This window comes from Amphibalanus amphitrite, unplaced genomic scaffold (assembly GCF_019059575.1).
Source record: "Amphibalanus amphitrite isolate SeventyFive unplaced genomic scaffold, NRLGWU_Aamphi_draft 000011F_arrow, whole genome shotgun sequence".
NCBI classification, from domain to species: Eukaryota; Metazoa; Arthropoda; class Thecostraca; order Balanomorpha; family Balanidae; genus Amphibalanus; species Amphibalanus amphitrite.
The window spans coordinates 1883766-2131059 of record NW_024881507.1 but is presented as its reverse complement, the minus strand read 5'-3'; the positions used below and the strand labels follow the sequence as shown (position 1 = coordinate 2131059).

Sequence of the window (247294 nt, the reverse complement as noted above, 5' to 3'; positions counted from 1 at the left end):
ATCCTTTATAAGATTTCTACATAATTTATGATGCGATTTTGTTTTCTTGAACGCTGCGAAAGCCAGTGGTGGTTTCCCAGGACGTGTGACTGGTCTGCCCATTGCGTGTCATATGAGCCAATGATGTGGCAGTCGGGTGCCCCTAAAACCAAAATCATTAATTGCCGTGTGTGTACTGTGTACCTACAGGGTGATTTTTTTTAACTGTTAAAAGTAAACGTCAATGGTGGTCCCTAAATCGAAAAATCGCGTGCAAAAAAGCAATGCACGTGATAGATAAATCTGGGACATTTTGTATGGTGTCATCATTTGTCCCTTTTGACCGACGGCCTCGGCCCCAATGGAGCCTGAAAATGCCCACCAATCGGGCACGCATGGTCCACCGCCGTTCAGTAAGGAACGACACAAAACGATGATTCTGAAGCATTGAGGCAGTTCGAAGCATACGATGATCAAGGAGATACCTCAGAAGACGTTAAATAACGCATGAACAAGCTTGTAGTCATAAATAACCTTCAAACGGTCCATCTGGCGTATGAGCAGCTTTTGAAGAATCAGTCTTCAGGGGAAAGAAAAACAGCGAGTCAGACACCATCAGGGCCGCCAGTATCAAAATCCTCGACCTGCCCTCCCTAGACTTCTAGTTTTTGGACCCAGCTATGGCAGATATAACAAGAAAACATTGGAAATATCTGGCAGAGCTGAAAATGGGCGATAGGAGCCTTTTCAGTCCGCCTAATGAGTATGAGAGTCCATGGTACTGTTCAACACGTGCTCAGGCGGGCTGAGTCGTGTCGGTGAGAGAGGGGGTAACTTCAAGCACGAGTAAAATACACGATGGACGTTCCTTCGCATCGTGTCTGCATGAAATCAAAATGTCCCAGAATGCTCGTCATCCTGGCATATAATTTTGCAAGATATATTTGCATTTTAACCCCACTAGACCTCATTACTTTTTAACAAGTAAAAAAAATCACCCTGTATATTTGTGCCTTGTGATTGTGTATGTACAAGGGGGGTGTTTGAACACCCCTCCCCCCTGTGGTTTTTCGCGAATATCGCCGCCGTTTTTGGCACACCTTATCATACATCAATTCTACACATGTAAAAATTTCAGACCAAGGTCGTTCAAGGTCAGGTCACCAAATCACTTGAAGTGACCTCACCTCATAAAAAGTTTCAATGTCTGCCACAGCTACACCGAGTGACCCATCGCTTTGAAACTTTCAGCGATTCCTAAGATCAGTAGTATGTATAAAATGTATATCTCGGAATTTTGATATCGGTGACCTAAGGTCAGGTCAATTTTGCGACCTCCCCATCATAAGTCAATGGGAGAAAATTGAAAGGCGCCTCTTTTGGACGAAAGCCATTATAAACACTACCGAACACTGAATTACAAGGAACTTAGACACACTGAGCATTAAAATGGTATCCATGACCCCTGTTTATGCCCTTGAGGTCATCTCAGGTCACGAATGGTATCTAACAGTTTTTCGCGAATAACTTTGATAGAAGCATGATAGGGCGATGAAAACGCCTTAGATGTGTTCAGCTCGACGATACGGATCGACTGATATGCAACATGACCCTTTCCGGTCAGGTCATGACCTTGACCTGAGGTCAAATTTTCAAGTTGACCTTCCAAGGTCAAATAATGGTTCATTCGATGCGCTTGACGAGAGGAACACGATGCCGGTAAAAGTAAGCTAGTGCAAAGCTTGGGTCAAAAGTTATTACAGAAAAACTGTTTCCGAAAAAATCGGCTATTTTGGCAGTTTTTGCCCCCTGCAGGCCAAAACCGTTGACGCTAGGTCAAATCTGAGAGAATTACTCAGAAATGGCGCTAATAGGGCTATCGAATGCGTTTTCCGCGGCGCTCTATTGCTTCCCGAGTTATGCTTTGGCATTTTGGAAATTGTCGACATTCGACCTGAAAATCGGCGAAATTTTGACTTCAATGACCTCTGGTGACCTGACCTTTGACCTGACCTTTGACCTGACCAAAAAGTGACTGAAGTGATGTTCTCATTATTTTTGGCGCGCTTTCGAACGCCGCCTTCCGCGTATCACTACGTGGTCCAGGAGCCGAGTTAGAATGGGGGTGTTCAACCCCCCCCCCCCCCAGCAGGGCGTAGAAATCCAGGATCCCCAGCGGGGCGCTGGTTAAAGGAGCTAGGCGCGGATACAGGATTTTCCTTAGGAAGGACACGATTTCCAAGGGGGGGCTTGACCTTCAGGGGAGGGGCTTGACCTCCAGAGGTCCGGGGGGCTTGACCTCCAGAGGTTGGGGGGGGGGGCTTGACCTCCAGGTTAGGGCAGTGGACGGAATTCAGGGGACGTGATCGACATCTGTTTTTGTCTATGGCCAGGGCGTCCAGGGGACCTGTCACCTGTGCTGGTGCCAGGGACCCGTTTTTCCATTGGGACCAAACTAGAGTTCTGCACGGCTGCAATTTTCCACAGCCTAGCCGCCCCGCAGCCATGGCTCCACAGCCACAGCCGCCCACAGCCGTGGCAAACTGTGGGCAGCCAGCCGTCAGCCGGCCGTGGATACTTTCAATGAAATGCAACCAAATAGTATATAATAAGTTGTTTTTAGTTGAAACATATAGCCAAAGGCACATTGCAATGGGCTATAGATTTTCAAGCTCATGAAGCATCATAGGTTAAGTGGTTGTGTATCTGGCTTTAGGCGGAAGGCCTGAAGCCTGATGCGCATCGCATGCCTACACAAGCCCTTGCAAGGGGTTAAGAAAGATGGGTAGGTAGGTAACAGAAAACATAAACAACGAACCAGAATAGAAGCACTAGCAGTGTGTAGACATCTAATGCCAAATCCTGAAGCATGGTTGTGGGACAGAACAACAGACCCTGATGCTTTTCATTATCAATGTTAGGTATGGAAAATGAAACTGAAGTTGATGGACTGTCAAACAGTGATTGTCTAGTCAAAACTCTTGCTTCTTTCTAACCTTGCATATTTTCTGGGGTGTGATATGCCAGGCTTGAAGCAGCCTTCTGAGCAAGTCTCAAACTAATTTGATATGCAAGGCATCAAAACACTAGTGAGCATCCAAGAAAGAAAAAACATTCATCTATTTTGATTTTTCCAAATAATGATCTTCGCTCAAATCCCCAAGGACGTGCGAGCCACAATTGCCTGTTTCAATCAAAAATTTTACTTAAGTTTTTAATGACGTCAATAGAAAGGAAGTGGCAATAAATTGTTTTGTTTCACTATAAACAGCCATAAAAATTATAATTTTTTTAATAATAACGCTATGCAGTTAAAAACTTGCTCTAAAACAAAGATCAAGTATCAAATTTTTACATTTTTAGAAGAAGACGTCATTTTGTTAGTAAAGTCAACAGCTCGCGTAAAAAATATTGTGTTCAGGGTTTTCACCGTCATGTGAATTACGTGTTCAGGGTTTTCACCATCATGTGAATTAACCGTAAGTAAGGTTCATGCTCACTTATAATCTACTTCCATTGGCTTCATTGATCGGCATTTTCTGGTAGCGGTCACTCACACACCAGTTAGAACATAAAGCGCCAGTTTTATATTACGTAATTGGACTTGCCCGAAAATCCAGAAATTCATCTAAGAGGTATTTAGATAATATTTTATTAAGCCTTTACCTGCCTTTACCTAGGCATGATTTCTTTTTCTATTACCTGAAAGAATTATTGAACGCTCGTCTTCAATAGCTGTAAGGTGCTCTCCTAATGACCAGGTGAGATTGATTTGAGAGGGATGTGACAATGCAACATGTTGCATTTTCTGAAACTGTCAAGCTCTTGATGATGAAGGAACAATTGGTACCTATTATTAGTATTCTGTACCAGAGTGCAAACTCCCCTACAGCAAATGGTAAAACCATTACAGGTTCTCAAAGGCTTCACCACTTTCAATGTTGCTGGGCATCCTTTGCATGATTTTTACAGGCTAGACTGCTTATCAGAATGTAAGATTAAGGATTTAAAATTTTATATTTGAGTACTTAAGATTGAGCTTGAAATCTCACAGCCGTGGCCACAGCCGTAGCCGTGTTCTTGGAGATATTTGCAGCCGCCCCGGCCCACAGCCGTGGGGCTGCAGCCAGCCGCGGCTGCAGCCGGCCGGTGCAGACCTCTAGACCAAACAGTGAGGGACCACGTGAAGGGGGTCCTTGATATACCAAGGACCCTGTATTTCTAGGAGTTAGTAGTGGCTCAAGAGGACCTGCAGGCGAGGTTAGGGGTCCCGGATGACCGGGCGCCTGGCTTCTGGGCCATGTGCTGCTAGAGGCCTGGGCTGAAAGGGGTCCTAGCTACATGGGGCCCACCCTTCTGGTTACCCGAACTGGGTCCTTTCGGGGAGCCGGCCAATCAGGGGACCCGTGCCGTTGAGTGCCCAAGTACCAGAGACCCACCCGTCTTCGGGGGAGGGGCTTTGACCTTCAAAGGGCCATGTTGGCGGGGAACTAGGCCTGCAGTGGCTCGTTCTTCCAGGGACCCGGGCAGCCAGATGGTCTACATATGTTATTACACCTGTTTGCATTTGCCTTTGACAGATCTGGATAACTATACAGTATCAGTTCGGTAAAAGTCATTCATCGTGACTATACCTCCATAACCAGTGTCGCCTCCTATATGCATAATGGTTAAACAGTTAAATCGGTCAAATGTAAAGGTATAGTAAAGGAATCGACCTGTGCTGCTGGGCCCGTCCTCGAAGGCCTGTGCTGCCGGCGTTGTCGGGAGCCCTGGATGCCAGGTGCCCGATAGGCGAGAGCCAAGTGCCAAGCGCTTCTGGGGTACCGGGCCTTTCGGGGGCTCGTCGGTCTGTGATACCCGGGGCACGGACTGTTAAGGATCCGAGCTGCCGGGGATCAGAATACCAGAGGGGGACCAGCCATCAATTACGTAGGGGCCAGCCGGTCAGGATCAGGGGCCCGCGTCCTGCTAGTGCCCGTCCTGTTAGGGTCCCGGTGCCAGAAGATTTGCATGAGCCATCACCCCTACCCTTTTGGATGTTAAAGCGGGCGTAGCCGGAATGGCAGCCTACTACCTACTGCATCCTAGTGACGTCACTGGGAGCATTCAGCTTTAACCCGCGCCCTGGTGGGGTCTGTTTATAACGCGACCTGGTTGGGGGGGGGGAACTATTCCCCCTCGTATCTCCGAAACTACTGGACGGATCCGCAAAACTCAAACGGCGTTCGAAAGGCCTGTCAAATTTGTCTACGGAAATCAAATTTCATTGACCTCGGGGTCACCGATGACGTCACAGGTCAGGTCAAAGATGAAATGTTTCACCGTTCACGGGTCTTCTAGGGAATGCGCTATAACACCAAGGAAAACGCATTTTGTCGAGAATCAGCGATAGGGCGTCAGTTGCCTAGTAGATATGTTACTATTAGAGGTCACTGACAATACCAGGTCAGGTCACCAAGGGTCACAGGTCAGGTCACATGAACCCAACTTTACTAAGGTTGTGTGATGCATGTTTTATGGCCAATTTTTCATTTCCAACTCAATGGTGTTGGTTATAAGACTATCAGGTACGGCTTAGGTCACTTTCTGGTGAAGGTCAGGTCAAGGTCAGGCCAAAAAGGTCAAATTTTAAAGTTGATAGTTTTGCATAAAATGGGTATTGATTCGATGCAGCTCGTCACGGGGGAGTCTAATGGTGGTCTTTGTTTTGCGCTACGGGGTCTAGAATTGCTAAAAATTGAGTTTGAAAATTTGACATCATCAATTTTGAACAGTTTTTTCGCTATAACTTCGCCAAAAAAGAGGTATCAATCTCAAATTTGGTATGTGGATAGAAGGCGGTAAGGACTACCACATATATTCCGGTTTTTGCGAAATTCAAAAAACGTTTTGGATTTTTCGACTATTAAATCCAAAAATTTTTTTTTTGATTTTTGGGATCAAAATCCAAAAATTTTAAAAATCCGAGATGGCAGTTTTGTAGCCCTGTCAATTCTACAGCTTTTATGTCATTTATGTTTATTTATGTTTTATGCTTTTTTATGTTTATCATTTTTCTGTATTTGCAAAGCTATAGGCCTGACAGCTCTTCCCGCGAAACCTTTTTTGGTTCGAAAACGGCAGAACATGATGTTACTCTGACGTCATTTCCGGCCAACCTATCATAGCCTTTGGAAAAATTTTTGGTCACAATGTGTAAAATTGATGTCCGGGAGGGTACTGAAAGTTTGGTGACGATCGGCGCAGCGGTTCTGGAGATATATCGAAAAGTCTGGAGGGGGCAAAAAATAGCCCCCCCCCCCCCCCCCACCAGGTCGCGGGTTAATATTGTGTACCCTAGACGCTAACCTACTAGTTGAATTTTTTTTTTTTTTCATAAGAGTTTTTTAGTTTTGACTGGTGTACTACTTAAGTATAATACCAAAATGGTATCCTTTCAGGCCAGATAAGGTCAGGTCAAGTCAACCATTATTATGACTAAGATGTCTGAATGACATAAAATCCCTAAGCCCATCATCGTATTTCCCTTCAGTTTTCCTTCGTTCCAACGATACCCATGACGACCTATTTAACAAAGTTACTGTAGAGGGCAGGCCAGGTCAGGTCAGGTCAAGTCAACACTTATTATTACGCATATATCTCTGCATAACTGTATTTTAGTACAAATTGTCTCTACTTTTATGCCAAGGAACATCTAAGCTTTATCTGGCAACCCATTACACTTATGGTAAATCACGATCCTTAAATCTGACTTCTGACATTGCCGTGATCTAACCTGACATTTGATACTTCCAAAATTGTGTACACATTACCCTAGGTGTGCAAAAGTTTCCTGTTGTGTGCAAACTTTTGCATCCTGTTGTGTGCAAAAGTTTTGTTTTGATACACCCAGACATTTAGAAGATTTTTGGGAAAACGTTAAGGGGGCAATAAAGTCCCCCCACCGCGTGGAAGGTGGCCTGGAGGCCCACCGCCTGCTGGGTTAACTTCGCTATCTCTCAAATATAATGTTAAGGTGGGATACTGGTCTCGCAAAACAAAGACCACCATTAGACTCCCCGCGACAAGCTGCATCGAATCGATACCCATTTTATGTAAAAACTAAAAAAATATCAACTTTCACCTAATTTGACCTGACCTTGACCTGGCCTTCACCAGAACGTAACCTAAACTGGCCCCAAATGTCGCCTAACCCACATAATCGCATTTGTCATGTAAAATGGACCATAAAACATGTATCACACGACACTTTTATTGTGAACCTCAGTGACAGTAGCGGCGTAACACCTTCAATTAAGGGAGGGCACTGCCGACTTTTGGTCCCATTCTTTCCATGCAACGCCCATAGGGCTAATGTTAAAATGCCAAAATCAAAGGGGGGCACGGTGCCCCGGTGCCCTCCCCGTTCCGCCGCCTATGCTCAGTGACCTGACCTCTATGATCTGACCTGGTATCAGTGACCTCAAATAGCAAAAGATGTGTTTGACGGACAATGCCCAATCGATGATTTTCAATGGTGCTCCTTTTTACTCGTTTTTACAACACATTTCTTGAAATGCCTGTAAACGGTGAAAATTCGAACTTTGACCTGACCTGTGACGTCATCGGTTAGGCCGAGGTCAATGAAATTAGGTCACAAGGTAGTTCCCTGTTAGCGCTATCCAAAGCCGTTTGAATTTTGAAAATCGGCCGGTAACTTTCCGAGATCTAAGGGGGGTGGGTAAGTTCCGCCGATAGACCTACGGGCGCGGGTTAAGTCTGAACGGTATAGATGGCTCTTTGTAAACTGTTTTAGTAGTTATGAAACGCAGCAGTTTAGGCCTGGTAGTGGTACCTGTCCCGGAGCTGTCTATTACGTTTTGGTGGGCGACCTTCCTGACTGACTGGTGTAACTGTACCAATGCAAGTATGATGCAGAAAGAATGATGTCAATATAATGTAGAACGATTTAATGCAGAAAAGCGTCCTGCGAACGTTAACTGCTTTGGTCAGATCCTAAAAAGAGGAAGTCTGTCATATTACAGGGTCATAACTTCGAAACCAGAATTTGCTTATACAGTGTCCCAAAATTTGTAGATGTGGGTGGGAAACGACATCGAAATGCAGATCATTTTCCACTCTCACCTCCAGTTTTCAAGCCCAATTTTCCACTCCCAATCCCACCGAGAAGGAGCAATTGCGGGAATGGTTGTTTTACATCTGTCACAGTTGTAGATAGATTAATGTTTTTGATCATTTTCCCACTCTTTTTGGGCCTTACCTGACCGACAATTTTCACTTTCATCCTTTTTTTGGTCAGCAATTTTCCCCTCTGACACCCAAGCAAAAATATGATTTTGGTACACTGTGCTTATATGTATCCCCACGGTGAAAGGCTGGTTCGGATGCCACTCATTATACATTTTTTTAAGGCTTTGTGCAGTAACACTAAAATTGGCCTTTGTTTTTATTGTTAATGTTTTGCGTCTTCCAGAAAACCTCGGCATTCCTGTACCGGACTCTGCTGGCGCTCACCTACAACTGGACCTGGACAAAACGGTGGCGGGAGCATCAGCTGCAGACGCACCTGTACCGGACTCTGCTGGCGCTCACCTACAACTGGACCTGGACAAAACGGTGGCGGGAGCATCAGCTGCAGACGCACCTGTACCGGACTCTGCTGGCGCTCACCTACAACTGGACTGGACAAAACGGTGGCGGGAGCATCAGCTGCAGACGCACCTTACCAGGACTCTGCTGGCGCTCACCTACAACTGGACCTGGACAAAACGGTGGCGGAGCATCAGCTGCAGACGCACCTGTACCGGACTCTGCTGGCGCTCACCTACAACTGGACCTGGACAAAAGCGGTGGCGGGAGCATCAGCTGCAGACGCACCTGTACCGGACTCTGCTGGCGCTCACTCTACACTAGACTGGACAAAACGGTGGCGGGAGCAAGCTGCAGACGCACCTTGTACCGGAACTCTGCTGGCGCTCACCTACAACTGGACCTGGACAAGAACGGTGCGAGAGCATCAGCTGCAGAGCACCCGCTGCAGCAGCACACTCGCCCGCTGCAAATGAACCTGCAGAGGACGCACCTTTGATTGAAATGCGAACGCCTCGCTACAGCGGCACAGAAATCGGATGGTGGCCACGCGTGAAAACATGTCGTCATTTAACAAGGTGGCGCAAGTTCTCCCACGATATGTGTACGAAATGATTCCAATGATGACAGACTGGATGACGTGGTGTCAGACACAGACTCTGATCCTGACTGGATGCCTCCCAGCAACGAGTCTGCTGACATGCTTGACCGGACGTGGTCCCTCGACGAAGTGTGTGAAATATTTCCTGAAGTGAGAGGTGAGATTCTTCCCAATTCACCCGATCACGCAGATTCGAACCCATCACTGCAGTCACACGCCACCTACTCACCTGTCGCGGGAGCATCTGCGGACGCCCTCTTGCCACCCGCACCCGCAGCTGCAGACGCTTCTGCCGCACCTGCCGCACCCGCACCCGCTGCAGATACTTTGACGACCCAACCTGCAGTGAATGTACCGACAGCGAGTACATCTCGCGAGGATGAACCTCACCTGGAAGGATCCCCCAGTCATGGTGTCTTTTATAGAGTGTCGCCTACTGCTAAAACGTACGATACAGTAAACTCATGCCTGTTTTGTAAAAAGAAAATCAAACAGAAAATGCGCCGCCATTTGAAAACAAAACATTCAGACAAACAGCAAGTGGCGCATGCCATGACGGGGACAGCTGATCAACAGGACAGAAAGTTTTCCCTTCTTATCAGCCGGGGTAACTTTGAGCACAACTTGGAAGTACTGGAAGCTGGGAAAGGGGAACTTATGTTGAAGAGGAGACCCAAGAAGCCCGACATACCAGTCACCAAGTTCCTGCCATGTCCTGGATGCCTGGCGTTTATGTTGCGTGAGGACCTGCAGCAGCATCATCCAGTTTGTCCTGCAGACAACATGGACAGTCTGGACAACGCAATGATCACCACCAAGGCGGAAAACCTGCTGCGCAGGTTTGATCCAGGAGACGTACCTGAGTTCGTAAGGGAGATACGAGACAAAGCTATAAGGGACGTAGTTTGTGGCGACAGAACGTTGGTGGCATATGCCAACTACACCGTAGAAAGCAAAGGAAAAAACGAAAACCACTTGAAGCCAATAAAAACCAGAGTGACCAAACTAGCCAAAGTTCTCCTAGATGTACGGGACAGGAAGAGTCAGCCAAACCTCACTATGGATGAGCTTTGTGACGCTCGATACTTTGACGACATTGTGCATGTGACAAAGCAAGCAGCGGGATACAGGGAAGGCACTAAGCTGACCCCACCAACGTTCCTAGTGCCTACTGTGCCAAGAACAGTGGGAACTGCGTTGGGGAAGGTTTGCCATGTACTACTGGGCGTCAGTATGCGAGAAGGAAACACGGAGATGCAGAACCGAATCTCCATCTTCAAGAGACTGCTAGAAAACGAATGGGGCGATAAAATGGGGCGCGCCTCACTCGAAACATTGAATTTGAGAAAACAGAACGCAGAGAAACAGCTGCCAACCACCGAAGATATGAAACGGCTACAGAACCACCTTCAGACCAAACTGGCATCCACGATGGAGTCTGTGAGTAGAAAGCCTAGCGTCAAGTCATACAACACCTTGGCGTGCGTAACAGCCGTCAGCCTCATGGTGTTCAACAAACGTAGAGGTGGAGAGTCCATGAAGATTCGTGTCCGTGATTACACTTCAAGAGCGGCGTACACCCAAAACGAGACAGTCGTCAATTCGCTATCAGACTTGGAGAAACAGATCATGGACAAGATGTGCCTGATCAAAACGCGTGGCAAACGTGGAAGGACTGTGCCGGTTCTCATACCACAGATGGAGAAACGGGCGATCGATCTTCTGGTTTCTCTCCGTGAGTCGGTGGGTCTGCGTGATAGTGTACCAGAAGAGGCGCTCCTCTTCTCAAAGGCTCCGGAAGGAAGACTCGTAAACGGGTGGTATCAGCTGAAGAAAGAATGCAGAGATGCTGGTTGCCGAGACATAAACGCCATCACTTCAACAAATATGCGCAAATATCTAGCCACGATCGCCCAGATCATGAACCTATCAGAAAATGAAATGGATCAGATTGCCTCACACCTCGGACACGATATAACCGTTCACAGAAAATATTATCGCCTACCGGACAGCACAGTAGAACTCGCGAAAATAGCGAAACTTCTACTGTCTACCGAAGAAACGCTTGGAGCCAATCTCGACGATGATGCTGAAGGTCAGTACCATTTACCATTCAGAATACGTAATTTGTCTGAATAACGCATAAATAGCTTGTTGGTAATTACCGGTTGTTCTTATTTATTAATTTTACCATTCTCAGGAAATACATGTAATTGTAAACGCTAAAGCAAGCACAATTGAGCTGGATGTCACCGTGTTTTTCGGGTCGGCCCCATACATGTCCGCTTTAATTATTGTCGTTCTGTGCTTCAAAACAGATGTGCACCGCATGTCAAATCCTAGCATGTACACCAGCATGCGTGGCCTTGTCCACTACACCCGCGCAGCCCGTGGAATGAAAAGTGAAATTTAAGTGAGGGCCCATTTTCGACGCGACGATTTTCGACCCGAGGCATCAAGTGCTGCGGCTTGTTTATTCAGAAGCTGTTCTTATCTCCGTAACTGTAACACATCTGATTTACATACAATAGTTGCGGCCCAGTAACACTGTCCGCAGTTCGTAAGGTATCGAGATATTTATCCTTAGTACTTTCTGTTGTGTACTTTCGGTTGTGTTTGCTCTGTCACACTGCCACCAGCGGTCCTCGTGTGCCCTATCACTGTGTTGGGTCATAGTGTTTTGTCTGTGTGGCCGCCAGGAGCGTCAAATGCAGTCGGCGCTACGGCTGGCCGTGTCAGCGACCCACCTGCTCGGCCACGGCCAACAGGCAGCCGGCTCCGACGTCAAGTAGGCGCTACGGTTCCTGACGCCAGCAGGAGCACTTGACCAGCAGCTCACCGCCACCGCACAGGACCTGGCACAGCTCGGCACAGGTACACGATCTTATTGATCTGATGCTTCATAACGCTTGTCATAGTTTGTTTTCACCTTCGTGACCTTTACTTAAGGTAAATACTTAAGGTTAATACTATACTGATAAGTGCACTGATTGTTTATGTGTCCCTATTAAATTAGATCATGAAATGAGAAACTTTTACTGTTCGTGTGAATCGTGATCGTTCACTCTGATCCAGCACGGCAGACCAAAGTGTTCGTGTAATCGTCAAGTTCACTAATAATTGCGTATCTGATCGAATCGTTTCATTAACCGGAGGACCAAAAGAGTTCTTTGGTGAATGTCTATTTCTTGAATATTCACCACACAATGCACGTTAATCGTATCGTACGACGCCGGCGCCGTTGCGCCGGCGGAGCCGCGTCGCCGTCGTCGTCGCGTCGCGAACTGCCGAGCCGGCCGGCGTCGGGCCGGTCATCGCACACATGTGCCCCAGATGACCACGCGGGCCCCAGTACACCACGTGGGCGGCGAGGCTCGGCTGAGCCCGCCGATCGCTGCCGTCTCCTCCACGGCACAGTACGTTTTCTCTCAAACATGGCCGGCCCGAATTTTCGCCTCGCTCGCGGAAATTCTAAACGTAAGAGAGAAAACATTAGCGAAACAACAAACAGCTGCTCGCAGGCAGTGTCTCTGTCTGTATCGTACAGCAATAAACGACCACTAAAGCTAAGACTGTAAACTACGTCGGCTGCGCCGCGCGTCGGTCCCGATCTAAGGCTGCTACACTCTAAGGCTGTAAACTTCTAACTCGTACAAGACCAACCGGCTAAATGAGCCAGGAGCGACACTGCGACAGTGTGAACGCTGGCGACTGTCGGACGGCTCACAGCTGTTGGCTAATGGCTAAACACCAAACACAAATGACCGGCGCACAGAATGAACGACTCATTCTCGCACACGCACACGTTAACACCGCGAATGGCGGACGCAGTAAACACTAATAGATGGCCAGACTCCGACACTACTCGCCGGCGGCACAGAGGGGTCGTAAACGACTCACCTCAGTCGTCTCACACGCGCACATTACCACTCTGAGTCCATTTACTGTCCGTCACCGTCGCGCTCGAGACGGCAGAGACCAGAGACCGACCGCCTATTCCGAATTTCCGACCAGTGGCGGTGGCCACTAACACTTTGACCACCTGCACTCGGCTGTCGGCGCCAGGGAACACGGTCACCACTCGCTCCAATAGCCAGTGCCCGCGAGGCAGGTTGTCCTTTGTCACCAGCGCTAATTCGTCGAGCTGCACGTCTGCCGGGTCTGCGCGTCACTTCACCCGTGTGGTGAGCGTCCGGAGGTGCGGCCCGGGGCCGGCTTGCCCACTTGGAAGGCTGTAGGTCACTCGTCGGCGTCGGCGCTGGCTGGGCTGACCGTTTCCGGCACGGCATGCAGGCAGGTGTGTACCGCTCCGCAGCGGCCCTGCCACTGATGACCCAGAATTGGTGCCGCAGGTGAGTCAAAACGTGCTCTGCGCCAGAATGGGAGAGCTTCTTGTGTCGATCGGTGACTATCAGCCGAGTGATGTCTCCGCGTGCAGGTAGAATCACCCGGTGCTTGACCTTGAAGTCTAGCTGAGCGTGGCGCAGCTGGCCCCCGACTCTTAGAAGGCCGCTCGAGTCCAGGAAGGGGTTAAGCCGGTGCAGCTGGCTGTTCGGGGGAAGCCGCCTTCCGTGCTGGAGAGCGGCGATATCATCGCCGAAATGCTCGGCCTGTGTGCTGAGCAGCCAGACGCGCTCAGCTTCTCTCAGCTCTTCAGCAGTCAGCGGTCCCGTCCGCCGATCAGCTGCTGCCCGGCTGCGGCTGTTGTAAGCGAACCTGCGCACCCACGCTGTCACACGCAGCAGCCTGAGCCACGATGAGAACCGGCTGGGGTTTATGGCCGGCTCAGCTCCCCTGATGACGCAGGCTGGTGCTCTCATTTCGGCCGTTTCCTCGTCTCTCGGGCGCTCTGTCGGGCGGGGCGGCGCGGCGGGCCGGTCCTGAGGACGGCGCGACAGGACGGCGCGACCTTGGCCCCACTCTTCGCCCGGTGCCACCTCAGCCACCGAGCAGCCTCGGCTGCCTATGTTCGATGAGTTCAGTGACCCTGGCACGTTTTGCCATCGAGTCACTTCCGAAGCGTCCTGGGTTTCCTCGCTGACACGGATATGGTGCACGTCCTTGTTGACTGGCAGGTTCTGGTACGGCGCGCGGCCGGTGACCGTCCAGCCGAGCAGTGTTCTCACGGCGCACGGCGCACCCGGTGGTCCGTCGATCACCTCACGTGCCACGATCAGTTCTATGACGTCAGCGCCCAGAAGTACTTCTACTGGACCTCGAGTCGCACTCGGCAGATCCAGGTCAGCGAGATGAGGCCATTTGCCCTTCTCCCGTGACCAGTCCATGGCGTGATTTGACACACTCAGCGTCGGCGTCGTTTGGGCGTTCCGTATTTCGTGACGTGTGCCACCGCTGCTGACAGGCTCGATCACGAAGGACACACGGCATGATCTGAGTTTCACTTCCGTTTATGGTACTCAGGACCGAACTGTCAATGGGTCCAGAGATGCCGAGACGGTCGCTCAGGCCTTCGGTCACCAGCGTTACCTGGCTCCCGAGGTCGAGAAGCGCGTGGGTCGTGCAGCGCCCAGCAGGACCATGCACCGTTATCGGCAGTGTCTGCAGCAGCACCTTACAGGGTGGCTCGACCACCGCAGTGCCGACATGTTTCACTGGTGACGGCGCGCTGCCGGCAGCACTGCGCCGTGGAAACACACGGCCTCCGTTGTGCAGAAGCGTGTGGTGACGTTTTCCACAGTTCTCGTGTCCACAGTTTGTACCGGACGGGCACGCGGCGCTGATGTGACCTCGCGCGAGACAATTGAAGCAGAGTCCGTTACAACCGGCAACCTCTGCTCTCTCGCTCGCTGTCAGCTGTAGGAACCTGTCACAGCGCTCTACGACGTGTGTCCCCTGACAGAATACACATGCGTCCTCACTCGCGACCGGCGCTGCCTTTATTGCACTAATTTTCTGTTTTACGACCTCTCGGGGCGCGGCCGGCGCTAGCGCAGTCGCGTAAACACGCCGCTGCCGGCTCTCCCCACTGTTGACCTCGGCCTTGGATTGCTGGTGGCCCGTCAGGGTCAGGGACGCACGCCCAGCAGCCACGTAGCCGCGCAGCCAGCTGTCCAGGTCGGGGAGCGTGGGGCGGACGAGTCCGTTGTGCACAGAGTGCTCGCCCCATTTCAAAGCCAGCGCAGCAGGAAGCTTGGAGATCACGGCTGTTACATTGGTGGCAGCCGAGATGTCCGCGTCGTAGTGAAGGCACTGTAGCACACGAACCGCGGTGCGAAGGTCACGTGACAGCTCTGTCACAGCCGACATATCACCATCTTTCACCGGCCGCGAATCGAGCAGTTTTTTCATCGTCGCGTGAATGACCCGTGCAGGGTCACCGAACTCCTCCTCTAGCTCACGCATAGCCTCACCGTACAGAGAAGAGTCGCACAACATACCGCGCACTGATTCCTTGGCCGGCCCGGTGAGATGAGCCTGGAGATAGGTCAGGCGCTCGACGTCAGTCAGGTCGTCTCGATCGTGCACTAGAGCCCTGAACAGCGCGATCCATCTCGGCCATTCCAGAGCGGAGCCGCTGAACTTATCCAGGGTCACTCGAGGCAGCTGTGGAGTCGTTTGCTGTCTCACGGGCTGTAGCGGACGTCGTGCTTCCTGCTGGTGACGGTCGTCGTATGGCTGCGCGCTCACCAGTTGTCCGTACTGGGAGGACTGCTCCACCCAGTCCCGGGTGCGTGAGGACCTGTCACCCGGCTGCAGCGGCTCACGCAGCTGGGCGGCTGGCTCACTTGGAGCTGCGGCAGCAGGCCGAGCTAGAGCCTGACGGTCGACGGCAGATGGCTGGTGATCATACTCCTCCTCCTCGAGCAGCTCCAGCTCCAGCTGACGGCGTTCCGCTTCGTCGGCGAGCTGTTGAGCTTCGAGAGCTGCCCGCTGTCGTGCCAGTTCCGCCTCTTACCGCGCCCGCTCCGCCTGCGTCTCCGCCTCCTGCCGTGCCCGCTCCGCCTGCGTCTCCGCCTCGCGACGCGCCCGCTCCGCCTGCGTCTCCGCCTCTTGCCGTGCCAGCTCCACCTTTGCTGCGGCCGCTCGCTGGCCCTGCTCCGCTGCGAGTTTGCTCAGCGCGGCTCGGCGGCGGGCTGCGCTGATGGTGGACGACGCTGCGCTGCCGAAGGTCTCGCTGCGGGTATGGCATGTCCGCGAGCTGCGCGTAGATTTCGCGTCACACTGTGCGACCGCCCTTGCGTCCGACCTGGCGTTCGATTTCGCGTCGGATTTTGCGTCTGACATCACTCCTTCACTGCACTCGCGTCCGGACTGTACGTCCATTCACTCACTAGTTCACATACATCCGGCCCGGAGGACCAAAATGTTCGTGTGAATCGTGATCGTTCACTCTGATCCAGCACGGCAGACCAAAGTGTTCGTGTAATCGTCGAGTTCACTAATAATTGCGTATCTGATCGAATCGTTTCATTAACTGGAGGACCAAAAGAGTTCTTTGGTGAATGTCTATTTCTTGAATATTCACCACACAATGCACGTTAATCGTATCGTACGACGCCGTCGCCGTTGCGCCGGCGGAGCCGCGTCGCCGTCGTCGTCGCGTCGCGAACTGCCGAGCCGGCCGGCGGCGGCCGGCCCGGCGCGTCGGGCCGGTCATCGCACACATGTGCCCCAGATGACCACGCGGGCCCCAGTACACCACGTGGGCGGCGAGGCTCGGCTGAGCCCGCCGATCGCTGCCGTCTCCTCCACGGCACAGTACGTTTTCTCTCGAACATTTACCAAAAATACAGTCAAAGAACTTCACGAAAAGTAAATTCAGCTTGCCTAAAACGCAATGTTTTTAGATGACCTAGGTTGTACAGACACACAAACCCACAGACATACAAACACATATCAGTGACCTTGACCTAACTTGACCTGAAATGGCCTCAGCCAGCCAAAACCTAGTCGGATAGTGTAACAAAGAGGTTCTTGCTGGCTTGGCACCACAATACGTCAGCGTCATCGGTATATGATAAGCAGCGCACTTGATATCCAACGGTGACCCCAAACAGCAACATTTTTTGTTTGACCTGACCTGGAAGGTCACTGACTGACCTGAGAAGGTAAAACTGTGTATCATTGGATTCGTCTCTTCCCAAAAAAATCTTTTTAGTCTTTACCGCGAAGCTCTATCTCCAGCAGGAACGAAATGGCGCGGGGGTGGCAACCCCCCCCCCCCCCATGTGCGTTCTAGGATGGGAAAGTGGCATGTGCGGGCGAGGGTTAAATTGCGTAGTTGAATTCACATGCTGAACGAACTTCATCATCGGAACTTGTAGATCGTATAACAAAATGTGACCCGGGTTGCAATGTACAGTACATTCTAGGTATGTCAAGGCGTTAGTGTGACTGGTTAGTCAATCTGGTTGTGAATTTATCGTTGGTGGGTCCAGTGAATAATTATCAGCTTGTTTACTTTGTGTCTCTTGTTCTGGTGTAATTGCCTGCATTATCTCTAAGTCATTCGTTCCATAGATATTTTATCTACATGAAGATGCCCATCCAATGTCGAAACACTTTATTTTCTGCCGTCTGACTGCTTTACACTCGTGATCGATGGTATCAGCATTCTCCTTGGTAGAAAACGAGTAAAATGAGATGTTCAAAGGTCATCGACCATCACTGTCGTCAAAATATTTCAGTAAAGTCGTACCCTATTTCGTTTTCGGAAACCTCCTTCGGGGAAATAAATCCAAAGTAAAGCTAAATTTGTCAGTTAAAAGTCGTGAAATCAAGCTCGCACGATGTTTCAGCTCACATTCCCTAACTTGAATTCCTCCAATGAAACGGCAGGATAATAAGCGTCAGGGCATCTCTATGTATATAAGACCTCTATGATCCGTTCTACATGAATGGAAAGATGTGTTCTGGAACAAACGTTGATATTATATCTCTTGATTCACAGGCATGCACATTGACCCAGCAGTGGTGCAAGAATGCGAATGGCAAGCTCTGCACTGATTCCTCCGTTTTTAGCATTAGTGTTTCGCGTAACTTTCCGTTAAACGGACGGGGCCGCCGCCGGCCCCGGCCGCCGCCGTGCGAGTCGGCCGCCGCGCCGCTACGGACGACTGGCACACGCCACAAGTGTGATGGATTTTCGGCCAACGCGGCGACACCGGCGTAGCGTTCAATTGGCCGCGCTGCCCTGACGCTCCGGTGACGGACAGGTGGACCGAGGGCGCCGCCCGCCCATCCCTCCGGACCAGGCCAGGCCGGCCGATCTGAGGGAGGTAGGGAGGAGCCGCGTGGCTGGCCGAATGGACGGCCGCGCCGGGCCATTGTCACTGATTGTTGGCCATTGTCACTGATTGTTCATTGCCGCACCGAGGTCCGGCGATGTCACCGGAATGCCGCCACTGGTTTGAGTTTCCGCGAAACCGGCTTGCCCAGAGATGTTTGTCACTGGCATTGCTATGTGCTATTTGTGATGTTCATATATACCATTCCCGTTACGGAGTACATATCTTGTTTTGAACGTTAAGTTCCGATATACGAACTGGCCGTCTGAAAAAGAGCCGCACGTGCACGATGCTTGTAGATATTCCTGACGACCACGAACCGACCACGAATCAGAACTGCGCCTCTCGTAATGGGAGTGCGAGTAGTTGTTGCGAGTTAGAGCTCCTTGGCGAGTGGCTGACTCTGAACTGACTGACTAAACACCGGTTAGCTGTTTCACCAGCAGTCCCAGTGGAGGGAAGTAGGCCCAGGCGAGCAGGGTGTCGCAGCGTAAGTCCGACGATGGCGGCGCAGTAGTCGAATGGCGTCCACATTTAGCCGACGAAGGCTGCGCTGAGCGCCATACCCGCCTCACCTTATCTCCGAGTCACGTGTTCATGACTGACACGGGCAACCATACGGCCCGTCGTTGCCCACGCGCACCCCAGACGGGGCCGCCAGTCGCGGCCCCGGACACGTCAGTCCCCAGATCTGCAGTGATGTCGCCCGGCTCTGACGATGGCGCACAGCCGCCGTGTCCGCGGTCTCCGTCGCCGCCGCGGTATGCGGCGCTGGGCGGCGACTCGTACATGTCGCGGTCTCGCCATTGGGGGCCGAACGATTCGCGGCTCCCGCCGACCCCGCCGGCGACGAGTTTCCTCCGGCGAGTCCTGCGCCGTCTGGCGTGGTCGACGCTGCCCGGGAGGTTCCTGGCTGGCAAGCTGCTGCTGTGTCTACCGACGCACAGAGGTCAGTAGCTCCGGTGCCGGCCCTGCAGTGCTCTGAGAGAGCGTCGAGACCGCCTAACCGATTCTGTCCCTAATTAAGGTCTTTGTAAATATGTGTTCATCGTGCATCGTTTGTGATGTGAGCCGCGTGATCAGCTGCTAACTGATAATTTTTACTGCGATTTTGCTGTGGTCGTTGCTGGCGAATTGTTTAGTAATGTCGTGGCAAGCTGGTTGGGGACGCCCGTCTGGCTGTTCTGTTGACGGAACGCGCCGATCGACATGGCATGCAGCCATCCAGCGCCTCAAATCGGCGAATCTGTCCAGCGTGGTCTCAATGGAGTGCTGAGCGGTGCTAAAGGACATGGTTATTTTCATGCGTTCTGTTCACAGTTTTGTCGTGGCTGTGCTGTCCGCGGCCGTGCTCCACGGTTGCGACGTCTGCGGCCAAGCTGCCCGCTGCTGAGCTCCGCGGCCGAGCTGCCAGCGGCCGTGCTCTGCGGCCGTGCTCTGCGGTCGTGCTCTGCGGCCGTGCTTCCCGTGGCTGGGCCCTCCGTGGTCCCGTGATCGTGGCCGCGGCGAGGGTGCCGCGACCTGCGCGATGCCGTGCGCTGCAGTGATGGCGCCGCGCACTGTGCAGTGATTTTGCCGAGCGCTGCGTACGCGGTGGGTGCCGCGCGCCGCGCTGTTGAGCGTGCCGTATTCGGACGGTGGCTGCCGCGCGCAGCGTGGTGATTGCTGCGCTCTGCCATGAGTGCCGCTCACTGCCGTGGCCTGAGTGCCGCGCTCGGACGGAGTGCCACGCGCCGTTGTGTTGCGTCGCCTTCTGCCTTTTGATATGTGCTATCTCCGAATTTAATGTTGCTTGTTGCCGATGTTCGCTTCTTTTCGTTAAGAGGGTCGGGTATAGTCGGTCGATTTATTCGCACCGTTTGATTTCGTACCGGCTTCTCTTCTGTTTCTTATTGTTTTCTGCGATGTCACTTGTCCGATTTTATATCTGATTAATTCACGTCACTTAAGTATTTATTTTATATTGTCATAATAACTTACGGCGCTGTTCCTTTATTTTCTGTTTAGTTGCAGCCCTAGTACCTTAATTTCCGATGTCTCTTCGGTTTGTTGTCGCTCGCATGTTCAGAGAGTCCTGGTTGGCCGGCGCGAGCGGCGGTTGTGGAATACAAGCTCGTCTGTGAAGGTTGTGTGTCGGAGCCGGGTTGGCGAGGCGGGACCCGTCTACATTTCAAACACCATTGCATTTCTCTCATCAAGACGCGTCGAATGATGAATAATGTGACCTCAAACATAGGCGCGGGAACCGGGGAGGGGGCAGTAGGGGCAGCTTGCCCCCCCCCCCCCAACTCTGGGGCCGTGGGGCCGTGTATCTTATGGTCAGGGCGCGTGTTTGAATTTATTTTCGGGGGTTGGGTCACTTAACTTGACCTGGTGACCTGACCTTTGATGACCTGGAGCTAAAATTTTCAAAGCCTGTACGGAAAAGACGTATAATAAGCTGTACCAAACCGTTTTTGAGATGTCAGCGAAAACCTGGGGGGGGGGGGGCGTGAAAACGCCGAGCGGGTTAATGAACCAGTAAGACGCCTTTCGGGGCGATACGCGAGCGAGCAAAAGGATGAGCCCTGCAAGTGCGAAACTGAGTGGGGGTATTTCCAACTGACTTTTGCACGGCACCCTGCCAACCGGTCGCTATCGGTGTATCAAATCTGAGCACAATCGGTCCAGCCGTTCCTGAGATCTGGAAGCGGCACCCTCCACGTGCGCACGTGTAGTACACTTCAACGTTGGTCGTTGACGCATTGAAATACATTGCCAAGTTGCTCATAGGTACTCAGAATTTTCCGCCATTCTACGAAAGCTTGCTTCGCTCGCTCCGCTGGCTCGCTTGTAATAAAGCACGTAAAAAATATGTCAACTTAAAGTGCAATTTAAAAACAAAAATGTACGTCCACCTATGCACTACATTTCAAAGCAAAAAAAAAATGTCCACTTATACCGTTATCTCAAGACAAAAAAAAATATGTCCACCTAAAAGTACAGTCCACCGAAACGCTTTTTTGCACCCAAATTCGACCGGCTACCACATCAAAACTAACCGGCATAGGACAGCGGCCAGTTGATATTTTCTTGCTACCTACCTGACGTGTGCTGCCATCTAAAAGTCATCCTCCCAGCATGCGTAGTTTTCAAGTCCACCGAAAGACGAAATACGCTAAAGTCCACCCATCCCGGAATTTGGAATATGTGTGTAGTCTTGTCATCAAATAATAAGTAGCAATTTATGGTTAATTGTTATTATCTCTCAGTTTCTAAGTGTCATGAAATGAAACATCACCCATTGTACCACGAGGTGACGTGTCTGTCGGATCTGTCCTGCAGAAACCGCTACACGCTACATGCGCCTTGCTACGCCACGCATACCTATTTGAATATAAGCAAGAGCGCGTTGCGACTTTCGCCAGAACGACACAGGCAGCAACAGGCGTCATGAGTGATGTCTTTGGTGCGACATTTGAACAACAAGAATGTTGCCAAAGAACTGGTCATCAGGTGGAAAGGCCCAAATCTAGCGCACTCGAACTATGCGATAGCGTTAGCTGCAGCGGAACTGAGAAGGAGATTACGTAAATAACACATCACACGGTCCGCTCTCAGGTCGCCGCAGCGCCCGCGGACCTGCGTCTGCCGTCCGTCACCGCACGGGCGGAGCGGCGACTGCGCAACAGACGGCGTTTCGTCTCGGTCGCCGACGCCGCAAACGCCGCGGAGGGGACTCCGGGCACGGTAGTGGAGTACGTGGGGCGCGTGGCTGCACAGTTAACACACACAACGTTCCACTTCCCGCAGTGTGGATTGCAGGTCACAAGTTACCTGGCCTGACCTCAGCCGCTGTGTGGCGGAGCCTACGGGAGGTACAGGCGATGGACAGTCAGGCACGCCAAGCTATGGCGCTGCGGCCGGGCGACTATCTGACGGCGCTCGATCTAGATCAGTTCGTAAGACCAATGGCCGGCGCTGGCCAACTCACGACGCGTGACGGTGGCGGTCGCATCCAGCATGAACTTATGTCGCGTTGGCGTGTTTGGCGGTTATGGTAAGACACCCGCAAGGAGGATGAGCACACGCGACGGGAACGTACGGCCTTTAACAGTCAAAATAAGAGGTTCGTAAGCAATGATGGAGCGAACGAGTGGAAAGTGCACTAATCTGCGATAGGATGTCCTATTGTGAGAGGTGTAATCAAGATGTAAGGGAACATTAACCTTTTACTTGTTGGTAAAATCGCTGTAGTGAAACCGCAACGTACAATATAACCTGGAAACCAGCACTCTGAGTGCTCCTCTGGAGTCGGCGACCGGACAATCCAAGGTGCAGCAGCACCTGCAAACCTGCATACGACTGTGATTCATCTCTCTCCCAGAGAGCATTGTAGAAAGTATAGCAGTGGCGTCCTCGGTGATGTCTTTGGTGCGACATTTGAGCAGCGAAAACGTTACCAAAGAACTGGTAATCAGATGAGACGGCTCATATCTAGCGCACTCAAACTATGTGATAGTGTTAGCTGCGGCAAATTCTGCAGCGGATTCAAACCTCACCTCCGCTTCAAGAAGAACCACCTCCTTAACCTCTGCCGTGGCGGCGCGACGGCAGGCGGTAGCTTGGACCACCGGCCTGCCGACTTCAGGCGGTGGGAGACGACGGCGCTGGCGAACCATACTAAGAAGGGAGCTGTCATCTATTGGGTCTCGGCAAACGATGTTTACAGTCGCTTGTCTGGAAGGCCTTCAATCAACCAAGATCACCTGACGGCCCAGAGAAAAGTGATAGAAGTAACTATCCGGAAGTTGGCAGAGAACACACCTAATGTGATCGTTCTCGGCCCCCTGCCTAGCCCGGACGGCCAACTCATGGGACTGGCATGGGAGAAAACATCCGCCTACCACTTGGACAGGGCCGCGAAGAAGGCATGCGAGTGCGTCGCCGGAGCAGCGCATGTACCCTTCGGGCGCTGTCTCACCAGAGAGCAGGGAGGACGCCACTCCATCACATCGGGATGCCTTGAGTGGTTCAAAGATGACGGCATCCTTGTCGCAAACCTTGCCGCTGGGCGATCGGAACCGTAGCTCAACTGTGCCCCGGCCGAGTGCTTCTCATGGTCGGGGGCAGCGATCTGGGCCAGCCGTCGTACAACTCTCGCCAACTGATGCGGCAGTTTGACGAACTGGTGCTCGGCATGCTGGCGGCTGGAGCGGGCCAGATAGATATATTTCCCGTCCCTCCGCGTACCTCGTGTCGTCACGAGGTCGTGACCGTCGCCGCCCACCGGCGCCGGCGACGCCTCACTAACCTGCTGTTGCGTCGTCGTTTTGGTCGGCCGTGTTCGGACCTGCCCGTGACATTCAACTCTTTTCAGCTGGCGGAGGGCTTTGTCGGTCGGGACGGTGATCACCCCTCACCCGCCGGTGGGCAGGCGATCGGCGAATGTGTCAACGCTGGCGCGCGGCGCCATATGTAGCGGGCGCGAGTGTCGTAATGGCTGCTGTACAGTACAATGTGTGTTCGCCGCGCATGCTGTCACTGACTGTTGATGCTTTGTTCGCACGTGGCTGCGCCTGTGTCGTGTTCTTCGCTGGGGTCCATATCGGGCATGTCGCGCTGGAGTGTAATACACCTGTCCGTCTGACCGCTGGTCGTTTTTCTTTTTCATGACGAGACCCGCGATGCCCAAGGTGCGCAACAGCACCCAGCCCCGGAGGGCGGCCCTCTCGTCACCGGCCGCGCCCTCGGCCACCACGCCCCGTCGCCGCCGGACGACAGCGACGGCCTCTTCCGCGACATCCACCGCCGCACAGTCATCGGCAGCGGTGCTGGTCGACCCCACCCAACTACGAGACATGGTTACGGCGGCGGTCCGTGAGGCGGTGGCCGTGCAGGCCGCACCGGCCCCGTCCGTCGCCGCGACAGCCGTGTCCTCAGACGTGCTCACTGTTGCTGCGCCGCCGCCGTCGCCGCCCGTGGCTGACCTCAGTAACACAGGTACGTCGCGGCGCCCTGTCGGGGCACCGCTCCAGTCGGAGCCTGTAGCAGCCGCCGTCCGGCACCGCATCGTGTCGGACCAGTATGTGGACCTAGGCACGCTACTGGACGGCACTGACCAGGCGGAGGGTGAGCCAGCGCCGTCCTACCAGCTGGTGGCCGGTCTCCTCCGTCCGGTGTCACGGTCTCCGAGAGCCATCACCACCTTCGGCCTCTGGTGCTCCGCCTTCATCCGGTTTGCAGGGGTGTACATCGAGGCACACCCGGCGGACGCGGCGGGCCTCCTGGCCCACATGCGCCAGGCCTGCCAGCTGACGGCGCCGGGGCTCGGCTTCGCCTGGCGCTAGTCGCCAGGGTATATTGAATTAGGACCAGGGTATATTGAAATAGCCAGCGTATATTGAATGCCGAGGGCCACTTCGAAATTCCCCTCAACAAGGTAGAGTTTGGCCCGCTTTTCGACAGTTATAAGACAGGCTCAGTAAGGCTGAGTGCACTGAGGAAACGATTCCAGCGAGATCCGCAGTATTTCGAGGAGTATCGGTCAGTAATAAGGTCCCTGTCAGAGGATGGGTATGCTGTCCGCCTCCGGGTGTTAGACCAAGACTCTGCTGGGCCGGTGTGGTATATCCCGCATCATGGCACCATGGGCTGGGCCGCGCATGTTTTTTTTTTCAAGGGCTGAAGAAATGGGCCATATCGACGCCGCGAACGGTGGACTGGCGTCCCCCTGTGACCCTGCGACCCGGTTGACCTGTGACCTGTTCAGAATGGGGCCGGCGGGCCCTGGGCCTGGGAACTGGGAAGGTGTGTAAGGGGACGCGACCTGCCTGCCGCCTTTTTGTGCTCTGTGTCACGACCCCTGTATCGAATAATATTTTGGCCGACGTATTTGAACCGATCCCGGGCTCTGCTCGGTCTCACTTTACTCTTCGACGCCGACGCGCTCACTTCACTCTCAGGCGCGGACGGCGACGCTTCGCTACCGCTCGCGTCTAGTCATCTTTGTTCGATACTACTGTGTCTATGCTGTATTGCTGCCAACTCGCTGTCTTCAGTCAATAGTGAAAACCTCTAGCTAGAAGATTGTGTTGAAGTGGTGGTGGAGCGAGTGAAACTGAAGTGGCGAGTGGAGGAAAGGAGAGCGGCGAGCAGTTCACAGTTCTCATGGTGGCCGGGTCTACTGACTATTTCTATCGATCCTCTGTCATCCTTTCTAACGTGCACGCGAGGTGTACAGTCTGTCTTAAAAGTACCGCGCAAAGTGGCGGTGGATCCATCAAGCCTGACCGAGAAAGGTCTGCTTTATTTTGAAAGTCACCGAACCAATTGAGCTGGGGAATGGACGAGAATGTCCATTGCTTCGGTGACCCAAATTTAGCAGGCCCTTCCTCAGTCAGGCTCGATGGATCCACCGCCACTTTGCGCGGTACTTTTAAGACAGACTGTACTCCTTTGTCTCGCTGAAAGGTGGGCTCTGGTTAGGACCTTACGTGTGTGTTCGTTTGTCTCACTGAGAAGTGGGCTCTACTCTGGTTCGGCCCTGACATGCACGCCGCGAGGTGGCGCACGCCCGATTGCTGCGAGACGTGACAAACATACAGTCTACAAGAAAGCCAGAAACGTCCGCAACAGACCTCGCTGAACAACCATATATGCATTTGACGAGCGACACCTACGGGGTCGTGCGGCAAAAACTTTCTCTGTCCGCGGGCGCCACTGCAGCGACACCTGCCGTGTGGCTCCAACACTATTGGCTCAGTCTGTGCGCCCACGCCGTGCCGCGAGCACCGATAGTGCGGACCTACACATTGTTCAGCGTTCTTGTCTTTCCGATTGTAGTTGGACCACATCTGGTGAGTTCTCCCCACGTGGTGGGTGCATTACGCCGAGATGGCCTGGCTGGGCCGTGGTGTCGTATGTTTATGTTCGCCCAATGGGCTCGCGGCACTGGCAGCCGGCTCTCAGTTAGGAAATGCCAGACTCAAAGTACCAGTCGCTGGCTGTTTTATATTTTTTTCTATCATTGCCTCTTAGGGCCCTTGCCGCAGGTTCCTGCACCACCGACAACTGTGGTGTCCCCTACGGCCGCCAGGGGCGCGCCGCGGCCCGCGATCGCGTCGTCGGCCATAGCGCGTTTGCGCCGGCGACCGTATACGCAGTTATGCTCGTGCCGCAATTCAGGGAGTTACGTCTTATGCTGCCACCAGACTGCTAGCCTCGTATCTTGTTGTATTCATCGCCCTGTCCACGCGCATGACCTAATGTCTCTGTGCACCCAAGGCCAAGCCACCCTGACGCCATCTTGGCGGGTCCGAGCAGCAATCGTGTGACCTCTGCCCAGCGATCGCGTGATCGTGACGTCAGCGGTAGGTGTGGACACCTCCAGCGCTGGTGGCGCCGCGGCGGCAGCGACAGCAACTGCTGGTAGCCACGTGGCCGCCAGCGGCTCAGGCGCGGGCGTGTCATTACGTAACCGTCATCCGCGCCGTGAGGCGGCCCGGGTGATTCACCCGCCGTGACGTCAGCTGACCGTGACCGTGGCCTAGCGGCCTTTGGCCCGGCGACCGGACCGCAGGTCCGCAGCTGATTGGGGGTCGTCTTGCACCGGGTCTGCAGCGGGCCATCTGGGCTGGAGTCAGGTCACTGCTGGCCGTATGCCACTCTGTGGGAAGCAGCGTTAGTCGGTCACAATTTGGCCAGACGTGTACGCAATCGTGTATGCCTGAGAGGCAGCGTTAGTCGGTCACAGATTGGCCTGACGTGTACGCAACCGTATATGCCTGAGAGGCAGCGTTAGTCGGTCACAGATTGGCCTGACGTGCACGCAACGGTGTATGCCTGAGCGGCAGCGTTAGTCGGTCACAGATTGGCTGGACGTATACGCAACCGTGTATGCTATATCGGTTTAGTCCGCGTCCCACTCTGGGAGCGTCCAGGGCTTACGTAATTTTGTGTTTCTCATTGCAGGCATGCTCGTCGTAGGGGACAGCTATGCTGTCCACCTCCCCCGCCGCTGTTCGCCCCACCTTGCCGTGGCGGCGGCCGGTGTTCGCGGAGGCTGCGTCAATGACGACGGCTTCAGGCGCTGGGCCATCCGGGCCGCAGTTCGTGCCCGTCCTCGCGTGGTCACGCTCGTGGCGGGCGGAAATGACCTCGCCAGAAGGGACTGCCGCGTTCAGCGGTGGCTCGCCAGCCTCCAGGAACTGACGCTCGGGCTCCTGGCAGCCGGAGTCGTTCGCGTCTATGTGCTGCCTATCCCTCCGCGCACAGGCTTTCCATCCAGCGGCGTGTCGGCGCGAATTTTCCGGCGGCGGCGCTGGGTGGCCAACAAACTGTTGCGCCGCCTTTTCCGCCAACCGCCGGTGCTCCTGCTCCACTTTGTGCCGCCACCTGACTTTCTGGCGTGCAGATGGGGTGTTGGGCGTAATCTGCACCCAAAGTGCATGACGGGTGTACAAACGTACGAATACACAGACCCATATTCATCAGTCATGCATTTGCAAGCGCAGCGGAACGGAGAAATGCATTTGACGAGCGACACCTACGGGGTCGTGCGGCAAAAACTTTCTCTGTCCGCGGGCGCCACTGCAGCGACACCTGCCGTGTGGCTCCAACACTATTGGCTCAGTCTGTGCGCCCACGCCGTGCCGCGAGCACCGATAGTGCGGACCTACACATTGTTCAGCGTTCTTGTCTTTCCGATTGTCCACCGCCACCCCGCCGCCGCCTGTGGTACTGTGTTTCCATGCATTGCTGGCTGTGTAAGCGTAATCTGCACCCAAAGTGCATGACGGGTGTACAAACGTACGAATACACAGACCCATATTCATCAGTCATGCATTTGCAAGCGCAGCGGAACGGAGAAAATGATATGTATTATCTTGCTATAAAATCCCGTGTACGATTTCAAATGCGTATCCGTGTGTGAGGGATAGCGTGCCGGTCGGTGCAATGATGTCTGTATGATCCAATTAGAGGACGGCAAAGAGTTCGTTATCTGGCAGTGGGCTCCATATTGAGCTGGGAGTTGTCGCCGCTTTGCGTGCAGTAGGGTACTGCGTCTGTGTCGCAGCACAGCCGCGACACAGAATGGCCACTCCCGGCATCACGGCAAAATGTTTCAGCAATGCATAACGACGCCATTCAGCACAGCCATCGGCACTACGACTCAATCCGACACCATATAAAGCGAGTCAGGAACAACCCAACAGTGCGATCAGCAAAGTCGGAGTGTTGTGGCGTAACGCCTTCGGATTTAGTTGCGACATTTTCCTCGGTCAGCTGGCTTGGCGTCTGCGACTCTCCCGAAGCGCTAACATTCCGGCTTTATTTACGCATCAGGAGCTTTCAGGAACATTGAAATTCATCGGGAACAAATAAGCAGACCCCCCAATTCAAATCGGAGGCGCAGAGTCATACAGAAACACGACAATGCATGGCATGTTAACATGAGTGGCTCGGTGAGCGTGAGTGTGGGCATCAAGTCGACGAAAGGAAGAATAAAGCATGTGCGACAAGCACACAACCAAAAGATTTTCAACCAGCTGAAAGTCTACCCAAGGATCGTCTGGCAGACTTGCTGAAGACATGTGTGCTCCTTCAAGTAATAAACGAACCAGCGACAGCCACCATATTTGGCTAGCCCAAAAACTACGCTCTTGAGAGTGATTGCCGTTGCACAATGTTTTGCATCAAAATCGGCGGAGCCTGATGTCACTATGACGTCATTTCCCGCCGACCTATGGTAGTTAAGAAATTTTCCTTTGAACACAAGGTTGTCAAATCGATGCAGCGGAAGGTACACTCGGGGCCCGGGGGCAGATTGATGTTCCACCACTCCCTACCCATCGTGATCGGGCTCCCATGACTCAGCACTGCAAAAAAAATGGGGGCATGCCCCCCCCCCCGCTCCGACGCCTATGTTTTTTTTTCTTAATGGTACAAATCATCCAGATTCATATGAGAAGGGTAGGTAGCTAGCTACAAAACCAATGCCTCAATTGTTTATTGTTTTCTTACAATAAGTCCCTCCTCTGCCAATCGCACTAAACTATCTACTGTCACAATGCAGTGTGCGTCATGACTTCTCAACTCTATGCATACAATACATTTCCATTTGTCAATCACACATTATTTTTTTACAGGCTTTCCGGTTATGACTGAGGTCGGCATCTCACCTGTCCTGGCTACGCCAAATCACTGCGGATGCCGGATGCCGAGGACCGGAGAGCCAACCGCTTTGTGGCGTGAGCTCTGTGGCGTGGCTCGAGTGATCACCAGGTTCTGACGGCTAAGGCGCCGTCGACCTGGTTGAATAGCTGGGGCCTGGACGAGGGTGTCCTCAGTACGGTGGCCAATCGGTTACGTCCGAGGGGCGCTCGAACACGCTGCCGTCGCGTGGCTGCCGGCGGCCGCCTCCTCGCACGTGGATCTCCTGGGGCGAGGACTGCGAGAGGCGGCCGCATCATCACCTGTGTCCGCGCTCAACACCGTGCCACGCACTAATGGCGGAAGCCCGACTTTCTCCGATGGAGGAGTGAAGCTGGACGCTGGCTCATGGCTGCCAGGCTGCTGGGGAGGGCGCTGGCTCTGCCACCAGGGGACCCCCTGCGCGCGACCGCCGAGGCCTCGGCACCGGCGCGCCTGTCTTCGGTCCGAGGCTGGAGATTGCGAGGCCACCAGGCCTGGGCGAGAATTCCACCGTGGCAACAGACGGCTGGTGTCACCTTCCGGTTGGACGTGTGCCCGATCCGGGCTGGGGCCACGGCGGCGGCGGAAAGGGAAAGCGTGGCTACGCTGCACCTCGCGTCCCTGTCCCTGTGTGCCGTCCGGCTTTGGACGGACGGACCTGCGGAGGGCGGAGTCTTCAGGGGCTGGGCGGGAGCCGTGCTGGTCTGGCCGGACGAAGAGGCCGAGGAACTGCGGGCCCCGGTCGGAGAGCTGTGCTATAGCTACCGCGCGGAGATGGCGGCGCTAGTGACCGGTCCGGAGACCCTACTCGGAAGAGACAGAGACCAGGACCTGCGGTCCGTACCTATCTGCTAACTGTGCGGTGGTGCTGGTGTAGTGCAGCATTTTTGGATGGATAGCTACATTTCACGATTAAATAGCTGTTACGTTTCAGTGCAGGTGGCGTGACGAACAATGTGGTATCTGTTGGCCACTTCTGCGGCCGCTGCTATTTCCTACTCGAAGGCGGGCGCGCTGCTTGGCTGGGCCGGCAGGATGTTCCCATTACATATGTGTCGAGGACAAAGCGAGTATATTCATGTTCTTTTAATGCTCAGAGGTCTGTTGTATATTTGTCTGAAGTTTTATTTTAAGGTGACGTTTGCGTATGGCAGATTCATCTTCTCTCTTTCATTTTTGTTGCCACTTTAGCGTTCATGTTTATTACCTATAAGTGTCCTGGTCCGGCTTGGTTGTCATCTTTATTCGTGATAAAAGATATGTCTAATCTCTTCTGTTAGAAAGTCGTCACTGCAAATCCGGAAAGCTCGTAAGAAAAAGCCAATCACTATACCACTTTTTACGCGCTCACTATGACCCGATAAATAGTGTACGTAATCTTCCTTGTTCGTTGGTTTGCGGTACACTGAAAATTTTTACCCCACTTCCACATCTCATTATGAGTGTGTCCAGAAAAGGTATTTTTCTGTCGTTTTCTCGTTCGATCGTAAATTGAATTTTCTCTTCCACCTGATTGAGGTTTCGTAGTTTTTCGTCAAGGCAAACATCTTGCGGGACCACCACTAACACGTCATCAACATAACGGAGCCACGTACATTCATTTCCCATAATGCTTTTAAATCTGTTTTCTTCTAAGCGCTCCATATAAAAGATGTATTTTATTTTACGAACATGCTGGTGATCAATGCAATACACTTTTGGTTAATAATGCTGCTTTAGCTCTGATCCTTTGTGGTATGTCTTGATTTTACGACTGCAATAGTGCTTTTCCTCACCAAAATATGCAGGTAACCATTGTAAATGCTGCCAAAAGTTTGTCATTACGTGATATATCTAAAAAAAAAAAAAAAAACATCAAGTTCCTGAACGTGGTCGTGTACTAGTAACCGGAAACTCAATAGGACGTGGAATTCTGTGAAGCAAAACTACAGAAGTGAGGCTGGCCACGCCAAAATCAAGTGAGATACGTCTAGCCTTTCTTCAGCCGCCAAGGCTTCGACAGACTATCCCCGGGTTCGGTGTCTCTCGAACTACGAAGATTCAACGTCGTCCGGCCAATCCTGGTTAAGGTCAGCGGGGGCTTAGCTGTGGTTATGGAACAGGATTGGCCGTCCGAGAGACTCCGAACCTGGGGTATGTTGCAGCACAGCTATGCCAACCGAGTGTCGTCGCAAGCTGCCCCACTCGACGAGAAAAATAAAACCGTCCCATCCTAGGCTGACTAGGCTTAGCTAGGTGGCAACACAGTCGCGCCGGCAGGGGGCAGTGCCACAACCAGCCGACTGATATTTTCGTGTGACGTCAGAACCGGTGCCTCCCTGGTGCCTCCCCCCGCGGCGGCCGTGACCTTGGCGGCCCGGCTGCTGCCTGGGGGCGCGGTCACCTGACCTCGGTCGGGTCGGCCGGGCCGGCTCGGGGTGGTGAGTGGCAGAGCGGGCGCGAACGTGGGCACCGCAGGTTCGTGGACTCACTTTCTGTAACCTGAATAAACACTAAATATTTTACAGACAACCCACGTGTTAATCGGCGGCGACCACACCAAGATGGCACGAGTCATTAAGTTCCCAAAGTGGCTGCGTGTTAAGGGGTGAGAAAGAGTCTTTGGGACTTCTTTTCGGGGCGCTCAAAGCCGGTCCCGTGGATCATCTGGCCACGTGATGGCACGACCCCAGCCGACCGGTCTGACCCGGTCACACGGACCGCTCAGCCAATCAGAAGCCAGGGCCAAGGCCGCCCGGCCGGCGTGGGACTGGGCGGCGCGCGCGCGGGCCACTTGGTCGGCGAACAGCGACAGCGGCGGACGACCCTTCAGCAGCACGAGCGGGGGCCTTTTTGCAACAGGCAAAAGCACCGAAGGTGAGTAGAAGGAAGCTACTTAAGCACTAAGTACGCTTAGGATAAGTATCCGGCAGCTGGGCGGGGTCCGTCACGGTCCTATCTTCCAGTACAAAGGTTCTGGCACAGTCCCTGCAGTCTATGACAACGGGCGGTGTCTGCGCTTCCTTGCAGTCCTTTGACAGCGGGCGGTGTGCCATCGTTATTTTCTCAGGCGCAGTGATGGGCATGGTTACTTGCATGGTCCTCGTTGTGGCTGATGTATGCCCTCAAAACAGTCAATACATCTTAAATTCAGCCAGTCGCATTGTTTGCTGGGGTTTAGGTGGCAATGGTACTCGGTTTGGCATAGTGATATCGGTATGGTAATTGGTCGACGTAAGTGCTAAATATTCTTCGCCATGGGTGTTGGACGGTCAGGTAATGTGTGACGCGTTTCAAGTGTTGAAATGTTAATTCTACCTATACTGCAGGGCAGCGGAAAATATTTGATGCGACTCTGGGACACGACAGCAAGCGAATAAAACCAACAAACCCCTGATGGCGGCACGCACCAACCAGCCACAACATGCAAGTCTTGTTTCGCAGCCCTTGCTGCTGATCTTTAGTTCCTTGTTGATGGCCCTGTTCACGTCGATCTGTCATCTACATTGTACACGCCCTCGGTCGTACCGGACGTGGCGCCAGCCCTAAACGTCACTCCCACTACCACGGTCAAGGTCGTGTCTGGGCTACAGGGCCCACGACCGACGCACCTGCCCTCTCTGGTGTGAGGTAAATACTGCTGATTTTTCCGCCGACGTACTGCTTGCCACACGCTGGAAACGTGACGTGTTATAGTAGTTCAGCCGTGGTGCTGTAGTGTGTGGTGCGACGTGTGTAACATTACGTGTGTAACACTCTGGGTCCCTAGTGTCGATCCTGCCTGGAAATCTTGTGCCAGGCGACCAGTGTCGAAATCATAAAGGAATCCAAATCACGAACAACGTCGATTTCGAAAAGCGTGCATCCCTGGCTCACCAGCACTCCCTATCAGCACACCCATAACGGCAAACTACACCGAGCCAGCACTCAGTCATCCAGCGGAGCCAACGGATTCCTACATCACTGATTTACAGTGTACGCTACCGGGAAGACGGTGCCCAATCAGCTCCCATTTGTCCGACCGGCGCCGGTTCAATGGCGCAGCCTGTCAGAGGTGTCGGAGCCCGTCAGCGGGCGGTGCGTTCGGACGGCCGCCGCCTGTCCGGTCGTATTGCAGTGAGCGCTAATCCGCGGCGACTGTGGTGTGCCCTCGGATCCCGGCAGCCCCACGAAGCCTCACCGATCGTGTCCGGCTCGTCGGCGGTGGTGTATTCCCTGAACCACTCCAGGCACAGCTTCTCGTTGAAGGCCGTCACTCGGCGCCCGCTGAAAATGCAGAAACCGCTCCGGTTAGGTGGGACAGATTGATCAAGAGTGTCAAACGGGTGGCCACGTGACCCAGTGTACCAGAAACCGGACAGAGGGCAGTGGACACACGGGTAATAGACGCCGGACACCGGACACGGGACACGGACACGGGACACAGGACACCGGACAACGGACAACAAACGGACCCTGACCGGCACCGGGCGGCCCGGTCAGGATTCGTACAGAGTCCATTGACGCACTGCAAAACTAATCCCATGGTGATAAGAATTGTCGCCCCTTGTTCACTCGTGATGATAATAACTGGTGACACAGAACATCTTTCAACTCGAGTAGTGCACTTTGGTATCAATATTCTGCCAACCACAATTCATGCATTTTCCGACAAGTCCGCACACACACCACAGGCAAGACAGAAGTGTCAGTAGCTCGCCTCGCTCACTAGCGTCACACGTTGAACAAATACAAATATCCTAACGTCACTTTTGGCAAAGCACTGTACATGCACAATACACGACGCCATGATTGCATGCATGATTATTAGTATGCATGATTGCTTCGATTAAAATCGACTAATTTCATCATTCACTAAAACAATCAGGAACTTACAGAGCTAGGAAGACGCATCGCCATCCAATCAAGCAGAATAATGAAAAGCACGAACACCCGATGGATGAACTGATTATACAGTCTCATAAGTGGACTCCAATCGGCACATTTTAATTGCTTCGGCCGACAGGTGAGAAAGTGTTTTGACAACAAATGATTGGATAGAGGCTTTTGCTGTCAAACTACGTACTATCTTTCGGCAAACTACACTTGTTTTTGTGTCTCGTAGCCCGACCGCAACCACTGCGGGCATTTCTACACAAGATTTGTGACAGACAGTGCAAATGGCGTCTACGTGTTAGGTTAGGAACAACCGTTATTACGGAGCGATGTAGGTAGGCACCCACTAGGCACTGCATATCCATGTGCCAGAGTTGGGGTGCTGCTGCACGTGCGCACGTGCAGGGGTCGTTTCCAGATCTCGAGAACGGCTCGACCGATTGCGCTCAAATTTGGTACACAGTTAGGGACCGGTTAGTAGGGTGCCGTGCACAAGTCAGTTATGACCCATTTTGCACGTGCGCACGTGCAGGGTGCCGCTTCCAGATCTCGAGAACGGCTGGGCCGATTGTGCCCAAATTTGGCACATCGCTAGAGACCGGTTAGTAGAGTGCCGTGCACAAGTCAGTTGGAGGTACCCCCTCGAAATTCCGCACGTGCAAGGCCCACCCTCTCGCTCGCTCCGTTAGTCGCCCCAAAAGGCGTTATACTGGTTATATTTACCAACGATGTCATAAAATTTTGCCATTGCCAAAACACCCTAAAATAAAACGTCGGGTAGGTTTGTATTTGTAATTTATATTGCCCAGTCAACGCTTATAAACAAATAATCATGCTGGAAATAAACCATCGGGAGCGAGCACTGAAACACCTAGATGAAAGGATCTCACCTCACCTCGTATCCCACACACCGTTAAACAGCAGATCAACAAAAGTATGAACATCTGATCAATCAAACCTCCAGAAATATTGCACCGGCAGTCACAAGCCGCGATCTTCTTTGCCTCGGAGACAACTCCACCGCGGACCACCTCACCTCCGCTGTCCGTCCCCGGCCATCTCCGTCCTCGTCCACGGCTTGCCACCTGTTCACCATTTACACCACGGAGGGCGGGCCCTATCCGCAGCACCGAACGGTCAGTGGCGGTGGAAAGCCCACGCTGGCACCGGGCCACAGACGCGCCCGTGGTCACCCTGAGATCGGCAGGCACCCGGCCGGGGAGCGAATAAACGCACCGGAACACTTATCGGCTCCTCGGCATACCAGATACGGGTGGTAGAGTTCTCTGACACCCGCGGCACCCAGCAGCCGGTGTTAACAATGTTTGCATACAGACAGCGTCAATCAACGAGATTTGGGTACACGTCATGCGTGGATGCCATACTGAAATTGCACTGTTTTAGTTTCATTGTTATTCCTTTGTTAATTGCAGAAAACATGGTAAAATGTCCAGTCCCCTCCCCTCTTTTTGGACGGAGGAATGGCATAAGCGTTCATAGAAATGAAACGTGAAGCCTAACCGTGAGTACTGAGTGATATTGGTGTGATCGGTCTCGGCCTTTTACTGATTCACTGATCCCCGCTACCTCTCAGATCCACAAAGCATTCTCGACCCCTGAAAGGGTGAATATTCGTCGCGACAACCCTATCGCAGTCCATCAAAGATAGGAGGCAAATTGAGCCGCGCCGCACAGAGCACGGCCGGCCGGGAGACTCTCAGCACCGCCGCCCGGGCTGCGATCCGAGTCGGCAGTTGAGCGCGCAGCCTTTGTCGCCCCGGCGCTGCTTTCAGTCGGCCAAACGGCTCCGTGAAGCCAATCTCCCGAATCGCCAGGGGCCATTGTGCCGGCCGCCGGCCGTGTCGGTGTCGCCGGGCGCGCTCCGCGGGGTACGACGACCGTCCGATAGGCGGCCGGGTGGCCGGCGGGACGGTAACGCCGGCTCCTGATGGACGGCAACGGCGGGCGGCGCCTGACTGACGGACCGCACAGAGGGCCGACAGAGACCCTAACGGACCGGCTCCTCACAGACCCCGCGGCCGGCGCCTGACGGACCGCACTGACGACCGACGGCCCCTCACAGACCCGCGGCCGTCACCTACCACACGGTTCCTCACAGACCCCACGGCTGTGGACTACCCAATGGCCCCACGCAGGTGGGTGACAACAGTCAACGTCCCCTTACAGAGCTCACGCCGAGGACAGCCGCCGTAGACTGATGGGCCCCATGCCGGAGTCGCGAGTCTCTGACCACACGGCAGGCTGGCTGACATCGCTCACGGTCTGGGTCGGCCCGTCAGCCAAACACTCAGCCACCAAAACACGAATATAGCCAAGGACATCAGGCAGGATGTCGGAAAGGGCCGATATGACGCCACCACGTCCTTAACCATGTATCTGAGCCATTGGTGACCGCACGCCGGTGCCGGCCCGGGGGCCTGGCGCCGGGACTAACCTGAGGTGATGCTGGCTGGCCCGGTGCCGCTTCGAGCTGGCGTGCCGCGACGGCGCGTCCAGCTGCTCCTCCGACCGTTTTCGGCCCCGGGGCATTTCTGCTTGACCTTGACCCTGATCCTGCAGGCTCTGCAAACAAAGCAATCACTCAGCGGCGCACAACACACAGCAGCGGCTACCGGCTATCTGATGGACGCAGCTCCTCGTCAGCTTAGATAAGAGCGCCTTTAGTGCCCCAAAGAACAACGGTAAGACGAGGACACAAAGTAAAAGCGGAGTTGGATGAATAAAGCAATGATTAAGATAGTTAATGCACTCCCTTACGTTGCAATTCAGCAGCAACTGTTATCAGAATTTTTTTCTATGCAGTTTCGGAGCCTCGTCTCGTATTGGACGATGGTGGCCGGATCTGAGGAGATTTCGCGACTTATTAAATATTCATTGGACATTCGTTGCCTTAGTGACGTCAGCCATCAAGCATCATGGGTCACAGCAGAAACATATAAGGGGCGTTCAGCTTAAAGGGACCCTCCCACCTTCAAAAAAGTTAATGAATTGGCATGAAAGTGATGTCGCTCAGTTCAGAAAGAGCAAAAACGAATATCTACCAAACTTCATCGAAAAATATTCACCGGTTTTCAAGATATTAGACTTTTACTTTTGTTTACTTTTTGGGATCTCCGCTGTTCCTAGCGACTTTATTTGAAAGTGCGGCATTTGTTGCGCGCAAAGCAGCATATACCACCGCGTGCTACAAAACGTTTTAGTCAAACATTTAACGGACGTTCGAAAGCCTGATGACGTCATCAGATTCCCGTAATGGTTAAGAGATAGGGACCACGCTGGTCCCACCCTGCAAGTAAAGGGAAGAAATTTCTTGAACACCATAAAGCTGCGGGGGTTGCGACCAGGATAAATGGTGGTTTCTGAGCCTGGCCGCAAACTTGGCTATCTCAACTCAAAACTAATGTTAAGGTGGGAGGGTCCCTTTAAGGATTACTTTAGTCATTGAGCTGTCGGCCAAACCAAGGGAAATCGGGTCGGGAGTGTTTGCTTCTATAGCCGCACAGACCATTGCCAGCCCATTGGCTTGTCATAAATGCCACAATCCCGTCAGCAACGAATTATTCTCGAAGTCCGAACCACAAAGATGTCAGCAGCTAGGTGTGCTGACAGCTGTCAGCTCCGAACACACCAGTCGCCTAGCGAAGGCGAGGAAGATAAGGAAATATTACTCCGGTGCCATTTGTCGCAGCCCACCACCCAGCCAGTAACGAAGTCATGCGTCATATCTGCCGCAGTTACAGATACACATCGCTACGGCTACGAGCGAAGTTGGCAAATTCGTCCCGCTCATGACGCCGGGGTGTCGTCAGCACGCGTCCCCATTCTTCAGGTGGGAAAGTTTCGAACGCGACCCGAGCCCGCCTTTGGTGCTCGCGGAGCCCGCCTTTGTGGTTACAGCCCACCAACTTGGTCCATTCGTCATCCGCATCTCATCTTCGGCCTTCCCAAGATGATTTCACTCGACGATGTTAAAAGACATTCATAACCACGTTCAAGTGATCAGCTTAATCGAAAACGAGCAGCCATACTACAAGCAAGGCCCTATATACTACAAGTAGGTATTCCCGATCGCGACTGGCCGAATGGCTTCACCCGCCTCAAGGCTGTTGCAACCAACAGCTGAATATCCCGTAATGAATTACCGGATCAAGCACCGGAGCAGCGCTTGTCTGTGCATCTACATGGCTAAGGGTCAGTGCATGCAGTTATAGGCTTTTTGCTCAAACTCACCACCAACAGTGAACATGTGCAATGTGCAATAGCTGATGATTGCGATGAAAATATCCAGCCTGCAGCTAGACAGCCTGGACAGAATATAAATAATTGTCTGTGTTTCTCTGTTATCATTGAGCACTGCTGTTTTGCTGACATGGATGGTGAAGTCAACGAATAAATGAAAACAAAACAGTTTTTGTTTCAGACAACTAGGCTAAGTGTGCAGCTGCCAGCTAGACTGGACTACACTGCAGAGTGCAGATTCTCCAATATTCATGCCCTGAAGTGATGCAAAGACTTTTGCTGCAAACTAGTGCATTTTTCCATTACCTCCCAACAAGAAGGATCCTGACCCTGACCCTTCTTGTCCTGCTTTCTAACTTTGCAGAAAATTAACATGAAAAAGTGTTTTGATGTGTGGACAAATATCTAATCTATGCTCTGTCGCTCTGTTGAAACTATTTTGGTTAAGATTCTTGCATTCCCTGGTTTTTGTCTCATGGTTTTGTTTTGTGTTAAATTTCATGTGACTGTATGTCAATTCAGAAAACAAGTAAATGCAAGACTGTCAGGAACTGTGTGTTGGAGGACACCAGTAAAAAAGTATCAGTTATTTAGGGTAAATAGGTACCTATACCTACCAAATACCAATGTCTCCCAACCATCCAACTCTTTTCCTGTGACCATAACAGTTGGTACCTATGTCAAAATGAAAAATATGTTAAGAAGAAGAAAACTTTATTTTACTCCAACTGAAAGCAAAAAGCAGACTGGTAGACATATAGGTACACCAGGGCATACCATTGTTCTTCTAACACTTACCAAGGTCCCAAATGAGTAATCCAGTGAGGAGGTTGGTTCTGGCTCCTGATTAAAAAACGCCAGCGTCCAGGAGACAGAGAGAATGCCGCAGAGTTATGACTGCTCAAACCTGTAAAATAATTTTATGCTGTAAGATAAGGGGCAATGAATAACAGTGTGAATTGGTGTACCGTCCGAGATGTTTCAAAATCCATTTTCCATTGTTGAAGGGTAAGATCTTGCAGTTGACTGGCAGGAAATGTTAGATAAGTGCATTATAGCATGTTGTTACTAATAAAATTCATTTAGCCCAATTTAAGCACCATGGAACATTCTCCTCTCCAACCCACTATGCCATTCTAAAATTGAGCACATACACTGCACTCACTTTTACTTTGACTTATGAATGAGTGACTTAAACTATTGTGTGAAACAAAAAATTAGTTGAATGCACATGACAAATAAAGCCATGACAATAATTGTTTGTCTGTTTGTTGGGAGTTAGGGTTGTTCCGACTAAAAGATCAAGTTGCGCCCAAAACTGAAAACCATGAAAATAAAATAAATAAAAGAAAACTGGCATTAATTGAATTGGAAGTAGGTCGGTTGGTTGGTTTGGGTTAAGCACCATAGGTATCCGGTGGGGCAAGGTGCTAACCGGAACTCTCTCCATTCAATGTTAAAAAGAGTAACTTGAAATGCTGATGATTTGAAGACAAAAAGAACTTCAAACTTCTCATATGCATTCCCTCAGCACCATAATGTGAATCTGGGAAAAGCCAAGGCCGTAAAGCCAAGTCAGCCGCCAGATTGAGCTGAGCCAGTCCAGTTGGGGAAACTACGAGGCGAACGTCAAAAAATGGATTGGTCAATAAATGGACTTTTGATGTCCATATATGGGCATAAATGCAGCCCCCGCTACTAAGGGTGAAAAACGGTATTACGAGCCGGTACTTGCGGTATCGCGTCCACTTATTGGAGAGAAAAGGCTTCCATTTTTCACTAGGAATTGGTGTGATTTGATTAAATTCGGCGAATTGACTCGAAAATGGCGATAGGAAAACGGCTTTTCTACAGGTTCTGGGCGTCGCAATCAGCTGGCCATTCAATAAATGGATTGGTTTTATGAAAGAAAACTGTTAAAAAGATTTAATTTAATTACAATAAACAAAAATATTTAATTCTAAAATAATAACTTAACTACAATTAGAAAAACCATAAACAAAATAATAAAAATAATGACATTTTTAAACCACGGTACTGCTAACATTTTTTGGCGCGTGTGTTTCAATCCGCCATATTTGCCAATCACGGTTTGACCTTGCGTTGTAACTCTGCGATTTAGAGCCGCCAATTAATTATGCACCGGGCGAGTGTAGGCCTTGTGTGGTTAAAAAACATCCTTATGCCTTATTTTTTCATTTGAATGCTAAAATTCATTGAAAAGATGAAGTTGTCTGATTTTATGACCATATATGGTCATCGCCCCGCCCACTCCAGACGCTGATTGGCTAATCCAATTTTTGTTTGGCTCCTCGTAGTTTCCCCAACTGAGTCTGAGTCAGAGTCTTCACAAGCTGGACATAATAATATTGCTGCGTTATGGACATGTGGACACAACCACCTACCTAGAAAACTTGAAGTCGCCTCGTCTTTACTCTTGTCATACTAGATAGGAAGGTACTTAAATATTTTGCTAAATCATCGACGACGGGTCGTCACTTTGTCTCTTCTCAACTTCGCACCACGGAAAACAACGCAACCCCATTTTGCCGACTTCAGCCCCTCAGGTCGTGCCGATAGAAAAGGAAGTGAATTTAGACATATGTTCATTTTTCGCCCTAATAACAGTCAATTCTTTAAATCCAGCCATACAACGCCTGGTTGTGCTAACCGCGAGCGTACACTATCACCATAACCCAGCTTTTAGAACACATAAGTGACAACAAGTGCGTCATATATGTGACAATGTGGAAGCAAAAATAGATATGGAACCAATTTAACTTCAAAGGTTCGGTCGGCCTATCGAGTAGTAAAGGAATCTTGGGCCTTTGCCATTCCCGAGCAGGGGGCAGTTACTCCCAAGGCCCTATATATGTTACTCCGGCAATTTTCGCCGGTCGGCAAGTGTTACGTTAAACCGGTTTATGTGAGCCTGGTAGCAAAAACAAGAACGTGCCTCGGGCCCAGGCCAGGCAGCTCACCTCAGGACACCCGAGGCATGACCTTATCGGGAGACGACTGATGCGATGGAGGTACTGGCGGGGGCGGGGCCGCGGGCCATCCCCAAGTGACTGGCCCCAGCTGGCTGGTCTCACTCTCAGTAGAGGCTCTCCATGGTCTTAGGATGGGGAGGGGGTCCATCACAAAAAGGCACATCCTTATACCTACATTAGGCTACATTGTAAAAGTTAAATTATTGGGGGCTCGGACCCCCACAACGATGCCAGAGCCGCGGAGCCTGTGTCACTCAGCGTCACCACCGCCCCGCTCCCACTTTGCTCCCACTCACGCCGGAGACCGGGCCGGAGCTAGGGTTTCCCCTCCCCTCTCCCCCAGCTCTGCGCCGGGAGCAGGAGTCAGGCAATGGCCTGCGCCTTGCCTCTGCAGCGGTCCTGGTAGCGGTCACGATGCCCGTGACTGCATCGAGTGTCCTTCGTTCGCCAGTCGCTTCCCCGCCAGCTCGTTCGTCTGCTCATTTCATGGAAGCCGCGGACAGTCGGCACCCACTGCAGGGTGACCTCCTGAGACCTCGATCCCGACTTTGAGCTCCGTCCTGGTAAGATTGACGAAACTCACGTTTGTGTGTGTGTGCGTGTGCGTGTTTTTTTTTTTGTCAAGGAAAGACCGTGCCTAGTGACTAGTGAATCGCGATCCAAACTTCATTAAGTTTACAAAATAATATTTAGACCGTCGTTTTTCGTGGGGTTATGACATCGGTCTTTGCGTGCATTCGGCATCCGGATAGGTAATCAGGGATAATTTTACGAGATAGCCGGGATCATTCGGTGGTGATCATCTGACACCATGTATGTACAACGGACATGGCAACGAGTAAAAGAACCATTGGTGAAGCAAAGGCAACCTAAAAATGTGTTTAAAGGGACCCTCCCACCTAAACATTAGATTTGAGTTGAGATAGCCAAAATGGGGTCCCTGGCTCACAATTACCGGTTTCGGCACTCACAACATCGAGAAATGCCTTAAATCGGAAATATTGAATTTCAAAATTGCAGCATTTTGATTCAGAGGGGCTAATGCATAAGAATACCCCTCTGAATGTGTGACGTCAGCGCAGATATCTAACGATTTTTAAATGCTTGACTAAAACGTTTTGTAGCACGCGATGGTATATGCTGCTTTGCGCGCAACAAATGCCGCACTTTCAAATAAAGTCGTTAGGAACAGCGAAGATCCCAAAAAGTAAACAAAAGTAAAAGTCTAATATCTTGAAAACCGGTGAATATTTTTCGATGAAATTTGGTAGATATTCGTTTTTGCTCTTTCTGAACCGAGCGACATCACTTTCATGCCAATTCATTAACTTTTTTGAAGGTGGGAGGGTCCCTTTAATTGCATCGATGCTTCATGCAATACCTACCAAATAATTACCGGTGATCCCGGATAATCATCATCCATCATTTTCCAGCTGCCGAACGCAAGGTAAGTAGGGGAGAGTGGGGGAAATGCCCAGGGTTTTGCAATGCCATTATTCGAAAATGACGATCGGAAAGCAAAAACTTGGAATTTCAACGGAAGCCGACATCATTTTTCACTAAAAAATATCACACTTTTGTGCCTGAAATATAACTTTTTTGCTATTAAGCATTTTCCTGAAAAAGTGAAAGGGGCATCTTACCCCACAGGGTGGGAAAGACGCCCCATGGCGTTGAGGAAGATGCCCCCTCCATTATAATTGACATAAACGGGCACGTGAATCGCCTGAACGAATTGGTAGTCCGTTCGAGCCTGCAGTAGACACTAAATGTCATCGTAAGGGCCCTCAAAAGAAGTCGTAAGGGGCTTCAGAGGTCATCGTTACGGCCATCGTAGTCCAGCGCGGCCAAACAAGCCTGCGTGGTGGCGTTCGGAGACCGCTGTGGGGCCCTTCATGATGCTTGAGGGCCCTCGAGCCCATCGTGGGAACCTCAGATGCCAGCGCGGCACGTGGAGCCAACGTGGGAGCCCTCAAAGGATGTCGTGAGGGGCATTGGAGCCAATAATAGGGCCCACAGAGGCTGTCGTGAGGGATCTCAAAGTCAGATGCCGCCCAAAAAGTCGCTGTGTAGGCCGAGAGACCGGCATGGGAAGCACCCGACCGTACTGGACTCTCAATAGTCCCAGATCGGCTTTTGTCTCTCATCACAAGTATGTAATAAATGATTTGACGGGTTGCTTGAAGGACAGCCTACGGATTTAGGGGGAGGGATTTAGAGGGACAGCCTACGGATTAAGAGGGTCTTTCCCCATCACTCATCAGGGCAGGGGGCATCTTACCCCAAGGTACCGAATTAACATTAACCCTATTCCTGGCGGGCTCCGCCGGGACAAGAAACTGGCGGGGGGGGGGGGGCCGATTCGGCCCCCCCCCCCTGAGATCTCGAGAACGAAGCAAGATAGCGACAAACGGTAAACGGCATCAGATACGCACGGTCAAGATCTACAATTTTTACAAAGGTCATTTTCAGGTCAGGTCAAAGATGACGTCACAGGGGTCGAAAAAGTCAAAATGGCGGCGCTAGATATGGAGAGAGTTTTTCTCGAATAACTTTCGAATTAGTCAAGATAGGAACAAACTAAGGGCATCATCGTGATCCTCTCGTCAATCCGCATCGAATGATATATATGTTGACCTCGAAAGGTCAAGGTCAAAGGTTGACCTCAGGTCACGTGACCTCGAGGTCATCATGTATATCATTCGATGCGTCTTGACGAGCTGGACACAATGAGACCATCCACGCGTCTGTATCTTGTTCCTGTACGGAGTTATTGGCCAAAAACCTTTGGTGACCTTTGATGACGTCACATGACCTCACAGCTGCCCAACAGCAAAACAGACCTCAAGGTAGTGAAGGTTGATCGTATATGAAGTCATGTATGGTATATGGGGCCATTCCGACCCGTTTTAGTGGTAAAAACAGGGAGTTGATTTTTCCCCCATTGACTTATAATAGGGAGGTCGCGAAACTGACCTGACCTTAGGTCACCGATATCAAAATTCCGAGATATACAAATTGCACATACTGGTACCCTAACTAAAGCCTGAAGAGAAGAAATTGATCGGTCAAAAACTCTAGCTCTGGCGTGATTGCAAACTTTTCTGAGGTAGGGTCACCAAACCGCCTCTGGTGACCTGACCTGAGGTCAGATCAACTCAAAATTTTCAGACATGTTGCGTAGAAGCCTTTTAGGAAAAGTCAGAAAATTTGAGCTTCCTAGCTCAACGCGTTTGGGAGAAATAACCAAAAACCTCAGGGGGGGGGGGGGCTCCTGAGGCCCCCCCCCCGCCAGGAATAGGGTTAAATCAGTGCAATTTGTTAGCCATAAAACTACACCCTGAAACAAACTGTTTGGGACACAGCACACGTATGTTAATGTATCACGACCATAGCAAGGGACATAAAATTGTGTACCTTCTTTGATATTTACAATGTTTTAACACCAAAATATTTTTTGAAAGCAGCAAATAAAAAGCATGCACTCGCCAGCCAGCCGTTGCCCAACTGAGCTTCGCAAATTTTTGTGCAGCTAACAAGGCAGGCTTCTGCTTTACGCTAAAAACATTAATTTCTTGGTTCGATTATTTGTTTCGCCGCTAGAGGGGGTGGGGCGTCTTCCCCACCCTGGGTATCTTACCCCACTCTCTATACCTAAGGCGGCGCATTGTCATTTTGTGATGGTATCCCTCCTGTCAGGGGCTGAAATCGTGTCCCTACAAGTATGTGAGAGAGCGCTTACAGTTATACCTACTGTACCGAATTTCACGTGTGTTGCCGCTAGGTGTCACTACGGTATACGCCTGAAGTTATGCTGTGCCGCACATCTCCCAGTCTATGTTGTACCGCTACCGCTAGATATCACTACTGTTTGCGCCTGAAGATAGACTGTACCGCACGCCACGGGAAAGGTGGAAATACAGTTGACCGCATAAAAAGCTGTCAGAATCATGAGTCGACAAAACGTCTGCACATTTATAATTCATTTGCTGAGCCCAATGCGTACATACCCAGCTAACCAACTACATAGTTAGTTGAGGTCCCCCTCCCTCCACGGACCGCTGCTTGACCTTTCATTCCCACCTATTGACCCGCGGGCTGATAGAATGAACTCAATTATACAGCACTCGCCTACGAGCTGCTTCCACCACTGGCAGTGCGGACAGAGGCGACTTTATCTACAATCAGTTTGCCAGTCAGTCATAGGTGTTGATTTTTCTCTCGACACTGCCACAATATGGGCGGGTATCTGTTGGTTCAGTGATTTCCTCAGGTGCCGCGGTGGCCGGCCGTGTGTGGCGTACTGTCACTGGCGCGGCTTCCATGAAACCGGCGCGCATCATTGGAAAAGCTGAGGAAACGTTGCATCATAAACTCGGGCTACCTGCTACTCCACAGCAAACGTGTTACTTTTGTTCCATCGGTTCGAAGCTTTGTAAAAATATTGATTTTGTTTAGCTAATTGGGGCTCTAGGGCGCTCCACAGTATTGGTCGATTTGCGACTTTTTACTGAACTGTTTGAATCAAGTTGATAGGTAACGCAACCATGGCTTACTTTATTGATGTCATGGTAAGAAATGCTTTAGGCTTATAACTAAAGGTATGTAAGTACCTACCTAATAATTTGTTTCTATGGGCCCTTACCTACTATCCAATAAGTGACTTATTTTTTTCCGGCTACGCAAGAACTAGTTTAATGAGCAGTTTCTACATATATGTGCATATATGTATAATGCCTAAGAGATATCATATATTTTTTTCTGTGGCAATGTGCTGCGATGGAGCTTTCATCTTTTTTTCTTATACTTGCCCTGTGACATCATAGGATAACACTTGAGGCAGCGCCAGATATTTTTGACCGGGCATAGGGGACGGATTGGCCGACTGGAAACCCAAATAGAGGTACCGCTCGTGAACTTAAAAACCGAGGCTTTTTGAAACCTAACAGCCCAAAACACATCGAATGTTGCATTCCGTTTTAAGACGGTGATCCCATGACACTTATGGCCACTGGTCAGCTCACCTGGTCAACTAACTTTGCCTTTAAAAAATATATTTGTGGTCCTTTCAGTCCTGGGGATGATTTCATAGACGTTGTGTTAACGCATTAGAGTAGCAGTGCCAGCCATTCGCATGTTTCGTATTTTTTTATTTACGACCTTCTGTCAGTCCGGATTCATTGATCTCACCAGCAAAAAGAAATTCAGGAAAAGTGCGCATGCCTCATTTGATGTCTTGAACAAACGCGCGAAAACTGCAACACAGTTTCAGGATCATTACAGGATCAGGATCGCCACCCATATCCAATGAGCAAAGTGCAGCTGATGACCAGTGCTCACTCAAAAGGTCATGTCAGGTCATGGAAGGTCACCAGCAAACGGCAGTTTTCGATTAAGTACACGTTTAAATTGATCGTTTTTTATCTTCATTTTTATTCGATTGGTTGGCGAAATACTGGGCGGCTTGAGCCGGCGGCGATTTTTCTTTTGGTAGGACTGGCCTCTTGGTAAAAAATGACCGCATTGCTGAAAATATTATCCTTCGTGTTTCCACGATTCTTTATCTCGTAGTCTTCAAGATTGTCGGGTGTGTTCAGATACGCCGAAACCACGGCAAAGCTGTCAGTCAGCTTCGCTAGTCAGCTCAGTCAGAGACTGAGACACTCACCTCGGCGTGAATTTAACCTCAAATCCCCAGCCAACTCTTGTGAAACCCTAGGCACAAATCATTTCACTGACTCCGCTCCACTGACAATAAAATAGCGCCCTTTATCTACTCGTCAGTTACATCCGCTTACGTGAGGGTTTCGACTGTGCTGCACAAAAATATAATTTGTTACGCAGCACAGGAGCCAAAATAAACTTGCGATTCTCGCACCAAGATATGCCACAAATGTTCCGAGATGCCTGTGCTGCACATCATGGCTGTCATATTCAGGTAAAGTTGCTTCTAAGTGTAAGGATTTTCGTTCTCCCGGTGTTTTCTATAATGCATTTGAATAAAAAGAAGAAAATACGACCAGGAGCATCACCCAGACTTGAAGGGCTAATCCTCCCCACTCTGTAGACTTGGATCAAAATCCTCTTCGTTCCCGTCCCCCTATGTTGTCACCCATGGGTGACATAAAGTTCCAGACTTGAGTGTTTTTATAGAAGAAAAAAATATTAAATTTACCAGTATCGTAAGTGCCATTAGAAATAAGCATTGAGCATGTTTGAAATAGGTGCACTTTTTGACCCAGCATTAGAGAGTGGATGTCTAACAACACGTCCTTAATACCTACGTCACACGTCTCACGAGACACGTTGTATGGCAAAGGATGCCCAAACTTCCTTGGCGATGCTATATTTTTATATCCAACCCATCTGCAGCTATTCAACACCAGCTGGCGTTTTTCGATATTTTGTCTTTCGATATTTTGCCTTTTCGATATCTTGTCTTTCGATATTTTGTCTTTCGATATCCTGTCTTTTCGATATTTTGTCTTTCGATATTTTATCTTCCGATATTTTGCAGCTTCGATATTATGCTATTCGATATTTTGCGATTTCGATATTCTGCGACTCGATATTTTGTCATTTCGATATTCTGCTTTTCGATATTTTGCTTTCGATATTTTGTCACTTCGATATTTTACCTTCGATATTTTGCGACTCGATATTTTGCATTTCGATATTTTGTCCGGAACCCCCTCTGGACGGGCTCAGCCCCGGTGACTCACTAGGGTGCCTGCCCAGACCAATGTCTCCCCCTAATTCCTATCATCCTTCCGGCTCTGAAATGGTCTCGTCAGACCGAAAGGAAACAAATGGCGACACACCTTCATGTTTTGGGGTGACGCTGCACACGGCGCTGGTGATAGGGTCATGTCGAATTTTCTATGGGAGTTCGATTTGACCTTTCCCACCGATGTGAAACTTTCTCACCGATGTTTTCTGGGTGTGAGATTGTCATTTTATTGATATATTCTCTCAAAAATGAACAAGCGTGGGAGTTTTTTGGACCCTCGTGACTTGGTCAGCGAAGGGTAGGCGCGGAGGATAACCCCTCTCGGCTCTCTTAGGGGTTTGTGGGGGCGCGTCTGCCAGGTAGGCGTCAATGAATACCTTTCGATGGAGGGGTCGCGAGCCACTGGTGCGCGAATAGTCGTGGAGGGTTACTATTTTCCAGAGTGAATTGCGAAGTGTAATGCCCTAAATTGAATCCTGGGAGAGTGGCTAAAAATGCTTGTGGATAGGGGTACCCGCAAAACACCGGTTTACTCGCTGGCCTTTAATTTGTTTTCAGTGTAGATGAACTATTCAGCAGGTAAATTACAGCCACTATTTTCCCCAGAATGAAAAACAAGTCAAGCACTTAGTACTAGAACTTTTTTCCATTACCATCCTTTTGTTGGCTGTAGAATGAAAAAGAAACTCTTAAGGTCGTCACTTTCAAACCAGCATCTCAGCGTAATCGCATCGTTGTTCTTTAATAGGGACGGTACCTGGGGCGGATGCGACAACCTACACCCTCCTACGTTGGCATTGGCAATGTTATACACGCGAAAATGAGTGAATGGTGGTCTGTCGTAGATGTGTGGCCCTCTGGGGCGGATAACGATGGCACCGAGCTCGGACTGAGACTGAGCTGAGACGGGTCGTCGGTTGATCAGAGCACCGGTCATACCTTTATTAGGGGGACACTATAGACCCGGGCCGGGAAGGACCATGTCACTTCAGTCTGAGGTGCGTTCAATGTTATCATCGACTGACTAGCTGCTGGCGTTGGTGAACGGGGTGTGATGGTGAGCCGGTGGCTTCTTCCACGACAAATCCAGCTAGAGTGGTACCCATGTAAACCGGCTTCCAACACATCCGCTCCGCTCCGCAACACATCCATCCGCTTCCAACACATCCGGGGTAAATTTTGTTTTAAGAGGCCTTAGGTCTTCATCCGAAAATGCCTGAAACAGGCCATGCCTGAAGCACTGTAGCCATGTCTTTCAACAAGCTGACAAATCAGTCGACGCTTTACTAGTCTATTTTCCCCAGAGATCCGTCTCCTACGGCGAATATTGTGTGCCCCACATAAAACGACGATTTGCTCCAATCGCAATTTCCATGCAATAGCTGCCCACCCGCTCTAAAATCAACTCGGCGCACTGGCCGGTCGTCGGCCGCTAAGACGGCCTCTGATTGGACCGTTGCCATATGACGTCAGTGAGGAGGAGTCCGTATAAAGAGTGTGGGCTTCTGACCATGCGTGCCGGTACATTGCGATCAGAGACCCGGTTACGGGCACAGGGCGAGAGCAGGGAGTCGGGAGGCGAGGTGTTCACCCGCGGCACCTGGTTGGGACGACCGGCGCCTCCGACATCGGGCCCAGCCACACCGGGAGCTGACGGGAACCGTAAGTCGCTAAATGGACGGGCCATGGAATCCTCGCCACTTTGCTCCCGATGTGTTACGGTTAAGAATATAATGCAATTTGTTAACAAGCCTTGTTCAGTGTTCACGGTGTCCGTCAGTAGCGCCTTGCCAGAGAAGCAATATTTTAATTATAATGCAAATCGGTTAGTTGTGATTATTGCTAAGCAATGAGCGTTTACGTTCTAAGAGCAATATTACCTATTGATGAATCATTACTACATATTGTTCCTAAAACGTAAGACACAAAGGTAAGAAACAATCTTAATCACTTATGGCAGCAAAAATGTGTTGCAACTGTCAAAAAAAAAAACTATAGGTACCTACCAACATTAAACCCAGCAGTTCTCCACAAACAAAAAGCAGCATATGGCCTCTTTCCCTCTTTCCCTCTCTATTTGCCCGGATTACAAAATGTTGTTCAGTTGGTGCACTTTTGAAGCCCAATATCCTGAAAACATCAGCAGCCTCATTTCTGGTTCATTTCTTGAAAGAAATGTGTACCTGCTCCGCCGCAAGCAGGGAACTTACCAAATGGAGGCGCTTTGGGATAAAATCATTCCGCGGTCCGGCTAAGGTGACTTTCGGCCAATGAAACGGCTTCGGAGTGGCGTTCAATGGATCTTGTTTAGCTTTAACAACAGGCTATCAATCTCCGTTTGAGCCGCACTATGTAACGACGCCAGACCGCTTTCAATACTGATTGGTTGATTCGAATGGATAATTGAGCACGGCCCATAGCCGAGATAAAGCACTGCGCTTGGAAATGTCCACTCGACAGCCTGTGCAAGCTCAATGCTATAATAATACTTGCTGTACTTAGACTTCATAGCTCAAAACCGTGGATTATAAACTAAAAGTTCAAAAACACATATCGTATTTTTGTGTTTTTATAAATTTAGTCCGAATCTGCCGGCGACTGTCTATGGACCGGACGCGATATGAAGCGGTTCTTGTTACGCGAGACAGTTCGGAGCCGCCCTGCGGCCGGCTGCCGTTCCCGATGCGCTGGTGCTGATTTGAGCCGAGAGTTTAATGTACCGCAGGTGCGGATGGTGGTATGATCCTGTCAGGTCTAGCCGGTAGCCGCGACCGCTCCTGCCAGCTGGCTTTATGGAAACGCGAGTCAAACAACAGGCTACCGCTCCCCAGCCTCGATACGTCTGCCGCCGAGATAAGAGAAGTGTGACACCTGTAAAGGCAACTTTCGCGCTCTTCATGGATTGCAGCCGAAGATGCCTTTATATCATCTTTGTACTCCTTTATCTCACTGAGAATCGAGTGCAAATTTAGCGTGCGGTCGAAATCAGACACATGTATCGATACTGCTGCATTTTGACCTCTTTTAAAGTGGTTACGATTTGACTTAAGGACCCATTATTTGTTAGTCATTCCCACAAAAAGATTCGGTACGTCACAATCAAAAGATCGGTCACTAGTCCCTCGGATAAGGCATGCATACGCCCTTTATTAGATGCTGTCGAGACTTGGGTTTGAAAGCTAGAACTCACGCCCTGCCTAACAAGCAACGTGCCCAGCCGATGTTTTCACATAAATTTTGATGCTCGTGTGTGTCAGTTAATGTCAATAGTTCGGTGACTTAGGAGGCAAGCTTTTATGAAACAACATGTAATCATATACCGTCTTAACACAGCGATGATTGCCCATCATTCGTATTCGTTGCATCTTGCAGTTCAAGATGCAACGAATACAACTCAGCACTCAGCACTAGCACAAAGCGACTAAACTGGAAACAGAAGCGGTTCGTTGTGTCTTCTATATCGCATAAGTAGACCGGCTCGGTAATCCATGTATTATGTAGGTTCTTAAACCGGCCAAAATGGGGCCCAGCACCAGAGGGGCGCTACGCGACATACAGTTCTCTGAGCTGAACCACCTTACTCTCCAATAAACAGTACATTCAACGCCCGGCCAAATGGCAGTGTGCATTCTCGCACTCACGACAGGGACCTTTTCGCTCGCGGTGACGGCGACTCGGCCGCCGTGCTATACCGGCGCCCCTGCCCTCCGGCGCCCGATCTGGCAGCCCCGCCGCGGGCGACACCGGGTCAAAGGTCGGGCTGGCCTACAAAGTTCCTCTCCTCGGCAGTCCAGTCAGCTCCAGACCACAGCACTTGAAAGCAGGGAAGTTGGGCGGAGTGGGAGCATTACAATTATGAGGGCTTATTTGTGGAGTGATGGGATGCATGAAGTCAAGTCGGAGTCGGAGTTCAGATTGGGTAATGGGTATCGCTGCAGGGAAGTTCGTCTTTCAGATGGCAGTCTTACTTGCGGTCTCCGATCGTGTTGAATTGCCATCAAATAATAGCCCTCTGATTGCTCTTATCTTTCGATACCTGTGTTCCACGTGAGTGTAAAGCTTCAATACACGACAAAGCCTCTTTATCCTGCTCATGAGCTTGGCCCATGTTCATGAGCATAAGCTTGTTCATTAACTTGTTAGTTTAACCAAACCTTTTTTTACTACGGTGCGCCTTGCGGTGCAGTTTCCAAAGACATTCTTCGTGACATATTTCCCATATCATAGCGGCATTACGCCCGCGACACTCGGAATGGCTCCCAAATGCAATATAGATTGATGCCCAATATTCCGCTTCAAGGCCGTTAGAGGAGATCGGAACTTCTCAATCAAAACGTCGGCATGCACATAAGTAAAACAATTTATCATCGGTAGTGTTCAGAGCAATGTGAAATATTACACGACACTCGCGTTTGATTAATGTAGAATACACCGTATGTTATCTGTAGTTAAATCCCTATTGCCATTTTCAGGACTCCTTTAAAACACGCAGCTAAATTGTTCTACTAAGCTGTACAGCGACGGAGTGAAATGAGATAAGTCTTTGTGCTCATTTAAACGGGTGGGGAGCGCGCGATACTGTATCAGGAAATTACAGAAAATGGGTCTCTCCCCTCTTCCCAGTCTCTCTCCCTCTCTCTCTCTCTCTCCCTCCCTCTCTCCTCATTGTTGGGGCGGACACGGTCTGAGAAAATCTGCGACTGCCACTTACCTTTCTATGACATCTGTCATCTTTGTACTAAGCAAGCAACAGCCGAATAGTGCCCAAAATGCGCGCTTCCCAAAACCAACAAAATAACACCAAATATTGCTCTTCGGTCTGTCTGCTTATCCTGCCTTATTTCACGGCATTCGTCACATGCTTTCATTGGCCACTAGACGACACATGTCCGTCTAAACCGTTCATGCGCTGACAGAATTGTGTCCGTTCATTCAATATACCCTGGTCTAAACAACCCATATATTTAGGCGGCATCACGCCCGCTGCATGGCTAAGAACATCAGTGGAGATGATGTGCCAAATGGGTCCTGGACGAAGCCTTCGGTGGTCAAAATATGTTGGTACTTTGTAAGGCATTGATATTCACGAAAATTTGTTGGCTATGAGTTATGGCATGTATTATATCTGAGGTTGTTTATTTGGATTTCAACGATCATCAAACAACGAGTGATTAGGTATAGTGCTGAAAGATGCCTTTGTTGTGGGTGATTAAGTAAAGATGGAATTATTCATCATTCATACGCCATAAATCCCAAATGCGTTGAGTCGCTTATTTGACCATTGTTCTAACCAATGCAAGCTATTCCAAATCAGCTCAGAGTGTTGCCATCAATGAGGCCTTATTCCCGTATGCGTTCAGTCATTTGCTGAGCCATAATGTCCGAGCCAATTTGCGAAATCCCAAGTTAGTGTTGAGTGCTGCTGTGACCTGCCCGTTAAAATGACTTATTCGAGTACCTACAGAGGTCATTAAGTAGTTTCGAAACATAGTGAACAGGGCCTGCGTCATATTGCGGTAGATTACTTTCGCCTTCTCTGTTTGGTTTCATTTCTTAGTCAATTCAGATGGAGCCTGCAGAAGAAAGGTGCAAAATTGCCATTTCAACAATCGATTAAAACGGACCCCGTTGATGCTTGTATACATACGAGTACAGTCGGTATCTATATCATTCAAAGATGCATGTTATGCATGCTACTTTTTCATCCTTTCAGTGCACGTTTATTCACACGACAATTTGTGACAGCAGAACTATGTGACACCGACTCGACACAGGATGGACACAGTACAAAGCAACCTACTTACCAACAGATGCCGGCTGCTTGGATTCTGGTCATTAACGCGCTTACCACACAGTATATAAGTGGGTATGCTTGAAAGGACATTTTCCTCAATAATTTCTATTTATGTATCATTTGCCTACATAAATAAGATTTACAGTCTTTTTAGCCTATTTTCGCGATTCAGCGTAATATTGCCTACATACAATGCCTCAACATTACTTAATTCAAGTATCAGCTGCCCGCCAATTAGGAGAAAATAACACTAACTAGGCTGAGGTGCTGCATTGACTCCCCTGTTAGAAAGACCGACCTGCTCGCGGTGGCACCATATGGTCTGACGAACATCACATTACTGGCATTAGCAGACTCGCTAAGAACACCAATTCAATTGAATTCCTTAAGGCACCCCGAGAAGGTGAAAGTAACACAGCAATTGGAACGGCGCGCGGTGGCTGGCTTTTTGTCGACGAATTTGGAAAATTTGATTTGGCACCAAATAGAACCGTGAAAATAGGGTAGGAAAGAAATCTTCTCGTCTCGGCTGACCGTTGATGTAGTTCTATGATAACCACTGTTGCCGGACCTTCATTCCACGTTTCCCCCACGGAGTCGCTCTATGATATTTGTTGGTCCGCGACAGCCACCCGGTCGGAGCTCGGTCGCTGCCCAGGCCCGGTTCATTTGAGGCCGGCTCAGCGGTCAGACCAATGGTCACCGGACAACGATTCGCTGATCCTTCCAGCGACCAGGCCGAATGTACGTAGAGAGGGCTCCAGGGGTGGCACCGGCCACTGGGGGAGAGTTGACCTCGGATACCAGACTAACCACGGATACATGGACACAGGATCGTCTCGGAACACGAGAGTCGTATCATAAATCATCCTCCTTTCGCTGGAAGTGAGCACGAAATCGGCTGAAAACGCAACACTGCCCCGATTGTCATGCTGTATGATTTTGTTGTTGCCATAAGTTCGACATCTTCATAGACTTGTCGTCCAGTTCACTCCGAGCAGTGCCGACAAAAGATGTATGTTCGTCGGGGCCAGGCCGGACTCCCGGAGCGATAAACTCTCGCCCCGACACGCACTCTCGATTTCTGCCGGTGACAGGAGACCGCTTGGGGAATGTAAGCAGCATACCGAATCTCCATTTCATACTGTCTTAAAAAGCTGAATATCGAGCACAAGCTCGACAGGCTGGATACTGCACTAAAACTTGACAAAATATTAATATTTCCTTGCATGATCCCGATAGAAACTGCATCTGACAACCAATAAAATAAAACTCGGATAGTTTAATATCAATCCTCGGTCAGAGAGTGTGCTTTGGCTGTACATACGGCCGGTGCAGTGGGGATGTCGGCTGTGTGTTATCGGGCATTCTGGCCGCGACCAGCAATAGTCGCGGCGTTGGTCTATTTCCAATATCGGCCGATCGCAGCCGTACCCGGCGCTCCATCAGCTCTGCATATTTCGGCGGCGGCTGTGGCACTGCAGTGGATGGGTTGGCCAGCCAGCGAGCACCCTGCATTGAGCCGCCGAGCACCCCGCATTGAGCCGCCGACACCCCGCATTGAGCCGCCGGCCGAGCCGAGCCAGCCGAGTCCCAATATCACCGGCATACACCACCTGCTGCTTATTGGTCAAACCTGAGCAGACTGCCGAGGCCTCCGCTAAACCCCAGATAGTAGGTGAGCATGCTGAATAAATTTTATCATAAACAGATACAGCAGGCGGTACATATGTTTATTATATCAGCTGACTTTTGTCTTGACCCAATAATGAACGTGGGGTCATTGGTGGTACTTGGCGCTATAGGATGTCGTAGCTTGACAGTGAATTCAAATTAATTGGCACTCAGTTGCGTCCATTCATTATTGACGTTGCCAGGGCGCTGATAATTGACCCAAACTCTCCAATGATAGCATCACAATGGCTGTTTCCAAATCACATCAATAACGTAAGCAAGTGAGGCACTTTGTAAGACAACGGCAAATGGGGCAAGCATTAGTCAGAAGAGAGGCTGACCAAATCCAGATTAATAATAGAGCCACTAAACTTTGTTATTCCTTATCAACCGCGAGCAGGTGTGAATAATGTATTCTGCGAGAAGTACTAATTGTTTTGATTATTGACACCAGAAGTCGTGCTTTCCCTTATCACGGCTGGAAGACAGGCACTTTCGCCTGTAATTGATGCACAAAACTCGCCGAAAACAATAGCAAGTCAGAAATGTTCTTTTTTATCTTCAGTGAGGAGCATCTTCAGTATAATTGAATTGGTATAATTGAACGTTGTGTTAAGCATTGTTAATAAGATTGTTAGAAGGATGAAGAATAACCTGTTACTCATCTTAATCCCTTTCTTTATCCTTCTTATAAACGTCTAGAACAATCCTAGATATTGACGTGATCCGCCGTACCTACTGCGGTGTGCGCACCAGTGGAATAAGTGACCACCCGACTACCCGTGGGTGTCTCAGTCGACCCTAGCTGGCACCGCCCTTCAGCAGAGTGCCGCCGAGTGTCGCCGCCCGGCCGAGACACTCGGCGTACGCCGTGCCGGCCTCATTTTTCACTGAAAATGAGTGGACGCATTGAAGTGGCCACGACGAATGAGCCCCGCGCTGTCATGTGGGCTGTTTTAAAAGGACTCGGGACTAGCAACAGCTGTGCAACAAATGGAGGCACGGCCGAGGCCATCAGTGACCTCCGGTGCGACCGCGACGGAGAGTGGCCTATGATGGGGCTGCAGCAATCGGTGACCTGTCTGTCTGGCTGCTGCTCTACTGTTAGTGACCTCTGGTGCGGAGGCGGTGGGCGGTACTGGATGGCAGCGGGTGGGCGGCACTGGAGAGCGGCAGTGGGCAGTGCTGGAGGGCCGACGGTGGGTAGTACTGGAGAGCGGCGGTGGGCAGCACTGGAGGGCCGGCAGTGGGCAGTACCGGAGGGCCGGCAGTGGGCAGTACCGGAGGGTCGGCAGTGGGCAGTACAGGAGGGCTCCCGGTGGGCAGTACCGGAGGGCTGCCGGTGGGCAGCACTGGAGGGCCGGCAGTGGGCAGTACCGGAGGGCCGGCAGTGGGCAGTACCGGAGGGCCGCCGGTGGGTAGCGATGGCTGGCCGGACCCGCCGTCCCGTAATGGTGAGCTCAGCGCCGCAGTGGCCCGCGGACCGGCCCGGTTACGAGCGGGCCGGGCCGAGTGGCGCAGAGACGGGCCGCCGTTCGGCAAATGTCGGCCGACACGGCCGGGCCGCCGGCGGCGCTCTCTGGGCTCCGCGGGCCGGCGGTGGCCGCAGCTGCCTCCCGCCCAGGCGCACACGCCGAGTTTAACAGGTTGTTCTTTGTCAGCAGATGGCTCGTATAGCTCAGGCGCCGCGCGCTACTCAGTCCGGATTGCCGCGGTGAGCCGCGGCTGCCGCCTGCCGTCGAAAATTGAGGAGATTTCGCCTTGTAATCGAGCCGGCTGTAATTACGCGCCTCCTATGTCAAGTAATGTCACTGTTCTCCGAAGAGCAGCGTTCAAGCATGCTGAGCGCACGGACACACGTCTCATTTCGACAAGATGAATAGGCAACGATGGCAAGATGAGGTGAATGTCTCGCAATGTGCTAGCCAGGCGAAGGTCTCAAGGAAGGATCCACCACGCCCAGCTAACAGAGCAATTTATTAAGGCAAATGCAGGCTGCCATGTAGGAATTCTGCGTGTGCTCTAATGTGCCTTTGCGATGAGCATTGAACCCATTTTGCACCCTCCCAAGCCCAGAGCTCGAGCTAGAAAGCCGAGCAGTGTCACTGCTGACATCCACGCCCCTCAGTATTGTTCCACCCCCGTGGCGTCACCTCGCCCCCCCCCCTCCCCCCGCAGAGAGTCACCGCCTCGGGCATTCATCGGTCAGCGGCGCGATCGAACGTCCGCGCAATTAGTGCAGTTGTCTAGTTGACACAGCAGGGTGTCGACTGGGCCGCGATGGGCGGCAGCCATCCCAGCACCGACGGCACGCAGCGTGCAGGCGATATTGAGATCTGTACCTATGTTTACAAGGACTTTCAAACGAAAAAACTGCTCTTGCACGTCTAGATTTTATTCTCATCGGGGTGAGAGTTGCGAAGATAACACGGATCCTAATAACTGAAGTGATTGCTTACCGAATTTTTTGGTACAACTATTTCACAACAATCTAAAGGAAAGCTCTCGTTTCTTTTGTGGAAGGAAAAGGTGAAGAGCCTGCACCGTGCCCATTTTTTTTTTTACTCACTGGCTTTCGGTAGAAGCACCGGAATATGGATAGGGAAATAAATGACGCTAGAGATTAAAGGCTGTCTCATTTGTGTTTATGCTGTTACCAGGACACGAGCATCAGACATCCATCAACAATGATGCATCTGCCTTGCAATCAAATGCGATATTCATACCAAAGGTGAACAAAAGCAATCTAAAGCAGGCAAATTATGTGTCCTGTGTTTATAACAGTCTCTAATAATAGCCGTTTTCACGACGGGCTATCCGGCGAGTGCACCTAATTTGACCAAATCTGCAGCTTATCTCTTTTACAGCAAATATCTTTATTTCATGAATTTATTTCAGTGTTTTAATCGATGATACTCTCTGATAATATGACAAAGCAGGGATATAAACAACTAGTGCAGCCCTAGCTGATAGCTACTAAGAGACACACTGAACCTAATTTGACCAAATCTGCACCTAATCTGCACCAAATGTGCACCAAATGTGTACCAGATGGCCGTCGTGAAAACAGCTAATGTCACCAAAGTCACCACTCTATATAAGAAGCGCGTTTGAAGCCGTCTCCAATCAGAAATGCAATCCTTTCTCACTAAACAAAATTAGGCACATTTGTGATACGTAAAGCCTGGTGTAACGCTGCAGTGCAGATGCTATATGTATTACGCGTGTGAGTCCTAATACTGTTAAATGCCTATTCCGTCGATCTAATCCGCTTATCATAACGCTTTCTTTGTGAAAATATGTTAAACCAGTATAACGCCTTATGGGGCGACTAACGGAGCGAGCGAGAGGGTGGGCCTTGCACGTGCGAAATTTCGAGGGGGTACCTCCAACTGACTTGTGCACGGCACCCTACTAACCGGTCTCTAGCGATGTGCCAAATTTGAGCACAATCGGCCCAGCCGTTCTCGAGATCTGGAAGCGGCACCCTGCACGTGCGCACGTGCAAAATGGGTCCCAACTGACTTGTGCACGGCACCCTACTAACTGGTCCCTAACCGTGTACCAAACTTGAGCGCCATCGGTCCAGCCGTTCTCGAGATCTGGAAACGACCCCTGCACGTGCGCACGTGCAGCAGCACCCCAACCTTAACACATGCAGATGAATTATCTGATGGAGACCTAACTGTGTACCGAGTTTCAATTCAATCGGCCCAACCGTTGTGCCGTTATTGAGGTTGCAATTTTGGGGGTTCTTAAAAAATGTCCAACTTTACCACGCGCCACGTGCGGTGGTTGGCAAGAACGCATGGTGGCCATCACACCACATAACTTTTACGTCCAAGTGACATTCAGTAAAGAAGACCGCTTGTCAATCGGATGTCCCGTTCCTAAGATATTAGCTTTTGAAGAGCGTCCCCACGGCCGGCCGGCCGGCCGGCCGGCCGGCCGCTCATACTCAGAAATTTCCGTTAATCTAAGGAAAGACTCCGCTCGCTTCGCTCGCTCCGTAATCATAGAGCTCTGCTTACGGTATACAGAGGCTAGTGGTTAAACTACAGACCTCTTAAATCGTAGACCAGAGGTCTACCAATGTATGGTTACACAATGTATGGTTAAACAATGCTTGTATTTGCTAATATGTACATACATCTACCGGCTAGCATTTGCCGTTTTATTACTTAGCACCATGAGAATGACGACGCATATGAGCAAGTCTGGAAGCGGTTTCGCGTATTTTACTGACAACGTTTATTCAAAGATGTGCCTGGAACTGTTTTTGATTTCCGCTTCCTTTAATTAGCGGTTTTATTGTTCCTAGTTCGGAAAAGGTCAGTGGGACTTCGATCTAATCATAAATTCATCTATGCAAATATTGCAGTTTGCTCAGGAAACTTGACGCACAGGGAACGTTTCACTGTAAAAAGACACGACACAAAGTGTGTTGGATGCGTATGTATGTATGTATGAATGATAATAGAAGTTCAAATCTTAATCTCAAAAGCGCTTTGTTGCAGACAATACATGCCTTATGTTCAAAATATATTTTATTCTTACACTCGCATGTTCCCAACTATTGAAATTGATAAACCGGCATACCCTAAAAAAATTCTTGTTTTATAAGCCAACATTGCTAATCAAATCAGCATTTATAACATTATTCTTCGTTTTGGAAGGGAAGCTAAGAAACTGATAGCTGAACTAAAACCATGCAGTGTTGGCATCCTGCTCTCCTGTTTGCTACCATACATACATCCTGAGCACAATGGTGAATTCAAGGAGCACAAGGTCACTAACTCGGGAAGTAAGGACGTGCGCGTACCTAAGCCTCTCCTAATTGAATGGTCGACATCGGTGGCTGGTAAAAGAGACTGCTGCGTGTATGTAAGCTGAACGGAGACACACTTCAGTATTTAATCTCACATGATCCCAACTGATGAGGCGGCTGACAACTAGTAAATGAAAGCGTAGGCAATCAATACATGGGGCTGCCATTTGAGGGCTATTGGTCTCTGTTTTTATGTAATAAATAATACAATAAACCATTAACAAACTTCACTTGAATATTGTACGGAATATTCGAAGCTCATGGCGATGGAGTAATTCGGATTTAGTTTCCTGGTAAATTATTAGCACTTCTTTAAACAGGCCGCAGCTGGGACAGGGATCTGTACCCACAACGTCTATGGCATCCTCAAGCTGTTTCTCTTTCACAGCCGTCCGTCTAAAAACTAACCTAATACAGAGTCGAAATGGCGTTTCTTTTTGGACGTCCAGTCACGCACCAACACCAGAAAATGTAAGGCACAGCCGACGTGGCACGTGACCACTTTTGACAGCATGGTCTGCGCGGTCCCACGCGGCCCGCCTACTTATGTGTCATTTGTTCACGCATCCGCGGAGGATGTGTCGGTGGCGATCGGCTGGCCTCCCCAGTGGCCCAGGTAGTCCCGCGGCGCTCCCCAAGCCGCCGCCGGCCGCGCGCGCTGCATCGCCAATCCGCGCCGTCGACGCCGGCGGCGTCGCGTCGTCGCCGCGCCGTCTCCGACGCGACATCACATTACTGGCGAGCGGGGGGAACGGGGGGGGGGGGCGATTCCGTCCGCGGGACCGGCACCGCGGCCGCGCGTGACCACACTGCCCGGCCGCCGGTATGAGGCAAGTTGTGCCAACAGCCGCAGGCGGCGGCGGTGGTAAATGGAGCTCCCGTATCGACGACAGCTCGACGGCGGCCGATGGGCTCTCGCGCTCCCCGCAGAGGCCGTGTAACTGTTCAGGACATTCCATTGGGGACCGCGGTCCAGACGGTCCTATATACGCAGGGGGAACTGGAGGGCGGTCTCCGTCCGCCGCAAAACGTCGATTGCCGGCAGTATCTACAACATTCTCCACGGCGTCTGGACCCTAGGCGATGACGATGTGCGGATCAATATGGCATTTCCTCAACCCTTCCGGGGCAGTATAAAACCAATTCAAACAAAACATACCTTGATAGTGGATTTCCTGCCAACAGTTTTCTCATATAAAGTGCATTCATATCTATCTGAAATAAGTAACTGTTTAACAGTAAGTATTATGTGTCCAATAATACAGTCGTTCCGCTAGCCTCCACAGACTGTTTTCTCGTTTCAGTATTCCTCTGAAATGGCATCGCTTGTGTGCGCTGTTTTGTCGCGGATGCATAGGCATTGCGCCCTCTCTAGCCCACATCACTGCACGCCTACCTCTGCTGAAGTGCAGTGCTAACAGTGTTTACCGAAACGTACCGTTCTGCATTTCCACTGATGCATGACAGAGGCGCAATGCCCGCAGCACAGAGAATGGGCAGACCCCGCCCGGAGGGTCCTCAAGCGCGCAGAAAATGATTGAGGAGCGGAAACGCACAAGTGGTCAGTGCCGAGCGCAGACAATTACAGAGAAGGATCTGCCAAGGGGTGCCTGGCTTTGGCCGCCGATCTCCTCTGCAGAAAGGGATTCAGCACGGTACAGTGAGCCCGTGCAGGACAGATGGGGTCGGAGAGGAGCGAAGGGGACAGAGGGGCAGGCAGGAGCGTCGCGGGCGCCGAGAAAACTGCAGGGCGCGGTATACAACGTATGGATGAACTCGGCTCACTGTTGTAGGTGCATAGTGCATACCTCCGGGGTGACAGCTTGAGTGGCTGGGTGACCTGACATGATAATTGTGTTCTACTCCTCAAAAGCTATCAGTTGACTGGAATGCTAAGTTATTCCGCTTTTCATACAGTTAAGCGTATCTACATATGGTGAGCATTAGGTCACAACATTAAAGGGTGTCACTCTGCGCGTGTGATGCGGCACAACCTACCACTCTAGGCAGCTGGAATATCATTCTGTAGTCAATTGAATATTACAGCACTTGTAAAAATTTTGCTAGAAAATATCGAGTAATATGGTAAAATCTTGCAAACAACCATCTTAAGGAAGCAATCAATCTTGCTTTCGGTACGTGTTTTGTTTATGGTAAGTGCTTTTTCCACGCCATAATAGTGGATAAATGCGATACCCTGCTGCTAAATGGGCCACAAACAATATTTTGTGCGTCAACAAGCTGATCAGATATACGAAACGAAAATGAAGTATTGAGTTTCTCGCTAACGCAAAAACAATAAACAGTAACAAAAAATGGTTTAATAGGTCACTACGCCATGACTTTAAAAGGTCGTGAATAAATAGTGAAATTAAAATGCTACGAGGTGCATATCTATGATTAATTGATACCTTATTTAATAACATATTTTGAAAGAGTATTGACGATTTTACTTTTCTTGAATGCTATAAACATTTTTTGAGGCCGTCTGTAAAGAAATTAACTAGCCTGGCCGGATCACAGGGGTGGGGTAGGGAATCGCAGTCCCAAAATCCTGGGGACCATGTTTCGCTTCCTGCCTAGCTCCGTGAATAAGGCAATGAAAAATGGCGCCAAAAATGAAAAAAAAGATAATGTAACCAATTTACACTAACCAAAAAATAATCAAATGGAGAAAGACTGCAACACTGCCTTTCTGGCGATCTTCACTATCAGCTGTAAAAGTAGAGCGGAAGAGGCAGCGAAGCCGATAATAAGTAACTATGTTCCCTATTCTCTCTCTCTCCCTCTCTCTCTCTCTCTCTCTCTCTCTCTCTCTCTCTCTCTCCCTCTCTCTCTTTCTCCCCATTCCTGCCCCCCCCCCGCCGACACACCCGCACCTCTGACCGGTAACTGACGTCCTCCGTCTCCCCGACAGGCCGCGACCGGAGATGATGTCATGTCGGCTGATGCTGGCGACGCTGCTGGCTCTGGCGACGCTCGTCACTCCCCGATCTGCCAGCGCAAAACAGCTGGGGCAGAACCAGCAGCTGGCCACCGATCTGCTCGACGACAACTACGATGACACCTACGACCTGGAGCCCGACGGGGAGGATGTTGAAAAGCGTGACCGAACGTACGGATTCGGTCTGGGGAAACGGGACCAGAACCGTCCGTACCGCGCCTACGGGTTCGGCCTTGGCAAGCGGGGCCGTCCGTATAGTACGTACGGGTTTGGGCTGGGGAAGCGCGAGAGAACCTACGGATTCGGTCTGGGAAAACGAGAGCGAACGTACGGATTCGGTCTCGGCAAGCGGCAGCCGTCGTACGCGTTTGGACTTGGAAAGCGTCCGTCTGCGTCTCAGTACGCGTTCGGCCTCGGCAAACGAAATGGCCATGACGACATTCCCAACAAGCGACCGACGTACGGGTTCGGTCTGGGGAAGCGCAGCTGGAGCTGGTTCGAGGGCCCGACTCGGGACGTCCTGAAGCGGCCCAGCTACGGCTTCGGTCTGGGCAAGAGGAGTGCGCCGGCGGCGGTCGACGAAGACCTGCTGGACGATCCGGACACGGCGCTGCTGCTGATGACGGCGGCGCGGGACCTGGCTGACGGGGAGGCCAAGTCGCCCGCGGGCCGACACAGGGTCGGCTCCGACTCGGGTCAGACACACACTCAGCCGGAGGACGCGTCCTCACAGGAAAAGGGCGTTCGGTTTCAGCTCTAGGGCGGCGAAACAGAGCTCCGGTGAGGGACGAGAAAGCCAGCGATGATTGCTGATGCTGACGATTGCGCGGGTCAGCTCGGCAGGGAACAAGCAACATCAAGGACTGAGTTCCTGCGATATTGATTAACCGAGCTGGTAAAGCAGGAACAGATCGGAGAAGCATAGACAGGTCTAAATCAAATCCGATCCCATCTAGCGGTGAAATGGCGGAATGGCCGGACATGCTGTAAGGTCTAGTTCAACAGTCACCGAGGTATTGCTGTTGGGTATGTTTTGAGGGTTTGAATTGAGACTAAGGGGACAAAAATGCACCTTGTTACATAAATACCTTGCCGTAATTGTGCGATGTCGTCTCCAAGCGTATCAAAAATAAAAACAGAATTTCCCAGCGAGTTAATTTGACCTTTGACAAACTCAAAGCACTCACTGTTGCGTGGTGATTTGTTGAAACGATCAGCCATGCGTAAGCCTGGCTGGCGCACTGTGTCATACTTCATCGTAACAAATACAATAATATATGGCGACTGCTCTAAGCCGCCGTGGTTTATGGGCAGGCCAAGGGGCTCACACTCCCGGAGCGGAAAACATCGAGAGATCAGCGAGCCCACCAATTTAGATGCATCCAGACACGTTTAACGCACAAAGATGAAAATGTGCTCCAATGTTGGCAGAAATCGAACTTTTACGACGAGACATTGTAGGTAGCGTTGTGATGAGTAGCGCGGGATCTAATTCAGCATGAGCGCTCGGCGCTACCCTCGGGTGTCATTTGCCGCTGATGGATGGCGCGGCAGCACTCCGGCACGAATTTCACGCACGCAATGACAGATACACCAAGTGCAGAAACGCTGAAAGTTGGCAGTTCATTTGATGCTACCGTTATTCATTTCCCCGTAATAATTGCTGCAGATTTGTTTGGTGAATTTGTTGGAGACTAATTGTCCTCCTGGCCGCCTAGCTTCAACGCCACAACACTAAAGGTATCAGCTCATATACCTGATCCCACACATTTATTTGAAAAAAGACGTTTATAGGCATCGAAAAGCATGCAAGTCAAGCAAGCCCTTCTCATGTGGTATGTGGTTAGGTGTACACTGAAAACAATTTAACCCAAGGCTGGCGAGTAAACCGGTGTTTTACGGGGGTTACGGACAAAAGTACGTATCGCTAAAGTACGTAGGACAAAAGTACGTAAGCAAAAGTACGTAGGATTTAAGTACGTATCGCAGAAGTACGTACAGTATAAAGTACGTATGGACAAAAGTACGTCAGGGACAAAAGTACACATCGCAGAAGTACGTACAGTATAAAGTACGTATGGACAAAAGTACGTCAGGGACAAAAGTACGTATCGCAGAAGTACGTACAGTATAAAGTACGTATGGACAAAAGTACGTCAGGGACAAAAGTATGTATAGCTAATGTACGTAGGGTAAAAAGTACGTATGGACAAAAGTACGTCAGGGACAAAAGTACGTATCGCAGAAGTACGTAGGGTATAAAGTACGTATGGACAAAAGTACGTATAGCTAATGTACGTAGGGTAAAAAGTACGTATGGACAAAAGTACGTCACGGACAAAAGTACGTATGGCAGAAGTACGTAAGGGTATAACGTACGTAAACGTATGGACAAAAGTACGTCACGTACAAAAGTACATATAGCAAATGTACGTAGGGTATAATGAAGGATAAAGACGCAAGGTAAAGACCTTGGGCAAGACGCCCCAGATAATCTATTTTGCTACATAGGCCTACCAGGCCTACCTAAATTTTGTGCTACATCACCTGGAAGGCCAAATTTGTGCTCAATGTGTTCTTTGGACATTTTACTCTAAATTCCACTCCTCAAATTCATTCACTTATGATCGGACTCCCAGCTAGGAAGTGATTTGTGAAGCAACTGCAAATGGGACATTTTGCCCCAACACCAGGGCAAAAGGCCCCACGGCGTGAGGCAAGAAGCCCCATACTCTAGAGTCTAGCTTAAAGATTAAACATGGTAGTTGGCTAAATCTTATATGAGAGATCCGTTTGACCGCTGGAGGCACGGCACTGAAGTTAGCATCTTCCATCCTATCAGGTGTTCAGCTATGACACTATTGTATGAGCAGGTTTTTCACAGGCCAAATAATAAATTATTGCAATGCAAATCCAGTGGCGGCGGAAGGTATTCTAGGATAGGGGTGCAAACGATATTGAAGCGCCCCTTCCCGCTGGGCGCCCCTAACCATATACGAGTAAGGTTGTAGTAACACAAACAGTGAAGAGACGTTTGACAATGTGTTGTACCTGTTAACACGTTCAGAATTTACAGTTTTTATGTAACGAGAAATAGTTAGGTACATTCCATAGCGTAAATGTAACCTTCATAATGTTCGTTTAGAAACAACCTCATCACCATATCATAAGATTCTCCGAATAAGGCATATCGAAAAGAGTTCCACGGTTCCAATACCTTCGTGTGGACTAGTGAATAAGGCGCCGAATCCATAACACTAACTCGGTGACAGAGAATTGTTAAAAAAAAACACTCATTTAAATTGCGTTTAAGTTGCATCCGTCCTCCCGGCAAGTTGGTTAGAGCCGCGAAATTTCGATCGTTAGAACCCGGTTTCTAATCGCTCCGACGCGACGCAATGATACCCGAGACTATGTCGAGACTAAGCCTCCCCCTATGGATCCCCCCTAAGAGACTTCTAGTTACTGCTAACGTGAAGTGAATAGGCTGAGGTTTATGGTGGGAGTAGCAGGTTTGTGACGCCCCAGTGAAATAAATGCCGCCTTTCAACACCGATAGGAGCCCGAAATGAATGAATACAGGCAATCAACGCTGGTAGGTGTCCCAGCGAAATGAATGCATCTACTACCATTCAGAGGTGCCCCCATTTCAAAGTAATACGACGGCGACGCCTCCACACCGATAGGGGCCCATCCCAGGGGAACGGAATAAATGCCGCCCCCTCATTGCCGGGCGCCCCAGGAGAATGAATGTTACACATCAACACCAATATGCCTCCCAGTGAAATGAATTATGAATGTCGCCTTTCGACGCTGGTAGGCGCCCCAGACACCAGTGGATTTACTGCCGCCTTAAAACACCGATAGGCACATCAGTGAAGCGAATGCCGGCCTATACCACCGATAAGCGCCCCGGATCAATAAATACCACCCGTCAACGCCGATAGGCGCCTCAGTGAAATTAATGCCGCCCCAATCTCCGATAGGCGCCCCAGGTGATACATGTCGCCCATCAACACCAACGGGCGCCCCATTGAAATGAATCCCGCCCTTCAACACTGGCAGACGCCCCAGTGGAATGAATGCCGCCCCACAATGCCGATGGCCGTCCCTGCACTGGAAAATCAGTTTCGCCCCTATACAGGCGCCCATAGAAGTTTGCAGAGTGCTATTCCTGGTCATAATCATCTCCCCAGTAAAAAAACGCAAAATACGCCCTAGCACTAGGGGTGTAACCGCCCATACGGACAGTGCAATTTTACAGGCCCCAATCTCGGACCTCCCTTAACATTCATATGTTGTAAACGGCAAACCGTCCCCGATAAATGTTACACAAACTAATTTCCTCTCGCATATCGGCCATCAGGCGCCCCTTTTTGTCGCATGGAGCCTGCAACGCTATAAGCCCTCATATGTTCGTGTTGGCGTTCGGAGGCTATCGCCTTCAAAGACGCGTCTCCATAAATGTTTCTTTTTCGTCCCACACACAGGCGCCCCTCTTTCGCATGCAGGCGCCCCTCTTCTGCATGGCGCGCTTCTCGAGTGGCTGCGCCCTCCTAGCCTTTATCGCCTGGCAAGATTATATTCGACAGGGTCGGCAGCATCTGCCTTTGTTTCAGATAAGGATGCCCTCCACTCTTCAGCATATCAAAAGATACTTTTCCCACGTCATTGCCACCATCTTCGTGTCACAAGTGCCTTTATCAGTTGCGGTGTCGCACTGCTCAGCTTTATGGCTGCCGCACCTCTTAACTTCCTGCCTCCTCTACAGATTTTCGAGGCGCCCCTTTCCATAGCTTTAGGGTGCAGCTGCCCCCCTTGCCCCCCTGCTTCCGCCGCCACTGTGCAAATCAGTTAACAATACACTTCCTTTGCCATACAGTTGCTGAGAAAAATACACATAAATGCATAGAAACTTGCTGTTCGCCAGCTACCGAACATTAGGAAGTGGGTAGTCCGAACAACACATGAGGTAAAACGCCCCATGGGGCTTTTTGCCCCGCGACCTACTGGGGCGTTTTACCCCATCATGTAGTTCGGTCAGCGAACAACGCCTTGCGCTCCAGCAAGACATAATTTAACACGAACCAACCCGGCATTATAAGCGTTAGACAATAGTTGTTCAAAATGCATAAAAGTCGTTAACCTGATGTGGACTACAAAAGAACGCGAGGATGCATAATCAGATGACCAAACATAAAAATCACTAAAAAACAACACATTTTTGGCTATATCTCCCAGAGAGTTATCACAATTTCTTTCCAGAATGATCATATAGTGCACGTTTAACAGAAGAGAGGACCTTTCCCCAGAACCCTGTCAGTTCCGAGAGATATCGGTGAGGCCGCCAGGCGTTTTACCTCGGCGGGGCGACTTGCCCCGGTCTACCCTGCGTGTGGACCAAGTACGTCACGGACAAAAGTACGTATAGCAAATGTACGTAGGGTATAAAGTACGTACCCCACCCATGGGGTAAGTTGATCAATGTGTAATACCTTTCTTATTCTTTATTTAATGAGCATTTGTTACAAGGCATAGCAAAATTTCTCGATGAGTAAATGGGCGAAAGGAACAAAGCTATATTATTTGGTACCTATATGAATTTATCATGAGTTCCCTATAGTATGGCAAGAGGGCAGCAATAAAGAAAAAGTGGCTCAACTTACACTACTATACCCTACTTCTAGCATACGTACTTATACACTACGTGCTTTGGCATACGAACCGTACGTACTTTTGGCATACGTACTTTTTACACTACGTACTTTTTCATACGAACTTTTGCGTACGAACATTTGCGTACGTACTTTTGACATACGTACTTTATACACTACGTACTTTTGCAAACGTACTTTTGCGTACGAACATTTGCGTACGTACTTTTGGCATACGTACTTTATACACTACGTACTATTGCATACGAACTTTTGCGTACGAACATTTGCGTACGTACTTTTGGCATACGTACTTTTTACACTACGTACTTTTGCATACGTACTTTTGCGTACGAGCATTTGCGTACGTACTTTTGGCATACGTACTTTATGCACTACGTACTTTTTCATACGTACTTTTGCGTACGAACATTTGCGTACGTACTTTTGACATACGTACTTTATGCACTACGTACCTTTGCATACGTACTTTTACGTACGAACATTTGCGTACGTACTTTTGGCATACGAACTTTAGCGCCTACGTATATTTGCGTACGAACATTTGCATACGTACTTTTGTCCTACGTACTTTAGCGATACGTACTTTAGTCCTAAAATCGTTTTACGGGTACCCCTATCCGCAACCATTTTTAACCACCCTCCCAGGAGTAGTGCTAGGTCCCATTGCGGTGTTAAGTCGTACCTACTTGCTCTGAGCGGATATAACCGCTGTCAGCGAACAAATCCACTGAGAGCAGGGACGACTACACCGCAATGGGACCTTACTGTACTCCTGGGAGGGTGGTTAAAAATGGTTGCGGATAGGGGTACCCGCAAAACACCGGTTTACTCGCGGGCCTTGGGTTAAATTGTTTTCAGTGCAGGTATCTATAGCATCGAGTTATCAACAAACAATTAACGAGCACATATTGCAACCAAGGTCATAGACGTATAATAACGGCGAAGAGAGGAATGACTTGTGAACATGTATTAAATGAAAACCACCTTCGACATAAAATATACACTGCTGAATTAAGATTGAAATCGCAGGAATTGCACAAACACAGCGGATTTCTCACCGGTGTGATGACAGGTCCAAGCCAACGCTGTATGATTAAAGCAACGAACTTTTTAGCTGAACACACTTCTGAAGGAACGTTCACGACCGCAATGCGTAAACAAGTGGAGTAAAAATGCTTTGATTTCAAAATCTTTGGTGAAGTCGTGGGAGAACTAATGTCATCTAAACCACCAACGCGATGGTTTAGCAATTGAGTAGACACAAACCTTGTTTTCGTAGCCACAAAGATGAAGGGTGCGGGTAAGCCCTAAAATAACGCTCACTAAAAAAGAAGTTTTTCTGTGCGCGAACTTATTGTCAGCCTGAGGCTGCGATTTAAAAGTAAGCACCTAAATACAACATCTGCAAACATTTACTTGAAACATATCGACTTCTAAGTTTCCCGGTACAAGATATAAATCGGATATGATCGATGTTTGTTTTCAATTTATCTTTATTTTTCAACTGATTTTTTTTTTTGTTCATAATATCACCAACAGACAATATACCTACATTAAACATTGATAGATAAAGAAACAAATGTCCTGAACGGCAAGACACAATGCAACACTAAAAAGCACAAAGCAGGTTAGAAGCAGCTGCTACAAGATACCCATAACTTCGTTCTCTTCACATTGACGATGGCGGTGATCCGGATATTCACGAATCATTGGGACCTCAGCACGAACTCACCAGTCTGCCTTGGTAGCGTTACCAATAGCACTCCTCCTGCCATCAGTGTGTTCCGACTGTCAGGTCGTGCCGGGACTGTCAGATGTGGCACCGTCCCGGCCCAGCGGAGCGGCGCCGCCCCGGGGGACCGAGTCATGTGACCGTGGGGGTCATGGCACCTTACTGGATCGGATGAGACTGTAAGATTCATTAGAACGGCGAGGCCCACAGCCATACACACATCGACGCCGCAAACGCCCGTACGTATACTCGGCGGCGGCATCGTGTGAACCCATGACTCATATGAAACACCCAGTGACACCTAGCGGTCGGCCAGACATTGCACTGACGTGGAAGTGACTACAGGCGGCGGCGCCCCACGAACTGCACCCTTCCCTTTGCTGACAAACCATCACAGAGGGAACATCTTTGTGCTGCCTGCCGACGATTGCAGATTGCCACTAAGCGCAAATAAGGTGGGTCGTATCCTGCATTTCCGCTGCCGCCCTACTGGCCGCCACGACCGACTGGCCCTAGGACAGGGCTGCACGTCGGCCATTATTGTTCAGGCCAGAGCTCTCCAACGGCCGACAGTATCACCGACCGTATACGCAGTTATGCTCGTGCCCCATTTCGGGGAGTTACGATTTATGCTGCCACCAGACTGCTAGCCTCGCATCTTGTTGTGTTCATAGACCTGTCCACGTGCATGACCTAATGTCTCTGTGCACCCAAGGCCAAGCCACCCTGACGCCATCTTGGCGGGAGCGATCAGCAATCGTGTGACCTCTGCCCAGCGATCGCGTGATCGTGACGTCAGCGGTAGGTGTGGACACCTCCAGCGCTGGTGGCGCCGCGGCGGCAGCGACAGCAACTGCTGGTAGCCACGTGGCCGCCAGCGGCGCAGGCGCGGGCGTGTCACGTAACCGTCACTGCGCCGTGAGGCGGCCCGGGTGACTCATCCGCCATGACGTCAGCTGACCGTGACCGTGGCGTAGCGGCCTTTGGCCCGGCGCCCGGACCGCAGGTCCGTAGCTGATCGGGGGTCGTCTTGCACCGGGTCTGCAGCGGGCCATCTGGGCTGGAGTCAGGTCACTGCTGGCCGTATGCCACTCTGTGGGTGCTAGAATGACTGCATGCTGCATTGCCGCCACGAGCATGTCAACTGACCGTCACACCTACACTGGACCTCGCGCCTATCTGCCTCTCACCGGTCCGGTGACCGTCGCAGTGTCGCACTCCCACTGAACTCATCTATCCGCTGGCAGTGAGTAAGGTACTGAGAAACTTGTCCATCGACACAGCCTGTTTTAAGTCCTGGCACCGAATGACCGGCGCGACTCACCGGCCGGTTGCGATCGTCCACCGTGTGCCCGAGGCGCCGGACGTGCACAGCGGTCAGCGTCCACGCAGGGACGCGTCAAGGGTGTGCACAGATGTCAGTGCACACAGACAGGCCGCCAGCCGGCACCAAGTCCCTACACTGCCCTTCCCGAAGAAAATGAGCCATTGCGCCGCACCCCAACACACAACTATGTAAAAACAAAATCAGTTTGTTTCCACAATCGGCCCAACCGGCGATCACCAGCTTCGCTAGCACCAGACTCCGCCGGTACGGACGTTAACTGTTTCGCAGCCGTCAGCCCGCCGCTATCGGGGGGCACCGCCACTTCGACACAATCATCGCCTGATGGCGCAGGCGCCTTCGCTAATGGCACCTGCGTGCCCAGTCACAGAAGTTTCCACCGGCAGCCGCCGTGCGGCAGGATCGAGTCCGGTTAAGCAGGTCGGCGGTCGCTGGGAGGCGGAGCTCGACATCCTGAGCAGAGGCGCGTGCAGCTGGGTCGGCGGCGTCGGCTCCTCTGCAGCCGCACTCCTGGTTCGGCCACGGTCTCGGCTAAAACAGCAGTCATCGCAGGAGGTTCTGTAACCGTGTTTCCGTTTAGTCTACTCGTACGTCTCAACTGATCAGTATGCCGTCGCCATATCCTGCCGTCCTCTAGCTCGATCGCGTACGATACTGGCCCGTCGACACCAACGACCACTCCAGCAGCCCATGGCGACCCAACACCGCAGTTTCTGAAAAAAAAACACGAGATATGACACACCAAATCTTCTTTCAGATCTTACCTTGCTGTCCTGAATTCCTTCTGTTTCACCTGATGCTCAGTCACTCCCTTCCGCATGTCCGGGTGAAGAGATCCAGCCGGCTCCGGATGCTGCGTCCCACCATGAGCTCTGAGGGATAAACTGAGGTCGTGCTGTGAGGTGTGATATTCTGACAGCGCAGCCAAACAGACAAAGCATCTTCCCAGTCGTCGTCAGACCTCTGCAAGGCAAGCTTGACATCACGCACAGCATGCTCAGCCAGTCTGTTGCCTTGGCTGTGGCGAGGTTCTTTCGTCCTGTGATGTCTGCCATTTCCCTGCATAAAACATTGAAACTCGGATGAGGTGAATGATGTGGCGTTGTCAGTCACAACCGTGTCTGGTAATCCCCATCGGGAACACATTTCCCAGCCTAGTAATCGTCGACTTGGAGCTGACAGTGGTGCAGCACTCTGCCTCAATCCACTTAGAATAAGCGTCTACCACGACCATCCCGTACTTTCCTTTCGTGGGCTCGGCAAAGTCGATGTGTATCCGTGACCAGGCACGATCCGGCCAGGGCTACATGCGGATGGCAGCGCGATCAGGTGCTGGCCTGCTCTTCTGGCATGCCCGCCACAGGCTCCCGACACGCTCGATGACCTTGTCCTTGAGCGGCCACCAGACGCAGCCTCTTGCTAGAGCCTTCATGCGACGTACTCCAGGTTGCGCCACGTGGAGCTCGGCCAAGATCGCTTTACGTGCCCTGTTGGCGTCTTTCAGCGGGAAATCACGGTACTGACCCTATGCAGGACGCTGATCGACAGAGGGCGTGAAAGGAGTCGAGACCGAGTCGCGCCAAAAGAAAATTGGTATATGAAGGTTACTCGTACCACCGATCGCCGAGCACGTGCTAATGGCACCTTACTGGATCGGATGAGACTGTAAGATTCATTAGAACGGCGAGGCCCACAGCCATACACACATCGACGCCGCAAACGCCCGTACGTATACTCGGCGGCGGCATCGTGTGAACCCATGACTCATATGAAACACCCAGTGACACCTAGCGGTCGGCCAGACATTGCACTGACGTGGAAGTGACTACAGGCGGCGGCGCCCCACGAACTGCACCCTTCCCTTTGCTGACAAACCATCACAGAGGGAACATCTTTCCCCACCTCCTCCCCACTCCCCCACTATTACATTATCTTCCCTCCCAACCCATTGTCTCCTCCTTTCATCAGTCCGTCTCGTCTTTCAGCGGGAAATCACGGTACTGACCCTATGCAGGACGCTGATCGACAGAGGGCGTGAAAGGAGTCGAGACCGAGTCGCGCCAAAAGAAAATTGGTATATGAAGGTTACTCGTACCACCGATCGCCGAGCACGTGCTAATGTGGCCGGAGAGATCCCGGTGCACCCACTGACGGTCGCCGCTCACCGTCCGCACTGCATGCCAATGACGGACGACGGACCGATGAGGCAAAGATACACGCGCTGCGGGAGGGTGTGAGACGACAGCACTGGAGAGCAGCGTGGGTCTGAGCCCACTGCACTCAGCGGGCGGGTCTGGGACCACGGCACTGCCGGGCAGCAGGTCTGAGTCCTAGCAGGGACACATGGAACCTTTTGCAGTAGGCAGGTAGCCCAAATCAGCGCAATCATCGCGTCGGTTACTTCCGCAACACCATAAATTTCAGCCATATTAGAAATAATTCCTACGCACCCACACATGAAGGCGAATATCCAATTTCCCATTTATCTACATCACATATGTAGCACCGAATATTACTGACAGAGTGCATACTATTGATGTCGAAACCAGACACGCCACATGCGGAACTGGGCGCCGGTCTCTCCCTCCTCTCTCTCTCTCTCTCTCTCTCTCTCTCTCTCTCTCTCTCTCTCTCTCTCTCTCTCTCTCTCTCTCTCTCTCTCTCTCTCTCTCTCTCTCTTCTCTCTCTCTCTTCTCTCTCTTCTCTCTCTTCTCTCTCTTCTCTCTCTTCTCTCTCTCTTCTCTTTCTTCTCTCTCTTCTCTCTCTTCTCTCTCTCTTCTCTCTCTTCTCTCTCTCTCTTTCTCTCTCTCTCTCTCTCTCTCCCTCTCTCTCTCTCTCTCTCTCTCTCTCTCTCTCTCCTTCTCTCTCTCTCCTCTGTTGGTTAATGGTCGGACCTTCGTTAGTCTACTCTGTTGGTTAATGGCTCTGGTGTGACGTGTAAAGTATGTAAATACGCAAACTCTTGAATACGCGTCACAAACAAATGATTTGATATTGCGTCTAGTCTGAAGCTGCCGCATGCGTGATGCTCCTACACACATGCGGGATTTCGTGTTATGACCATTTATACTTAAAAACGTACGCATGTATTGCATCTAACTGTAGATAGCTGCGCGTTCAAGGATCGTCGGCTACACTCGATAACAAGACGGCTGCCCGCTCAGCCGAATGACCAGGGACTTTAGGCTTGGTGCACCTTCATTGTGCTCCATAGTGCGGATTTTTCCAATATATTTACGTCTGACTCTCCACCTAAGCTGGCGTGAGCTGATTGGTCATCGTCCAAGTTCTCCTCGGGGTCGCTCTGATTTGGCGATAATCCACATCGATCGGTGATTCTCCGTAAAGCCACGCGGGTGAGTGATGGACACAGCACTTTCGTCATTCTTATCTCGGCCAACCATATACGAAGGCATTACGGAACTGTGATTTCTTGACTTTTCGATTCTCTCTGGCTCTCGAGCACCAAAATCAGTTCTTTCGGCTTTGCTTCTTTTTTATGTTGGTGGTATTTTCTTACTTCAACCAACGCAGCTGATGAAAATAAAGCGAGCATAAATGACCATTAATATGCATCTAAAAATATGCACATCACGGGATTGAATTAAAGCGTTCAAATATAATTTCACAAGGTCATTTATTTAGAGTCACTACAATTTTACGAACGCCTCGCATTTTGCGATAATAGCCGTTTTCACGACGGCCATCTGGTACACATTTGGTGCACATCTGGTACAGATTAGGTGCAGATTTGGTCAAATCAGGTTCAGTGTGTCTCTTAGCAGCTATCAGCTAGGGTTGCACTAATTGCTTATATGCCTGCTTTGTCATATTATCAGAGAGCATCATCGACTAAAACACTGAAATAAATTCATAAGATATTTGCTGTAAAATAAATTAGGTGCAGATTTGGTCAAATCAGGTGCATTCGCCGGATAGCCCGTCGTGAAAACGGCTAATGACGATAATAACCTCCAAAATGATATCACGCTTCAATGGAAATTTCCCCAAGGAATGTCCTTGGAAAGGCAGTGAAGAACCACACCACAAAATGTAATAAGCGCGCTGTCAGTTAATGTTCTCTCTCACCTCACAATAACGCATTTTCGTGGGATGACGTTAATAGTTACCTGATCAGTGATCACACACCGCATTTATTAGCATAATGCAAAATTTAATGCGTATATTAGACATTGTGCCTCGAACCACATCCATCGACGTGGGTATTCCCACTGCACGCTCGTAATCAAACTTTTGAAATGCTGTTTCCAGTGCTCGCTGATTAACACAAAGAAAATGAAAGCAAACAGAACGAATGTTAGAAAATGTCGCCGTATCATAAAATCATCATTTATGTATAGCTCAAACATTGGAAAAATGCTCGCTGCATTTGACTTTTACATAATTTATAACGGTAGTGAGACGTCACAATCAGCTCACGGGACACGGCCTGGCCTGGCCACCTCTCTTTTCCAGAGCCTATTTTAAGGGAATTTGACTGGGGGGGCAACCTAGAAAATTGTCTTTAATAATCCATTAACCCTCGCCCGTATTGGTGTTTCCAGTAGCGAGCGTATAGGGGGGGGGTCCGTTGGACCCTCCCCCTTGCCGTTTCGCCCCTGATCGAGCTAGAGCTTCGCGGAAAAAACGACCGTGTTGCCCGTGATAAAAGGAAGCCGATTATACCCAATTTTAAGGTCCTAGGTCATCGGTTGACCTTCCAGGTCAGATCATTGACCCAAAAGTCGGGAAAATCGGGACCTGTTAGAGCGTCGTAAAGAGTGGCTGCTATGGTTTTTCGGGGTGCTGATCACGAATATCATGTTAGTTATGATCATAGATGATGTCTTCATGCATTTAGGCCAGGTCAGGTCAGGTCAGGTCAACCAGTAAGGGTTTTGCCGGGTATTCGTAGTAGGTGGCAACCGCCTCTGACAGCTTCGTAACATGTTACGAAGGCACCAAAACTACTTCGTAAATGGTCAAATGGTTGCTTAATTCGAATTCAGCTCCAAAAACTAGCCTAGAAAGTAGAAACATATAAAACTCGAAAATGTGAACCGAGGTCATCAAAGGTAAATGATCTGACCTGACCTTCCGGTGATCTTGACACCCACCCTAATATGCATGGGAGCTGCATCATATCCCATGTTTGAACGTTTGAAACCACGAAAAGACTGCAAACGCGCGGCTAATGCGAGGCGACATACGCCGAATCGCGACCTCGGCCAAACATGGTGCCATGGTGCTAGGCCGCCGGTGCATCTGAAAGAACTGTGGTGCCCCTGACAAGCCTGAAGTTCCAACGACAGGCCCGTGGTGCCCCTGACAGGCCCATGATGCCTTTGCGAGGCCGGTGGTGTCCACGTGAGGCCGGTGGTGCCCCTGGGCCCTCACTGAAAACAATTTAACCCAAGGCTGGCGAGTAAACCGGTGTTTTACGGGTACCCCTATCCGCAACCATTTTTAACCACCCTCCCAGGAGTAGTGCTAGGTCCCATTGCGGTGTAGTCGTACTTGCTCTGACCGGATATAACCGAACAAGTCCGCTGAGAGCAGGGACGACTACACTGCAATGGGACCTTACTGTACTCCTGGGAGGGTGGTTAAAAATGGTTGCGGAGACTGTGGTGCTCCTGACAAGCCTGGAGTGTCCCCGACAGGCACGTGGTGCCACTAACAGGCCCAAGGTGTCCCAGTCCCTGCGAGGCCGGTGGTGTCCCTGCCAGGCATGTGGTGTCCATACTAGGCCTCTGGTGCCCCTGACAGGTCCGTGGCGCCCTTGCTAGGCCTATGGTGCCTCTGGCAGGCCTATGGTGCCCCTGGCGGGCCTGTGGTGGTACCCCTGACAGGCCCAAGGTGGTGCCCCTGCGAGGCCGGTGGGGCCCCTGGCAGGTCTGTGGTGCCCCTGGCAGACCTATGGTGCTCTTGCTAGGTTGATGGTGCTCCCAACAGGCCTGTGGTGCCCCTGACAGGCCGGTAGTGCCCCTGGCAGGCCTGTGGTGTCCCCGGGCCCCAAGAGGGTGGGGGGTCATGACCCATATGACCCACCCTTAGATACACCACTGGTCATTACTTACAGACTGACTCATTTGACATCCATTGCAAAACAAGTCACAGTAGTTACGTAGTATGTTTGTCACCCTGTTCCTTTATGCCCATTTTTATAGTGGGCAAATCTCGACGACTAGGGGGGCAATTCTGTTGAGTGCGGGGGCATTTGCCCCCCCAGTTAACATGTTAAAATAGGCCCTGCTCTTTTCATACGTGTGGGTGAGAAAATGGGCTGTTTGTGTTAAAGTCAGCCGTATCCGATATTCCGTTATTCACATATACCCACATATGGACATTAGTTGTGGGAGTTACGGTTATAGCTATCTCAGGTATATGTATGAGGCCAGCTGCATGATACGTGTGCAAGGGGCCTACACGCGTCTCATTGATAACTAAACGAGTATTTCATTGTGCAATAAGCATTTGGCCGATATTTTAGCAGTCGTTACTCGTTAACAAATAACAAGCATAAACAAGCATGCCTATAACAAAGCTAGCTTTCCTTCCCGCAGTTTCAGCTATCCTCGTATATGGTGATTGATAGAAATTCACACGAAATAATAATTAAGCTTAGCCGAGACATCGATTATTTATTCATTAGTTTTATGTGTACCGCGGCTAGATTTACAGCCAGTCTGTTCGATAGGGGCGGCGCCTGGCTGTATTGTTGTCACGGTTGTCGTTTGACCCGACCTTGACCCCTCGGTTGTGACTGCCAAAGGCTGGTGGTTATTCCAGCTGGGTCAGGGGTCGACGGCGAGCGATGTAGCAACAGTCATCTCCAGTCAATGTATGATGAATGGGTGAATGGGAGATATCGATAAGCAAATATGAATGAGTGAATAAATGAACATTGGTTATGATTGATAAAGAATCAAAAGTAAAGAGATGGCAAGCATGAATGAATATTGGATACAACAGAAAGCGATTTGAATGACCATTAGATCAATAACCGAGAGCAAAAAAAATCATATTCAGGTTAGCGGGATTAAAATGCATCAAGTCTTCTACCTGTCAGCGACTCTGGGAGGAGGAGCCGTGATAATCACGCCAGGGAACCATTGCTGCGCTGAAACCGAATGCCGAGGTGTTTTACTATGTTTTAATATGTTTATAGTAAAGTACAGTTTAAAAAAAAAAAAGTTTTACTACATGTGAATCGACATTCCAGCCTACCCAGCACACCCGTTCGTATTGCGTCAGTCACCGCTTGACGTCTGCTACGGCGCCAAAGTCGCCACTGGTGGTCCGTTTTCTGTGCCTCGACGCCCGCGGGTGAGGGGGCTGACTGCTGTCACGCTGTGTGGAGTGGCCATTGTACGCACGCCCGATCCACGAAGACGGATAGAGACCGATTGAAAATCCATAGACTTAGAGCATCCACTGAGTTTGGCAGCGGTTATGAGTCCATTTTTAAGAGGACTTATGAAAAAGTGTCGGTGCCTAATCGTTCGAAAATACAATAAACTTTTTTAATTGATCAACATTTTTTGACGTTTTGCCTCCCTTAGCCCTGTTTTCAATTTCCCCCATACTGAGGAGTGAGGACACTGCCAACGCAGAGTCGCGCAGCAGTGTCGATATAAGACTTGTCATTTCAGAGTCCTCCAGGCCCGTGTGGCGTGTGACTATTGACGCCCCCCTCCCCCTCCCCCGTGAGGTGCGGACGCCCGCGCAGCGCCGCTGGCCGGTCTGTCCATTGTCAGAGCACATGGACTTGTGGGCGCTTCACGACAGGCTGCAGGCACATCGCAAACATAGCGATCGGCACAACATCATTTACAATGGCACATTAGCCGATTGGCCGGTGGCGAACTAAAGGTGCGACCTCACCTCCCGACTTTTGTTAGGAGGAATGATGCACATGCCACTTGACATGTGTTTACTTTATAGTCTAAAAGGCTTTCAGCATAATTATTCCATCTATATACCCATAAGTTTTACGCTAGGAGCGGAGAGACAATGCTCAGTGCACATCGCCCATGCGGCCATTTTTCTTTTCCTCTTGGTCTGGTTCATTGGTTGACCCAGAGAAGTGGTACCGGACACTACGGAGGTCATCGTATTAAACAGGTTTCTTATTCCAACCCGCAGCCGATTCTGCCTACCAGTCCATACGCTATCGTGGAGCTCACGGAAAATTCTTGCTTATCTCGGCGTCATAAGCGTCACTGTACCTATTAGTTGTTTCTGCACGAGGAAAACAGCAAAGTTAATAACATTTACCAGTTTGTTCAATAAGTAAGTTCCGTTTTGCTATAACTCGTTTATTTCTTGCCACATCTCAACCAAAAGATGGTTATGATGGTTAAAAGATGGATGGTTCTTTAAGATGGTTAAACTTACCTCGATCTGAAGCGCCGGTGCAGTGTCGGTCGGCTGTATGCGTTAATCGTTATGTTTTCGCCATCCGGTCGCCCCTGCCTCTCCTCTCGTGGTACCCGGGGCCGGCCGACAATGGTTTGGAAACCATCACCATTCACCGTTTCAGGACAGACGGCGACGGCCCCAGGCCCTCGCGAGGCTAGAAGAGGATTCCAGCATTCAGAAAGTTTGTAGTACCGTAACATCTCGCTCGGTTAATCAACGTCATAAGCTCGCTTTAAGAAAAGTCTGCACAAATATTCACAATGCCGTCACAAAACTTAGCAGAACACAGCGCATGAACAGTAGGTACAGAACATTGAAGTGTAACATCACATCAAACACGTATACATTGCATTAAACGAAAAAAGTCGAGAAAAAATCCATAAGCTTACTGTTGAATCGTAGCTCTTGTCACCGCTGCAGCCGCTAGTTCCCCTGCGCCTGGCTGCGCCACGACCCAAGGTCGGGTGGGTCAGGTCAGGCGACCGGGACGTGATCTGATTGGTCAGAATAGGCGGCCTCCTCATTGGTGGAGCGGCGGCCGGCCGGCTCCCGATGGGCGCCGCCGACCCGCCGTGATAGTAAATGTTGAGCCAATGCTTATATGCTATTCACCCGTCCGTCATTTCCATCCTCAGAATTTTCAATTCCTTCTCCTCCACGCCACAACCCTCGATCCTGGCTGGACCGGCAACTTTATCTCATGCGGGCTGCTCCCTTGGAGCGGTACCGCTGCTCCCAGGGAAGCACACCCGTAGCCGGGTGCAGTGACGCCAGGGAGGGCTGGTCGGTCTGTTCTTTTGGACGCGATCAGCCCCGGTGACTCACTAGTCACTATGGGTGCCTGCCCAGACCAATGTCTCCCTAATTCCTAATCCTACCATCCTTCAGGCTCCGAAATAGTCTTGTCAGACCGAAAGGGTCTAATCCAACAAAACAAACAAACTATGGGTATCTTATTAACAAGAAGTAGGCATACCTAATGAAAGACAAAGAAGCGCGCTGTATAATTGTATGAACGACCCGATGAATCCATCGTCTGCCCGATGATACCTACAGCCTACCGACGTCAGTTATCCGGGGTAGGGTAAGGTGCCTAGCCTAATTAGCGACCCCCTTAATTTGAACCGTCATTGCTCACGCTCTGTGGGTGCCACTGTATTACTGGCTTGATTTTCGGAGAGATCGTTCATTTTTCTATTAAAACTAGAGGGACAGCATTACGCGCAGCGTAAAGAGGGACAGCATTACGCGCAGCGTAATAAATCAATTTTCACTAAAATCGGCCCAGCAGTGGTCGAGTTATTGCCAGAATTAATTTGACGTCTCCTCCTGGCCGGCGGTGCTCTGTTCCGGTATTCATTGCCAAAGGTCAGTGACCTGCCGGCTCTGATTTCCCTCAGTTTTGCAGCGAAGAAACTGAGCCTAAGGCGCGTGCTCTCTGCTCGGCGCCGGCCGCGGCCCAAAATCCCGCAAAGATGCGCCCGCCACGTGCAAACCACCGAACCCACCCCCACCAAAATTTAATACAACAAACAGATGCACGCGTCCGACTTACGTCGAAAATTTCACCCCCGTAGCCCGCACCGTTCCAGAGCAATAGCCCGCCAAGCGTGACTGACGCGTCACATACATACGTACATACATACATACATACATACGGACGTTTTGATTTTTATATATGTAGACAAGCGGCAAGCCGCTTGCTTCGCGTCGCGAGGATATGGCTTGCGCATAATTGGCCAGTTCGAGTAGTAATGGTTTTGTGTAATAGTGACTTCTAGAAGCCTTGATGTACGCGAAAAGATGAATGATGCGGTCCAAATGGATACAATTCAAATAAATGGGTCATTGACCTAACCAATTCAGACTGATAAGCTACTTGGATATGTAGTTCAAATAATTTACTACATATAGGTTATGTTTATAATAACGTTTCAGGCATAGTCACGTTTCAGGCACAGGTACTAAGTTGTGAGTGAATCGCAATTCGCAAATCCAGCTGGACTGAAGTAATTAGGCACAATAGTGAAAATTGGGTAATGACGTATAACATTTCGTAAATCAAATCTCACCTGTGCTTTGTGTGGCTCTTAGCGTTACCCACAATCGCCACGAGGAGGCGGCCACAATGAATTGCAGATGGATCTCTTTTTAACAGAAAAGAGACCCCGCAGGTGGTTCAAAGCGTAACCGATGCCTGCGGGTAGAGAAACTGGGCGGTGTGCTGCCGGCTCACAGCACGTCCCGGTAGACGACGTTGGCGGTCCGTCCACCGCTGCCCGGCGGCAGGACGAAGCGCAGGTCCCGCCAGCGGCCGACCCTGGACGCGGCAACATAGAGCTGTCCGTGGCCGAACACGGGCTCTCGCAGAAGGACGGCCACCCGCCGGAGCGTCTGACCTTGCGCTTTGTTGATTGTGAGCGCAAAGGCGGGCCGCACCGGGAACTGGCGCCGCCGCCACTCGAACGGGAAGGCGTCGTCCGGCGGCTGCAGCGTCAGGCGGGGGATGAGAACCTGGCGGCCGGCCGCGCTGCCGCAGGCCACGGTCGCCTCCAGGAGCCGGCCGCCGTGGACGGCCACCACCAGGAGCCGGGTGCCGTTACACAGTCCCCTGGCCGGGTCGATGTTTCGGAGCAGGATGACTGGCATGCCGGGCTTCAAAAGCAGGTGATGAGGCGGGAGGCCTGGCACACACAGCCCGTTGAGGTACTCCTGGGGTACCGGCTCCTGCTCCTCCCCGACGGTGGCGTCTGCGCTGAGGCACTCCACGGCCCGGCCCGGGAAGATGTCGGTGACATAACTGTTCACCGAGTCGACGGTGCTGTTAGTGGGCGCCAGCACGGCGCGGGACGCCATGCTGTCGGCGTCGGTCAGGTTGCCGAAGGTCCAGTCGATGACGGCCGGCAATTCGGCTTCCAGCACCAGCGCCGGCGGCAGGGTGACCCGTCCCTCGGCGTCTGTGGGCAGCTCGCCGTTGCCGAGCTGCAGCAGCCAGGTGGAGAACTCCTCCAGCTCGGCCTGTTGGTTCTCCTCCTGCGCCAGCCTGGCGCGCATGTTTTCCCGCAGCCGGTGTACGCTGAAGTGGCGCCACAGCGGCGAGCGACGGAGACTGGCGTCCACGATGCCTGCCTGGTTGGCGTGCCGGACGACAGGCAGAACCTGCCGGAAGTCGCCGCCCAGCACCACCACCTTGCCGCCGAACAGCTGATCGGACCCCGTCAGGTCGCGCAGCGTCCGGTCGAGGCCCTCGATGTGATGCCGGTGCGCCATCGGAGCCTCATCCATCACGATGAGGCGCGCTAACCGGATCAGCTGGGCGAGCTCGCTCTGGGCGGAGATGTTGAAGATGACGGTGTCGTCCGGTCGCAGAGGAGCTTTAAAACGGCTGTGAAAAGTCCTCCCGCCGTCCAGCAGTGTAGCGGCGATACCGCTGAACGCCACGGCAAGTGCCACCAGGCCCTTGGCTCGCACCGCAGAGATGAGCAGATTAAAGGTAAATGTTTTGCCAGTGCCACCTGGTGCGTCCAAGAATAGGGCGAGCGGCTCCTGGCCGTCAACCGCGGCCAGCACCGTGTCCACCGCCTGGCGCTGATCCGGCAGTAGGCCTGGCAGCCGCTGGTCGACGGTGTGCTGAAGGTCGGCACGGTCGAAGTCGACCTCCTCCCGTATAATGGGAGGCAGGCGCCGCAGCTCCTCGGCTCCCTCCAAGGCGGCGGCCGCTGCTTGGTGTTCAGCTGGCACGGGCGGCAGGCCGAAGTCCTCCAGCGTCTTGCCGGCCCGCTGGAGGGAGTCGCTGATGCGCAGTAGCACCAGTCCCGTCACCGTCTCCGGCGGCAGCTCTGGGTGGCGGCGGGCGAAGTCTTCTCCCATTGCTGCCTGAAACCGGTGGAGGAGGGTTGCGGGATCGGCCGGCGCGCAAAATAGCAGCACCACCACAAACAGCTGCCTGAGCTGGCCGGGGCGCTGTGTGCGGACGGCCTCAGCCAGCGTCTCCGCCCACTCCTGGTCGTCCTGGAGCAGGCCACGCCGCCGACACGCCTCTTGGTGTGTGTCGCACACCTGGCCGTCCACCGTGCGCAGATCGGCGAATGTCGTGGCGCCGGGGACGTGATGCAGCAATACCCGGAGGTAGAATACATCCCCGTGCCTGGGTGTGAGACTCACCACCCGGCCGATGGTGGGCGCCGCCTGCATGTTGCGGCGCCGGTGCCACCGCTTCTGGCCGGCGTCCCAGCGGTACTTCTGGGGGAAATCCGGGTAGAGCACCCGGAGGCACTCGGGGTCCTCGCCGGCCGACGCCCGGTTGTAGGTCATCCAGGCAGTCAGCTGCGTGTGGCGCGGCTCCTCAGCCACTGCCTGCCGCTCCTCCCCAGGCTGGAAGAAGATCAGCTGATGGTCTTCGAGATGAACTTGTAGCGCCAGCACCGCTGGTGACCGGTCGCTCATCTCGAAGCTGAACAGCCGCCAGCATGCTTCGCTCGCACCAATGGAGCGGAGGTCTCGGAAGGCTGCCACCTCGTCCTGACCGGCCTCGATCAGCTGATCTGCGCGGACCATCTGCCGGTCGGAGCCCTTGTAAATGTACATAAAAATGTACTTAACTCCGTCCACAGAGGAGCACACCTCCACGTTGATGTGACACTCGTAGCGAAGGCTGAGGAGCGGGTTGTAGGGCACGACCCACTGGTTCGTCACCAGCCTCCCATTGTGCTCCGCCTGCTGGCCGCCGTCCTCGGGTCCGCGCCTCCGGTACTGGGGGTACGTTCGGTCCTCCTGCCAGATGGTCTCGTGGGAGAGCGGTTTCGGGAACCGTTTGGAGCACTGACCGTCTTTCATGCAGGTCGCGGTCGGCCGAGCAGCGCCGCACTCGTTGTGAACCATGCTGGTGAGGACAATCTGCTGCAGACGGGCCGACTGCGGCGATTCGGTGGGGTCCGGCAGCTCCGCCGAGACGATCGTGTCCGCATCGGCGCCGGTCTGAGGCCGGTCCTCCGGCTGCAGGATGAGCAGGAGATGACAGTGAGGCAGGCCTGCAAACAAAAAGAAAATGTCAGACTCACAATTTTGATGCGTTCTAGTGTGACCTGGAATCGCTTGACTGATATTTAAAGATGCTTAGCTTCGGGACGTTAGTATGGTAGATGGTATGCAAATCGACACGCAGCGGTATTTTGTCGTTTTTAATACACTGCCACGGACTTTATATTACAAAATGGGTGCCCTCAGATTTAAGTGAATTATATGGAAACGCCAGCGCCTGTACTGGCCGGAATAGCTCGACTGGTTGTCGCAGATGATTTGCGTTTATAGGACGGAAGCTAGGCAACCCGCCATGCAGCCGTGTATTGCGGGATAGTCTAACAATAAATGAATTTATATTCGCCCTCGGAAGCTGAAGCGACACGAAGCATTTCTGACTGGTATAGCTCAACCGATTGTCGCAGATGATTTGCGTTAATACGACAGAAGCTAGGCAACCCGCCATGCAGCCGTGTCTTGCGGGACAGTCTAACAATAAGTGAATTATATGGAAACGCCAGCGCCTGTACTGGCCGGAATAGCTCGACTGGTTGTCGCAGATGATTTGCGTTTATACGACGGAAGCTAGGCAGCCCGCCATGCAGCCGTGTATTGCGGGATAGTCTAACAATAAGTGAATTTATATTCGCCCTCGGAAGCTGAAGCGACACGAAGCATTTCTGACTGGTATAGCTCAACCGATTGTCGCAGATGATTTGCGTTAATACGACAGAAGCTAGGCAACCCGCCATGCAGCCGTGTCTTGCGGGACAGTCTAACAATAAGTGAATTATATGGAAACGCCAGCGCCTGTACTGGCCGGAATAGCTCGACTGGTTGTCGCAGATGATTTGCGTTAATACGACAGAAGCTAGGCAACCCGCCATGCAGCCGTGTATTGCGGGATAGTCTAACAATAAGTGAATTTATATTCGCCCTCAGAAGCTAAAGCGACGCGAAGCATTTCTGACTGGTATAGCTCAACCGATTGTCGCAGATGATTTGCGTTAATACGACAGAAGCTAGGCAACCCGCCATGCAGCCGTGTCTTGCGGGACAGTCTAACAATAAGTGAATTATATGGAAACGCCAGCCCAGCGCCTGTACTGGCCGGAATAGCTCGACTGGTTGTCGCAGATGATTTGCGTTAATACGACAGAAGCTAGGGAACCCGCCATGCAGCCGTGTATTGCGGGATAGTCTAACAATAAGTGAATTTATATTCGCCGTCAAAAGGTAAAACAACGCGAAGCATTATGAACTTTACACGACGAAATCTTTTTCACGTTGACTTCTTCGATTGTATTTATTTGGCCGTTAAGGCGTGAGCTTTAAATCGGAATAAATGTGCATATTGCTGGGGTGCGTGTCACGTCCCCCCGCGACTGAGCTCATGTCTGTACAGGTATTTCTGTCAAAGCCATGTTGTGACTTACCGCGCTTCTGAAACTCGATGACCCACATGAAGGCGCTCGGCTTGCCGAAGACGGCCTGCTTGGTCAGGTCCCCGATGATGCGGCGGAGCTTGAGGTGGAACACTCGCGCCACCAAGTCGGGTCGATCCTCGGGCTTCTGTCCGGGCAACAGGGCGTTTGCGATCTCGGGCCACTTCGGATTACACGTGATGGTAATGAAGAGGGTCGGCTTCCCCTTGGCCCTCACGATGGCCATGGCGTCCATGTAACTGCAAAGTTGAGAAAAAATGTAGATAATATTAGATGGTTGTTTGAAGGTAACATTTACCGTAGAACCAAAAGCATGACTATGGGCAGAAAATAGTCGAAACACAAAGCTAAAAGTTGACGGTTGTTTGAAAGTGACATTTGTCGTAGAACCACAAATATGACCACCTGGCACCTGTAGGCAGATTATAGTCCAAACAAAAATGAATTGGCGAATACTAACTTATTCGTTAAATGTGAGTACAGGTGCTTGTTCGTTTTTTAACGTTGCTATGCTGACTTGAGTGCATTATGATGCATTCAAGCAAATTTAATATGAGTGGTAATAGTGCAAATAAGACTTCAGCGAATACAAAATAGTGGTTAGTGATTTAAGATTGGTGTTTGTTTGCGTAGCTCACCGTTGCCTCATATGGCGGGGTCCACCGATGAAAGTAGCCGGCAGAACGACTCGTCTCCCGACGACCGGTACACCAGCCTGCTCACGTCCCTCCTCGGGCTGCTCCTGCTGGCCGAGCTCCGCGTCAGCCGCCACGGCGTCACGGACGCTCTGGTAGAGGTCCGCCCGGATCTCGCGCTGGTGGGTGGAGATGTACTTCAGCCGGATGGCCTCGACCTTGGCGTAGGCCATACAGACAAACTCTTGAAACAGGCGACCGGCGCGGTGGAGGCTGTCGTCCTGGTGGGGCCTGATCTGGAGCCGGTATGCGTAAAACTGGAGTGTTGTCACCATTCGCTGCCGCTCCCTGCCGGGCTGCGGCGCCTGAGCAATCGCCGGGTGCCACCCTGTAGTCCCCAGTGGAAACAGGAGGACGAAATGGAGTGGGTCACACGCTCGGTGGCTCTCATCGATGGTCTGCAGCACGCCGGTCCCGCCATCAGCTCGGCGGCGCAGTACCAGGTCGTGCTGTCCGGGCTCATCTCCCATGAGGACAGCCACCTCACGCAGTCCCTCGGGGGTGTTGTAGCGGCGCGCGTGCTGGCCAGCGGGTCGGGCTGCAACGCTGATGATCAGCTGCCGGTGTTCCACCTCCCGTGCCAGGACCTCGGCAGCCATGATGAAATCCTGCACCCAGGGGTTGACTTGGCGCAGCATGGCCTGAAGCTGTCCCAGCAGGTCCAGCAGCCGGTGCTGCACGGCGGCAGAGGTCGCTGCCGGCAGGCGCACATGACCGAGTCGAATGGCCGCTTCAGCCTCCGGATCTTCGGCCAGCGGGTCGCTTATGTATATCTGGGCGAAGGAGGGTGGCCGGTCTTCAGGGGCTTCCAGCGGCCCAATGCGGTGGTACAGCCGCCCCTGCACCACCACACACGGCGCGTACCCGCCGGTGCCTGCAGGCGGCGGCACCTCACGCACGGACAAAGACGATAGGGCCAGCGCTGAGTTGAGGTGCCGGACGTACTGCCGGAAGGTGCGCGCCTCTAAGGTGTCATCAGTCCAAAGGCGGCGTAAGACTGGCGGCGGGGCCGGGAGCGGGTCAAGGTGGACCTTGCCGCCTGCACAGCAGAACGTGGCGCGCTCACCCGCCCACCGCAGGGCTCCGCACGACGCACACACTTTCACCGTCGCACCGACATTATCGGCCTCCACTACCTGCTCGCCGGACAAAACGGCCGCTGGTCGGCGGGCCGCAAGCGAGGCTGGCCTCGCACGGGCGACAGCGCGCTGCTGCTGGTGGCGCCGGGCACCCTCGGCAAGCTCGGCCTGCCTCTCCGCCTCATCCTGCTCCTCTCGCCGCTGGCGGAGGCGCGCCGCGTTCGCCTCCAGCTCGGCCTGCCTCTCCGCCTCCTCCTGCTCCTCTCGCCGCTGGCGGAGGCGCGCCGCGTTCGCCTCGCGCTCGGCCTGCCTCTCCGCCTCCTCCTGTTCCTCCCGCCGCTGGCGGAGGCGCGCCGCGTTCGCCTCCAGCTCCGCCCGCCTGGCCTCCTCCTCCTGTGCGGCTCGGAACGCGCGCTGCCTCTCGGCGTTCAGCTGTCGCTCCCGATCGCCGTCCGCGCGCTCCCGCTGGCGAGCGGCCTCGGCCTCCCGTACAGCCTCCCTCTGCCGGCGGGCTCGCTGCTGGGCCGCGTTCCGTTCGGCCTCAGCCTGCCGCTGCGCCTCGGTCAAACGGGCCCGACGGCGGCGCTGGGCCGCTGCGTTAGCGGACACCGCCCGACGCATGACATTTACTTAATGGGATACATGTACGAAAAAATGCAAATCACTTAACACACTTGAAAACAAAACACTTGTGCACGATAAATATCCTGGTCGAATCCGCTGAATCGACTGAGATACGCCAACATTGTTTACATTCATATTTGCCGCGTTACCATCTTTTTTAATTTGTTCGTTTTATTTAATTTGACGCCCAACGGACACGATGCTGTCTGAGCACAGAATCTGGTAGCATCACGTGACTTGTTTTGAGCACTTTCTATGTATTTTATCACATGACATCACCCGAATGATGCTTGAAATGACATTCAAAATACTTTTAAATTTCTAATATATTTGGTTGGGTGCAAACATTGCGAAACACAAAAGATAATACAATTATCACGTGAGTGTAGAGGAATGTCATAGATGCGTCAGATTTGTAATTTGGGCTTATCTCAAAAGATCCGATCTACCTGTTTTTTAAATGAAAGTTATTTATTGCAGAAAGGAATGTCACTTTTCGCAGCGAAGAAACTGAGCCTATGGCGCGTGCCGTCTGCTCAAAGCCGGCCGCGGCCCAAAATGCGGCAAAGATGCGCCCGCCACGTGCAAACCATCAAACCCACCCCCTCCAAAAGTTGATACAACAAACAGATGCACGCGTCCGACTTACGCCCAAAATTTCACCCCCCTAGCTCGCACAGTTCCACAGCAATAGCCCGCTAAGCGTGACTGACGCGTTACATACATACATACGGACATTTTGATTTTTATATATGTAAATATGGTCATTTTCTGCCCCAATATTCACTAACTTATTTGTAGTGAGCATTTTGGCAAACCATTGCAAAAAACGCTAATAGGGAACTCTTCCCGATTAGCGACCGGGGAGGGTCGCTAATAAGTCTATGGGTTTCCCCATATTAAAGAATGGCAAAAAATGCGACGCCTGAAAAGATGAAATATGATCTCAAAAAGGTTACCTATACGCAAAACACTCAATCACTCGAACAGGAACGTTTATCTTAACACATTTACGTAAGTAAAAACTGATAACGTGATGCACCGATGGCGAAAAGAAGGCGGAAACCCAAATTTTGCGGGCTATCTCGTGTGATATTCGAGGCCCGCGCTGAATTCGGCACCCCTGCAGTCGGTGACGACATTTGGCATCCCCTGCCACACATTGCAAGCTTCAGCAACACCTCATTTTCACTTCTCTCTTTTCCCCTTTCTTTCCCTTCTTGAGCTATTTGCGACCATGTCAGGCGCAAATAGGAAATATGAGTTGCGACACATTTTTAACCGCCATGCTGTGCATGCAGTTGAGCGATTCACTATGGGAAAACGGCAATCAATTGAAAAAGGAATGTCGATTCAGAATAAAAAAGGTGCATCATCCTAATGTGCATCGCTTTTCATCAGAGAGGGCCCAAATACACACGTTTTGGATAAGAAAATCGTCATTTTTATTCAAGCTCACCGGAAACGTCCCACCAGAAACATCGACGACCGGAAAATAATTCAATTTGATAACCAAAGTATGACTGACCTTTTGACGATATCTTTACCCCGTTTTCTCCTGCCAGTTTTTCTGTAGGGAGGTAGGTCGCAAATAGGAAAGGGTCGCTAATTAGGCACCCTACCCTACGAGTCTCGACATCAGTTATTCGGGGTGTGAATCTCGAGACACCATCAGTCTATGATACAGACTCCCGGGGTCAGTTATCTGGTGATACCAGTTCGGACGTCAGTTATTGGCTGGAACGAGTCCCGGCGTCAGTTATCCGCTGGTATGAGGCTCGACATCACCTGTCGGCGGCGGTGCGTACCGCGCCGATCGCGCTCGGCTAAACCGGATCGGACGGCGGCAGCCCGCGTTTCGATCGGGGCTAAGTCGATTAGGGCAATGGACGTGCGGCGGCTGGTAGGCTGGAAATGTTGACTCAGGCGTCCGATACACACCCACCCCACAGCGGACTGACTAAAAGATTGTCCGGCGCGGAAAGATACGGGAATGTCCCTAGTTTTGATCCGGTCGGTGTGACTCAACCTTTGTTTTACATTTTATTTGAAAAAAAATGTTGCTTTATCATTAAAGTTTTCATATCTGTTTAGGATTTCTGATTTTGTTTACACCGTGAAAGTGCGTAAGAATTGTGACGAAATAAGCGTAATACCTATAGGTATGTAATAAAAAGCGATGATAGCTGCCATCTGGTGTTGATGCATGGAAACAGGGGTTGTCGGACAAATGAGGGCGCCCACGGCGCTACGCGTATATCTATTACCGTGCGCGCATGTCAGTTGTCACGGCCCGCAGGCAGCGGTGGCACGGAGTTCTATAGCCTTGGGTGGCACGTGAACGATCGCGTCATCTTGCAGTGGTTCTCTATCAGGGCACTAAAACGTCGTTCTCTAGACTCTATATACCGTGCTTACAGTGAGAGTTGAGTGAGCTGTTGTTGGGTGAACGATTCTGTGGTTTGGAACTGGATTGATTCACAAGAAAGGCTGTCTTTGGATCACATTTCAGGTGAGTGCAGTCCTTCACTCGTGATGACGTGCTTGTTTCAATTCATGCAGCGTGTTTTGATTTATTCTCGCCGTGAATTGATCGGTGGACGGTGATAGTCCGTCATCTTGAATTCCTCAATCCTCCGACAGTCGTCGTGCTGAGGTCTGAGTGAAAATCATCGCGTTCATTGCGGAGTCGGGAGTCGGAGCGATAATGGAGGTTTTCAACCGTTTTCTCTGTTATATTTTAGTTAGTTCTACGCCAGCTTTTTCCAATGCCTTCACAAACATATGGGCAAAGATTATGAAAAGGCAAGTCAAAGTTATCCCGATCCCTTCATCTCGCTCTTTAGGTACCTTGTATCGTAGGTAGGCCTGGCCATAATCCACTCTGTTCTGACTTCTGCTCCAGCGCGTGGAGGGGCTGAGGACTCCCCTTAGCGCCGCAGGCGCAGCACGCACCATGCAATGGCTCGAGGAAGATGGGACGGTGACACACAGGAATGCACGGTAAGTGCAATGGGGAGGCGATTTGGGCGCCCTTTATTTTACCCACTCCTGACTCCTCTCGTCTTTCACACATCAACGAGGACGCCATGCCTTACGTATCGATGAATGGTGGCATACATGCTCGAATAACTGCTCAAAGCTTAAGCCTGAATCCCGCTCCTAAAGAACACGCTGCAATAGACGTCTATTGGCACTCACTTGTATTATGTGTTCATTTCTCTCATTCTTGCGCGCTGTGCCGGCTGTGTAAGTGGGCGGCGGCTGGCTGCTCCGCGGGCCGGCTGTGAAAGTGGGCGGCGGCTGGCTCCGCGGGCCGGTCCCGCCGGCCGCTCGATGGTCAGCGGCGCCGGCGAGCACATGTCCCAAGGCGCCGGGGCAGTCATGAGCGGCCTGGTGGTGGTCATTGCGCCCAACTGCCGGCCTACTAACGGCCCACTATACAGTGTCTCGGTGCGGCGCGGCCCATACTCGGCCCGTTACAGTAATCGTTTTCGATTCAATAACTGCCGCGGTGTCGCGCCGCCGGCCGGCCGGGGTCAATTGCTTCCACTGATGGCCGGCATTGCTTCCAAGCGGCCCTGGCGCGACTCTGATTCCAGATTTGGGCACGGCATTTGGAGCCGGGAGCTGAAGCCTGTCGGCCCAGAACGAGGCCGTTCTAATTGAAGTTTTTCTTTTTGTTCACTCTGACCGCTGCTGCTCTGAGTGTTTGTTGGGAACGGCAGCTTCCGGGAACTTGTGATAAGAGTATTTTCTTTTATTACTTTTTGATTAACCAAGCCAAACTTGCCTGCCTTTTTCATTCATGACGTAGCAATTGTGATTTGATCGTTGCATTCGTTGGAACCTGGAAGAGTTATTTCGGATTGTCGTCTTGTTGACTCTCACCGAAACTATTGTCTCCGGCGGGATGAGGGTGGGTAGAACTCACCATTTCGCCTATGAATAATCTCAAGATTCACATTAAGTTGATGCATTTAGCTAGAGCCATAGACAGTTAAATCCAGTTTATCGTAACAAGCTTTGTATGATAACAAGACAAAAAATCGCATGTCTTGCGTTCTCTGGATTCAAACCTGAGGCTATTCACCGTTTATTCTGCGTCCTCTCCGTAGTGAGACCACTGACCACTGACCAGTGTCCATGTAGCCCGAGATCGGCCAGTCTCGGTACCGGCAGTGCTCTGTGCAGCTGCGATATATCCCGAGCAATGGTGACCGTGTGAGAGCGGACATTGTCCTCTAATGGGCCGGAGGCCGCTGTCCTGACGGAGCGGTGGTGACACCGGCACGGGTATTGTGTGACCCGCCCGTGCTGCCGGTCACACCGGGGCAGCCAATGGAGGGGGAGAATGGATCGAGCATCTGAGACAGGCAGGACGCTGGCATCACCCGGTCAGGGTATCTCTCCCAGATGGCTAAAAATCGCTCAGATAATTTTGCTTATTTATTTTCATTATCAGCCGCATGTCTCCGATGTTACGAGAAAATTGATAATGATTTTCAGAAGTGAAAAAGCCCTCGTGGCGAAATTGTCCAACCAAATTTGGCGTAGGTATAGGTTGATGTCTTGTGTCATTGACTTTGACGAATTTGACGAATTGAGATGCATTTTCTAGATGTATTGATATTAGCCAATTGCCATTCATAACAAGGAAGACGCCGACAAACGGCTGTTTTACCTCGGAATAATATAATTCGCCATTGGTGTGTGAGTGCTTAGAGTTCTGATTTTCAGCCATCCATAGGTGCATTTCTTTCATTTTTATATTTGGCGAGCCCTTCAGGCCATTTTGTGCTTTCCGTTTGATCTTCGAGTCCCCAGTCACCTGTAAGACAACTGAATGATGTTCGCCATTTTATTAAAATTCACCGTTGATGACGTCACACAATGCATCACGAGGAGTCGAGGTCGCTGGTAGATAATCATTAACTAGAGCGGGGTGAAGCACATAGACACTACATAGTGCATGGGCGCACGAAACCGATCACATTTAATAAATATCTAACGTATTTACATCGTATATTACATTGTATTAACATACAAAGAAATAATACTTTGGCATCTGAAGCCTTTCAAAGCGTCTCAATCCATCATTTCAGAAGGTCAGGAAACAATGTTAACCTGCAATATTCTGGTTTTGTTAGAGTATCACTGTTCATAAAGTAAATAATACTTAAGTACACTGTACATCTGTTTCAAGTGACTAATTATGTACCTAAATTGAATTCCGGGTCTAAACAGTGACGTTTGTCTCCAATGTTCGGTATATAATTTCGCGTTGAGAATTGCCTGCAGCAGTCTGGCTAACTCACGCCGCCTCCTCGCTCATTCAAACCCCTAACAGTCACTCTGTAACAACAAATTTATCCGGTTGAGCTGTTCGCAAATATCGAAACAGGAATGCCATGATCCGCAATTAAATCACCATTCAGTTTGATTGGATATACTACTCGCCGTTCTAATAACACACACACACATACCTACATCACATTTCACGATACGTATCACAACGCGGCGCCCGGGGTAGGTATGGTGCAAATAACTATAGGTTTGCTGTGCATAGTGCATAATACTAGTACGACAAGATTGGGGTAAGCACTTGAAACGACAGGCGTATTACGGCGTGAAAAAGTGTGAGCCAAACGCTACTTCACCCTAACCACTGACAAGACGTGAATAGACAGTATAAAACAAGGAACCCGGCCCGCGACTGCTTCCACAGATTTCCAAAGAGATTTCCCCCATCTAAAGCTTAGCGAGCCATTACCCTTAGCTCCCTTACGGATCTTTATCTGATATTGTACATTCACAACTTAAAATACAAAAATGCATTAACTGTTCCGTGAAATTAATGCTTAACTAAAAGTACAGCCACGCGACATTGAGCATTCTCTCCCATGGCCACACGTGACCTTAGCGTTATTTGATAAGAAATATTTTGATTATAAAACAAATAAATTAGTTGGAACGTCAAGGAAAGGCATTATATGCCTTGTACGAGAAGGTACTTATAACCTTTCAAGGACACTTTTGAAGGCGTCAAATGTGTCTGATATGGCCTTTGCTGACTTCTTTTTCGTGATTACTTGATGGTAAAGTAAACCCTTGAATTACTTTCAAATATCACGCTAAATGCTACAATTCATACCTTGGAATAGCTCAAAAACGAACCCATAGCTTTTGCCGATTGTGCGTAGTTTATTTGTAGATGCAGCTCGTCTTACAGCAATGTATTCACATCCGTTTTAAGACGGATTTGTTGCTCAGCAAATGTTTTTTTTTCTTGTTCCTTGTAATCGGGCATTGAAGTGCCCTCAGAAAAGTTTAAAATAAAGCAACTGACACTTTTTTATGTCATAGAACAGCTGTAGATCGCCTGTTTACATCAGTAATAAATGATTCTGCGGATAGACACTAAACACTAACGATTCACCATGATGATCAAAGTGTCAGGAGAGGAAATTCATGCTTTTAAACGGCGAAACTCTGTTATTCGTGTACAATGTACTGATAAATTGCTCCATAACGGTAAGCCATTGTTTCTTTTATGTATGTAGTTAAGAGTATTAAGGCTTATACCGTAATAGCATAATGAGTATTTAGATGGATGCCAGATTCGCTCGTATAAGCTGGGCTTAGTGAATAAATGGAATAGTTTCGAGCTCCACTACAGCCAGGCGGATACCTCGGCTGGCTGTAGCGACTCATTAACGGCTCGATAAATTCGCTCATTCCTACTGACACGAGTATCAGACGTTGATCAGCTCTCCGAGGGGCGGTCGTCAGTCGGCCCGGCACATCCGGCCCCTGTGACCTCTGAGCCGCCTAGCTGCGGCCGTCGTCGGCCGAGCCCAGCCGGACCCGGCCGGGGCCATCCCGGAACGGACTGGCCAGCCGCGCCTCGCGCTCCAGGTCGCGGGGCGAGGCGCTGCGCTGCCGCAGCTCGGCCTCCCTGAACGGCGAGGCAGCCGACAGACGGAACTCGAGGCCCGCCGAGCCGGCGCTGCCCTTCCGCCGCGGCGGCTCGTCGACGCCGTTGACGGAGAGCGGCGAGCGGCGGTGGCCGAGCGCCGAGCCGGGCCGGCCGGCGGCCACCGCCGGCGACTCGGTCGGCCGCGAGAAGTCGCCGCGCCGCCGGCTGTCGGCCGAGCTGAGGTGGCTGCTGTCGGGGGACGACTCGCGCGAGGCGCACTCGCCGTCCGAGCGGCCGTCGGCGCGCCGGAACGGGTGCACGGCGGCGGCGCCCTGCCGCGAGCCGGGCCGCTCCGAGCGCGAGTCGAGCCGCGCGTAGCCGCTGTCCGACTCGGAGCTGCGCCCCGTGAACTCGCTGTCGGTGCGCTCGGCGCGCGTCTGCATGTAGGAGGGCGCCGCCGGCGGCCCGGGGAACGGCTGGGTGAGCGCGCCCGGCGCGCCGCCGCCCTCCCCGCCCAGAGAGCCGTGCCGGGAGCGCTGTCCGGCGGGCGCCGCCGGCGGCTGGTTGGGGGACGAGTCCCGGCTCTCTGATCCGCTGTCGGTGGCTGTGGTGGCGGGCTCGGAGCGGTCGTCGCTGGCCGGACCGCGCCGCTCCAGGGAGGCCGAGTGAGGCGTGAGTCGGGAGCGGCGGGCCGGGGCCACCCGGGCCGTGGTCGCCTCGCGGACTGCAGAACACAGAGTCAGAGAACCTGTCAGAGAACCCTCATGAGGTGCATTCTGTACGTACTTAACTAGGTGGGAGTGAAGCAGACATCGGTTCACTGAAGTCAGCCTCTTCATTGGACATTTAAAATCGAAGCAGACTAGCTGCATCAATTTTATAAAGACGTGGGTACTGGGTGTGTAAGCGAACACTCCGCACTGTGAACCCTGAACGGGACTCGCCTGTTTTTGTCGGCCAGATGGTGAGTAGGTACTTGAGTATAGAGATGGGCCGATGGAAGTCAATCTCCGTCCGGCCGACTTCTGAGTGTAGCATCAGAACCGGCGCAAAGCAGACGGCCACGTTCTGCGGGGTCATCTTGTTACACTGGGACTGGGACGATACGAGCCGCAGGTGGTCCATCAGAAACAGCAGCGTGCTCTGAGGGCGGCGGCCGGGTCAGGTGTCATACGGGTACCGTTAGAACCGGCGTCAGGTAACTAACTGGGTCGACACATCCGTACTGACGAGTGACGACTGCAAATGATACCGGCCCCGGGAGAATCATGTGACGTCAGTGTCAACAGGATTTATGATTACTTATAATTTTGTGCTGCAGTGGTATTTTAGTTACAATGGTTTACAGTGAAAACATAACTTGACTCTCGAATCAATTAATTTTTATCCGCGTTGCTACGTGAAAACTTAGAACTAGGCTACAGATACCGCGCCGTAGAGAGAAGGTACCGTGTACAGACAAGGATGCTCGCAAAAAAAAAACACTGAATCATATCATTCATACTCCTCCGGAATCAGAACCGATCCCCCTGTGTCCGCCTCTCACCCGGCTGGCCTTGGGAAGACAGTCGAGGATGGAGAGCATCAGCTTGGCGTTGGCCGCCGAGTCGTCCGGAAGACAGACGGAGAGGGCGTCGCACAGCATCTGGTACAGACACTTGGTGAACAAAGGCTGCGGTAACTCGCGGAGGTAGTCCTTCAGAACGCCTGCGGGCCGCGGCAGATGTCCAGGGGTCAGACGTCAGCGGCTGAGATCCAGGGGTCAGGGCTTTAGAAAGCCAGGTTCAGCAATTATATTATCCCACCTAAGGACGTTGGCCTTCAGGAATTACGTACACAACTAGATGAATGAATAGAAGTATCTCACTCCTTTCGGAATTTAACCATAAGAGGCTCAGGCTGCCATTTTTGTGATACCCGCTCGCCGATTTTTGAGGTTACGGATCTATGACAAAGGCTGCAAAGGCAAAGGCTAAAGCTGTAGTTACGTCAGCTGACGCTTACATGTGACCGGTGACCTGAGCTCTCTGGTCTGTGACCTGATCTGTGTTACTTGTGACCTGGGCTGTGTGACCCGTGTCCTACGCTCTGTGACCCGTGACCCATGACTTGCGACCCGTAACCCGTTGCCTGCGCTCTGTGACCCGTGACCGGCGCTCTGTGGTCCGTAACCCGTGACCCGTGACCTGTGACCTCACTCTGTCATCTGTGACATGCGACCTGCGGCCTGTGACCCGCGCCCCCACCTGTGATGACGTTGATGTCTGGCACGCTGTGCGGGGACAGGTCGGCGGTGCGAGCGCCCGCCTCCAGCTGCTGGCGCAGCGCTCTGGTCTTGTCGGCCGAGCCGCAGAGCCGGTACAGGCCGATGATGTCCAGCCCCCTGCGCTCCACCTCGTCCACACAGCGTTTGACCAGCAGCGGGATGGCCAGGCCGGAGTTCTCCCGGGCCACCACGGACTCGAGGTCGGCGCCGAACAGCGCGCCTGGCCGCGCCGCCGGCAGACGCTCGAAGCACCGCTTCGGCTCTGTGTAGCGCAGCCGCACGTACAGGCTGCCGTGCGGCTCCACCTTGAGCGCCAGCTGGTGGGTACTGGCCTCGCGCAGCAGGGCGGCCACGCCCAGCGAGGCGCGGTAGCACAGCTTGTGCCGGAACTGTGGGTCCCACGAGTAGATGAGGAAGTCCAGCTGCCGGCTGGAGAGCAGGTCCAGCTCGAACGTCTCGTCCCAGTCAAACACCAGGTCGCCGGTGCGGATCACCGTGCGCGCCTTGTGCACGTGGTCACACTCGAGCACGCAGTAGAGGTCGCGCAGGTGCGGCTGCCGGCCGGCCGGGCGCAGGCCGCGGCCCGACAGCAGCTGCACCTCCAGCAGGCCCGAGAGGCCCGGCTCGGTGGCCGACGACGGCGTCCGGCCCCAGCTGTGACGCAGAAACTCTGCCGGGAACACATCGCCGTCAGCAGAACGAAACACCAAATCATCTATCATCAGCATCATTGCTTGCTGAGTGGCTTCCCTACGCCATTGGGAGCAATTCACTGAGCCAGGAATAACAGTGGAAAATTGGCGAATTTGGATTCAGGGTAACTTCATTGCGAATATGACGGCGTGACGGCCCACATTGATTTCATCTCCTAAGAAAAAATGTTCCATACATTGTCCTCCACGGTCCACCGATCGCCCGTCGCGGTTACCCGTTCCTCACCTGCCGGGTTGATGTTGAGGACCGAGAAGCGCGATTTGGCCTCTGGCTGCGGCGCCGGTGTGGCGCTGCGCTCCTCCAGTCGGGCGTGCAGGTGGTGGGTGAGCGCCGTGGCGGCCGTCGGACCCCCCAGCCGACTGCTGCTGCTGCTGCTGCTGCCGCCCTCAGACGGAGTGACTGGCCGCAGCGTGCTGAGCCGCGGCCCGCGCCAGTAGTGCGCCGACTCCTGGACAGACAGGGGGTAGTTGGGAAACGTGAGATGACAAGATATCATTGAAGGTCATGAAGGGTGATTTTGAGGTCGTTGGAGGACGCACAAAGTCATAGAACGTCACATGAAGTCATTAGACGCCAGGTGACTAGGTCACACATGTACCTAATCATTGAAGATTAGGTCCGGACTTAGGTCTACATAGCTACGAGGTCTTAGGAGGTCAGGCCAAAGAGGAGATCGTCGAAGTCCCCGAAAGATCGTGTCGTCGAATTCCTTTCTCTATGAGCTTTAAGGATGTCGCCAGCGGACAGCGGATGCGAGCTGATGTCAAGGCATAGCGCACTCACCACCATTCCGGTGCCGATGTTCTCGGCGCTGAATGTCAGCGGCACGCCGCGCCGAGAGGATGTGGGACCCGTCCCCGGCGCCCCTCCAACGCCGCGTTCAGCCGTGCCGCCCGCACCGCCGCCGCCAGCGCCGCCTATGTCCCGGTCTCGGTACTGTCGGATCCGTTCATAGATGGCGCCAGTGGAGGGCGCTCGGGACAGCCATTGTTTGTAGTCGTTTGTAGAGAGCGCTGGAGGCGTCCGCATGCTCGGCGGAAGTCCTGCGGAAATGAGAAAGAGAGAGTTTACACAAGTACATATGTAGCATGATGCATAATTTGAGTCGTAAGTGGTGCTCACATGATATGGGGCACGTCTGTACGGAGTGAATCTTATGACCGTCCATTTTGGGTAGGTACAGCAGATTTCGGGCGTTAAATGGCCCGACGGTATAGCCGGTGCGCTCACCTCGTCGGTTTCTCAGCTCGGGCGCGCTGACCGCTCCGTCGCTGTCGTCTGTGAGGCTGTCCGCCGCTCCCGCCGATCCGTACCCGCTGGCGTACCGGGCGCGCGCCGGTGGCGCCTCGCTGCGGCGGGGCAGCGAACGACTCCTCTCTCCGACGGCCGCCAGGGGCGCGGCCATCCGCCGCGGCGCTCCCATGCGCCGTCCGGACGTGGCTTCCGAGTCGGATGCGTACTCGAGCGAGGCGGTGCGCCGACGCATGGCGCTCAGCCGGCGCATGGTGTCCTGGTAGCGTGAGGGGTACTGAAGGGAGGACTGCGGCGGCGCGGCCATGGCCGGCGGCAGCGAGCTGTCGGACCAGTCGCCCGGCAGCCGCTGGTCGCTGTAGGTGCGTGTTACGCCACGCTCCAGACCCATGGCGCGCTGGTGCGTCTCGGCTCGCGACAGGCTTCCGTAGCCGGGCCGCGGCCGGGAGCCGTACAGTCCCACGGCGGTGCCCCCTCCGCGCGCCGTTCCGTAGCCGCTCGAGTGGTCAGCTGCGCCGGAGAGCAGCGCTCCCGAGAACGGCCTCTGGTAGTGGGCAGAGTAGCCGTGCGGCTGCTCGGTGACCACCGGCTGCGGCGGGTCGAAGCCGGTCCGTCGGGCCGGGCCGCAGATCTCCTGGTAGCGCGGCGGCGCGCCGGAGCCGTCGCCGCGTCCCAGCCGCGAGTAGCCGTAGTGGAGGGCGTCGGCGCCGACTGAGGGCGGCCGGCGCGGCGGCAGCGGCGGCGGCACCGAGCTGGGCGGCGGCGGCGCGCCCGCCTCGCGGTCCGGCAGCTCCTGCTTCATCACCACCACCGGCGTACTGTTGGAGGGCAGCGCGGCCGGCGGCGGGCTGGGACGGCCCGGCTGCCGGCACTGACGGCGCGTGGTGAGCACCAGACGGCGCGGGATCGACATGATGATGACCACGTCGTCCAGCCCCATGCCGGTGACGTCGACCAGGTTGACGGCGAGCACCTCGTCACCCACCCGTAGGCAGCCCGAGTTGTAGACGGCCGACTCGAGCGCGATCCGGGAGACGAACACGCCGTCGGAGCGGTCGGCGCCGTTCCCCTCGCGGATGTAGAGGCCCAGAGTCTGGCCGGGACGCTTCACAATCTCCACGAACTGGATCGTGTGCCGGCCGTCCTGGGGAGCAGAGACAGACGTCAACGGGCTGAATAAGTCGCAGACGGTCCGGGCAGGAAGACTGACTGGTGCAGTACGTGACAGCGTCAAGATTGTTTCACTTTGGGTCTGAAGCTAGAAGACGAGAAGTTGTCTACTGGAGACTTTGAATGATGAATATGGAGGACTGATAATATTAGGATGAAATTGTAAAATATTCCCGATATAGCGTATCTCGTTGGGAAAAGATCTCCTTGAAAACATTAAAGTTAATATTCCATTCAAAATACTCTCGAAACATTAACAATGAGTGTAAGAATTCTTATCTTCCAGTAGGCGTAATCTGCGGCATTCTTTAAAAATGACGTCATCAATTTTCTAGAGAGCTGGCATACCACTCTCAGCCGAAGCATTCAGACTGGACCAGATATGTTTCTGAATTATTGACGCAGCCTCGCTCCCGGAATTCTAAAATCGGCTCGCTTGGAATCGCTCTAATGGTCAGTCTCTGAATATGAATAGTTGAGGATCGTTCATGTCTGCAAAATATTCTACTCGCAAGTGGGTTTGTATATGAATATGCCAATTTACAATCTACTTTAGGGTTGACCACAAAAATGGTCTTCTCTTCCAATCGAATGAATGCTGGTAGTTTGGTAGGATCTGGTCAAGAGTTAAACTGTCCGAGAAAAGTCACGAACCGTCTCGCCATGAGATATAGTCAGTCTCTGAGATCGGACCTTCATGCAGTGCCTACCATCATCCGGCGGCGACCGACCTCGTCAGAAAAACAATGAAATAGCAAACTCGTGAGCGAACTGATGCATAGCTTCGCCCGGATTCCACCACCCTTTCTACTTCTGGGACATGTCTGATATGAATGAATTGTAGGCAACATACCTAATTACCTACCTACTCGTACTAACAAAGGAATCGGTGCGAGTATACAGCACCGTAGAGTTCAGCTATAGGAGCCTGCTCTACCCAGTTCTCAGCACCCAAGGAAAACTACAGCTTCAATGCCAATGAAAGCCTTTGTGATCTCTTTTTGTCTCTTCGGTTTGTGCGAACTGCACGCGAGAAACAGGCGCATTAAACTCTTTATCCTTCCCCTGTTCAAGGAAAGGTCGCGGCCTGTGGTACCCGGAATTTATCTATGTTTCGTGGGGACGTGGCCCCAGCCTCGCCCACTTCTGCTTCCTGAAGTAGGAGTCACGACCGCTGTGGCTCATATTTCGTGGGATAAAGTCGGCGGTCTTCCTCCAACTCGGCTCGCATTAAATTGGAGGACCTTGTCAGCACGATACCTCGTGATAGCCCCGAGTGTGCTGCCGGGTATAGGTAGAAGCGCGCTCAACATCTGAGCGGGATCAGTGACTGGCGAAGCAAGCACGAGTCAGCGTCGAATGAATTTATTAGGGATCTCACAACCGTCTCTGTTTGATAGATTGGAGTGGCAGACTGTGAACGCCGCTCGGGAGGTTGTAGGCTCTTGGCGAAAGTACTATAATTTTAGGGCAGGTCCGCTCTAGTCTGAGCTAATTGCGTCACATCGCGCTTTTAATATAGCATGGCATTTAAAAATAAAAAACACGGGGTTGGGTTCATGTTCTCGCTTATATTAACGTCATTCTGCATGAAATAACAGCCACTTCTTCTTCCGCCTCTAATTCCAAAGCTATCGGCTCTTGAAGCGTCCAGTCCAGCCCTGTCGGTGGCTGGCGCGGCCCGCGGGCGAGTACCCCCCGCCCGCTCACCTGCAGGGCCAGGAAGTTGGAGGCGATGCGGTACGCCTTCTTGGAGAGCCGGCGCGGGTCCAGCGAGCTGACGATCATCTCTCCGCGCTGTTCGACCAGCCGCAGCGCCGCCGCCGTGGCCGCGTCCAGCTCGTTCTCCACCGTCTCGATCTGACGGAATATTTCCGTGGAGATGCCGCTAACCTGGCGGGCACGGCACATGGTGTTAGAGAAACAGTGCATAACACTCAGAGGGTGCGGCTAATAAACCTTTCATTCATTCATTCATCATTCATTCATTCATTCATTCATTCATTCATTCATTCATTCATTCATTCATTCATTTTATATGATTTCCATACCATGGCTTTTAACTTGGAATTGTTGTTAATCCAGTGCAGCACTTTGGTTGAAATTTAGACCGTCTTGCACTAGAATTACCATGAATATAAATCATTCGCCGGCTTTTAAATGTCTGTATCTAGTAGCAAATTACATAATAACTTGGGACTTCGGCCATTTAGTCAGTGTTAAAAAGGATGTTTGCTGAGGCTGTACAGTGTACAGCGTTTGATCGCTTCATGCACCTGAATGTTATCACACTCCAAGCGTTGTGCCAGCGATGTACAGTAGTTTTAGGGCCTTGGATGGACATATTATGCACATTCTCGCCGAGCAAACACTCGCTCGGTCTTCAGGGGCACCCTGTGATTGTGCAGCATCGATGACAGACATAAACAGCGGTACGACTCGACCAATATTTACATAGCGCTGGCAAAAAAAATGAACTATCAGACATTCGATGTTTTCCAGACATTCTGTCAACGGAATTCCGACCAAAAAGTCCAGTCATATTCAATCAATATAAACTAAATTTCTTAACGATCCTTAATCCGAAAACTGGACTTTGGACAAGAGTTCCCGCTTTTCTTTTTCTCTTCCTTGCCTTTCGGAAGTCCTTCTGGACGACCATCTGCGGCATGGCGAAGTTGTCGAAGCCGGCGGCGCGGTCGGGCAGGTCGCCGGGCCGCGGCGGGTGCTGCTGGTTGTGATTGCGGCGCGGGGAGCGCGCCATGTCCGCCGACTGGTCAGCGCCATCCTGCCGACAGCGGGGGCTGTGTCACAGGGACTATCATGACAGAAGAGGAGTATGGTCAGCTGGGGAGGCGAGCATAGTCACGATCAGTTGGCAAAAGAAATGGAATCTGCGAACCATTAACGGGATGCAGAAGCTAAAAAAACAATGCCATCCTTACCTCCAAAATGTATGACCGGCAACCATCTCCAGTCTCGCCTGTGACCCGTCTGAGAATAGCGCCGATGAGACGGAGGACGGGGTGGCAGCTCTCACTTGGATCGTTGTCTGGTATAAAGAGGAGAATAAGAGTACAATTCTGGGACCGGGAGAGGTGTTTCCCCGCTCGTTTGGTCAGGTGATGAACACTGCTGAGACTTGTCTGTCTACATAGAGCTTCCCGCTGACTGAGACCGCTGGCCGGGCTGGAACTGGCCGGCTACTGGACGGAGCCAGATACCGGTCCTCGTATATTGGCAGCACCACCACTAAAGGTCACTGAGATGGGCCGATTCCGACCGTCGACTGCAGTCCCAGCTCTGCTCGCTGTCCGTTGCCGGGCCAGATGGATTGGATCGCTGGATTGGATTGCAGCCTACCAAGCTCTGCTCTCTGCCCAGCCACCGGTGCTCGATACCATCACAAAGTACGGCCCCGCCCGCACAGCTGCTGCCCGCTTTGGAGAGCACCGAGCAGCAATCGACCCGGAAACACACAGAAGCTCGGAGTTCACGAGCACGGACTCGACGCAGGCAAGTTGGGCCATTACCAGTTTGGGTGGCCTACTAAAAATTCAAGAAGCACTCGCAGTCAGCTGTTTTTCAGCAATGGTCACGATTCGGTAGACCATCGAGCGCCAAAAGGTCTGCAGTCGGTCGAGTTGGGCAGCACGGAGCGGTGCTGGAGTCGAGGATAGGCGGCACGGGGCGGTGCTGGAATCGAATGACAGGCGGCACGGGGTGGTGCTGGAGTCGAGGAAAGGCGGCACAGGATGTTGCTGGAGTCCAGGATGGGCGGCACGGGATGATGCTGGAATCCAGGATGGGCGGCGCGGGGCGGTGCTATAATCGAGGACAGGCGGCACGGGGTGGAGGACAGGCGGCCCGGGGCGGTGCTGGAGTCGAGGACGGGCTGGAGTCGAGGACGAGGCGGCAATCACCTCCCGTCAGGCGAGCGGAAGGACGCGGACGAATATTGATCACGACACATCGACTCGTTCGTAACACGCTTGAGTGCGCGTGCCTTTTGTGTCGAGCCATGATTCATTGGCCGAGGCGTGGCGTTCCTTCGTCGGGCGTCGTATTGTTGACAATAATGATTTGTAATGGTGTGGATGTAAGTATGGACTTCCGAACTCGTATTTGGTTTGTGTTGTCCGTGCATTGTTCATCAAATGCAAGTTTAATTTACCTTCTATTTCAAGGCACACGATGACGCCCATCTAGTTCTACACTACATAGACGCTTCTTCGAACAATGGCTCTGTTTCAAATAATAGACCGCTTTATATAATAGAAAAATGATATTTGTTTCAGCTTTTTAGAATAAAGTTGTGTGCCTTCAACATTTCATACCGATAAACCTAATAACTTGAGAAAAACTTCAAATCCATAGAGACGTGCTGACCAATTCTGCTGCTTCTGGCCTTGCTGGCTGAATGTGAAGCAAGTGAACACAATTATTTTTAGGGAAGCCCATACGACAGCGGTATTGGAGCTGGATCACCAAATTCACTGCCCTGCGGTCCTGCTTCCAATCAGCTCAAAGTAGGCAGCCATGTGTGCCTGCGCCGGACAGGCCTCGGCTTACTTACATGAGCGAAGCCCTCAGCACTCACTACTGTCTGGTCGTCGCCGCCGGTTGAGTCAGCCGACAGCCCGCCGCGCGACTCCGATCCGTCACCCCGTCACCCGTGACTCAACGGCGGCGGCGGCGCGTCTGACACCCAGCCCACCCACCTTTGACCGTTTGCCGGCGCCGTTGCGGAACAGCCACACGCAGGGGTTGGCCTTGACCCGGCCGAGGTCGCACACGGGCATGGCGCTGCGCGGCGCGCCGGGGACCGACTGGAGTCGGCCGGCGGGTCGGAGCGGGCTGCCATCGAGCGGCCGTCGGCCGCGACGGCACGGCCGGTCATCGATCGGAGAGGCGACGACCGGCGGCGGCCGACCGGCGCGGCGCGGCCGGCACAATGGGAGGGGGAGCAGGGGCACGAGGACAGCGCGGGGGCGCACTGGGGGAGGGGGAAGGAGCAGGGGATAGGGGCACGGGGGACAGCGCGGGGTGCACTGGGGGGAGAGCGGGCGAGGGGATAGGGGCACGGGGGACAGCACGAGGGCACATTGGTAGACAGGACAAGATACAGTTGGGACCAACTCATTTGAGGGTGAATAGGGATGTTACGACAATTGGGACAGAGAGACAGAGATCTTCCTCAGCTATTGAACACATTGAAATGTTATTTTGCGTCGATCTTTCAGATGCATTGTCTCCTGGAAATAGAGCTCTGCTATAGGCATGCCAATCCCAGGCAATGTACTACAATTGCAATGCAAAGATACGAAGATGCATAATGCATGAATCGATGCTCTCTACAGGTCGACGCAGCGCGATCGAGCGCTGCAGCAGAGATTACGCCTCTGTGAGGGCGTCTACTTCACCCGTCGCATCCAACACTCCGTCTTCTCCATCCTATTTTTCCTGTTTTCCCTCCTAACACCCTGTCGCTTGTTTCTTTTGTGTGTGGTAGGCAGAATGCCAGAAGTAAAGCAGAGCGCAAAAGAGAGAGAGAGAGAGAGAGAGAGAGAGAGAGAGAGAGAGAGAGAGAGAGAGAGAGAGAGAGAGAGGGAGGGAGGGAGAGAGAGGGAAAGAGAGAGAGTGAGAGTAAGTGAGTGAGTGAGTGAGTCAATGACAGCCATTGAGGTGTACGTTTCAGAGCTCTCTACCACATTATATCCTCCCTGAATGGCTCTGCCAATCTGCCCATTAGCATCGAACTCAGCAGTCAATGTTCGCGCACACGCATCCCTACTGATCCGGGAGGCTGGCCTCCCACACAGCCATTCGACCTGATACCCTGAGGCCTGATTGGAGATCCAGGTACCCCCCCCCCCCGGCTACAGGCGCTCTGGGGAGGGGTCGTGAACACCACACCGCTACGGTGCCGTGCCATGGCCTTTGTGTGTGTAGGGGGGGGGGGGGTGGAGGGGGGATCGATCATAGTGACTAACGCGACCGAACGGTGAATACAGGAGGGGACTCCCGTAGAAGCCCAACTAGGAGCGAAGCACCATTGATTAATCCCGGTCAGGCGTTCGAAGGTTCTTATAGCGCGAAAGTATAGCATTTTTATGCATTTAGCATCATGGCTAATTAAATTGTCAGCACGGCACCATATGCGGCCATTCATGGAAGGTCCTAAAAATACGTCGCACAGCATATACCTATTATACTATATTTAACAACGGTTGATCATAAACCACTATGTGATAGATGACACATGTATAAGGTGTGTCATTTGTGCTTACGTAAGTCATTGAATGTATTGCTATGGCCATTACCCAAGCACTTACATATAAACCTACATACAATTACATACCTATATGTAAGTACCTACAGTGCAAGAGGCTCACCTTTTCTGGGCCACAGCAGAGCATGGCTGCGGCCGCGGCCTGCCGCTGGCTGCGGGGTGTGCGGCTGGCGGCGTGCGGAGTGGCCACCATCGGAGAGGTCACCACCGGTCACCAGCGGTCACCATCGGTCACCAGCGGTCCGCCGGGGCAGCACCGCGGCCCGGCCGGCATTGGGGGGTCGGCGGCACCGCCCCCACACCTGCAACACCACGCGCCGGCCGGCTGAACGCCTCACCGAATGTGTGTGAGTGGCCTCATGGGCACGCGACACGACCATTGTGCACAATATGCCGCAATATCGGACACATGGCTCTGGTAAGCTATTGCAGAGAGCTGCAGCTGTTAGCTGTTCTATTGCCAGTGCTGGTATTTGAATGCGTATGCTATCCAACGGGCCAGGAGCTATCATTTGGTAGGAAGATCTAGAAGTTAATCATTTTTCACACTTCTGAAAAATAGGAAGTGTACGCTTACAGTCTATTTTAAAGAATTTACCTTGATGAGCTGATTGTTGAGTCACTAGATTAAATTCTCTTCTAAATCAAACTTCATGAAAATACAATGGTTCGCATATAAAGCCATACAAAATAAGATATCAACCTGCCTTTGCACTGTTAGCTGCAACTGACACCGATCAGCGTCCAGAGAGGTTCAAATGGTTCCAATGTTTCTAAGTTCAAATTCTCCCTACAACACCACGCGGCGCGGTGGGTGGCTTACAGTAAGTGCTGCGGCACAGCCTACATACAGGCGCTGACCACTGCTGCCACCTAGTGACGGGAATTCTAACTTCACGGCACTGCGGCACAGCCTACCGACAGGCGTTGATCCCCCCGCCACCTAGCGGCAGCAAGGGTGAACTCGCTGCACTGCGGCACAGCCTACCAGCAGGCGGTGATCATTCCTGCCATCTAGCGGCAGGAATGGTACACTCAAGGCACTGCGGCACAGCCCGCCAGCAGGCGCTGACTGTTGCTGCCATCTAGCGACAGGATTGAAAGCAATGTGGTGGGCGATGCGGCACAGCCTAACGACAGGCGCTGACCACTGCTGCCACCTAGTGACTGGAGTGTTAACCCTAGAACGCCTAGGGGGGGGGGGTTGTATCAACCCCCCCCCCTGAGGTTTTTTCGAAGTGCACGCTAAACGGCTTGTCGTAGCGGGCTGAAATTTTCCATACCCTCTGGGGCAACCTTTGCGCATCTTTTTCCGAAAAAAAAATTGATCGGGTCATGTCAGGTCACGGAGTTATGACGTCATAAGAGGTACAGCCTCCGGCCGGATTTTCACAAACTGAGTGCCAACGCCCGAGGTTTCCTGCCGGTGGTACGGACATCGGTTGATGGATCGTGATGAAACTTCCCATGCATGTTGGGGCAAGTATTGGCTATCATATGGTATAAGAAATTTGACCGGGTCAGGTCAGGTCACGGAGCTATGACGTCACAAGAGGAACAGCGTCCGGTACTATTTTTGAAAAGCGCCCGAACCACTATTTTGCTAATTCTTGTCACCTCAATGGGAATATGCAGCAATATTAGCTTCTATAGGGAGCAAATGGACCTCCCAAATCCAAAAATACAATCAGATTTCAAAAATTTAAATTTTGATTTTTCGAATTTCTGCCGCCGACTGTGACCTTGCCGACTTCCGGCGCTCCCAACGCGCCATTTTTAGAGCTAGGGAAACGAAATGCATACCAAACGATAGAGAATTGATCAAGGAACACGATAGTGAAGGTTTCAAGTCGATATCTCCCACCGTTTTGCCGCAATCGCCGCGGAAAGTTGAAAAAGTCTATTTTTCCGAAAAATTTGACCTTTGACCGGTCAAAAGTAGGTCAAATGTTGACCTAGGACCAAAAAATATACCACCAATCGCGAGATCTCGTTGAGAGCAATCCGTTGGTTTTTTCCGCTAAGCTCTACGACCTTCCGTTTCGAAACGCCAAGGGGGGGGTCGTAACAACCCCCCCCCCCCCTGGTCGTTCGTGTTATGAGAAATGGCCTGGTCGTGCGAGGGTTAATATGACGGTTTAGCGGTAGGTGCTGCAGTAACGACGGGGGCTGACCACAAGCCAACAAAGGACATACATGATACATAGGTACGAGAACGAGAATATTTGAAATTTGTTTTCGTAGTGCTATTGCCCCACACGACTTCTAACCCGCCCATTATGCCAGTGGTTCCAAGTCACCTTTTCGCATTTTCTGTCATTTCCTAAACTGCTAAAGCAGCTGTGAACTCTTGTACCTATTGCATATTTAGGTTCCCGGCCCATCCATCCCTTGACGTGCGTCTCCGCTGTGTGGTTCGCCAACATAAGATGCCCCGGTCCCCAATCTCAGCTGTAGCTTCCCTTTCCCTCCCCTCCCCTCCCACCCCACCCCTCCATCCCCTCCCCACGATGGGTTCCGGCTGCCCGTCGGACCCGGGACAGCGATAGCCGATTAAAGCCAGCCGCCACGCCAGTGCCAATCTGCGAGCTCGGCCACCGCCGAAACGGAGCAGGCGGCTACGGGACAGGCGACACGGACCCCCGCTCGGGTGGCAATCAATGGGAGGGAGCGGTGGCTGCAGCTGTAGTTTCCGGTGACTGGCCGCTACACCGGCGGCGTCCCGAGCTATCCCTCTGTGTCTGTGTCTGTCTGTTTCAGTCCCTTAACCCTGTCCCGTATAGGGGGGGGGGGGGTCGAACGGACCCCCCCATGATTTTTCGCGAATAAATCGCGTAAAAAGCGGCCGATCGCGACGAAACTTTCAGTACCCTTGCGTTCATCAATTTCACACCTACCCTGAAAATTTCATGACCCTGACCCAAATGACCTTTGACCTGTGACCTACTTTTCGAGGCCATGTTTGGCTGGAATCGCGATTCGGCGTATGTCGGCTCGCATTAGCCGCGCGTTTGCAGTCTTTTCGTGGTTTCAAGCGTTCAAACATGTGATATGATGTTGTCCCCATGCATTAGGGTGGGTGTCAAGGTCACCTGAAGGTCAGGTCAGGTCATTGACCTTTGATGACCTCGGTTCACTTTTTCGAGTTTTACATGTTTCTAGGCCAGTTTTTGGAGCTGAATTCGAATTTGGCAACCATATGAACATTTACGAAGTAGTTTTGGTGCCTTCGTAACATGTTACGAAGCTGTCAGAGGCGGTTGCCACCTACTACGAATACCCTTACTGGTTGACCTGACCTGGCCTAAATACATGAAGACATCATCTGTGATCAAAACTAACATGATGTTCGTGATCAGCACCCCGAAAAACCCCATAGCAGCCACACTTTACGACGTTCTAACAGGTTCCCATTTTCCCGCCTTTGGTGTCATTGACCTGACCTGCAAGGTCAACCAATGACCTAGGACCTTAAAATTGGGTATCATCGGCTTCCTCTCGTCACGGGCAACACGCTCGTTTTTTCCGCGAAGCTCTAGCTCGATCAGGGGCGAAACGGCAAGGGGGGGTCCAACGGACCCCCCCCCCCCTTATACGTTCGCGGCTGGAAAAACACCAATACGGGCGAGGGTTAACTATGTCATATCTGTATTTGTCTATGTGTCTTATGCCTATCTCCGTGTCTGTCTCTGCCTCTTTATCCGTGTCCTCTTTGTCCTTCATTCGTTCACCCCAATACCATATCATTAGGCAATCCTAGCTCATTGTTCTATCGTTGTATAAGATATGAATGAGACGTCATTAATTACCGATTAAATTAGGAGCGTCATCGTGGTCGCCAATTCAAATCATTATCGACGAGTTTATTCGACAATTATCTTACTCAAGGTCATCTGAATTCATTGACCTGATGCGACCTTCAAAAGTAGTAGCTTAGATATGTACCTAATTATTATTGTTAACAATTAATAGGTAATTAGGATATCTACATGCACCTAACTAAGCGCATAAAAATCAGCTGAGCACAACTAAGGTGCCAAATCTACCAAAGGCCCATTTTTATATTGTGTCAATTGCCTAATGCCTAACGTAAACTAGGAACTTCATGATGGTTAGGTGTCAGTCACTATTCAACAGCGGGTATCGGTGCCTACCTACTGTGTCTTTGCAATGCGCAGCTCATGTTTTCACAGATAGGAAAATAGAGAGGCATGAAATACCCATATAATTGTACCTAGCTTATTGCATGCAAATGCTTGCGTGAAGAATGCATGCTGATGTTCGGGGCCGGCGATAAGCAGTAGGTATCAGCTGAGCATGCATTTTTAGAAATGGCCTCATTTTCAATAAGCCATTTTCTATTAGGCCTCATAAATCGACAACGTCATTTAATTCAATGACCCGAAGATGCGTCTAAGAAATGTGAAATCAACTTCAGTGGAAGCAACGGAATTTTAGTTAACGACCATTGTTGCGTCATTCACGAAAAACAGGGGAATTTTTTTGACCTCACAAAATTGGGTTGGAATAAGGACACCAGACTTGTAACATTCGGGCACGGGATATGCATGTGTCTGTCTGTCTAGACATTTCAACTTTGAGTATCGCTACCACCACGTATATTTGACAATTATTGGTATCATAGTACCGCCTGTTGCGCTCGTCGGGGCCGAGTCCTGTCCATGTCACCCGCCCTGGTCCCGTGCCACCCCTCCTCACAGCCCGGTCGGACGGGGCCGGTCCGAGGGCGGAAGCGGCGCTCCGGCCGGCGGTAGCCACTCCCTCCTACCTGGAATTACAGCGGCGGGCGGCGGGCGGCACTGCGCTCTCCACTCGGCGTGCTGCTCTGTCCTCAGCGGCGGTCCTCACTGCTGTCCTCACACTCGTCCGGCGGTCGGCGGCTGTGACCCGCGGTGTCCGCTGCGGCGGTGACCCGGGGTCGCTGCTCACACCCGTCACGTGTTGGAGCCGCGAGAGGAGCTGCGCCCGGCCCCGGCCCCGCCACCGGCGCCGATCAATAGCGAGCCGGCTCACCGCTGCGCCGACCGGCCGCTGCCGCCGCCGCCGCCGCCGCCGCCGCCGCCGCCGCCGCCCGCTGGAGGAAGCGTGGCGGGTATCGCGGCTGCGGGGGCTACTGGGGCTACCGCGGCTACTGGGGCTACTGCGGCTACTGGAGCTAGTTAGCCTACTGCAGCTAGTGTGGTTACTGGGGTACTGCAGCTATTGTGGCTAGTGCGACTACTGGAGCTACTGCGGCTGTAGACGCTTTCAAAGCTGCTGAGTTCGGCTACTGCGGCTACTGAGGTTCTTGTGACTCTTTCAGCTGCTGAGACTTTTGTAGCTACTGAGCTGCTAGGCTACTACGTATAGAAAAATGCAGGCCATCGCTATCGCTGATGTTCAACTGTACAATGAACGGTGCTGTTGCAACACCAAACAACAGCATGCCTTATTCACCGAGGTCTCCTCGCTATGACCGAGAGAAGCTGAAACCACACGGGCTGTTTTGCTCAGATGTTAATGGCGATGGTGACGTCATTGTGACGTCATTTCCAGAGTTGTTGAGGCACCTTCATTTCCTGCTCGTCCGCTCCGTCTGGAAACCCCATGCGGTTAATTCTCGTTTATGACTACGGCATCATCTTCCCGGTACTGGGTTGAATATTATCACAAACAGAGAAAACCCTTGATAAGGACGCATTTATCTTGAGCCCACGGATGCATACATATTTGCATGAGTCCTGGACTAACGAGTAAACAATACATTGTTCCATGTACGTAAGTATATCAAGGTGAGGATCGCAAAACAATTAGGCCTCTTCACGTACCCAATAGAGGACGGTGCCAGAATCTCGAGCATCTTGACTAATCCAAGGGCTGTGCCGAAAAGAGGTTGTTGTTTCATGGGTCACGAGGGTACCCCACCAAGACGACGTCGGGCTCTCAGACGTGGTCAGAACGGCACCTTTGACCCCTCCCGTGTTCAGCCACGGCATCCTCTTCTCGATGCCGCTGTTCCTGTAGGCCCAGTTGTTGAACATTCTCACGATACTGACGTCCGTCTGGCTCGAAGTCTCGTGGACGAAGCTGTAGCTTCTCGGTGCGAACCAGACGCCTCCCCAGCGCCGGCGGCCGGCCTGCGCCTGCGCCTCGATCCGGTAGGCGAACCGGGTGCCGTTGCCCAGGTCACGGACGGCGTTGGCGTGCCGCAGGATGGCGTAGTTGTGGGTCAGCGAGGGTGAGCGTTCTGCGCGGCCCAGCACGCTGAGCACGTCCCAGCCGTCCCTGGTGGCCGCCGTCAACAGCAGCGTCCAGCCGCCGCCGTCGTGGCTGAAGTCGCACAGCACCGGCACCGGCATCCCGGTGAACCAGTAGACGCCGTCCTGAGGGTCACCGCCCTGGTCCCGCAGCTGCAGACAGGAGCGGGCGCAGGCGCGCACCGCCGGCTCCTGGTGAGGCGCGGCGTCCGACGGCGCGGGTGTCGGAGCTGGGTCACAGACCGGCTCCGGCGGGACCGGGGAGTCCGGCAGTGACCTGGCGCCGGTCAGCGGCTCACTCTCGGTGTCCGCGGTCACTGCGGTCTCCGAGCCCGCTCCGGCCGGCTGACAGAGGGCGGCCAGTGTCAGCGGCCGGCAGGCGCCGCAGCCCGGCGGCGGGCTCTCACCGTCCCTGTCCAGCCGGCTCTCCAGGGTCTCCAGACGCGCCTGCAGCCGACCGAGGTCGGTCAGCACCGCCGGCCGCCAGTCGGACAGCGCCCGAGCCACGGCCGACTCCACCACCGGCCCGAGCAGCTGCGACAGCTGGTCAGCTGCCGACGGCGGCTGGGTCGCCACGGCAGCTGCCCACTGCACCAGCAGCCAGAGCAGCGCGGCCGCCGGCCACGGCGACATGTCGGGACCGCTGGCGGCGGCTGGCGGTGACTTACTGCTGCTGGTGACTGTATCTGACGACGGTAGCTGACGATGGCTGACCGCTGCTGATGCTCAGATTGCAGTTCCTTCTGTGATGACTGTTCGCTGTTGGCTCTAGCTGTGCCTGCTGACTAACTATTCCTACTTTGCCAGGTGTATACCCCTGAGACGAACAGGAATGCCTTTTGGCAACCACTGCCGCTTCTGGCACCAGACAGACGCCGACAGTTCTGTCACAACTGAACTGAAGGGAACACTGGCACGCTTTAAATGACTGACTGTGTTTGTGTCTTCGTACATACACGTGGTATATGCTGACGCCGACTGAAATCTCCTTGGTTCAGTTCGTTTGATATCAACAGACTGTGCTGGTATGTGCGCCATAAACAGTACGTCCGCGGTGGGAAATTCGTCGCAGACGTCCCTGTCAGTTTGTGATAGATCCTGTCATGTCACCGATGGGCTAGTGGGAAATACTGTTCTTTCCTGAGTCAATTTCTAAAGGAAAAAACTCCAACGATGGGATTAAAACAGACCTCTTTTCCGAAAAATATTCTGCGTTACCTTGTTATTCAACATCGGTTTGAAACAAAATCAGCAAAAAGACAAGTCCTCACTAGAATCACGGGCACAACACACAACGCCAACGCAAGGGACTGCAAGTCTCAAACTGAGGACCCATACACGACCCTGACCACAATAGTGCACACACACACACACACACACACATACACACCCACAAACGCATTATAGTGCACACTGCACATGCAGCCCGTCGCAGAGATCAAAGTCGCCGTCTCGTGTGGCCGACAGATAACGCAGACCCAGCCATAAATAAATACACACAAGCTGAGGACACAGCACGGAAGCTCGAATGCGGCGCACGTCGACACTCAGTCGGGCGTGTCGGAGGATGAGGCCGCGTGTGTGACAGACGCGGGGGCAGGACACCGGCCCTGGCAGACGGGCCGCCGCGGCTAGTACTGGAGCCGGCGGCGCGCCCGGCCGGGCAGTCGGGGGATGTCGGCGGCGTCCTCTCCGATGTCGTCCATGTCGAATTGCTCCTCAGAGGAGGACGGGTCGAGGACCACCTGCTGCGGCGCCGCCACCGGCTCCAGGCCGGGGCCCAGCTGGAAGAGCGCCAGCAGCGCCGGCGGCTCGGTGGCGCCCGCGTTCAGCGCGTTCTGAGCCACGTCCGGCGCCGCGTTGGTCTCCTGGAGGGTGGAGTCGGCCGAGTCGCCGTCAAACAGCGCCTTGGAGTCGCGGCCGACCTGTGGAGTCAGAGTCGGTCAGTGGTCGTACTGAAGGAGAGGCGGAACGAGAAAGATGGGGATGAGTCGGGATTCGGGAACATAATCCCGTGGCATGTTCGGCGGGATTTTCTCATATTATTCGGGAACATATAACAACTATGCTAAATTTGACATTCAATGTGTGTACGAAATTTATGCAAGTTATCTTTTTTCAAAGACGGGAAGTAATTACTCTAAACTCTTATAAAGCATGACAAACTCCTAGGGTAATTGGGCACACCTGGTGGGCACACCTTGCACACGACATCCCTCACGCAGATGAATAGTCAGACGCACGAGGAGCTCGACTAGAAAGGTTTCTAAAGGCCTAGTCTGGCCTATCCAAATTCTGTACTTCGTAAGTAAGTAAGTAAGTAAGTAAGTAAGTAATTATTTATGAGGAGTACCACAATAAATATCATTCTGTCTGCAAGGATTTCTCTGCATTATTTAGCTTTTGCGTAATTTTACCGCAGCCATGCATTATGTGCTAAAAGCAAATCATGGGAATGAATTCCGAAGGCAATATAGCATTCACAGTAGCTGTATTTATCTAAGTCTCAGATACGGTCTCGGGCGTAACGCTATCTTTTGAGAAAAAGAAAGCACTCCCGGCAGCAGCATCTCGTTCGTTTGCCAGGTCTGTCCACATTGATTTGGGATCAACCCTGTGCTAGTTAAATCGTTAGTTGGTCGGGACTGAATGCAAGGCATTAGGGCAAGCTGGAGCCGTCGAAGCGTTAGTTGCCGGTCAATCCCTTCCCCGTGCGGGGAGACTCATTCTCCCCAGCTTCGGATCGGGAGCAGCGCGCAGCGGGAGCTCTTTCTGAAGCGTTGCGAAGCGAATTCATGGCAAAGCTGTCCAGAGGACTCGGAGCCTTACGTCGTTATCTTGTGTCTGTCATGGGGCTCGGTCGTGGTCGCCCGGTCTTCTTCTCTGCACTGGTGGCGCCCCTAGGCGCGGCGGTGGCGCCTCTACCGGCGCGTCTCGGCGGCCAGCGGGTGCGTCTCGGCGGAAACCTGGTGACGGGGGTCGCCGGGTTCGGCGGCAGCTGCTGCCACACACCGTCAATGAACGCGAACCACGGGCGCTCGGTGGTGGTGGCGGCGGGCCGCACCGTCCACCAGCGGCGCGTGGTGGTGGTCCGAGGACGGCGGGTGGTGGTGGGACGGGCCCACCAGGGCCGAGAGGTGGCCGTGGTGGGAGGGGCCCACCATGGTCTGATGGTGGTAGTTGGTCGGGCCCACCATGGTCTCGGTGTAGTGGTTGTTGTGGTTGTGGTGGTGGTTGTGGTGGTGGTTGTGGTGGGAGGCGGCGGCGGCCGGGCGGTGCTCGTGGTGGTGTACCACAGCGGAGGGTACGCGGTACCGGCGGCCCCCTGCTCTACCTTGGGCCGGCAGCGGTGGTGCTGGCAGTAGTAGTCCACCCCCGTGCGGCGGTCCGTGTGGCACCACGTGCCGTCCGGGAAGAACGTGTCCACGCCCAGACTGCTGAGCTGGTCCCGCGGGGTGTACCAGTTGAGGTTGGTGTCGCGACAGTAGATGGCGCACGCTCGCCATTCCTCGCCTGCGGGACGGCACATGAAGCAGGAGTCAGCACTGCTGACGACATGAGGCTGGTTACGGATAATGCAACTACGACAACACGCCTGGTATCCTCTCGGTGCAGTACCGGGCGGCGTTAGCTCACCAAAAGCTGGCGAAAGAACCGGCGTAACGCCTTTGGCTGGAGCTCGGTAGTCTGTGCAATCCCGGACTTTAGATTCGCCAGAACTTTCAACGATCAGCCAGCCACCCAGCACGGATGCCCAGTGTCTACAGAACGCCAGACATAGGTCCGCCAGCCTCATCTATCCCTCACAGCCATCCCATTTCCCATCCGCTGCACAGTGTCGATGTCAGTCGGCTTACTTTCCGAGTAGGTGGCCTGCGTGCCTCCTCCCCGCGGCTCCAGGGAGGGCACCAGCTGACTGAACTCCAGACACTTCTGGGCCGCGTAGTCTTTGGTCGTCATGCGGAAGTTGCAGATGGCGGTATCGTCGCAGAACTGCAGGGTCCGCACCGGTCCCGGACAGCGCGACTCCGTATTCTGCGGCTTGGGGTTGTCGCAGCGACGGGTGGAGATGGAGACGCCTGGGGAAGAGGGGGAGTGGCAGAGAGTGAGGGATGAGCTCGTGCGATCCAGAACCGAGGAGCGGTGTGTCTATGTATTTATAACTTATAAGGGCACATTCATGCTTAGACACTGAGTGAAATGAACGTAAGATCTTATTCGTTCACTACTCATTCGTTGCACACCAGAAAGTGCATTGGAATATTCCCCCTGTTCGCGTTAGGTATCAGTGATTATTGCATCCATAATCAGTTGATCGTTGCATTGACTACAGTCACTCCCACCACCCTAAGCCTCGCAGTTCATCAGTTTCGTAGCACCGGGATCCCACCCGACCTCCCCTCGCGGCCCACCTACCGAGCGACTTGTCCAGGCAGCCGGAGGAGCACTGTGAGACGTTCCAGCTGCCCCAGCCTCCCTGGACCACCTTAGGGGTGGGATCGGAGGACCAGGGCCGGCAGCTGCCGCCGATACACCACTGCCGGGCAGAGGAGAGCGCGTCAAACGCGATATACGGAACTGGGGACGTCACACTTCACAGGCCGCGCGGGGCAAGGGAGGATACAACGAGTGACGCTGGCTTTGGACTTGACGTGACTTTTTTACTGTACATTGACTGCGAATTACAAGAAAAAGGATACGCCTTTTGACTTCTCCATGAAAGCAGCACACGGTAACGATATTATCCTCAGACGATTCGTACCTTTTTGTCCCCGCAGTAGGTTCCCTCCAGGGCGGGCCCGGCGTAGTAGTATCCGATCCGGTGTGGGGAGGTGCACTTTACCCGGTTACACACGTCCTGTCGGTCATATCACAGAGTCAAAGCATGCGTGAAGGAAAGTCACACGTCCTGCCGCTCATACAGGGGTATTTAATCGTCATGCATTCTGTCGAGGACATGGTGTTGTATGTTGCTGTCTCCCTACCTGTAAGCTCTCGGTATCGAAGAGGCCGGCGTCGGGGTCTCTGAGGAAGATCTGACACTGGTCGTAGGCGTCGAACGCCTGACCGGGCAGCTCGTGGAAGATGCGGTGGTTCTTCACGGGACGCTTCTGAGGCTTGTCGTCCAGGCAGTTGGGCCTGTCACAAGGTGGAAGGAAGCCAATTAAGAGAAGTGGAGGATTGCGGTTTTGTTTTTATAAGTGGTAGCGGACAGCGGTGTTCCAGTGTTTCTCTGACTTTGAACATGTCTTTCTGCTAATATGTCGTTTTTAATATTTATTGGCAAGACTGCACATATTTATACCTTTTTTATACATTCAATATCTAAATCAGTGTGCGTCAGAGCCTTTTAGAGATTATCCAGTTCACACCGAGTGACCGTCTAAAAACCACACTCGGCCGCGCAGCCTCGTGTAGGATACCGTCCACTCACGGCATGTCGAGGATGGCCTGTCGGCTGCAGCTGGACCAGGTCGTCTCCCCGCGTATACCCCGGCTCGGCGACATGATGAACCCGTTCGAGCGGCACGTGTTGCCCTGCGAGTCGTGACTCATGCCCAGGTTGTGGCCGATCTCGTGAGCGGTGATGAACGCCGCGTTGAAGCCGGCAGACGGGTACGGCTTGCCCTGCCGGGCAGTCACGTTGGGGCTAAAATATACTCTGCATATTTTCGGTGATTCTTAAGACATTTGAATTTCACCAGCGATTATTGCAAACTATGTTAGCGAAGAGCCTACATGTTCAATGTCCATACCTGCTGGTTGGTGACCCCCAGCTCGCCGATGACACAAGCGTACTCCTCGTGACAGACGCCCGAGAGCACCGCCAGGCCGAGCGTCACCGGCGACTTCCGTCCTCCCTCCATCGAGAAAAAGTCCAGGCTGAAATACACCGGCGCCGGCGAGTCAGCCACTAAAAGGTTATAACTTATACGAATGGGGAGATACGGGCTTAGATCGTTGAAACCCGATACAAATGCACGGATAATGCGGTTAGGTTCTTACCTGGACAGATACAGCCCCATGTCCCACTTGTTGTCCTTTGCCTTCTTGTTTAGCAGTTCATTGTACTCGCAGAACGAGGTGAGCAGTTTTCCTCTCTCGCCTCCGTAATGTCGCATTGCCTGAACTTCCATGATCTCCAGGTAGTTGAGGGTGATGTCTATCCTCGCTCCAAGACTTGGCAGGTAGTATAGGGCCTGGACCTGAAGGGAAACGGAAATATTGCCGTCAAAGGAACAAACGTTTGAATAAACTCGTAACACGAGAACTTCGTGACTCATGCTTTACTATAACTCATTATTTTAACGTCTTTTTCTTTTTACCAGGAATGTCTTAACCAGAATAAGATTACACCAGACAATACCATTACCGGGACTTTGTAAGCTCACCTGGTTAATGAATCCGAGGATGAAGTTGATGAAGGTGTCCAGGTCGTTGTCGAAGAAGGGCATGAACGTCTCCCTGGCCGGCTTGTCCACGTACAGTGCCAGCTCCAGCGTCAGTTTATCGCCCCGTTTCCGGCGGTTGAAACCGGGAGGCTGACAATTGAGTTCATACTTTGGTCACTGCCTGGTATATTTAGGACGCAATATGTAGATTCGAGCATATTTTAATTAAATGCAGAAATAATCGATAAAATGGATTTCCGGTTTGATATGTAGATGAAGCGCAGCGCTTATCTACGATAAGAATCAATAGATGAATGCTCACCACTTTGAATTCAAGCGTGTCTTCGAACTTTGGATTGATGAAACCTGTAAGGAAAAGTGAGATGTCGATAAATGATGCTTGAGAGACTGTCACAAGGGCCTGGGAGATCAGCCTGAAAACAGCGGTAAATTCTTAAATAGCCGGTGAATCTAGTTTGTTGCAGGAAAGCACATGCAAAAACAGGCTCCAAAAAGAAGCTGCATATGCTGGATGGTGGTAACATAACATAACCCGCTTTAAGTAGGCATTTCTGATAAAGCCCATAAATTTAACTCACTGGGCAGAACGTAGTCATCGCTGACGTCGATGTTGTCGAAGAGACTGTTGAAGAGCTCTCCGAAGGCGTCGACGTCGGTGCGTCTGACGAGGTGCAGCACCTCGTCGATGTCGGAGTCGACGGACCTGCGCCGGCGGCGGGCTCCGACCAGTCGGCTGAGGCGGCTGTTCAGAGGAGCGATGTCCAGCAGCGTCTCACCGTCCGACACGAACCCGCGCTGCCGGGGTCAGCGGGTCAGAGGTCAGATACGGACCGTCGGTCCTCGCCATCGGGCTATGCTGTTGACGAGTTGTGCAAGGTCATGAACAGGGAGCTGTTTGTATTCGTAAAATTGACGGTAAAACGAGAAAAGACGATACAACGATACAAGTAAAAGGATTACAATATACGAGTGCCTACAGCAGCGTATTCAAGTGCACACGCCTATTGCGAAGTCCTAAAAGCTCGACAGCAACATTTCGACGTCCGCTCCCTTTGATTGGTAGTCTGATAACGCCTACACAAAGGCATGAACCAGAATGGCTGATGATGTGAAAACGATGAACCGAGCGTTAGATAACAGTCCACATCGATGGCTGCATGGGTTACTATATGATAATCGCATTTGCAGACGAAATTTAGCACTCATTCAAGAATCGTGCAGACCATGCATCACATTAAAGCGGCTGCATTCATCCGTTGAAACCCTTTCAACGTTAGAGCCGTTTCGCTCATGCTAAATATGATACTTGCATGTAATGGACTTTAGACGAACCGCAAGCTTCCTCGTCATGAGCCGCTCATAAAACTCAAACAGCCGATCGTTGCAGCGATAAGAAATGGCATCTGCCTTGTTACTCGTGACCCGGGCGACCTCTAGAGATGTCGGGGTGTATTGAGCCCGGTACTCCTCCGACAAACGGTCACCGCGATTGGCAGGGCTCGGAGTGAGGTCCGAGCGGCCATTTGACGGGGACTCGGGCGGTCACTTCAGTTGACCGGATGCTGGGCGGGGCCTGAGGTCTGAGTAGTCAGCTCCTCACCCGGTGAGGTCTGAACCCCGAGCGGCCAGCTCACCATGGCCTGGGTGAGGTCTGAACCCCGAGCGGCCAGCTCACCAGGTGAGGCCTGAACCCCGAGCGGCCAGCTCACCCGTTGAGGCCTGAACCCCGAGCGGCCAGCTCACCCGGTGAGGTCTGAACCCCGAGCGGCCAGCTCACCCGGTGAGGTCTGAACCCCGAGCGGCCAGCTCACCGGGTGATATCTGAACCCCGAGCGGTCAGCCGGACTGACTGAGCTCCGTGGCCAGCCTGCCGGACCGGACCGGCCCGCGCCACTCCCCGGGCGCCGCTAACAAATGGTACGGGCCGCCGCCACACACGGCCGGCGGATGGGGCCGCCTTGTGCAGAGATGTGATGTATGATTGGCGCGGACCCCCGGACGGCGACACGGCCGACCGGTAGCGGTACTGGACACCGGAGAGTGCTCTCCGGCACCGGCACCGGTCCGGGTGGCTGACCCTACTCCTCCGCACGTGCCTTTGTGACAGCCGATTTCGCAACGGCCATATTTGTGCGCTAATCTAGGTGAGTGTGAGGAGCGCGTGTCTTAATCCCGAGAAAGGTGTGCTCTGAGTTCCGGACAAATTTAGATAATACCCTCGGTTCGACTTCCGCATCGCATTCCTAGACATTAGAGAATGATTACGCAAACAACTGCATAAGTTATAAGTTATAGATTAAAAACTTAGGGACATTTCGCTTTTCAGCTTCCAATGTGCTGTTTTAGATGTGCACAAACAAATGTAAAAAGTATACCGCCTCATCTCGAAAGAGAAGCATTATTTACTCTATGCATAACGAACTTACCAGGTGCCCGGGCCTGCAGGCGCTGATGGCGGCCAGCAGGACCGTCCCGCGGTGCAGGTAGTGACAGTCGCCGGACTCGTGTCGCACCTCCTCCGTGGCGTTCACGGAGAGACGGCGAACCATCTCGGTGGTCGGGTGCACCAGGTGACGGTTCCGGCGCAGGCGGAGGCGGTACGGGCTGAAAACGAGAGGAAACAATGCAGACGGAGGCGGTACGGGCTGAAAACGGGAGGAAACAATGCAGACGGGGACGTTACGGGCTAGAAACGACAGAACACAGTGCAGACGGAGGCGGTACGGGCTGAAAAAGGGAGAACATAGTGCAGGTGGGGACGGTACGGGCTGAACAACGACAGAACACAGTGCAGGCGGGGTCGGTGTAACGAGATGAAAAACGGCGAAGCACACTCGGGGTTTTACAGAAAGCTCTACGCTATTTCCCGGGGCAGATATTCGCCTGAAAGGATGAGATTAAGATAATATATGAGCTTGCCACGCCATATAATTTGTAATCTAACTGTATCCATGTCATCTATGTATGTAACTACCGCCATACACAGCGTCCTTGTTATCCTTCAACTCTCATCCAACGATGGTGGTGGGGTCATTCCCCACCGACACGTTGTGTCAATAGGTGGACCCGGTGTGGGTCACGCCGTAACACTGACGAGTGCGAAGTGATCAGCTAGGGCAACACTCAGCATTTGATCGAGTACGCTGCCCGTGCAGACGGTCATCCGCAGTTGAGTGCCGTTCAGTGCATGGCGGTGCGGATGAACCATTGAGTGTTATGCTTGACTGCGGTGTTGGTATACCTGCCTTGGTTTTGCATATGACTTTCTGGTTGAGTTGCTAATAATTTCGAGGCCATGGGTGTATCAAATATCCCGCTTCGTGGGCTACTACAGAGGAAGCTGAGAAAAGATGACGTTAATTTTTCCATTGGATTTCCTTTAAACACATTTTAAAATAATTCGAGCATTACATGACCGTGTAACGCTATTGAACAACTGTGCCTGGTTACATATTACATAATGCATTTTTATGGCATCGATTCTTACGCTTACTCATTAGTCTTTATGTATAATGTGGAAATGTCTCAGGTGATGACCGAGTTCTTCTGACTCTGACCTACCGGTCGGCCCAGTAAGTCTCACTCGGCAGAGGACAGGGTTTGACCGGGGCGGCGCTCGACACTCCTGAGTGATACCTCTGTGTGGACGGTGCGCCGTCCACCTCCCCGGGTATGCGCATATTTGGAGGCGCAAACAAATAGCCGCTCACCCCTGACGTCGCTTATTCGCGGCCCTTTGCAACGGTAATGCGCCACGGAGACGATAAATGGGAGACGCTAAAAGAGAGCTCATTTTACCAGCGAGTATAAGGATAAGTGTGCCACAGGCTATTTATTCAAATCAGTTTGTTTTGCAAAGTGGTATGTACCTGAGTCCATCTCCCTATATTGAGCTGCTTTGAAATATGCCAATATTTTAAATGAATGGACATGAGGTCAAAACATCTCCATGGCAACGTTTTACATTACTGCCTGAACGGGAGCCTGTGAATGCTCGACATAGGTTAAAATCGAACGTCTAACTTTTCGAAAAGTCGCAGCCGATGTCGCGACTAGTCCGCCCCCGGCCGCGACTTTGCAGCACCAGCTCTCCCACTGCGCTCAGCGGCAGACACGGTGTGTCTGACTGAAGAACAGCTGCTCAATATAGAGAGCTTAGCGCGCCGGCTGCCGGAGTGGGCGCAGCCAGAGCCGAGCTCTCAGCCGCGGCTGTCCATCGGTCCCGCAGTGACACGGGTACGGCCGCTCTCTGCAGGACCTCGTGGACGGGCCATCCGTCATAGGAGGCCCACTCCATAGGTCAAAGTTCAAACTGAAGACCACTGGGTACACCCACCATTGGGGTTTTGTGGTAAATTTAGCTTCCTAAGAATGTCGTTAGCTGACTGTTTTTGGCTTTGCAACAATAATGACAACGTTAGTTTGTGTCTAGTGATCAACAGAATTGGGAACGATTGTTTACGTTAGTTAGTGTCAAGTGATCAACAGAATTGGGAACGATTGTTTTGCTTGAAATAGGTAACACTTTTAACTAAAACAGCATTGCGTTTTCTTTTCGACCTATGAAATTTGTATGCCTTATCTGGGTGACTGTTTAACAGAAATTCTTTCTGTTTGCTGGTGTAGGCAATTATATTTTTTAGAAATGAATAGCATTTGAGAGATCTTATTTCGTTCTTTCGGAATCTTCAGAAGATTTTCTTTCGTTCTTTTGGCGATTGTTTGCATAACATAAAATACATTGAAGCTGCTCATTGCAACCTCGGCATTTTTCTTGCAGGTTTAGTCGGTTCCCCTTCCTCAGAGATGCCATACGACCAACGTCTATGCCAGGAGCACCCGGACTGCCGCAACCTCCGAACGATTCTCCAAAACGAGTAGGGGAATATGTCTTGTACCGGGAGCTGCAAACCATTAAGCATCCCCTATCAACATAAATCTGAACGAGATAGCCTTTTAAAAAGGTGTTGTAACGTCTTGAGCAGCGGTTTAGGTAAGGTATAAATCGCTGGAGCAGGCATGTAGAATGATAGGTATTCATTCTATTGCTACTTCTGTGTGGAAACTGATTGGTGTTCGGCACCGTTCCATGAAGACCAACCCGCCTATCATTAATCTCTCGCCTCTCTGCTCCCTGCATGCCTCCCCGTCCCTTCCCAGCGGATTTTATGCAGTAGGGAGAAGAGAAGAGCGAGGTGTGATTGATAGTGACGTGCAGTTCTTTGGCCGTGATTTGTTATTCACACCGTATCAACGGAAGGTGACGGGCTATCATAACACCGCCTAATATGATATTCTGATGAGAGACAAGAGAGTCACTAATGCCGGCATTCAAGTGGAACTCAAGGTGACGAACTGAAATGACGAGAGAAAAGAACTGCTCTGAGCCGCTAGACATCGCCAATCACCCACCTTCCGAACGCCTCGAACTGGACGTGTCTGGTGGAGGTCGTGTCCCGTTTGTGGATGCTGGCGTTGGTACTCTTCACAGGCAGGTATACCAGCTCGTACTCTGCGCTCACGTGACCGTGCACGTGCCCCAGGTAGTGACGCAACTCCATGGGAGTCATCAGCTTGTGCAGGTCCGGGAACAGCTGGAAGAGGCGAACATTACTGTATCGTGGTGGCTGCTGTGGTCACACCCCGCTCTATAGCCTAGAGCCGCCGCTGTGCCGGCGCCGGTATCGTATGCAGTCTGGGCTGTGGCCGCCCAGGCCACCGCCGCCCCGCTCGCTGAATACAGTTCTCGGCTGGCACTGGTGGCGTCTGCACCCTGGGGTTCATCAAGCCATAAGCAAGCACGCAAACATGGCGCAGCCTGCCTTCTGAACTTGCCGTGCCACTCATCAAGCAAGCATAAGCAAGCGTTAGTGACTTTTTTGTGAAGCGTGCATCTAATTACTGTGATTTTTATCAGCCGTTATTGAAGAGCTTCGTGTAGCTGCTGTGCTGCATCGTCACTTAAGATGCCTGGTTTCCATCCACCAGAAGACTTTGATTTCACCTCTCCTGAAAAGTGGCCGGCGTGGCGTGATCGCTTCATCCGCTACCGCCTGGCATCGGGACTTCACAAGGAGGACGGTGATGTACAAGTAGCTGCGTTGATCTATAGCATGGGCCCCCAGGCCGAGCATATCGTGTCAACTTTTAAGCTAACTGCTGAGCAAAGCAAAGATTTTGATTTTGTACAGAGCAAGCTAGACGAGTATTTCATTCCGAGACGGAACTTCGTTGCAGAACGTCACAACTTCGAGCTCCGATGCCAAGGGTCACACGAGACCAACGAATCGTATATCAGGGCATTGTTCTCTCTCGCCGAGCATTGTGGCTTTGCAGACGCTGACGAGCGGATCCGGGATCGTCTCATATCCGGGATGTCCGACAGGGAGCTGTCCCGCAAGATCCAGCTCAAATCGCTCGAGGAAGAAGTGTCGATGAATACGGTCATCACTATGATGCGTAACGTCGAAATCGTAAGCAGCCGTGACAGCTCCGGTCCATTCGATGTCAACGGGGTTCAAGCACCGACGCAGTACGGACAGCCGCGCCAGCAGCCGCAGCATGCCCGTCAGCGCCAGCGTGGCCATCAGCAGCAGCACCAACGGCGCCAGCAGCACGGGCGACAGCAGCAGTCACTTGCCACGCAGCCACGACAGCAAGCGCGTCACATCGACTCTGCAACAACATGCAGGTATTGCGGGAGAGAGCGGCATGCCTCACCGAGGGACTGTCCCGCTAAGGGAAAAGTTTGTTCCAACTGTCAGAAAATGGATCACTTCGCAGCCGTCTGCCGATCACCTAGCGTCAGGCAGATAGAGCGTACAGAATCAAGCGAGCCGTTAGCGCCACATGATGCTTTCGTTGGTGAAATCGACAAAGCGTGCGCGCCGTGGAGAATCACAGTCAGTCTCTGCGGTCAGGAGGTCACGTTCAAAGTTGATTCTGGTGCCGACGTTAGCATTCTGTCTTTGAAAACCTACCAGCGACTGAACCTGCCCTCCCTTGAGCATGCCTCAAGCACGCTCACTAGCGTCGGTGGCGTGCTAACCGTAAAAGGAAAGCTGCATGGGACAATCATGTTCAAAAGCAAAGCGGAGTCGGAGGTGTTCTATGTAGTAGACTCAGCAGATAACCTCCTCTCCCGGTCGGCGTGCTCGCGTCTGGGTGTTCTCCAGTTCACAGGAGAGGTGCATGAAGATGTCTTCGGAGAGGCAGGTCTCATGAAGACGGCACCGATCAGCATCCGGGTACGCGAGGATGCCGTCCCGGTCGCTCTCTCCACAGCAAGACACGTCCCCCTGCCGCTGATGAAGCCAGTGGAGGAGGAGCTGAAGAGAATGGAAGAGCAGGGCATCATCGTACCAGAGACTGAACCCACAGACTGGGTATCCGCGCTCGTCCCCGTCCCGAAGAACAGTGGTGTCCGGATCACAGTTGACTACAAAAAGCTGAACCAAGCCGTTAAGCGTGAGATCTTCCCGATCCCGACCCTGGAGCACCTGACGTCCAAGCTGGGCGGTGCGACACTGTTCTCCAAGCTGGACGCTTCTTCTGGCTTCTACCAGATCCCGTTGGACGAAGCAAGCTCCAAAATGACTACGTTCATCACACCGTTCGGCAGGAAGAGGTTCCTGCGCCTGCCGATGGGAATCTCACTGGCTCCGGAGTGCTTCCAGCGAAAGATGCAGGAGATGCTGGATGGACTGCCTGGAGTCATCGTCTACATGGACGACACGCTGGTTTTTGGAGATGCAAGCAACCATGACGCACGTCTCGAAGCCGTCATCAGAAGAATCCACGAATCTGGTCTCAAGCTGAACAAGACGAAATGTGAGTTCCGAAGGGACGAGGTCAAGTTTCTTGGCATGAAGATAAGCAAGAATGGCATCGGTGTGGACGACGAGAAGCTCGAAGCGATACAGCAGCTCCAGCAGCCAAAGAACGTCACCGAGCTCCGGTCTCTGCTAGGGGTGGTCAACTACCTCTGCAGGTTCGTCCCGCACATCCAGGAGCGCCTAAGGCCCCTCAACGATCTGCTGAAAAAGGACGCTGCGTGGAATTGGACGCCTCAGCAGCAGCAAGCACTGGATGATGTGAAAGCAGCCGTCACGTCCGCTCCAGTCCTGGCGTTCTACGACCCAGCGCGTGAGACAGTGGTCAGCGCAGACGCAAGCAGCTACGGAATCGGAGGATGCATCCTTCAGAAGCATGGTTCCATCTTCAAGCCCGTCGCATTCTGCAGCAGAAGTCTGACGGACACAGAGACGAGGTGGGCCCAGATTGAAAAGGAACTACTCGCTGCAACTTGGACGTGCGAGAAGATGCACATGTTCCTGTCTGGACTGCCGTCGTTCGACCTACAACTGGATCACAAGCCACTGATCCCGCTCATCAACACGAAAAATCTCGTAGATGCGCCAATCAGGTGTCAGCGCATGCTCATGCGACTGATGCGTTACAACGCAACAGCGGTGTTCATTCCAGGGAAGCAGCACCTGGTACCGGACTTCCTCTCGCGTCACCCACTCCAGAAACACGATGCGATCGGCGCTGTGCTACAGGAAGACGTCCACAACTTCTGCAAGAGGGTCTTCGATGACCTGCCCGCCACACCGCAGCGTCTAGTGGAGATCAGCAGGGCACAACAGGCAGATGAACTCCTCCAGCGCGTGGTTCAGCAGACTCTCTCTGGCTGGAAGGAGGGAGCAAAGCACCCCGACATGCTGGACTACTTCGCCGCGCGTGGAGAAATCAGCGTTCTCTACCTGACAAGCGGCACACTGCTGATGTACGGCCGCCGCATCATCATACCGCCTAGTCTGCGTGAAGAGATGCTCAACCGTCTACATGACGACGGTCACTTCGGGCTCAACAAGTGCCGCCAGCGAGCAGCAGAATCCGTCTGGTGGCCCAAGATCAGCATCGACTTGAAGCGCCACATCGAGCACTGCGCGTTCTGCCAGGTGCACGCGCCCTCCCAGCACGCTGAGCCACTGGTAACGACTCCAACGCCGTCAAGACCGTGGACTCACATCGCAGCAGACATCTTCCACTTCAACAACAGCAACTGGCTCGTGACTGTGGACCTCTTCAGCAGGTATCTGGAAATTCAACGCTTGCCCAGCCTCACAAGCACCGCAGTCATCGAGCGGCTGAAGCGCCTGTTCTCCAGACTGGGGATACCGGATCTGATAACAACAGACGGAGGAACGCAGTTCACTTCCAGCTCATTCGCCGACTTCGCAGCTTCTTACAGCTTCACACATCGCGTCACTGACCCGCACACGCCATCATCCAACGGAGCAGCTGAACGGGCCGTGAGGACCGCAAAGTGGATACTTCGCCAAAAAGATCCTCACCTCGCTCTCCTGAACTACCGAACAACGGCTGTGGAAGCTACAGGATACTCCCCAGCCCGGCTTCTGATGGGACGTGAGCTTCAGTCCCGTCTCCCCGTCGCTCAGCAGCCCGCCAAGAAGGCATGGCGGCACGCTAAACTTCGCGATGGGCGGAGAAAGAAGAAACAGGAGTCAACCGTCAATCAGAGGCGAGGCGCCCGCAACCTGCCTCCGCTGCATCCCGGCGCCAGAGTCCGGATCAAGACAGAAAAGGGAAGCTGGTCGGAGCCCGCCATCGTCACGCAAAGGCTCTCCAGACGCAGCTATCTGGTGGAGCTGGGCGGCTGCCAATATCGCCGCAACCGACGGCACCTGCTGCTGATCCCTCCTGTTCCGTTACAGGTCCCGGCACAGCACGGAACCGGGCAACGGGCAGCACCAGTGCCACCTCCGGTGGTGCCGCCGACATCCGTGGCAGCACCACGCCCGGTGGTGACGCCACCACCACCACAGCAGCTTCCGCCAGCTGCGCCGTCGCCTGAGCCGGCGACGTCTCCGCTGGCACCCGCTCCACCATCAGTGCAGCCCGCTGACGACCCCGTAGGCGTACACGTTAGCCCACGTAAAACTCGCAGCGGTCGGATTTTCGGGGTTTAAGAAAACCAGCTTTGTGCTTGGAGTAAAGCCTAGCTTTCTTTAGTAGATCTTATTAGCACACGCGTAAGAGGGGGAGATGTATCGTGGTGGCTGCTGTGGTCACACCCCGCTCTACAGCCTGGAGCCGCCACTGAGCCGGCGCCGGTATCGTATGCAGTCTGGGCTGTGGCCGCCCAGGCCACCGCCGCCCCGCTCGCTGAATACAGTTCTCGGCTGGCACTGGTGGCGTCTGCACCCTGGGGTTCATCAAGCCATAAGCAAGCACGCAAACAATTACCGTCACCAGAGGCTTACTTTGTAACGAATCGTATGCTACTTCGAAGAACGTCGGAGACAAATCGTTTATAATGTTGACAAGGTTTTCCGAGGATGTGTGGTAACAGCACTTTAATTGATTTGATCTGTAGGTAGAGATAAAATTCCAGCAATCAAATATTTCACTCATAATGTGTTACAACTCGCATATCGCTTGTTACCTTGAATGACAGCTCATTCAATGTAGCATATTTTGCATAACCGGAATATCTGATGCACTTGAAAGGACTTGAAAGGATCTCATCCATCACAGAGCATGAGTTGAATAGCAATTAAAACTGAGCTGAGGCCCACGACATAATTAATTCATGCAATCGATTATTAGGTCAAGTGTGCCGTCATTTTTCAATACTCGGGTAAGAAATCAAAACAGACGGAGGTTCTGCGAACAGAAGACTATTATGGATTAACCGGGAACTGATCTGCCACGGGTTATGGTGACCTGTACGGCATCTAATCCGTCTAACTGCGGAATGCTGCAGGGCGGGGAGCAGAAGCCTGACATGTCCCCGGGACCGGATGCGGTCGGGCCGGCTGGCTGACTTCACCTGACCTTGGTGGTGCTCTGCACGATCGCTGACCAATGATCACTGACCACTGATACCGGTCGAGATCGGTGACCAGATGGAGCAGATCGCGCCGCCTGGCTCCCACGGCTACTGGTTAGACTTCCCGTGGGATTGGGTGTGCAGCTCGAGCTGCCCGACATGGCGCTCCGGATCGTCCGAACAACCTGGACTCGAGTGGAAGGTACACACACCGGACCGAACGTTTACAGAGCATCTGGAGCTGCTCGGTTACAGAGCGGCCTGAGCAGAATATTCCGGCCGGCCGGTACAGTATCGAGAGAGCGTCCCCGGACTCCGGGTTCCGGAGCGTTCAGTTACAAAACAGCCTGGCCCGCCCGGTGGCTGACTCACAGCGCCTGCGACCGGTTATTGGGAAATATGTTTACCTTTATTTCTACCTTTATCATTTTTTATGAATATTTTAATACAAACACATACATAGTGGATACGTTGCTGAGCCAGGTAGCAAGACACCGCTGTTACATAATTCATTGTCATATCTCTTGCACACAACACTTGACTGGCGGTCTTCAACGGTCTTTTACTATCTACGCCAACGATAGACGCTGCGAGCATCCATGCAAGAGTAAGTTACTGTTATCCTCCCATCGTGAAATCGAATGAACTCGCACGGCGCCTGTTCATGTTGAGCCAGAATGCCATGCATGTCAGCGCTGTACACCAACAAATGACCGCGTGGGGCGGACAACAGTGTAATATTTTTGGTCTTTGTCGCTCTCACTTTGAATAGACCGCCACGTCCTGACTAGTTTGGGCCAATAAATTCCGATCACATGGCAGCCCGCAGGGTCCGACTGTGGAATGGAGTGTGTGGAGTGGAGTGTGTGGAGTGGAGTGTGTGGAGTGGAGTGTGTGGAGTGGAGTGTGTGGAGTGTGCAGTGATTGTGGAATGTGGAGTGGTTGTGGAGTGGAGTCACGGAGCTATCGACTGTCCGATCGGGGGTGTTGGTTCAGAGCCTGTGTGGGCGCTGAAGTGGCGATGAGCTTCACGATCGTCAAGCAGCTAACATCCGATCGAGGAGCCCAGCCAATACGGGGCGAGTGTGGCAGTTTTGTGGGACCACGCTCGGCAACAGGATGTCACCGGCTCATGCGTTATGTAAGCTCGTACTCGATGTGTCATGGATACCTGCTTGTAAGGTATGATCATGATGGGGTGAAACTCTTGAAATATCAACTCTTGGAGATCATGCGTAAATGGACTGTATGTGTAACCTTAGCGTTTAACTATCGGTAAAGTTATCGGAAATTGCCCATACTGGTTACATTTTTGGCTCATTTTAAAGTTAAAAATTAAAAATGTATGTCAATAACCTGGAAATGAGTCGTTGTTTCTTATTGCAGACCTTTAGGAGGACTCTAGTCTGCCATGGCTTCTCGGTGACCTAACACCGTGACGCTGTGAATCGGCACTGACCGGTGACCCTGCTTTGACTCGGCGCTCTGACCCCACACTGACCTGTTGAGAGCCGCTGGCGGCGCCGGCGGCCGCCATCAGGAGCACCAGAGCTGCCGCCATCGTCGTCATCGCGTCCCGGTGGAGGGTCGACTCGGCACGCTCTCAGGGCACTGCTCGCTTTATGGGACCGCGAGCACCCGCATCGACGGTGACGGAATGACGCGACGGTACCGTCACCGCCGGGGCGTCGAACGCGACGGGGCGGGCGACGGGCCTCCACCTGCCGACGCTAGCACTCGGGATGACACTGCACCGGGGCAGGAACACACGATTCGACGAGTCGGCGTATCGGGCTGAAGAAGATCCGAGCAGGTGATCGTGCTCTTCGGATGAAGAGGCAATAAATTCGATCGAGATATAAAACGGGATCTTTTTATCACGAATAGTTTCTTCTGGCTCGGGACCGCGGTCAGCCGCTGCTCCTCTGTGGGTCCGCCGATGTCCACAGCTCGCGCGGAGCTCGGTTACAGCACGTGGCGACTGCCCGGTGGCCGGCGCGCGACTCCCGCCCGTCTCCACTCGCAACTCCTCCGCGGCTCCGCGACACTCGGCGCCCACTCTCGGAGGCTGGCTGCCCGGCGGCCGGCAGAACCCCGCTGCCGTGTGGGCGGCGTCCGCAGCCGGCCGCGCCGGCCGCTCCATCCGGGGGGCGCGCACCCTTCACCTCCCGGCGGGCCGTCACCGTTCGGGCAGCACCCCGGCGGGACCGGAAGGTGGCTGGCGAAACCGCGCCGGCCTAGTTCTGTGTCCGGCCAGACTGCTGACACGTCCGCCGCGCCGGGCCGCCGCAGTGCGCGGGGTCCCCTGCGGACCGAGAGTGGCAGCAGCACCAGGCCACCCACTGATGTGCTCTGGAGAGTAACTGACTGTCAGCATGCACCCCAGCTCGGGGTCGCTCCGGGGCACCGAGCGGTGCGCTCCGGGCCGGCAGATACACGGCCGATATGCCGCGCTGTCAGACAGCGAGCTGCACTACAACAAATGGTTTCTCCCGCTCCGCAACAGTACTTACTCGCCGGGCCGTAACACTGCTCTCCGGCCTCTATAACCGTGCGTCACCGCGGACCCATTTCGCAACACAACAAGCACCGCATACATCAGCCCGGTTCAGTGCCTCGGGAACGCTGCAGTGGTCGGGTACGGTCAGTGTGCTGCCTGAGGCATCAGCCGCGTTTCACTCGGGCGGTGAATAGTGCAGCAGACAGTGCCCGGGCCAGCGCAGGAGTGTGGTCGGCCGGGCTGACCTGGGACAATGTTGGCCGGATAACGTTAGACGTTCTTCGCTCTTAATTTTGTCGGTATAAAGATGTAGACTGTAGCCAGAACTTAATGCGCAAATGTGTGCCCCTCTCAGCTGATCCCATGGACGAACTTTTCATGCACATTTCAGCTATGCTTCAGCAAAACCTGCAAAAAGGTCACCATATCCACTCTCATATCGTTCCGATTGGGTCCTGGTCGTCTCCTTACCCTGCGGAGGCCCCCGTTCCTCCGACAGCGCAGCCGGTCTCTCCGCGCTGGACGGGGCGGGCCGGAGCGGCGGTCAGCTCCGCCCGGCCGCCGACCAGCAGACACTAATCCCGGCGATCCATTGTAGGCTCTGTTCCGCCGCTGTGTGACCCAACTCTCCTCGCGTGCCCCGCTGGAACGTGCGAGACGAGACGTCTGGGTGATGGGTTGAGCCGACCGGAACGGTGGCCTTCAGTTGAAGATGATACGACGTTAACAAAGTGGGGTGGAAGACCGCTGCCCTTCAGCTTTGTCGGTACGAAGAAAACACGGCACCGAAGCATTTTAACCTAATCCCGCATTCCACTTTCATCAATATCGTCGAAGCTTGGAGAAAATGAACACATTGCACTATGCACATTCCAATAAACCTGATCCACGCGTGTGTCGAGCTAGAACAAAACACAGCAACCACATCAAGCTCAGAATAATAGTGATCGGTGCCTCTCTGGCAGATAAGCGCAATCCGCAGATGGTCCGGCGTTTCTGCAAACAGCGAACACCGACCCGATTTAGGTCACTACACGTACGATACCCGGTATCCGGGCTGTTGTAAGTACCGCGGAACCCTATGCCCTCGGCGTGACCTGTTTTGTTCCCGTGGATGGCCGACTGAACAGGATATGACGACAGTTTATCGAAACACAGCTCCGACCTTGGCGAGCCTGTGAGACTCATCATGAAATTAGCACAACAGTTCGACTGCGAAGGGCAGTGATTTTATTCTAAGGAAAACACCAAATGGTCTCTGACTCATTTTACCTGTGACGTCATCACCGGCCAGTATTAAGTGTCATCGATCCCCGCAGTGTCATCGACACCACTGAGGTGTCATCCGTGACACTATCATCATTTGTTGACTACCAATCCCAGCAGTCGACGCTAAACATACCAATTCATATGCATGACCCGTCGCCACGGTGGCACGCATTTACGTCTCAATTATCATGGGGATAGCCGGAGTGGATCAAATGGATTGTATTACAAAGTCGTATGTAACCCGGTGTCCTGCACACCTGCACACCACTTAGCCAGGCTTTGAAAGTATTGTGTGGTACAATTTATTTAGTGTTACTGTTTTTTTTTTAAATAAATTGTACTTTAAGTCTTTGAATTCCTTCTCTTTTATCTCTTTCCCCTTGCTTCATCGCGTTTATCTTTTTTTTTTTGTAGATGTGGTAAAACGTTTGTTTCAACGGTACCTATCATTTGTCTTTTTATGCGGAACTCTTGCTAATGTATTTCTCCCTTTCCTTCTACGGGTACCATTGACACTCTGCCTGGAGGATTCCCCCGGGGGCCCGCAGCAGCAGCCGTCTCGTCAGGTATATCTGCGGGGACCGCCTGTGTCCCATATGTGACCCAACATCGACATCGACCGGCGCGGCGGTGTCAGTGACTTTTTCAGCGCGCGGCCGCTCCGAGAACGGCTCGTCACTGGGGCATTAGGGCCTGCATGCTCCATATTCATGGGTGCATGGTGGCGGCTAATGACCGCCACTGTCGGTGTCGCCGCCCGTCACTGCCTGTCATATCGGCGGCACACGTGTGAGAGGGCGCCGGCAGCGGCAATTAGCTCGTCACGCCCCTATGGGTGATAACATCGCCTGCAGAGTGACGACCGGCTACCGGGGTGGGTTATGGAGTTTTGTGTGACGTGTGTGACGGAGAATGATGTCATCAGACCAATTTATAATTTTTTGATAAACGGTTCGTATCGAATACCTATCAAAAGCCGCCTTATTTAATGCTTGATCGTCAATTTTTTGTATATTTATCGAAAAACTAAAAAGTTTGGAAGTCAATCTGATTCCGTTGAGGTAGAAAACTCATCAATAACCGTTTTCACGACGGGCTACCTGGTGAATGCACCTAATATGACCAAATCTGCACCAAATCTCTTTTACAAATATCTTCATTTCATCAACTTGTTTCGGTGTATTAATCGAAAATAATGTGTAATAATTAAAAAAAGTGAGGTTAATAAGCATCTGTGCAACCCAAACTGACAGGTTTTAAGAAACACAATGAACCTAATTTGACCAAATATGCACCAAATCTGCACCTAATCTGCACAAAATGTGTACCTACTAGATGGCCGTCGTGAAAATACGATCGAAACAGTTTCAACGTCGATTAAAAAAATATATCCGCTCATCTCTTATCAATCAGCACTTTCAGTATGTCACTCTCAGTCTATGGGGTACCTAATCTCAAGTCAATGTAGCAGAGCTCTCTGGCTGTTCCCCGTCGTTCCCCGTCGTCTATCCGGCCTCCCCGCCCAGGTTCCTGAGCACCACGAGACTTCTGCCCTGACGCGCAGTTGTGACCTCGTCGTGCCCGGCCTGTACTGACCCAGCAGGTCCACGATACGTACGTACGGCTGCCCCCACTGGCCACTGGTGACCTTTGCACACCCTCCTAGTCCTGACCCGGCAGGTCCCCAAGACGGCTGCCCTGACTCCCAGTGGCGACCTTTGCGTACCCTCCTGGCCCGGCAGGTCCCCAAGACGGCTGCCCTGACGCCCCAGTGCATGGCGACCTCTGCGAACCCTCTTGACCACCAGCAGGCTCTCGAGCCCCTACCCGAGACAGCTAGCCCTGACAGCAGCGACCTCTGTGTACACTCCTGACCCGGCAGGTCCCCGAGACGGCTTTCCCAGACTGCTGCCCTGGCGCCCAGTGGCGACCTCTACATATGTCCTGATCCAGGTGCACGACACGGCTGCCCTGAAGCTAGAAGTAGCGTGTTCTCCCGACCTAGCAGGTCCCCGAGACTGTTGCCCTGGCGCCCAGTGGCGACCTCTGCGAACCTGAGTTGGTGCGCGGTCCGGCACGGTAGGAAATCCTCCCAGACGGCACCACAAGCCTGTGTTACGGCCGGGGGCTGGAGCTAGTGCAGGTGGTTGGTACTACTCGTAGCTGAGGTGATCGCGTAAGAAAACCAATAAGGTTGATTTCACAAGTAAGCTGCGAAATTTAAATCAATAAATAAAAGCCAATGCTCAGCGCTAAGTCTGATCATTTATTTTTATTACAAATAATACAGTTACAGTTAATTAACTGTAGACCCATTCAACTTGCATGTCACCGTAGCGTATAGTCCCGATTCGGGACCCCGATTCGCCGCTTGCTCGTCCCACTATCTCATAAAGCTAGATGGGCGGTGGTGAGCCGACAAATGACTCATCTCTGGAGCTTCTTCACCGACTCCTGAATCGATACGTCGAAACTGAATTCTGGTAGGCATCAATCAAAAGGAAGGGAAGAGAGGTTGTTGCTAAGGAATGGTGATTTAACATGTGACTGACCGTCTCTTTAAAACGTTTTGTGTGTCACATTGAATTCCAAAAACCTTGTAAAAAGGGACGTTAGTGCTTCAAGCTAACGGGGGCGGCGTGTCTATAGATGTTTGCTCCGTGTCGGGACATAAAGCACATGATTTTGATGCGAGCACAGTGTGTCGAGTCAGGCGCCGGTCCGTCTATGATGTGAGTGGCAGACACCGGTCCGTCTCTGTCGGTGTCGGGCGCCGGTCTGTCTCTGTGATTGTCGGGCGCCGGTCCGTCTCTGTCGGTGTCGGGCGCCGGTCCGTCTCTGTGCCAGTGTCTGGCGTCTGTCCGTCTCTGTGAGTAGGTGTCTGTCTGTCCGTCTCTGTGAGTGACAGGGGAGGTCAGAGGGGACGGGGCACACCTGGGTGTCACTCAGACATACAGAGATATGACGTTACACGCAGAGAGAGAGGGAGATAGAGAGAGCAGACAAGACCAGATATAAACATACACAGTACACACACTACTCACACAGAGAGAGAGAGAGAGAGAAAGAGAGAGAGAGAGAGAGAGAGAGAGAGAGAGAGAGAGAGAGAGAGAGAGAGAGAGAGAGAGAGAGAGAGAGAGAGAGAGAGAGAGAGAGAGAGAGAGAGGACACACGCATCCAGGGATAAGACGGTTCCGATTAGAACGTTTACAGCAAAAAATGGGACATGTCGCACTGGTGCGGTGGTATGTGCCCGAATGGGTGCAAAGGTCATTGGCGACACCTGTGTGTCTCCTTATTTTCATGATGCTTGCGAAATTTGCGTTCAGCGTTCAGCAGTACCGCAAAGGATAGAGCTATAAATTATCATCATCCGAATCGCCCGTAAATAAATATTTTAACACAACATTGGAATTTTAACTCGCTATAAATGATCTGAGTGAAAAGTGATCTTAATCTGTAAACGATTTCCTCATTCTTACACTAGGCATGAACAACAACATTTACAATTACACTAGGCATATAAACTCATACAAATCTCAGCCCAGTTATCAATAGACGTTAATAAAATCAATAAATCAATGGGTGTGAAGTGTGAAGATCAGCAGACCATATCGTCGCCCATCGACCGGTCCATCAGTCATCGTTATACGGCTTCCCATTTGGCGCTCCTGCGGGCGCGACCCTCGACCTGCGCGGCCGGCGCCCGTCCAGAGCCGTGTCGGTATGCAGCATCGCGACCCGCCTGGCCGGCCGGCCGGCGGCTGGGGTCAGCTAACGGGTCGGCGCCGGGCGACCCCGCCGCCGCCGCCGCCGCCGCCCGGGCGGTGCAGTGGGCGGCTGCGTGCCACCACTAGACGTGGGCGAGACGGGCACGCAGACGGCGCGGTGCGTCAGCGCGGCGCGGACCGAGCGCGGCGCGGAGCGGGACCCAGAGGTGCCGAGTCTGTGTGTTGTGGTTTGACGGTGACCGGGGAGCGCCAGCCCGGATTATACGCGGTGTCGCCCCGTGGCCACTCGCCACGGACCGGTAATAGATCGTGCAGTGCATTGTCAAGTGTTGTGGTGCAGGGTGGCCTGTTCGGCGGTGCAGAGGCGCTGTGTGCCGGGGCCCGCCGGGCGCGGTGTCAGTGCTGGGTGAGCTGCAGTGCCGCGCACCTGTGGCGGAGAGCGCCGCCCGGCCGCAGATCTGCACAGCGGTGGTCGGCGCCCGAGACGGGGCGCATACCTGAGTGAGCGGCCCGCCGCGCGCCCCCGTTGGCGGCCGGCCCCGGCGCCCGCCGCCCGACATGGCCGCCACTGACCCGGCGTTCCGGGCCGTGCCGCGGCGCGCCCCCTGCTTCCTGGTGTGGCGGGTCGAGCAGCTGGTGTTGGTGCCCGTGCCCCGCGACCAGTACGGCCGGTTCCACCGCGGCGACTCGTATGTGGTGCTGCACTGCGGCGAGAGGGGCGCGCCGCCGTCCGCGCGCGTCCAACATGCCCCCGGACCGCTGGAGACACACATCCACTTCTGGCTGGGCTCGGAGACGAGCGCTGATGAGGCGGGCGTGGCCGCCTACAAGACGGTCGAGCTGGACGAGCTGCTGGGCGGCGGCCCGGTGCAGCACCGCGAGATCGAGGGCTCCGAGAGCGCCCGGTTCCGCGCCTACTTCCCGGCTGGGCTGCGGATCCTGGCCGGCGGCGCGGCGGCCGGCCTGACGCACGTAGGAGACAAGTTCGAGCCGGCGCTGTACGCTGTGAAGGGCCGCCGCCATCCGGTCATCCGGCAACTCCCGGCCGTCTCCTGGGAGTACGTCAACGACGGCGATGTGTTCGTACTGGACGCGCGAGAGGCGGTGTTTGTCTGGACGGGAAAACAGGCTAACCCCATGGAGAAGATCCAGGCGGCGAGGCTGGCCCAGTCGCTGAAGGGCGAGCACGGAGGAGGAGAGGTGGTGATCGTGGAGAGCGGCCAGGAGGGCGACCTGTCGCCGGCGGAGCGCGCCCTCTTCGGTCGCCTGCTGCCTCTGAAGGACCGTCACGTTCAGCCGGCTGCGGCGGCCGACAGTGACGAGCGGCACGAGCGGCGGCGCGTGGAGCACCTGCGGCTCTATCGCTGCAGCGACCACGACGGCTCGCTCATGGTGATGGAGGTAAAGTCAGGTCCTCTTCTGCAGAGCGACCTCGACTCTAACGACTCGTTTATTGTGGACAACGGCGAGCAGGGCATCTGGGTGTGGGTCGGCAAACGCGCCTCGCACAAGGAGCGAGCTGAGGCCATGAGGAACGCTCAGGGCTTCATCAAGAAGAAGGGTTATGCGCCCAGCACGGCCGTGACTCGAGTCATCGACGGTGGGGAGCCGAGCGAGTTCAAAACACTCTTCAAGAGCTGGCGCGACCGCCATGCCGCGGTGGGTCTCGGCAAGACGGCCGTCTCTGGCAAACTGGCGCCGCCGATCCAGACGAGTTTCGACGCTGCCACGCTGCACGAGAACCGGGCGCTGGCGGCGCAGACGCAGATGCTGGACGACGGCAGCGGCGAGAAGGAGGTGTGGCGCGTTCATGAGCTGGAGCTGACGCCCGTGGAGCGGGCCGAGCACGGCACCTTCCTGGACGGCGACTGCTACCTAGTGCTGTACCGGTACCGGGCCGGCGGCGCGGCGCGACAGGTGCTCTACTACTGGCTGGGCGGGCGCGCCTCGCAGCTGGAGCGCGGACAGGCCGCCCTGAAGACGGTCGAGCTGGATGACCGGCTCGGCGGCCGGCCGGTGCAGGTGCGCGTGGTGCAGGGCCGCGAGCCGCCGCACTTCATGGTGCTGTTCGGCGGCCGGCTGGTGGTGCTGACCGGCAGCGGCGGCGCGCCGAGCAGCGCCGGGCCGCGACTGCTGCAGGTGCGCGGCGCCGCGCAGGGTGGTACGCGCGCCGTCCAGGTACCGCTCGCCGCTGCATCGCTCAACTCGGGCGACTGTTTCGTGCTGCACGAGGGCGTGCGCGCCAGCGTCTGGTGCGGCCGCGGGGCGACCGGCGACGAGCGCGAGAGCGCCAAGAAGCTGGCCGGGGAGCTGTGCGCCGAGCCGAGCGTCATGTACGAGGGCCAGGAGCCAGCCAGTTTCTGGGCGACGCTGGGCGGCCGGGCGCCGTACGCCGGCGAGCGTCCGGCGTCCAGCGAGCAGCCGGCGCACCCGCCGCGCCTGTTCCACTGCTCGGACGCCGGCGGCCGGTTCTCCGTGGGAGAGGTGGTCTCGTTCGAGCAGGCCGACCTGGTGCCGCAGGACGTGATGCTGCTGGACGCCTGGGACGCCGTGTTCATCTGGATCGGCGCCGAGTCGAACGCCACCGAGCGACGCCAGGCCGAACACACGGCGCTCGAATACCTGCGCACGGACCCGGCCGGCCGCGGCACCGACACCCCCATCATCACCGTCCACCAGGGCGCCGAACCGCCCACCTTCACCGGCTTCTTCGGGCCGTGGAGCGACGAGCTGTGGCGCACCCAGCCGGACTGGGAGACGGTGCGGCGCGGTCTGGCCGCCGAGAACGGCGGGCTGGGCCGCGTCAGCCCGGAGGCCGCCGCCGAGACGCTGCCCGTGTACGCGTTCTCGCAGCTGAACGTCAAGGAGGCGGCCCTGCTGCCCAGAGACGTGGACCCGGCCGTCAAGGAGCGCTACCTCTCCCCGGCCGAGTTCAGGGATGTGTTCGGCATGACCCTGGAGTCGTTCTCCGCCCTGCCCGGCTGGAAGCGACAGCAACTGAAGAAGAAGGTCGGACTGTTCTGACTTCTGAGCGGCGCTGGGACGTGATTATACAGACATTGGCAGGCGTATAGCGTGCTTTGGCGAGGAGCGAAGAGAAGAAGAGCTCCTTTCCGAAATATGCCATAGGAGCATGACGCCCGTAAGATGATTTGATCGGTTAAGTGGTCCATATAAAATGTATAGTGACAGTGGACAGTGGTTGATCGTTGTTAAGTGAGCGGTTCTGCTTAGCAGCCGTTTACACCGATTGTGGATGGTGTCAATGTTTGGTAGTGGTCCCGTTTGCCATACGCTTCACTATAGCAGTAGGGCCTTGGATTTGTTCAGTCTGCTTGCCATCGCAGATGTGCTTTATTTAGATGAGCTATTTTATCGTCATTTTATCATTGATCAAAGTAGCGAAATATTTTATCAGTGATAGTTTATAGTAAGCCGTGTAGATCGATAAACCAGCCATACGTTTAATCAAATAATAGGTAGGTATTTTGAGCTTCAGCAGTTGTCCAAATGTGGCAGTGTTTTGCATTATTAGATGAAGAGAAAAACCTTGTAACTATTTGATTGGGGACCCTCCCACCTTAACATTAGATTTGAGTTGAGATAGCCAAAATGGGGTCCCTGGCTCACAATTACCGGTTTCGGCACTCACAACGTCGAGAAATGCCTTAAATCGGAAATATTGAATTTCAAATGGTTGCAGCATTTTGATTCAGAGGGGCTAATGCATAGGAATACCCCTCTGAATGTGTGACGTCAGCGCAGATATCTAACGATTTTCAAATGTTTGACTAAAACGTTTTGTAGCACGCGGTGGTATATGCTGCTTTGCGCGCAACAAGTGCCGCACTTTCAGCTGCCAAACTATTGCTTCCAAATAAAGTCGCTAGGAAGAGCGGAGCTCCCAAAAAGTAAACAAAAGTAAAAGTCTAATATTTGAAAACCGGTGAATATTTTTCGGTGAAATTTGGTAGATACCTATTCGTTTTCGCTCTTTCTGAACCGAGCGACATCACTTTCATGCCAATTCATAAATTTTTTTGAAGGTGGGAGGGTCCCTTTAAACGTATTAAAGTATACGATTCCAGGGTTTCAGTGCGAGGTCGATTCGGACACTCGTTGTGCGGTACCTATGCTTGCTTCGCATTGTCTTATTTTAACATTGAGAAGTTATAGAATGCATCGGTTTGCAGGCGCGTAACCACGAGTCTGAAGTTACTGGGGACCACATGGAGGGCCGCGAAGACCAAATATTGTATTTCAGGATCAGTCTTCGCCCGAGTGGGGGAGGGGGGGGGGCGTTTTTGGCCACACCTGCCAAAGAAACTTGGTATAGCTAATGATAACTCAATTTCGCATCGTTTGTGAAAATTTTGACCCTGCAGGTTACCTAAGGTCAGGTCACCAGGTCAAGTAAAGTAACCATGCCTCTAAGAAAACTTTGTGACTTCGTCATTCCCACAGTTCACGTCCCAGAAGTTTGAAACTCGAGATTTGCGTGAGGAAATCAGTATGAACAATTCGTATATCTCGAAGTTTTCACATGGGTGACCTAAGTCAGGTCAATTTTGCGACCTCTATTATAAGTCAATGGGAGAAAATTGAAATGATCTTCATTTGGCCGAAAACACATTCAAACACCGTGGCACTGGTAAACATGACACACTGAACGGGAAAATTGCACCTGTGACCCCTTCTATGTCCATGAGGTCATCTCAGGTCATGAAACATCTCCAAGTTTTTTTACCATAACTTTAGGTAGAAACATGTTAGAACGCTGAAAACACCATGAATGTGTTCAGCTCAACAATACCAATCGAATGACATGCAACATGATCTTTTTCGTGACCTTAACCTCAGGTCAAATTTTCAAGTTGACCTCTTCAGGTCAACGTATAGTTCATTCGACGCGTCTAGACGAGACAAACGCGATCCCGGTAAAATCAGCGTCATACAAGTTTGGAGTCAAAAGTTATGATACAACAATCTTTTCCGTAAAAACGCAAACCTGGAGGCTAAACCGTTGACCTGAAGTCAAGTCTGAGAACATTACCTACTCAGAAAGGCATTTACAGAGAGGCATTTACCGGAAGAGCTATCGAATGCGCTTTCCCGCAGCACTGCAGCTCTATTGGTTCCAGACTTATGCGCCTATTTGTGAAAAGTTGTCAAAGTTGGGAACGAAAGTTGTGAAAATCTTACCTTTGGTGACCCCCAGTGACCTCAGCGATGACCTGATCAAAATGACAGATAATTATGGAAGATATTGTAGCAAACTATCTGTTGCTTTTACCGGGTCTTTCTAGCTTGCTTACTTTCCGAGATAATCTAGTGTGGCCAAAAAGTCCCCCCCCCCCCCACCCACCCACCATTGCGAAGTTGGCTGGGAGGCCCACTACGGGGCGGGCTAAGCAAAACATCAATAGTTTTGTCTTCCGTTGACTACATATTACTCTTCACGTCGATTTAGGGACAATATTTGTCTATTTACGCAAATTGAGGTCGTCGGTTTTACTGGGGACGGTCCCCAGTAACCCACAAGTTACTGGGGACCGGTCCCCAGTGTCCCCAGTGGTGGTTACGCGCCTGTCGGTTTGCATTGGTTGTGCCCTTTTACCCGTGCTATGGTTCACGAAATGACGATCTCCCATCCTAAAGTTTATTGTTCAGACATTAGACATGATTTTTTCATTGTGCCACTCTTCCCCCAGTTTAATTGTTTCGGGTGTACTAAAATGTATAGACGATACCCACAGGCACAGTGCGATTTTTCCTTGGTCAATGTACTCTTTATGAAGATATTTTATTTCGTTTCGAAACCTTTCCGTCAGAAGAAGGGTTAAAATTTATAAAGCTCTGCCTTTGCCGGGGCAGACGTATACTGGCTGTTACTCACGAGTGAGTCGCCAGTATTTGTTAGTCACACTATGGACTGGTCGCCTACACATCCGTACTCGTTACTGCATAATGCACGGAGGTAAAAGATGCTGCTAAACCTGTTTTGTATATAGCTTTTTCTCGCGTTCGGCGACGCCTGGTGACATCACCTAACCTTGGACGGCGGACGCGACCGCTGACCACTACCACCGCTCCGACGCGACGCGACCACATATGTACATAAGACCGCTGGGCGCTGCGACCGGCCACCTATCCGTGCTTCTATCCTCAGGATACTGAAGTCCTTCTCCTCCACGCCACAACCCCCTTCCGGGCTGGACAGGCAACTTTATCTCATGCGGGCTGCTCCCTTGGAGCGGCACCGCTGCTCCCGAGGGAGCTGCACCCCGTAGCCGGGTGCAGAGAGTGCTTGGGGGGCTGGTCGGCCTGTCCTATGGACGGGCTCAGCCCCGGCGACTCTCTAGGGTGCCTGCCCAGACCAATGTCTCCCCCTAATTCCTCTCATCCTTCCGGCTCTGCAATGGTCTTGTCGACCGAAAGGGCCTAACCCAACAAAACAAACAAACATGCGACCGGCCCGAGACCACCGCCAGCGGCCGGGGAGACGGTCCGGGCATACACAGGGCAGATACAGCAGGGGAGGAGGGGGGGGGGGTGAGACACCGGGCTGACACGGGCTGGGATACGGGGTAGAGACCACACTGCACGGAAAATCATCGCCAATGTTCGCTGACACTCAACCGTTAAATTTTAACAGTGTTTTGACTTTTGACGTACTCTTTATAGCCGATCAATTTCTTAGTGTAAATTACCAGCAACATGACTAATACTCTAATATGAGCACCGAAGAACAGGAGATACCAAGAACACAAAAGTCAACACGACCTGGGCCTCTGGAGGCCTCCGACCTGTGCCGGCACTGACTACCTTCCCGCCCTCTGCCGGGAGTTGCTGAGAGCCGGTTTACAACTAGGTGGCGCAGCCAGATACCGGCACTTCGAGCGGGTCCGTGCTCGGCAGACCACCTAGTTACCGATAGTCTGCGATGTTTAATTCATGCTCTGTGACCTATCCGTGCTTCTATCCTCAGGATACTGAAATCCTTCTCCTCCAAACCGCAACCCCCTCCGGGCTGGACAGGCAACTTTATCTCATGCGGGCTGCTCCCTTGGAGCGGCACCGCTGCTCCTGAGGGAGCGCACCCCGTAGCCGGGTGCAGTGAGTGCCTTGGGGGGCTGGTCGGCCTGTCCTCTGGACGGGCTCAGCCCCGGCGACTCACTAGGGTGCCTGCCCAGACCAATGTCTCCCCCTAATTCCTATCATCCTTCCGGCTCTGCAATGGTCTTGTCGACCGAAAGGGCCTAACCCAATAAAACAAACAAACAATCATGCTCTGTGCTAGCTAGTGCCAACCACGAATTTGAGATCGAGCTGCCACATGCCTATTGCCTACATATAGCTCAAAGTTCAAACCCCTGCCCCATTTGGAAGCCTAACACTATGTAGCTAACACGTTAAGCAAATTATTCACGAGAGTCCAAATGAGAACTGGTGAAATCTTCAGGGAATGCGGAGAAAATACAGTTTGCTTATGACTAGGCTCGGTTGGGATGTACTTTAATGACCGTGAACAACCCTGTGAAAAGAAAATAAGTATATAATTCATACCGATATTTATTGTGTGCACATACTTACGTGAGGTATCGGTGTTTGGTAATGCATACAGTTTTGATAACTCTCTAGACCATCTTCAACAGTCCACATGCTACATGCGCATGCATAAGTGGACAATTTCTATTTCGTTTTATTAGCCATTTCATAAGGCACGGCACTCTCCTCTTCCCACCATATTTGGAGATCTTTGAATACAAGGGGTCGTGATGCACGATGAGCGACCAATCTTTGCCTCCTGAGAGCCCATTAGACCATCATCTCATTACATAATCAATAATCCCTCCCGCGCAGCTCCACAATTTTCCGGCCAAGTGATCCCTGATCCTCCATCAGGTGCCAGTAGCCGTCCTAGAGACGGTTTTCCTCGTCAGAGACGGGTGTCGCACCATCCATCTTGAGCACCCACGCCCAGCGCGAGGTGACCTGGGTCAGGTCAGGGAACGCCACGTGCAGGGGCCCGTCGGCCGGCTGAGACCACTGGAACAGGGCAGGTCACGGTCAGGTGATGGCTAGATAACGGTCTCGACCAGGTCACAGTCACAACCCAATTTATATTACGGTTACGGTCAGGTCACGGTCATGACATTTTCCAGGCTTTATGAATGGTCAATGCAGAGCAGCAATGGGCCATTTTGAACAAATTAAACGCACCTACCAAAATTTACCGACACCCGAAAACAATAAGAACGAGCAATTGAAAGGCACCTATACATATTACACCTAACTACGGTTGTTCTAAATTGTCATCTACCTTGAGCGGGTCCTGGCAGCCGAGCATGAAGACCTTGCTGTCGGCGGCCAGTGTGACGGCTCCCAGCTGGAGGGTGTCGCTCTCGGGCCAGTCGAGCACGATGGCGAACACGGCGCCGTCCCGCTGGGTGTACCACACGCCGGCCGTCAGCGTGTCGTTCTGGTGTGACCACGGCTTCGAGCTGACGGAACGGGGGGGGGGGGATCAACACGGACGCGCCAACAGATGAAATGCGTTATGCGTGTTAAACGTGTTCTGCCGATTGAGCCGCCCGTTTAGCGTTGGGTAGGCTAGTGAGTAGTTAGTGCTGTAGGACGGTAAACGTATACTACTCGCGCCGGTAGCCCCAGGACTTGCTGTCGATGGTCATGCAGTTCTCCCACTGTGCGGCAGCAGGACGCCCGGTAGATGAACCGTTCTCTGCCGGTGCCGTTCGCTCACCTTTAGATGGCCTGCCGTGCTGTAGGGCTGTTTATTTTTTTTGTGATGCATGTAAACTGTTGATTGTCTAGGTGCCTGCCAAATCACGTGTATAGTGTATTTTGCCTCGCCGTCCGCTCACCTGTAGATGGCCTCGCCGTTGATGCCGAGCCACTCGCCCATCTGCCGGAGCCGCTCCTCGAAGATGGGCACGATACGACCGTCGTGCGTGGGTCCGACGTTCATCAGAAGGTTACCGCCGCAGCTGATCGTCTCCGCCATCGTCTGAGGGGAGAGGTGCCAGCGTCATCAGAACATAGTTGACGTCTCGGTGGCATAAGGCACAAGGCCTTAGGACAGGATATAGGTCACTCGATCAAGGTTCCTTAGTTATTGTCGGCAGACCGTCTGCCGACCATAGATAGACGCGCGATGTGTGCTCGTTGCTTGGATGACGAACAATGAATTGATTGAACAATGAACGATTATTGACTAAAGATAGTCAAAGTCTTGGCCACAAGGAGACGTTATCAACAAAAAATACCAACGCGCACCGGAAGATGCGCAGCGCGTTTTCCTTCCTTGATGAGGTAGGAAAACCTTGTACGTACCTTGCTGATAACGTACCTTGCCTGTTATAAGTGCTTATCGCAGCGAGCTCCTACCTTGGTGAGGTCGTCCATTGACAGGATATCGGCGAGGACGGCCTCGCGCCGGTAGCCCCAGGACTTGCTGTCGATGGTCATACAGTTCTCCCACTTGTGCGGCAGCAGGACGCCCGGGTTGTAGCGGTCCTGGCAGGTGAAGAAGTCACCGTGCGCGCAGCTGGCGTCCGGACCCCAGCGGTCGTTGGTCACCACCGTATCCCTGAGGGAGTGATAGGATGTTAGCGCCGTCTTCAAACATTGGGAGGGGCGTGGGTGGAAACAGCGGGCTTCAGGGTGCAGAGGGATCGCGCTGGAGCGACGGGGATTAATTGGATCGCGCTGGACTACAATAAAAATTGCACACAGCCACACAGTGATCAAAAGCCGTGCAATACATCTAAACATCTAATAGACATACATAGAGTCAGAGTATACATATTTGGAGGTGTGCCTCACTTGACCGGTGAGTCGTTGTAGAGCCAGGCGATGAAGTCCTTACTGCCCCAGTAGTCGGAGCTGGGGGCGGCGATACTGCCGTCCGACCAGATCACCTCCGGCTGGTACTCGTTTACCTGCAGGACCAGGTCACCAGGTCACAGAAAGTCAGTCGGAGCTGGGGGCGGCGATACTGCCATCCGACCAGATCACCTCCGGCTGGTACTCGTTCACCTGCAGCACCGTCACAGGTCACAGTCAGTCAGCCGAAGCTGGGGGCGGCGATACTGCCGTCCGACCAGATCACCTCTGGCTGGTACTCGTTCACCTGCAGGACCGTCACCAGGTCACAGTCAGTCAGTCGGAGCTGGGGATTAACGATGATTTAATTAAATATTTTCATTTTCTCGTTACTTTCTAAAGATTTTAGTTGATGACCACATATAACGAACATTTAAACGATTATTTCCTACAAAAATATGAATTGGGTAGGTACAACATTTTTACGTAGGTATTTCTAGTGTACCGTATCATCGAGTCGAGTAAAATCGTCGGGTATTTTGGCCGAGTGTGTCGTAATTAATTGCGATAACCGCAATTAATTTCGGATGCCTACTATTGAAGAGATAGTAGGAAGTACTATTAATGTCCAGTGATCAGATACATTTTATATCACCGACTCTGTACATATGCAACCACCGTACCCATAGACGTTCCCAATGGACATATATACCAGTTCGTAGAGTTCGGGGATGGTCTTGGCGCCAGGGAAGGCCTTCTGTGTAAAGTTGGACTCCTTGTCGGCCAGGAAGAGAGGGTTGAACCATTCGAACAGCGAGTGGTAGACGCCGAACTTGATGTCGGTTCGGTTCCGAATCGACTTCGCCAGGTCACCTGGAAAGGGTTTAGACGATTTCGGACATGAGTGACCCTGTCGTTACTTTTTAAAAGGACTTGCTGAGCTTAAATGATCGCAATATACCGCTCTGGCATATTTTGAAACACGAAGCCAATACTAAGTTCCTTTTAAATATTCGGCAAGACGCTCAAGTAAATATAGGTCACACACCACTGCCCTCGTAAAAAGGATAGTGCAAGCGTTAATCAAGAATTACTTTGTCATTGTGTTGAATGTTTAACTACGTTTGCTGTATATCGTTGCATTAGGTGTTAAAATTTAGCACTAATCTGAGCAATCTCGTACCGAGCAGGTCCCGGTTAGGCCCGGTATCCACGGCGTTCCAGTTCCAGGCGTACTTGGACGGCCACATGGTGAAGCCCTCGTGGTGCTTGCTCGTCAGAACAATGTACCTGGCAATGGGCACGTAGTAAATGCTCACAGACGTACATTTTTAGAATGTGTATGGTTTTAACAGTTTTACTTCACGCATCACTATAATTGATAAACAGTAATCTATGTAAAACGTTAACCCTCGCCCGTAAACGGCGATCTGCCACCTTCGCCCATGCAGGGGGGGGGTTGGTGCGACCCCCCCCCCTTGGCGTTTGAAAACGGAGCGTCGTAGAGCTTAGCGGAAAAGACCAACGGATTGCTCTCGCCGAGATCTCGCGATTGGTGGTATATTTTTTGGTCCTAGGTCAACATTTGACCTACTTTTGACCGGTCAAAGGTCAAATTTTCGGAAAAATAGACTTTTTTCAACTTTCCTCGGCGATTGCGGCAAAACGGTGGGAGATATCGACTTGAAACCTTCACTATCGTGTTCCTTGATCAATTCTCTATCGTTTGGTATGTATTTCGTTTCCCTAGCTCTAAAAATGGCGCGTTGGGAGCGCCGGAAGTCGGCAAGGTCACAGTCGGCGGCAGAAATTCGAAAAATCAAAATTTAAATTTTTGAAATCTGATTGTATTTTTGGATTTGGAAGGTCCATTTGCTCCCTATAGAAGCTAATATTGCTGCATATTCCCATTGAGGTGACAAGAATTAGCAAAATAGTGGTTCGGGCGCTTTTCAAAAATAGTACCGGACGCTGTTCCTCTTGTGACGTCATAGCTCCGTGACCTGACCTGACCCGGTCAAGTTTCTTATACCATATGATAGCCAATACTTGCCCCAACATGCATGGGAAGTTTCATCACGATCCATCAACCGATGTCCGTACCACCGGCAGGAAACCTCGGGCGTTGGCACTCAGTTTGTGAAAATCCGGCCGGAGGCTGTTCCCTTTGTGACGTCATAACTCCGTGACCTGACATGACCCGGTCAAATTTTTTTTATCAAAAGATGCGCAAGGTTTGCCCCATAAGGTACCCAAAATTTGGCGGCGCTGCGCGCCGCCGTTTTTGCACTATTTCCGAAAAACCTCAGGGGGGGGGGGGGGTTGCACCAACCCCCCCCTACATGGGCGAGGGTTAATTGATGATAACCTTATATAAACATTAGGTATAAGCGTTATATTGGAACAATGGACATCGACCAAGGACGATAGTGCCCTGATAACAATCCAGTGCAGACCTGGTGCAAGGGCTCTCACTGTGATGAGTGTTTTGCGCATCGATGTCGATAAGGTGGGATCGAAACAAACACTCAGAAAAAACGTGAGACCGTTCACTGCACACATGCGAGATACAAGATTGTGTGGTGAAACTTGGCCATTATTTCGGAACGATGGTAGTAAGCTTAAGTAAACCTCCTGCGATTGACACAATAGACTGATGCTGTGCACTTTTACTAATATACTGACGAGGCGCTTATTGCAGCAGTGCACTTACTGAGCACCGGCGGCTTTGAATATGTCGGCCCACTGGTCTGGGTCGTAGAACTCGGCCGTGAACTGAGGCGCGAAGTCGGCGTACGTGAAGTTGGGCCGGTAGTTTTTCTCCATAAACTCCACGTACTGCTCATATTTCTGCTCTGAAATCAGCAACGGAGTACGGGCAGAGGTAAAGTAACGATACCATGCACATTGCACATGTCATAACACATACTAGTGGACCGAGGCCTTCATTTTGTTCTGTCGCACTATGAGTGACCAGTGACCACTGACCGGTGACCCTACCTCGATCAGCTGATCAGCTTTGACGACGCCAATGCGCTGTTATAGAGCCTATAGCGCGGTGCCCGCCCGCCTCCCCAGTGCGCCCAGCCTCACCGGGTCTCGGTTCAGGGTCAACGACACGGGCGGAGGCCAAATGTAGCCGCCGGAGAGGAGCGACGAGATGAGAGAGCGAGAGCTGCGCCGGCCAGTCCGGTCCGATAGGTCAGTGAGGAGACGACTGGAGAGTTGGTGGTGTGGTGTTCTTAGGAGTGGTGTGAGGAGAGAGGAGAGAAGAACGGAACATGGGATGGAAGTGATTTAGGACGGAAGTGATTCGATGGAACCGTGATTGAATACGGGAAACTGGTTGTGTGCGGTGGTTGCAATGCATGGCAGTTTATTGAGCCCGGTTCTGGTGACGCTGTGATGTAGTGTGATTTCGAAGTAACTACGCTCTACGCTATTTTTGGTCAGAAGAGATGTGTGGAGTGTTCCTAAACACTATCGTATTACTTATATATCCTCGTATTACTTACTGATGGCATACACTTGATCAACTTTCAACAGCATAGGTCAAAGGATAGCCGTTGTCATCAAAGCATTCTGAACTTCTCAGCGAAAACACCAAAAGACTCGGAATACTCGGAATGAAACGATTCCAGAGATTCAGCGACAGGGAAGAAGCGGGACTGAAAGTATCCCGATCAATGACGTTTCCAAACTTCCAGTAAATATCGGATAACAACCAGCAGGCAGCAAACGAATAAAGAGCGCACGAGCCATGAGACGGCTGAGATGGACTAGATCCAGTCGCTGTTGGCGAGATCTTCCGAACTTGCTTTTGGTTGTCGGCGCTGCAAGTTTGATATTATTGGCATGCTTATCGTCCATACCAGACTACTCAAAAAGGTGATGTAATACCTATGTATGAACCTTATCCTTGATCTGGGTTCACACGTTGGGTCATCTGCTCGTTGATTCGACACTTATTTATTCGTGCGAAATGACTGCTTTGTAATTAAACGGACAGAAACGTTCCGTCCCACTAGGCGCTACGTTAATTAATTATTTATTAGCTGGACACTTTGCTTCCTTTTAAAAGTTGTCCTTTTCATAAAATACAAAATCCAAAAAGTGTAAAATCCGTTTTCCTGAACCGCTCCGAAACTTAATATTTGAAGCAATTATTACTGTCACAGAAATGATAAGTTTGGATATGAATTTGTGTTAGTTATTGCAATTTTTCAAGGTGAATGACTTAGGTACATTAATTTGCAACATGGGTAGGTATCTGTGAATGTATACCGTTAACAAGCTGCCTTCCTATTCTACAGTCGCAATCTTGTTGCCCACCGCAGTCCACCTACGAAGTCTCGCAGTCCACCGACGTTCTCCAGCAGTCCACCGACGTTCTCCATCAGTCCACTGTCAGTCTCCAGTCTGGTGCGCCACCCGAGTCGACCGCTGACCACCGCCGAGACGTCAGACTGTCTGCGGCGGCGCGGCGCAGCTCTGGGCCGCAGCACGCGCATCACTTTCATCGGCAACTCGCGCGCCAGGCAGGTGTTCGAGACGCTGGCGGGTCAGCGGCGGCTGCGGCTGCTGACGCGCGCCCAGACCGCCGGACGGACACCGTTCCTGGACGAGCCGCTGCTGCCCGACTGGCACCACTTCGCCGACCCGAACTCCACCTGTGTGGGCGTGTGGCCCAAGGGCCGGCCCAAGGGCGAGCCGGCGCGCGCCTGGTGCTCTCAGCTCGCCGTCGGAGATGGCCTGGAGCTCGAGTTCCGCTGGCGGAACGCCATGTTCCGGTTCCTGGACGTCCTGCGCCGACTGGAACGGGGCTGTGCGCGCGGTCTGCCCTGCCCCGACTTTATCGTCATCAACCAGGGCCTGCATTTTGTGGTAAATGGTCGGTTCGGCCGACTGATGCCGATTTTCCGCGAGTACCTGGAGGACTGTGTGCCGTATCTGCGCCGGCTCACCGCCCGCCGAGTGAAGGTGCTCTGGATGCTGGAGCACGCGGGTAACCCGAGAATCGGTCCGGAGAGCTACAACGACGACCTGACGGTGCTGAACGCCCTGCTGGCGGACCTGTTTACCAGGAGGTTGCGGTTGCCCGGGCTCCACGTGTGGACGTCAGAGGCGAGTGCGGTGGCGCGCTTTTGGTCGCGCGAGTGCTTCTGGCGGCTGCCGGAGCTCAGTCCGGAGGACCGTCATGTGTGCATGCAGGAGAGGTACCACGTGAACAATGGGACGCTGGAGGTGATGGCACAGCAGCTCATCAACTTTGTATGTGATAGTGACGACTATAACTGATTGATGTCATGTTTGTGACGTGCGTTGAAGGATCTGATCATAGAAGGGTCTGTGGAACATGAGACAATCGGTAAATGTGTCTTCTTTGTTTTAGAAATTAGCACAGGGCCCACTCAACTTGCTGATGATATTGAAAACATGAAAATTGAAATACTTACAAATGGTGTCAACTGTCATTTCAATAAAGTCATACACCATGATGCTTACGTGATAACTGAAAACGGTTCTACGGGTCAGGCTTCATGGATTGAAAGTTCAAAGCAGTTACAGCCCTCTTGTTTATGGTTCTGTCATCTGTGTGGCAAGGAGTGCCGGACTAAGAAAGAAAATGACGAAAACCAGCCACTAAAACTCATGGTGTAGCGCTGTTTATCGTATGCCGATCGCCGTGCTGTCTGTTTCCCATTTCCGTCCATAGATGGCACCAGTAGTGTTCGCCTGCAGGTAGGCTGCGCCGCACAACTCCCGGAAGACGGTAGGATCCAATATAACGCTCGTTGTAGGTAATAAGGTAGGTACTTGGTCCGCCCAGATCAGGTTTAGATTCGTTAGTGGCGACTTTTAGTTGGTAAGCAAACTTGCCGATTGAATTGAATTGAAAACCAATGCGTTGTGCACTAAGAATACGATGCACGATCCTATTTCGACCATTTCCCATATACCTACCTATGTGCCCCATTGTTCGCTCCATAAAGTTTGAACCTCTTGACGTTAGATTTTTGCTCGATTAACATCTCACCTTGCCAGAAGTCCCAGAACCACTCGTCGCCGAAACTGGGCACCGAGTAGAGTCCCCAGTGGATGAAGATGCCGAACTTGGCCTCGTCGTACCAGCCGGGGATGGGTCGCGTGTCCAGAGAGTCCCAGGTGGGCTCGTAGCGCGCGCCGCAGAGACTGGCCGCCAGCAGCAGCAGCGCGGCCGTCACCGCCGCCGACATCACGTCCGGCTGGCTCACCACGGTCCTACAGCGGCCAGCCCACGGTCCTGGAGCGGCGCTCAGGAGCGACTGGATCTCGGCTCAGCTGAGCAGTTGGCTCGCCGTCCCTCGCCGATCCCCTGTGGTTCTGTGGTACTGAACACTGCGTGCTGACCGGATGGTGACCGGCCTCGTTCGGGTACCACTGCGCACTGGCTGCTCCGGGCGACAGCGGAGGCCGGTCGAGTACCCCCCCCCCCCCCCCGGGTCGGTCCGTATCGGTATCCTGAGCGGAGGTCGTTTGTTTACAGTGGCCGATATGGCCGCATTAAGTAGGAGTGAACGAACGCGGCGGCAACAGAGGCGGCGCGAGGTGCGGCGGGCGAGCCGATTCGTAGGCCCGATCTCCCAGGGATGGCCGATGGGATGGGAAAGTCTACAGGAGCCATCTGCCATTCGTTAAAAAAGTTAAGATGCCGGTAAACGGGCATGGGATCTCCAATGCCTCCCATAGGTATAGGTGGCGGCGCTACACAGTGGCGGATCCAGGGGGCAAGAGGGCCATGCCCCCCACCCCCACCCTTTGGGCCTCCCGGGGGACCACCACGGAGTTTTTTTTTTTTAATCAATTACGGAGGTCACCGACGGGAGCTTCATTCAACCCAGAGGTTTCCTAAGGGGGCACCATCCAGCAGGTCTATCGGAATAGGGTACCGTTTTCGGGGTCTCCCGGAGACCCATTTCTGTCCCTCGCCTCGGGTGGGGCTATTTCCATCTCGAAGTCCGCGCCCCGCGGGGACACCATCTCGAGCTCTCCGGGGGCACTATCCCGAGTTCTCCGTGGGCACCATCCCAAGGTCAGAGGGGGCTCCATCTTGATGGTCCGGGGCACCATCCCGAGGTCTGAGCGCAGAGGGGGCACCATCCCGAAGTCTCCGGGGGCACCATCCCGAAGTCTGTCTCCTGGGGCACCATTCCGAGGTGTCCGGGGGCACCATTTCAAGTTTCCAGGGGCACCATTCCGAAATCTGAGGTCTGAAGGAGCACTCTTCCCGGGTCTGAGGGGGCACCATCCCAAAAGTAAGTGGCCGAAATCCGTGGATTTTTTAGGGGGGGGGGTACCAAATGCCAGGGGGCACCACACCTACCGTATGCCCATGTGTCCTCCCCCTTGACGAAATCCTGGATCCGCCACTAACTCTACAAAATGCTTACCGGCAAATGGCTTATCTTATACTTGTCCTTCTCGCTCGATACCTATCACCCTATTCCGGACTAGACGGTCACCATCATCCGGCGCCGGCAGGCGGGAGCAGGTTCCTGTGGGGTGACCTCGGGATGAGCTCAGCTACGGCCGGCTGCGCACCATGGCCGCCGCTCATACTGATATATTTTTCTCTAAATCCCAGTATTCCTTGCCGTTGCACTGTATTCATTATTCACATATTATGGCATGGACCTACTACTCTGGCTCGCAATGTAATGTTGGTGCATGACGTAGCTGACGTAGCAATAGTACGTCATATATTTTATGAGCTGCCAACTCCATACCGATGAAATTTTTCGTCTAATTTCTCGATCCTTGATTTGCGACGTTTTCGGAGTCGAATTCTTTTCCTTTTTGGAGGTCATTCCGGACAGGCCGCGGTTCGGTGGGCGGATATAATAGGTAAGGCTGCAGTTTCTCACATGAAAGAGCATATTGTATCTAAAAAAGAAGTGCAGAAAACTATTTTTACCTTGCGCTCGCCCGAAGAATTATTATTAAGGGTGCGCCAATTTTGTGCCACTCCGGTAGTTGAACTCTACCCTGTCCAAACATATTTTTTATTTTTTATTGTTATGTAATGATCTCCTGTTCAGCAGTGTATTGCTATTCACTGACAGATCCAGCTCAAAGTTTTGTAGGGGCAAACCCTAACCATGTGTTAGTTCTTTCCATGCACTGTCCCGAGTAATGTTAAAATTATGCCGTTTGGTAGGGGCAGTTGCCCTATTTACCCTCCCCTGAGGGCTGTTCACGGGCCCTGTGTGCGGTCGGACCGCACACAGCCTCGAAGCTCCGCCCACTTCGTCCCTACGTCAGCCTTCCGTCACCGCACACAGCGATCGCTGTGGCCGGTCGGGACTGGCCACAGCGAACCGTTCACCGCACGCAGCCGTGACGTCAGAACCGCCTACCCCTCCCCTACCCCCACGCCTGCTGGACGCACCGCACACACCGCACGCAGCAGTGTGCGGTGCCCGTGAACACCCCTCTGGATGTGCCACTGTTGCCATTTTCAGTCATGACAGAGGAGACAAGACTAAGTGTCTCTTTGATATATTTCTTCACCTATGATAAAGAATAATAAGTTAATGCCGAGCTGCGGTTTAAGTCAGTCACAGATAAAATTAAAAGGTAGTATGTGCCTGCTTGATGCACATTATGGCTAGCAGTACTGCATTATATATAATGATTTTAAAAAAATATGTATTTTATTTTTTGCATGTGAATATTCACTTGTGGCATTTATGATTAATTATATAAATTGGTACCTAACATTGCCTTATCATATTACGTAAATTAAAGCTCCTCACTGTTGAAATAATAAGTCTAAATTAATAGATGTTCTGCCTTATCATAATCTTGTGTAGGGTAGCCTGGGGCAAGACGCCCCAGATAATTTATTTTGCTACATAACTTTTCTCCCACATCACCTGGAAGGCCAAATTTGTGCTCAATGCGTTCTTTGGACATTTTACTTTAAATTCCACCCCTCAAATTCATTCACTTATGATCGGACTCCTAGCTAGGAAGTGATTTGTGAAGCAACTGCAAATGGGGCATTTTGCCCCAACCCCAGGGCAAAACGCCTCAAGGCCCGGGGGCAAGAAGCCCCATACTCTAGATTAAAGATTAAACATGCTAGTTGACTTATATCTTATATGAGAGGACTGTTAGACCTTGGGAAGCACGGCACTGAAGTTAGCTCCTTCCATCCTATCAGGTGTTCAGCTATGACACTTTTGTATGAGCAGGTTTTTCACCTGCCTCATAAGGCCAAATAATAAATTATTGCAATGGAAATGTTAACAAAATACTTCCTTTGCCATCCAGTTGCTGAGAAAAGTACATATAAATGCATAGAAACTTACTGTTAGCAAGCTACCGAACATTAGGAAGTGGGTAGTCCGAACAACACATGAGGTAAAACGCCCCATGGGGCGTTTTGCCCCGCGACCTACTGGGGCGTTTTACCCCATCACATAGTTCGGTCAGAGAACAACGCCTTGCACTCCAGCAAGGCATTACTTAACACAAACCATCCCGGCATTATAAGCGTTAGATAAAGTTGTTCAAAATACATAAAAGTCGTGAACCTGATGTGAACCATAAAAGAACACCATGATGCATAAGCTGACAACAAAACATAGAAATCACTCCAAAAACACATTTTTGGCTATATCTCCCTAAAGAGTCATCACAATTTCTTTCCAGTCTGCTCATATAATGGTCATATAGTGCACGTTTTATAGAAGAGATGATTCTTTGGAGCGCTCTTGCGAGGAACATAATGAATATTAGAGAGAGAAAATATATGAAAAATTGACCTCTCCTCGACATTTAAAATTATTTGAATAGCCAAATATTACTGTATTGATATTTCGACCAACAGGTCTTCTTCAGAATAAGACAGTGTACACAAGTGTACGAGAATGCAATAATATTATTGTATTCTCGTACACTTGTGTACACTGTCTTATTCTGAAGAAGACCTGTTGGTCGAAATATCAATACAGTAATATTTGGCTATTCAAATAATTTTAAATGTCGAGGAGAGGTCAATTTTTTATATATTTTCTCTCTCTAATAGAAGAGATGATTTTTCTCAAGAACCTTGCCAGTTCCGAGAAACATCTGTGAGGCGTTTTACCTCGGCGGGGCGACTTGCCCCGATCTACCCTAAAGGTATTTCCTTGGTAGCTGGGGAGTTGACTTGATTAACTTTGCCATAGTTTGAAATCAAACCATGAGCTAATTGAAACAAATAAGCAATATTCAAAATGTCCAGTTTTCTGACGGATTCCCTCAGCTGATGAGCTGACAGAGCCTCTGACTGCTGAAAACTGACACATCACCTGTCGGCAGGTGACCGTCCACTGCCGAGAGATGCTGCTCCGTCCGGCGGTACCGCTGAGCAGGGCGCTGGGCCGGCACGCCCGGCTCGGTCAGCGACTGGCGCGGCCCGGCGCCGCCCTGCTCCACACGCCGAGGCCCTCCGGCGCGCCGCGCGCCCGCCTCCTCGGCGCGCCGGCGGCGGCCCGGCCGGTCGGCTGGGCGCGCCACTACGCCTCCCAGGACCTGCCGGCGCACCACAAGATCGTGCTGCCCGCGTTGTCGCCGACCATGGAGTCGGGCTCCATCATCAGCTGGGAGAAGGCCGAGGGGGACTTTGTCGGGGAGGGTGACCTACTCGCCGAGATCGAGACCGACAAGGCCTCGATGGGCTTCGAGAACTCCGAGGAGGGATACCTCGCCAAGATCTTAGTGCCGGCCGGAACTAAGGACATCCCGCTGGGCAAACTGCTCTGCATCATTGTCGATAGCAAAGAGGATGTTGACAAGTTCAAGGATTATGTCGACACGTCCGAGCCTGCGCCCCCCGCCGCGGCGCCGGCGGCCGAAGCTCCCAAGCCCGCGGCGCCAGCCGCCACTCCCGCCCCCGCCGCTGCTCCAGTGGCCCCGGCCGCACCAGCCGCCGCCCCGGCCGGGCCGCCCGGAGGTCGGATCATGGCCAGTCCGCGGGCGCGTAAACTGGCGGCCGAGCAGGGCGTGGACCTCACGGCAGTTTCTCCGGGCAGTGACGGCCTGATCCGGGCTGCCCAGGTCACCGCCGCCCCCGCCCCCGCCCCGTCAGCCGCGGCTGCTCCCGCCGCTGCGGCGCCCGCCGTCCAGCCGAGCGCGGCGCACGTCGACGTGGAGCTGTCGTCAGTCCGCAAGACGATTGCCTCCCGCCTGTTGCAGTCGAAGCAGACGATCCCACACTACTACCTCTCTGTCGACGTGGACATGTCAGCGGTGGCGCAGATCCGCGCCGAGACCAACCAGCGCGCCGGTAAGGATGGCGTCAAGCTCAGTGTCAACGACTTCATCATCAAGGCGGCGGCGCTGGCATGTCTGCAGGTGCCCGAGGTGAACTCCTCCTGGCAGGAGACTTTCATTCGGCAGTACAGCTCCGTGGACGTGTCCGTGGCCGTGTCAACCGACTACGGTCTGATCACGCCGATCGTGTTCGGCGCCGAGCGGCGCGGCGTAGCCGACATCAGCTCAGAGGTGCGCCGGCTGGCCGAGCGTGCGCGCGCGCGCCAGCTGCAGCCCAACGAGTTCCAGGGCGGCACGTTCAGCATCTCCAACCTGGGGATGTTCGGCGTGAAGAATTTCTCGGCCATCATCAACCCGCCGCAGTCGTGTATTCTGGCGGTGGGCGGCGCCGTGCAGAAGCTGCTGCCCGGCCCGGACGGGCCGCGCACGGCCGACGTTCTGTCTGTGACGCTCTCGTGCGACCACCGGGTGGTGGACGGCGCGGTGGGCGCCCAGTGGCTGGCCGCCTTCCGGCGATACATGGAGCAGCCCGTCACCATGATCCTGTGACCGGCCTCACTGCCAGCCGGGCTCCTCTAGGTAGTCGTCAGTGAAAGTCAGCCGGCCGAGGCGCCGCGCCGGAGGGTAAGGGAGAGAGAGATCGCGCCCGTTGCGACAATATCGGTCAGGGTGGGGGTGGATGCCGTCAGCGCGTGTGCTAGTCCTCGACGGGCCGCTGCCACGGGCGGGAAGGAGGGGCGCGCCGTCTGAGCGACCGCCTCCCTCAGTTGATGTCAGTAGGTGCTGAGTGATGTTTATGTGACGCCATGTCTTCGTGCAATGATTTGATGACGCGATACTAAACTGACGAATGAACGCAGGTTTTGTGTTGGACTTCGTCAATGTCAGGGAAAGAGCGACTCTTGCCGTACCCGAATATCGCAATGGTTTCGTCAACATTTGACGAGTTCCACCGCCACACCCTTTTGTCTTTGAATCGGTTATAACCTGACTGAAACTATGTGGCCATTCAGCATCCAGTTTTAACGCGGCACAGGTCAGGTGCGTCTGGCTAGGCAGTCTCAGCTTGGCTCGGGGTTCTGGCCGCTCGCCAGTGTCACGGAGGGTGAGCGTGGGGGGTTATCTGGGCCGCCCGCCTGAGGGGATAGGCCGCACAGTTGTGAATAACGTGCCGGGTCATTGACGGTGTGCTCACCTGACCCGTGAACTCTGACGTCATCGTAACAATATAAATGGTGATAGCAAGAAAATTGGTCGTTTACGGTGGATTGGTCTCAGTGGCGGCGGAACACCTTCGATTAAGGGGGGGGGGGCATTGCCGACTTTTGGTCCCATTCTTTCCATGCAACGCCCATCATAGGCGCGGGAGCCGGGGGGGGGGGGCAGTGGGGGCAGCTTGCCCCCCCCCCACTCTGGGGCCGTGGGGGCGGTGCCCCCACAGCTTTGAGACGGAATACCACACTTTTTTGCAAATGTTTTCTTTTTTTGTTGAAAAAGCCGAGGGGTGAAAAATAAGTGGCCTAAAACCGGTGAGAAAACTAGATTTGGGGGTACCCTAGGTTAATCTCTATTATGGTGTGCCCCCCCCCCCCCCCCCCCCAGTCGGAAAGTAGTTCCCGCGCCCCTGACGCCCATAGGACTAATGTTAAAATGCCAAAATCAAAGGGGGTCACTGTGCTTCGGTGCCCCCCCCCCCCGTTTCGCCGCCTAATTTGGTCTCGGGAGACATACTCTGGTCCAGGCAGAGGGGGTGTGGTCCGGTTCATAGAGGGGTTAAGGTTCATAGAGGGGTGCTCTGATTTACGAATGAGGGGTGCTGTGGCTCATGGAGGGTTGTTTTGGTTCACCAAAGGTGTCCCGGTTTACTTGCGGAGTTCTGGTTCACGGATGGATGCCCTGGATTATGTGGGATACTCTGGTTCGTTTGGGGTGCTCTGGATCACGAAGGTGTGCCGCAGACTGTTCGGATGAGGGCTCCGTCCACGCCAGTCAGTCGGGCGCTCGACGTTAGTCTGTCAGGTTCACTGCCAGCTAGCCCGGGTTCCCTCCAGGCTCCAGCTGGAATTTTCGTCCTGCCAAACGGCCCTCTCCCCCCGGACTATGTACCGTGCGGAGGTGGAATACTTCAAACAACACCAGAATCTCGCTAATCGACCCCCGATAACACTCATGAAGCCGAACAAGCTGTTTATTACAAGAATGTCGTTCGCTCAGCTGCAGTAAGGTCTAGTGAGGCCACATCTTACACACAACATAATCTGTACTTAGTAGTAACACCAATAACGTGACATAGACTCTCCTCAGCACGCGGGCCTGCACTCGTCGCTCGATCTCGCTATGTACAGTAACGGAGCAGCCAAGAAATCCGTGCTGCAAAAAAGGGCATCGGGCGGTCACTCGCCGCGCGTACAAAACCATGAGAAGCGCCACCTGCCGCCGGAGTGACACTAGAGGCCGCCACGGCGCGGTGTGGGCGGCACGGCCGGCCTAGCGCCCCACGCCGAGAGAAGACCGCTGTCCACAGCTATCGGCACCAGCAGCTCAAAAACAAAGGTGTGCATCTGTGTTCGCAGCGCTCGCCTGAGAAGAACAAAACAAGTCCGAAAGCGGCCGACGAGTCGGCACCGACTGACTGAAATAACTACCGCGGCGGCGGCGAGTGGCAAGACTGCAGTGTCTGAGCTGTCAGCGACTGAAACTCCAGTGAAACCTAAATACACCGCTCCGGCCGCACTCAAACAGAACACATCTGACTGTGAATCGTACCCGGCCTCCCGCCCCGCCGCACGTTCCCTCCCACCTGAGTACACATCTCCGCTCCCGGCGACAACCAAACGCAAAAAGCTCGTCCAAATCAGTAAATGCAGAAGAACAGGGAATAAGGCAGACGCGCGGCCGATGCGGCCCGCCGCCGCCCGGCCAGTTGAGCAAACGCCACGCGCGCCGGCCGCCGCGGGCCGCGCGCCCGCCGCCCCCAGCGGCCGCCGCTCACGACGGTAGGTGCCGCTGGTGGACCAGGTGGTGCGCCAGCTGCTGCTGCTGCTGCTGCTGCTGGACAATCACCCCCGGCCGGTACGGGTCCGACGCCGCCGCCGCCGCCGAGGCGCGGTCGTGCGTGGTGAGCTCGAGCGGCGCGTCCTGCGGCTCGGGCTCCTCCAGGCAGGCCTCGACCTCGAGCGCCGGCTCGGGCGCCGGCACGAGGTCCTGGAACAGGTGGTCGCCCTCCAGGTGGCGGATCGCCTCCACGATGGTGTCCAGGTTCTGCCGGGATGTGGCTGAACCCACGTACAGCGGCCTGCCGGGCAGGGAAAGGAGCCGCGTCAGTCACAGAAATGTCACAATGCCGCCCTCACCTCGGGCATTCGAAATTTCCCCACCTGGCTTACACCTAGGCAGAGCAGCGTTAACTTCAAAGGTTGACACCTGCTTCTACTGTAACCGCAAACTAACAAATTATGTAAAACAAAAAGAACCAGAGCAATATTCATGAACAGCAGGATGAGATCACGACAGAGAAACTGCAGAATATTTGCGCAATACTTATCGCACCACAAAATAATAGAAACTGCAGAATAGGGGCACGAGCCAATACTGCCAACATGAAACACTCGACGGGCGCCGACGGCCGGGTCCGTCAGTCTTCTCACCTGTGCGGGGTGTGTACCGTGGGCGGCGGTGGGGGCGGCGGCGGCGGCTCGGAGGGCGGCGCCTGCAGGCTGGCAGCGTCCGCCAGCAGCAGGGCCGTCTGCGGCTCCAGGCCGTGTCCGGTCAGCGGCGGCTCGGCCGGCTCCAGGGGAGCCTCCACCAGCTCCACCTTGGGCTTTAGCAGCGGCACGTGGCCGGCGTGCAGTCGCTCGGCGAACGGCGTGGCCGGGGGCGGCGGCGGCGCCTCGGCCAGCCGCAGCCGATCCTCGGTCAGCAGCCGGTGGCGGCGCTCCTGCTCCAGCTGCGCGCGCAGCTCGGACAGCTCCTGGCGGATGGAGGCCGCCTCGGCCTCCTGCGGCGGCGGCGCTGCCGGCTCGGCCGGCGCGGCCGGCGCGGCGGCGGCCTCCTCGCTCGGTGCCGGAGCCTCGGCGCTCTCTCGGGAGACGTTTCGGTGCGCCGAGGCGGGACTGTCGGTGGCGGAGGCGGCGTCCGAGTCGCCGGCCTGCTGCTGCTGGCCCAGCAGTCGCTTCAGCTGGCAGTTCTGCGTCAGCAGGCGCGCCTTCTCCTGTTCCAGGCTGTAGATGAAGTCGGACGTCTGCTGCAGGATGGCCGCCTGCGGACACGAGCAGCGGGTTACACAAAGACACAGGCAGCTCATCGATAGCGGTCAATTCATTGATGACCAGCTAATTCCACAGGAGCACCTGGTCATTGCTTTTTCGTCAGTGAAAATCATCAGACCATGGCCGCAAAGACAAATGTTTCCTGATTAGATACTGATTAATTATGCGTCATGGTTCCGGAAAAATCTGAAAATGATTTATTCCCGAGAGCTGCCGCTGCGCTTAAAAAACGCCGCTGAGACAAGAATCACCAAAGCTACATCACCACAGTTGTGGGCAAGAGTACGGGCTAATTTTTATGATATTAACATAATTTTAGCAGTGCTTTACAAAAATTTTAAGTGTGAAATAACGCGTGAGGAACTATGCTTTACTTTTTCGTCAGTGAAAATCATCAGACCATGGCCGCAAAGACAAATGTTTCGGACGGCCGGTAGGGTATCATGCTGTATCATGGTATCATGGTATCATATCAGGGTATCATGCTGAGGTGATGTCACTTCAAGTGACCCATGCTGGCGTATCATCCCCAAAACATGAGTCATGTTGTAATGTTCGGTCGAAAACTCGTCAACCACTTCAAAAACCGGAAAGATTTTATTCACATTTCAGCCATCCATCGCGCCCCGGCGCCCTCCTCTCGTAGATCCCACGCCGCCGTCCTACAGCACCCTACCGGCCGTCCGACCCGCCGTACCGGTACCGCGGCGGCCGGTATCCCCCGGCAGCGCGCCCCGCCCCCCGCGTGTCTACAAACACCCTCCGTACTACGGCGGCGGCCCGCCCTCCTCCGTAGTACCCGCCGCCCGCCGCCGGCCGGCCAGACAGTCGCGTATCGACCGCCGACCGCGCCCGGACGCCAGACACAAGGCCGCCGCCCCATTGAGCGCCGACTGTTTTCAAGATTGTCGCCGCCCGGGCAGAGGCTACGCCGGCGGCGCGGCGGCGGCCGTCAGCTGGCCGGCCAGCTGACGCTGATTCACGCGGCGCGCCGGCCACCTGATCGGCGGCGGCGGCCGGCGCGGACCGGCGCGGCCGGGGATCGGGGTCGGCGCCACGTGCCCGGCGCCGGCCGGCTGCCGTGGTAGCAGCGGGCCGGCCACCGTCCGCGAGATGTGGGCCGGGGGCGCCAGGCACCAGACCGGCCTACTGATCATGGGTCACCATGGGACGCTGGCGACATACCTTGCTCAGTTTCTCGCCCTCGTGCTGCGGCAGCAGGGAGCGCAGAGCCTGGAAGCCGGCGTTGATGCTCTGCATTCGCCGGCGCTCGTTGCTGTTGGCGATCTCCCGGCGGATGCGTTTCTCGTGTTCCATGGCGACTCTCGGCGGCGCCGACTCGCCCCCCGAGTCCTCCAGTCTGCGGGGAGGGGGAGGGGGAGTCAGCTGTGCCTCCCACGTGACTTGCAGCTGACGCGTCAGCTGAGCGCCGGCTGACGTGGACGACGCTGACGGGCGCGGTCGGGCGTGACGTGTAGGAGCTTTTGTGCTGACGACTGATGAAGTCATCCGCTGATACCAAGAAAATGGGGATAGGTCAGTTGTCGGCACGGCGGTGTTCATTATGGTCCTGTAATAGCGACTTAACTTCGACAAACCCACAGTCACGAAGAGATATAACTACAGTCCGGATTCAGGAGGATGTCTCCCTCTACTATCAAGTGGTTCGCTCCACGATGATGACGAGCATAGATGTCGGGAACCACAAAGGTGGTAACCTTACTCATTTGCAATATATTTACGATTTATCAATCATCATTTTAAAATACTTTATGTACATTCACAAAACGCAATCTAGAAAAGCTTGAGGAGGGCGTATGGTCATTTTGTAAGTTTGGGCGCTTGACTTTGTCCTGCCCAAACATCGACATCTCAATAGATAAGGCAGAGCAAATTCTAGCGGACACTTCAACTCGCATATCGAATTTATCGTATCAGATTATTTTCTTAAGCACCACGTTGTTTGACAACGTGACGGGAGGGCGGGAGCATAAGCTACACTGTGAAGGAGTTACAGCCATTTGCCAGTTGATTTCCAAATAACAGCACATGGGATGGGGCGGTATTTGCACTATAGCGTCACTGACACACCCAACCAAGGCAGACACATCGTGTCAGTGGCATGCCACTTGTAGATAGGCATAAAAAACGAATTCATTTCATGATCGAGGCTATATTATGGATAGGACGAAAGGCTATATATTACATTCTGCACTCTTCTAGCAACTTTTGATGCATCGGACTTCCGACTCATGCGCTTATCTATCTATAGGACCTAATTAGAGCATTGGCCATGTAGTAAACACTGGTATGACTACAATGTGACATTTAAAAGGCGAAACATAGTTATACGACACACAGGCACGCAGGAGTAATAAAATCACATGCAAGTGAACCACATCGCTCAGAAGGCAGCATTACCGCATTACCTGCACCTGCATTAGTGATGACACATCGTGAGCAGACTAGCCCCCGCCGACTGGTTTTCGCCTTTCAGTACGAGACCATTTCATAACGAGACGGATGATGGAAACTAGGAGGAGGGTAGAGAGTAATGGTGTGTTGTGTGCTTGTGTTGGTACACAGTCATACGTTCGGCATATTACCCTCGCGTTCCCAATATTCATCTCTTCTGTTTCAGCTTTCAGTTACGTGCCGTGACATTGTTTAACCAGTTGGCCCCAGTCATGACGTGTCTCAAACGCCAGCTGATTGACATGAACGTTCATACAAATAGTCTTCATACCTATCTATGTCAAGCCACCAATCGTTGGAAGACCTCTAAATTACACGTGTAAGTTCAAAAAGGCCCAAGAAACAGACAAGTAAGACGCTGACAAAGTTCATGGTCTTCAGCCTATCTAGAGGGGGGCTGCTCAGGTCGGACGACGGTAACCGTTTAGGCCGGAACGGTTTCAGGTGTGGAGGAAGAAGTGTTGCGCAGCCGAACGATGGAACAGAGGGATCGACAGCCCTGGCCTGACTGATCTAGCCATGCGGTTTTATTGGGAACTTGGTGGGGTGATGCACCCACGCAGCTCAAGCCCCATGATTACACGCATCATGACCCTACAATTACACAACTACGAGCGGGAGCGGAAAGGATACAGGTGACCGGCAGTGCTTATCAGTCGCAAACCTCACTGAACGGGACCAATCGGTCTGACATGGCCATTTGACTTTTTCAGCCAGAGCTCGGGCCTCGGAGTTAGTCAAAACACGAGAACTGGAAAGAATGAGCGGGATTTAAGTGCTGCAGGGGGTGAGCAATAGAAATGGCAAATCACCTAGCCAATGGGAGGGTCTCAGTGGCCATGACCTGAACGCAGCTCTGCACAGTGCACACTGGAAATACCTCCTTCTGAACGCAGTTCTGCACACTGGAAATTCGCAAAAATCCGACACGTTAGTGTCAACGATGTCTTGCACTTTCGCGTCTTGGCTGTCGAGTCTCATACGGTGTTTCAACTTGTCCTTTTGATGCGATGCCTACAAATGCGAACTTGTAACGTCTAAATGTCTCTCTTCTCAATGGCAGTGACTAAAATATGTTTGAGCTTCTCCCAGCACAAAACCAAGTCCAGCCTATGACTGAGGATAAGCACAGACAGCAGGTGCGTTATTTATATTTGAACACGGATTTGAGACATCTGTCTACACTGAAAAAAAAATTTACTCAGGCCTGGCATTACTCAGTAATAACTCATGAAGAAACTCAGTGAATACGATAGTGGTGCTCACTTATTGGCTGATCTAACTCACATCACCAGGGTGACTTCGTTATGCGTGATTTCTGAGTGCTTAGTTTCGTGAATTCGAACTGAGTCGGAAATGAGTTTTGCTTGGGCAAATCTAGTTTCCTGCGCAATGCATGAGTTCTCGCGAATTCACGTGCAGTTGTGCGTGAGGTACCCCCGGCTTGAAGATGCGCGCATGCGCGGCAGGGTGAGTGTCCTGCGTGATGCGTGAGTTCGCGTGATGAGTATTATAGCCGTTGCGTTCGAAAACCGCGGCGCGCGCTTCAGTCCGTTGTGGCGCGGTGACTCGCGTAGTTCACGTTGAATTGTTGAGGCTATTGTGAAATTGTGCGGGAGAGTGCAGGAGCGGGGAAGGCGTGCAGCGAAGGATGGGACGGGTAAGTTATCTGTGAAGAGCTCGGTGATTGTCGATGAAGCTTTTATCAATCGCATGCGCCGCGGAGAACAGGGAGGTGAACTGATGGACCAGCAGACATTCCCCGCCGGCGTCAGGAGGTCGGTGCCAACCGTGAACGGCGGAGCAGATCGATCGAGAAACTGAGGGATACCTACCCGGCATAGTTCGAAAAAAGAAGAGGTGAGTTATGTTATATTTAAATTTAACCCTTGCATGTGTGCGGCGTTTTCCAGCTTCTAATGTGTAGGGGGGGGGGGTCGGTTGGACCCCCCCCCTTGCCGTTTAGCCCCTGATCGAGCTAGAGCTTCGCGGAAAAAACGAGCGTGTTGCCCGTGACGAGAGGAAGCCGATGATACCCAATTTTAAGGTCCTAGGTCATTGGTTGACCTTCCAGGTCAGGTCAATGACCCAAAGTCGGGAAAATCGGGACCTATTAGAAAGTCGTAAAGTGTGGCTGCTAATGGGTTTTTCGGGGTACTGATCACGAATATCGTGTTAGTTTTGATCACAGATGATGTCTTGAAGCATTTAGACCAGGTCGGGTCAGGTCAGGTCAGGTCAATCAGTAGGCGTCGTGACGGGTATTCGTAGTACGTGTCAACCGCCTCTGACAGCTTCGTAACATGTTACGAAGGCACCAAAACTACTTCGTAAATGTTCAAATGGTTGTTAAATTCGAATTCAGCTCCAAAAACTAGCCTAGAAACATGTAAAACTCGAAAAAGTGAACCGAGGTCACCCGAGGTCACCAAAGGTCAGTGACCTGACCTGACCTTCAGGTGACCTTGACACCCACCCTAATGCATGGGAGCAACATCAAATCACATGTTTGAACGTTTGAAACCACGAAAAGCTTGCAAACGCGCGGCTAATGCGAGCCGACGTACGCCGAATCGCGATTCCGGCCAAACATGGTCTCGGAAAAGAGGTCACAGGTCAAAGGTCATTTGGGTCAGGGTCATGAAAGTTTCAGGGTAGGTGTAAAATTGATCAATGCGATGGTATTGAAAGTTTCGTCGCGATCAGCCGCTTTTTACGCGAGTTATTCGCGAAAAACCATGGGGAAAGGGGGTCAATCCGACCCCCCCCTACACATGCGAGGGTTAAAAAAACATGTTTGTGGGATAATGTTGTCCTTATCCTAAAAGAACGTTCATTTGACCCTTTTTACTTCTTTAAACAAGAACTCCGTCACGACCCGATGTTTTTTTTTGGGGGGGGGGCGAAGGTGGTTTGAAGTCGATTCTTTCCATGCAGCACCCATAGGCACAATGTTAAAAATGTAAAATATTGGGGGACACGTCCCCCGTACCCTTCCCCCCCCCCCCGGTGGTGGAGCCCATGGTCTTAATTCCGCTCGCTGAACCGTTTAAGATTCTTTTGTCTCGTTTGTGCTTATTATTTTTCCACTGTTATTATTTTTTCCGACTGTTTTTTTTTTAATGCCTACACACATATTTTCGTACACTATTCGATTTCAGCGAGCATTTTCAACCTTCCTTACATATTAGATTATTAGATACCGCGGCGAGACGCGTTTGGACGTGACATGCTTATTTCCATTACTGTTAAGTATAACACATTTTATGTGATTGTTTCAAGCTGATTTTAATATTGGACGCCCATGGAAGTGTTTTGCGAGACTAAAACCCGACTGTTAAGGTGACCATCCGACCTTGACCCGCGCTGTGCTGGGTGGCGTTTTACGCCCCCCACCCCGCCCCCTCAGGTTTTTCGCGAATATCTAAGAACGGCGGCGCGCAGCGCCACCATTTTCGGCACACCTGCTCATACATTTGTTTCTCCATGTGAAGAAATTTTAGACCCAGGTCGTTCAAGGTCAGGTCACGTCAAATGACTTAACATCGGAAAAATTTCAATGGTCGCTGACGATCGCACCGTTCGCAACGTGCCATGGAAACCGTTCGATATTTTTGTCATTTTCGCTCAGGGAATTCACCGCTCGATTTCACACCAGTTTGAGGTAAAATGTCAAAAAAATATCGAACGGATTTCATTGTATAGCGTTTTTGATACTGTCCCATCACCATGTCTCAAGTATCAACCTTACGGCATGTACATATAAAATATATTTGCTAGTGCAATAAAACACCTCATATGTGTTCAGCTTGACGGTTTGGATCGACTGATATGCAACATGACCTGGTCAGGTCAACCTAAGGTCAAGTTTTAAATATGGCCTTTCAAGGTCTAATTATAGTTCATTCGTCCCGACGAGAGGAACACTATGCTAACGGCAAAATAAATGTCGTGACTCTTGAGTGGAAAGTATTACAGAAAACATTTTGGTAAAAACTGCTTTTTTAGAGTTTTTGCTCTCTGGAGGCTTAATTGTTGACCCTGAGGTCAAATCTGAGATCAAACGCCAGCAAAAAAAAAGTCGAAAGGGCTTTGACTGCATTTTTCCGCGGGCAGCTCTTTTGGTTCCGAGTTAAGCACCAGTTTTTCGAAAATATTGAAATAAGCAAAATTTGGCCTTTCCTGACCTCTGGTGACCTGGCACTTGACTTGACCTTAAAATTACCCAAGTATTTCCTTAAATATCTTTAATGCTTTTTCGAAAGCCGCTTACGGCGTGTTGCTACGTGGCCCAACCCCAACAGCCGAGTTAGAAGAGGGGACGTGAAGACGACCCCCTCCCCCCAGTACATCACGGTAAACTCAGAGCACCAGCACGGCGCGGTTTAACATTAATTTTGAGCTGAAGTAACTTGATAACTTTTGATATTTCAATCACCTTGCATGCCCTATAACTTCCGTTTCTCTTACTGGCAAAAGAAAATCTGACTTTTTTTATTGTGTTTTCAGGGAACGGCCCATTGAGCCTCCTCTGCATCTTGGCGGAGAAGGCGTCAGTGGTGGCGTACACGGGTGACGAAAATTTGGATCACCCCTATCATAACAAGTCCGAAGAAAACGAACGGTGCCGCCTCATCGTGGAGCGAACGGAAGTCTTGTGGGGATCCATGGTTTGGAAGGGAGTCTTTTGCTGTGGGCGACGGCGCACTTTGTGCTCAGTCAACAAACGGCGCACAAAGTGCGAAACACGCTGTGGTTTGTGTGTATCCATGTGCTCCACACACCATTCAATGCTGAGCGCCAGCCACCTGTAGCCGCGAAGACTGAGGTCGAGAAGCTGGCAAAAGAGTGAAGCTGAGCTGACGTGGAGTCGATCCCCCCCCCCCCCGACGCAGTTTGGCGTGTGTCAGAATTGAAATACAGCGCAATGCGACCGTTTCTACAAACATGTATTTCTTGTAAGGGCTGGGGCGAATAGTGCAAGACTAGACGTTGGTCGGGCATGGTATAATACAGATATGTATGCTGGTTTTGGGCAATGATTCGTTATATATTGGCCAATCCCAATATATAGACTAGCTGCCTGGTAGTGGCTGTTGTATGAGCATCATGCATGCATATTGCATAATGCTGATGCGGCAGCTGTTATCATGGGCGGCGAGCCTATACATTGGCTTGAGCCAATATAAAACGAATCAGATCAGCCGTTTCAGGCGGCGCCTGAGTAACACCCGAGTATCGTATGAGTTATCGACGTGAGTACGTCCTGAGTACAGCCCTAGTTTTCACTGAATAACCGATGAGTTCCAACTGAGTTATGGCCGTACTACCACCTGAGTTATACATTAGTACCAGCTGAGTTACATGTGAGTTACTTCCTAGTTTTTCATGAGTAATGACTTACTAATACCTGAGTTTGGCCTGAGTTGTCTGAGTAGGACATGAGTTACGCATGAGTACTTACTGAATTTTATCTGAGTTTTACCATCGGACAAAATGGCAACTCACTTTGTTACTCACATGCTACTCACTTGCAATGAGTTTTGCCCGAGTTTTACCTGCGTTCCGCCCTGAGTTTTACCTGAGTACGCGGATTTAGAGTGAGTTTTACCATTGGACAAAATGGCAACTCAGTCATTACTCAGAAAAGTGAGTAAAAATTTTTTTCAGTGTATAAGAGAAAGGCGCTATGGCTCGAACGGCTCGAACGACGGCCGCACTCATCGAACTCTGTTCCAAGTACCTAGGTGAGTTGGAATATGTGATCGAGCATCAATGCTCCGTGCTAGGAGACATTTTTTTTGCTCGGCCAGCCTAGCGCCAGTCTCGAGCGGTGGGACAGTTAACCCGGCAATTTTGGCCGGGATGCAAAAGTTACGTTAAACCGGACAGGTTGGTGGGGGACTTTAACGTCTCCGTTTGTCTCGACACGACCCTGCTGGCGGCAGCGCGCCACGCCCCCTCCAATCGCAATAAACAACACGGGTATATCGTTCTCAGCCGGGGTTATCCAGAAGGCACTGCCGAGTCACCGCGTGGGTTATCCGTCATCTATCTTCTTTCGCCCAATCCCTGCAACCCATTCTCTCACTAGATTTCATATTCAATTCAGAGTTCCGAGCTGACATCAACCATTCCCAACAATTGGAAAGGGCGCCTCTAAAAGGGCGTTCAGCATACCCCTTCGGCATGACCGTTCACGTGGCCAAATGTCCTCTCCGGCTGGGGCATTTCCGTCTCCACGGGATTGAGATGAACTCAGCGGCTGTTCTGACTAGTGTCCGCCTCACAGTACGTCTTATCCTCTCACCTCAACCAGTGCTCTGAAATGCCTCCCACTGCAAAAGAACGAGAGGGCCTGATCTGACCTGACCACTAACAAAACAAAAACATATGGCACGGCTTGTATCGACTCGTACTGTTTTGTAATGATGATAAGGTCACCGTGACCCAGAGCAGGCTAGAGAGACTTGACCCTCACGTCAACACACTGATACCCGGCGTTGCATTTAGGTGTTCCGATCTTGCCTTTACGATTCACCGATTGAGATTGCTCCCCAGTCCCCATTACCAGCTGCAGCCAGCTGTACCTAATCCCCCCTCGACCATCACTTGCACTCTGACTCCAGTGCAGAGGGCCAGAGGCCACAAACTCTTCCCGCAGATGGGCAACGACCATAACAACCAACCCCCCCCCCCCAAAAAAAAAATAAATAAATAATCGCGCGGTTCAGGATCCGATCCGCCGCTCCAACTCACCAGCCCAGCCTGATGTACCTGGTACATCAGGCTGGTATTGTGATACCAGATCAGGCATCTGGTATTGTGATTCAAGCGCCGCGGTTGTTGCTCATTTACCTGCTTTCCATGCCGAACAAATATCCCGAATATCATCCAGTAACATGTTCAAATATAATAAAGAAGGTACTAGGATTAATTCAGAGATAAGCATAGTCAGCCACTTCCATTGGATTGCCCGCAATTTCCCTAGAAGCAGAAGGCATTCTCGTTGCCCATCACCGGCACCACCCCAACCCACCTGCACGCGCTGCCGGCGAGTTCGTCCTGGCTGTCCGATATATCGTCAAAATCACGTTTTATTGCCGTACCCGAGTGCATGATTCTTCAGAAATGTCGCGAATGTATCACTTTAATTGTTTTGGAGGCTCGCAGCCTCCAAAATCGCGTATCACAACAACACTACAACACTCCGACCCCGATACCGCCTCTCAACGTAAACTAATGGCGGGTCTTGGCGGGAAACAGCTGCAGACACCCAGAAGTTCTTGCGCATCAAGGTCACATTTTTGGACCAGAACGATGTTATGAAAATAACAAATTAGTTTTCAAAAAGTACATTTAATTACAAATCCGGCATAATTGCTTCAGTTACAATAAGGAATGTTTTTTAGTAAGTGAAGCATTGAGCTCTATATTTTACGGCGTACTGTTTCAGCGATTCCCGCCAGGCGGCAGCACCCTCCAGTCCGTGGGCCAGCTGGCCGGCCCTGGGCAGGCAGGCTGGGCAGGCTCAAGCACGAGCCAAGCACGGGGTGGAGATCTGTCAAAATTTCAGGGAGGGGGGGTCCAGGCCGGGAAGATGGAGGTGGGCTGGATGCAGTACCATTGACTAACATAGCAGTAATTCGTTTTCATAGCAGTAATCCGGTATTTTACCAATACCGGATTTTCAACGCTCGGCAGTCCAGAAAATCCAAAAATATTGTAGGCGAAAAGTCCAAGGTCCGCGCGACAGACTTTACAGCTTAGCTGAACCGGTTCGGGCTTTGCTTTGATGTCCACGCGGATCGGTCACGGCTGTTCCGTGTTCGCAATTATAAATGGATTTCCAAAATTTGTACGTTTATATTTCAGAATGAGTTTCACACCCATCTCCACATCCTTAGCTAAGCTTTACCACAGAATGATCACGTACGATTTTCAGCACGCCGCTGTTTAAAACGTGCATAATATTACAGAACTGTCGGGCACATTTAGTTCCGCTGAACAGCTCGTAACGCTGAAAACACCGTGACAACAATACAACGTAGCGATTTATTGATCATATGCAATGGCGGGCGTTTCTGGATGATGAGTGCCCGGCAGTGAAGTGTTCGTTAAAACCCGGGCGACTCGTGCACGGTACTGCTGCCGGCGGTCCCCGCGCTCCACTCCTCTCGGCTCCTCTGGCTCGCCCTGCCGGCCGGCGGGGCCGCGCTCCGCGCCGATCGGCAGACCCTGATGGCGAGGGCACCTCCCCCTGAGGCGGTCGGTTGCAGCGTGGCTAGTCCTTGACGCCGGCAGCCGGCGGCGGCGCGACCAGCGGGGGTCGCGTGGGGGCGGGGCCGGCGCGGGCTGTCTCCTGCAGGTACTTCACCGCCGGCCAGTCGGCGCCGTTCTGCGGAAACAACACATTCAAGGGTTCGATACTTTATCAATGTCGCTTTGCTTATGAATCGTTATCTAAATTGAGTTGATTTATTATAATAAGATCAATAGAAAGCAAATACAGGCGTTAATATGCGGGACCAATCCGAACATAAATGATCTCGTGAACCACAAAAAATCGATGCTGAATGCGGGTTTGCTGTTGTTATTAGCGCTTTAGGGCGCGTCGACTGCGGTGGTCATTTTGCGCCGATTTATACGGGTTTGCGAACCGGGGTTTGCGATTTTATCGTGGATATTTCGAAACCCAATGAAGCCCGAAACATAAGTTCCACGAATCTAACAGCACGGTTCAGTATTGGTTATCCGTCGGGTCCGGGTGCCATTCCTCACCTGATACACGCAATAGCCGGCGGCCACGAGGGTAATTCGTTGGCAGAAAACTCTCACCTGATACACGTACTACCCGGCGGCCACGAGGGTGATTCGTTGAGACGTCCCTCACCTGATACACGTAATAGCCGGCGGCCACGAGTGTCAGTAGGATGAGCAGTTTGATGAACTGGCGGACCCACGGCCTCAGCTCCTCCTCATAGTCTGCCACGGAGTCGACCCCCGAGCGGCTGCAACGGAACGCGGGGCGCCGTCAGATCGGCTCGTGGGCCCATTATTTGTGGGAAATATGGTGGGAAAAGCGAGGAGCCAAGTAGGGGAGCATAAAATAGATCAAATACCGTCGAAAATCTGGCTTGTGATCGAGATGGTGGGTGATGCGATTTAATTTATCGAAGTCACAAGTTATACAACTAGCCAAATAAATACTCTGTGCATATATGATACATGCAGCGGTTATCATCTCAAACTAACATTTATATAACCTGTAAAAGGTTCAATCATCGATCGTCCGACCAGGTACTGATCATTTATGTTTCGATGCATGAGGGAGGATGAACCAGGGATGTGCAGTGTGCACTTCATTGAACGACAGTATTGCATCTGTCATCAGCGTCCAGTTCACGACAGGGAGCAAGTTCAGTCGTCTTTTAGGGCCTTGTCCTTCGCAACCGCATCAGACACCCACCTGTTGTTGAGCTGGGCGGTGCTGAGGTCCCTGACCCGGGTGGGTGACCCCCTCAGGTCACTGACTGCCCGCCGCGGGCTCGGCTGGTCAGTCTCGTCCCGCAGAAACACTGGACGCAACGCCGGCGAGTTGGGGTCCAGCCCGGAAAGGTCACGGTCTGCCCCTAACCAGAATAATTACACACTGGCGTCAGTGAACCGTACTCCGATCAAAGCAGTTACCAAGCGAACCGTTCTCCTAATCCACATCCCAGTAGTACGGCCCTCCAGGTATCAAGTGGTTGGTTGCAAACATCACAATAAGCGATCTGCATTTATGAATACATCTAATGGCTGTTGAAAACCATTGCCGAAGTGTGTGCAGTGTGCACGAACCCTCTTCTCGTTTCCATTGAGTCATATTACAGGAGTGTCTCCGTCATTCGAAGTTATTACACCAAATTAAGCACATAGGCTAACCAACCACTCTTCTGCTGGAGGGCCGTACATATCATTATTGCCAATTGCAATGCTTTTGTGAACTATCATGTTCATAGTTCACACAAACATGCTACACAGTATTGATGATTCGATGTGAATAATCCTATATAATCGCACTAACACCGCACAGCGCGTCCGTCCGCCCGTCTCACCGTCCGAGCCGCCTCCGAGTCGCCTCCTGGCGGCGCCGCCGTCGCTGGCCGCCGCCGGACTCTGCGGGGACACCGCCGGACCGTCGGGGCGACCGTCAGCCATCAGAGAGGCCAGCTTCCTCTCGTAGAGGCGCCGCGTAGAGCCTGAGGGGACGACAGGTCACCTTGACAGCAGGGGAGATGGAAGCAGGGACAAGTGCAAAGTGAAAGTGATTGAGTGGGTGTGAAAGGGAGGGAAAGAGAGGGATGAGAACAGGGGAAAGAGGGAGATAATCATGGCTAGCACTTGTCATCCTGATCCATGTAAGAAAGTAAGGTTGGCAGTAACCCTTAAAATGGGCCTAATGTAAAATACTCACCCACAATAGGTCCAGGGCTGACACCATGTGAGCGGAGTTGGTGAGCTAGCTCATCATTGCTCAGTCCGGACAGGTCCATCTCTAAATAATTACAGATTCATGCATCTGAAAAGAGCAAACCATCAACAGATAATGTTAACCATTGAAACTGAATGTAGTGTTATGCACAAATGAACAAAATTTTATATTCCATAAATTGAAATGTATTTATATATGCCAGTCTGGCACTGACATTGAAATGTACTGCTTACACAATAAGTTTGCAATCAAGTTTGCCATCTAAGTTTGCCACCAAGCTATGTCATAGCTCTTCCCTTGCGTAACTAATTGACAATTGTTACTGAGGTTATAATCGAGTAAGCAGTTCATGCCAATGGTAATTAGGTAGGTATACTGTTGTCATGCAAGTCTCTGTCTGACAGCATGACATCAGCACTGCTGTATCTAGCTTCATAATGCATGCAAGGACTATCAGGAATAATTCACATGTTAAGCTTAGGGGACACTCAATTTTCTCAGGTTGTTTTTGCCCTTTTTGCTGGCTAAAACGTGTGCGATTGCCAAGTCAAAAAACGAACTTGAACTTGGAGCCAGGCCTGTGTTGAAAAAAACGAACTATAGGTTGGTTGGTTGGTTGGTATGTTATATCAATGCCTTGGTTGGTCTAAACAGGGTAGTTAAGAATAAATAATCTTAAAAATAGCGATAATAGGCACAACATCTCACCAAAAACACGTCTTCTCTCCCGTTCGTCACGTTGGTAAGTGAAAAAGCGCGAGCATGAGACACAGTTAGAAATTCAAACATCAGTCTATTCAATATGCAAAAAAATAACGAGCGCTAGCAGATTTCTTCTCAGATAACTATCGTGAGCAGGTACAGCTTGATCACAATTGGCTGTTGCTAGGCAACGTTTTAGCTTTTCTATTTAACGTATTTTTCCCTGAACATCTTTATATTACAAAAACTGCGCACTTGTTTCTGCTAATCCGAATTTTGGCGGAATTTATTTTTATTCTCTGATCTGATTACCGTTGATTGACATGTTTGCCAGTCTTTTAAATACCGTGGTGCTGTTATTTGATAGAGCAACACCGCGAAGATTGCGCGCGACAAGATTTCTCTCTGAAATATCCGTTTGAAGAGTGGGCCCGTATGGGGCCCGTGTAATCTGGGGTGTTGGGTGTCAGAAGAGTTGCAGAGCCTTTACCGAACTACTGGCCTGAATCAGAATGGCCTGAATGGTGACTGATTTAGATTTATCTTACCCTTAGGACAGAAATAATCAAGACGAGGCCTTCTAGTCAGAAGACCGGAAGATCCAAGGCCGTATAAGAGATTCAGATTCAGGGAAGATCCTGAGAATCTGACGGTCGACGGATGTCATCGGCTTGATCTCGGGTTGATGCATCAGTTCCATGATTGAGCTGGATGCTTAATTGGGTGTCTAATTGATTAGCTTAAGTATCGATCGGGCCCACAACCACCCCACAACTATTCCAGTTCACGATGTTTCTGATCGGATCTATCCCGTAGAGTGGCGACATCTATTTCACCGAATGTTTGCTCCTCCCATCTAGGGAGCATAAGTACTACCAAAGGTTGATTCCGCTCACCGCTAGATGTCGCCGTATAACGATTATTGCCGTGACTGGTGCCACATCACCATGCATTTTCACGGCCTGTTTCGGAAAAAGATGCAATTTCGATGCCTAACCTGTAACAAACCTTTATATTCCTCCAGCTTCCACCTGATGAAACCAGCGAACAAGCTCTTTGCGGGCTCCCAGAGGCCGAATCGGGCCGTCTGAGAGCGGCTCAGGTGGCACCGGCTGCGTGACCGTCCCACCGCTTTCGCCACTCCGCCTTTACGACCAACCGGCCCCGCAGACATGACCGCTCCGAACCAGACCCCGACTGTTTTTAGAGGAATCTGCAAGCAGGTATGCAATTCTACAACATTCCAGGGGTGTAATTATAATGAAAGGCTCTCCTAGCATTGGGAAATCAAATTTATGTGGTCATAACATTCGTTTTATCTTTTTGTGATAGCCGTAGTTCTAGCCGCGACCACGTTGTCCCGTTGAACAGCTGATCATTGCTTTGTGAAAATTCAGCAAGATGAGGTTTTAATTTAATATTTTCAATTTGTGTTTTAATTGTTGTTGCTTTTGAGTCAAACGGCGCTTGATACTTAGTTCTGGTATACTCTGATTTTCACCAAAACTTCGCTTACAAAATGGTTTTGGATTGAGGTCATTGAACTCTTCGAATAAATTGGATCTTACATGTTTTTTTTTTCTTACTTATCCTTGAGTGTCAACATTATTGTCATGACCCTGTTAATTTTGCAGAATATTAGATTAAGAATAAGTGAATTATTTTGTACCTTTAAGGCATTTTATATAGCACTTTTTCTGCACTTTTGTATTGTGTCTGCTTAAAAAAAAACTTAGATTAATGGCCACATTGTGGGTATGATCTATAATATTTTTTTCTCAGCTGAATTAATATGAAACAATAAATTGAAACCCTTTTAAATCCTTGCTGCTGCTAAGCTTTGTTCTTTTCTGATTGGCAATTTGTTACGAGATTCCAAAATCTACTAATAATGTTTGATTTTTATAGTTCAATATTGAACTTCAATGGTTTTTCATGCAATAATAAGACATTCTCATGAGCTTTAGATTTTCTCTAAATCCCCACTAATACCATAGCTTAAAATGTTAATTTTATTACTAAACTTCCATAACTTTGGAGCTCACAATGATTTAGTGAAAATTGAAATAGTTTATTATTTAAATTCAACAACTTAAGCACTGCACCTGCACATGGTCACAATTTGTTCCAGTGCATTGTCATCCAGCCTTTAGCCTACCCCACTGTAGACATTCTGGATGACTTAATTCATTGTCCGACTCTCGAAGAGCTCATCTGTGACCTATGCCCCGCCCCCACAGGTTCTTTCTGGAGATGCGATCACGATCCGTAGCCAGCCGCGCACGGGCCGGCCCAAGGAGCGTCAGCTGAACCTCAGCAATGTGACGGCTCCGCGGCCGGCGCGGCGCGGCCCCGGCAACACGGACGCCACCGCCGACGAGCCGTGCGCCTGGGCCAGCCGGGAGTTCCTGCGCAAAAAGCTGGTCGGCAAGGAGGTGCTCTTCACCATCGAGACGTCCACAAACACGGGCCGAGAGTACGGCCACGTCTACCTGGGCAACGGTGAGATAAAATAATGCCGGTAGCGCCGGGCGAGGTGGCTTGAACTTAATGTAACAGATGAATATTTTTCATCGTACGTGTTATATAACCTAGCCCTCGTCTCGACGCCTCTGACCGTCCCCTCCAAGCCTCCCCCCCCCGACCCAGCTGTGAGTCAGATACCCCACCATGTGCCGCTCCCTTAGTCGCCCTGTGCCTGTGATCCCCCTCCCGGTGCCGCTGACCCCTCCCCCCCTCCTCGACCCAGCTGTGCGTCGGATCCCCGACCCTGTGCCATGGTCACCCTCCGTTTAGGTGCCGCTGACCCCCTCCCCGCACCCTCCCCTGTTCCCGTCAGACATCGCCACCGGTGAGAATGTGATCGAGACGCTGGTATCGGAGGGCCTGGTGCAGGTCCGGCGAGACAACCTACGAGACTCGGCCGCCAAACTGATCGAGCTCGAGGACAACGCAAAGGCGGCCGGCAAGGGCAAGTGGGCGCCCGACGCCAGCGTGAGTACCGCTGCCAAGTGACTTCCCTAAATTTTATTTTTCAGTCGAATCATGTTTTGATTGGTATTGGCAGCGAAGCGCGGCTGTTGCCCTTAATTTCATGTAGCGAATTCATTACCGGCGATTTACACTATGAGAAAAGTTTCAAAGCTAGAACTTCAGAGAGCCTCACTGATCCCAATAGGTAATTGTCAGGTGGAACGAAATGGGGACCTTTTCCGCTATGCTCGATGTCGGCTCTCGTTGATCGTTGGCGTATTATACCGCGTATTATCGAGACTGGGCCTACATAATCGTAATATCCTCTCAATTACCGGCTTGTTGCTTTCTGCGTTTCGTATCAGTTCGTCTATCTTTCCACTCGTCTATTTAGGTTATCGATTTGGAATCTTCAGAGGTCAACGACCTTGTTTTTCTGTCAAATGCCGGCGACGTTCACTTGGTTACCGTTTCTCCTCTTATCTTATCAGTATGTCTGTTTCTATTGTAGTCGCTTACATTTTTGCTCACAACACATAAATTCCAGGCCTACTTGAGCATGATTTTTTAAATGATACTGCTAAAGGTGACCAGCCGAGTCACTACCTCCTATGCTGTTTGTTGTAATATGCCGTCAATGCCCGCACCTGATTCAGCTTACCTCTGCTCTCACCCTCTGAATTCCTTACACAGACACATCTGTCCTTTGCTCGCCCCGGCGCCGCCTCCCCTAACCTCTTTTCGTCCCCTCAGTCGCAGGTGCGTGACATCATCTGGTCGGTGGAGAGTCCGCGGGTGCTGGTGGAAAAGTTCGGCGGCAAGCCGGTGCCGGCGGTGATCGAGCACGTGCGGGACGGCTCGACGCTGCGCGCCTTCCTGCTGCCCGATATGTATCACGTGACGGTGATGCTGTCTGGCGTGCGCTGCCCCACCGTTAAACTGGGATCGGACGGTGAGAGCTACAGGGATGCAGGGTACGGGTCGAGGGGGGGGGGGTGCAGGGGTAACTATGCACTTGTTTTGTGGGAGAAGTCGAGGCTCCGTTGAGCTGCATTGAGTTCCTCCCGGAGCCGGTTTCATATTCATGGTCAAAGAGTCTGATGTAGTCTAGTCATTCATAGACCGATGGGTGATCAATAGACGACTGATTGATACAGCACACGGCTATGGAGAACCACCCTATTCATAGACAGCCAGCAGAAAGGCCGTTCATCTGCTGTTCGGACTAGCAGTGGGGACTGGGGAGTGACCTGTGACAGGGGAAGGGCAGTGCTCTGCCCCCCCCCCCCCCGGCCGGGGACTGGCGGGGTGGCCGGTGAGAGGCGCTCAGGCAGCGCCGCCGGAGGGCTGCAGGGTAAGGAGGTGTCTCCGACCGGAGAGGTATCGATTGGATCCGCCGCCCGCCCGACCCGTCTGGACACCCACACCGACCGGCCGCCGCGCTGTTTGACGGCGAAAAGGTCGCGTCTGGCCGGGGGCGGACAGTGAAAGTCAGCTCTGGTCCGATCAAAGATCGGATGTGAAGGTTGGGTCTGGTCTGTCGATTAAACGACCCACTAGTATTATATGTGGTTTTACACATCGAAAACTGGCCGCTGCTCCGCTCCGTTTCGCACACCCATCAGTTGACAAAGCTGCCGCCTTAGACCGGAACACAGAAGTAAATCTATGTTGCCGCTGATCTGTCTCATCACCATTGCCCCAGCTAAGACACAATACACGAGTGGGGTTTTCTATAAGTAAGTCCCACTCACTCCACAGACGCCCGGGCCTATCTGACATCCCTTTTCCCCTAACTCAGGTAAGCCGGACCCGTCTCTGGCCGAGCCGTACTTTGAGGAGGCGCGCTTCTTCGTGGAGTCTCGACTGCTGCAGCGTGAGGTCACCATCGTGCTCGAGTCGGTCAACAACGCTAACTACATCGGCAGCGTCCTCCACCCGGTACGGGGCGGGCAGACGGGCGGCTGACGGGGCTGGGGCAGGCTGCAGGGGAGCTGAGTTTGGGCCGAGCTGTAACATGTAAGGGATGATAAATTATGGCTTGCCCGAAGCTTGTTCGGTTTGAGACAAAACGATGCTATTTCACGCTGAAAGCTGTCGGTGTAGTGTCGAGAATCTACAGCGGACTGTCGGTATCCTTTTCCGCTTCTTTCGTGTTCAGGTTCTTAAGAACATTTCATAGAACCATTCACAGTCTTCAATTGCCGATACTTTTGACGTTTTCCCTCCTTGACCCTCCGCCTGCGCGTCCATCCACTGACTAGACGACCCGTCGCCCGTCTCCAGAACGGCGACATTGCCGAGCTGCTGCTGCGCGAAGGGTTCGCACGCTGCGTCGACTGGTCGATCGCGCACTCGCACGCGGGAGCCGAGACGCTGCGAGCCGCCGAGCGCTCCGCGAAGGAGAAGAAACTCCGGATATGGAAGGACTACAAGCCGGCCTCCATGGTGAGATGATAGCTGATGAAGGAGCGGATAGAAGCTAGACTGTCTGACCGTGACATTCGAGCCCCGTGTGAAAAACGATGTTTCATAATTGATACACACTGCCCATAGATCTTGACAATACTAATTTTGCAATGGGCGTATTAAACAAGTTTTATTTTATGTGTATATCAGGTGTCAGCGTTCGTGTTCGGTTCACTGCTGTTATATGCAGTGTCGAGCTCTACAGCTTCTAGCCTGTAGAAGTGCGCGACAAGCAGCGCGCCTGACCTGTCACTGGTTCCCACAGGGCTCGGTCAAGGACAAAGACATCCAGGGCAAGGTAATCGAGATCGTCAACGCTGACGCGCTCGTGATCCGGATGCCGGACAACTCGACCAAGAAGATCTTCCTGTCGTCGGTGCGGCCGCCGCGCATGGAGAACAAGGAGGGACAGGAGGTGAAGCGGACGCAACGCGTGCGGCCCCTCTACGACGTGCCGTTCATGTGGGAGGCGCGCGAGTTCCTCCGCCGTAAGATGATCGGTCAGAAGGTGCAGGTGCACGTGGACTATGTGCAGCCGGCGTCTGACGGCTACCCGGAGAAGACGTGCTGCACCGTCCGTCTGGGCGGCGTCAACATGGCCGAGGCGCTGGTCGGCAAGGGCCTGGCCACCGTGGTGCGCTACCGACAGGACGAGGAGCGCCGATCGTCCCAGTACGACGCGCTGCTCGCCGCCGAAATGAAGGCCCAGAAGAGCGGCAACGGCATGTACGGAAAGAAGGAGAACGCCACCGTCAAGGTGCAGGACTGCGCCGGGGACCTGGTCAAGTCGAAGCAGTTCCTGCCGTTCCTGAAGCGTATCGGTCGCGCCGACGGTATCGTCGAGTTCGTGGCCAGCGGCTCTCGGATGCGCGTGTACGTGCCGCGCGAGACGTGCCTGGTGACGCTGCTGCTGGCGGGCGTGTCGTGTCCGCGCGGCGCGCGCCCGGCGCCCGGCGGCGCCGGCACCATGGAGGCCGAGCCGTTCGGCGAGGAGGCGGCCGCCTTCACCCGCGACCTGTGCCTGCAGCACGAGGTGCAGATCGAGGTGGACTCGATGGACAAGGGCGGCAACTTTATCGGCTGGGTGTTCCTGGGCGACAAGAACCTGGCCGTGGAACTGGTGGCCGCCGGCCTCTCGTCGATGCACTTCTCGGCCGAGGAGTCAAAGTACTACACGGCGCTGCAGCGGGCGCTCGAGCAGGCGCAGAAGGCCAGGAAGGGGATCTGGAAGGACTATGTGGAGAAGACGCCCGTGGCCGACGAGCCGGCCGCAGAGGCGGAGCCCACCGAGCGCAAGGAGCACTACAAGTCGGTGGTGGTGACCGAGGTCGGCGAAGAGTGCCGCTTCTTCGCGCAGAGCGTCGACAAGGGCCAGGAGCTCGAGACCATGATGGAGAAGATGCGGGCGGAGATGGCGGCCAACCCGCCGCTGCCCGGCGCCTACCGGCCCAAAAAGAGTGAGTACCCCGTCCCGGCCCGGTCTGGTGACTGCTGTCCAGAGGTCAGACCGCCGCGCAGTGGTGGTTTTGGGGCTTCTTTTTAGGCCGTTTGCCAAGTTAGGGATTAGCAGTTGCAGGTCATCCTTTGCCGGCTGACCAAACACGTGCTGGAAGATTCAGTGTTTGTGATTTTAATCCTCGCTATTTAACGTCAACCGTTACCAGTATGGTTCCTGCTTGTGACGCTTATTTGGCCTTGTTGTAGTTTACTCAGTCACCGGATGTAATTCGCATCTCTCAGTTATGCTTCCCCTTGACTCATCATTCCGTTAATTTTTTTGGGTTCCCCTCGACTCACACTCGCGTCATCCTCGCTTTGATGAATCCTCGCCAACCCCTCGACCCGATTCCTGACCCTCCATCGCCCACAACTCCCCACATCCTTCTGTCCCGACCTGCCGTACTACCGGCGTGCGCCAGGCCCCTGCGGCCGTCCCGCCGCTCCCGCTCCTCCAGCGGCGCTGACCGGTGCGCCGTGTCTGCCGCAGATGACCAGATCGCCGCCAAGTTCGTCGACAACGAGTGGTACCGGGCGCGCGTGGAGCGGATCGCTCAGGGCCAGGTGAGCGTCATCTACGTGGACTACGGCAACCGGGCGACCATCCCGGTGACGGACTGCGCGGCGCTGCCGGGCATGTTCGCGGCCGCGCCCCGGTACGCCAAGGAGTACTGCCTCGCCTGCGTCAAAATGCCCAAGGACGTGAGTACAGTACGGGGTGGGGATGTGGGAGGAGTCGGGGGGGGGGGGGGGGAGTGGCACTGGGGTGTTTATATGGGTGGTTGATGTGATGTGGGGTTTGGGACGATTAGATTGAGTGTTTATTTTGTTTGGAACGTCCCTTCATCGCTGTGTTCTTCGCCTTAGTTTTCTTAGCCTTTAAGCCACGTTACTGTAGCACATTTTGGCACATTTATTGCATTACAAAACACATTTTCGACCCGCCTTTTGAAGCGGCAGATATCACCGTTTTCACCATTACACTGCCCAATCTCAGTCCCTTCTCCCTGAATGTCACCCGTTTCGACCTGTCCTCTGTCACAGCACCTCTGTAGCCGCTCCAGCCCCACCCCGCCATGGCGCGATCACCCCTCCACCCCGGTCCGTGCCCCTTTAGCAGTGCGCTGACCGCTCCGCACCCGTCCACAGGAGGACATGATCAAGGAGTCTCAGCTGGCGCTCAGCGAGGACGTCCTCAACCGAGAGGTGGAGCTCAACATCGAGTACCGCGACGGGCTCGAGTACGTGACGCTGCGCGCCGCCGGCCAGGACGTCGCCAAGGGCCTGGTCGAGGAGGGCCTGCTGATGGTGGACGCCAGGCGCGACCCGCGCGTGCGCGAACTGGTGGCCGACTACCAGGCGGCGCAGGACCGCGCGCGACGCGAGCACAAGAACATCTGGCAGTACGGCGACGTCACGGACGATGACGCCACAGAGTTCGGCCGCTGAGCCGCCGCCGTGCCCGGCGAATCCGGCAGACATTGGGTGGACACTTTCCGAGGGTCGGCGTGTCGCCGCGCTGGGCCCGTTCATTCCTGCTGTTTACTTTTGTACGGGGTGCAACTGGGTCCAGTGTGTGAGCGCGCGCGGCCCGGGTGCTGGGCTTGTGCCGCTGGGGCGGATCCTATAGGCCGTCTGCGGCGGCCGACTGCATGTGACGACAATGAAATTGAAGGACTCTATGCCAAGGACAAATAAATCTACAGGTCGAAGGGACATGTGTATTGATGACGGTAATGACGCGGCGGCAGACACGGGTCGGGTCGGTCAGCCGACCGTTCGGCTGAGCACGGCCCGGTCCCATCCGCACGAATAGAGGGTGTCAGAGTCAGGCGCCCAGGCCAGGCCGCGCACCATGTCGGCGTGCAGGTCATCACAGTGCCTGCCGAACGGACGGACACGGGGCGTCAGAGACGGGCACAGGGTCGGCCTGGTATCAAAGGCACCCAAATTCGGATGCTCGGCATGGCAACGCACATAAAACAGCTACTTTTCCAATGATTGCAAATATGTGAATTTTATATCGGCCAGCGAACCTAATAACGATAATCTATCACTTCTAGGAAATGCAGAACCGTAATCACAGTATGAGAACGATACAAATAATGTAGCCATGACAGATTTATCTCTCAGATATGACAGATACCAAATGCACCCCCCCCCCCCCCTCCCTCTGCCACAGCTCCGTTCACTCACAGTTGTCTCAGTTTCTGTTCGGCCGAGTAGACCTCGACGGCGGTCTGGTCGCCGCAGGCCGCCACCCACGGCCGGCGCGGGTGCCATCTCAGCCGGTGCAGGGGCCGCGCGCGCCGCGCTGCCGCCGTCTCGGCGCCACTGACGGCATTCAGCAGCGACACGCGGCCCGACTCCCAGCCGACGGCGACCGTGGCGCTATCTGTCGGCGACCAGGCGCAGCACAGCGGCCGGTCGCCGCCGCCGCCCGCCAGACCTGACCGCGACCGACAGAGCAGAGCTGTGAGACACGGGATCAGGACTCGCTTCGCGGACAGTGTCCCGTAGACTTGGCATCCTGAGGACACTGGACAGCCCGGCAATGGCACTGACTCCGTAATCGAATGGTGGTCAAAGCATGCTAAGACCACCGATTGTATTCACGCAGACGGCAGTAGAAAAAAAAAACGCCGAGACTGGAACAAAAGCCCGTTACACTCTAGTATGGACGATTTCATAGTTCACCAGTCATCTCCCACCTCTCACCCTGCTTTACTCACGTGTGGCCGGTTTGGCGGCGCGCGTGTCCCACATGAGCACCTCCCCGTCCAGGCCGCAGCTGATAAACTGGTGTGGCAGGCTCGGGTGGGCGGTCACTCCCGTCACTGAGTGCTGGTGCGCGCCCGGGTAGCACACCTCCGCCACTAACGTCTCCAGGTCCCACACGTGCAGTCTGCCGGCGGGCGGGGACTGGGCTCAGTGGTGGACGCTGGTGACCGGGCGCTGGAAGCGGCGCGACTATAGTGGGAGCTCAGAGGGACTAGGATCGCAGTCGCGTCGCGTCTCACCCTGCTCAGACGACATTCCGTGCAGTATTAAATTTCACATTCATCCTACCCTCGCTTACTCCCGTCCCTTCCGATTGCCCCTCCCACTCGCCCTGTCTCCCACCGTCCCGTCCCCTCTCGTTCCGCCCCATCCCACCGAGCCAGTTCGTACCGTCCGTCTGACGATCCGGTCACCGCTCGCACAGCCTCCATGTCGGCGTCTCCGCCGGCCGCGCTGCCCGGTGACAGGGTGTCCAGCGTCAGCACGGCGCCGTCGCCGGCCGCGCTCCGACCGTGGGTGACCAGCAGCCGGTCGTCCTCTGTACCCTCCTCGGCCGCCTCCCAGCCGAGCACCTCGACGATACCCAGGTCCTGTCAGCAAGGGGGGGGGGGGAGGGAAGTCAGAAATCATACAGGGAAGCAGGGCTGCAGAGTCGATGGATTTTCGGCGGCCCCGACTCCGACTGCGGTTTCCAAAATCGACTCCGACTCCAGTTACAACTGTCGACTCCTACTCCGCAGTCCTGAACTACACAGCATCATGGTGCGACGAAAACATCAGAAACCACCCAACACCACAGCATGTGAGATGGAAGCGTGAAAACGTACCTACTTTGAACAGTTCTTGCTTCGTTTACAATCCCACCACCATCTCTCTTCCCTCTTCTCCCTCTCCCAGTCCTCCCCGCGCCTCACCTGACCGACCACGGCGCGCACGCCCAGCCCGTCGATGAACGCGCCGCACGGCACGCCGCTCTCTGTTTCGCGCGCCGCCGTGAAGCGGCCCACGTCGGGCGCGTCCGAGGCCTTGTCAAACAGCCACACGTCGCCGGTCCAGTAGCGGGTCGTCAGACTGGAGGCGCCCAACAGCAGACGGCCGTCTGCCAACGTTGTGACCGTTACCATGGCGACAGACAGACCGAGAGAGGTAGGGAGGGTGAGGGAGAGAGGACTAAGTCAGCAGGGGAAGGTGAAAGATCACTGATCAGAAGTAGAACCAAGATACCCAGGAATGATGTACAAATGATGTAAGGGCATAAATGTAAATATAGTATACATTTCCACAAAACATAATGCAACCTGTTTATGAAAGCATGCAGAGGTGATGAACTTAATAGGTTATATTGGTTTGAGCTGTATCATGTGAGCACCCCAAAGAAAAACCATATCATATGAATGCTACCACATGATTATCAGACCTTACCATGCATTTCATTGCAACAGGCCCATTCACATTTCATTGTAATACAATTACAGACCCATTCCCATGTGTCTCATTCTGGATGTCTTTGTGGTAAAAAGCTCACAGAACTGGCTGAATTGAGAATATGGGACCATAAAAACTTGAGCAAAACACTGGCTTAGAAACACAACAGTTATTAATCACCACATTAAATCTGCTGACAAACATACCATAGACCAACACCATCAACATTCAAGACATTTCATACATACCTTGTTTTATGTCAATGAATTCCAAGTGCCTCTTCATTTCAGCAGGGATGTAAGATATATCATCAACTTGCATGTTGCCATTTGCCAGGTCCTGTTCAGGCTGGTTCCAGAGTGGTGGCGGCTTCTGCTCCTCCACAGCTGGGGAAATGTCTTGTTCACTGTCCATTTCTGCTGTGATAAAACAGATGTTTATTAGGATTTGTGCTGTGCAGCCCACACAATAATACACAGACAGAGGTGGATTGCTACAACAAAAAACTACAATTTTGGCTGCAGAAAAAAGTAGGTGGGTACCTAGGCTGTCAGCAGTTACAATACCTATTAAAGATATTAAAGATTAGGAATATTGTATCATGCTGTGACAGTTTTATATAAAAATGGCAATACCTACTATTCAAATGCACAATAAAAGGGTAAATGTGTAGATGAAGTTTGGTTTGGTGAAGATAAAAAAGAATCTAACCATACCTAACTTTATATACTAACCTTTAACTTCCAGCCTACCAACCTTGAACCTACAACCTACCAATCTACCTTGTGTCCATTCGAACTTCATCTACACATATACCCAAGAAAAGTAGGGACCTACAGAACTTTCAGCTTTTGGAGATCAAGGCATTTTTTGCTGAAAGCTAGGTGGACACTGAAATCAGGGCACCTGGGGCGATTGGATCAATGCTTTTGAAATTCACTTGCACAGAGCACATGCTAATTGGCCTGTGAAGGCATAGGATTTAGGAAGGGAAATAGCTTCTTAGTGGTCACATGACTGGATATGTCCTCTGGCGCCCTGTTTTCAGAAGTCCATTGAAAGCTACATACTGTTCTTGTTTTTGAATATTGTCATTTGTCATTCTTTTTACATATTTTAGAAGCATGGTCAGTCGGGCACACTGTGGTATTTCCGTTCCATTTATGGAAACGTTTCCATTTTTGGAACAACGTTCCAAAAATGGATACGCCGTTTCCAAAAAAAGAAACGGTCTGTTCCATAAATGGAGACGCTGCGTGCATCGCTACCTTTAAAACAAACTGGGCATTGATTTGTGCAATTTGGCATGCGCAGGATGCCACCAATCGACAGCCAGCATTCTAGTTTATGTTCCTGTTCTCCGACTTTCCGATCAGAAAACCGAAAGTTGACGAACGAGGCGATGCTTATAACATGTTGACGTGATAAAAAATTCACACGTTTTTCTAATCGAAAATAATAACATTTTTGAATATTTTGAACAAAAAATAACGTTTTTAACAGACTACTGAAAGACTTGCCCATTGATTGGAACAACCACATCACCGGGAACTTCAGTTTTTCATTCATTTTCATGCTGCATTTTCCGGTGTACCAGCGGCCTGGTGGTCGTCAATCTTTGATTAAATCGCATGAAAGTTGTTGCAAAGCCCTATTTGGAGACTTAAGTGGGCATTTTATGATATTTCAAATGTGCTGAATATGATCGTAGGCTTGGATCAACGTAAATTTCTGTGCAAATACGTAAAAAGCAGGATGGAAATAAGGTCTGCACCGTCGTCACACCAAATATGGTTGTATTCTGACGATGAATTTATTCATTCTAGCTCATGTGTAACATTGATATCAATTTTATATATTGAAATGATATCTACGCTTTATGTATTGCCCACTTTGGACCACATCTGTCCAGTAGTTTCTGGGAAATCTTAGTTTTAGTTGACTTTTGAATGTGCTTAAGTTGCGGCGCGTAATGTATTATTATCGAACCCGACGTCCAAGGTAACTGCCGAGAGCTGAGATGCTAAACCAGTCCCAAAACATCAAATTTTTAGTTGCATGTGAATTTTAAAAACACATTTAAGCTAAGTTTGCACACATTTAAACTTCATCGTTTCTATTTTTGGAACATCGGCGTTTCCATTTTTGGAAACTAAGTCTCCATAAATGGATACGATTTAGGAGCATTTTAAAGACGTGAATTTGAATGCATACGACAGCTTTCAATGCAAGAAGACAAGCGCTTTTGGTGTATCTGAGCTTGTTTTACGCGAAACATTTGTTATACATCAAATCCAGCCACCCTTGGCAAGAAAATATGTGCGGAGATGTTAGCGTTTCTATTTATGGAACGAGCGTTTCCATTTTTGGAACAGAAGAGTAGTCAAAATTGGAAACGTTTCCATTAATAGAAACGTCTCCATAAATGAATCGGGGATACCACAGTGCGCCCGACTGTGGTTATTTTAAACTGAAATGAAAAAAATCACTTAAAGCTTCTTTCACTGTTATTTCTCGCAAACATAGACAATGCATACACCTACCGCACCTACCTACATTATTTGATTCATGAAATTTTAAAGCCAATTCAGATTATGGTACAGTGTCAGTGTCACCCTACGGACTACAGGTATCAGTACAGAGTACTCGAGGTCTTCAGCTTTATAAAACATCAATATATTTCTTTTTTTGGAACATGACGAAATAGAAGAAAGATCAGGGAAAGCCACTAACCTCAATCAATTCACTTTCTTATTAAAATCTAGTTTTGATGCCTGATGTGCAGGCTGTATATCAGGGCCCTAGGGCTGTTCGGCTGCGCAGCAAAAATGAAATATGCTGCAGCACGCATGCGCAGTGGGGACTTCGTCGCCCGTTAGTCCCGCCCACACCACTGCGTCACCGCCTGTGTGACGTCACCTACTGAAGCATACTTCGTTTTCCTGCAGCACGAAATTCGGTGCTGCAGGAGGCGAAAGTGGCGCGGATTAAAGTTTACCGTCCGATATTTCTTATTGTAAGCGGTTTGTATGCTGTTTTTTGGGTATCATTATCACTCTTTTCGGTGGCACATTGCTATTAACCACATTTGAACGCAATTTAAACGTTATGTGAGCGACAATCACCAGTCAACCCGCGCAACGGTTCGCCGCGTTTGAAATATGCTGCAGCGACGCTCGGCCGCGGCGTGCCGGCGGAGAGTGGGCGGAGCCAGGCGGTTGACGTCACCCAAGTATGACGCACGCAGCACAGATCTATGCTGCAGGGACCCGAACAGCCCTCCTGTTTCACCGGTGATAGCAGCAAGCTGCTATCACGTTTCGCGAGCTGACGTCATGTCGTGACGCCATACTGTTGTCGTAATGGGTAGTTCCGGCGCACGATTGCCGCGACCTTGGCGGCGGCATTAAGTGACGTATGAGCCTAAAAGTAAGAGTTTACGCAGTCATGATAGTATATATATTTTTGATATATATTTTTTTAATATGATGTATTTAAAAGAAGTTGGGTTTAGGAAAAATTTGGACATTAACTTCGAACATTTAGCTGATGACGTAAAACAATATTGCGGCAATCGTGCGCCAGAATTGCCCCTTACGTCAGCAGTATGACGTCATCACATTACGTCAGCTCGCGCAATTTGATAGCAGCGTGCTGCTATCACCGGTGAAACAGGGCCCTGGCGCCCTGTTGATGTAAGTTGAAGTCATGCGCTGTTGAAGTTGTTGGTGATGCGCGCGGCGCGTGGTTTTCGTGGGGTTTTCATGGCCCTGTTTCACCGGTGATAGCAGCACGCTGCTATCAAATTGCGCGAGCTGACGTAATGTGATGACGTCATACTGCTGACGTAAGGGGCAATTCTGGCGCACGATTGCCGCAATATTGTTTTACGTCATCAGCTAAATGTTCGAAGTTAATGTCCAAATTTTTCCTAAACCCAACTTCTTTTAAATACATCATATTGAAAAAATATATATCAAAAATATATATACTATCATGACTGCGTAAACTCTTACTTTTAGGCTCATACGTCACTTAATGCCGCCGCCAAGGTCGCGGCAATCGTGCGCCGGAACTACCCATTACGACAACAGTATGGCGTCACGACATGACGTCAGCTCGCGAAACGTGATAGCAGCTTGCTGCTATTACCGGTGAAACAGGGCCCATGTCTCAAAGTGCTTATTGGCTGTGTTCAATCTTTTTGTTTTCACCTTCTTCTGGTCATCAGCGTGTTTCGATGCAAAAAGTTATAGATTATTACAAAGAAAATACCACGAAAATACAGCGCCATGAAGCAAATAAAAGAATTTTATAAGACAACTGAAGTTGAAAAATGAATAGATCCATTGATAGGGAAGATACTGTTGTAATTAACAACATTAGATCAACTGTTTTACTGTTTTTGAACATCATATAGAGCGTCATTAATGTCACGCCTGCGCTGTACAACGCAACTATTTTATAAGATATGGTAGCGTGAGAACCACATTTCCTTTAGCCATGAAGAGAACTCTGCTTGTAAGATTTCATGGCTCTCCTATGCGCGCCCGAAAGCTGAAAAATAGCTAGATGGTGCTAAGGGTGCTAAGCATGAATGATTCAGTTGGAAAGTACCATCTATCTTCATTGGCAACGGCATCTTAAAGGGACCCTCCCACCTTCAAAAAAGTTTATGAATTGGCATGAAAGTGATGTCGCTCTGTTCAGAAAGAGCGAAAACGAATATCTACCAAATTTCACCGAAAAATATTCACCGGTTTTCAAGATATTAGACTTTTACTTTTGTTTACTTTTTTGGGATCTCCGCAGTTTCTAGCGACTTTATTTTAGAAGTGCGGCGTTTGCGGCAGATGTTGCGCGCAAATAGCATATACCACCGCGTGCTACAAAACATTTTAGTCAAACATTTAAAAATCGTTAGATATCTGCGCTGACGTCACACATTCAGAGGGGTATTCCTAAGCATTAGCCCCTCTGAATCAAAATGCTGCAATTTTGAAATTCAATATTTCCGATTTAAGGCATTTCTCGATGTTGTGAGTGCCGAAACCGGTAATTGTGAGCCAGGGACCCCATTTTGGCTATCTCAACTCAAATCTAATGTTAAGGTGGGAGGGAAGGACTTGATTTGGAGTAATAACCCTCGCCGGCCGAGGGGGGGGGGGCGGGTGCCGCCCCCCCCCCATAGGGTTTTTTCGCGATAGCTCCGAACACGCTGGCGATAGAGAGCTGAAACTTGGCATACCTGACCTTTGATCCAAGCCGGATCTTTTGACACCAACCGCATTTTTGGGTCAGGTCAGGTCACTGACCTATGACGTCATAAGTGAACCTCTGCACGGTCTTCAGATGTCGCAACTTCCCAACGCCCTCACTGCCAGAGGAGATGTCACAGGGAAATGAAACTTGCAGGATCTAGTATCCATTATGAGTCCCACAACTTGTATATCTCGGATTTTTCCTAAAGGTCATATGAGGTCAGGTCATTTTCGTGACCTCACCATTATAAGTCAATGGGGAAAAATTCAAACTGCTATTCTGGCACCGGGAACGATCTCCAACTATCTCAAGCACACAGAATCGTGATTTGATGCACTCCTTGCAAGGTTAGATGCGTCACTTTTGCAATGTTGACCTTGCGTGACGTCATTTATGACGTCATCAAGGTCAAATTAGTTTTTCGTCAATAACTCTTGATCAAATTGAGCTAGCGAGTCGGGAAAGGCACCAATGGACTCAGGAAGGCCTGCCGAATCGAATGATATGCGACATGACCTCTTTCGACCAACTTCGTGACCTGGGGGTGCTGACCTGACCTTGACCTGAGGTCAACACCCCAAGTTGACCTGACCCGGACAAAAAGTATATCATTCGACGCGCCTGAGCGAGGCGAACACGATGCTGCCAAAATCGGCGCTCTGCGGCCGTTTTTTGCGAAGTTATTCACCAAAAACTGAACCGTACCCTGAGGCACTTGACCTGACCTCAGAGGTCACCGGATGACCTAGGACCTTAAAATCGGGTACCAATCTCTGCGTCTCGTAACGGCGCACACGCTCGTTTTTTCCGCGACGCGCTAGCTCCACCAGGGGCGAAACGGCGAGGGGGGGGGTCGTACCCGCCCCCCCCCCCCTCGGCCGGCGCGTATGTAGAAAACCAATAGGTCCGGCGAGGGATAAATAAGATAGGGAGAACATCCACGTCCACATGAAAAGTTTTTTGAAACGTAAATTGGCGTAATATTTCCGGAGTGTCATTTTAAAACCTTGGCAGAAACTATTTTTCCGGCCTATTTCCTTTTGAGTGTCAAGGCCGTATATTAGGTTGAGTGTTTTCCGTGGCGGCGATGGCCAGTGGGGATCGCCATTGGCCATCTAAAAGCCATTGGCCTTTTTAGACACTCCCTTTTATTATTTATGCCTTTTATAGCCTTGGCCGATGCGTTTGCAGTAATGTTGCGGGCGTTGCGGGTTGCGGACTGCGGTGTTGCGGTGCAGTGATCTTTAACGGTCATGGTGCTGTTGAATTTACAGGTAAGCGGCTCAATGTGTTATTTTTTATGTAGGTAAGTTAAGTACCTAAATACCTATCGATAAAGTTTGATTGTTTCGCTGAAACGCCGCTGCCAACAATGAGATTCGACAATAATGATGGAGACCGACGCCTCAAGTGTCCGGCATCGTGCATGCCGGCACAGTGTCAGAATTTCGCATTTTGTGTCTTTACATGTCTCACCGCTATTCCGAGTGGAAATGCGTGCATGCTACAGCCATTTTCTGTAGTTTTCCAGACACGGCACCTGGCGTCATTCGTCGCCCCTGCCCGCTTGGATCAGCGCGAAGATTTCGGTTAGCACTTGTTCTCCTGTACTCGTATGACACTTTGACTTCATCCAAAGTGCTTTTTACTTACCAACCTGTCTTTCAATTTCCGTTTGTTTTCAGGTCGGCGCTGGGCCTGTCGCTCCTTGGATAACCGTGGGATAACCAACCGGCCACAACCGGCACGCCGCGGAGACGAGCCCAGACGAGCCCTGGACCGCGCTGGCGGCGGGGTCGGATCGGATGACTGGTGTCGGGTGGCAGCGCCGCGGCCGGAGCAGGAGCGGTCGGAGCGGCCTCCCGGCGATCGCCAGGGTTCAGCAGGGGTCAGGGGCCTTGGGGTCAGTGTGTAGCTGCAGCCAGCGGTGATCAGTGTGAACTGAGGTGAGCGCAGTGCTTTACCCTGGACATTGGACGTTCAGAGGAATCATATGAAGATGCGTGTAATCGGCAGTGAGAGACGTGACCTTATGAGACTGACCACCGAGGGTGCAAACTGCAAGTTGATTCAAACGCCAATCACCGGAGGTTATTTGCAGCCTGCATTGTGATTGGAGATCGTGTCCGCTCGTTCTGCATTAGCCGGAGGTGACTCGTGATGAAAACTCACCCTCAGCGAGAGAAACTTCATATGCGGACAGCCTCAACCGTCTGAACGAGGTAAGTCCCGAATGTTACGCCATTTCGGGTGATTCTGTTGTTCTTCTTAGTCTTGCTCGTTATGCCACTTGTCGTTTAGTTGTTTATGCCTTGTGTTTTTAGATTAGTGGTGGCAGTCCGAGTGCATGACACTGCATGATTCTCGAATAGAGATGCACCAAATTTGCAATTTCATTACCCGCCCCGCCCCGCCGCTACCCCTTGCCCAACCACAACTACCCGCAAGCTGATTTTGGCTGAGCCGAACCCGCAAAAAACCCGCAATTTTAAAAACCTGCCTTTGCATGGAAAAAATACAGCTGGGTCAATGCTAGAGCTATATAAACCTTACTTGCTTCATTGTTGTGCAGAAAAAGACAGCCAAACAAATAGTAAGGACTTGAAATTGCTATGCTAAGTCCTCAGGAAGTGCACACTGGATAATGGAAAACGAATAATGCATCAATACATTTGAAATTCCTTTCTGAAAAGAATTCAGTAAAATCTTTCTCTCACCTTACCCTTCAGCATTGGCTGACCGCTGAGGATCAAAATTTCACTCTGGTTCCTCTCAATGTTAGGCTTCTGGAATGATACTGTTATCAAAATGAATGTTGATATAAAAAGATATGCGATTTCCAGTTAAAAATAAATCAGTCCCACGCACAAGGGGGAAAAGCTCAAATTATTGAGCGCTCAAAATATTGAGCGTGTGACGTCAGAGGCTTCCATAGGCGTAATGCTGAGGGCTCAAAAAATTGAGCCGTTTCAGGAACACGTTTTGCAAAAGCAACTCGCAACACCTAGGGAGAAATGGCAACACCCTAGGAGAATCACTAATGGTGCAAAACAGATTAGGCTTTCATATTTTTCACTGCTCAAGCTTCAATGATTGGGGGAACACCACTTTATAGGTCGAAATCTTACGGCATACCAGGATGACTTAAAAACAGGCCAATATTTATGTCGAAATAAAAGTTATTTTTTGTCCATTCACGTTTTTTACTAGGGTTCTGTTGGAAAGAGCATTTTTCATACTACCCAAAATGATTGCGATTCAATTTCACATTACCCATATCGGAGAATATTTTTCATTTGGCGGCGCCGTTTGTTTATTTCGTCGCGACGTCTCCGGTCGCGTGGTTGTCGTCGTCCTTGTGTTGAAGGTAAGTTTTTATCGTTTTAGTTGTACTTAGATGTTAAAAGGTACACTGAAAAGTTTGAATATGCTGTAATTTTAAATTTGGAAACACGTAAACGTCAATCAAATCACGTTTTCCTCGATTTGCGTGCAGATAAGTAACTGTCGACGAAAGTGGCGCCATCCGATATGATGTTTTGAAGGAAGGAGACACAACATATTTACGTGAAAATTTTTGTTTTTTAGTGGTCTAAGTGCTTCAAAGAGGCTGTGAATGTTTTCTTCACACAATTTTTCATTAGTTATGACGAGGTAAAAGGTAGTTTCAGTCTTAACTTTCATATAATTGACATTAAAACATATGATAGTCCACTGCCATCAGTGATTGAGTACCTTGATATTTGGCATTTCTTATTAATTTGAATGTATTCTCTATCCATATGTCCTGATAGTAAGTGACAATACTCTGCCAATATGTTTCCATAGTTTTCACATTCATTTTCCAGTCCTTTACATAACATCACAATTTATAATCAACAAAACTCAACTCCTTCATTACTTCACAACACTGACAGCATGACAGACTGACAGTCAACTATTGTGTGGGTGAATGCTGAAACAGGATAGCCACTTTGCTAACTGGCTCGCTCATATGATCCTTTATATCATTTCCATCTGAAGGATCGGAGTCAACGGAAAAGGAAGGCCACTTTCAAGCCTCAAGGTCTAGGCCGCCAGACGCCAGTCGGCAGTCACCACCAAATTTATAATAGATTAATTCATTATTATACTTTGAGACCCTTAGGTCACTGCATCAGCATCACATTTTCAGTTTCAATATAGTAAAGGTTTTTATTTGTATGATGTGAAATATTTTCCTGAATCAGAATTTAATTATCCCTAGGTACCTGGTAGAGGTTTTGGATTTAATGCTCATTGTTGGTGTGCAGTCAGGATTTTTTGACAGGTCCAGATAGGGAATCCTGAGCAATTTTATAGTAAAGTGGTCTCCTTATAATCACCACACATTTTATCAAAAGCATTTGCAGAATTCATTCAATGAAGAATTTTATCAATGTTCACCCATTTCTTAGACGACCTAGGCTGCATCTTTTTTTAGTTCCTGTTGTATGACATAGTTTCCGTTTTGTTCCACTGCATAAAGAAAAAAATCGTTTGAGATCACCAAACAGCTTTTCTTTTTCTGGCAGGTCTGCACAACCAAGCGGTCGCTGGCGAGGACGTCGGCCGTCCCTGTGGGTAAGGTCATCTGCTCAGCCTTTGTGGAGATCAGCAAGACGTCACCAAGATGAAGACTTCGCTGGAGCAGAAGCCACTGACCCGTGTCCGATCGGGCAGGTCATGCTCGACGGCACGAGCCACAACTCGAACGACTCGGTGACATCAACAACATGGTGGAGCAGGTGAATGAGTTTGGCGACGTGTTGTGCGACTGCAAGAAGGGTTGTCTGCGTGTTCTGGCCGGCGGAGCGGCGACGCTGCGCAGTCTGTGCTGGCGGTGAGCAGCTGGCCGTGGTGACCGCGCGCGCCCACATGCGCCGACAACCTGTGCGGCTTCGACGGCCCGGGACAGCCCGATGCCGCCCACTATGCGACGCCGACCGCGCACTGTCTGCACGGCCACATGGAGGTGTGCCCGCGCCTTTTGCCCGCACGCCGCTACCTCGCAGCTGGTCTGCAACCACGCCGTCGCCGCCTGTAGCCCGATAACAAAACGGCTGTCTGATAATGCCGCTTGTTCTTTGTGATGTTGCTACTGTGATCGTTGCTACTGCTGGTCTGAGACTCGATGTTTCCATTCGTCCTTTACATGTTAAGGATTTGATAATGATAAGCTTAGTCCGAGCTTAGGTTGTTTATATCATTTGTTATATGGCATATTTTGGATCAAAGCAGTACGACACTGCCTCCTGCTTTTGTGATGTATGCTGGCAAGACGCAGGTTCCGGTCGCAGGTCACCCGGACCCGGTTCCAATGTGGTTGGGCTGGCATGCGATAATGTGATGTTGTTTTGCTCGTCTCTGTGTTCCACACTTGATGTTTGTGAATCTAACCCACATTGTATACTGTATAGTATTTTTGTTTGTTTGCGGCCGATGGCCTTGTAAGTTGTAACCGTGGCAATACAGTTTTTCCTGCTATAATTCTCCAATATTCAAGCGTGGGTGGATATCTTTCTGTATTCACGTATTCCCTTCTCCCAGTACAGTCAGAGAATATCAATTACAGTATTCATACGGATTATTCAAGCCTTGTATAATTATTTGAGGTGTGCCGAATCCGAAAGACCGATAAAACTACTAGCGGAAATGTGACATGATGCCATGGGTTTGTGAAAAGTTTAGGTACCACGTAGCATTCAACTTCCTGCATTTCTGTTTCAACTCAGTTTAACGTATTTCAACGAACATAACATCAAAAATGGCAGCCAGTACCGGCTTCACCTGTCACGGAGAACGCTCAAAAAATTGAGTGTAGATGCTGGCCGGCACTCAATTTTTTGAGCGCCAGCTGACTGCCGTCTGTCGTGGCGCTCAATTTATTGAGTATCGCGGTCCCGAACGACAAGTGGCGCTCAAAAAGTTGAGCGTCTTTAGGGCATTTTCTTTCCAAAAACACCGATATAAATTATCACGGCGAGTGTTCGAGAAGAAACCTTGTTGCTCTCTCTTGCCATTGATACCTTATTTGGATACGATATTTGCCGTAGTGTGACGCTAAAGGCATTGTAAAATACCATCGTTTCGCCTATTCCTTCATAATGGGGCCCGCTCAATTTTTTGAGCGCTCAATTTTTTGAGCTTTTCCCCCTTGTGCGTGGGACTGAAATAGTGACACGGTGAATAATGCGTATCCAGTCGATCTACACATAAAACAAATCATGCAAAAGCCCAGCAAAAACCAACTAACCAATGAACCACGCATTTTTGGAAACATGCGTCAGAAGCGTCACCAACAGCTGATTGCAAGGAATGTTACAGCGACTAAATTATTGCAGCCGTAGTTAGTGCGAACTTGTTGCGAAAACGCCGTTGTATAATGCATATTAATGTGCCATTCTGATAATATTATTTTACACAACAGCTAAAGTTTTACAATTCAGAGGTTATTCACCGGTTAGGAAATAAAGAGACAGTAAATACTAAATAAAATGTAATAATTTTATAGTTGGTCTTGGTAATGCTCTCCGGCTGGTCTTCTCTCGGCAATCGGCATACAAATGATAAGGACGTAAAAAGACAAAAGAAATAAATGCGACCAGCTACGTGGTTTTGTAACATGTATAACTGCTATTTTGAGGCATTCAAAAACCAAGACAGAAAAATTGATTGTAAAATTATTATTGCGTCATCAATGACAGCTTTCCTTCGCCTCAGAGACCAAAATTGACGCAGTCAAATGCCAATCCTTGTCAGAATGTCGAAAGTGCGCCAGTATTGTATTGCGTTATGTTTGGGCTGCATGCCAGTCAATATTTTGATTTTTTGTAAGGGTAATTGCAGGTAATTGGTGTGTTATTTTCGTAATATAGGGTGGGACAGAACATAGAGTAGGATAGGTAATCAATGAATTTGCATCAACTTTTGTTTAGCTCTTTTTTATGCCGACCAGACGCAAATAAAGTAACATGTGGCATTTGCTCTGATTTTCAACATCAACATCTCATTTTAATCTGGGTTCTTCCATAATGTATATCTAGTGCACACTGCACATAGACTTCAGTTCAGCTTCCTATAAGTTTGCTTTCAGGTTCTTTTATGTTTTATGGAATGCTTTCATCAGCATTTATTTATGCTTTGTAGTTTGTTGTTTGCACCCTGGTTTGGTCATTGCTAGACTGTGGATGCTATTGCTGGTTGTTTTCAGTTTTGCATTTGAAATGTGCTTCCTTGATATATTTTTTATATTTGGTTCTGTTTTAAAAGTTGTTTTGATGAATATTGTATTGTTAACCTGAGCAAATGCACTTGGCATTGTGTTTTGCATCTAAAAAAAAATAATTTATAGGTTCTAAAGTCTGACCGCCAAATACCCGCCACACGACAAGTTTTGCTTCTCGAACCCGCCAAAAACCCTGCGGGTTTTGAAAACCCGCAGAAAGCGGGTTTGCGGGTTCAAAAAGGGCATCTCTATTCTCGAAGATTGCCGAGAGATGCGGTGTCATTATTCGTGCTCATTGCCTCTCGTAGCATCCTTCGACACGAAAAACACAAAGAACTGATGCCCATTGCCCATTATGCCGTGTATCCAGCCCGCCTCGCTCGCGTGTACGTACCTACTGGTTGTGCGGCGTGCCCAACTGCCCACCTGCCAGCCACCAGCCACCGTCAGCACTCCGTTTAGGGATGCCCGATCAGACCGGGATGTCGGAGCTCGGTTTGACCTGCCAAACGGAGTCGGCCCGCGGAATGGCTGGCGTGCTCCGTGACGGTCTGATCTCCCGGAACGGAGACCCTTCAGGACTATCCACGAGACAGTCCAGCGCCTCAGTCAGGCCATGGACTGTTCGCGCGGCGGTGTTGCGTCACAGGTCGGGACACTCCGGGACTGTCGGGGGCGCGTGCCGCTCCTCTGCGCTCCCCGGGCTCCATTGCTGTGTCCGTCACTGTCCGCTGCGCTGACGGACAGATTGACGGTCAGTGCAGTGACGGACCGGGGGGCGGCACGGACCCACAGACGGCGGGGGTGACACGCAGCCCGGTAAACGGAGCCCCGCTGACCCGTGCGCGACCCGCCCCGCACTGTGGGAGGGAGGCAGCAGACAATACAGACGAGGGAGCGGCCGCGGCGGAAGACATTCGTTAATGACTGAGGCATTGAGGCAGGTTCGACCTGCCGTCCTAGGTCACAGGGCACAACAGAATCGGCAACTCGGTGCACATCTGACGTAGCGGCTCTGGCGATGTGTTTCGAAAGGGGTCTCGGCCTAAATACTTTATTTCTATGATAAATATTCGGTGAAATATTTTGGACCATATGTTCAATTTTTATTTTTCGGTGAGCTAGCCGACACCGAAAGAGCTCTCGGTCCCTGCACAAGTCTGGCTTAAAAGTACGGCGCGCAAAGTAACGGTGGATCCATCAAACCTGACCGAGGAAGGGCCTGCTATAATTTGAAAGTCACCGAACCAATTGACCTGGGGAATGGATGAGGATGTCCATCGCTTCGGTGACTCAAATTTGAGCAGTCCTTCCTCGGGCAGGCTTGATGGATCCACCCATCCACCCTTACTTTGTGCGGTACTTAGGTAGGTACCTACTTTTTTAAGACAGACTGAACACTGTTAAGTCAGTCTTGAAAGTAGGTACCGCGCATTTGTGCGGTGGATCCATCCACCCCGAGCGAGGAAGGACTTCCAAATTTGAGGCTAACTGAATCAATTGACATCTTCATCTATCCCCAGGTCAATGAGTTCAGTGAATCTCAAATTTAGCAGCCCCTCTTCAGTCAGCCTTGATGGATCCACCGCACCGATGCTCGGTACTTTGAAGTTTGAAGACTGACTGTGCCTATAATGCCTAACACATAGACATGTATAAGTACCTTACTACAGCGTGTGCTTCGTCGCTGGGTTTTCCAGGTCATCAGTCATCATAAATGAACTTGACTGACCCAGGGTTTGTGTTTATTTGAATTTGAAGTGCTGCCAGCGCTGATGCATTAGCGGGTTAAACAAGGCGTGTTTATGACAAAACACTCAAAGGTCATTAATCAATAACGGGTCGTAGTGGAAATACCACTTGCTTGGGACATGGGTCAACAATCAATGAGACGGTGAATAAAATGAGCACTGCTCTCCGCTCTCGCCCAGTTGTGGGAGAGCTGCTGCTGCCTGCCGCCTGCAACATCTTTCGTCGGCATCCCTATATTTTGGCGGCAGCGATATCCAGCTGCACAGCTAGCGGCGACCAGCCGGCGACCGTGTCAGAAACAACAGCATCGGTCAGCAGCATCTGTTAGCCACCATCAGCAGAACGTCAGCCAGCAGCAGCAAGTCACCGCCAACCGCCGCCAGCAGCAGTAAGTCACCGCCAGCCGCCGCCAGCGGTCCCGACATGTCGCCGTGGCCGGCCGCCGCGCTGCTCTGGCTGCTGGTGCAGCGGGCAGCTGCCGTGCCGACCCAGCCGCCGTCGGCAGCCGACCAGCTGTCGCAGCTGCTCGGTCCGGTGGTGGAGTCGGCCGTGGCTCGGGCGCTGTCCGACTGGCGGCCGGCGGTGCTGACCGACCTCGGTCGGCTGCAGGCGCGTCTGGAGACCCTGGAGAGCCGGCTGGAGAGGGACGGTGAGAGCCCGCCGCCGGGCTGCGGCGCCTGCCGGCCGCTGACGCTGGCCGCCCTCTGTCAGCCGGCCGGAGCAGGCTCGGAGACCGCGGACACCGAGAGCGAGCCGGTGACCGGCGCCAGGTCCCTGCCGGACACCCCGGCCCCGCCGGAGCCGGTCTGTGACCCAGCTCCGACACCCGCGCCGCCGGACGCCGCGCCTCACCAGGAGCCGGCCGTGCGCGCCTGCGCCCGCTCCTGTCTGCAGCTGCGGGACCAGGGCGGTGACCCTCAGGACGGCGTCTACTGGTTCACCGGGATGCCGGTGCCGGTGCTGTGCGACTTCAGCCACGACGGCGGCGGCTGGACGCTGCTGCTGACGGCTACCACCAGGGACGGCTGGGATGTGCTCAGCGTGCTGGGCCGCGCAGAACGCTCACCCTCGCTGGCCCACAACTACGCCATCCTGCGGCACGCCAACGCCGTCCGTGACCTGGGCAACGGCACCCGGTTCGCCTACCGGATCGAGGCGCAGGCGCAGACCGGTCGCCGGCGCTGGGGAGGGGTCTGGTTCGCCCCGAGAAGCTACAGCTTCGTTCACGAGACTTCGAGCCAGACGGACGTCAGTATCGTGAGAATGTTCAACAACTGGGCCTACAAGAACAAGGGCATCGAGAAGAGGATGCCGTGGCTGAACACGGGAGGGATCCAACCTGCCGTTCTGACCACGTCTGTGAGCCCGAATTCTTACTGGTGGGGCACCCTTGTGACCTATGAAACCACGACGTCTTACCAGCACAGTCCTTGGATTCACCCGGAGGCACCGCAGTCCGGCACCATCCTCTACTGGGTTCGAGAAGAGGCCTTCTAACTTATCAAATAATGAGCTGCTATTTCTTTATCGCTTATTGACAGGAATAAATTTATAGGAATCAATCTACATGAATGAAAGATTAATTACGAAATGGTTAAATATATACGTCTTTCCTTCATTTCCATATTGCTTATCGAGACCCAACATGCACATATGTATGTGGATATGATCATTGATGTGGACTTACTGTGCATGTCCGGTCACACAATACACACGCGCAGTCTAACGAACAACCTCGTATAGCGTTTGCGCTCCGTCACGGTTACTCGGTTCAGGGCGGATGCAGTTGTTTCAATCAGTGATGAGGTCGTCCGGTGCGGCCCGGGGCCGGTGGCATCAGTAGACGTTCACTCCTCTAAGGGTCAGGTCAGAGAAGCGCGCCCCCTCTATCGCGCGCAGTGCCGCTGTTTTATAGAGCATCTTGGAGAATCGACTGTGTCTTTTCGCCCAGAGGTAAATTACTTCTCATTGAGACGAGATAAGAATTATCGACTTTGTAATCACATAGCCGTGGGTGTTGAACACTGATCAGCCAGCGATGGCCGATGCAGCGAAGAAGAGTGTGGTGGCGGAGCGGACGTTCGCCCCGGTGGACGACGAGGATGACTCAGAGAAGGACGTCTTCTTCGACGACGTGATGGAGTGGTGCTGCGGCTCGGGCCGCTGGCAGGTGCTGCTCGTCTCCTACATGTCCATGATCTGGCTCATCCTGCCGGCCATCAGCATGGCGATGATGTTTGTCGGCGCGTCTCCCGACTTCAGATGTGCCGACGGGTTCGACGCCAACGTCACGTTCTCTGCGCTGCCGGCCGACACGCCCCGGTGTCACCCCGTGGGTGACGCCGGCGCCTCCTGCTCGCGCTGGGTGTTCGACACGTCCATGTACGAGTCGACCGTGGTGACCGAATGGAACCTGGTGTGCGGCCGCAAGCCGCTGCTGTCCATGCTGCAGTCGTGGGTGATGCTCGGCGGGATCGTGGGCTCGGCCATCAGCGGCCAGCTGTCCGACCGGTTCGGCAGGAAACCCGTCTTCCTCTCCACGGCCGTCACCATCCTCGCCTGCGCGTTCGCGTCGGCGCTGGTGACCGATTACGCCAGTTTCGCGGCGGTGCGGTTCGTGACCGGCGTGGCGATGGCCACTCTGGTGGGCTGCCACACGGTGATGACCATGGAGATGGCCGGCCGGCGCACCCGCGCCGCCTTCGGCACCCTCTCCGGCCTGCCGTTCCCCTTCGGCATCATGCTGGTGGCGGCCGGCTCGTACGCGCTCCGCTCGCATCGGCAGCTCCAGCTGGCCTACGCGGTTCCCTTCGTTTTCCTGCTGTCCAACTTCTGGCTTCGTCCCGAGTCGCCGCACTGGCTGGTCGTGCAGGGCAGGTTCGCAGAGGCGTACACTATCCTGGAGCGCGGCGCACGCTGCAACCGTCACCCGATGCCGCCCAAGGAGGAGGTACTGGCCAAGATGCGCCGCGTCCGAGACAGCCTGCTGGCGCGCGAGGCGGCGGCGCACCGGGCCACCGGCAGAGGCCGCCAGGGCTGGCGGCAGCTGGTCGGCTCTCCGATCCTCGTCCGCTACTCCGCGGTCGCTTTCTTCATCAGCTTCGTCATCTGCGGCGCCTACTTCGGCGTGACGTTCGACATGACTCAGCTGAGCGCCAGCCCGCACCTGGCGGCCGTGCTGTCGGCGCTGGTGGAGCTGCCCTCCTACTGCGTGTTCCCGCTGCTGGACCGGCTGGGCCGGCGCGGCTCGCTGGTGGCCTTCCTGCTGACCGGCGCCGGCGCCATGCTGCTGGTGCTGGCAGACCGGCGGCCCGCCGTCTGGATGGCGCTCGGACTGGTGGCCAAGTTCGGCGTGAGCGCTGCCTTCGTCGGCGTCTGGGTGCTGATCGGCGAGTGCATGCCGACCACGGTGCGCGGCCTGGCGTTCGGCGTTTGCCAGACGGGCGTGCGGCTGGGCGGCGCCGCGGCGCCGTTCGTGGTCGACCTGGTGAGCGACCTGCACCCGGCGGCGCCGTCGGCCGTGTTCGGCGCTGCCATGCTGGCCGCCGGGCTGGCCACCCTGCTGCTGCCGGAGACCAACAACCAGCCGCTGCCGGAGACGGCCGTCGACATAGAGAACAGAACCAGCAGGAAGAAGGCCGCCGGTGACCTGCAGGGCGTCAGCGGCAACGGCACGGCACTGGATCTGGAGAAGGTCGAACTGTCGGACAGCTTCTAATAGAGATTTTATAGGTACATAACTTGTGATTTATTAGCTGGCTGGTTATCAATATGTAATTGAAATACAACGTCGCGGTGAATGGTCAGAAATTGAGCTTCATATTCACGCATATTATCTGGAAACTTAATTTTAGAACTTTTGCTGCTAGATCCACCAGTTCATAAATCCCACACATATTTTCCTTGTGGGATCCAATGCCTAATTTGGATTCTAATCTCCCTTTTGTTGAGATCCACTGAGTTCTCGTAGAGCTCGGACCCATGCCCATTTCAGTGCTCATGCCTGAATAGCACCTCCGATCGCCTCACGCACAGCTCGTTCGCTCTCCTCCCGCTGATGTCCTTCACCTTGGTCTGACGCCACCGCAGCCAGTTAGCTGCCGCGATCCGGGACCAGGATGTAGGTACACGGACAGCCACACGGCCTTGGTTATCGGTACAACTGCCTGCGTCCGGTGCCTGAGGTCCCGCACCCGCGGGGGGGCACCGCCCAAAGGTTAGAGCCTACTACAGGGTTCTCTGCGAGCTGACGGACTGATTTATAAGTCCGGATTTCGCTCGTGGCAACAACACTGCTGGGCTTAAACAGCGGCATCTTATAAAAGCATGTATTTATACAAAAGAAACGGAAAGTTAATACAACACTTGCTAAACACACCTCCAATTTTCACCAGTATGAGGCGAATTACCACAAATTACATCATATTCGCGAGGGAACACACACACTGATTCACCTCGGTGCCCACGCGATCGGAACCTGCCTGCCGGGGAATATGGACCTAAACGATTAGGTATTCGGCCGATTCTTCGTAGCGTTATTGCGAATTTGCCACTATACTTCAAGCAGCCACTACGTCGCAATAGTGGTGGTGCGAGGTGTTTATGATCTAGTTAACACATTGACATGATTTGGTGAACGCGAGCGGAGACTGCGAGCCTGCAGTCTCAGCTGCGATCGGGGCGCCGCCACGCGGCGGGCGGTCGGACCTGAGCTTCCAGGTCGGGCCGCCAGGTGTCGGTGCTGGTGGTCCGTTCACCACAGGGGGCTGGAGTAGCCGCCGGGAGGGATGCGGCGGCGGGGGGTGGCCGCGGCCGGCTGCGGCGTCGGCTTCTTCATCACCTCGGCCGGCTCGTAGCCCTGGCCCGTCACCGGGTTCGGCGAGGCTGAAACGAGAGAGGAGCCTGTCAGATTATCTGGCGACGCACCGTGTCTGAGTGATACCATCGCGTCAACAAGCTGGGATCTTCATGGTGTCTGCGGAGATCAGCATAACACTGTGATTAAGGCGTGACAGCGGTTGGTGTGGTCACTAATTTCCATGCTCGACATGCTGATTATGCTGATAAGGAGTGACTCATGGCTCACATGGCACGTCCTTTCTTGAAGTACATGTGTCTCGGTGTCAAGCCCGCAGAAGGTCATACCGTCATCCGATTTTAGTCCTACGATCCAACTCAGGTGGCGGCCCGTTCACAGGCCAAATGCAGTCAAATGCTCGAAGGTAGAGGAGAGATATACTCAGGATTCAGGTAAGGACTACAGACATTGGACAATGCTGCACCGACCTTTCCGAGGGACGGGATCGGACGCCTCCTCGGTGACTGGGGCCAGGACGGGTGCAGGACACTGGTCTCTGGCCTGTGGCCGAGGCAGCCCGGCTGCAGCGATAGCGAAGGAAGGATCGTCAGCTCTCAGGAGCGGGATACAGGTCAAGGACAAGGGCTACGGAATTATATTGTTGAATGTAGGATGCAGAAAGATCGTAGGCACAAAACTAGGCACTTGCTCGGTTTAACCAGTGCATTACTTGATGAGTCACATAGTTAGTATCGATCGTATACTGCTACATCGAGCGTGCGATTCATAGCCTTCAAATAAACTCCATCGCTATTTCCAATCTCTCCCAGTGACCTCATCCGTTTACATTTACCCGGCTTCCCCGGGGCGCGGTCCCGGTCGCCGTCTCGCCCCCGCTGACCCCGGGGACACCCACCTGGCTTGACGGGCGTCGGCGGCGGCGACGAGGTGGTGCTGGACGGCGGCGAGTCGACGCAGTCGACGCCGAACGGAATGCTCGAGGCCATCTTGTTGGTCCGGCTGGATCGCGGCGGCGTCACCTCCTCGGCGGCGAAAATGTTGCTGGTCGGACCGCCGGGCGGGTTCCTCACCCTGTGGGACAGGCGGGAGACGCAGTGGTGAGAGGAGGGAGACGCAGTGGTGAGACGAGGGAGACGCAGTGGTGAGAGGAGGGGGACGCAGTGGGTGAGAAGAGGGAGACGGAGTGGGTGAGAAGAGGGCGAGAGAAGACGGCGTGCCTGACGCTCTTATCTGCCTGCTGAGTGCTGAGCCCCCGCTGCAGATGCATTTTGAGTGCAACTGGAACCCCAAAATGACAGGATCGCATTTGTTTGGTAAATTTTGGCTGCAGACTTCGTATTGGTGTTGATCTTTCACAAGTCCTGGCTTCAAGGTTAGAGCACCACTTGGTGTTGATAGCTGGGTTGTCGCACCGTTCGGGCAAACATTATCCAAGGTAGCATTGAATCAGGTCGGTGCTGGTATCCATAAATCAAATAATGACAAATATTAGCCAAGCAACACTACTCAGTCAAAGAAACGGCTGCGGATTGAAATGTAAGTATTGAGTTATGTTCGCACCTACTTTACCCCGCGCACCGACGGGGGGGGCGGATATCCGCCCCCCCCCCCCTGAGGTTTTTCGCGAATAGCGGGAAAACCGCGGCGCGTAGCGCCGCGAAATTTGGTATGACTATAACCTCATCAATTTTACACATGGTGTGCAAGTTTGAACCTCCTACCTTTTAAGGTCAGGTCACCAGGTCACTTTGAATGACCCAACCTCAAGTCACTTTTTTGCAACTTTGTCACCGTGCCAGAGCTACAGTAGATGTCGGAGGCTTTTGAAAGTCGCAGGATATAGGTCAGGTCAATTTCGCGACCTCCACATTATAAGTCAATGGGGGAAAAATCAACTCCCTGTTTTCACCACTAAAACGGGTCGGAATGGCCCCATATACCATACATGACTTCATATACGATCAACCTTCACTACCTTGAGGTCTGTTTTGCTGTTGGGCAGCTGTGAGGTCATGTGACGTCATCAAAGGTCACCAAAGGTTTTTGGCCAATAACTCCGTACAGGAACAAGATACAGACGCGTGGATGGTCTCATTGTGTTCAGCTCGTCAAGACGCATCGAATGATATACATGATGACCTCGAGGTCACGTGACCTGAGGTCAACCTTTGACCTTGACCTTTCGAGGTCAACATATATGTCATTCGATGCGGATTGACAAGAGGATCACGATGATGCCCTTAGTTTGTTCCTATCTTGACTAATTCGAAAGTTATTCGAGAAAAACTCTCCATATCTAGCGCCGCCATTTTGACTTTTTCGACCCCTGTGACGTCATCTTTGACCTGACCCGAAAATGACCTTAGTAAGAATTGTAGATCTTGGCCGTGCGTATCCGATGCCGTTTACCGCTTGTCGGTATCTTGCTTCGTTCTCGAGATCTCAGGGTGGGGGCGGTCATCCGCCCCCCCCCCCCCCGTCGGTGCGAAGTTGGCGCAGACCCCCGTCGGTGCGCGGGTTACAAATGCGTCATAAAAATCACTTACGACAGTCAAAGTAAGCAGGTCAAGTCAACAAACGCAGAAGTCCACTTGTATCAATTTACTGAATAATGTTTCATGAAACTCGAGAAAAAATTCCTACGTCAAATGTGTTGGTAAAGCAACTTAAGAGCAACGGCGCTTTTTACTTCAGGTGGAAACTGGAAGGTAACGAAGGAATTTGGAATGACTTTCAACAAAGGGAGGAGACGGGAGGAGAAGGAAGGGCTTGCCTGGACGGAGGACGTGGCTCGCAGGGCGCTGCAGGCTCGCTGGTCAGCAGGTCACTGAGCCCCGCGTACGGCTGTCTGAAAGGTCAGCAGGTCACCGGTCACCGGGCGTGTCGAACCGTCAGAGCCGGCCGGGTCAGCTGGCGTACTGACCGGACAGCCGTGCGTGCCGGACCAGCGTGAGAAATTAGCGGGGGCACCGGGCCTGCTTTCCTCCTGGTGTCATGTCATCGTTTGGCGAGCTAATCTATTTCCTATCCCACCCGACATAGACGTGTTAATTCCTCATGCTCCTGCTAATATCTCGCGTGTATCTTAATTCCCGGAGCGGTGGTAAAAAGTAGCGTCGGCCAGTCGTGTCCATCCGGCGCTCCAAATTAGACAGATCGTGTGAACACGAACCCGCGGTGTCTCAATCGCCTGACTCATAATGACGCCGGAGTCGTGTCGCGTACAATAGCGCTCTGGCGCAATCGAGCCGCCGTTTTTACCGGGGCGTCAATTGTTTCCGGACATCTAATCACGGTCGCACTCGACTGGCGCCGAATCTCACCGATATAAAACCGCAGGAACAAACGTTTGCGTGCATATCTCACGCCTTATTAAACCTGACACCGTGGTAAAAATCGGCCTTGTCTTCCGAAGAAGTCGAACGCACCACTCACGTCCATTATTGACCAGTATTGGGGGAAGGAAAACAATACAATTGACCATTGGGTCGCAGAAATGACGGGCCGGGAGGTCATGTCATTGACGGGCGGGCAGACTTTCTCGAACTCCTGACCGGAGCGAGGCACCTCGTGCGTGGGACGCCGTCTCTCCTAACCCGCCCCGCACAGACCGCCAATCGCGGCGAATTAAGTCGCAGAACAACCGGTCGCCAGATTCTGAATCGTCCCAATTACGGTCATTACCGACTGCCTGCAAAAAGGGTTGGCGCCCATTACTGGGGTGATTGTGTCCGCAGTTACGCGGGGACACCGACCGGCGCTGTCCCCGAGACGGCCGCCGACTGATGGGAAAATGGCCGGCCAGCTGGCGCCACAATACAGAGCCGCCGCGCCCGAGACGGACGTGGCGCACTTCTGACGGACGCCGCCGGAAGCCATGTGCGCAGTAATTGTCCCAGCCGCGCCACAGCTGCCCAGGTGCGGCGAACGGCTGCGGACATGCCCGGGTACATTACTGACCGGGGGACAGGCCGGGGCGGATAACCTTAGAGAGGGTTACTCCCACTTAACTCCTTAGGTACAGAGTGAAAATGTTTAATAATAGAACCCGGCAGAGCCGCGTTCGGCGTAGGGGAGTCACAGTCGGCTGCTGCCGCGTCCAGTGACCACGAAATGAGCGGTCAAGCACCAATTGGCCCGCGCACGGAGCGTCGGAAATGTCCGGCGGAAGACAGTGTGAGCCGCGCGCACTGGAGGGCGGCGGAGGGTGGAGAGAGGAGGGAGGCCGGCAGACCGCAGCTCACCGCTCTCACCGCCTGCTCACCGCTCCCCTGGGCACCGCAGGTCGGGCTCAAAGGAGGGACAAGACGGGACGAGGTGTGCGACAGTCCCAGCGCGGCTTCCGGCCGCTCAGAGGGCGAGAACAAAGATAAGTTATCGAGAGGGAACGAGAGAAAACGAGGGGTGCATGTAATTGAGTGGGAGAGGGGCCAGGGACAAAAGGGGAGAGAGAGAGAAAGAGAGCGAGCGAGAGAGAGAGAGAGAGAGAGAGAGAGAGAGAGAGAGAGAGAGAGAGAGAGAGAGAGAGAGAGAGAGAGAGAGAGAGAGAAAGAGAGAGAGAGAGAGAGAGAGAGAGGGTAGAGGAAGGGGAGAGACCCGCTGCGGCGGTGGAGCCATACGCTGAAGCCCTACCCCGGATTAGCCCCCGTCGACACGCGCCACTCCCAGCCTTCGCCCCCCCCTCCACGCCCCCCCCCCAGCCCCTCGGCGAGCGCTGGCCACTGACTGTCACCTGAGCCGGCAGGTGGGCACCCCTTCCCCTTCCCCTCCTCTCCCCTCCCCCTTCCTTCCCCTATCCTGCACGTGCCACCCCTCAATAAGAGTGCGTGTGTTTTAACAGCTAATTCCACTGTCAAAATAACTTGACAGGAGGCAGGCGCAGTACGAGGAGTGCTAAAATGCGCTGGAAGAAACACATTTGATGTTGCGATAGCATAGGTACTGGACAATGTGAAGAGGCTTCTTTCTTTTGTTTTCTATGTTTTTCCTTTGTTTTTGCCCACGGAGCGCCTCCATACGAGGCTGCTCTGAGTTGACCCGATGGCTGATGCGATGTCCGCCGGCAGCGGGTGCCGCTAAAAGGCGAGCCACTTCACAGTCGGTGCGGAACAGGAATGCGCCGGCCGATGGGCACCCTGACCGGAGCGGCGGCCATAAAGCGTCTCACCGGGGCCGGGGCCGGCGGGTCGGCAGCCCGACAGCTACCGGGTCAGCGGCGGCGGCCGGCGCTGCACCTCGCCAGTTAACGGGGCGCATCACCACTCACAACCACTGAGCAGGGCGTCGGACCGGTACCGATTGAGAGGTAGGGTCGGTCGAACGTGTCGGATTATACAGTCCATCGGTGAACCAATTTCGATAGACAGGACGGTCGCGGAAGTTTTGTCAATAACTAGGCCAAGCCAGAGGGTTCATGATGACTCTGATCACGACCAAACTAAAAAGCGGCCTGACAAACATCGGTGAATTACGAAGCAGCCAAATGTATAGTATATGCCACCGACCGGAAACGGAAAAAGGCGACTGCGGCCGTGAGCGACTTTGGGAAGTCGCCACGAGCTGCGATCACGACCGCCGCCGGGGGTGTCCGTCGGCGGTGTCCGGGCCCGGCGGCGTCACCGCCACTTCCTCGTCACTCCCCACGGCCGAGCGCGCCGACCCGCCGGCCGTGACACCGCTGTTAGTCGTCACGGGCGCCGTGACGGGGCGTCACGGCGTCGGCCGGTACGACACGGCCCGTCACACCGTGTCCCAGTGCGTCACGGCGCGTCCTGGTGCGTCACGACGGCGGCCGCGCGTCACGGAACGGCTGAGACGGCGTCACGAACTGGTCGGAAGTCAGTCTTTGATGTGGCCGCCGCATATATCAGTCAATATCATTCAATTCCGTCAAACGTAATTGGCGCTGACTCTGAGACTGTCCGCCTCTGTGCCAAACATGCAATGCGAGGTCAGCCGTGCGGGTGGTCGCAGCCCACAAACTTCAGCTGGCCTGTCGCAGGTCCATAAAAGGTGCCCTCGCCGGCAGCGAGGACCGAGCACCGCAGACCGGCTGGACGGAGCCGTGACCCAATACCTCCCCTTTCGCAGTGGCTAGACGGGTCGGCGCCGCGGGGCGGCGGTCCCAGACAGCCGGTGAGCGGAGAGAGGGAGGGACGGGAGGGGCAGACTGCAGACAGGCAGACAGACACGGTCCCACCGTGCCACAGAGCCTCAGACACGGTGTCAGCGTCTGTCAGCTGCGCCCATTACGAACGGTGTGATCGGGGAAAACAGGAAAACAGGCTGTAACCAGGCCGAATCGATTAGAACATGCAATCACTAAACTCGAGCACGGAAAGGAGGCCGTGCAGACGCCCCTACACAATTTAACACGCCAGCTGAGCGGGGCACGAGGCGTCGCGGCACACTTCCGCTGCAGCCGAGCGCACCCCGTTGGCCCGATGGCTGGGCATCACGCCTGCCTGCTCCGGCCGCACCTGCCCCGTGACCGTCGGCGCCGCTGCTGACGCCGCTGACCGTCTAATTGGTGTCGGCGCGGCGGCGGCGTCTCCGGTCACGGCCCGTCCCAGGACCACCTGCCGCCGCCGTCCGCCGTCCGCCGTCCGTCCGCTCCCCCAATATACAGCGACACGCTCGGGCGACCCGCGTCCGCCGGTGCTGGGGATGACGCTCATGATTCGCCGTCCGATCGGCGTCTCTCGGGAACAATCGGCCGGCAGAGCGGACTGCAGGCGACGCCCACCCTATCGGGGCAATTGTCGGGGACATTGCCGGGGCCCCGCTGGGAGATTACTACTGGGGTGACCATGAAGGGGGCGCCGCAGGGACGGTCGTCTGGGGAGCCGTAATGGCACCTGACGGCCGACCGCCACGGGCTCCAGACCGTCACCGATCGATGCGTCATATTCTGAGGGCGTTCGCCGAACAAACCACATCGTGAGTCACCATATGGTGCGATTCGCGAAATGGCCAGTTTGTCTGAGGACAGGATCAGGCCGAACCGGGGTGTCTGGCGGAGGGCCTGGACAAGGCAGTGGTGGGGTGAATTCCAGCGCGACCAAACTGTCATACGACTTGTTTGGTGTTTGGTCGGCGGGGTGACGCACGGCTCACGAATGTTGTCTGCGATTGCGAGCTGTCCCGCGCGCCGCTGCGGAGGCGGAGCTGGACGCCTGTCCGCTCGGTGCCCTGTTTGTCGCGGCCCGGCCGATTTGTTTGGTCTGTCGTCGGCCGGTGAGTCAGAGGCGGACATCCATCACTAGGACAGGCCGTCTCGGACCAGTCCGTCTCCGCGCTGCAGTCGGCGGTATCGACACAACATCGGCCGGCCGCCGACGGCTGGCTGGGCAGGTATCGCTGCACAATGTCGCCCCGTATCGCCCCCATCCATCACCCGAGCTCGCTCAGCGGACTCGGCCGTCTTCGACCGTGTTCGCAGGCGCCAAAACACAAAACAACCCTCGGAATTTGACGACGCAGCGTCGGGAGCGGTATCGGCTTCATCGCCGCTTTGACTACCGTGGAAACGCGACAGGAATTCGAAATCAGAGTGTATAAGTCAGAACGGACCCACACGTTGAGTGGCTGGATACCGAGCACCTGGGGTCGCCATTTCCTCGATCCGCTAGGGGTAGGAAGTGATTCGAGCGGTCCGGTGAGTCGGCCGTGAGTTATCTCCCGGCGATAACCAAGTCAAGGGTCCCTCCCCGGAGAGGGGTAGGACGGAGACAATGAGCCCTTTCCACCGGCCCAGTCGTCGGACCACCCTGCCGGCGGGTCGGCAGCCGATGACGGGTTTCCCGGCGGTTCGCGGGGCCGGCCGGCGGCGAGGGCGGCGCAACCCTTCCCGGCCGGCCGGGGCCGAGGCCGTGTAATTACCAGTCGGGGGCGGAGAGGCCGTCACACAGGGGAGCTATCGATCCGTCTGTCTGTGCCGACACCGGGGCCCTCGCCGACACCGACACCGAGCCGCCGCCGCCGCCGGCACACGCGGCCGGGGAGCCGGCCGGCGCCGCACGCACAGACACACGTCGATAACGGGCGCCAGCCGCTGACGGCGGGGGCATCGACACCTCGGCGGCTTTCAGTCACCCCGACAGGCCCAACTGACAGCCAGTCAGCCACACAGGATCGAAAGTAAACCTCGGCCGCAACGAGAGATCGAAACCAAAGCCGGAAAGCCGGCCACAAACAGGCTGCAAACGGCGGACGGTAGGTGAGAAGAAGCCACCGACAGCCGTTCTCCAAAATTAACTGCCGCCTCAGTAATTAACTGCGGTCGGGCGGCTACCGTTATACACTTCAACAGAAACGCTCCACGGACGGGCAACATCAGCACTCTGTCTAACGAGATCGTGACTTGCTAGCATGTTCCAACGCGGCGGCAATATGTAAACTGTCTGAGCGTCGGGACGATGACGCAATAATGACGGCTCAGCACGTCTGCTTGGTAGCTGCACAAACACTTAATTTTGCATGGCGAGACGTTAATAGGGGTGAGACGGTATTCAACAGTATATCCGTACCACACGCGCCGCGCACGCTGTTTGATGAAACTCCGGGCTCTCTGGGTTTGATTAATGAGGTGCGAAGCAATGTTTGCTACATTTGATCGGTAAGTTATTTGAGAACTTGTATCCTGATGGATGATGCTTTTGTTTGTTCAGATGAATTCCTAGCTTACTAAGCATTAGTAATTGCGGACTCCAAGTACGCCGATATGCAAAGCTGCGCGCATCGAGTTGAAACATCTTGAACGTCTAACGAAGCAACTTGACATTCCACTGGGGGACCATTGTGCTGCCACGGATATCCATCGCACTGCTGAGCCATAGATTTGAACCACGGCGACTGCAGGGCAGCACCGTAGGTTGTCAACCCTTTGCGTCAGCTCGTTCCGGTCGGGTCAAAGGCCGCTGCTCTTGTCTTGGACTGTCGCCGCCGGAAACTGGACGTCACACACCATGCGGTGTCGTGCACGACCTCTGTGCTGACCCCTGCGGTGACCTCTGGCGCTGCACGAGCCGGTGAACCGTGGTCGTGAAGACAGACACTGCTGCAGATACAGAGTGAAAAACTGCATACAGAAACGGACAGCTGCAGCGACAGGCCCCGCGCGGCCGACTAAATCCTGGAGGTGTAGGATAGAGATAAACACGGGCCGACAGAGTGGTGACCCGGGCCGGCAGAGTGGGACGGCGCGTGTCCGGCGTATGAGGGTGTCTCTGGAGACAGTACACCCACGGCCGGTCAGCCGGTGGAGCGAAGCATGTCCATCTCTCCTTCCACCGCTCTCCTACCGCCGCTCCATCGAACAAACTCAAAGGACCGGCCGGCAGTCTCACAAAAAGACAATATGCCTGGAGAGGCGGCGCTGCCGGTTCCCACGGCGGCTGTGACGGCGCGGAACGGACCGGGCAAAAAGGCCGTCACACGGCGTCACACGGCCCGGACGTGACGTGACGTGACGCCGGAGGAGCTGCTGACGCGTCACGTCGGCCGACGGTGACACATGTCCCCATTTGTCACACCCATGGACTCGGTGCCCCAGGACCCGTTACTCTTACATTCTCTAGAAATCCCCAGGCTGTTAGTGCTGCAGTTGCTGGATAGGGAAATGTTTTTGATTGTGCTGTTGGCACGTGACGGGTACGACCTTTCCGCTTGGCATTTCAACAGTTCCCGGCAATAATCGTTAGAGTCTTTCATTCACTTTTCATGATAAATTATTGTCATAAAATACATACCTACATGCTTTTTATCGTATCTTTATCTTCGGCGAGATATAATTCGAATCGATTGAAACTTGAAAGACTAGAGCGAGAGAAAATATAATGTTTTTGCAGAGCCGAGCGCCCGTTAATTGTGCCGGTGTATATGCGGATGACAGTTGAACAGTACCTTGGGCAATGTTTTGACTGTCAATCAACCATCAATCAAAGCAACGAGAAAGAAGGGAAAACAGTACAGCTTTTTCATATGACGCATTGTGTTGGACGTCGTAGCCATTGTGTGGTGATTTTGCAGCACACTATCATTTGAAATAAACGGCTCAACCATGAAACGAATTGTAAAAGGCCGCCGTCTCTGCCGTAAGCAATATTAATTTCGATTCTGATAACTTAGACCATCATTTCTCAGGTACTTACTGAGTCTTTTTTTTTTAATTCCTTGGACAAATTACATGTATCGAACAAAACTCAGCAATAGGGATAATAATTCGAGTGCTAATGTCACGCTGAAACAGGAATTTTCATCATAGACCTGCTAGGTTAGGTATGGAGGCAAATTATATTTATAATTGTGAGTGTTTCGGCAAAACACTTCGATTCAATATACTTTGTTCAAGACCATTGGCGGATCCAGTGAGGGGGGGGGGGGGCATTTGGTGTAGGTAAATGCCTCCCAGTATGACCGAAATCAACCAAATTTGCGCTTTTCGAGAATAAAAGAAATTTAACAACTTTTCTTTGGAAAAGTTTGTTTTCGCTCAACTGCTCAGCAATGCGAAGGAATCGCAATCCGGGGAGTTTTTGGAAATTGGAGTAACTTTTTGAGTTGGGGGCATGCCTCCCGCAGCGTCCATGACCCCTTTTCTGGATCCGCCAGTGTTCGAGACAGACAGGGTCGTAGGAACGGTTTGTAGGATTCAAAACACACAGCTCAGTAATTCTAATTTGATTATATTCAAACCTCACGATTATTCTTAAGTTGATGAAGCCCTTGTGGACCAACAAAAACTTTCAAATTTTTCTTGATTTTTAAACAAATCGAGAACTGGTCCAGCTCTGTGCATAACGATATAACATAACCGATATTAATTAATAATTGCAAATGTTGTGAATAAAAAACATCAAACACCGCCAAGAAGGCTAGTCGGTACTCACCTCTTCTTTCCGCTGCCGACGTTGGCGAGCTCGACGTGCTGGAACTCATAGTAGGCGTGACCCATGGTGTGTGCTGTGTGCTGGACGGGACGAGTAGGAGACCTGCCGGCGCCGACCGTGCACTGTTACTGGCGGTCCGAGCGCGCGCACCTCCCCAGCTGCCGACGAGTAGCCCCGCCGCCAGCGACGTCGGCATTTAAACACGGCACACTAGCGCCACCCCACCCCGGCGGCCACCAGCCGAACTAACCGGCACGGCCCCAGAAGGCAAGGGCTGGAGCACATACAGACACACACGGAAACCTATATGCAGTATGCAGTATGCATTGCAGAGTTCGGGTCCGAGACGGTGTTTTGGCTGCCGACTGAATTGGCCATAAGTGCAGCAGCGACAGGGTGTATCGATTAGGTCATTTGAGTGCAATGTTGGCGTGCTATTGCCTGAAATGAAACAATGTGGAGCTTTGTAATCCGTCGGCGCTTAGCTACAAAAGGAACAGTTGTCATAAACAAGGCTTTGCACTTTGTGGTATGCATGATTTGTATCACATTGTATTCAAGCATAAGGTGGCATCACTTCCTTTTTTCTAGCCGCGTAGATCTGACCAAATATGCCCAGAGTAGACAATGGACATTGGGCTATAACGGTGCAGAAACTTTTGTGATTGGTCCTGCTGTTTTGGCCGTATTTTAAACACCATCGAAAATGCGAACTGGCTTGCGGGAATCGGGATGACGACAGCTATTCTGACCGATGATTTAAAAGGGAACTATTGTTTCGTCTTGACCGCCATGACTCTTGGCTTGATGCGTCAAGGTTCGGCCAGTGGGCGACGGAAATCCACAAGGAATGATCGACGACATCGACACGAATTACAATACTCATTCTCAACTCAAACGGTTCTCAAAGATCAGCGCATGGTTCAGTGGTGCATGATGCAAGCTGCAAACAGCACAACGCTCAAATGGACGCTATGCTATAAAATAGTTGCGGATCGATCAGTCGGTTTACAACTTATCAGATAAACCACCGAGCTTCTCCAACTCAAATATGAAAGCGTATGTTAAAAATTAACTCGGGAAGTCGTCACTTCAGCCGGCGATGTGCCATCCGCAGGGCCTATTTTAAGACAATTGGACTGGGGTGGCCAGGCAGTGGTGGCGCCCCTGTCTCTTGTGTGGGCGCCCCCCCCCCACCGAAATGCTGCTGTGCGCAGCATTTCGATGGGGGGGGGGCGTCACAATCGAGTCTCAGAATCTCTTCTTTGTGACGGTGGTACGTAACGGCTAACGTTTCGGGAAAGTGTCTGGAGGCCTTTGTTGGCATAGTTTTTTTTCTAACATAGCCCTTTCGGGCGATGCATGGAAAGAATTAAGCCAAAAGTCGGCTGTGCATGGTGCAACCCCCTTTCGTCAGAGAACTTTTACTGCTTATGCCGATGGCCCTCAAATCCCTCCCCCCCCGATCCGTCCATGATAAACACCTTCCCATACCAAGCAGCCGGCGTCACTCGAGTCTCCAGGTCACTTTATCTTGAAATTTCGATATAGATGACCTAAGGTCAGGTCAATTTTTCGACCTCTCCATTAGGTATAAGTCAATGGGAGAGAATTGAAAAGCGCCTCTTTTAGATGGACGCCATTTTAAACATTTTCAAACACTGAATTACGAGTTAACATGACACGCTGAACCAGAAAATGGCACCCGTGACCCCTCGTTATGCCCCCGAGTCATATCGGGTCACGAATGGTATCTAACAGTTTTTCGCTAATAAATTCTGATAGAGGCAAGCTAGAGCGATGAAAACGCCTCAGATGTGTTTGGCTCGACGATACGGATCGACTGATATGCAACATGACCCTTTCCGGTCAGGTCATTACCTTGATATGTAGTCAAATTTTCAAGTTGACCTTTCAAGGTCAAATTATAGTTCATTCGACGCGTCTCGACGAGAGGAACACGATGCTGGCAAAAGTACTGTCGTGTCTCTCTTGAGCCAAAAGTTATTGAAGAAAAACATTTTTTTCCAAAAAGCGGCTATTTTTGAAGTTTTTGCACTCTGGAGGCTAAACCGTTGACCTGAGGTCAAACCTGAGAACATTACTCAGAAAGTCCTGTAAAAGAGCTATCGATTGCGCTTTTCCGCGGCGCTGTAGCTCTATTGGTTTCCGAGTTGTCCGTCGGCAGTTTCGAAAAATGTTGAAATAACAAAATTTGACCTTTGATGACCTTTGGTGACCTGACCTTTGACCTGACCTAAAAAATGACAAGTGGGTATTTTCGTCATGGTTTTTGACGTCCTTTCGGATGCCGCTTACCGCGTGTCGCTACGTGGCCCAGGAGCCGACTTAGAAGGGGGTGTTCAACCCCCCCCAGCAGGGCGTGGAAATCCAGGACCCCCAGCGGGGCGTGGGTTAAACCGCCGCCCGCCAGATTTTTCTCTTGGAAATACCCTCGTCAGAAGCAATGCGTGCACGTGCGTTAGAAAATCCATTGTTGATCACGCGGCCTGTCTCAAAGTCACATGACAAATTTAATTTTGCAGCCAATACTGATAGGGCTCCCAAAGGTGCAGTTGGCGCCCCAGTAGTGGTGTGGCGCCCCAATCGTGTCTGGACGCCCGAATGTTGATAAGGCTCTTCAGTCGTGGTAGGCGCGCCCAAATGCTGGTAGGGCGCCCCATTGCCGGTAGTGTGTCCCAATCGAAGTAGAGTCCCGTAGCTCAGTTGGTAGAGCACCGGACTCCCGGTAGTGAGAGCCCGGGTTCGAGACGCTCCGGCGCTCAATATTTGAGACTCCTGACGGGGCTGGTCTGCGGTTGGTGGGAGCAGCCACAGCCAGTTGAAGTCAGTTGAGTGGGACAGGTTGTGTCCGGCTTTGAAGGGCACGTTAAACTTAAGCATCTAAATTATCCCGTTACCCGGAATTGCGCGATCGGACGGTAGGGGTCGGAGTCTTCGCAACAAGCTCTGCTTAGCGTGGGCTCCGGCTCTGTCAATCTGTCCATTCAAACATTCGAGCTAAATTTATAAAAAAAGTAGGGCGCCACAGTTGCGGCAGGGCGCCCCTAGTAGTGAGAGGGCATCCCATATGGTGGTGGTGGCACCTCAGTGAGCCCTTTTCCCACTGTCAAGCTGAGTTCGCCCCAAGAATGTGTCGCCTCCGTGATTGTCGGCAGCCAATATCTGTGGGCAGACTTTTGGGCTGTTTTTCACTGGGGTGGCAAAGTAAGACGACTGGGGTGGAAAACCGCACCACTGCAACTGGGGTGGGTTTTGCCACCCCAGTTAACCCGCGCCCCACTGGGGTCTGTGTATAACACGCCCTACTGGGGGGGGGGGGGGCTATTCATAGCCCCCCCCTCCTAACTCCGAAACTACTGGGCCGATCGTCAAAATTCAAACGGCGTCTGATAGCCCCGGAAAAACTGTCGAGCGAAACCTAATTTCATTGACCTCAAGGTCACCGATGACGTCACAGGTCAGGTCAAAGTAAAAATTATTAGCATTTGGGCTTGTTCACATTTTGGGCTCTGGCCGCCGTCTTACAAGTCAGATCATGCTCATTTTTGGTTTCCACACTCGTGAACAGATGCTTTAGATACCTTGAGGGTACCAAACTTGTGCTTTGATTTTCAGGTCAGGGTCAGGTCATCACAGGTCACGGAAATATTTTATCATGCGTCGGTCACGTGACACATGTTTTATGGTCCATTTAGGCCATAGATTTCGAATTTGATGTCGTCTGTGTCATTTGAGGTCATTTTGAGTCGAATTTAGCTTAGGTCAGGTCACTTTCAGGTCAAAAAAGGTCAAATTTTGAAGTTAACATTTTGCAACAAAAAAGGTGTCTATTGGATGCAGTTTGAGCTCAGGAACACGATGGTGCCATTTATATTGGTGTACGATGTCAAATACGTACTGAAAAATTGATTTGAAAAATTAATAATTGTGAATTTTTTTGCAATAATGCGTATAACTTGGCCATTTTTGAAGATATTTAGCTAAAACTTGCTAGAGTTAGTCATAATCATGCGTTCTATCACATATATTCCGGTTTTTTCGAAAAGTCAAAAACTTTTGGAAAAAAATATAAAAATATAAATTTTGAATATTATTATATAAAATTTTCAAAATTTTCAAAATTTTGAAAATCCGAGATAGCAGTTTGATAGCGCGGTCAATTATGAGTCCTTTCATGCAAAGAAATTGGATCTAGCTTAAAAACTGAGCTCTTGGGAGCGATTGCCGTGGTTCAATGTTTTGCGTCGAAATCGGACGAACATGACGTCACTCTGACGTCATTTCCGGCCGACCTATGGTAGCTACGAAGTTCAAATTTTGACACAAGGTGTCAAATTGATGCAGCCGAAGGTACTGAAAGTACTGAAAGTGGCGTTGATCCGTCAAGCGGTTTGGAAGTTATTGCGGAAAAACGGGAGGGGGGGCTATAAATAGCACCCCCCCAGTGGGGCGCGGGTTAACATGTTAAAATAGGCCCTGGCCATCCGGGTGCGGCCGTTCAATATACCATTACCAATAGGCGCTTACCTGTGATGTTTGTATCATGCTATGTAATTACAAACCAAACCAAACCACATGCGGTGCGCGCCTCACGCAACTCCCGGCTCACGCACGGGCAAAGGGAGCACTTGACTCCAACTCGCACGTAAACACAAACAATGGTGGGCCATAGTCATGGGCCACGACTGGAAGCTGCTTTCTTGCTGAGAACAGAGTCACTGATTTGTATCGATTCAGCCAGACCAGGCGGACGGCGATACACCTCACTCAGCCGCCGACCTCAGCGCAACAGCGGCCATCCGGCAATGACGATGCTCCAGCCCCGTCGGCCACCGCTCGTTCGCTGATCATCGGACACGCAAATGTCCGTTCACTGATGCCCAACATGGACAGTGTCCAGCAGACTCTATCTGATCACAAAATTGACGTTTTTTGTTTAACTGAGACCTGGCTATCTGAAAACGTCAAAAAGAAATTTCTGGTATTCCCTGGATATAAAATGGTGCGGTGCGATCGTCCGGGGGCGGGAACTCGTGGAGGCGGCGTTGCCATTCTTTACCGCGAACAATTAAAATGTGATACTCTCTCGATTACCAGTGACAGTGTTTCTAGTGAATCTCTGTGGGTCTCCATCAGCGGGGGCGGGAGACGCTCAATCACTGTGGGTGTCTTCTACCGCCCACCCTCTCAGCCGACCGCAGCAGGTTTGGACAGTCTCCATCTCCAACTACAAGCCGCCATCGCTACTGGTCGGCCTGTGTTCTGTCTTGGTGACTTTAACGTGAACCTCCTGTGTCCCTCTGCTCCAAGCACGCGTCTATATACATCTGTTTTAAGTGATCTTAACCTCTCACAGCTCATCAGTTCCCCTACTCGATTCAATCCACCCTCCACTCTCGATCATATCATCACAAGCCTGCCCATTTCGGAATGCTCGGTAACAATACCTCCGGTGCCCATAGCCGACCATATGACTATCTTGGCCCGCGTTCCACTCCGTCGTCATAAATCACCGCGCCAGTCTTTTCAGATCCGCCCCTGGCGAAAAGTTAACTGGGACGCGCTGTGTCTGCATCTGTTACAGGCCGACTGGCAACCTCTGTATCGGGCGGAGGGGATCGAAAGCAAATTAGAGGAATTCATGAAAGTATGGCTCAGCGCTATTGATATTTACTGTCCAACTAAAACTGTGACGCCGCGCCGTCCACACTGTCCTTGGGTTGAAAATAACCCGGAACTGCGAGAGATCATGGACGAGCGGGACCGTGCTTTTACAATCTGGCGTGCATCTGGTGCAGAGTCTGATCTGTCAACGTACCGCCACCTTCGAAACCGTGTCAAGCGTCTTCTTGCCAAATCCAAGCGGGATTACTTGTGTTCTTCAATGCTATCGGACCGAACAAATTTTTGGAGGAACATTCGAAACTTCGCCATACGCCCAGGGACTGACAGCTCCTCCGAACCTTTAGGGACTGGAAAAGCCGACGAATTCAACCGCGACTTCGCCTCGGTTGGTCCCCGCATTGCCACAGAGCTGAAGGAGCGTCATATTGGCAACGACATGCCTGATATCTCACACAAGCCGCCCCGTGTCATCTCCACAAACCTGATCCTACATCCTGTGACACTTCCTGAGCTTTCCAAATATCTGAATGAACTATCCTCTTCAAAAGCCGTCGGTGTCGACGGTGTACCATTGATTGCTATTAAAAACTGTTTTGCCGTTCTAGGACCACATCTACTTCATGTCATCAATGCGTCGATTGTCAACCGTGTCTTCCCGGCCGCTTGGAAAATGGCATTAGTGGTACCAATCCATAAGTCAGGACCGCGCCATGTCGCGAACAACTTTCGGCCTATTTCCATTCTACCAGTTCTCTCGAAACTGTGTGAAAAAGCAGTGTGTGCACAGCTCTCCGCGTATTTTGTCAAATGTGATTTGTTTTCTCCCTCACAATACGCTTACAGGCCGTGCCACTCGACCGAGGACGCCGTCCTTGATGTGACTGAGTGGACTTCGCGACGAGTCGATGATGGACATGTGGTAGCAATCACGTCATTGGATTTAAGCAAGGCTTTCGACAGTGTTGATCACAGTGTGCTCCTGATGAAACTCCAGTGGTACGGTGTTGACCCGACCTGGTTCAAAAGTTATCTTGTAGGGCGACGACAGATGGTGAGGGGCGGCTCTCTTTTCCTTCCTCTATCCCATGGGGTCCCACAAGGATCCCTCATTGGTCCGATTCTCTTTAGCATCTTTACAAACGACCTTCCATCCTATCTCCCCCACGGTCGTTTGGTATCTTACGCCGATGACACCCAGCTGCTTGACTCAGCACATCCAGACGACCTATCATCTCTTAAATCACGCCAGGAGAACTCTCTCCTAGCCGTTCAGTCTTACTTTACTGCAAATTCACTAAAAATGAACCCCTCAAAGACCACTCTCTTGCTAATAGGTACCCCCAATTCTCTCAAGAAGATAACATCCTTTCATCTGAACTTTCATGACTTCATTCTAAAGCCCTCCTCGTCCGTTAAAATCCTTGGAGTTACCATCGATAGCAATCTAACATGGGAAGCTCATATATCCACCGTTGTTAAAAAGTGCAACTCCTTTCTTTTTTGTCTACACAAAATCCGCCATCATTTAAATGCTGATGCCCGTCAACTACTTATCCAGGCACATGTGTTCCCCTTAATCCTTTACTGTCTTTCCGTCTGGGGAGGAGCCACCGCAAACCGTCTGGGCCGCGTGCAGAAAGCTCTTAATTTCGCTGCGAGGATCGTCACGGGAGCGCGGCGTAGCGACCATATATCTCCGATTCTAACAGCATTAGGCTGGCGCACTGTCTCAGAGTTAGTTAACCGTCGCGACTGTATGGCCATACACCGGGCCTTGAATGACTTCCGCGCTCCTACTGCCACCCGCGCACTGTTTTCGTACCGGGCTGATGTCAGTGCGCGAACGACGCGCGCCAGCAGTACGGGGGTACTTGAGTTACCTGGTTTTCGCCTCAGTATGTCGCGGCGAAGTTTCTCCTACAGAGCGGCCGCAACTTGGAACCGCCTGCCGCAACAACTTAGGTCTTCTCGCACCCGTGCCCGTCTCACGGCTATGCTCGATGAACATGCACTGCCCTGAAATTTGTATCGTCTAGTCGTCAATTTCGTCTTTGTCTCTGGTCACTCGTTCTCTGTTCTTTCTGTTGCACATGTACTTACTGATGTTACTGAACCTAACACGGATCGCACAATAAGCCACACACGTGGAATGATTCGTTAAATATATGAATATGAATATGATTATCCCTATACCTAGCCTATAAACCATAAACCATATCCTATAAAACTATTAGGGGAGAGTGGGGCAATGGCGGACGGTGGGTAATGCCGGCCACCCATCTCTAGTGAGTACTTTGTCCATCACTAATCAGCTGATGTTGTTTACATTTCACTTGAGCGCCATTCTAGCACGTGGTGCAAGTTTGTCACGGTAGCTCCATTATTTTCATTTTTATAGCGTTAAATGTGTTTTTCGTATCTGATTTTTAATTTTTGTTGCATCTATTTGCTGACTGTGAAATGTGTTAACGCATTTTCAGAAGTGCTGCTTTGCAATGACCTTCAATTAAGCCTTTCTTAGGCGACTGCTGGATGTGAGGCGTTTGCGGCGCAATGCCTTTGACTGCTGCCTGCTTTCTTAAAATAAAGCTGACCTCGGGGTAATACCGGACACGTGTCCGGAATGACTCCACACGGTTTTGTTTGCGACTTCTGTCGTTAAAGCTCAACCTTTCCGGTTGCTGTGTTTACGGCTGTGTTAGTTTGCTTGCTGTGTTCACGGTTGTGTTAGTTTGCTGCTCTGTTGGCGCCGCGCTGTTGTGTTGCAGCGAGTGCAGTGTTGTGTTGCAGTGCAGTGTACTGTTAACTGCTGAATACAGTTGTCGTTTCTTAATTCTCACTTAAATTTCCATCGAAAGAACGGTTTAACCCTATTCCTGGCGGGGGGGGGGGGCCTCAGGAGCCCCCCCTGAGGTTTTTTGGTTATTTCTCCCAAACGCGTTGAGCTAGGAAGCTCAAATTTTCTGACTTTTCCTAAAAGGCTTCTACGCAACATGTCTGAAAATTTTGAGTTGATCTGACCTCAGGTCAGGTCACCAGAGGCGGTTTGGTGACCCTACCTCAGAAAAGTTTGCAATCACGCCAGAGCTAGAGTTTTTGACCGATCAATTTCTTCTCTTCAGGTTTTAGTTAGGGTACCAGTATGTGCAATTTGTATATCTCGGAATTTTGATATCGGTGACCTAAGGTCAGGTCAGTTTCGCGACCTCCCCATTATAAGTCAATGGGGGAAAAATCAACTCCCTGTTTTTACCACTAAAACGGGTCGGAATGGCCCCATATAACATACATGACTTCATATACGATCAACCTTCACTACCTTGAGGTCTGTTTTGCTGTTGGGCAGCTGTGAGGTCATGTGACGTCATCAAAGGTCACCAAAGGTTTTTGGCCAATAACTCCGTACAGGAACAAGATACAGACGCGTGGATGGTCTCATTGTGTTCAGCTCGTCAAGACGCATCGAATGATATACATGATGACCTCGAGGTCACGTGACCTGAGGTCAACCTTTGACCTTGACCTTTCGAGGTCAACATATATATCATTCGATGCGGATTGACGAGAGGATCACGATGCTGCCCTTAGTTTGTTCCTATCTTGACTAATTCGAAAGTTATTCGAGAAAAACTCTCAATATCCAGCGCCGCCATTTTGACTTTTTCGACCCCTGTGACGTCATCTTTGACCTGACCTGAAAATGACCTGGGTAAAAATTGTAGATCTTGACCGTGCGTATCCGATGCCGTTTACCGCTTGTCGCTATCTTGCTTCGTTCTCGAGATCTCAGGGGGGGGGGGCCGAATCGGCCCCCCCCCGCCAGTTTCTTGTCCCGGCGGAGCCCGCCAGGAATAGGGTTAAGGATGAATACCAGTGACGATATTTCGACTTTTGTGCTATTGCACTTAGTGGCCGGCATTACCCCTCGCTTTTTTGCACCTCCATTTTTCACCACATTTTCGCGTAGGCTCTGAATCTGTCATCAGTGATCTGAGATACTAAAACTGGGTGCTATCTGAAAGCGTATTCCTTTGGCTATAACCACAGTCAAAATCACCATAAAATAGCTTCAAATAGCTAAGCTATTGAGCAAAATGCTTATGGTGTCGCCATTGCCCCACTCTCCCCTAACCAGTCGGCAGCCACAACATTATATTTGGTAGGTATCGAGTCGATGCTCTTCATCATGGTCAATGAGGTACGCTTTTTTAGCCTTTCTCAATTTATTTAGCCCAATTCCAAATTAAATCGAGGGAATAAAAAACGGCGCACGCACACCCTGCCGGAAGCCCAGTCGCGTATGCACTGGTGCAGACTGAGCAGATCGGCCCACAGTCGCACCCGCAGCTGCCACAGAGCCGGCGAAAAATGACCCGCTCGGACGGGTCGAGAGAGACAGACGGACACCGTCAGTTTTTCCAACCGTCTCACGTCGCCGTGCATTTCAATGATGCTTCTTTGTAAAAGGCAAGCGCTGAAACGGTTTAAGCACGCCAGCGTGACTTTCTCTGCAATTGCTGAGCAAATGGAATTTCATCCACTTCGTTTCATCTGTTCCTCTTGCATTTTAATATCCTCAAACTGGTTTGGATGACTGGACACTTGTTTTGGAATGACAGCACGATGCATAAAGACGATAGTTTGATGCTGGTTGACAGGAAGGAAGACAGCTTAGCCCACTTCAATTGAAAACCGACAACAACCGTATCGGTCGCTAATTCAGTTGCGTTAACGAATAGCGATTAACCCACATGCTTAACGAACCTTCTGTTGAAAAACGCGGAAAGCTCGCGCTGGAGGGCCGGCCGTCCGCTCCCAACGGAAGCCTGTGGAAGCTTACACTCACCACTCGGCGAGCATTTAAACAGCGGCAAATAATTGTCATAGCGCAGGAAGACGGGGCCATTATTCGGACATTCCTACATACTCTCCAAAACAGGGGAGCCGCCAAAGCCGGAAACGAGGCCGGCGTCTGCCATTCCGGAGCGCGGCGCCGCTCGACTGGAGTGTTCCGCCACATCGGGCAGGCGTGCACGGAGAGACCGCTAGCACGGGAGCCCAGACGCTGACCCAAACAGCGGCTCGCTGTCTAATTCCGAGACGCTCAGGTGGGTCCTCCAGTGCGCCGTCCGCTTTGTGCCGGCTCCTCGCTCCAGGTCCCGGGATCATCACGGTCCACTTCTCCGGGCGCAGCGGGTCGTCTGCCCAGCCAGCGGGGCCGAGGAGGCGTCATCATCAATTAGACGGGCCGGTGACCAGCCGGCGTGACAGCTGCCCGCTGCTGCCGCGGCGGTGACGCCGGCAGGACCCCCGCCGTCCGACCCTCCTCGGTGGCGTCTCAGCTGCCGCGCCGCCGTCCCCGGTCATGATGATCGCCGCCGCCCGGCAGGATGTCCGTAATGACTCGGCTGCCGGCCGGCCGACCGAGACCACCTGACGGCGACTCCCCTGCCGGGCCGGCGCGGTCCCCTCGGCGCGGTCACTGATCACTGCCGCCGACTTCCTCCTCGACCACCGCCATCATCGGCCGGACCGGCCCGGCCGCGCCGGTCGCAGCGCCGCCGCCCCACCATCACCCCGTTCCACCCGTTCCGTTCCCGTGGCCGCGGCCGCGCTCTCCCCGGATGCAGGCCAATCAGCCACGGCCGGCTACCCCTCTCTGCGGCGACAAACACGCACAGAGCCTGTCTTTGACGGCATTAAACCGTCATCAGGGGACATTGTGCGCCGCCGGCCGCGCACCCCGCCGCGCCGGGTCAATCAGTCAGCCGGTCGGCCGGCGGAAAATCGAGAGCAGGGCACGACACGCCCCGCCCTGCTGGGTCAAATGGATGCCGGGTAGCCACGATAGCCCGGTCTGTGCGCGTCCCTGGCTGCAGCCGCGGCGGAACATGACCGGCCACCGGCGAGCCCCGGCGCCGCCGGCGCGGCCTCGGGCGGCGGAAGCAGCGGTGGCCGGCAGGTGAAATCTGCACGCGGCAGGGCCAGTTTTGCGCCGTGCCGGCCGGCACGCCGAACGTGCTCGTCCCCTCGCGCATCGCGCCACCGCGTGACGGCGACGAAAGGAAAAAGAACGACTAATAACGGAGTCGATCGACTTTTTGACTGCAGCCGGCTCCATTCAGATGACAGGAGGGAACCTGTGGCGAAGGAGCTGCCGCGGGCTGGCGGCGCGTCCCACCAGGCCCGCCGCGGTGTGCGTGCGAACCGGGAGTCGCGCCGGTGCGACTCAGCTCGTCCGGACGGTGGGACCGATCGGGCCGGTAGTAGGTGGGATCGATCGTATCCTGTCCGCTCCCACGGCGGCCGCCGCGCCGGCGGAAGTCGCTATGGCCTATGCCCACCGGAGGAGCCGAGAGAAGGGGCCGAGCAGGGGACGGACGACAGTCTAGGGAAATAGGCGGGACCTGCAGGGGCCGCAACTCACCGAGCGTGAGCCGCGACTCATGAGCCGTGGGGCGTGATGCATGGTCTGTGAGGCCTGCTGCGTGATTCACGACCGACGCCAGGTGGCGGTTCATTGTCTTCTGGTCGTCGCCGACTGGGGAACTGATGGGGTCATTCGAGATAGTTCTGTCGCCGGTCGCCCTGCCATCAGGGGCAGATGAGTGGTCCAACAAACCCGTGTCGGGTTCCTGCGCATTGATAGCGTTCGCCTCGTCACGGCGAGCCCGAGCAAAAAACGTCCGGTGCCCAGAGGACGGTGACAAAGAGTAGCGACCGGGCCTACCGCCGCGCCGTCGGGGTCTGATGAATGTCTCTGACGAACAGACGGACTGGGGGCACCGGCCGACCGACCACCGTCACAGCCTCACCATGAGCCGTGACGGGGCCGTCATTACCTGACGGAAATAGCGCAGCTCGCAAAGATTAGAGGCCAGTGCAGAAAGTCGTCCGGTTGAAGCAGATGTGTCTGATTTCAGTTGCTAATCAAGATGCTGATAAGTAAACCAAGCAAACATGTCATTCAGGTTTGGTCAAACATTGAGCTTGGCCTCGACGAGCACTATAAAGTAAGCTGGAATAACTGCTGCATATACCTACAGTTGATAAGTCCTGGCCCAGTTTCTAACGTGCCATGCTCGAACGCTGACAAGATAACGTGCATTTGCTGTCTCAAGCAAGGTCAAATACTTCGTCTAAGTCGGGATTATTAAAGGTAGTGTGCCACCTTTGAAAGATTTCCCATTTTATTTTTCCTAGGAAAAGAAGCTTCTGTTTTTACCTAATATCGCAACAAAAATCAAAAATGGGCCTGGAATAGTGCCTTTTTCGCCTAAAAGTTTATCGGTTTTTCGATATGTATAACAACTGTAGTGGGCTGAGCTGCAAACAGGCGTCGGCAACAATCGCGAATGCGGCGCACATGTGACAATAAGCAAAGGTCATTATAGAGTTACGACGTACGGGAATGAGTTATCAGCTGTCTAATCGTAGACAACACAATGTCGAGCCTTAAACTGTAAGCCTGTATTGGTATTGTTTCTTTTATTTGGCTGTCGAACATTATTTATGGTTTGAAATATGATTTTATGTAAAATAATTGATATGAAAAAGCCGTCTCTTAAGTTATGACCCCATTTCACCACACGCAAGTGGCAGAAATGACAATGATCAGCTGACGCATTTTTCTTGGCCGAAGTCAGAGCGCGCGGCCCGACGCACCACCACCGCACCACAAAGTATGAGCAGAAGCCGCGCCCAAAGCCAGGGCCCCGGTAACGTGAGGTAGCCGAGTCGGTGCAGCGTGCGCTGACCCAAGCCGGGGCCGCAGCTTTGGGCGCGGTCTACCGCATCCCCCCGGGCTATCACATGACACCGGGAGGACGCGCGGCCCCGGCTTGGGTCAGCGCACGCTGCCCCGACTCGGCTACCTCACGTTACCGGGGCCCTGGCTTTGGGCGCGGTCTACCGCACCACCTAACAGGCGTGTTCGAAACCGCAGGAGATGATGATGAACGGGTTTATCGAAACTTGATTGGATGAGCATATCGGTAATAGCGATTTCAGTGTGTGCATTTATTGTTCATAGTGGTGTGAAATGTGGTTGGGGTACGACCGACAACCCGTCGGGGCGAATTTCGCACTGGGGTACTCAAAATTTGAAGAATTTAAGACGTTTCCATGAGTTTTGAAGGTATGGATAAGTTCTAAAAATCCGGTTCTCCTTATCTGGGCCATTAACTCCATACGGTCCAGGAAAGCTGGCACACTACCTTTAAGGCAAAACTGGTCCCCGTTTCGCTTTCAGTCTGATGAAATCTTGGCATAATCATACTAGCATGCAGAAGTCTGGAAATAACAGAGAAATCGGCGAAAGGCAGAAACAACTGCTGCCTAAACAACGAGCACAAGAGCTAAAACAGACCGACTTATTTCTGTTGCGGCCGCTGAGCTGTGTCCGTTAATGTGACTGAAATCACCTCGTTAAAAGTAAACGTCTACGAACCTTTCTCTGGCGGTCCCATAAAACCGCTGACCCGTCAGGTCGTACTACCGATTCATCCCGCAGCACAGTTCAGTTGCGGATGGAGGGCCGAGCTCTATCCAGTATCCACTACACCATCCAACCCAGCTCTCTCCCTCTCGACCCTCTCTCCTGGAACGATGACCCGACCAAACAGTGTCGCCGAGGTTGGCTGCCGACACGGGGCGAATGGCCTCTTCTCGCCGACCGGCGCTGGAGCGGCGCCGATCCGCGCAGCCGGCCGAGGACTCGCCTCGACTCGCCTCGCACAGGCGCGCCGCTGAGAGCCCTAAAAATCGACAGACCGCCGACCGGCGCGTGTCGCAGCGCCACCTCTCTCGCCTGACCTGCTTCGGCGCAAGTGAGACGTCTTTGTCCAACCGCGGAGCGACTTGTCGGGGACCGGTCCCGACTGGCCTAAGCCGCGGAGGAATCGATTTGCGACCTGTCTTTTAGATCAGCGAAACTAATTCCATTAACGTTTCGCACGAACGGTATTTTTGTGTGGTAACACGACTAAAACGGATGCGAAAAGGCGAATGATTCACAAAGATCGAAGGAAAAATTAATGAATCACGCGGAGAGTATGACAGAATAGTAGAGAATTCATCCGTGAAACGCTTCCTGGGAACAGTTGTCTATGCGACAATGGCGCGATGGCTTCCGGAGAAGTTAGTAATTACACACTGTTGACTTGCCAGACTGGAGAACAACAACATAATATCCCAGCGGGTATGGTACCATGCGTATCAATATCTTGTTTGTGACCTATTTCACCAGTGAACCTTGCGGGACTTCACACGCCTGCAGCCGGCACCGGAGGTAAGCTTAATTAGTGACGGGAAAGTCGCTTCTGTATGGTGGGCGGAAAGCACTGCAGTTTCACCTGACAATCAAGCGTGGAGGCTTGGCGATTGGCGATTTTACACTGATATATCTTGCGCACTGCGCAGACGACTGGGCTTTGTCAAATACCTATGTATTGATCGGGATTTCGACACAGGCGCACAAAAATAAGACACCGTAAGCAAGGTACAACTTGCAGACTAGATTTTGAAAGGAAGCATTGGTGTTTCTGTTTGTGTAGGTGCCCTAACCCAACCAGGAACCTGCAGTGTCTATATGGAACATCCCTAGAAAAAATCACATACCTGTTTTTTGTAGATACCGACCGGTACTTCTTGATTTGTTTTGTGTAGGTAGCTGGATAGCAAATCGAAAGTGATTTTAACTTTGTTTAAATTTTAAGTTTTAAACAAATTCTCGCAGACAAGCATTGTTACACATACCTAAGTATTCATTTTTTCACAAACATGAATGCTCCAGATGATTTCGTGAAAGCAAATCATATTGAGATATTTAGCTTCAACTCGGGCTGAAATATACAACTACTTCCGTGTTGAAGAACAAAGTACAATATTATTTGGGTGGGTACTCTCAGTTCCAAGCTTTCTTTTTCTTTTCTTTTTTTTTTTTGCTCCGCCAGCCCAAAGCCAGTCTGGAGCCGGGGCTGTAAAACTATTGTGCGTGCGCATGCCAAAATGTAAATAAAGATTAACTTTTGAGGGTCTAACTTAACAGTTCGTGAAGATGTAACACGCGCAAACATAACATAGGTGCCTGCATTGTATCTTTACAAAACTTTTCGCTTTGCAAAGCTACCGACTGTTGTTTTAGGTAAATTGTAATCACATGCTTTTATCGAATCTTTTTATAAGCTGTTGCTCTAAATATGCCGTGATTGATGAATGCTGCATTTTGAATTGCTCGCTCTTCCAACATTTCTTACATATGTATGGACTTCATGTTTGCCTAAGTTTGCTATTTTTATTTGTGTACTTTTGCAATATAATGTCACCCGATTTTTTTTTCATTAAATTGACATCTCTTACTTGGATGCGATGCGAATGCGGCATGATGGTATAGAGCAAAAACCGTTGTATAAGGCCAACTTCAAAAGCTACACCGACAAATGACGTTTAATGATGTACAAGAGCTTGCATGGAGTAGGCATGCATCACCGTTTCTTTGCCGCTAGTTCTTTAGAGGTAGTGTTTTTTTTTTGCCGGCGAGAAAGTTGGATCGAACATGCCCGGCTATCAGTGCGAGCTTGTTCGATGTCAAGGGGAAGGGGAGGGCCTGTAACTCTGTCGCAGTTTTCTCGTCGACAAGCGCTAACGATGGAAGAGAAAACTGCGTGATGTGTAATTTATTGCTTTAAAAATTTGAACAAAGACAGGCAAGATGAAACCCATTCATACTTTTTAGAGACTTAATTGCGTACGTAATTACTATTTGAACAGGATCCGACTGTTTGTTTGTTTGTCCGCCACGCCGTGTATTGGGTTCAATCTGTCACGCCTACAGGGCAGACGGTACGGGGTAGGAGGTCGTATCTTACAAGTGTTTCTTTTGAATAATTTTCGTATAGTTAACCCTTAGCAGCAAGCATTTTTATATGCTGAACTGCTGCTTTTCAACAACAGTCAGCGAACTTTTGACGTAATGCTTCCTTCTCATTCAGCATATGCCCGATTCCTCATTCCGATCACCATCGTTTTATGTACTCGATATCATATATAAGCACACCGTCTCGGTGCTGTGCCTCCGCTCGCCTCTGCTCCGGCCGCCGCTAACCGTCGCTGACCGGTGACCGGTGACCGTCGCTGACCGCTGACCGGTGACCGGTGACCGATGTCTTCCTGTCCGTGTCGGCCGTGTCACCCTGTCCCGGCTGTCCGACCCCCGCTGCCACCCCCACGCCCGGCCCGGCGCGCGCACAGATCACGACACCCAGTCACCGGCGGCCGACAGAAAAACCACGCACTGTGACCGGCGCTCATACATCGTCCGCGGCGCAAAACCGATCTAAACGGCCGCGCCACCGTCTAATCTGATGCGGCGCTGGCGGCGCACGGGCCGTTGCGGCGCGGCCGAGCGCATCTATCGCCGGGCTTTCATCTAAACGGCACGCTGCCGCCGGCTGGGCAGGGTTAGCGGTGTGACCCACGCGCAGGATCGCGGTGGTGCGGGACAAGGCTTTGGCAACGGACGGGACTGCTCATGTCTCGAGACTGTTGCTGTCAGTCCGTCTCTGTGTATTCGTCTCGTCTCAGTATCCATCTTGAGCCGTCTTCCGTAAAAAACAGCAGAACATATCATCGGGTCAGAATACAGCATTTAAATATAACGTTACAATCATTCAGCTATCATTTAACATCTACAAACTATGATGTTCGATTTCCGGCAATACCTACTGGCCATGTTCTATATCATTAAAACACCATTCTGTGAACGACAAGTTCACAGACATTCGTCCTTGGCCTTGAAGCCGTGTTTACACCGCGACAATTTATCACCGATGACAATAATCATGGAGTGGGGTGGTGTGAGTGTGACGCTACCATTTTCCCAGGTCGCGGGCTATTTCGGTAACAGTTACCGAACCGTGTGCCGCTGGCGAACTATCTAACACAGGTTTTATCAGCTCGTTTTCAACGATGCCTAATGTTGATTAGCGGTTTGAAACTCCATGAGATAGATAATGTCTAAATCGCTAAATGATTGTCATCAGTGAAACCCAAAGTGGGAAATGATTGAAACAGTGTTTCACTCGTATCAAACTGTGCTCGAATGAACATCACTTTCTCACAATGCAGGTTGATAGAGATTTGCTACCAATGCAAATGGTGGACACAACCGACGATCGAAGAGCGGAGCATAAGTCATAGCTGTTCATTTTTTACATTCCCTGTCATAGGCGCATTGTTGAAATTTATGCCTGGAATAATGGTTTCAAGTCCAGGACCGTGTTTGCACCCCCACCCGCACCCACCCTGACGATCAAAGCAGCTGAGCTGAAAGTTCAATGGTTATTTACACGCACTGGTAGGCAACTGTGTCAGGGAGAAAATCAGTGTCTCTTTTTAAACAAATGTTTCCAGGCAATCATGCAGCGTCGTTAAAAATGTGTCTGTTGCTAAGTTTTGCATGATGGTGACATTCCCATATAGATAGCAGACATGCATGCACCTGCCGGCCTGTGACATTTGCTGGCATTTTCAACCGTAGAGGGAACAGAGCATAAATAACAGTTATGATAGCGTGATCTGATACCGGCGAGTCGGAAATGATCCAACACGGAAATGATCTTTTTGACATTACTAACTACCGGTGAATTACAATAAATTACCACTATCACTTCACGTCAGCCCAAACATAATCTGATACAGTATATCCGTGAAGATCATTCGGGCTGACGTTTTAAATTTACCCCGGGATTGCGATCACAGGCGGAACACTGACGTGCAGCGCGGCTTAATTGGCCCATTGCGCGGACAGGGCCCAGTCGTGTTCACACCTCCCCCAGTCTGCCCTGCACGCGCGGCGGGGTCACCGCCTGCCGTGAAAAGTCGTGGTCCGGTTTCCTCGCTCTGCTGGTCTCAGTTGCTCCGCTCGGCGTCTGTTCTATTGCCGTGGGTACTGGGTAGTATATTTTGGGAAGCACCGCGTGTCTGATGTTTTGCAGCGAGGTGTGGCTGTGATAGCCGTTGTAGTGGTCCGGTGGTGCTAATTTGTGGTATTTAAATCCGTCGTGGTGTCATCTAAAGAGGCACTGATGGTTGAGGCATGCAATCTCGAACACAAATGTAACAGCGCGACCTTATTAGCACAAACTAAAAGTTGTGAGATTGATAACTTATTGTTGGTGATGAGATGTCATCACAGGCGAAACTGATAGCGATAACATTAACTTTATGTGCCGGTGGCTTTGTGAAATCGAGACGGAAAGCATACGGATGTTGAAATAGGTTACAACGGACCGTGCTAACTGTGAGTGTGACGAATAATAATAGCATTATGCCAGTCCTTCTTGATGGCGCTATCTGCATGCTGTGCCATTCATGGGGTTCGTGTAGCACAGTCTATCGTATCACATACAAAAATGAAGCCATCAAATGACACACCACTGCAGGACAATTGTCGTTCGCGAGGCCTCACTTATGACGCCATTACGTACCAACTCACTGAGCGTCATCAGACCTGCACGCGAGGAAAGAAGAGACTAGCAAAGGAAAGGAAAGTGGGAGGCATCAGACAGGGAAGAGGGAGGTGGCCAATGTCAGCGCCGTGTCCGCGCCAGCCGGCGTGCGGACGTTTGTGACGCAACGGGACGAACGGACATACGCCGCGCGATGACACATGTGATGGGATGTTTCCGTGTCGCCAACTGACGCGGTGTGACGTGGTGTGTCGTGACGTCGTGTCGTCTGATTACACACGTGATGGTGCGAAGTGCCCATGCGGTCAGGTATATTGCTACAAGCGTTGCGCGGGCCTAAACAGTTTGTCGGCTCGGATAGGAGCTGATCAGAATGAGACGATCTACTGGGTCAGACTGCTGAACAGTGTTTGCCAGACTGCCAATGACCTCTGCAGACGGACCCCTGATCAGTCGGTGTCGGTGGCGTGTCACCGGTCAGCCGAGGGATCGGGTCCGCTCGATGTCCTCGTGCCGGGGTCAGTGGCCGGTAAACGGGGTCAGCCGGGAGGCGGCGGTAGCCGACCAGCCAGACCGTGCCCTCTCGGTGGAATAATTATAGCCCTCTGGAGTTTCCATACACTGCACGACTCAGTCTTCACAGAATTAAGGCTGCCAATGCATTGGTCACGGCCTGACTTTGATATGAAACTCCTTATACGCTCTCACATTTTTTCTTTTTTGCCCACTTTCTGACGAAAACACATTTTTTTCGACATACACTGTCAAGACGTCATGCATAGACACAGCGTAATTAAATTTCATTTCATTAATTAGGCTGAATGTAACCAAAACAAATCAAGTAATTAACTTTCCTCGAATCTTGGCACATCCGGCAAACCGTTCCAACAATCATGACCACTGACCAAGGCCGTACACAGAGACATGACTTGGACATGACACTAAGGTTAAGCATAGCTGGGGAGCGTAGGCGTGCGGGAAAACTGGCTGATGTCACGTGTGCTGTTGACAGCGGGCCTCCTTTGCCAGTGACGCTGTCGGAGATCGGACGTGCCGTCCAGTGCGGTGTCTCGTCCAGTGACACGGGGACGGCGGCGATTCTGAGGGGCGGCGACCCACACAAAGTCGCGGGCGGTCACGGGCGGGCGAGCGCCACCCAAACTTGACCCAGCAGACTGCAGACAAGGCAGGCTACATCGGTCAGATCAAACACAGATGTATGTACTGGCGCGCGCACCTCTTTGTGCGGCGTGGCGCGGCGGGTGTCTAATGAGGCCGTGCAGCCGGCTGTCCCGCCGTCCCCGTCGCGCGCTGTGATGAAGCCGTGCCGGCCGGTGACCGGTCCGTTCTCTGGCGCCGATCGCCGCTGGATAGACAGTGACGCAAATGGAGCTGCACGCGGCCCAGATCTGCGAGCTATCACGGTATCTGCCGCGGCTCTGCAGGCCCGCACCCGAGGGGTTTCCGCGAGACCGCGCCAGCGGGGCGTACCAAGCCTAAAGGACCGTGTCAGGAGGGGCGTCACATGGCCAAATCTGGCGTACGGACCGGCGGCGCGCTCCCTAGAGGGACAGGGATCAGTCATCACTGTCACAGCGCGTGCGGCTCCTTCGGTAACGGGCAGCGAACCCAGGACCGACTTGGCGGGCGACAGAGAGCGGTCCTCGGCGGCGGGACGTGGCTTATAACCGTTACCTAACTCTAATGCATGAGCTGTGCGCTGTCAATGTTAATGTTATGCATCTGGCCTGAGCTAGTGAACTCATGTGCCATTCCGAGTCAGTTGAGACGGTTTGCGCTGTGCAACGCACTGCATTGTAATGACACTTGACTGCCGTAGAGTACGCTGGTTATCTTCATGAATGTCTAACTTATAATGCAAGATTGTAGATTTGGAGAAAGGCATATCATGAAACGGGAAATAAGCTTAAAGTTTTACATAAAATGTGCATACATTAATGTTACATTGTTCTAGCACATCTTCTCTATGCAGGAAATATGCCTATATATGCCTCTATGACAGGAAATATTCGGTAATGTAGTAGTTGTAAATCGTAATAATTTATTTTACTGTAAGTTTTGACTTTATTACATCTCATAAAGATGGGCTATGACTATTTGTAATGCATCTTAACCCTCGCCCGTAAACGGCGATCTGCCACCTTCGCCCATGCAGGGGGGGGGGTTGGTGCGACCCCCCCCTTGGCGTTTGAAAACGGAGCGTCGTAGAGCTTAGCGGAAAAGACCAACGGATTGCTCTCGCCGAGATCTCGCGATTGGTGGTATATTTTTTGGTCCTAGGTCAACATTTGACCTACTTTTGACCGGTCAAAGGTCAAATTTTCGGAAAAATAGACTTTTTTCAACTTTCCGCGGCGATTGCGGCAAAACGGTGGGAGATATCGACTTGAAACCTTCACTATCGTGTTCCTTGATCAATTTTCTATCGTTTGGTATGTATTTCGTTTCCCTAGCTCTAAAAATGGCGCGTTGGGAGCGCCGGAAGTCGGCAAGGTCACAGTCGGCGGCAGAAATTCGAAAAATCAAAATTTAAATTTTTGAAATCTGATTGTATTTTTGGATTTGGGAGGTCCATTTGCTCCCTATAGAAGCTAATATTGCTGCATATTCCCATTGAGGTGACAAGAATTAGCAAAATAGTGGTTCGGGCGCTTTTCAAAAATAGTACCGGACGCTGTTCCTCTTGTGACGTCATAGCTCCGTGACCTGACCTGACCCGGTCAAGTTTCTTATACCATATGATAGCCAATACTTGCCCCAATATGCATGGGAAGTTTCATCACGATCCATCAACCGATGTCCGTACCACCGGCAGGAAACCTCGGGCGTTGGCACTCAGTTTGTGAAAATCCGGCCGGAGGCTGTTCCCTTTGTGACGTCATAACTCTGTGACCTGACATGACCCGGTCAAATTTTTTTTATCAAAAGATGCGCAAGGTTTGCCCCATAAGGTACCCAAAATTTGGCGGCGCTGCGCGCCGCCGTTTTTGCACTATTTCCGAAAAACCTCAGGGGGGGGGGGGTTGCACCAACCCCCCCCCCCTACATGGGCGAGGGTTAAAATCAATAATTTTTCCGCGCTTGAATTCGTCCTTCCTATGCAGGAAAAGGAAATTCACTGGGAGGGATAATTGAGAGAGTTCTCATAAATACACGAAGCCCAAGTCTTGCACCATTGGTAAATTGGTCACGATACGTAACTTCCCTATCGTGTCTGTGAGATCTCCTATCGATAGATGTAAATAGCGATTATATTTCTTAATTATCACGACTGATTTTCGTTAGAAGTGTAGAGTTATAGCTGTCCTTTTCCTGACAGTTACATGGTAGGTAACGACACGATAAACGTAAATAGCTGTCAGCATGGATTATGGTTTGACAAGCTTAGTATGTATCTATAGCATAATGGTCAAATAGAAGTGATCTCTATACACTGACAGTGGCATGCGTGGCCTGTATATTGGCGTGCGTGGCTGATTTGCCATTCTATTGGTATTTGCAGCATTTTTTATACATTAGTTCAACCGTTTTTGACCGGTCCAATATTATTATCTCACTGTTTTTTTAATTAAGACAGCCACTTAAAGTTCCACTGTAAAAAAAAATCGGGATAATTACGAATTTCATCACGCATTATCGGGCGGTTTCACTCAAGTCATGCGGTACAGTCTACCTTTAGGCGTTCACATCGCTGCCATCTAGCGGTAAAATATGTAAATGTTACTTGCAGGATGCTGGAAATGGAGTTTTGACGTGATTGTTGATTGGTGTGGTGCCTCTGTTATATGACGCTGAAAATCATGGGGAGAGCCGTACTGGGGCACTACTCACTATCTTCAAAGGTAAGTTGGTACCGAACTCCGCGATACTGCGGCCTTTACACAGCCGTGAGTTCTGTACGGTGTAGCTCTACCTACCTACTTCTGTGAAGTTCTGACTTTCTGACCAAACTTCAGCGTCACTCCATCGCCGTTCCATGGGACATCGTGCGGGAATAAGATAACATCGTCACGGGATGCGCACGCGAGGGGAACGAACGCTCCGGAACCAGACGATTGGCCAAACTTCCCGACCTTTTTATGGTCGGCCGGCGCGCCATGCGTGCTCGCTCGGCGAGGTTCCTTTCCTGGCGCATCGCGGCGAGGACAGGAAATGACGCAGTTGGAACACAGGAAAGCTCGTGTATTTTTTGTCTGCTTTTTTTAAACCGAGGTCACGATTAACACGTGTAAATAATTGATTCGTGCTGTGTTCATACAACTGCATGTTGCAACTGTGAAGGAAAGTGATGATTCACTAATCTCATCTCGAGCGCGTCTTCAAGGAAACCTGTAAGGTACTTTGCGTTTTGCGTACTTACCTCTGATTTGGCTTCGCTGTTAATGTATTATTTTAGAGGCTACATTTCGCATTCGAGAAGAGTCGGACGATGACCAAATCGGCGACTGTGGAGGCACGTATCTATCCCATCCGGGCTATCGACAGCAGCCATCGTCCGCTGGGCGCTGGAGCCCGCGAAGGTGAGGGCCTCTGACACATCCTGAACACAAAAACACGCCGTCACGTGCTCATTCACGTGAGATAAAATAACATACTCGATCACTGGCGGCCTCCAGGGTGGTCACGTCCTCTTTTAGAGATCCCTTTTTAATAGGGTTGGGACCTATCTGCATGCTCTGTATGTTTTGGTAAAATAAAAAAGCTCAGAATTTTTAATGATTTAATTTAAAATCACTTTGTTAAAAAAATGCCTAGTTAGTTCAGAAATTAATTATTTGTGGCTGAAAACAACTTGCTTCTGATTGGTCGGGCTAATCATGACGTCACATGTAGGTATATAACTGTCTGTATATTTGGCGCAGTTGAGACATACATTTTCTATGTATTTTCCTATGGTAAATCGGAGTGATTGGTCGTGTTTTCAGTGTCTCTTTATTTTGCGCTGGTATTGCGTGGCTAAGAAGTTTTATCAAGAATGGCATATACTAAAATGTTCCTTTAATAATGGAGCTTCAATATCTGTGAGTTTTATTGGCAAGCGAAAACTGATTTCGCTGTTATTTTATCTGGAAATTACTCATTTTTTAGGTCAATATTCAAAATATTTTACGGGAACAAGTTGGCACTTTTCTTGATTTTTGCACTCAAATCGCGTGCGATTCAACTGTATTGGAACTTGCAAAGACGCTTGGTGATTAATTAACTGTGTTGTTATGGCACTGTTTGCAAAGCATGGATAATGAAACTCTGCCAAAGACTTAGCTACATAGCAATGCCTCAAGTAATACGCAGGAGGGACAGAATTCAGAGTCCGATCGAGAAGAATCGGTGCAAATGCTACGAAGACCAGGCAGCTCTGATACAATAGCTAGTCGTCTCACTACTCTCACTCCATTAGACCAGCTGATTCCTGACAGCACCGATTCGGATGCAAAGATGGAGCTCATCTTCCAAGCCAGAAACCAGTTCTTTGATGGAAGATGTGATGCTGCCTCTGTCTCTGCTTTGTTGGCCACTTTGGACGGGGCGGAGCTCCGCTCCTTGCGTGAGCGGTTATTCGCCTGTCATCCAGAATTGTTCCTTCGTTTGCTGGCCGTGCCCTGATTAGGTGCAATACGGGGAGCTGTAATCAGGGAAGTAACTTTCCATATGAAAGGGGTGCAGGTGCACCCCCGTCCCCCATCCACTAGAAGTGCACCCCCATAGGCTAAGCGGCGCCCCACACGCCGCCCCGCACGATTAGCTCTAGAGCAGATGGCGAGGGTGATTTCTCGGCTACATTCCATCTCGGCGTCGTGATGCTTGTGGGCTTGGAAAGCGTCCAGTCGTATGTAGGGTAGTGTAGGGGTAGGGTTGAGTTCAATAAGGTCCTTACATTTGAAAGGTTTGAACAACCCGCAATCAGCACAACATACAAGTTAAATAAAAAACTACCAAACTCCGCCCAACTAATATTAATAAACATTACAGCCAAACTAATGGCCTAAATAAAAATATATCTCAAATCCTAACAGTTATCGCGGGTGATGGCGCCATGAGTTGCTATTATCCAAAACAGATGCAAATAAACATGTTTGTATGTCCTATGTATGTTTGTTTTAAAAACGTTGCAGCGGCGCTTGGAACTGCAGTCTTAGATCTGGGTATGTTTGGCATCTGCAACTCTTCATATACACATAAACCCTATTTCGGACGGGGAGACCTTTCAGGATTTTCTTGTACAATTGCCAAACGCCGCGAGACATTCAGCTCATATTTGGTGACTTTTCCTAAATGCTCATTGCGCACATCTCAGCAAAAAAAAAATGCCGGGTCAGGTCAGGTCAGGTAACCAGAGCGGGTTTGTCGACCCCACCTCAGAAAAGTTTGCAAACACGTCAGAGCTTGAGTTTTTCACGAAGTTATTTCCTCTCATCAAGTCTTCAAAACAGTACCTGCAGTATGTGTCGTTTGTATATCTCAGAATTTTTGATCTGTGACCTGAGGTTAGGTCAGAGTCGTGACCTTTACATTGCAAGCCTATGGAAAAGTATTGAAATGCGACCTGCACCTCGAGTAAACGATTCAAAACCACCCAATTCTTTAAGAATTATGACAAATTATCTTATCTGTAATGATCCAGGTGCCATTTACTGACAGGGACACCGGAGAGTGTTATCTGAGCCGAGATCATGTGAGGTGATATCTACCATACATCAATGCTCACAATACTTACAATATTGACAATGCTTTTGTTTACAACACTTACAATACTTACGATGAGACCAGCAAGCACTCTGCCGTTACAGTTCTAACTTCTGTTTCGAAAAACGACGTTACACACATTCGCTGCCAGCATAACATGTATTGTTTGACAGTAACAAAATACAATTGACATCTGAACCCCAAACGGACCGCCATCCACTCAAATTTTATAACCCTGACCGGTCAGGGGGCGAATGGAGGTCATTTCCTGGGCATTACACTCAGCCCTTGCACAAAATATTTCACCTCACAGTGATCATTACAACAATAGCACCGACTTGATAGTGGATTTCAAAGTACTTGCATCAGCTCTTCCTGCTATTGCAGACGATCATCTCCTCAGGGTAATGTTGTTCGGGACATGAACGAAGATCGTTTTCGGAGTTTCTTAAGTGCTACTGCAACAGCCTGGCACAAAACAGGACTTGTACGCTCTTCTCTGCACTTTGCCCTTCAGTATATCACAAAAGAATTGTTTAGAATCCATCTTATCGCTTCTTTCACAGTCTCCCTTGCCACCGTAGGGCGTAGATAGATTGCTGTTGCTGGTAAGTTAAGGCACGGTAGATAGAAATTACCTCGGTTCTCAACGCCTTAAGTTATTTTCATAAAAAAAGAACAAATAAATGATCAATAAGATGACAGGAATGTAAACATTTTAATCGTAAAGTAGTCCAAATATTGGAATGAGCTTTTGCTTTTCAGCATCCTCCGATTCATCATCTTTATCATTTGAAAATTCGAGGTACATAAAATGTTTATCACGCGCTCATGTTAAGTGGGAATATAGTACACGGCAGACACATCAATTTTTGACACTGAACATTTCATCCGTAGATGTTTTAGCTAATTTAAAGTTAAAAACAGCGCGAATGGCAGAGTGAAGCAAACAACATCTTTCACCCATTGATATAACATGTAATCTGTGGTGCGCCAGATGCGCCATTATTTGTCAACCGCAGAAGGTGACATGTGACGTAACAGCATCAAGAGCATCTTTTTTCAAGAACTTTTCAAAACAAGTTTCCTATCTTTCTTCCCCCATTTCTCTCAGCTTATTGATTTTATGAGGCAATGGTATGCACCATAAATTCTGTGAAAATAGTTTGATCATTTTCATGCATTCTTAAAAAATCGAGTTCCCAACCCCATTAGAGCAATTTAGGTATGCGCTAATCTCAATGCATTGAAATGAACCCGCCTGACCATCGATTTTGATCTTCCCGAAGAGTTCCGTCTTGGGCAGCGAAAGATCTTTTATTTTGACTCAGCAATAAGATGCTGCATTTTTTATCGGGGGGGGGGGGGGTGTTACACTGCACCTCGTGTCTTATTTATGTAGCTGAATTATATCGAGAAGAATGTGTGAACTTTCTTTCATTTTAATGTCAAGCTATAGGTTAGCCGGCACTGGACCTTTATTTCTCCCATCATGGCTCTCTCTTCCGGCGTCAGTACGGACTGTAGAAGTGGCGTCAGCGCGTCCCCGACCGGCTGCAGCGGGCCGCAGCCCGGGCCTTTATCCGCGCTCTGTCCGCCTGTCGTCCGGTAGTGCATGTCACTGCGCCCCGTGAACTAACAGGCTGCGCTCTCGACTGAGGGGTGACCCCCGCGGCGCCGGCCCGTCAGCCGGAGACCGCTGGCGGCGCAGACGGAGCGGCACCGTCCCGCGCCGCTGGTGCAACGTGGACAGCGCCGTCCTGCCGCGCCGCGACGGCAGACGGAGCGGGAGGTCACTCGACCCGACCTGCTCGGCTGGGCCGCGGGGATGGTGACAGCAGTGGCCTTGTGAGATTTGGGAGATATTAGGACTTGGTGGAAACTTGCATGGTCGCATCTGGTGCACTCTTGCTCTACCTAACTCACTATACCTCGG

At 52.1% G+C, this 247294-nt stretch overlaps 17 protein-coding genes across 44 annotated transcripts; 8 read left to right on the top strand and 9 right to left on the bottom strand.

Moving 5' to 3' along the window:
- The first annotated feature begins 9169 nt into the window (after nucleotides 1-9169).
- Nucleotides 9170-20544, top strand: LOC122382612. 2 transcript variants are annotated; one of them, XR_006256708.1, is made up of 4 exons: nucleotides 9170-11267; nucleotides 11872-12046; nucleotides 18084-19369; nucleotides 19741-20544. XR_006256708.1 is itself a non-coding variant. In XM_043368177.1 (3 exons), the coding sequence occupies exons 1-2, from the start codon at nucleotides 9245-9247 to the stop codon at nucleotides 11997-11999; spliced, it is 2151 nt and encodes a 716-aa protein (XP_043224112.1). In that variant the 5' UTR covers nucleotides 9170-9244; the 3' UTR covers nucleotides 12000-12046; nucleotides 18084-20544. The 2 variants fall into 2 exon arrangements, 1 of the variants encoding a protein (XP_043224112.1); XM_043368177.1 differs by having other exon boundaries at nucleotides 18084-20544.
- A 5664-nt stretch (nucleotides 20545-26208) lies between these two features.
- LOC122382592 lies at nucleotides 26209-81313 on the bottom strand. Of its 5 annotated transcripts, none has more exons than XM_043368160.1 (5): nucleotides 81241-81298; nucleotides 80828-81005; nucleotides 36905-37032; nucleotides 33755-33840; nucleotides 26209-27067 (listed from the first exon to the last, which is right to left on the bottom strand). In XM_043368160.1, exons 3-5 carry the CDS (start codon nucleotides 36997-36999, stop codon nucleotides 26871-26873), a joined length of 378 nt encoding a protein of 125 aa, XP_043224095.1. In that variant the 5' UTR covers nucleotides 37000-37032; nucleotides 80828-81005; nucleotides 81241-81298; the 3' UTR covers nucleotides 26209-26870. The 5 variants fall into 5 exon arrangements, 4 of the variants coding, with proteins under 4 accessions (XP_043224095.1, XP_043224075.1, XP_043224067.1 ...); XM_043368140.1 differs by lacking the exons at nucleotides 80828-81005; nucleotides 81241-81298 and adding exons at nucleotides 39508-39616; nucleotides 41691-41705; XM_043368132.1 differs by lacking the exons at nucleotides 80828-81005; nucleotides 81241-81298 and adding exons at nucleotides 39508-39616; nucleotides 41115-41312.
- LOC122382585 (helicostatins-like) lies at nucleotides 49946-64965 on the top strand. The gene is made up of 2 exons (XM_043368120.1): nucleotides 49946-50094; nucleotides 63646-64965. The coding sequence occupies exon 2, from the start codon at nucleotides 63659-63661 to the stop codon at nucleotides 64430-64432; it is 774 nt and encodes a 257-aa protein (XP_043224055.1). The 5' UTR covers nucleotides 49946-50094; nucleotides 63646-63658; the 3' UTR covers nucleotides 64433-64965.
- A 1770-nt stretch (nucleotides 81314-83083) lies between the features above and the next one.
- Nucleotides 83084-89710, bottom strand: LOC122381498. The gene is made up of 4 exons (XM_043365732.1): nucleotides 89206-89710; nucleotides 87954-88884; nucleotides 87307-87554; nucleotides 83084-85881 (listed from the first exon to the last, which is right to left on the bottom strand). The coding sequence occupies exons 1-4, from the start codon at nucleotides 89708-89710 to the stop codon at nucleotides 83084-83086; spliced, it is 4482 nt and encodes a 1493-aa protein (XP_043221667.1).
- A 6834-nt stretch (nucleotides 89711-96544) lies between these two features.
- On the bottom strand, nucleotides 96545-115215 carry LOC122381489 (rho GTPase-activating protein 100F-like). Its single transcript, XM_043365721.1, has 12 exons — nucleotides 114291-115215; nucleotides 106755-107029; nucleotides 104669-104821; nucleotides 103744-103926; nucleotides 100843-102007; nucleotides 100396-100655; nucleotides 99838-100060; nucleotides 98879-99568; nucleotides 98179-98339; nucleotides 97577-97775; nucleotides 96815-97356; nucleotides 96545-96742 (listed from the first exon to the last, which is right to left on the bottom strand). Exons 1-12 carry the CDS (start codon nucleotides 115213-115215, stop codon nucleotides 96545-96547), a joined length of 4974 nt encoding a protein of 1657 aa, XP_043221656.1.
- Nucleotides 115216-115789: 574 nt separating this feature from the next.
- LOC122382574 (A disintegrin and metalloproteinase with thrombospondin motifs 16-like) lies at nucleotides 115790-134328 on the bottom strand. Of its 2 annotated transcripts, none has more exons than XM_043368098.1 (15): nucleotides 133355-134328; nucleotides 126408-126589; nucleotides 123422-123599; nucleotides 121574-121790; nucleotides 121297-121340; nucleotides 120975-121124; nucleotides 120589-120788; nucleotides 120339-120465; nucleotides 120017-120210; nucleotides 119568-119721; nucleotides 119345-119440; nucleotides 118999-119119; nucleotides 118440-118661; nucleotides 117412-118095; nucleotides 115790-116507 (listed from the first exon to the last, which is right to left on the bottom strand). In XM_043368098.1, the coding sequence occupies exons 1-14, from the start codon at nucleotides 133421-133423 to the stop codon at nucleotides 117416-117418; spliced, it is 2634 nt and encodes an 877-aa protein (XP_043224033.1). In that variant the 5' UTR covers nucleotides 133424-134328; the 3' UTR covers nucleotides 115790-116507; nucleotides 117412-117415. The 2 variants fall into 2 exon arrangements, with proteins under 2 accessions (XP_043224033.1, XP_043224041.1); XM_043368106.1 differs by having other exon boundaries at nucleotides 117917-118095; nucleotides 133355-134308.
- Nucleotides 134329-139451: 5123 nt separating this feature from the next.
- On the top strand, nucleotides 139452-142905 carry LOC122382569 (advillin-like). Its single transcript, XM_043368085.1, has one exon. It carries the CDS (start codon nucleotides 139912-139914, stop codon nucleotides 142375-142377), a length of 2466 nt encoding a protein of 821 aa, XP_043224020.1. The 5' UTR covers nucleotides 139452-139911; the 3' UTR covers nucleotides 142378-142905.
- A 4134-nt stretch (nucleotides 142906-147039) lies between these two features.
- LOC122382561 (alpha-L-fucosidase-like) lies at nucleotides 147040-155735 on the bottom strand. The gene is made up of 9 exons (XM_043368062.1): nucleotides 155237-155735; nucleotides 151913-152054; nucleotides 150383-150489; nucleotides 149912-150072; nucleotides 149200-149315; nucleotides 148762-148963; nucleotides 148239-148381; nucleotides 147677-147857; nucleotides 147040-147402 (listed from the first exon to the last, which is right to left on the bottom strand). Exons 1-9 carry the CDS (start codon nucleotides 155433-155435, stop codon nucleotides 147274-147276), a joined length of 1380 nt encoding a protein of 459 aa, XP_043223997.1. The 5' UTR covers nucleotides 155436-155735; the 3' UTR covers nucleotides 147040-147273.
- LOC122382566 lies at nucleotides 152203-154716 on the top strand. The gene is made up of 2 exons (XM_043368071.1): nucleotides 152203-153087; nucleotides 153513-154716. Exons 1-2 carry the CDS (start codon nucleotides 152960-152962, stop codon nucleotides 154495-154497), a joined length of 1113 nt encoding a protein of 370 aa, XP_043224006.1. The 5' UTR covers nucleotides 152203-152959; the 3' UTR covers nucleotides 154498-154716.
- A 1226-nt stretch (nucleotides 155736-156961) lies between the features above and the next one.
- Nucleotides 156962-161750, top strand: LOC122382552 (dihydrolipoyllysine-residue acetyltransferase component of pyruvate dehydrogenase complex, mitochondrial-like). Of its 2 annotated transcripts, none has more exons than XM_043368043.1 (2): nucleotides 156962-157083; nucleotides 159547-161750. In XM_043368043.1, the coding sequence occupies exon 2, from the start codon at nucleotides 159568-159570 to the stop codon at nucleotides 161047-161049; it is 1482 nt and encodes a 493-aa protein (XP_043223978.1). In that variant the 5' UTR covers nucleotides 156962-157083; nucleotides 159547-159567; the 3' UTR covers nucleotides 161050-161750. The 2 variants fall into 2 exon arrangements, with proteins under 2 accessions (XP_043223978.1, XP_043223986.1); XM_043368051.1 differs by having other exon boundaries at nucleotides 157022-157041.
- A 924-nt stretch (nucleotides 161751-162674) lies between these two features.
- LOC122382544 (transcription factor AP-4-like) lies at nucleotides 162675-174533 on the bottom strand. Its single transcript, XM_043368032.1, has 4 exons — nucleotides 174283-174533; nucleotides 165954-166128; nucleotides 164148-164758; nucleotides 162675-163795 (listed from the first exon to the last, which is right to left on the bottom strand). The coding sequence occupies exons 1-4, from the start codon at nucleotides 174360-174362 to the stop codon at nucleotides 163489-163491; spliced, it is 1173 nt and encodes a 390-aa protein (XP_043223967.1). The 5' UTR covers nucleotides 174363-174533; the 3' UTR covers nucleotides 162675-163488.
- Nucleotides 174534-175093: 560 nt separating this feature from the next.
- Nucleotides 175094-179244, bottom strand: LOC122382519 (LEM domain-containing protein 1-like). 9 transcript variants are annotated; one of them, XM_043367972.1, is made up of 6 exons: nucleotides 178971-179244; nucleotides 177703-177807; nucleotides 177344-177487; nucleotides 176713-176875; nucleotides 176137-176254; nucleotides 175094-175641 (listed from the first exon to the last, which is right to left on the bottom strand). In XM_043367972.1, the coding sequence occupies exons 2-6, from the start codon at nucleotides 177779-177781 to the stop codon at nucleotides 175528-175530; spliced, it is 618 nt and encodes a 205-aa protein (XP_043223907.1). In that variant the 5' UTR covers nucleotides 177782-177807; nucleotides 178971-179244; the 3' UTR covers nucleotides 175094-175527. The 9 variants fall into 9 exon arrangements, with proteins under 9 accessions (XP_043223907.1, XP_043223898.1, XP_043223925.1 ...); XM_043367963.1 differs by having other exon boundaries at nucleotides 179198-179225; XM_043367990.1 differs by having other exon boundaries at nucleotides 176713-176869; nucleotides 179198-179220.
- On the top strand, nucleotides 178662-187075 carry LOC122382478 (staphylococcal nuclease domain-containing protein 1-like). Of its 7 annotated transcripts, none has more exons than XM_043367898.1 (11): nucleotides 178717-178735; nucleotides 178977-179031; nucleotides 179447-179645; nucleotides 180663-180924; nucleotides 181262-181416; nucleotides 182149-182347; nucleotides 183197-183336; nucleotides 183682-183843; nucleotides 184130-185321; nucleotides 185852-186063; nucleotides 186511-187075. In XM_043367898.1, the coding sequence occupies exons 3-11, from the start codon at nucleotides 179595-179597 to the stop codon at nucleotides 186808-186810; spliced, it is 2673 nt and encodes an 890-aa protein (XP_043223833.1). In that variant the 5' UTR covers nucleotides 178717-178735; nucleotides 178977-179031; nucleotides 179447-179594; the 3' UTR covers nucleotides 186811-187075. The 7 variants fall into 7 exon arrangements, with proteins under 7 accessions (XP_043223791.1, XP_043223800.1, XP_043223810.1 ...); XM_043367891.1 differs by having other exon boundaries at nucleotides 178977-179103; XM_043367883.1 differs by having other exon boundaries at nucleotides 178717-178747; nucleotides 178977-179103.
- On the bottom strand, nucleotides 187069-192401 carry LOC122382509 (methylosome protein 50-like). 2 transcript variants are annotated; one of them, XM_043367919.1, is made up of 7 exons: nucleotides 192301-192401; nucleotides 189816-189986; nucleotides 189057-189241; nucleotides 188533-188732; nucleotides 188094-188266; nucleotides 187558-187810; nucleotides 187069-187243 (listed from the first exon to the last, which is right to left on the bottom strand). In XM_043367919.1, the coding sequence occupies exons 2-7, from the start codon at nucleotides 189979-189981 to the stop codon at nucleotides 187129-187131; spliced, it is 1092 nt and encodes a 363-aa protein (XP_043223854.1). In that variant the 5' UTR covers nucleotides 189982-189986; nucleotides 192301-192401; the 3' UTR covers nucleotides 187069-187128. The 2 variants fall into 2 exon arrangements, with proteins under 2 accessions (XP_043223854.1, XP_043223863.1); XM_043367928.1 differs by having other exon boundaries at nucleotides 189816-189983; nucleotides 192301-192382.
- Nucleotides 192402-203957: 11556 nt separating this feature from the next.
- On the top strand, nucleotides 203958-205560 carry LOC122382447. Its single transcript, XM_043367763.1, has 2 exons — nucleotides 203958-204822; nucleotides 204930-205560. The coding sequence occupies exons 1-2, from the start codon at nucleotides 204251-204253 to the stop codon at nucleotides 204943-204945; spliced, it is 588 nt and encodes a 195-aa protein (XP_043223698.1). The 5' UTR covers nucleotides 203958-204250; the 3' UTR covers nucleotides 204946-205560.
- Nucleotides 205561-205667: 107 nt separating this feature from the next.
- Nucleotides 205668-207673, top strand: LOC122382433 (organic cation transporter protein-like). The gene has a single exon (XM_043367737.1). It carries the CDS (start codon nucleotides 205866-205868, stop codon nucleotides 207543-207545), a length of 1680 nt encoding a protein of 559 aa, XP_043223672.1. The 5' UTR covers nucleotides 205668-205865; the 3' UTR covers nucleotides 207546-207673.
- A 467-nt stretch (nucleotides 207674-208140) lies between these two features.
- Nucleotides 208141-235200, bottom strand: LOC122382454 (microtubule-associated protein Jupiter-like). 6 transcript variants are annotated; one of them, XM_043367777.1, is made up of 6 exons: nucleotides 234803-235200; nucleotides 219536-219637; nucleotides 211420-211494; nucleotides 209542-209717; nucleotides 209114-209206; nucleotides 208141-208711 (listed from the first exon to the last, which is right to left on the bottom strand). In XM_043367777.1, exons 2-6 carry the CDS (start codon nucleotides 219598-219600, stop codon nucleotides 208581-208583), a joined length of 540 nt encoding a protein of 179 aa, XP_043223712.1. In that variant the 5' UTR covers nucleotides 219601-219637; nucleotides 234803-235200; the 3' UTR covers nucleotides 208141-208580. The 6 variants fall into 6 exon arrangements, with proteins under 6 accessions (XP_043223712.1, XP_043223742.1, XP_043223751.1 ...); XM_043367807.1 differs by lacking the exon at nucleotides 211420-211494 and having other exon boundaries at nucleotides 234803-235009; XM_043367816.1 differs by lacking the exon at nucleotides 209114-209206 and having other exon boundaries at nucleotides 234803-235003.
- Nucleotides 235201-247294: the final 12094 nt, after the last annotated feature.

Excerpts from the sequence above, each read along its gene's own strand:
- LOC122382544 (XM_043368032.1), bottom strand. The coding sequence starts at position 174,362 with ATGCACTCGGGTACGGCAATAAAACGTGATTTTGACGATATATCGGAC. Across the intron at positions 166,129-174,282 it reads CTCGCCGGCAGCGCGTGCAG|ACTGGAGGACTCGGGGGGCG; the intron begins GTGGGTTGGGGT and ends CCCTCCCCGCAG. Across the intron at positions 163,796-164,147 it reads ACGGTACACACCCCGCACAG|GCCGCTGTACGTGGGTTCAG; the intron begins GTGAGAAGACTG and ends CCTGCCCGGCAG.
- LOC122381489 (XM_043365721.1), bottom strand. The coding sequence starts at position 115,215 with ATGTCGCCGTGGCCGGCGGCCGCGCTGCTCTGGCTGCTGGTGCAGTGG. Across the intron at positions 100,061-100,395 it reads ACATCGGCACCGGAATGGTG|GAGTCGGCGCACTACTGGCG; the intron begins GTGAGTGCGCTA and ends CTGTCTGTCCAG. Across the intron at positions 98,340-98,878 it reads AGACATCAACGTCATCACAG|GCGTTCTGAAGGACTACCTC; the intron begins GTGGGGGCGCGG and ends CGCGGCCCGCAG.
- LOC122382566 (XM_043368071.1), top strand. The coding sequence starts at position 152,960 with ATGAGACGGCTGAGATGGACTAGATCCAGTCGCTGTTGGCGAGATCTT. Across the intron at positions 153,088-153,512 it reads ATACCAGACTACTCAAAAAG|TCGCAATCTTGTTGCCCACC; the intron begins GTGATGTAATAC and ends CCTATTCTACAG.
- LOC122382433 (XM_043367737.1), top strand. The coding sequence starts at position 205,866 with ATGGCCGATGCAGCGAAGAAGAGTGTGGTGGCGGAGCGGACGTTCGCC.
- LOC122382585 (XM_043368120.1), top strand. The coding sequence starts at position 63,659 with ATGATGTCATGTCGGCTGATGCTGGCGACGCTGCTGGCTCTGGCGACG.
- LOC122382552 (XM_043368043.1), top strand. The coding sequence starts at position 159,568 with ATGCTGCTCCGTCCGGCGGTACCGCTGAGCAGGGCGCTGGGCCGGCAC.
- LOC122382561 (XM_043368062.1), bottom strand. The coding sequence starts at position 155,435 with ATGTCGGCGGCGGTGACGGCCGCGCTGCTGCTGCTGGCGGCCAGTCTC. Across the intron at positions 152,055-155,236 it reads GTTCTGGGACTTCTGGCAAG|AGCAGAAATATGAGCAGTAC; the intron begins GTGAGATGTTAA and ends TGCTGATTTCAG. Across the intron at positions 147,403-147,676 it reads GCTGCCAGGACCCGCTCAAG|TGGTCTCAGCCGGCCGACGG; the intron begins GTAGATGACAAT and ends GCCCTGTTCCAG.
- LOC122382574 (XM_043368098.1), bottom strand. The coding sequence starts at position 133,423 with ATGACGACGATGGCGGCAGCTCTGGTGCTCCTGATGGCGGCCGCCGGC. Across the intron at positions 121,791-123,421 it reads CCTGCAGGCCCGGGCACCTG|CGCGGGTTCGTGTCGGACGG; the intron begins GTAAGTTCGTTA and ends TGACCCCGGCAG. Across the intron at positions 120,466-120,588 it reads ATGGGGCTGTATCTGTCCAG|CCTGGACTTTTTCTCGATGG; the intron begins GTAAGAACCTAA and ends GGTGTATTTCAG.
- LOC122382447 (XM_043367763.1), top strand. The coding sequence starts at position 204,251 with ATGTCGCCGTGGCCGGCCGCCGCGCTGCTCTGGCTGCTGGTGCAGCGG.
- LOC122382454 (XM_043367777.1), bottom strand. The coding sequence starts at position 219,600 with ATGGGTCACGCCTACTATGAGTTCCAGCACGTCGAGCTCGCCAACGTC. Across the intron at positions 209,207-209,541 it reads GCCGACGCCCGTCAAGCCAG|CCGGGCTGCCTCGGCCACAG; the intron begins GTGGGTGTCCCC and ends CTATCGCTGCAG. Across the intron at positions 208,712-209,113 it reads CGATCCCGTCCCTCGGAAAG|CCTCGCCGAACCCGGTGACG; the intron begins GTCGGTGCAGCA and ends CTCTCGTTTCAG.
- LOC122381498 (XM_043365732.1), bottom strand. The coding sequence starts at position 89,710 with ATGCGTCGGGCGGTGTCCGCTAACGCAGCGGCCCAGCGCCGCCGTCGG. Across the intron at positions 88,885-89,205 it reads GCAGCAGCGCGCTGTCGCCC|GCACCGGCGGGTACGCGCCG; the intron begins GTGCGAGGCCAG and ends CGCCGCCTGCAG. Across the intron at positions 85,882-87,306 it reads CATCGAGTTTCAGAAGCGCG|GCCTGCCTCACTGTCATCTC; the intron begins GTAAGTCACAAC and ends TTTTGTTTGCAG.
- LOC122382569 (XM_043368085.1), top strand. The coding sequence starts at position 139,912 with ATGGCCGCCACTGACCCGGCGTTCCGGGCCGTGCCGCGGCGCGCCCCC.
- LOC122382612 (XM_043368177.1), top strand. The coding sequence starts at position 9,245 with ATGCCTCCCAGCAACGAGTCTGCTGACATGCTTGACCGGACGTGGTCC. Across the intron at positions 11,268-11,871 it reads TCTCGACGATGATGCTGAAG|GAGCGTCAAATGCAGTCGGC; the intron begins GTCAGTACCATT and ends TGTGGCCGCCAG.
- LOC122382509 (XM_043367919.1), bottom strand. The coding sequence starts at position 189,981 with ATGGACAGTGAACAAGACATTTCCCCAGCTGTGGAGGAGCAGAAGCCG. Across the intron at positions 188,733-189,056 it reads TGCGCGCCGTGGTCGGTCAG|GACCTGGGTATCGTCGAGGT; the intron begins GTGAGGCGCGGG and ends CCTTGCTGACAG. Across the intron at positions 187,811-188,093 it reads CGCCGCCAAACCGGCCACAC|GTCTGGCGGGCGGCGGCGGC; the intron begins GTGAGTAAAGCA and ends GGTCGCGGTCAG.
- LOC122382519 (XM_043367972.1), bottom strand. The coding sequence starts at position 177,781 with ATGGACCTGTCCGGACTGAGCAATGATGAGCTAGCTCACCAACTCCGC. Across the intron at positions 176,876-177,343 it reads ACTCGGAGGCGGCTCGGACG|GGGCAGACCGTGACCTTTCC; the intron begins GTGAGACGGGCG and ends TATTCTGGTTAG. Across the intron at positions 175,642-176,136 it reads CCGGCTATTACGTGTATCAG|AACGGCGCCGACTGGCCGGC; the intron begins GTGAGGGACGTC and ends TTGTTTCCGCAG.
- LOC122382478 (XM_043367856.1), top strand. The coding sequence starts at position 179,595 with ATGACCGCTCCGAACCAGACCCCGACTGTTTTTAGAGGAATCTGCAAG. Across the intron at positions 179,646-180,662 it reads TTAGAGGAATCTGCAAGCAG|GTTCTTTCTGGAGATGCGAT; the intron begins GTATGCAATTCT and ends CCGCCCCCACAG. Across the intron at positions 185,322-185,851 it reads CGCCTACCGGCCCAAAAAGA|ATGACCAGATCGCCGCCAAG; the intron begins GTGAGTACCCCG and ends TGTCTGCCGCAG.
- LOC122382592 (XM_043368160.1), bottom strand. The coding sequence starts at position 36,999 with ATGCCCCGGGGCCGAAAACGGTCGGAGGAGCAGCTGGACGCGCCGTCG. Across the intron at positions 33,841-36,904 it reads GCCAGCCAGCATCACCTCAG|CGGGCGCCGAGTGACGGCCT; the intron begins GTTAGTCCCGGC and ends CTGCATTTTCAG. Across the intron at positions 27,068-33,754 it reads CGACGAGCCGGACACGATCG|AGTGGCATACGGCCAGCAGT; the intron begins GTGAGGCTTCGT and ends TGCTTCCCACAG.